Below are 284,549 nucleotides of genomic sequence, written 5' to 3'. Positions count from 1 at the left end.
ACGTAGTCAAATTCATAGAGTCAGAAAGCAGAATAGAGGTTACCAAGGGGTAGAAGGTGGAAGAAATGGGGAGTTCAATGGGTACAGAGTTTCTGTTCAGGATGATTTAAAAACTTCTAGAAATAGATAGTGGTGATGGTTGCACAACACTGTGAATATGCTTAGTGCGGCTGAATTGTACACTTAAAAGAGGTTAAAATGGTAAATTTTACATTATGTATATATTACCACAACAGAAAAGTTAATGTCTAAAATAGTTTTTACTTCCATTGTTTCACTAACATAAAAAAAGAAGCAAATTTCCCTTTTCCTTTTGGAAGGCCTTAATTTAACTTAAATTGGGGCTTCTTTTCAGGTTTTACGGAGTTCTGAACAAAATATTTGTAAAATAACCCATTTAAAGAAATTCCGTTCTGGAACACGCAGGATAGCCTGTGAGCTGTTTCTGTGTATAGACTAATGCAAGATTCTGCAAGATTTTGCAAATAAAAGAGAATTATGTGAAGATACTGCCACAAGGTGGTGATAGAGATTATAAACAGGTAATATTTAATTTCTCTCAAATTACTTCTTCAGAGTAGCACTAGGTGACACTCTTTTACAACATTTTATATGAGACTGAAAACCACCTAATAGACTTCAGAGTGTAACCTTCATTTCTGAGTATAACCTTCAAATCTGACTCAACACATCAATTGCCTCTCTTACAATTGCAAGAAATAAAATGGGAAAAATAAGTACAGGAGTTTAAGCTCTAGTTATGGCCCATTTAAACCATGGTAAACTACCCCCTACTGGGGTAGTTATTAGTCTTAGAGACAATAAATAAGAGAAATAATGATTTTTAAATAGCTTTCTATATTGGTGGAGTTTTTTTATTTCTCCATGATCATAAGACATTCTGACGGCATTTTTAGAGAATCAAGCGCTGAAAACAGCATCAGCCAATCAGAACATAATGTGTTACTACATCCATATTTTTGGAACGTGTGGATAACCTGGATTAAATTGATGTTATCACTGAAAACTCTGAGACATCTAGGGCACTTGCTTTTAAAAAAAGGATTCAAAGGTAGTCATTATTAGCATTTAGGAGATACCTGAGGAATTAGCATTTATAGAATAAGTAAAATTAAATTGTATACACACATATGTATGTATACAGAGAAAAATAACCAGCAGTATAATCTAGTACAAAGAGGCTTTGGAGTTAAGGAACCTGGGTTCAAATTCTGCTCAACTACCTAGCAGCTACATGAATTGGTCAAACTACTTAATCAATCTGGGCCTCAGTTTTCTTTTTATAACATAAAGACAATAAATCCAACTTTTCAGGGCTCTTACAGTGTTTATCTGGGCATGTGTTTATCTTGTGAAGTAACATAGCACGATGGTTAAGCACATGAACTCTTTTGGAGCCAAATTGTCTAGGATCAAATCTCAGACTGCAATTCACTCGCCATATGATCTTGGGCAGGTTGTGTGCCTTAGTTTCCCCATCAGTAAAATGGGGATAGTAATAGTATCCCCTACTTCATAGGGCTGTTGTAAGGACTAAATGAGTCATTATTTTAAGGCTCTTGGAGCACGGTCTGACACACATTTCATTATATATAACAAAGAATGTTTGCTTTAAAAAATCTTATATCCATGTTTGAATTCCTGGTTTTCCTCCAGCCTCCCAGTTGCTCCTTCTCATTGTCCTCTTCAGATTTTTTTCGTTGCCCATTTCTTAGCTTTTGGTGTTCTTCAGGGTTCTGTCCTAGAGGCTCTTTTTTCCACTTCTAAACACACTCCCTAAATGAACAAATACACTCCCGCTGCTTCAATTACTGTTTCTATTCTAATGATTCTTATACGTAGGTCCTCAGCCCAGATCTCTCTGGGGAGTTACAGATCTAGACCTCTGTCTGAAACAGTTCCACTTCGATGTTCCCAACACATTCAAATGTGAATTCTTTTCCTCTGAAACCTATTTCTGTTCCTTAGCTCAGTGAACATCATCAAATACCTAGTTGCTCAAGCCTGGAACCTGTGACTCAACCCTGTTCCCTCTCTCATTCTGACATCCAGTCTCCTTAATATTTCTCAAAAGTGACCACTCTTCACTTTTCCCACGTTGTTGTCCTCTCTGCTTTAGATCAGATCAACCTGATCTTTTGCCTGGACTGCTACAACCACCAGTCTGCCTGTCACTGGTCTTGCCTTCTCCAGTCCGTTCTTTGTGTTACAGCCCGAGTTTTCTTTCTAAATTACGAACTTGATTATGTAACTTCCTAGACTGAAATCCTTAAATGGCTCCTTGCTGCTCTCAGGATAAAATCCAAACTCCTTATCATGGTTTCAAGATCTAGTTCATGCCTACTTAGCCATATCTCTAACCATTTTCCCTTACACTTTTATGCATCAGCTATTCTTATCTACTTTAATTACCTTAAAAGACCATATTCTCTCTAGCTTTCAGACTTTTGCAACATTCCTTCTGCCTGAAACATCCTCCTTCATTCCTAATTCCTACTCATCTCCTAAACACGTACAATTTTCTACAGGAACTATTTCCTGATTCATCACCACCACCAAGTCTGGGTTGTATGCCCACTGAAATATATACTGTATCATGGTTGCCTTTATGTATCCACTCCACTCTGTGTGCTAACATGAGGGCAAAGTTGTGTCTGTCTAGTTCATTATTTTTTTAAGTTTTTTTTCAAAGTACAATTCAGTAGGTTTTAGTATATTCACAATGTTTTGCAACCATCACTACTATCTAATTCCAGAACACTTTTGTTACCGGAAAAAAGAAACCCAGTGCCCATTAGCAGTCACTCCCCATTCTCCCCTCCCACTTGCAACCACTAATCTATTTTTCATCTCTATGGATTTGCCTATTCTGCCTATTTATTCATATAAATGAAATCATATAATATGTGGACTTTTGTGTCTGGGTTAGCTCATTCTTGAATCCTCAGCACCATCACAGCATTGGAACAAAGTAGGTACTCAATAAATATTTGCTAAGTCAATGGAGAAGCACTATAGGAACAAGGAAGAATTAAGGGTCTAGAATTACAGAATTTTAGAGTAGAAGGAACTTTAAACACCATCTAGTCCAAATATCTAATTTTCTACATGAGGAAATTAAGGTCCAGAGCAGTCAACTGACTTACCTAGGGTCAATTAGCCACTTAGTAGCAGAACTGAGACTAAAACTAAAGAAATTTGACTCACAATTTAAGAGTTTTCCTACAATGATTCCCCAAAATGAAATTCCCCTTTGTTTTCATTCCATCTAAAATAATGCACTACCAGTGCCTTCCTAGTTGTTGGGCTTGTTTGCTTATTTCTAAACATGGTAGTGTCTCTTTCTGGAGTTCTAGAAGGAGCTTGCTTTAGGAAGGCAAAAAAGATCTAAATAATTTTTTTAAATAGCCAGGCTCCTTTCAACCTCTAACTATTCTGTTGCTACTGTTGTTTTCCCTTTGAGCAGGTGTTTTGTGGAGGTCTCATATTCAAGTACAAACCTTGCTCAATTTTGAAAGCTCACAAACTGACAGCCCCAAGAGGTATGACTCTACAGATCATGTGCTCTTGGAGAATAGCTCTGATGTTTTTTTCTCACCTTGATCTGACTCATTATCTAAAAACCTAGGAGAGATTTCATAACTATGGATTTTAAGAACAAAACTCTTTCAAATGCCTTTCACATACATTTGTTTGCATATTGGATCCACAAACATCTGAATCTTCATAGGGCATCAATAATTCACTCTTATGCTTGATATGTCCACTCTGTGACAAGGATTATGATCTTGAGAAAGAGGCAAGATTTCTATGTTTTTACAGATAAAGATTCACTCTGAGCTTACCTCTTGATACACACCTCAACTGCCCTATTTAAAATAATGGCACGTCTACTTACTATTTTACCTTTTTATGTGTGAATCCAAGATTCAGATAAAGATTAACCAGTTGTTGTTTAGTTTATTAAGGGCAAAGCCACCTTTTCTTTTTTTTTCCATTCTGAGTGAAGCAAAAACCAAAGTTTTATTGCATCTGTCCAAAGACAATGATAGCTGATTTCCTAACTCTCTCCACCCATCTCGCCCAATCTTTCAAAAACATTTTTTTAAATAAGAAAATCCTGTTTCTATCAAGTGAACAATATCCAATAGCTGGATTCTGAAATGCAGCTAGATGACCTTCCTTACACGTGCATGATATGAAGGATGGCTTTACTCAAAGGGAGTGCATGTCAACATAAATGGGCTCAACAGATTCAGAGTTGGAAAGGAGAGGAGACATCCTCTATAACAAATCCAATCCCTTCATTTTAAAGAAAAGGAAAGTCAATTCAGTGGAGGAAGGATAGTCTTTTCAACAAATGGTGCTGGAACAATAGGACATCCACAGGGGAAAAAAAAAAAAGAACCTCAACCTATATCTCACACTGTATACAAATATTGATTCAAAATGGATCGTGACTTTAAATGTAAAATAGTAAACCATAAAAAAAGGAAAGTGAAGTCCAGCAAGGGGACTTAGTGTGCCAAAGGTCACCCAGTTACTCAGAGGTTTCACAGAGTTTGCTTCCATGAGTTATTATTCACCATTTTGACAAATCCCTTTTGACCCTGATAATTCCCCTACTCCGTGCTCACTCAGAGTAAACGGTTTCCACTATAATAACTGGGTATTTGTTCATGCTCTTTCGGTTTTTTACTATCTTCTTCAGGCTACTTCAATTATTCAATCATTCAACATTTACTGGGTGACTACAAAGTGCCAGGCCTCGTGCAGGATTACGAAAATGTAAAATACTGTTTCCATCTCAAGAGATTTATGGTCCAATGGGGCAGAAATTAGATTATCGTCCTAATTAGATTAAAAACTCCTTTAGGGGCAAGAATCGTACATTTTCTTCGTTTTCACCAGCCAAGAACCCTATGTACTGCACTATCCGTCCCACACTCTGCACATCTGAACACACATTTTGGTGACTGGCTAACCCTGAGTTTCAAGACACTCTCTTCCCGGTACTGTTTGGGGAACTAAAGTCCACAGAGATTAAGTGGCAAATCCTGGATGAGGTGAAAGAGGAGCTGAGGTCATTCCGTGGGGACTCACCACGACCTCTCTCACCTCTCGGTCTGCGCCAGGCATTGATTCTGGAAGAACACTTGAATGGCTGGAGGGAACCCGACCTAGCTAAGAGACACCCCCGAAATTTCGCTCCATGCCCGACGCCCTGCAATACACAGACCAACGCTGTCGGCTGACCAACTGCCTGGCGGCTCATGACCGCTGCTGCTTCCTCATCAAAACTGATTCCTTCCTTTCCATCAAAATCGGAACTTAAAAGCTGCCTAGATAGTGGGAATGCGGGTCTTCCCAGTACAATTCTCTCCACTTTTTTTTTCCTGGTATCGGTGAAAATTTTCATTGTCAAGCGTTGTGGGGAAAATGTTACCTAGAAGCTTCCCGTCGTCTCCTCAGCCCTGGCCTACCCGCTTCTCAGGGTACTTCGGGCCTCAGCGAAATACTTTCAAATGAAACTTAAAGCCTCAAGTAAAAAGAAAAGAAAAGAAAAAAATTCACATAATACTAGAGAACTAACAACGCTCAAGCGCGCTCTTTCTCCCGAGACCTCGCGCCGGGACAGCCCTCACCTCAGCCGGTCGACTCTTCCCTCGGAGAGGGACTCAACGGCCTTTTCTCGGGCTCATGAATAATCAACGAAGCCTTCCTGGATGGGGCGGGGCGAGACGCTTCTCATGAATAATTCATTACCTCTCCACGGCTTGTGCGGGCGCCTGTCCTCTCTCCGCTTTATGAATATGCAAAAAAGGGGCGAGTCGCGGCTAATAGACCCCTGGCGGGCCCCGCCCCCTCAGCGCCCGGCCTCTGCGCCCCGCCAAGCCCGTGTTCTCACTCTACCCCCTCTCCGCGTCTGACTTGCCGCTTTTCCCGCCCTTCCGAGGGCTTGCCCCGCGCTGCCGGGACTGAGGGACCTGCGCCGAGCTCGCGGCGCCGCGAGGGACCGAGAGGAGCGGGGCTACAAGGACCCTGACGGGGTCTTCCGCTCGGGGCGCCCAGCCTGCGCAGCCAGTACGTCGAGGAAGCCTGCCGCGGGGCTTCCTGAGGAGGCACCTGCCGGCCGAGGTGAGGCGGCGGCGGGAGGCCTCGCGGGCCGGGAGGGGCCTGGGTTAGAGCCGGGGGGACTTTAGGGTTAATGCAGGCCAAGGCCCGGGACTGCGGGGCCCCAGAGGGGCCTGAGGCGAGCGCGGGGCGGTGTAGGGGAGACGAGGCTGGAGCCTGGAGGGACCCGAGTCAACGCGGAAGGGCGATGGAGAGGTCCAGAGGGCAGAGGTTTCAATCCTTGAGGGCATCTCCACTTTTTCTCTGTATGGACCCTACTTTGCATTATTTTTAACATTAATTTGTAATTATGCAAATAACACGGCTATGTTCTCCTCTTACACTGCCCCCAATCTCGGGTCTTGCCGCAGAAGTAACCCTGGTGACAGTTGGGTGCGGGTCTCCTCAGATCCTTTCCCACGTGCTCAGGTACTTATTTAGTACCCTGTGGAGCTTCTCGAGGGTTCGTGGAGTCCCTTGAACCTCTGCCGGGGGATTTCCTAAGAGAGTGGATGAAGCAGTGGGCCACGTGAAACCCGTTTTTACTTTGTTTCTGCAGTAAAGGAAAAAAGATTGGTAAAACGTGAGTTTGTAACGTAATGACTAAAACCGAAAGTTGGGGCGTAATATTCCTTTAGTGCAGGTTTTCTCCGCCTCAACAGTAGTACCCTCCCCCCTAAATCGTGCAACCTAAAATGTCTCCAGACATTGTCAAATGTCCCCTGGGGGGCAAAATCACCCTTAGTGGAGAGCTACTGCTTTAATCGTATACTTTCCAGAAGTTACTGCTCCGTAAGCTCCAACCAGGCAGATGATCTCTCTGCTCCAGCTCTTTCCAGCCTCCGCCATTTACCTGCTTGGTTCTGGCTGGACCCCTAGCCCCTCTATGCTGTCTGTCCTCATCCTCACCTGCCCTCAGATCTCAGCTCAGTCAACTACCGCCATCTCCAAAGAGCCTCTCCCCCTCTGCCCTGTGCTAATGGCAGTCCACCCAACCCCATCCCCTGCACAAACACAGTTATTCTCTCTCACTATTACTCTGTTTCCTTGCTAGAATGGATCACAATCTGGATTTAATTTATCTGTTAATTTGTTTTTCTTTCTCCACCAACTAGAATGTAAGTAAGCTTCATTAGATGCCTGGTCTGTCAGGGTCACCCCAGGATCCCCAGTGCCCTGTGCAGTGCCTGGCACACAGTGATCACTCAATAAATATTGGTGGACTGGAACAATAAATTACCCTGTCTTTCTGCTAAGAGCTTCTATGGAGTTTCTCCTACTCCTTTCCATCCTCATTCTCTGCTGGTTTCCTTGTGACCTTTGTGTAGAACGTGAATGGATTAATGAGCACCTGTTCTAGGAGCTGCGGGGAAAGCCTTCACTTTTCCCACTGACTTATATCAATTCCTTGAGGGCGGAAACTGTCCTTTATAATACCTGCCCATTGGAGGTGTTCAAATAGATAGTTGAATGAACTAATCAATGACTTAAGGAACAATATTAGACAATTAAAAATTGAAAGTGCAACAGATGTCTTTAGAAACCATCAAAGCCTAGTCTCTTACTTTACAATTCGAGTTTAAGAAGTTTGCTCAAGGTCCCCAAGCTCGTTTAAGAGACTTGAGTCACAAGTACAACCTATGGTCTCACATCTCTCATTTCACGGCTCTTTCCCATCTCCAGCCAGTCTAGTTTCTGATTACTTTTGTGTGAACCTGTCTTACAACTCAAACACAAAAATCCCAAGCCAAAGCCTTGCTTCTTGTCAACTAAAAGCTTTTGAGCTTGTACTCTTCATCTTTTGATAAAATCCAGCCCTAGGGATAATGGCCTAATGAATTCAAAAGTGTTACATGATATTCAAACAATTTCCCAGCTTCTTTTGTACTTTTCAGTGATAAGAAATTGGAAATTGTTCCTGACAAAGCAAGTATCATGTTGGTTTTGGAAGGAAAAAAATGTACGTTGTGGTAGAAATTGATTATTGTTTAGAAATTTCCAAATTACCAGTTGTTAAAGTTTTGCCAAACCCTGTATCTAGTAGTAAAATAACATGTGAATCAGATGAAAATAGAGAGGGGAACATCTTATTTGAAATGACTTTCATTGCCCAAAATTGACCTTTCTCTCTTTAGACACGTTTCATTTTGCGCTGTGTACTTGAAACAGTTGTCACTCCTCATTAATCAGTCTCTAGTTAGACTTATTTTTTGAGAACTAAAGACCATTTTTCCTTCTCAATTCAAAGAAATTCAGGGTTCCTTCTTTCCTCTTATTGATCCTTTTATATAGGCAGCACCTGGTTAGTAGCATCTGTGGAGTCATGATCTCAGCTTTTAGAATTTTGGAGTTTTTTCTGAGGCATCTGACAGCATGCTGCATCAAGGAAGTAGAGATACCTTTTGTCTGACGGATTGAAATGTTTGTTTCCCATCGAGCTCAGTTTAACCTTGGAAATCTTCTCTGAAAGATGGTTTACTTAAGGGTTATCAAAGTAGACATATTGAATATAAAATGTATTCCCCTCTAGTTGTGTCTCCCTCCTCAGTGTACACAATCATGTTACCAAATAGAAAAGAGATTGGGGTGGAGGGAGAAACTAAGTAGGAAGGGTGCTTTCTCTATCCTATTTGCTTTCAACTTTTATTAGAACTCTTAAAATCATCATAATTTCCAGTCACCAAAAAGCTGACACCACCATATTTATTCATTCATCAAGCATTTTTTTTTTTTGCACCTACCGTTTATAAAGCACTCTGCTGGGCATTGCAGGGACCAGAGAGATAATGACTTGGTCCCCGAGCTGTGGAAATTTACAGTTTAGTAAGAGAGGAAGCCCCGTAAACACATTACTCACATAGAAAATAGTTTGCAAATATTAGTGGAGGTATAAATTATATGATGGAGTGTAGAGAAGGAAGCTATGCATTCTGAATAGGGAATCAAGACAGCTTCACAAAGGAGTTGGCATTTTAGGAGGAGAGCATGTATATATAATTTCCTTTGCTCATTCTTTGGCAATGGTTAGACTACTTCAAACCAATAAAAGCAGACATTTTGCCCACCACTTTAGAATGAGGAAAGAAAAGGAGGCGTAAATCCTGTCTTCCCACTCCTGGCAGCAACATGATTCTGAAAGCTAAATGTTGCCTTGTAATCCCAAGTGCCTTACTCATGGTTAAGATGAGAGTGCCAGCCACTTTATATCAAGACCTCTCATTTCTGCATTGGGGTGTCATTTTATCCTGGTCTCCACTGGGGCATGCAGTAGCCTATGATTTTTTTTTTTTTTTTTGGCCAGTGGTGTTTATAAATGTGTTTATGAATGTGACTCTTGAGTCCTAGAATTTTAAGTATCACTGGGAAGAAAAGTGAGGCAAAGTGAGTGAGAGAACTGAAGTTTTGAATCAAGCCTATGTGTGTAAACTGGCTATATTGCCTAACTTATTTTTTAGAGACAAAGGCAAAGATAAAGGATTGCCAGCTTGGCTTTAGCTTCTGAGCTTGATCCATTCTTTGGCAGCCAAAGAGAGGCCAGTCATTATGAAATAAGTCCCAAGTATGAGGTCTAAACATAAGCTCCTGCTGCTTCTGCCCACACACTGTCAACCTACAAAATATAATTCCATATGTAGGTGGCAATTTACTATAGCCTTTATGCCCACTCAGAGTTGTATATCAATTTCTGCATCCTTTAAATTGATCTTTTCTGACTGGCAGCAGAATCTCCATGTGGGTTATGTGTTTCTGGGGAAAGCCTAGGGTTTAATGAATTGAACAGGAAAAGACAGGGGCTGTTGGTGACAGGCTGCTGCCTGCTTGAGTGCCCTGACTAAGAAATGATGTCAAGGAAGGTATTGAATTCTCAAACATTATAGAAATATTCTATATGGCTGCTTGGTTCTGTTTTCTGCTGACTGTGAAGTTTGCTGACATGTAAAATGATGTTATTCCTCTTAATGTTAATCATTTAATAGGAAAGGTTTCAAGTGAAATAGATTTTAAATTGGCTTTCCATGATTGCTGCTTGGTACATCTGCACAGAGATCTGAGATGAGGTGATGTTCAAAATTTACCACACTACTGACAGCCCATATTTTGAGGCTCTTTACTTTCTACGTATTTTGATGCTTGGAAAATGACAGTTGCCAAAAAATGGTTTAGAACTCCTTTGAGACCATAGTGCAGCCTCAGTCCCAAGAGGGGCTTTTTTTCTTCCCTTAGTTTATAGTAACCTAATGATAAATTAAATGCATAAGTACTAATGACCTCTGATTGAAAAGGTCTCTAATTTAAGATTCAGAATACTTATGATCTTAGCATGAACTGAATACAATAATACAAGATAGCTGAGGCAGGCTTTTCTAACATCTCTCCTCATTAAACAAACAAACAAAAATCAATTCCTTCCTGCCAAGAGAAAGGTTAAACAACTGGAAAGTGAGTAAGACATCACAAGAAAATTATCTACATAGCTTTAAAAATGGAAGGGAGAAAGAACTGCAAGACGGCATCATTTAGAGATTTGCTAACTTACACCTAAGAAAACTATCCTAGAAAGCCTGATTTCTGTGAAAGCCATATTCTCAAATGTGCCAGGCGCTATGTTAACCTTGGTCACACCAGTGCACAGCACAGAAAGATTTACTGTAGTAAGAGGCATTGGGAGAATTTAAAGTATGACCTCATTAATAACCTGTGGCCATCCCCCCTCTTTATTTGTTGAAGAGTACCTAAACACAGGACATGCTCGATAAACACATGTCAAATGAATGCATGTATGTTGTTGTAAGAATCTCAAATATTATCCAGGCAATTAAGTGGGATGTTCAAATTATGCATAATGGGGTTGATCTTTGAAATGATGCATTGCAAATTTCCTGTTTCTGTTGATTGTATTATTTTTCCATTTATCCTAACTTGAAACCGTTATCTTTTTGTGTGTTTTTGTTCAAGTATAGTGTACATATAGAAAACTATTCTCTTTTTAAAATGTACCTTATATTTACATATACATAAAATTCACCACTTTAAAATGTACAAATCAGTGGTTTTTAGTATATTCATAAAGTTGTGCGACCATCACCACTAATTCCAGAGCATTTTCATCACCCCAAAAAGAAACTCCATGCTGATTAGCAGTCACTCCCCATTTCTCCCTCCACTAGCCCCTGTCAACCATTAATCTACTTTCAGTCTCTATGGATTTGACTATTCTGGATATTTCATATATATGAAATCATACAATATATAGCCTTTTGTGTCTGGTTTCTTTCCTTTAGTATAATAAGTTAAAGTATGATATTCATGCATGTTGTAACGTGTCAGAACTTTATTCCTTTTTATGGCTGAATAATATTCCATTGGATATACCACATTTTGTTTACCTATTCATCAGTTGATGGACATTTGGGTTGTTTCCACCTTTTGACTATTAAGAATAATCCTGCTATGAACATTTATGTACAAGTTTTTGTGTGGATATATGTTTTCATTTCTCTTGGGTATATATCTAGGAGTGGAACTGCTGGATTATATGGTAACTCTGTGTTTAACTTTTTGAGGAACTGCCAAACTGTTTCTAAAGTAGCTGCACCATTTTATATTCCCACCAGCAGTGTATGAGGATTCTGATTTCTCCACATCCTTGCCTTGTCCTTTCCACCACCACCACCACCACCACCCTCCTTTTTTTAAATAGCTATTCTGGTGGGTGTGAAATGATATCTCATTGTGGTCTTCATTTTTATTTTCCTAATGACTAAAGAAGAGGAGCATTTTTTCATGTGCTTGGAGGCCATTTGTACATCTTCTTTGGAGAAATGTCTATTCTAATCCTATGCCCATTTTTAAGTTTGATTATTTGTCTTTTTATTTTAGAGTTGTAAGTGTTCTTTATATATTCTGGATACAAGTCCTTGAGAAGACATATGATTTTCAAATATTTTCTCCCATCCTGTGGGTTGTCTTCACTTCCTTGATGGTGTCCTTCAAAGCACAAAAGGTTTTAATTTTGATGGAATCCAATTTTTTCTTTTGTTGCTTATGCTTTTGGTGTCATATCTAAGAAACTATCACCAATCCAAAGTCACAAAGATTTATGCCTGTTTTTTACTAAGAATTCTATACTTACATTTAGGTCTTCAGTCCATTTTAAGTTAATTTTCACATATACTGTGAGGTAGTGATCCAGTTGCATTCTTTTGCATGTGAATATCCAATTATCCAAGCACAATTTGTTGAAAAGACTATTCTTTCCCCATCGAATTGTTTTGTCACCTTTGTCAAAAATCAGTTGACCATAATTGCGAGGGTTTCTTTCTGTACTCATATTTCTATTCCATTGACATATATATATCTGCCCTCTTGCCACTACCACGTTACCCTGATTACTATAGCCTTGTAGTAAGTTTTGAATTCAGAGAAGTGTGAGTCTTCCAACTTCGTTCTTTTTCAGGACTGTTTTAGCTATTCTGGGTTCTTTGCATTTCCATATGAATTTTAGGATCAGCTTGTCAGTTCCTCCAAAGAGGCAACTGGGATTTTGATAGGAATTGCATTGAATCTGTAGATCAATTAGGGGAGTATTGCCATCTTAATAATATTAAAATTATTAATCCACATGGATATCTTTCCATTTATTTAGATCCTCTTTAATTTCTTTCAATGATGTTTGTAGTTTTCAGTGTACAAGTCTTGCACTTCTTTGGTTAAATTTATTCCTAAGATTTTTATCCTTTTTAAAGCTTATATTAGTTTGCTTGGGCTGCCATTACAGAAAAACAGAGGGGCTTAAACAACAGAAATTTATTTTTTCACAATTCTGGAGACTGAAAGTCCAAGATCAAGCTGCTGGCAGGGTTGGTTTCTGGTGGCCTCTCTTCTTGGCTGCGTGTCTTCACATGGTCTTTCCTCTGTGCATAGGTGGAGAGAGAGAGATCTCTGGTGTTTCTTCTTGTAAATACACTAGTACTGTCAGATTAGAGCCTCACCTTTATGACCTCATTTAACCTTAATTACTTCCTTAAAGGCCCTATCTGCAAACACAGTCACATTGGGGGTTAGGGCTTCGATATATGAGTTTTGGGGGACATAATTCTGTCCATAACGATGTTAATAGAAATGGAATTGTTTTCTTAATTTCATTTTCAGATTGTTCATTGCTAAAGTTTATAGAAATATAATTAGTTTTTATGTTTTGATCATGTATCCTGCAACCTTACTTAACTGGTTTATTAATTCTCATAGATTTTTTGGTGAATTTTCTATATACAAGATTATGTCATCTGCAAATAGAGATAATTTTACTTCTTCCGTTCTAATCTGGGTAGCTTTTATTTCTTTTTCTTGCCTAATTGCCTGGCTAGAACCTCCCGTACAATGTTGAATAGAACTGGCAGGGGGAACATCTTTGTCTGGTTCCTGATCTTAGGGGAAAGCATCCAGTCTTTCACGATCAAGTATGATGTTCACTGGGTTTTTTCATAGATGCCCTTTATCAGGTTAATGAAATTTCTTTCTATTCCTAGTTTGTTGAGTGTTTATATCATGAAATGGTGTTAGATTTTGTCAAATGCTTTTTCTACATATATTGAGATGATCATGTGGGTTTTGACCTCTATTCTTTTAATCTGATGTGTTAAATTGATTGATTTTCACATACTGAACCAACCTTGCAATTCTGGGATAAATTCCACTTGGTCATGGTGCATAATCCTTTTTATATGTTTCTGGATTCAGTTTGCTAGTTTGTTTTGAGGATTTTTGCATCTATATTTATAAGGAGTATTGATCTGTAGTTTCTTGTGATTTTTTTAAAATCTGGTTTTGGGTATCAGTGTAATACTGGCCTCATAGAATGAGTTGGGAATTGTTTTTTCTCCCCTTTTATTTTGTTGGAAGAGTTTGTGAATTCTTCTTTATATGTTTGGTAGAATTCACCAGTGAAGCCATCTGGTTCTGGGCTTTTCTTTGTAGGAAGATTTTTTTTTTTTTTTAATTACTAATTCAATCTTTGTGCTTGTTATAGGCCTATTCAGATTTTCTTTTTCTTCTTGAGTCCATTTCAGTAGTTTATGTCTTTATAGGAATTTGTCCATTTCATCTAGGTTATCTAATTTTTTGGCATGTATTTGTTCATAAAATTCCCTTTTAATTCTTTTTATTTCTGTAATGTTGGTAATAATGTCCCACTTTCATTCCTGATTTTGGTAATTTGAATCTTCTCTCTTTTTTCCTTGATCTTTCCAGGTAATGGATTGTCAATTTTCTAAGAACCAACTTTTGATTTCATTGATTTTTCTATTGCTTTTCTGTTCTCTATTTCATTTATTTCCGTTCTAATTTGTATTATTTCCTTCCTTCTGCTTGCTTTAGGTTTGGTTTGCACTTCTTTTTCTAGTTTCTTGAGGTGTAAACTTAGGTAATTGATTTGAGTTCCTTCATTTTAATATAGCATTTACAGCTATAAATTTCCCTCTGAGTTTTAGCTGCATCACACAAATTTTGGTACATTGTGTTCATGTTTTCATTCATCTCAGAGTATTTCCTAATTGCCTTTGTGATTTCTTCTTTGACCTATTGGTTATTTTGGAGTGTGCTGGGTGATTTCCACACATTTGTGAATTTCCCATATTTTCTTCTGTTATTTCTTATTTAATTCCATTGTGGTCAGAGATCATACTTTGTATGATTTCAGTCCTTTTAAATTTATTGACACTGTGTTATGAGCTAACATATGGTCTGTTCTGGAGAATGTTCCATGTGCACTTGAGAAGAATGTACACTCTGCTGTTTTGAGTGGAGTGTTCAGTAGATGTCTCTCAGTTCTAGTTTGTCCCTAGTGTGCTCAAGTATTCTATTTCCTTGTTGATCTTCTAATTGTTCTATACATTATTCAAAGTGAGGTACTGATGTCTCCAACTGTTACTGTTGACTGGTTTATTTCTCCCTTCATTTCCATCATTTTTTGCTACATGTATTTTGAGGCTCTGTTGTTAGGTAGATATATGTTTATAATTGTATATATTCTTAATGAATTTACCTTTTTATCGTTATTAAATGTCATTCTTTGTCTCTAGTAACAATTTTTGCCTTAACGTCTGTTTAGTCTGATATAAGTATAGCCACTCTAGCTCCTTTTTGATTATTGTTTCCATGGTCTATCTTTTCCCATCCTTTTACCTTCAATCTATTTGTGACTTTGATTCTAAAGTTATATTCTATCTTTTATAGACAGAATATAGTTGGGCCATGTTATTTTTATCCATTCAAAAGGCCAATCTCTGTCTTTTGATTGGAGTGTTTAATCTCTTTGCATTTACATGTAATTACTGACAAGGTAAGATTTATGTCTACCCTTTTGCTATTTGTTTTCTATACGTCTTATATCTTTTTATTCTTCGATTCTTCCATTACTGTCTTCTTTAGTAGACATTTTCTAGTAATATTTTAAGTCTCTTATCATTTCTTTGACTATATTTTTTAAGTTATTTTCTTGGTGGTTTTCTGGGGATTATAATTAACAATTTATAGCAATCTAGTTCGGATTAATATAACTTTATTTCAATAATATATAAAAACTTTGCTCCTATGTAGCTCCATTTCTTCCTCCTCTCTTTATGCTATTATTATCATATATGTACATCTTTATATGTTATAAGCCCTCAACACAGCTTTTTAATTATTGCTTTATGCGTTTGTCATTTAAATCAGATGGGAGAAAGAAGTTACAAAAAATACATTTATGTTGTCTTTATATTTATTTATGTAGTTACTTTACCAAAGTGTTCTTATTTCTTCATATGAATTCAAGTTACTATCTAGTGTACTTTCATTTCAGCCTAAATGATTTCCTTTAGTATTTCTTGTAGAGCAGGTCTGCTAGTGACCAATTCTCTCAGGTTTTATCTGAAAATGTCTTAATTTCTCCATTGTTTTTGAAAGATAGTTCTTCTAGATATACAATTCTAGATTAATAGTTTTCTTTCAGCACCTTGAATATGCCCACTGCCTTCTGGTCCACATGGTTTCTGATTAGAAATCATCTGTTAATCTTATTGAGGATCCCTTGTATGTGATGAATTGCTTCTCTTGTTGCTTTCAAGATTCTCTTTTTGTCTTTGACTATCAGTAGTTTGATTATGAAGTGTCTAAGTGTAGATCTCTTTGATTTTATCCTATTTGGAGTTTGTTGAGCTTCTTGGATGTGTAGATTAATGATTTTCATTAAATTTGGGAAGTTTTCAGCCATTATTTCTTTGAATATTCTTTTTTCTCTTTCTTCTCTCCTTTCGGGACTCCCATTGTGCATATATTGGTACACTTGAAAGTGTGCCACAGGACTCTGAGGCTCTGTTTATTTTTGTTGGTGGTCAGACTGAATAACCTCAAGTGACCTATTTTCATGTTCACTGATTCTTTCTTCCATCAGCTCAAATCTGCTGTTGAACCCAATAGTGAATTTCTCATTTCAGCAATTTTACTTTTAAACTCCAGAATGTCTATTTGGTTCTTTTTTAATAATTTCTGTCTCTTCATTGATAGTCTCAATTTGGTAAGACATCATTCTTATACTTCTCTTTAGTTCTTTAGTCCACAATTTTCTTTAGTTCTTTGAATATGGTTTCCTTTAGTCTTTTTAATTCTTTAGTTCTTATGAGCTGATTTAAAGTCTTTGTCTAGTAAGCGTACATCTGGGCTTCCTCAGGGACAGTTTCTTTTGACTGCTTGTGTGTGTGTGTGTGTGTGTCATACTTTCTTGGTTTTTTTGGCATGTCTTGTAATTTTTGTTGAAAACTGTACATTTTAAATAATATAATGTGTACCTCTGGAAATCCCTTCTCTCCAGGACTTGTTTTTGCTATTTGCTTGTTTAATGACTTTCCTGAACTAATTCTGTAAAATCTGTGTTCTTTGTTATGTGTGGCTATGGTAGTCTCTGGTTGAAAACCATTCTCTTTTATTCTTCCCTTTCCCTTTATTCCACATTCAATCGCTTGCCAAGATCTATCAGTTTTAATTATGTAATTTTTCTTATACTGTTGCCTCATTTCATTCTTGTGGGCACTACTCTAGCTCAGGTCTTCCTCTTTCTGATTTAAACTGTGTGCTACTACTGGTTTTCTTTCTAAATATGGTTTAATCATTTTCTTCTCCATAACCAAGTAAAATTTTTCAAAAAATGCAAACATGATTGTGTAAGAGGAGACATGCCCATATTTGCAAACTGGGAAGAATCTTGTGGCAAATGAGTGACTGCAGATAGCATAGTGTGGGGAGTGACTCATGGCATAAAGTCCTAGAGGAAGGAAGAGGGAATTGGACCAGTTACACCTGCCTTGGAAACAAGGAGGGGTCCTTTATCCTCTGAGACAGGAGTGAAGGTGCTAAGGATGTATAGATATACTATAGATGTTAGAGCCAGCCCTGGTGGTGTAGTGTTTAAGGTTTGGTGCTCTCATCGCCATGACCCAGGTTTGTTTCCCAGTCAGGGAACCACACCACCCATCTGTCAGTTGTCATACTGTGGCAGCTGCATGTTGCTGTGATGCTGAAAGCTATTCCACTGGTATTTCAAATACCAGCAGGGTCATCCATGGTGGACAGGTTTCAGTGGAGCTTCCAGACTAAGACAGATGAGGAAGAAGGACATGGCCACCCACTTCTGAAAAAATTGGCCATGAAAACCCTATTAATAGTAGCAGAGCATTGTCTGATACAGCACTGAAAGATGAGAGGATGGCGCAAGAAGACTGGGCAGGTTTCTGCTCTGCTGTATACAGAGTTGCTAGGAGTCAGAATTGACTTGATGGCACTAACAAACAAACAAAAAATAGATGTTAGGGAGCAGGCAAGAGAGAGCATAAAGGTTTTCTTTCTCTTTCTCAGGGTCCATCTGCTCAAAGTGAAAGGGTTAAGTGTGATCCAGGAGTCTTTGAGAAAGTAAAGTTTTAAAGCAGTCACAGATGAGAAATGAAAAAGATTTCTAACTTGAGGAATGTAAAAGGATTGTAAGAACCTACTTGTATGAAACATTCCAGGTAACACTGTCACTGTGTCCTTGGAGTTCTTATTGACATTAGTCTTTATTGAAGAAAGCAACTTGTATCCTTTTGAAGATGTCTACTTAAGGTTAATCCAGTTTGAAGCTATTACGAATTAAGCTGCTATAAACATACAGATTCAGGTGTTTGTGTGGACATATTTTTATTTCTAAGGTAAATACCTAAAAGCAGGATTGCTGTGTCATATGAGAAGAGTATGTTTATAAGAAATTGCCTAATGTTTTTCCAAATGACTTTGCCGTTTTGCATTTCCACCAGCAAAGTGTGAGATTTCCAGTTGTTACTCATCCTCACCACCACTTAGTGTTGTCAGTCTTTTCTAATTTTAGCCATTTACTAGGCGTGTAGTGGTAATTCATTGTGATTTTAATTTATATTTACCAAATGCCTAATAATTCTGGGCATCTTTTCTTATGCTTATTTGCCATTTTTATATCTTCTTTGGTGACATATATGTCCAAATCTTTTATCCATTTTTAATTGGGCTGTTTATCTTCTTATTATGGAATTTTAGGAGTTCTTTATGTGTTCTGGATACAAATCCTTTATTCTAAATGTGTTTTGCAACTATTGTTTCCTAGTCTGTGGATTGTCTTTTCATTTTCCTGAAACAGTCTTTTGACAGTTTCTAATTTTTAAGAAATTCAATTTATCATTTTTTTTAATGGTTAGTGTTTTTGTCTCCTAAGAAGACTTTTCCTAAACCAGGGTCAGAAATCTTTCTTCTTATTTTCTTCTAGACATTCTAGTTTTAGCACTTACATTTTGGTCAGTGAGCCACATTCAGTTAATTTTTGTTTATGATGCAAGGTATAGGTTGAGGTTCAACTTCTGCTTATGGATATCCTATTGTTCTAGCACCATTTTTATAAAAGACTTTCATTTTCTGCATTGAATTATGTTGGCACCTTTGTAGAAAGTAATTGATCCTACATATGTGTGCCGCTCTGTCCAGTTCCTTTGGTTTATATGTCTGTCTTTATGCTTTCTCTGATCTTGATTACCACAGTTTTATAGTAAGTCTTGAAATTAGGTACAGTAGGCCTTCCAACTTCATCATTCTTTTTCAAATTGTTTTGGCTATTCTGGGCTCTTTGGTTTTCCATATTAATTTTAGAATCAACTTGTCAATTTCTACAAAATTGCCTGCTGAGATTTTGATTGGGTTTGCATTGAATCTCTAAATCAGCTGGGAAGAACTAGCATTTAATAATATTGAGTCTTCTAATCTATGAACATGAAATATATCTTCACATATTTAGGTCTCCATTAATTTCTCTCAGCAATGTTTTGTAATTTTTCAGTGTTTTGTAAGTTTTTAGTGTACAGATCTTATGCATATTTTGTTAAATTAATCTCTATTTCGTGTTTGTTGATACTGCTGTAAATTCTTTTTATTTCAATTTTTAATTACTCATTACTGCTATAGAGAAATATAATAGATTTTGCCTATTTCATATATTTGTATATTTTGTATATTTCTGTTTATTTTTAAATGAAGCTGATACAACTGGATTCTCAATAAGTACCCTGAGATTATCAAAAGGTTACATGTTTCCTTCTGATTCTTTAGGCTTTGTTTTCCTTTGATTTCATATTCTTTAAGAATAGATATGTCTGCCTTATTTATTTTAACAGATGCAAAAACGTTCATATAATGCTTAATATTAGATGAGTACAATCCTATGTTATAGGTACTATTATTGTCCCAATTTACGGATGAGGAAACAGAAACATGGAAAAATTAAATTATTTGCCAACATCCCACAGCTAGTAAATGGCAAAACTGAGATTTGATCCTGGGCTTCTGGCTTTTGAGCCCATGCTTTAAATCAGCAGCTTTCAAACTTTTTGATCTCAGGACCCCTTTATATTCTGAAAAATGACTGAGCCAAAATGTATATGGACATACAAAGGACCTAGACTATCCAAGTAATCTTGATGAAGAAAAAAACTTTTTAAATTAAAAAAAAATTACTGATTCTCAAACAAAGTTGGAGGACTTAACCAGCATATTTCAAGATTTACTATAAAGCTATAAAGTAAGTAACAGTACTTTTGGAGCAAGGGATACACAAGTATACCCCTGGAACAGAATAAAGAGTCCATAAACCCACAGATGTATGCTCTCTTGATTTCCATCAAAGGTGCCACTGTACATAGGGGAATGATGTTAGAACAACTGGATGTGTATGGAGAAGAATGAAACCTGACCCTTAATTCAAACTATACACAAAAAGTTGTTTCTCAGGTATATAATAGAACTAAATTCAAAAGCTAAAACAAACTTCCACATAAAAGCGTTGGAGAGGGCCGGCCCCGTGGCTTAGCGGTTTAGTGCTCGCGCTCCGCTACTGGCGGCCCGGGTTTGGATCCGGGCGTGCACCAACGCACCGCTTCTCCGGCCATGCTGAGGCCGCGTCCCACATGCAGCAACTAGAAGGATGTGCAACTATGACATACAACTATCTACTGGGGCTTTGGGGGAAAAAAAGGAGGAGAATTGGCAATAGATGTTAGCTCAGAGCCAGTCTTCCTCAGCAAAAAGAGGAGGATTAGCATGGATGTTAGCTCAGGGCTGATCTTCCTCACAAAAAAAAAAAAGCGTTGGAGAGTATTTTCCTGATATTAGGGTAGGTAAAGATTTCTTAGATCACAAAATGCACTAAACCAAAAAAGAAAATTTGATAAATTGAACTTAAAGTTAAGAACATCTGATCATCAAAAGACATCATTAAGAAAGTAAATAAGCAAGCCATAGACTGATAAAGAACTCATATACAGAATATACAAAGAACTCCTACAAATCAATAAGCAAAAGACATTAAGTTTTAAAATGAGCAAAGGACTTGAACAAGCATTTCATGAAAGAGCATATTCAAATGGCCAGTAAACATTAAAAGGTACTGAGAATAATATCAAAGAAATACAAATTAAAACCACAATGACACATTCAGCAGAATGGCTAAAAAAATTTTAAACTGTCATTATCAAGTGTTGCTGAGGATGTGGAGTAACTGGAAGTCTCATACATTATTATTTGGCAGTTTCTTATAAAGCCAAACATAGACCTACTGTGGGATGCAGCAATTCCACATCCAGGCATATGCTCAAGTTCATATGTCTACCAAAAGACTTGTACAAGAATGTTCTTAGCAGCTTTATCCATAATAACCAAAAATTGGATAAAATCCAAATATCTGTCAACAGGAAAATGAAACAATATGTGATATAGTCCTACAATGGAATACCGCCAACAATAAGAATGAACACACTACTAATGCACAGAACAACATGGATGAATCTCAGAAACACTCTGCTGAGAGAAAACGGCCAGACACAAAAGAATACATACTATATAACTCCATTCATATAAAGTTCAAGTGCAAGAAAAACTACTCTATGATGATAGAAGTCAGAATAATGGTTACCTCTGGTAGGTTGGGTATTGATCGAATGTGGCACAAGGAGTCCTTCCAGGGTAATGGAAATGGCCTATATCTTGAAGGTGGAGATTACATGCTGTATGTAAAAATTAATTGAGCTATATGTTTAAGATTTGTGAGCTTTACTGTATGTAAGTTATACCTCAGTAAAAAATTTTTAAATAAAATTACTGAGAATTCCCAAAGAGTCTGTGAGTTATATCTATCAAATTTTACCATATTAAAAATTGAAATGGAGAAATTTTAAAATATTTATTAATTTATTTAAAAATAACAATAAACTCATTACACATTAGCATTTAATATCTTTACAAAAATAACTATATTTTCTAAAACAAAAAAATTAGAGGAGTGGTATTGTTTTACCTCTTGGCAAATTTTTTTAATGTCTGACTTGAAAAACACAGCTGGATTCTCAAACTTGTTTATGCATTTAATTTGTTAAAATATCACATCATTTAGCCTTTGAAAACTGCTGTACACTTGTAAGAGAAAGCAAGTGAAAAGAAAAATAACAGCTTATAAAAATAGTTTTGACCTCATGATCCTCTAAAAGAGTTTCAGAGCCCCTAGCGTGCCCCATCACTACACGTTGGGAACCCCTGCTCTGACCCACACCTATGCTGCCTTTTTAGCATGTTGCTATAAGAGAAATAAAATACCCATGTTTAGAATGGGGTTCGTGTTAGCTACTATTTATTATAGTAATAGTATATTACTATTACTATAAATATTACTATAAATATAGTAATATTTATTATACAGCTTCCCTAGTATCTTTCTCATTTCCACAGTTCTACCCCTGCCTCCCCTACATTTTCTAGGTTCAATTGTTGCTTTGGAGATGAGGACATCTTTTCCTCTTAGCCCTGGCTGTCTGTGGTGGAGGCCACATCCCAGCAGGCAGGTAGATGAAAGCAGGAGGACACGTGAGCATGGCAGGGGCTGAGCTCCATTTCAAGGTGACCTTGATCGCTCTTCACCTTCTTAGCATAGTTGGGATCATAATTTGCTGCTAGAATTAGTCTTTGTTTCATCTTTCAACTAACAGGTCACCCCTGGGACTGTATGGGAAGCACCTTGGGCAGTGACTGAGTAACCTCAGCTGTTTCACATCAGTTCACATCACTGTCCTTTCCACAGCCAGGGCTGCCTTAAGGACCTTGACTTGGTACTCCCTTGCTTTCTTAGTGTGTCTTTATAGTTATAGTTTAGGGCTGCTTGGGAAAGCCGGACGACTAAACAAAGTACTGGTTGACTTTCTGAAATGCATCTAATGTGAGAGAGTGGGACATGTTTCAGAATAATGTTTTCAAACTTTTTTTTTCTTTTTGTCGAGGAATACTCGCTGTGAGCTAACATCTGTGCCAGTCTTCCTCTATTTTGTATGTGGGTCACCGCCACAGCATGGCTGACAAGTGGTGTAGGTCTGCGCCTGGGATCTGAGTCCACAAACCCAGGCCACCGAAGCAGAGCATGCCAAACTTAACCACTACCCCACGGGGCCGGCCCCCCAAACATTTTATTATGAAAAGTTTAAAACATACAAGAAAGTTGAAAGAATTGTGTGGTAAACACCCATATACTCACCATCTAGATTTTATAATTTACCTTTTCCTTTTATCACATGTATCTACCTACCTACCTATCTGTCTATCCACCCATAAATCACCTTATTTTTTGATGCATTTCAAACTAAGTTGCAGACATAAGTACACTTCATCTCTTAACACTGCAGTATACATATATTTAACTAGAGTTTAATATTTGTTTACAAGGTTTTTTTAAAGGTAAAATTCATGTACAATTCTGAAGGACTTGAGAACTTATGTCTACACAAAAACCTGCATAAGGATGTTTGTAAGTAGCTTTATTCATAACTGCCAAACTTGGAAACAACCAAGATGCCCTTCAGTAGGTAAATAGATAAATGAACTATAGTACATCCAGACAATAGAATATTATTCAACACTAAAAAGATATGAGGGGCCGGCCCTGTGGCCTAGTGGTTAAGTTTGGCACGCTCTGCTTTGGCGGCCCTGGTTCAGTTCCTGGGGGTGGACCCATACCACTTATCAGCGGCCATGCTGTGGCAGTGACCCACATACAAAATAGAGGAAGATTGGCAACAGATGTTAGCTCAGGGTGAATCTTCCTCAAGCAAAAAGAGGAAGATTGGCAACAGACATTAGCTCAGGGCAAATCTTCCTCAGCAATAAAAAAAAAAGAAATGAGCTACTGAAGCCATGAAAAGACATAGAGGAAACTTAAATGTATATTACTAAGTGAAAGAAGCCACTCTAAAAAAGCTACATACTTTGTATGATTCCAACTATATGGCTTTCTGAAAAAGGCACAACTATGAAGACAGTAAAAATATCAGTGGTTGCCAGAGAAGCAGATGGTGGGGGAGGGGGATGTGAATAGGCAGAGAACAGAGGATTTTATGGCCGTGAAAATATTCTGTATGATACTGTAATGGTGAATACATGTCATTATGCATTTGTCTGGACCCAAAGAATGTACAAAACCAAGAGTGAATCCTAATGTAAACCATAGACATTGGGTGATTATGATGTGTCAATGTAGGTTCATCAGTTATAACAAATGTACCATTCTAGTGAGTGATGTTGATAATAGGAGAGGCTGTGCACGTGTTGGGGCAGGAGGTACACAGGAACTATCTCTACTTTCCTTTCAATTTTGCTGTGAACCTAAAAGTGCTCTAAAAAAATTATCTTTAAAAAAATTAGTCAAGTCAGGATAATGAGCTCTGTCTGTAGAAGACAAGGGCTACTGTTCATAAAAAAAAAAACTTGTATACAGTGAAGTAGACAAATCGTAAGTGCACCATTTGGTGAATTTTGACAAACATGTTCACATGTATCCCATATTGCATTGTAAAATATGACTGTCACGCCAGAGTTCTCTCATGGCCCTTCTTAGTCAATCCATGACCCACCACACTTCTAGAGGCAGCTACCTGTTTTCAGAATAATTTTTAACTAGTACCTAGTGAAATTCTTTTTTAAATTATTTGGGAAATCTCTGGATTACTTAGGCCCATTGTTCTTGGTTACAGACTCTATAGAAGTCACAGAAAATTTCCAATCTTTCTTTAGATGATAATAGATATTTTGTGTATATGACTTTTGTTTCTATAAGTTATTTTAAATTATGAAACAGAACTGATCTTCAAGCTGCAGAACAGGCATTCAATACAAGCTTTTTATTTCCATAATACTGAATTGCATGGATCTAAGGAAAAATGTATTTAGTGGGCAAAACTTTCAAAAGAAGAGAAAAAGCAGGTCACTATCACTCATCCCCATATATTGACAGTCCAGTGAAGGCAAAGCTCTCAGTGTATTGTGCAAGGTGAAAAGGAAGCTCTCAGGCTTCAGAATTGTAGGATATTATTAAAACCCTGTGACAATAAACCAGGCTGGCCTCAGAGCCTGTGTCTCAGACAATCTCATTCAACGTCAGCAGTCCAGGCAAGTCAGAACCTTTCAGAGCCGATGAAAATACCTCCTGCGGTGCTTAATCATATACATCTTGAGGCTTGTGGATAAACTCCATATCAAAAGAAGGCTTGTGTCCCAAACAAGTATTGAGTGGTTCACTTATTCCTTCTTTGTCCCACTAAAATGGTTTTTAGTGCATGGATAGTTCTGTGAACATTTATTAAGTGCCTGTGTAGACCTATGCCTGTGGAGCATATGGGGATGAAAAACATGATTCCCAATTTCAAGGGGTTTACAGTCTAAGTAGTTCTCTGTTTTATGGGGAGAACCAGGTAGAGGAGAATTCCCACTAAGAGGTTGGGCGTGATGGAGAGGGGACTTGTGGAAAACGGAGAATTTGAACTAGGCCTTGAAAGATTGGTAGGATTTTTGACAAACATGGATGAAAAGAAAGAGCCAACCATTTTTCTTACTGCAGCCTGAGTGATCTTTCTGAAACACAAATGTGATCATTGCATTCTTCTACCTAAAGCCCTTCAGTGATGAGAAATATCAACACCCACTTTGTTTTGTGAGATAATGGTGCCTGGCACACAGTAGATGAGAAAACTGAGGCCCAGCAGGGGGTGTCTCATCCCCAAAGCCAGCTACTTAATGGCAGAACCAGACCAGAAGTCAGTGCCCCTGGGGAACACTCCTCTCTTTAGGCACCTCAACAGCCATTGTCAGTTGTTGTTTTTTTTTTTTTTAAACTAGCATCCTAGGAATAGAAAGAAATTTCATAATTTGGTAAAAGGTATTTTTCATAAAGCATTAGAAAATCTCCTTACAGAAAACAATAGAGGGACTTTTAAGTCAATAATGAGATAAAGATGCTTGCTACTGCTATTCTTTAATATTTTCTAGATTCTAGGATCTAGAGATAAGAAAAATAAATGAGTTCTGAATATTGGGAAGACCATAATATTTGCAGGTGATGATTATCTAAATAGAAATCCAAGGGAACAGAGTAAAAACAACTCTTAGAACTAGTAAGATTTAGCAAGGGGCTAGACATAAAAGAAATATAGCTTTCCTATGTATTAGCAACAACCAGTTACAAAATGTAATGGGGAAAATCTCATTCACAATAGCACCAAAAACTGTAAAATATCTAAGAATACATTTTAAAATAAAATTATAATCAACTTTTTAATGTTTACTGAAATATATTTGTGGATAGTAAGACTTTATATTGTAAAGTTATCACTTCTTCCTTAAACTATAAACTGAATGCAATTCCAACCAGAAGTCCATTTTATTTTAAACTTAGGACTTGACAAGTGAATTCTAAAGTTCATCTAGAAGAATAAAAACACAAGAAGAAGGAAATTCTGGGAGAAGATAATGGAGGTGTGGGAAGACCTACCCTTTTAGACATCAAGAAGTTGTATAAAGCTATGGAAATTTTTTGCTGAGGAAGACTGGCCCTGGGCTAACATCCATGCCCATCTTCCTCCACAGAAATTATAGGTCAAGAATAAACAAACAAATCAATGGAACAGAAAAGATAGTCCAAAAACAGAGCCACATATATATGGCAATTCAGTGTATAACAAGGAAAGCTTTCACATCAGTGGGGAAAGTGTGAACTAGATGATGTTGGAAAATTAGCTAGCCATTTGGGGAAGATGTTTGCATTAAATCCTAATTTCTACTAAGTACAAAGAAAAATTCCAGATGGATTAAAAAACTAAATGTAAAATATATAACTATAACTATATACAATTGGAAAAAATGGAAATTTAAAAAAAGCTTGTGATGGAGGAATTCTTCTGCAAATCATAAAACTAAAAAACCATTAAGTGGGTGGCTGGCCCAGTGGCGCAAGCGGTTAACTGCTCGCGCTCCGCTGTGGCGGCCCGGGGTTTGCCGGTTCGGATCCCGGGCGCGCACCAACATACCGCTTGGCAAGCCATGCTGTGGCGGCATCCCATATAAAGTGGAGGAAGATGGGCACGGATGTTAGCCCAGGGCCAGTCTTCCTCAGCAAAAAATGAGGAGGATTGGCAGATGTTAGCACAGGGCTGATCTTCTACACACACACACACAAAAAACCATTAAGGGGGAAAATACTGAGAGATGTGACCATAATAAATGTAGCAAAGCTTCTTTGTAGCAGATATTGGATCTGTCAGGAAAACAGTTACCACACTAATTATTTTAACAGGAAGAACTCAATCCAGGGGGTTGATTAAACAGTTATAGAGGACTCAAAAGGCAGAAGGGAAACCCTGAGGTATTGTGGAAATAGTACCTGCAGGAAACAGCTACCACCCCTAGGGCTAGGGAAACAAGGGAAGAGTTGGGGCTTATGGGAACCTAGAAGCTTGGAAGAGAGTCCCAACAACAGCTGGAACCCAGACCTCTGACAATGGAGTATATATTCGTTTTCTATACTGTAACAAATGACCACAAATTTAGCGGCTTGAAACAAATTTATTATCTCACAGTTGTATAGGTTAGAAGCTTGACACAGATCTCACTGAGCTAAAAATCAAGGAGCCAGCAGGGCCATGTTCCTTTCTGGGGGCTCTTGGGAAGAACCCATTTCCTTGCCTTTTCCTGCTTCTCGAGGATGCCCACATTGGCTTATGGCTCCTTTTTGTTGAGTCCTTCACATATCACTCTGATGCTGACCTTTCTGTCTCCCTTTTCCAGTTTTAAGGACCCTTGTGATTACACTGGACCCACTCATCCAGATTATCCAGGATAATCTTCCATCTCAAGGTCCTTGACTTAATCACATCTGCAAATTCCCTTTTGCAATGTAAGATAACATATTCAATAGGTTCCAGGGATTAGGATGTGGATATCTTTGGAGGGCCATTATTCTACCTATCACAGGGTACTACCTGGCTGGTAACTCCAAGGGATGCAATGAGGCTTATTCTGGGAGTGCTACAAGAGCCTGGAAACTGGAACAAAACGCTGCCTTCATAATAAGGGGCCAATCCTGGTGTGACACTGACAGGAACTGCAAACAAAACGGAAGGAACAACTTCCTTCTCCCTCCTCCTGTCTTCTAGTCTCTCTCTAGTGCCCCCCTATTGGTGGGACCTAACAGGAAGCCAGCTGGCTAAAGAGAACTGTACTTTTGCAGTGTTTCAGCCCCAACATTGCAGAGCAGAATGTAGAAGGATGGATTTGAGGCTGAGAGACAATGGCTTAGTAACTGATGAAGATACCATTAAAAAAAATAAAGTTTAAATATATGACAGCCTGGGATTACATTATATGTAATAAAGGGTTAGTAACTCCAGTATCTCATCTGGTTTTTTATAAACCAATAAGAAAAAGACAACCCAATAAAAATGGACAAAGGTAAAAATTAAAAATTCACAATGACCAATAAACATAGGAAAATACCCTTAACCTCATTAGTGAGCAGGGAAATCTCTTAGGGCTTAGACCCAAGAGAAGGAGCTAATTCTTTTTGTTTAGAGGATATTCTGCTCTTTTATTTTGGCATAGCTGAAACACAAGTTGGCACACCAAAAATTAATGGATCAGTGAATAGTGAGGGCTCTCCAGCTAGAAAATAGGAAGACTATAATATTAGCATACAAGCCTTGCTAAAGGACGGGCTGTCATGGGCATGTGCAGTTATATGGAATTTAATTTACAGAACAACAGTACATGCAATATTTGTTCATTGTAGAGCTCTTGGTTCAGAAACAGCAGCCACTTTAGAGAGCATAACTAGAGAGGTAGCCTGGCTCACTCATGAGAACCCCAGATCAATCCAGTATGCTGTAAGCCAGCTATAAGAAGCTGTAAGATGGAATAAGTTGGAGTTACAGGGCAATGGTGTGCCTGAGCAGAGCTGGGAAGGGCAAAGAGCCAGGAGAAACCGATTAGTCTCTAGGCAATGATAAGTCACATAGATTATATCATATATCAATATCAAATGAGGTAAAATAAATTGCTAAACACAGGAGTGATGTCAGCATCATAGAGGAATAAGATGTCCCTTGATTTTGTATCCCTCCCCCCAACAATAATTCAGCATCCATCCATGGACAAAAGTGCCTTTGTGGGAGCTCTGGGATCCAGCACCATACACCAAGGGTCCTGGGAGGAGTCTCACCCACCCATGTGTCAGGTAATAGGCATACAGACCTCAGTCTCAGTTGTGAACCCTGCAGTGGCCTGTGAACCAGCTCTAGCCCCTCTTGGCCACAGTCCGGGAGGTCCTGGAGAACAATGTCTTAGACAATCACCCACGGTGAGAGAGCCTTTGTGGAAGTCCAGGTTTCTAGAGGAGAAGTTCCAGCACACAACTGGAACAAAAAAATACAAATTTGGACACATTGGAGAGGGAAAGAGGAACAGCTTGACTTTACCAGCATTATTCTTCCCCCAAGGCAGCACAGCTCAGGGCCAAGAAAGATCTTCTTCACCCCTGATTTCTTTCACAGGGGAAAGTGCGAGTGTGAGTGAGCATCCAGCTTCCCCAGCTATGTGGGATACTGCCAAAGAGGCTCATTTCTCTCTCATCCCGTCCAGAGAACTGAATTGTAAGTTGCATTACTGGGGGTCAGGAAGAGGCTGGAAGAGTGGCAGGTTGGGCTCTTAGAATGCATTAAAGGGATGCAAATTCTACTAAGTGCATCATGCACTCCATGAAGAAGCCTGCCCACTAGTCACAGGGTCTGCCTTGCCTGTGGATGCCCCACCTGGCCCACAGGCACCCCTAGCACTCAGCATGCCTTGCCCACACATACCCCCACACTGTGGCTGGCTCCCTGTACGTGCTCCTGATGGCAGTAGCAAAGCGAGCTTTGGCGGATGGCTAGTGAGCATGTGCAGAAAGCCAGCCCAATTCTGCATATGAGGGAGAGACTACAAACTTGAGATTTTGCACCACCTTTGGTAAAACAAAAGGGAGGCTGTCAGCACTCAGCTTGGTGATTTGTAGGATCGAGAGAAGGCATATAAGCTTAAGAATTTTGCCACATGAGGGAGCAAGAAGCATGGAGCAGGTGTATCCATAGGTCTGAGAAAACCTCAGAATCACTAGCAGAGCTGACAGAAGGTATTTCACTCTCAAAGGCAGTTAGTAAAGACTAGAGGAGGTGACTTCTACTTCACATGCAAAGACAGCAACAGAAAACTTCAAGGAAGATGAAAAATCAAGGAAACAGAACACCACCAAAGAATCACAATAATCTTCTAGTAAAGGACCCCAAAGACATGGAGATCTGTGATTTGCCCAATAAGGAATTCAGAATTGCTATTTTAAAGAACCTCAATGAGCTAAAAGAAAACACAGAAAGATAATTCAACAAAATTAGGAAAACAATATATGAACAAAAGGAGAAGTTTAACAAAGAAATAGAAATCACAAAAAAGAACTAAACAGAAATTCTGGAGCTGAATAATACAATGAATGAAATTAAAAATGCAATAGAGAGCATCACTAATGGAATGGATCAAGCACAAGAAAGAATCTGTGAAATAAAAGACAGGAACTCTGAAATTATCTAGTCAGAGCAGGACAAAGAAAAAAAGAATGAAAAAGTTAAGAAAGCCTACATGAGCCATGGGATACCATCAAAAGAACCAATTTGCAAATTATTGGATTTCCAGAAGGAGAAGAGAGGGAGAAGGAGACATAAAGGGTATTTACGGAAATAATAGCTGAGAACTTCCCAAATCTGGAGGGAAATCTGGATATCTATAAGTTCATGAAGCTCATATCACCAAACAAAATCAACTTAAAAAGATCTTCTCCAAGACACACTATAATAAAATTGTCAAAAATCAAAGACAGAATCTTAAAAGCAGCAAGAAAAAAGAAGCTTGTAACTTACAAAGAAACCCTCATAAAGCTATCCGTGGATTTCTCAGCAGAAACCTTACAGCCCAGGAGAGAATGGGATGATCTATTCAAAGTGCTGAAAGAAAAAAAAACTGCCAACCAAGAATACTCTATCCTGCAAAGTTATCCTTCAGAAATGAAGGAGAGTTGAAGACTTTACTAGACAAACAAAAGCTGAGGGAATTCATCACCAGTAGATCTGCATTATAGGAACTGCTGAAAGGAGTTCTTTTTTTTTTTTTATAATTTTTATTTATTTATTTTTTTTTCCCCCAAAGCCCCAGTAGATAGTTGTATGTCGTAGCTGCACATCCTTCTAGTTGCTGTATGTGGGACACAGCATCAGCATGGCCGGAGAAGCGGTGCGTCGGTGCACGCCCGGGATCCGAACCCGGGCCGCCAGCAGCGGAGCACGCGCACTTAACCACTAAGCCACGGGGCTGGCCCTGAAAGGAGTTCTTAAAGGTTAAATGAAAGAACACTAAATAGTAACATTAAACATATGAAAATGTACAACACACTGGTAAAGATAAGTATATAGTCAATTCAGAATACTATAATACTGTAAAATGATGTGTTAACTGCTTAACTCTAGTATAAAGGTTAAAGGACAAGAATATTAAAAATATAGCTACAGTAATTTTTTAATGAACAGACAATATGAATAGAGGTAACCTGTGACACCAAAAATACAGAAGTGAGGGGAATAAAAGGGTAGAGTTTTTGTATGAGATTGAAGTTAAGTTCTTATCAGTGTAAAGTAGACTACTATATGTATAAGATGTTTTATGTAGGGGCTGGCCCTGTGGCATAGCAGTTAAGCGTGCGTGCTCCACTGCTGGTGGCCAGGGATCGGATCCCGGGCACACACCAATGCACTGCTTGTCAGGCCATGCTGTGGTGGCATCCCACATGAAGTAGAGGAAGATTAGCATGGATGTTAGCTCACGGCCAGTCTTCCTCACCAAAAAGAGGAGGATTGGCATGAATGTTAGCTCAGGGCTGATCTTCCTCACAAAAAAAAAAAAGATATTTTATGTAAGCCTCACAAAGCAAAAACCTACAGTAAACAAAAGATAAATAGCAAGGAATCAAAGCATACCACTACAGAAAATCATCAATTCACAAAAGAAGGCAGCAAGGGAGGAAGAAAGGAACAAGGAAACTACAAAATAGCCAGAAAACAATAATATGGCATTAGGAAGTCCTTATCTACTGATAATTACTCTAAATGTAAATAGATTAAATTCCCTAATGAAAAGGCAGAGAATGGCTGGATGAATTAAAAAAGCAAGACCCAACTGTATGCTGCCTACAAGAGAGTCACTTCAGCTTTAAGGATGCACATATGCTCAAAGTGAGGGGATGGGAAAAGATATTCCATGCAAGTGGAAACCTAAAGAGAGAAGGGGTGACTGTTCTTACTAGACAAAATAGACTTTAAGCCAAAAACAGTAACAAGAGACAAAGAAGGTCAGTATATAATAAAAAAGGATCAATTGATCAAGAAGATATAACAATCATAAATATATATGCACCCAACAGTGGAGCACCTAAATAGATTAAGCAAATACTAACAGATCTGAACAGAGAAATAGACAACAAAACAATAATAGTAGGAGACTTCAATACCCCACTTTCAACAATGGATAGATCATAAAGACAGAAAATCAACAAGAAAACGTTGGACGTGAACTATACTTTAAGCTAAATGACCTAATAGACATATACAAAACATTCTATCCAACAGCAGCAGAATACACATTCTTCTCAAGTGCATATTGGAACATTCTCCAGGATAGATCATATGATAGGTCACAAAACAAGTCTTACCAAATTTAAGAAGATTGAAATCATACCCAGTATCTCTTCTAACCACAGTGGTATGAAATCAGAAATCAATAATAGGAGGAAAACTGGAAAATTCACAAATATGTGGAAATTAAACAACATGCTTCTGAACAACCAATGGGCAAAAAAAAAAAAAAATCAGAAGGGAAATAAAAAATATCTTGAAACAGATGAAAATGGAAACACAACATACCAAACCTATGAGATGTAGCAAAAGCAGTTCTAAGAGGGATGTTTACAGCAATAAACATCTACTTTAGCAAAAGAGAAAGATCTCAAACAACCTAACTTTACACCTCAAGGAACTAGAAAAAGAAGAACAAACTAAGCCTAAAATCAGCAGAAGGAAGGAAATAATAAAGATCAGAAATAAATGAAATAGAGACCAGAAAAACAATAGAAAAGATCAAAACAAAACTAAGGGCTGGGTTTTTTTTTTTAAACAGATAAACAAAATTAACAAATCTTTAGCTAGACTAACAAAGAAAATAAGAGAAGAAAAATAAAATCAGAACTCAAAGAGGAAGCATTACAGTTGATACCACAGAAATACAAAGGATCATAAGAGACTACTATGAACAGTTATACATTAATTGGATAACCTAAAATAAATGGACAAATTCTTAGAAACTTACAACCTGCCAACACTGAATCAGGAAAAAATAGAAAATCTGAACAGACCATTAATGAGTAAGGAGGTTGAATCAGTGATTAAAAAAACTCCCAACAAAGAAAAGCCCAGGCCCAGATGGTTTCACTGGTGAATTCTACCACACATTTAAAGAAGAATAACACCAATCTTTCTCAAATTCTTCCAGAAAATTGAAGAGGAGGGAACATGTACATTTTATGAGACCAGAATTACCCTGGTACCAAAGCCAGATAAGATAAGGACACTATAAGATAAGAAAACTAATGGCTAATATCCCTGATGAATATAGATGCAAAAATTGTCAACAAAATACTCACAAAAATTCAACAGCATTAAAGGATTAAAAGGATCAGCTACCATGATCAAGTGGGATTTATCCCTGGGAAGCAAAGAGAGTTCAACATACACAAATCAATAAATGTGATAAACCAGATTAATAGAATGAAAGATAAAAATCGTACGATCATCTCAATAAATGTAGAAAAAGCATTTGACAAAATACAACATCTTTCATGATAAAAACCTTCAACAGATTGGGTATAGAAGGAATATACCTCAACATAATAAAGGCTATATATGACAAGCTCACAGCTAACATCATACTCAATGGTGAAATGTTGAAAGCTTTTCTTCTAAGATCAGGAACAAGACAAGGGTGCCCACTCTCACCATTCCTATTCAACATAGTACTAGAAGTCCTAGCCAGGCAGTCAGGCAAGAAAAAGAAATAAAGCCTTCCAAATCTGAAAGGAAGAATAAAAAAAAAGTCTTTGTTTGCAGATGATATGATTTTATATATAGAAAATTCTAAAGACTCCACCAAAAAAACTGTTAGAACTAATCAATGAATTCAGTAAAGTTGTAGGATACAAAATCAACACACAGAAATCAGTTGCATTTCTATACACTAAGAAGAAAATATCTGAAAAAGAAATAAAGAAAACAATTCCATTCACAATACCATCAAAAAAAAAAAAAAAATCTTAGGAATAAATTTAACCAAGGAGGTGAAAAATCTGTACACTGAAAACTGTAAGACTTTGATGAAAGAAATTGAAGAAGACAAAAATAAATCAAAAGCTATCCTGTGTTCATGGATTGGAAGAATTAATGTTGTTTAAATGTCAGTACTACCCAAAACTATCTCTAGATTCAATGCCATCCCTATCAAAATTCCAATGGCATTTTTCACTGAAATAGAAGAAACAGTCCTAAAATTTGTATGGAACCACAAAAGACACTGAATAGCCAAAGCAATCCTAATAAAGAACAAAGCTGGGGGCATCACAGTTCCTGATTTCAAACTATACTACAAAGCTACAGTAATCAAAATAGTATGGTATTGGCATAAAAACAGACACATAGACCAATGGAACAGAATCAAGAGCCCAGATTTAAACCCTCACTATACAGCCAATTAATATTTGACAAGGGAGCCAAGAATAATCAAAAGGAAAAGAATAGTCTCTTTAGACTGCAGTGACATCATAAGCAGCAAGGCACCAGCAACTTCAGAGGTACAAGCAGCACAAGGAGGCACTGACAATGCCTCTAGTAGAGGCAGTGGAGGGTGGAAAATGCAGGCTCTCAAATACAACCAGAAGCAGCTCAGAACCAAAGTAACCCAAGCCTTACCCAAATAAGAAAGGTGGTTACCACTACAAATGCATGCACTGGCAGAGGATAAATTTGTCAAGTACCATGAAGAACTACAGTAACACAACAGAACAGAAAGAGAATGACAACTCTCCAGAAACCAAACTTGAAGTCACAGAAGAATATAATCTAACTGACAGAAATTCAAAATAGCTGTCATGAAGAAACTTAATGAGTTACAAGAAAACTCAGAAAGACAGTTCAATGAGCTCAGGAATAAAATTAATGAACAGAAGGAGTATTTCACCAAAGAGATTGAAACTCGAAAAAAAAACAAATTCTGGAGACAAAGAACACAATTAATGAGATTAAAAATAATGTAGAAAGCATTAAAAATACAGCAGCCATATGGAAGAGAGAATTAGTGAGCTCAAAGATAGAAATCTAGAAATGATTCAGGTGGAGGGAGAGAGAGAACTAAGATTTGAAAAAAATGAGGAAATTCTATGAGAAATATCCAGCTCAATTAGGAAAAGTAACATAAGAATAGTAGATATCCCAGAAGGAGAAGAGAGGGAGAAAGGAGCAGAGAGCTTACTCAAATGAATAATAGCTGAGAGCTTTGCAAGCCTGGGGAAAGAACTGGATATGCAAGTACATGAAGGTAAAAGAACTCTTAATTATCTCAATGCAAAAAGACCTTGTCCGAGGCATTGTCACTATCAAAAGCCAACAACAAAAAAGAATATTAAAGGAAGCCAGAGAGCAGAAAATAACCTACAAAGGAACCCCCATCAGGTTTTCAGTGGATTTCTCAGCAGAAACCCTGCAGGCTAGGAGAGAGTGGAATGATACATTCAAAATACTGAAAGACAAAAACTATCAGCCAAGAATACTCTATCCAGCAAAATTATCTTTCAGATATGATAGAGAAATAAAAGCTTTCCCAGACAAACAAAAGCTGAGGGAGTTCACTGCCATTAGACTTGCCTTACAAGAAATGTTGAAAGGAGCCCTCCTACCTGAAACAAAAAGGCAAAGGTTTACAAAACCTCGAGCAAGGTGATAAATAGACAGACAGAATCAGAAAATTGCAACTCCATGTCAGAATAATTAGTAAACAATTATAACATAAAGGATAAAGAGAAAGAAAGCATCAAAAATAACTATAACCACTTCAGTTTGGTCACAAACTCACAACACGAAGAATAACTTGTGACAACAAAAATATAGAAGGGGAAGAGGAAAAGGACAGAGCCTGCATAGGCTAATGGAGATAAGAAGCGATCAGAAAAAGGACTATCTCACCTGGGAGATCTTTTATACAAACCTCATGGTAACCACAAAACAAAAAATCAGAGCAGAGACACAAATCATAAATAAAGAGAAAATAGAGAAAAACATCACAGAGAACCACCAAACTGAAATGGCAGATAGAAATACAAGGGAAAAGAAACAATAGAAGTATAGAACAACCAGAAAGAAAAGATAAAATGGCAATATTAAGCCCTCATATATCAATAATCACTCAATGTAAATGGATTGAATTCACCAATCAAAAGACACAGAGTGGGGGGCCGGCCCGGTGGCGCAAGCGGTTAGGTGCGCGCGCTCCGCTGCGGCGGCCCGGGGTTCGCTGGTTCGGATCCCGGGCGCGCACCGAAGTACTGCTTGGTAAGCCATGCTGTGGCGGCGTCCCATATAAAGTGGAGGAGGATGGGCACCGATGTTAGCCCAGGGCCGTCTTCCTCAGCAAAAAAAAAAAGAGGAGGATTGGCGGATGTTAGCTCAGGGCTGATCTCCTCACAAAAAAAAAAAAAAAAAAAAAAAAAAAAAAAAAAAAAAAAAAAAAAAAAGACACAGAGTGGGAGCAGGCCCGGTGGCGCAGCAGTTAAGTGCACGCACTCTGCTTCGGCAGCCCAGTCCGGGGTTCGTGTGTTCGGATCCCAGGCGTGCACCAACACACTGCTTGTCAAGCCATGCTGTGGCGGCGTCCCATATAAAGTAGAGGAAGATGGGCACAGATGTTAGCCCAGAGCCAATCTTCCTCAGCAAAAAGAGGAGGATTGGCATCGGATGTTAGCTCAGGGCCGATCTTCCTCCCCCCCACAAAAAAAATAATAATAAAATAAAATAAAGATACAGAGTGACTGAATGGATTAAAAAACAAGACCCAACAATATGCTGCCTCCAGGAAACACATCTGAGCTCTAAAGACAAACATAGGCTCAGAGTGAAGGGATGGAAGATGATACTCCAAGCAAATGGCAACCAAAAGAAAGTGGGTGTAGCCATACTCATATCAAACAAAATAGACTTCAAGACAAAAAAGATAACAAGAGACAAAGATGGACATTATATAATGATAAAAGGGACATTCCACCAAGAATTCATAACACTTATTAATAGATATGCACCTAACACAGGAGCATCAAAGTGTCTAAAGCAACTATTAACAGACCTAAGGGGAGAAATTGACAGAACACAATAATAGTAGGGGACTTTAACACCCCACTTATGTCAATGGCTAGATCATCCAGACAGAAAGTCAACAAAGAAACAGTGGCCTTAAATGAAACACTAGATTGGATGGACTTCATACATACATACATACATACATACATACATACATACACACACACACACACACACACACACATATAACATTCCATCTAAAAAGAGCAGAATACACATTCTTCTCAAGTGCACATGCATACACACACACACACACACACACACACATATAACATTCCATCTAAAAAGAGCAGAATACACATTCTTCTCAAGTGCACATGGAACATTCTCAAAGATAGACCATACATTGGGAACCAAAGCAAGCCTCAATAAATTTAAGAAGATTGAAATCATATCAGGCATCTTTTCCGATCACAATGGTATGAAACTAGAAATCAACTACAAGAAAAAAGCTGGAAAACTCACAAATATGTGAAGACTAAACAACATGCTACTGAACAACTATCATATCAATGAAGAAATCAAAGGAGAAATCAAAAAATACCTGGGAACAAATGAAAACACAACATACCAAAACGTATGGGATGCAGCAAAAGTGGTACTAAGAGGGAAGTTTATAGCAATACAGGGCTACCTCAAGAAACAAGAAAAATATCAAATAAACAATCTAGCACTATACCTAAAAGAACTATAAAAGGAAAAACAGACAAAGCCCGAAGTTAGTAGAAGGAAGGAAATAATAAAAATCAGAGCAGAAATAAACGAAATAGAGACTGAAAAAATAATAGAAAGGATCAATGAAACTAAGAGCTGGTTCTTTGAAAAGACAAACAAAATTGACAAACTCTTAGCGAGACTCATTAAGGAAAAAAGAGAGAAGACTCAAATAAAATCAGAAAGAGGAGAAATTACAATGGGCATCACAGATATACAAAGGATTATACGAGAATACTCTGAAAAGCTATATGCCAACAGACTGGATAACCTAGAAGAAATGGATAAATTCTTAGAATCATACAATCTCCCAAAACTGAATTAAGAAGAAATAGAGAATCAGAATAGACTAATCACAAGTAAAGAGATTGAAACAGTAATCAAAAACCTCCCAAAAAACAAAAGTCCAGGACCAGATGGCTTTTCTGGTGAATTCTACCAAACGTTCAAAGAAGATTTAATAACTATCATTCTCAAACTCTTCCAAAACATTGAAGAGGACGGGATGCTTCCTAACTCATTTAATGAGCCCAACATTACCCTGATACCAAAAGCAGACAACGACAACACAAAAAAGAAAAATTACAGCCAATATCGCTGATGAACATAGATGTAAAAATCCTCAACAAAATGTTAGCAAATCAAATACAACAATACATTAAAAGGATCATACACCACAATCAAGTGGGATTTATTCCAGGGGTGCAGGGATGGTTCAAAATCTGCAAATCAATCAATGTGATACACCACATTAACAAAATGAAGAATAAAAATCACCTGATCATCTCAATAGATGCAAAGAAAGCATGTGACAAGATACAGCATCCATATATGATTAAAAAAACTCTCAATGAAATGAGTATAGAATAAAAGTACCTCACCATTATAAAGGCCATAAATGACAAACCCACAGCCAACATCATACTTAATGGTGAAAAACTGAAAGATATTCCTCTGAGAACAGGAACAAGACAAGGGTGCCCACTCTTATTCAACATAGAACTGGAAGCTTTAGCCAGAGAAATTAGGCAAGAAAAAGAATAAAAGGGATCCAAATTGGAAAGGAAGAAATAAAACTGTCACTATTTGCAGATGACATGATTTTATAAATAGAAAACCCTAAAGAATCGACCAAAAAACTATTAGAAATAATTAACTAGTACAGTGAAGTTGCAAGGTACAAAATCAACACACAAAAAACAGTTGCATTTCTATACGATAATAACGAACTGGCAGAAAGAGAAATCAAGAATATAATCCCATTTAAAATTGCAACAAAAAGAATAAAAATTAAGGAATAAATTTAACCAAGGAGGCAAAAGACCTATGCACTGAAAACTGTAAGACATTGAAAGAAATCAAAGAAGCTATAAAGAAATGGAAAGATATTCTTTGCTCATGGATTGGAAGAATAAACATAGTTAAAATGTCCATATTACCTAAAGCAATCTGCAGATTCAATACAATCCCAATCAGAATCCCAATGACATCCTTCATAAAAATAGAACAAAAAATCCTAAAATTTATATGGAACAACGAAAGACCCCAAATAGCGAAAGGAATCCTGAGAAAAAAGAACAAAGTTGGAGGTATCTTACTCCCTGAATTCAAAATACACTACAAAGCTATAGTAATCAAAAAAGCATGGTACTGGCAGAAAAAACAGACACACAGATCAATGGAACAGAATTGAAAGCCCAGAAATAAAACCACACATCTATGGACAGCTAATCTTCGACAAAGGAGCCAAGAACATACAATGGAGAAAGGAAAGTCTCTTCAATAAATGGTGTTGGGAAAACTGGACAGCCACAAGCAAAAGAATGAAAGTAGGCCATTATCTTACACCATACACAAAAATCAACTCAAAATGGATTAAAGACTTGAACATAAGACCTGAAACCATAAAACTCAGAAGAAAACATAGGTAATATGCTCTTTGACATCAGTCTTAGCAGTATGTTTTCGAATACCATGTCTACTCAGACAAGGGAAACAAAAGAAAAAATAAACAAATGAGGCTACGTCAGACTAAAGAGCTTCTGCACAGCAAAGGAAACCAGGAACAAAATGAAAAGACAACTCAGCAACTGGGAGAAAATATTTGCAAATCATATACCCGATAAGAGGTTAATTTCCAAAATATATAAAGAACTCATACAGCTCAATAGCAAGAAAACAGTCCAAATAAAAATGAGCAGAGGATCTGACTAGGTATTTTCCAAAGAAGATGTCAACCTAAAAATAAAACAGCCAGAGGCCGGCCCGGTGGCGCAGCAGTTAAGTGCGCGCCCTCTGCTGTGGTGGCCTGGGGTTCACAGGTTCAGATCCAGGGCGCGCACCGACACACCGCTTGCTAAGCCATGCTGTGGCGGCACCCCATATAAAGTAGAGGAGGATGGGCACAGATGTTAGCCCAGGGCCAATCTTCCTCAAGAAAAAAGGGGGAGGATTGGCATCAAATGTTAGCTCAGGGCTATTCCTCCTCACAAAAAAATTAAAAAAATAAAAATAAACCAGCTAGTTATTTTACTAGCAAAATGGGTTTATTCGGGAATAGCAAAGGAATTGCAATTTGGGACAGGCCAGCTATAGCAAAAGCCATAGGCAAGACCAGCAGGCAAAGGAGAGGAACGTTATTTTATAGAGAAAAAGGAGGAGTTGTTTTGAACAAAAGTCCATTGATGGAAAGTGAGAGATCAGGGTGGTGATGATTTCTCATTGGCTGAGTTGCTGGGGATTTCTTGTTGGGGATACAAGGTACATGTCTTCCTGTTGAGGACTTCTTTATGTTGAGGTCTGTAATTGACAATCTTTCCTATAATTGACTGGAGTAGTAGTGCATGAGGGCTCCCCCTTCTGGCCTCCTGACTCCAATTTAAGTGAGATTTCCCTTTATTAATTTTCACAGAGACATCCAAATGGCCAACAGGTACATGAAAAGATGCTCAACATTACTAATCATCAGGGAAATTAAAATCAAAACCACAGTGAGATATCACTTCATACCTGTTTAGAATGGCTATCATCAAAAAGATAAGAGATATCAACTGTTGGCAAGGCTGTGGAGAAAAGGGAACCCTTGTGCCCTGTTGGTGGGAATGTAAACTGGTTCAGCCACAGTGGAAAACAGTATGGAGGTTCCTCTAAAAATTAAAAATAGAACTACCTTATGATCCCACTTCTGGGTATATATCCAAAGGAAATGAAGTCAGGATCTCGAAGAGATATCTGAACTCCCATGTTAATTGCAGCATTACTCACAATAGCCAAAATATGGAAACAACCCAGTGTTCATAAGCAGATGAATGGATAAAGATGTGGTATACATGTAATGGAATATTATTCAACCATGAGAAAGACGGAAATCCTGCCATTTGCAACAACATGATGGACCTTTAAGGGCATTATGCAAAGTGAAATAGGTCAGACAGAAAGACAAATACTGTATGATATCACTTATATGTGGAATCTAAAAAAGCCCAACTCATAGAAACAGAGAGTAGAATGGTGGTTGCCAGGGACAGGAGGGTGGGGGAACTGGGGAGATGTTGGTCAAAGGGTACAAACTTTCAGTTATAAGATGAGTAAGTTTGGGGGATCTAATATTCAACATGGCAATTATAATTAACAATACTGTATTATAAACTTAAAAGTTGGTAAGAGTAGATATTAAATGTTCTCATCACACACAAAAAAATGGTAATTATGTGAGGTAATGGAGGTGGTAGCTAACATTACTGTGCTGATCATTTCACAATATATAAGTGTATCAAATCAACATGGTGTACACCTTAAACCTACACAATGTTATATGTCAAATATCTCTCAATAAATCTGGGAAATAAATAAATACATTAAAAAGGCGAAAGGGGGCCAGCCCAGTGGCGCAGCGGTTACGTGCGCACGCTCCACTGCAGCCATCCAGGGTTCGCAGGTTTGGATCCCAGGCCCACAGCGACACGCCGCTTGTCAAGCCATGCTGTGGTGGCGTCCCATATAAAGGAGAGGAAGATGGGCACAGATATTAGCCCAGGGCCAATCTTCCTCAGCAAAAAGAGGAGGATTGGCAACAGATGTTAGCTCAGGGCTAATCTTCCTCACACACACACAAAAAAAGGCGAAAGTTTTAACATCAATGACCTAAGAAACTAAAAAAGAAGTAAACCCAAGATAAGCAGAAAGAAGAAAATAAAGAACAGAAATTAATATAGAGAAAGTAGACAAACCAGAGAGAAAATTACCAAAGCCAAAAGTTGGTTCTTGGTAAAAAGATCAACAAAATTGGTAAGCTGTAGCTTGATGGACCAAGGAAGGAGAAAAGGAAGGAAACATCAATTACAGAACACAAATATCAGAAATAAAAAGGAGTTAACATTGATGATTTCTAGCAAAAATTTGAGGAAGAAGTAACACTAATGTTGCACAAACTTTATCAGAGAACAGAGAAGAAGGTAACACTTCTGAACTCATTTTATGAGGCCAATATTACCTGAATATTAAGACGTGACAAAGACATTACAGAACAAGACAATTATAGACCAATATGCCATGTATATATACACAACACTTAAATAGTTAGATCTATCAAAGGATGAGCTAAAAGTAGTTGAAATTTTTCTGCAAACAGAGTCAGTTCAATATATGGAAGAAGCTAAAACTAAGTGAAGAGGAAATAGTGGTCTCAGAAGGGGGTAAGGTGCAAGTAATAAAAACAAATCTAGGTTAAAACACCAATGAGATTGCCATCTTTGCTTCTCTCCAGCTGGCAGAGATTTAAAAAATACCACCTGATGTTAGTGTCGGGAAATATGCATACTCAAACATTATTGGTGGGAATGTAATCCAGCACAACCTTTTGGAGGATGGTTTGGCAATGCCTATTAAAAGTGGGGATTCAGTCCATGCACCTTCCATTTTTAGATCCAGCTTCCTGTCATAGAAGGGCAAATCCAAGTGAGCACAGATATTTACAGTATAGTGTTAGATGTAAAAGAGCAGGTTTTACACAAAACATTATATAAAACATGATCCTATTTTTATGAATTATATTTATGTATATGTCCATAAGAGGAAAAAAAGACTATTCTAAGAGTTAAATAATGGCTGTTTCCGGATCTTGAAATTTTGGATGATTTTTATTTTGTTCTTTTTGCTTATTGATAGCTGCTGAATTTTAAAAATGATGATATACATTGTTTCTGTAGCAAGAAAAAAATTAAAGGTCATTAAAAGAAAATAAGATTACTAAAGTGGTTAGAGTACTGCCAGGTTATAGCACATAGTCGTGGAAAGAGGGGTTCTTCTTCTGTTGATTTATTCCCAAACCAGCACAGTTTGTCTTTGATGACCTTTATGGAATTCTTTATACTGGCAGTGAATGGATTGGCTTTGTCTCTTCTAGAGGATGAACATAAGAGCTAAAAGTATCTGAAAGAAACCCAGATAAAAAACCTGAAGACTGAAGAAATTGTTGTTTTATGTCAAAGTTCTACTTTTAGACCCAGTTGGAGGCTTGTTATCCTACATATTGCAGTATGGATTTGTAACCCTACCATGTTGCCCTTTTGGCATCTGGAAGGAGCTGTCCATCACCAGAAAGAAAACTTTCTTTCTAGGCTCTAAGCCTACTTAGAGCCAATCTCCAGCAGTTATGGATCCCAGGTGGTGGTAAACTGTTTCTTTACTTTTCCATTTGGTTACCTTTTGGTCTCTCTCTAGAGTCACTCTTAGAAGATTCTTGGATAAAATTTTTCTTCCTGTTGCCCTCCTCTTTCTCTGCCCACCCCTGCCCCACTGTCACTTCATCCCTGACCTGGGTTCCTGGTTCCACTATGGACTGTAGGAACAGTCCTGGGCTCTAGGTTCTTCAAAGTGGAGCACGTACCAGACCAAGAAAACTTTCTCTTGATGGTTCCTATATTCCCCATTACATGCTTTTATGACTTATTAAGCTAAGTGACTCTCTCTCAGCATAGAAAGGGGAAGAAATACAAGGGTCCCGTGAAACAGGAAACTCTTTTCTTCCACAAACATAGCAGACCTCTAGGGCCAACATAAGGGTTATATGCATGTTTGGATGCTGCTAGGCTTTCACACTGAGGGATGATAATGTACGTGTTGGTCTCAGAAAAAACTATAATGATTAAGGGAACTAAATTTGCTGACAGAATTAGAAGATTTTATACTACACCAAGGGAATATTAAAAGAGACAGTAGAGATAGTTACATATAGAAATATTTATACGTATGTGTATATACATGGGTTAGTATACACACGTATATTTCCTAGTTCTGCTGAGGGCTGAAAAGCAATGATACCCCAGTACAATGAGCACATCTAATGCCTAGATCTTGATTTCTAATACTATTCTTTAAAAGGCACCAGGGCTCCTTGGAGAAATGGCTAATTCTAGGACCGAGGCAGGAGATATACGAGATGAGCCTGGAGCATCTTGTAAGAGGAAAGTAAGGAAATGCTCCAAAAAAACAAAGACAAAAATAACACAAAATGTCAAAGGCCCAGGAGCCAACTGAAAAAGCTCCCAATGGCCAAAGCTGGAACAATTTGAGCAACAAAAATAAAGTAGGGAATTAAATTTGCTATCAGGATTAAAAAAGTTTATACTGCACCAGAGAATGTTAAAGAGACTGTAGAGAAGGCTACATTTAGAAATATTATCATCTGTCAGTGTAAAAGCCTAATAGCACCCAAGCATGCAAATAAACCTTATGTCAGCCCTAAAGGATTATAATGCAAAGTATAAAGTGAATATCCATGAGTCCATAGTGATATTAATCAATGATTGTATAAATAAATAAATAGGGGAGGAGAGACAAATCTCCTGTGCAGAGGAACTCCACATAATTTATGAGAGATACTTTGTTCTCAATGAGGTAGAGCATAACTTCCCGCACTGTAGGTATGGACTGCACACAGTGACTTCCTTCCAAAGTTGGACGTACAGAAAGGGAGGAAAAGAGTAACTGTACAGTGGAGAAACCTGACAAATACTACCTCAGCCAGATGATAAAGGTCAACATCAGTGTTATGTTGATAGTATGTACCCTTGATAGGGTGGGATGACAATGGCACTTTATGTTTGCGGTCTTCCTTCTAAAAACGTGTGGCCCTAGTCTTAGCATGAGAAAACATCAGACAAATCCTAATTGTGGGGCATTCTATGAAATACCTGACCAGTACCTGAAACCTATCAAAGTCATCAAAAATAAGGAAAGTCTAAGAAATAAGAAGAGCCTAAAGAGACATGATGACTAAATGTAAGGTGATAACCTAGATGGGATCCTGGGTCAGAAAAAGAACATTAGGTAAAAACTAAGGAAATATGAGTAAACTTTGGACTTTAGTTAAAGTATATTACCATACTAATGTACGATGTTAATAATAGGGGAAATCTGGTGCAGAGCACATGGGAAATCTCTGTATCATTTGCTCAATTTTTCTGTAAATCTAAAATTGTTTTTAAAATAAAATGTTATTTTTAAAAATCATATGAGAAAGCACATATAAAAAATGAGGCTGTAGGAAATTATTCCAAATTAAAAGTTTATTTTAAAAAAGACTGCTGCACATTAAGCCCCAGAGACTTATTTCCTTTATAAAAATCTTTGAACATTTTAAAAACTTAAAGTGTGATTATTGTTCAACCCAGAAATGTCACTTTTTTATCACCTAACAAAAATATTTACAAAGCATACAGAATATATGCAAAAGAATATTAATTGTAGCTATTTGCAGAAAGCAAAAAGTGGGAAACAATTTACCTGCCCATCTATTGGAAGATGATTGTATGGTATTGTGGTAGGCAGAATTAAGATGACTCCCCAGTGACCCTACCCTTGGGTGTGGTGAAAGTTGTGAATACGCTGGATTTCATTCCCATGAGTAGGTTGTTAGATGGCACAGGTGACCTTAAGAAAAAGAGGTTAGGGGATTGCTTGGAAGATGGTGGCATAGGAGGACTAAGAACTCACCTTCTCCCACAGACACAACAAATTTACAACTACTCTTGGAACAATTACCCCTGAGAGAGAACTGAAAACTAGATAAAAAGAACCCCCACAACAAGGGACAGTGCTGACTGAGGTGGAAGAGGCAGAAATTCCTATCTGGAGAGAAAAAAGCCACATTGTAGCCGCAGCACTTCACTGGCAGGAGCAATCTTAGGGTACGAAGTGTTCCCTGGAGGAGGAGGGTATCTGAGTGAGAGAGCTTTGCCACAATAAGCAGCTTTTGGACTCACCACAACTGAAACGAGTGTCATAATATCTGGCTTTGCTGGCTATTAACAACAATGAGGAATACCCCCAGAAGAGCTATGGGACATAGGGAAAGAAAAGCCTGCTTTTAAAGGGCCCATGCATAAATTCACCCATTTCAGAAAGCAACCTAAAATCACCAGGGAGAAAAGTACACAGTCCTTGGGTGAAAAGAGAGTCACTTGATAGGCTCTGGGCACATCTCAGCAAGAAGCGAGACCTCCCAAGGCTGGGACAACCTTCCCAGGAACTGAGACATTGGCGGCAGCCATTATTGTGACCTAGTACAGGTGTGCTGACATAGACACTGGCAGATGCCATTGGAGTTCTTCCCCTGGCCTGTTAGTCCAGGGTCTGCCCCACCCACTAAAGCACTGATTTAATCTACCTCAGCCACAGCAGGCAGCCTGCCCTAGGGACTGGCCCCACCTACCAGCACCCCTCGGGCAACTTGTGGGCCCACATATGGAGGGGGTGTGGGACCTCTGCAGCAGGGTGAGTGAGTCCACCTCTGGGGGGGGCAGGGCGTGCACAAGGAGCAGGGCATGTGCAAGGGGCAGGCCTGCATTGGTGGAATGTGTGGGGCCTCTGCAGCAGGGCAAGTGGGTCTACTTCAGTGGGTCGAGGCATGTGCACAGGGCAGGACTACATTGACCGGGTGTGTAGGCCTGTGGGCGGTGGGGCTTGTCAGCTGCAGGAGACTTGTGCTTCTCAAACAGCTACATAGGTGATCGGCCCCACCTTCCAATGCCTGAAACAATTGTGTGCGGCCACACCTGGGGCCAGCCCCACCCAGCAGCACTCCTGAGAGAGCGCAGGCCGGAGGCCTAGACCAATTGTAAGCCCCTGAGCCTAGCAACCAGCCAGGCTGGGGGCCAACTCACTTAACAGCAGCAGGAATGTGCTATTATACCTTGCAGCCAACTGTGCTGGGGCTCCCCATGCCCAATAAGGTGACTGAAGGGACCATAGCAGCTGCACACAGCTGAGCATTACAATCAGCAGGCCAGGGACAGCCTAGCCTCCTCATTCACCTGCAGCAAGAACAATCCTGCCACAACAGAAGGACACATGTAGCCTACACAGAGGACAGTCCTGGAACATTTGGAACTGGTGACAAATGGGAAGCACACTTCTGGGCCTCATAAGACATCTCTTACTTAAGGCCACCTCTCCAAGATTGGGAGATATAGCAGATCTACCTGATACAAGCACAGAGAAAGAGGCAAAATGAGGATACAAAGGAATATGTTCCAAATAAGGGAGCAAAACAAATCCTCAGAAAAAGAACTAAAAGAAACAGAGATAAACAATCTACCCGATAAAGAGTACAAACTAATAGTCATAAGGCTGCTCACTGATCGTGGGAGAAGAATAGATGAATTCAGTGAGAACTTCAACAAAGAATTGGAAAATATAAAAAAGAACCAATCAGAAGTGAAGAATACAATAATGGAAATGAAAAATTCACTAGAGGGACTCAATGGCAGAGTAGATGATACAGAAGAATGGATCAGTGAACTGGACAAAAGACTAGAGGAAATCACCCAAGCTGAACAGATAAAGGAAAAAAGAATTAAAAAGAATGAGGACAGTCTAAGGGACCTCTGGGACAACATCAAGTGCACTAATATCTGTGTCATAGTTGTCCCAGAAGGAGAAGAGAGAGACAAAGGGGCAGAGAATCTATTTGAAGAAATAAAAGCTGAAAACTTTCCTAACCTAAGGAAGGAAACAGACATCCAGGTACAGGAAGTACAGCAAGCACCACACAAGACAAACCCAAAGAGGCCCACACCAAGACACATTATAATTAAAATGTCAAGAATTAAAGATAAAGAGAGAATCCTAAAAGCTGCAAGAGAAAGGCAACAAGTGACATACAAAGGAAACCCCATAAGGCTATCAGCTGTCTTCTCAGCATACACCTTACAGGCTACAAGGGAGTGGTACGATATATTTAAAGTGCTGAAAGGAAAAAACCTACAGCCAAGAATACTCTACCTGGCAAGGTTATCATTCAGAATGGAAGGAGAGATAAAGAGTCCCAGACAAGCAAAAACTAAAAGAGTTCATCACCAAGAAACCAACCTTAAAAGAAATGCTAAAGGGACTTAAGTGGAAAAGAAAAAACCACAGGGGCTGGCCCCGTGGCTTAGCAGTTAAGTGCGTGCGCTCCGCTACTGGCGGCCCGGGTACAGATCCCAGGCGTGCACCGACGCACCGCTTCTCCAGCCATGCTGAGGCTGCGTCCCACATACAGCAACTAGAAGAATGTGCAACTATGACATACAACTATCTACTGGGGTTTTAGGGGGAAAAAAGGAGGAGGATTGGCAATAGATGTTAGCTCAGAGCTGGTCTTCCTCAGAAAAAAGAGGAGGATTAGCATGGATGTTAGCTCAGGGCTGATCTTCCTCACAAAAAAAAAGAAAAAAAGAAAAAAACCACAAATAGGAATAAGAAAATTATCAAAAAAAAGAAAAACAATAAAATCACTGGTAAAGGCAAATATACAGTAAAGGTAGCAGATCAACCACCTATGAAGCTAATATGGAGGTCAAAAGACAAAGTACTAAAATTATCTATTTCCATGATAAGAGGGTAATGGATACACATACATAAACAAGAGGTTAAATATGATATCAAAAACATAAAATGTGGGAGGAGGGGAGTAAAAGAGTAGAGCTTTTAGCAAGAGGTCAAACTTAAGAGACCATCAACTTAATATAGATTGCTATATACATAGGTTATTATATATGAACCTCATGGTAATCACAAACCAGAAACCTATAATATAAAAAAAATTAAGAGAAAGGAACCCAAACATAATACTAAAGAAAGCTATCAAACCACAAGGGAAGAGAGCAAGAGAAGAAGAAAGGAACAGAGAAGAACTACTAAAACACCTAGAAAAAAAGTAACAAAATGGCAATAAGTACATATTTATCAATAGCTACTTTAAATGTCAATGGACTAAATGCTCCAATAAAAAGACATAGGGTGGGGGCCGGTCTGGTGGTGTAGTGGTTGGGTTCCAGTGCTCTGCTTTGGCGGCCCAGGGTCCACAGGTTCGGATCCCGGGCATGGACCTACACACTGCTTATCAAGCCATGCTGTGGCAGGCGTCCCACATATAAAGTAGAGGAAGATGAGCACGGATGTTAGCTGAGGGCCAATCTTCCTCAGCAAAAAGAGGAGGATTGGCAACAGATGTTAGCTCAAGGCTAATCTTCCTCACACACACACACACACACACAAAGAGACATAGGGTGGCTGATTGGATAAAAAAACAAGACGCATATATATGCTGCATAAAAAACACACTTCAGACATAAAGACACTCACAAACTGAAAGTGAAGGGATGGAAAAAGATACTCCATGCAAACGGCCATAAAAAGAAAGCTGGGGTAGCAATAGTTACAGCAGACAAAGTAGACTTTAAAACAACTGTAACAAAAGACAAAGAAAGGCACTACATAACGATAAAGGGAACAATCCAACAAGAGGCTATAACACCTGTAAATATCTATGCACCCGACATACGAGCACCTAAATATATGAAGCAATTATTAACTGACATAAAAGGAGAAATAGAGGGGCCAGCCCCATGGCCTAGTGGTTAAGTTCACATGCTCCACTTCAGTGTCCTGGGGTTCAGGGGTTCAGATCCCAGGTGTTGACCTATGCATGACTCATCAGGCCATGCTGTGGTGGCGTCCCACATTCAAAATGGAGGAAGAACGGCATAGATGTTAGCTTAGGGACAATCTTCCTCAAGCAAAAAGAGGAACATTGGCAACAGATATTAGCTCAGGGCCAATCTTCCTCACCAAAAAACAAAAACAAAAACAAAACCTGTTAACTAGTTATTTTTAAAAAGGGGGGAAATAGACAGTAACAATAGTAGTAGGGGACTTTAACACTCCACTTATACCAATGGATAGATCATCCAAATAGAAGATCAATAAGGAAACACTGGCCTTAAATGATACATTAGACCAGATGGACTTAGTAGTTATATACAGAACATTCCATCCAAAAACCGTAGAATACACATTCTTTTTGAATGCACATGGAACATTCTCCAGAATAGATCACATATTAGGCTACAAAACAAGTCTCAATAAATTTAAGAAGATTGAAGTAATACCAAGCATATTTTCTAACCCAAACAGTGTCAAACTAGAAATCAACTACAGGAAGATCCTTTGTTACTGGCTTTGAAAATGAAAGCGACCACATAATAAGGAATGTAGGAAACCTCTAGGAGCTGAGAGTGGCCCCCCGGCTGACAGCCAGCAAGGAAACAGAAACTTCCATCCTAAAGCTGCAAGGAAGTGAATTTTGCCAACAGCTTAGAAGAGGACCCCAAGTCTCAGATGATAGAGCAGCCCTGGCCTACATGTCAGCCATGGGAGACCCTGAGCAGAGGACCCAGCTGCTCTGTGCCAGACTCCTGACCCATGGAAACTGTGAGATAACAAATTTGTGTCATTTTAAGCAGTTAAGTTTGTGCCAGTTTGTTACACAGCAATAGGTAGCTAACCCAGGTATGTCTAGGCTGTGGAGTACTATACAGCCATTCCAACCAGTGGGGCCCATCTGCATGTATCCACCCAGAAGGAAGCCCAAGATTACTGCTGATTGAATAAAGAAAGTTGCAAGTATATGTTTTCACAAAACTAAAGATGTTTGTGAGTGGCAGAAAAAGGTCTGGAATGATAACACCAAAGAGCTAGCTGAGGAATGGGATTTGGCAGAGGGAACTTTCACTTGTGAATATATACATTTCTCTGTTGCTGGAGAGTTTGTTTTGGTGGAGGTTGGTTGTCTTATTAACAAGGAGCATGCATTTTGTTTCTAATTGAAAAAACAAACCAAACCTTTAACAACTCTCGGCTGGCCCAATCGAGTCCAAACTCCTTACTGAGGCCCCTCTTGATCCAGCTCCACTGGCTTCCAGGCCTCCTCTCCCACCTCTCCCCCAGCTGCCTGCCAGCTCCACCTGCATCCTCAGCTCCAGCTCCCAGAACTCTCACCATGTTCTCCCTTCTGGACCTTGACCTTCCTCTTCTCTCTTTCTGCCATTCTTTTCCCCTTGTCATCATGAGGTGGGTTGCTTCTATTTGTCCTTCAGCGTTGGTGCTTCCTGAAGTATTCTCTTCCCTGTTCTTTTGGCACCATCTTCTCTTCGTTTTCCTTTTCCTTTTCCTTCTTGGCCCCTTTGCCAGCTCCGTTTCTTCTCCTTGGCCTTTAGCTTAGTCCTTGACCTCCTATTCTCTCTCACTGGGCAAGCTCCTTCCCATCCACTGCTTCAGTTCCATCGCTCTGCCTCGACTATCACGTGTCCACCTCTAGCCCAGACATCCCTCTGAGCATGACATTCAGAGAGCCTTCTTTAGAAAGAACCACCAGACTTCTCCAGGATACGGAAACCCTCGGGAAATGACACTGTTGTCCTTCCCATTGTGCAGGACAGAGATCTGGCTTCTCCCCTCTCTGAAGCCCAAACACTTTTCTTTATTGCACTGCTCCTTCCTTCTCACCATGAGCATGATGGCCTTGTACCTGATCCCCCTGCAAGTGCCCTGTACCTCTTCCAGGACGCTCTTCTTAAAAACACAGTTCTGATATTACTCCCTACTGAAAATCCTTCAAAGGCTTCTCCTGGCTCTAGGGATGAAAACCACACTCTTTAAGCTCAGACTCAGCTTGTCTGACCTGAGCTCACATCTCCTCTTGCCCTCTGCACTCCAGCCTCCCTGGCCTTTCAGTGCTCCCCTCCAAACGGCCTTGCTTCTGGGGCCCCTGCCCTTGCTGGCCTGGCCTGGAGTATGCCCTCCTCACAGCCTCCCATCCCCTAGTTGGTGCCTAGTTACCACATATTTCTTTCCACAGAAATCATACTCCTCAAGGAAACCTTTTCTGATGCCCAGACTAGACCAAACCCCTGATGTGGGTGCTTGTTCCTTCTCTTCACAGCTCTTCTCACAGTTTGCCATGAAGGTTTGCGTAATTCATGGATTCACTAGACTGAAAGCCCCCAAGGCTAGGGACTGGGCCTGTTTTCCTCCTTTTGTATCCCCTACACCTAGCAACGACAGACACTCAACAAATAGAAATGGAAAGTTAAGGGGGAGGACATAGACAAGAATAAAGGGGAGACAGTCCATGGGGTAGAGAATAACCTAGTGTGGCTGGGATGCAGGCTCCGAGGAGATGGAGCTGGAAAGGCCAGGTGATGGCAGAATGGGAAGCCTGCAGATGCCAGACTAAGGAATTTGGGTTGTATTTTGTAAATCGAGGGAAGTCAGCCAAGCTTCCAGAGCAGGACAGCAGTTATATGATCAGCTCAGTGAAGAATAAATGGGATGACCTAGTACGTTCTAAAAAGCCTTCAACAGTCACTTTGGATTGATATTGGCTATGTCTCTGAGAACAAGGAATTTTGGGGTGGATTATATTTTCTGTGTACTGTGCTTACTGAGTCTTTGATATTCCTACCGTAAGTCAATAACACCGGAGGGCTTTCCACTCGGAGGTCATAGTGCTTCATCCGTTAGCTCATTAGGATGCTAAGGGCTATCACAATAGGCAGTGGAGCATTTCTGCATCTTTTTTAGCAAGAAATCTAAACAACATTTTTTGGTTGAATTTTTTTTTAACAGGTATTTACTGAAGTGAGCAAGGATTTGCTGCTGTTTGGAGCCTGAGTGGCAGATGAGACCAACTCCTTGGGGCACAGTGTGAGTCACACCTCAAAGCCTGCTACAGCGGGATGCCAGGACCACACATAGACCACCTGCACACCTGCAGAGCTGAGGGGAGCTCAGGTAAGGGGTCCCAAATCGCTTGGTGACCAGGCTTGGGAAAGAACATGCTCTAACTGGAGATGAGGCTTGGGTGTCAGTTTCGGTTTTGGAAGCCAGGTTGGAATTATTCAGTTGCTTCTCCCGCCACCTCCTGAGGGACCCTAGGTTGTATGAAGCAGACTTGCCTCTGTACCTGTAATTGTGAGTGCCAAAGCAACTGGGACGTGCCTCCACTCTAAGCTGTAAAGAAACAATTAACCACAGTTAATGGCCCATACTTTATTATTTCTGTATTCTATTCCCTAGTTTCCCTTCTAAGTTATCACCCAGGAAGAAACATAAAACTGTGTATTTCATAGAAACAAAGAAAGTGAGCTCTTTTTTTGTTTTATCTCCCTCTGATTTAAAGCAGTGAGTCTTCCTAGTTGGAAATGAGGTTCATTCCCACAGATGGGAAAGGCTGCCACTCACTGCCTTGCATCATTACGATGCAGACATACATACAGGACCAGCTACATAATTTGCAGGACCTAGTACAAAATGAAAATTGGGGCCCCTTGTTAAATATAGTAGGAATTTCAAGACGGCAACAGAGGAGCATTAAACTAAGGGCAGGGCCCTTCTGAGCATGGGGCCTTGTGCGACTGCAGAGGCTGCTCACGCACAGAATGGTCTGAGTACTAGGAGGACAAGGGGGACTCCACCCCGAGGAGCTTAGGCATATGAGCAGAGCAGCTCCTCCCCTGGCAGAGCTTCTGCAGAGAGGGGAGGGTCAGCAGAGACCTGGAGAAAGCACGAGGTGGCCAGAGGGCCACTTCTGAGGGCATACATGGTGTGACCAAGGACAGCGTTCTCTTGGTGGTCCTCCTGGTCCTCATCTACCGGGGGTTTGGGTATTAGAGGGCTCAAGGATCAGAAAGGAATCGGGGTACTTTAGGACATTGGAAGGAAGGGGTGATGAATGGGTGTAGAGAATGCTGCGATTGAGGAGGCGTGAAGGGGAGTTTCTAGGTATGGAATTATCCGTGTTTTGTTTTCATTTAATCAACAAGTTTTTTTAATCTGAAGTAGAATATATCAAATTTAGATGAATGATTTTTTCCCTCTAATCTTGTGTCTCCCTTTTGTCCATCTTGGTAAATGATCCAACTGGGTGGATCACTGTCCGTCCAGTTGATCAAAGCAGAAGCCAGGAGTTGTCTTTGACCAATTCCTCCTCCTTTTTTTACCTCAACACCACTCACTAAGTCCCATCAATTCTCCTTTCAGTGTCCCTCTTTAGCCTGCATCTCCACTGACACCATCATCATTTCTGGCCACGACTATGACAACAGCCTCCTCACTGACTGGCTTTTGAATCATACAGACTAGAGTTTAAGTCCTCATTCTGCCACATGTTAGCTGGTGACCTTGGGTAGGGCTCTTGGCCTTTCTGAGACTCAGTTTCCTTATCTGTAAAATGAGGATACTAATACATATCTTAAAGGGTTGTTGTGAGGACTAAATGAAATGACACAAGTGGCTTAGCACATAGTATGTGCTCAATGAATTAGTACCTTCCCTATCTTTCCCTCTCACCCTTCAAGCCTTAGTTTAAACACTGCTTCCTTAGAGACCCCTCTCAACCTGCACAGACTCAGTGCAGGTTCCGACAGACCACCAGACTGCTCTGCAGCATTCATCACACTTATCTGTCTTCTCCTGACAGTCCTCTCCACGAGGACAAGGATCCCGGCTTTCTCTGCCTAATGAGGAGTAGGAACTCGTATTTTATTTGACTAGTATCCTCATATATGATCAAGGACCCGGGCATGAGGTCCTTGTAATGTTCTCCCCTGTGAGTGAGTGGGCAGATGACCACATTACATAAACAAACAATGGAGATCAAGAGTATCCCATCAGATTCAGGTTAAACCCAGGGCGCTGGGGCTGATTCATCATCACAGACCCTTCCATAAGAAACAGACCTGGGTCAGCAAAGGCCCACTCAGGGCAAGCCTCACAGCAGCCAGGAAACCGCGTGCTCCAGACTAACGGAGCCGAACTTCCCTGAGAATCAGTGGGGCTAGGGCAAGGATGTGACAGCACTAGGGACGGGAGGACACCCCAGGAGAAGGAACGAAGGTGGAACTCCCTGGTTCGTTGACCCAGGGCCACCTGAGAGCTTGTGCCAACTCCTTTCTCCTGCATGTTCCCCACTGAGGCCAACTGCATGAGAGGCGTGCACAGGGGCTGGTGCCCTGAGAAGCCCAAGGTGGTGGTGATGGGGGGGCTAGTTTCTTTTTTTTAACTTTATGAGATAACGTACGGGTAGAAAAGTACATAAAACATATCTGTAGAAACTGATGAATTATAAGGTGAGCATCCATGAAACCCACCACTCTGATCAAGACCTGGAGCATCTTCAGCACTCCAGAAGCCCACATATCCTCCCCAACCTGCTCGCTCTATCACCCTAGAGATAACCAGGGCCCTGGCTTTTGTAGTTACCATGTCTTTGCTTCCGGAAATAAGTTTTGTTTTACCTGGTTTTGAACTTTTGAAGAATGGAATCATATAGCACATAATTTTGTTCTTTTTTCCATTCAGTAGTTTGAGATTCATCCACGTGGTTGTATGTAACTAGTTGATTCATTCGTTGCTATGTTATAGTCTGTGGATGAATGTTTCACAAATTATTTATCCCTTGTCCTGTTGATGGACATTTGTGCTGTTTCTGGCTTATGTATTTTCCATGCCTTAGTGTGAGTCGGAGTTTGGAGTGGAAGGGAAGGGAGGGGAAGAAGCAGAAGTAGCTCTGGGCATGGGGGATGGAGGAGGGACTCTCACATCAGGGAGGGCTACGGGAAAGTGCAGAGCAGGGCTGAGGGTGCCATGGAGGCAAGGGCACCAGAGGGTTCCTTTGAAGTTGGCCCTGACTCTGAGACTAGACGGGTGCACTTCCCCTCTGAGGGCACGTGTTTTGCCTTCCTAAGGCCATGGTCAGGAGGTTTACCAGGCATGGGCTCGACTCCTCCTACTTCTGGACCTGCTGCCTGACCCCACTTCTCTGCTCCCCATGGGGTGCAGGGCCAGCTCTGTGTGCACAGAGAGAAAGCCAAGGGAGGCAGCTTACAGCAAAATACTGCCTTAGAAGGACAGAGGAAACACCACAAACTAGCCAGGAAGTCACCTCTGGTGCCTCTCCTTTCCCAGGATAGGCACACATCAAGAGGTTTGTGTTTGGGAATTTCAGGGGTCACCCACTGCACATCCAGATGCTGGCCAGAATGAACATTAGGTGGCCAGAGCCCTGAAAGGAAGGGGCCAGCACTGCTGACTGCTTGCCCAGCCCTCACCTGCACTGAAGCGAGGCTGCCCTATGGGGCCCATCTCTTGGAGATTCCCAGTAGCCCAAGGCAGAACTCCTTACCCTAGCCAGAACACCTGTCCCTGGCAATACTCCAACCATAGTGGCTGAATCTGAAGTTTTTCACGCTGGGGACTGTCCTGGCTAGAGATGGCTGACAGTCTCTACCACCCCCTGAAAGACCTGACATATTTCCCTCCTCTCTCTAGTTTGGCAGGTACAGGTAAGAGAAGTACAGTTGCCTTGCAGCAGGGCAGGCTGCATGGAAAACAAGCAAGATTCCTGCCTCCTCCAACTTTGGGCTACACTGGAAGGCAGGTAAGGTATGAGGGATCAGGGTCCGAGCAGACATTCACGTGAGAGCTTTGGCAGGATCCCACCCCTCGCACTGCAAACATGCCCTATTTCTTCATGGATCCTCAACAGCCTCCTGGGTTGACTGGACAAACATCCCCGAAGATAGGAGATTAAAGCAGAGTAGGGTGAGGGGCTGGCCCCGTGGGTTAGCGGTTAAGTGCGCGCGCTCCGCTGCTGGCAGCCCGGGTTCGGATCCTGGGCGCGCACCCACGCACCGCTTCTCCGGCCATGCTGAGGCCGCGTCCCACATACAGCAACTAGAAGGATGTGCAGCTATGACATACAACTATCTACTGGGGCTTTGGGGGGAAAAAAAAAATTATTAAAGCAGAGTAGGGTGGTCAAGGCCACACCCTAAGTAAGAGATTAGGGGGGCTAGAACACAGATCCCACAATCCCTGGGTCAGGGAGGCCCAGAGCTGTGCACACATTAGGCACTTGCCAAGGCAGACACTGAGCTCTAGCTTCTTCAGGGCAAGAGTTGTCTCGACCCCTGATGGAGTTGGTGTCTGCTGCCAATTGATCCTAAATGCAGATTTGTCCCTGTGCTAGACATGGAAACTTTATAGTTGAGTGAGGGAGCTCCTCCTAAGAAACTTAGTAGCTAATTGCTTCTTGCAACATAACTTAATACAGTTCTGGATTTTGGAAATAAATAGTCTTATGTAAATCCAATGTCATAGTACTAGTACTTTAAGAGGTCCTTTGGAATTGCTCCTGAACCCTTCTCTCCCCTGGTGTAGGCCTTCCTTTTGTCCTGCACATAGCCTCTTACTGTCCCTCCCACTTCATCTTTCCTTGCCTTCCAGCACCCACTCCCACCTGGCCCTGACTTGGGAGAGACTGATGGCAGTGGTTGGGAGTGTGGCCTCTGGAGGCAGAGGACCTCGACTCAAACCATGGCTCTGCTGCTTACTTGCTGTGTGACCTTGGGCAAGGGGCTTAAGAACAATGCTGGCTCAGTCGCCTTATTTTCAAATGAGGATATAATAGTACTGACCTCCCCAGGTTGATAGAATTACATGTGTTAACTCATGGGAAGTACTTAAATAGTACCTGGACCATAATAAATCTTAACTATTATCATCTTGTGCAGCAACCTCAAATAGCTATAGAAGTGAGACCAGTGTTTGTCCTGAAATAGACTTTTTGGGCCTTTTCACAAATATTTCCTGCCTTCCCTCATTCACTAACCTGTGCACACCGGCTCAGTCCCTGAACCTGCCCTCCTGCCTTGGCTCATGTTGACCCAATATCACCATCAGTTGCTGTCCCTCAAGGGCAGGCTCTCTGGTCAGACATGTTGATGGGTTTTCTTCTTCCTCTGAGCCATATTGAACTAGTCAGTGTCCAAGTTGCTGTAGCCACTAGGTTGTGGAGGAAAGCTCAAGTCATCAGACATGAAAAGTATTCTCCAAATGACCACTTATAAAATTACTTTCCATTTAGACATCTTCTCCCTGCTCAACACCCTCCATCCATCACAGCTCATCTCTCCCATCTCTTACTCCATCTCTTAAGATTGTGATTTGTTGTAAACTTCTGACATTGAAAATACAACAAAATAGGTGCCAAAGTACAATTTAAGATTTGCAAAATATGTAGAATTTCATAGTCATGAAAGTATTGTTGGGAAACTGCTCAAATGAGAGCAGTCATTGGCAAATGAGGATCTGAGAGTCAGATCCATTAACAAATGAAGAGAATAGCTGCATATAACCAATTAGGTGCTTCATGGGGGATGATTTGAATATCAAAGGTCTAAAGGATTTAGAGAGGCCCTCAGGAAAATAGAGGAAGCCCTTGACTAATTTGCAAAAATGACCCTGTGGAAATCAAACATGAAATGATGTCCTATTGTGCAATCATGTAATTTTAGGAGAGAAATATACGTAAACTATTCTTTTTATTCTAAGAATTAGCCCATAGGTACAATTACATTTTGTTAACGGATACTTGTAGTAATTTCATTTAGCAAGATAAAGTTCTGATCAAACCTTTTTCACTGTTTACTATATGAAACTTGGGTCTCCATTTTAAGTGGGTTGACTCTAAGAGGCTTTTTCAGGTCCCAGTTCTTTTTGGATAATGAGAGCCTTTTAATTTATTTATCTGCAAAATCTTCCCTAACAGACGGCACACTCTTGAGGGCAAACAGTGCCAGAGACGGTCAGAAATGCCATGTGATCTCATGGGACAGTGATGGCATTGGTCTGAGTCACCAATGAAACCTGCAGAGACCACACAGCCCTCAATTACTTGTTAAATGAACGAGTCACCCAGTGTATCCAGAGCTGTTAGAGGCAAAGACCCATGGCTGAACCTCAGTTAAGGTCCCCAGCAATGAGGGGTGACCTCAGACACTCAGTCTCTCGTCCTCAGCCCAATCTGGGCTTTTCGGGCATTTGCAGTGATCCCACAAACCTGGAAGGCTTTGGAGGGTAGGGCTACGTGGAGACACAAGAGTGGCAAGGGTGATCCCCTGCTGCCGCCCCTCTCCCCTCCTTGTCGGGGAGCACACAGGAGCCATGTGCAGTGGCTTTAGGTGCTCTGGTTCATTCCTGCCTGATGTGGTTCAGTGTGCCTACAACCTGAGCTTCATAAACAGACTGAATGCTGGCACTTTTCCCAGTCCCGGGGAAGGTGGGTGGGGGTTTTGGGAGGAATTCAATTGCAATCTGGAAAAAGGTTGTTAACTTCCTACTTGTGGGAGGAGGAAAGGAGGGTCAATTGTCACCAATGTTCAGCCCTGCTCCCAGGTGCTGACTGCTTGGGAAGGAACCACTGATATCTTGGCGCTTTATATCCTCCATGTAGAGGACAAAAAGCAAGGCCAGGTGCTGCAGGCCTTTCGGTTCAACCCTCCTTTCGACTAACAAGAGTCCTCAGGCCCATGAGAAATAGTCCCTGAGTTAATGCCACAGAGCTGCGTGGGAGCTGAGTGGAGGGGGTGTGCACAGGAGGCAGGGCCTCGCAGACTGGCTCAGGTGGGAACAGCTGATGTTCTAGAAGTTTCCCCAAGCCCTTGGGGAAGGAGCCTTTGCTGCATCCCTGGCGTAGACTCATATGCAACTGTGGTTAATAAAATGTGTCCATTTTAAATACCTTGATTTATAAATCTCTAAGAAAGCATATGTGGAAGGAGGGCAGAGAATTGAACCTCAGGAACACCAATACTTCGGGAGCAGGGAAAGGACTGTCCAGCAAAGCCCCCAAGGCCAACTGCAGATGCCGAAGAGCCAGCAGGAGGTTTATCAAGGTTGCCACATTGTGGAGTGCTTTGAGAAGGAATGTTTGGGGCAGGGGCTGGAATGACAAACAGTCCTTGGGGACACGTGAGAACAGGTGGGCAGTAGGAGTCTCTGAGGCACAAGTTGGCTGGTTTATCAAATGGAAGAACAGAATCATACTACTTCTGAGGTGCCAGGGTACACAGGTTGTGTCTCAAGGGCTGACTGGGTCTTCAAAAGTGACAGCTGCCCAGTAAACAGTGTCTGCCAGCTGGTACCAGCACCTTCTGTGTATCTTGAAAGAACCTCCAGTTCTAGGGATTGATCTTCCAAGTGGCAACATCTAGTAGGAGAACCATTTACAACTAACTCACATCTGTTTTAACTCGGATGACAAAGCCTTAAATACATTCAGCCACCTTGGGCTCCTTTGGTCTTGGAGATGGCAGGAAGGACGAGCTTAATGCCAGGTCTTCACTTCCCTCTCCAGCCTTGGGCCCTGGAATCTTCACAGGGGCTCTCTTGCGAGACAGAGCACACAACCTGGTCCCAGGTCTCTGCGTCAGACATATCTGCGCTACACGGAGGTAAGGCCCACCTGGCTCTGCCACCCCTGCCCCTCAGCCTGGAGAGCTAGTCTACATCTTAAGGCTCAGTCTTTAGTCAGGAACCTAAAACTTATCAGCTGTTAAGCAAAGTGAGGCCACATCAGTCTCCATAGGACTCGGGAATTCTTAGACACCTCCTCAAACCCAACAAGCAATGTCTGTCTCGGCCTCCTTTCTATTGCTTTTACACAATTTTAAAGCATCAGTGCACCTGCAGACCTGCATCTGTTAAAAAAATTAACTCTAATAAAAATACCTATATGGGGGCCGGCCCAGTGGCGCAAGCAGTTAAGTGCGCGCGCTCTGCTGCGGTGGCCCGGGGTTCGCCGGTTCGGATCCCGGGCGCGCACCGACACACCGCTTGGCAAGCCATGCTGTGGCGGCGTCCCATATAAAGTGGAGGAAGATGGGCACGGATGTTAGCCCAGGGCCAGTCTTCCTCAGCAAAAAGAGGACTGGCAGATGTTAGCTCAGGGCCGAGCTTCCTCACAGAAAGAAAAAAAAAATACCTATATGAACTTTAAACTCTTTGAGTAGTGATACATTTGCAATTTATTGTAAAACTCAGATCAGAATGCTTTACTGTCAGAATTTTACCTCTGTAGGGTGGAAGACCCAGGGCAGAGTCAGTTGTCTTCTAGTTTTAATACATGGTGGAACGGAAGCGCCATCTGGCTCTGATCATTCAGAATGTCTGCCAGCAGCCAGAGACAGACAGAAATACCATCTTATCTCATGGACAGCAGGAAGAGTAGCATTTACGAAGCACCCACCTTCAACCTCTCTTAATGGCAAGTGCCCTGCTCTAGATGAGGAAATGCACAGTTCCTCCCCTGCCCACAGACAGCTCAGCTGGTGCTGCAGGGCTGGGATTCCAGCTCAGGTCTGTGGTCTCAGAAACACAGGTTCTTTCCACCAAATTGGTGGTTTTGAAACTGACTTGTGGCAGTGCTTCAGTGGTTCTCTTTAAACACTCGCTTCAAATGTCATCTTAAATATTAAAAATCATTAATATATACAGTAAGCTGTAAAACACACATGAGCTTAGGCTGCCTGAGACCTCCCAGTAAGGCCTCCATAGCTGTGCTTGTGTGGGCTTCTCAGGGGTCGCTGACCGAGAGGGTGCTAGGCTGGTGCTGTGATCGCCGTAACTCAATACTCGTGGTTCTCACCATAGGTTAATTTTAGTGCTTATTATAACCTTTGGGTGTTTCTTCCAACACCGAAAACAAGTATTGGATATTCCTCTATTAATCCTTTTTTTTCAAGCGTCTACTTCAGTTTTGTCAATAACCCGATTGCAGGCGAGCTGTAACATTACCATTTGCAACTGCTTATCTGTGTACAACCAGGACTTTCCTCCATACCATACAAACAAAACAAATTCAGACATAAATTGGATGCTGAGACGGTTCATAACTATCCCATCTGCATTAGTCAAAAATGCTCTCGCCCCACTGATTTAAGACAGTTATGACTTGAACTTAGACGATTCATGCTAATAACATATGTTTTTATGTATTTGAAAGGTTAAACACAAAACAACACTGCCTTATAGTATCAAAACGTTTTGATTTTGGTTAGGAGGGAGAGGAGGGCTCATAGTTTAAGCCTTTTGGTAGCAACTACTAAGCTCTTCTCCAAGATTTCTGGCTTGGCTAACTCAAAGAGAACCAGGTTAAAATAGCTATTTATCTAAGTCCGTCTTCTGGAAGGCCAAGAGCATTGAGGGGGAGGGGTCAGGAAAGAATGTTTCTTATTCAAATTTTGCTATTAATTCTTTGGTAACCTGGGATGAGTCTTTGCTGCTCCCTGAGCCTCAGTTTCCTCAAAAAACCAGGAGGTTTGATTAAATCAATGATTTTCAGACTTTTATTTTAAGCATCAAAACCTTTCTTCAAATCAGATCTTACTTGGATGCCTACCACTGCATGGGCCGGGGGCTCCCTCTCGGTAACGGCCCCAAAGAACAGCATGAAAACCACAGAACTGGATGATCTAAGGTGCCTCCCAGCCCGGAATGCTAGGTTTCACATCCACAGGCTCTGAAACGCAAATGCTGAGCCCCGCTACCCCTTCCTGGCCACGCCCCTCCCTCTCTCCTGCACTGACTAAGGGGCTGAGCTGATTTATCCCTTGCACTGACCAGAGAACCACTGTGGCAACCCAAATCCAGGGCTGAACAACTGTTTGTGGGTGAAAGTGACACATTTATTTTGTTTACATGGTCACTGAGGCTACAGCACAATCATTGCTGTTCTAATAGGCAAACACTGTCAGCAGCAACACACACACAGTATATTTCTTAAACAGTTTCCAAGCCTTGTGGGTTACGTTTGCATTTTTTTAAAAAGTCTTATAAACCAATCAGGATGCAGTTAAAGGTCAATTTTAAATGCCAACGTAAAACAGATTTCACTGAAAATACAATTGAAATGTAACTGCTATGAGCAATGTAAGAAAAGTTGAGTAAGAACTCGGACATGATTGATAGAAAAGACCATAAGTGGTAAATGAAATATAATAGCAGCATTTAAAAGCTTTGTTATTCCCATTTCAGAGGGTGCCCCTTCCCCTTTCTCTCATGCTCTGAACAACTTCCTAGCCTAAAAGAGGTCTGTTTGGCCGGGGAGGCAGCTGGTATCTGCACAGAATGTGCAGCAGATGAACTTTACACACAGGGGAGAAGAACAAAGTGTCAGTGTGGTTATGTGCTGGGGACAGCAGGACTCGTGTTTAAGAGTCAGAGGCTTAGGAGGGTTGCCTCCGATTCCTGCTCCTACTTGAAGCCTCTCACACATTCTAGCCCTGCCCTTGAGATATCTTGTTAGTAATCTCAACTTAGAACAGATTCTTAGAAGATCTAACTAGAAATTAAACAGCTGGGACTGCGGCCATGTTATACAAAACTCCAAATGGAGGGTCAGCCATGTTGCTCCACAGCCCAGGGCCCATTTTTTAACTCTGCTGTTAGCCCTATCCTCAGCTAATGCAATTGGGTGGGTGCAGCTGCAGCCCTGGGGACAAGTCACTTGAACAGGCACCAGCTAAATGAAATCCTGCAACAGACCCTTGAAATCAGCCCTCATTCTTAAAAGATCAATAGAGGTCAGGGCTAGAGTTAACAACTTCAACAGGCATGGGATCTCCTAGCCTCGTGTGCAGCAGCCAAGTATATAAGTTACCTCAAGGACAACAGCCTGTCATCTTATCCTAGGATGTACCTTCAATTCCCATTTTGATATTTTTTAATAGCAGGAAATCGTTTAACAGATCCTCTAGCACCATTTTGTTCATTCTCCTTTAAATCTGCCATAGTACCTTTTTAATTCTTACAATATCCTTTGCTAACATAGAAATGAACAGTGAGCATATTAGCAAAATTACTAAAGAAAAAATTTTCTGTACATTTTTACTAGAAAATCCCACTGGATGCAGGCAGCCCTATCATTTTTTGGACTGGGATTAAGGAAGCCAAAGTATAGAATGAAGGGAAATAGAGAGTGCCAGGATAGGCAAGTTCAGGGATGAGGAGGACATCCTGGCAGTTCAAGGTCACTGTTAGTACCCCGCTACTCCAGACCGAATTCCTCCACGTGATCGCCTGAAGAAAGCTGGCCTTGTCCTTAGAGAACTGCTTTTCTCCATGTACAGCCATCTTCCACGGAATTCTCTGCCTTCAACCCACACTGTGCAGGCCTCACTAGCATCCTGGCTCTTCATCTTCCTGCCTCCAGCAGCTCCATGGCCCCCAACAGCCTTGCTAGGTTCTCCTAGCATTTTAACTCACTGAGGGCTAAACCATTAGTCCTCAGGAACAACAGGAGCTGTGTAGACACACGTTGGCTATGACACACACTCAGGTTTTTTACAAACTGGTCTGAACACAGATTGGGCTCTATGATGGACTGAAGGCAACTGAAGTGGCACCTTCTCCTCCCAAAAGACAGGCTAATTCTGAAACACCTGCTGGATGGCACTCGCAGCTTTCAGACTGGAACCAGCTGAGCTATTTTTAAGTGCTTGTGTACTTTAGTCACAGAGTACATCCAAAAGTGAAAAGCCTAACCCAAAGAGTTAAACCCTCGGAGGAGCTCTGAGCAGGTCACTCTTCGGGGCCCAGCCAACTCACCACAGGGATGTTGGGCTGGCGACCCCAGGGCTGGGTGCCACTCAACACCAACCTTCCCTAGAGAGCAACTGTGTAACATATCTCCCCCACAGACCTGTGGGATGGAGAGGATGGCCAACAGTGATGCAGGGGGAAGAAAATCCACCTCTGTGAAGAGCAAGAACTAACCAAGTGACTAGAAGCTATGGCTTTGCTCAGCTGGTTGCAGATCTAAGGAGCAGAGGTTCCTCCCTCCGAGTGGAGGGAGGAGGGAGACCTCTAGTTATCATGTCCAATTCAGTTTCTGCCCCCAAGATCTCTCTCTGCCCACCCATATTCTCTTATCCAAGAACAACAGGCAGAAGCACTTTCTAGCCATCATTGCCCCCAACATCTCCTTTCACTCTCCAACACAGGCAGGGCTCTGTGCTTAACCACTGCTACAGGCACAGCTGACGCTCCCTAGGTGGGGTGAGGTTAAGGGGCCAGAGCACTTGCTGCCCTAAAATCAGAGAAGCAGCAGAAAAAGGAGCCTGGAGGCCAGAAATACTTTTAATTACTCTTGATGCTCAGTTCTTCAGCTAGGGAAGAACCATTCATTGTGAAGATGCCTGATTGCTTTGCCTTTTTAGCTGTGGAGATGTTAGGGGCAAAACCATCAAGGAAATGTGTTTCAGTGCTTGGGCATCATGGTGCGGCTCCTTGCCAAGGTCCAGAGTTGAAAAGAAATCTGTAGTTTTCCTTTGCCAAAGTTCACTTTCCCAGCAGCACCTCAAATTGCTTCTGTGTAAGAGGGAAAAGGGATGGAGAAGGGATAAACCACAGGGAAAAGAATTAGAACATGTTAGCAAATGCTACCATGCGAAACACTAAACTTTATTCACTTTATTTATATATTTAACAGATCTAAAGTATTTACTTCTTGCTTTGACAAAAAATGAAAAATATAGGAGCACTGACTGACTCCTCTTTAGGAGAAAAGGGTTATATGTACAGCTACGGAGAGTTACGGTTCCTCCTTTACATACAAAGAAAAATATTAATAAAAAAGTGCTTCATTGATCAAAAAAGGGCTAAGAGCTGCAAGCATTTATTCACACTGTACATCAGACCCCAGAAACCCGTATCATAACCTCTTGGCACCTGTCACTAGGAACTGCACAATCTTCAATTACACTGACTTCTCCCTACCTGCACGGCCAGACCACACAGAGTGTGGAGAAGAACTACACCCTGTTTCACTAAATTCAAACTCCGAGCAACCTGCTGCCACTGGGAAGTCGGGAGACGTGCTCAGAGGCTCTTGGCTTTGCCTGGACCTAAAGCTCCAGGGAAGGCTTCTGGGCCACGTCTTAACCACGCCCAGGCACACACAGGAGCTACCTTCCTGAGACACAGCTTGCCCTTGGCCAGGGAACTGCTTCCAAAGGGTCAGAAGAGTTCCCTGGCCTCACCCCCACTGCTCACCACAATCCGCTCTGTACCAGTTAGCAGCTTTTAGCAGAGCCAAGCATGGCCCTTCCCCCGAGAGGGAGGGCAGGCACAAAACATGGATGCCAAGATTACAAAGCACAAACCTAAACTCCTTTCCACCCTTCTCTATACCCACCTCCACCACAAATATTCTTGATTTAAGGCTCTTTAGGGACCACATCAAAGCTTACTGAGGAAAGGTGCCCCGAATCTCCTCCGGGCTGTGTCACTTCTCTAAGGAACCCTGCAGAGTCACCAAGTGGCCCCTCACTGCTGGCCAGCAGTACAGGAGCAGGGCAGGGGGATTGCTGGACCCCTCCCGCTGCCCCAAGAAGGGAAGGAGGAGGAGGAAGGCTGATTGTATGGGATGTGCTCCCTTTTCCAGAGGCTTGCACTCGAAAAGGCTGATTCTACCCCTTAAGAGGGAGATCCATGATTTGTTTGGTTTGGGAATGGGGAAGTTTTGGAACCCTGAGTCTGGATTTCCCTGTGCTGGCTGAGGAAGAGAGATTGTTTGGGGGACCAGGCCTCAGAAGGGGCTTCCAAGTGTGCATGGCCTCAGGGCAGGCTTTGGCCTTGGCCTTGGCCACAGCAGCAGGACACTGCACTCCGGCCAGTCTGCACTCTTATGCCTGAGAGTGGGAAGCACTACACAGCCTGGCAGACCCATGACAGTGAAGGGAGCCCTAGACAATCTGGGTCAAGTTAAAAACAGAATCCCACAGGGGAGAACATGCTGGCCACCCATTCCCAGCCCCTCGCACTTGCCTCAGAGGAGCATACACCTTTCTTCTCCAGAGGGAGTCCGTGTGTCCCTCCCTCCAATACCAATCCCATTTATCTGTTTGTAAGATGGGACTGGCCTGGCCTCTCAGGAAAGAGAGGGCACCTGGGTCAGTTCTCTTAGGGAAGATGCTTCCAGCCTCCTCAGTAGCAAAGGCTTTTCCCAACAAGCTCTGATGTGGCGCTGGCACGAGGAATGGTCACAAACATTAGCACTGGCTTTCTTCCCTGCTCACTATCTCAGGCCTCCACTCCTGACTCTGACCGGCCCCCTCCCATCCTGAGGAACCAAGCCAGCCTTCAGCATCACCTGACAGCAGGCAGCTCAATAGTTACAAGGGGCCTGGCAACCTCTGGTCTTCCATCCAAAAAAAAAAAAAAAATTAAGACAACCAAGGGACTTTTTTCTTTTTTGGAGGCAGAGGGAGGATGGAAAAGGGAGAAAAAAACAGGAAAGAAAAATCAATCTACAATCCAGTGGTACATCCCAAATTTCTGTCACTCTGCATAGGTGGTTCCATGCCCCCATTCCAAAGTGCACGGGCCTCTCAGTCTGCCAGGGCTGTCTGGGCCTGTCAGAGGAACAACAGCATGGCCTCTGCCCACCCCAGGTCACTGAGCTTCAGTTTGAAGTGGCAGCAATGGGCTTATCCAGTTCAAGGTCAATGCTGGAGCTTGTGGGATGCAGGCTGCTATAGCAAGTCTTGCACACTCGACTCGGTTCAAAGAGCTGCTGGCTGGGAACTGGAACCTTCTGGTTACAACAACTGGAGCAGAATACATTGCCACAATTCCTTGGGATGAGAAGAAACAAAACAATGTTAGTTTTGGAACAAGTATGGAGTGGGGAAACCAACTTCAGAAGACAGAACTTCACTGTATGTAATTTGGATGTGCTGGAGACTCCTCTAAGATCAAACACTTTCATTTGTCTAGCCCAGAAACAAGCCAGGCAGGGAGGGAGGGGATCCCCACCTAGCATAGTCACGTGCCACTTGCACTTTAGGGCCAAGGACACTTGGCTGCCTCACCACTATGGCTCAAGGTTACCAAGTGTACAGAAGGATGCTGCTCAAGAGAGATCCATGAGAACAAATGGGGCCTGGGCAGAAGCAGCTGCTAGTTCAATGAGTAAGTCCTGGCCCAGGAAAACCCAGTGGCCACATCCACCTGGGCAATGCTCTGTGTAGCTTGTCATCACAGAGAGGCCCGAGTCCAGTGGAACTGCCTCTGAGCCCCTCAGATGAGAGAAACTATCCAGCCTCGCTGGGGAGTGAGGAGCCTTGCCCAAAGGGCCACTTCCCCAGAGGCTCAGAGGCAGCAATGTGGAGAACAGACTGCTGCCATCTAGGACTGCTCTGCTGCCAGCATGCAAAGCCAGGAGACAAGCAACCAGTGACACATGCTCAGGGTGAAAGGACAAGAGGACAGATAAACACACGTGCACACACACTCCCTTATTAGATAGGTGTCAGTCAATTATGGCTCACTCCCCTGCCCCCAGCATTTTCAGGGACTATCAGAGCTCTATCTGAAGGCCTGACTGCACCCAGGCCTGAGGGCCCCCTCTCCTTCTCCACTTGAAAGCCCAGCTCTGATGTGTCTGTGTAGCACAGGTCTGCACACCCAAAGAGATGCCCTTCACAGCTAACAGGACAGGGAACTGGCAGAGGATGAGTTTCTGCTCACCTTATAACCCCAGTTTGCCAGGCCCTAAAGTACAAATCAATCCCAGTGTGCCCAAAAACAGACTATAGGGAGCCTGACACAGCCCGCCAAAGACTTGGGGAAAGCAGCTAAAGGGAAATCCTCCTTCTTAGCCAGCATCACTCACTACCTTTTCATTTATGCTCCTCAGACTGCAGCAAAGCCACTGCTGGATTAAGGACCACTTAGGCATGGAGGAGAGAATGCTGAATACCCTTTGGGGACAAAAGAATAGCCTAAAAGGAAAAGGCTAGACACAGGGCAATGGAAGGACAGAGAACTAAAACAAACACACAAAACTTCATCTACTAGAATGCAGTTAAGTACCTCCCAACTCTGTTTCTGAAAAGTATGAATCAGCAAGAACCTGTGATTACACAGAAGAATTACCTAAAGCTATTTCTGAATGTTTACATTGACTTAACATACCTTCTAGAGTTCAGCTCCAAAGCCTGACATGAATTTGATCAGTTAAGCTTTTCTATCTGACTTCTCTCAGGGGATCCTGACAGACCCTAAGTGGAGTCTTCCCTTAAAGTCTTCATGCTAAAACAGTTCTCTGAAAAGACCACCTCTATTCAGTCCTGGTCTCTTTTAAAAAAATAGGAGCAGTGATGCTGTTTGATTTGGAAGTCACTAGCATCATTCTGGCATGATTGACCCAAGAGAAATAGCTCTAAAAACCCAACTGGCTACTCCACACGACCAGCCCCTGCTGAAGCAATGCTTCTCATCACAAGCAAGATGGCTCACCTGACCTGTGAGGTCAGGAGGGGAGTACATGGCTGCAGCCTGACTCCGCCCTAATGGTCTCCTTAGTCAGCTGCTTTGATTTCCCCGCAAGCCCACCTGCCTGCCTGCGCTCTCAGCCCCAGGCTTCATCCCAATGAGTGCAGAGAAGAGGAAATGGCAGTGTTAGTGTGGAGAAGTTATTGTAGATGTGCAGACATCACAGACAGGTTGTTGCAAATGCTCACCACGTTTGATCAACACGGTCAGTGTCCCTGCAAGGAGGGGAGAAAGAGCTCAGAGGAGAAGCCAAACCAAGACATTTGGGCTTGGGGTGCAGAGTGGGGAGATACACAGTCCTAGAAGCATCATTACTAGACAAAGAGGTGGTTTCATTTTCAATCTGGGTTCACTTGTGTGGACGAGCTGTGTAATGATTCAGATAAACTTCCTATCGCAAGAACAAAGAACATCCTCCAGACAGTCACCACCCCAGCTGGGGCAAAGCACCCCTAGCAACTCAGTACACCAACTGAGAAGGAAGAAAGAAGTCAGAAGACAAGGATTGAAGACTATGTCCTCAGCTGTCCCTACTAGGCCCCCCAGCTACGTCTGCTCACCAGTGGCACAAGGAAAACAAATTTGGGGTCAGGGAGCAGGGTAAGAAGTAGGAAAATGCAGTTCCCTGCCCACAGCAGGAAAACTATTTTTGCTCATAGCAGCATGCTGAATGGGAAGAAATTTTATTCTAGGAATAAGAAATGGTGGTTTGATGGTGGCTGTTGCTCCACCAATCCAAGAAGCAAAATAAACAAAAATGGACATCATTTGCACATTTCAAAATTTAGTCATGATCACTCTGAATTGGAAGAAAGACACCAAATGCAGTTCTGCAAACACCAATCTCAGAGGCACAAGAGATGAGTCAGGGTCCTGTAAACCCAGGGTCTGCCTCAGCCAGAACAGTGCCAGCCCAAGGCCTGTATCTCTCCATCTGCAGGCTCCAAGGGCCAATCTCAGCCTCCACATCCCTGCCCACCCCACCACACACCCCAATGGCACCTGCAGTGGTGCTTCCTGCTGGCAAGCCAGAAGGCGCTGTCGCACGCATAGCAGTGAGCAGCCAGGTGGTCAGGGAGCCAACGGGTCATCTGTAAAACATATGGGGCCAGGTTAGTGACAGGAGATGGGCCATCCAGCTGGAGCCAGCAGAGCCATGCGGGGGGGCAGCCAAGAGTCATAATGACCACACTGGCTCTGGTGGCACCAGCCTAGCAGGTCTGATGTCAGCAGTACAAGAAAGGCGTCCAAATCGTTTCCCTGGAGGGGACTCGAAACTCCCCTGAGATAAAGTGGCAGGCAGCAGCTCCCTGGGTCGCTATGAGAGCTGGTAAGGCTCAAGTTCATAGAGGCAAAGAGGAGAGAGGACCAGCTTGCTGAGTCTCCCAGGCTCAGAAATTCTACAGTTGATGGGGTTTCACAGGCGCTGAGATTCACAGAGGCTCAAGGCTAAGTGTGCTATGAGGTCATTCGTTGGCCAGGGGCATGGGGAAAGGATGGGAGTGGAGAAGAACCACAAAAGAGTTGCATGGATGGCACTCAGAACAGGGGCTGAGCCTGTACCTCTGTGTCCTGTTTATCCACCTGCTCCCAGCTGGCTTCAGAGAAAATCTCTGTGCTGCAGCGAGACAAACAGTTCTGATCCAGATTGCTTTCCGAGTCAGGGATTGAAGTCTGTTGGCAAACAAACACAGCTGAAGAGAATGAACCTAGTCTCCTCCCAGAAGAGGAAAGGGCTTGGTAAAGAACCCTTTGGGACTCTGGGTGGGCCTGGGTATTAGGGCTGCCAAATCTGTAGGTGCATCAGCCATCAAGAAGTGGGTTGAGCAGATGCAAAGATAGGGCTGAGTTCAGCTGGAAGAGAGATACACAGGTCTAAGGCTGTGTGTAGTGACTCTGGAGTGGAAAGACAGGCTCTGGGTTCCAGAAAGTGAGTGGGGCAGAAGAGACCAGAATGGAGTGGGCACTGAGTGTTAGCTGCTCCAGAGAGCCTGTCAATCCAACCCTGCCATTTACATCTGTGTGTTCAAACTGAGTGCTTTGGGCATGTCCTCCTTTCCCTAAAGGACTCTTTGGGAAAATGAGAAACCATCATTAGTATGAAAGAAAAATCGAGAAGTCAGTTTGAATTCAAAGTCATTGGATGAGCCCGCCTTTAATGTACGCTGACTGCTTCACAGCCAGGCTCACAGTTGTACTTGAACACATCGAGTCAGACGGACCCAGTGAGAACGACTCCTTGAAAATCTCCCCTCAGGTACCTGCACTTCCAGTCACCAGGCCCCATCAGTGCTAACTCCTCGACAGTGCTAGAAACCAACCCATCGCTTCTCCTTGTTTCTACTGCCATCACCTGCCACAGGGTGGGTACAGTATCTGTTAAAAAACAACTAAACCTTCACAGCTACAGCCCATGTTTGGGGAGACTAACAGTTTACTAGCTACTGGGGTAGGACAGGCCCTACAATTCGACATTGCCCTACAAATGTCATTCAGCCCAGGAGTTCAAGCCATTCTTAAGATATATGGTTCCTCTCGCCAAAGAGATTTGACCAACCACGTAGTGAGTGCTAACTCTCTTCCTTGTTCTAACTGCCTAAATAGGACACGTGTGGAAAGTAAGCAAGGCAGAGAAGAGAAAGAGGCAGACTGCCATTCACATGCCTTTCTCCAGCCTCTCTCAACAGGGCTACTCTGGGCCTTTCCAGTTCTTTCAGAAATCTGTACCAATCACCATGCGCCAGGCACAAAGGGCACCCAGCCTTGGGCAGCTATGGAGGCACCATGGTGTACTCACTACTTCATCCCCAAAGTCCCCATTAAAGCGTAGGGAGCTGGTCAGGTACTGGCTCTCCAGGCGACTCCTTAGCTCCTGGACTTGTTTCTTCAAGGTCTCCACTTCCTGCTGGTGACCTGACTCAATCTGACGCAGGCGCTGTTGGATAGTGTCCGTGTACACAGGCATGCCATCATCATCCAGGTGGCTGCGGGAAGGCTGGTCAGGGCTGCCAGTTGCAGACGGCCTCCCTGAATGGCTGTGCAGCCACTTGTGGTGCATGTTCCTTGAGTGTAAGTGGGCAGAGCTGCAGCTTGTGACAGACAGCTGACGGCTCAGTGAGTCTTTGCTCCTACCAGCCTCCCCATTGGCACAGTGCCCATTGGGGGTGGGATACTTCTGGAGGGTGCTAAGCCCTGGGGGCTGCTCTGAGGCCTTATTTTCAGTCTCTGGGGCACCATTGCATACAAGCCCCTCTTTACATTCAGCTAAAGGCAAGGCACAAGGAGAACGCACTGGGCTGTGGGTGCTGCCAGGGGAAGTCCTATGCACCAGAGATCCCACATGGGGCCTCTCTGCCAGGCTTCTCTCCAAAGGCCTGGGCTCCAAGGCTTGAGGAAGCATGTCCTTGCCACTGAACCTGCCACTGTTTACCAGGCAAGGTCTAAGATGGCCACTTTCTGACTTCACTTTATCTTCCATTAACATGTCCATGGAGCTGTCCACGTTTGGTCCTCTGGCCTCAAATGGGCCTTGGGAGGGAAGCAGAGAACTTGACTGTGAGGTACCATAGCCAACTTGTGCATCTACTGGGATTGGAAGAAGTGCTTCCTCCCTGTCCTCTGCAATAGCTCCTATTTGAGGCTGTTCTACAAGGACCTCCTGGACATCCTCTCCCCTGGGGGGCTCCTGGAGAGAAGTGGGAAGAACACTGTGCCCACCCTGCTGCTCAGGAATACCCTGCGAGAACCGAGAAAGGCTGGTGCCTGGATGGCTCCTCAGAGCAGCAGCATCCAGTTCTGGGTTTTGATGAAGTACAATGGCCGAGCCCTCACGGGTCTTCCCTCTGCTCTCCTTTTCTAAGAGCACCTCCTCTTTGACCTCCTGCATCTCGATGCTCCCCCCGTGGGCAGGCTCCTCTACCCCACTCTCCTCTTTGGTGGCCTCTTGCAAAATGTTCTCCATCTGCCCCTCGGCCACTCCAGCTGCAACCGAGAGCTCAGCACCGCCCAACACTTTGGTTGGCTTCCCCAGGCTGTCAGGATCAAGAGGCTCCTCTCCAGAACCAGCCAGGCTGCTCAGTTCTAGTGAGCGCCGGTGCTCCTGCCACTTCTCGTTAAGGCTTGGGTCGCTGCTGCGCCGGCTGGCTAGAGGCACTGTGTTGTCGCAGGCTGTGGTCAGATTGTCAAATGATCTAGTCTTTGGTAGCCTAAAAAAAGGAGTTTGGGGGAAATGAGAATCTGAGGCTGTTCAGAGGGAAGTAGGAGACAATAGGTTTTAACAGGCAGTTGTTTCATAAATGGGTCCTTTATCGCTACTCAAGGAGCTATGGCATCTCTGAAGTGAGGCTCAGACTGCTGGAAAGGCAAATCTCCAGAAGGAGTCCTTCTTCTAGTCCACAAATTTCCCCTCACACCACGCCTACCCCATGCCCGATACCTACCAATAAGCTAACAGCAAATACTATTTTAAAAGATGTTCATGATACTGCTGTGTTTCTCAACTAGTGGCAAAGGAAAGTAGCATTGTTTATTTTCTACTATTACAATATTTTTAATTAATTTATTATTTATCAGTCTATATTCAATAAAACTAATTCACAAGTTTAAAGCCAAACTGTCTATCATCTAACAGCATCTGCCTTTCAAGCCCAAGAAGACAAATCATGGCAGGGAGGGAGGAGCAGAGAGTAGTGGCTGATATTCAAGCGAGAGGGTCACAAGGAACCCAGAGGATTTGCTCCATCACTGAGAAACTGCTTGGTGCATTCAGCAGAGCGATATAGCGACAATGCCCAACACCCTTCAGGAAATGAGGCTCTTATGGCCTCGTAGCCCAGAACCCTTATACCTTCCCTGAGAAAACTTTAGACCTAAGAAAGATGTAGGGAGCCAGACAATGTCATATCTCTGACCATCCTTGGGCGTGTCCCAACACAAGAATAACCCACACAGGACTTGAGGACTTAGCATCAACCCTGGGCTCACCGGTTCAGGGGCGGATCATCAGGGCTGGTGCCAGAGGCTGGGTATGGTGCACAGCTGTCATCCACAGGGGTGGACGGGGAAGGGCAGGGCAGGTACACCGCACTCCACAGCATTAGATTGCGCACGTGGCACACAGGGTACAGCACCTGAGGAGAAAGCAGTGGACACAGGTTTAAACAAGTCCCAACGAGTCTTTTAGAACTGTCTAGAAATGGGTCAAGAACAAGCACCAAGCTGGAACACCCAGCAGGTCTTGCACAATCTCCAAAGGGAGTTAGCATCAGTGGATGCAGGTCTATCTCCCAAGAGGGCCTATAAAGGACTAGAGATTTTGGGGAGGCAACATTTTTCACCTGTGAAGACTCTTGTGGGCATGAAAATCTAAAGGATTTTTTAAAAATCCATTTCTCACCAATTATTTCTTAGGTCACCTTTATTGAATGACTGGCTTTCCTCAGCTTAATTTGTTGCATTTACTGCGTAAGCAAGTGAGTCATTCTGTTAGATGGTGCTTGTCTGTTCCCTGATAGAAAAGCTTGGCTTCAGAAGACACTGTCAAACCTGTTTTATAGGATAATTTAAATTAATCATGTGAAAAGGAAGGAATTTTCTTCCTGTATTGTTACTTCCCCAGCAGGCACAGTGAAGGAGAGAGAGAAGCAGTTAGCTTAAATCTTTCCTTTGACTACTTAAATGTGTGAAAGGTATATTAATAGTCCAGCGAAGCAATATAACCTCTGATTAGCCTCCCTTTGACTTCTTTAGAATTTAAGATGCATTCTGACAAAAGGCACATTACACACAGATGCAAGTGCCTACTTTTCTCTGCTTAACGGAAGGCGTTCCTTTGAGGAACAAAGTCTTAAAGGACCTGCCAGTTCTCCATGTGAGCAGAGAATCACACAGACACACATGCTAACGTCACACAGTTTTCTGCTCTCTGAGATAGAAGCTGCAGTGGATATCACTGCTTGTCGACACTGGAAGGGTGTTGGGGGCCTGATGGCAGCTCCTTCTGAGCTATCAGGGTCATCCAGGGAACAACTTAAGTGCCTCTTCCACTCATTAGACAGAACACGCTAGGAGTAAGTAAGCTCTGGTGGAGGTTCCAGAAAAGATTCGTGTCTAGAGAGGCAAAGTAGAGATGTGTATTAAATCAAACCACCCTGAACAAAGAGTGGTCAGAAGCAAGCCAGAGCATCACCAGGACACAGGCCTTTCTCAAGACAGCAGTAGAGAAAAAAAGGAACCAACCCACCCAGAGACAACAAAAATGCCTTTGAGAAAACAGTCACTATTCAAAAAGGCTCCCATATGTCCCCACTCCCAAATTCCTTCTTCTGATCAGGGAAGAAAGGTTGAAGGATACATACGGCTTCTGACTGAGAGGAATAGAGTAGGTTTTTGAAAGCCTTGTTGCCGGCTCGAAGCAGTGACCACACAGAACATGTTCGTTCCTGAGTATGCTTTTCCCCTCTCTCCTTGGCGTTGTTGCACAGGAATGTTCCAAAGAGGCAGGAATAGGTATGTTGCACCAGTTTCACCTATGGGAGTCCAACGAGGCAAAATCAAGCAATAGGGTATGCATTCTCAGGGGGAAGGTCAGCCCACCTAAGCCACCCTTCCACAACATCCATGAGAGCACTTCAGATCGCACTCAGTAAAGACGGGGGAACCAAGTAAGCCACGCAACAGCCGCCTTCTCACACACCAATTCCAGAGTGCCCACCCCAACCACCATCACTCCTGAGTCAAAAGAGCTAAGATAAATTGTTGGAACCCCCACTTCTCTTGGCCTCCCTGGCAAACAGTCTCTGAGGTCCTAAGTTAACAACCAACCTCAAGAGTGACAGAGCATAAAAACTGGGTACTAAAGCAGGCAGTGTGCAACCCAAGTCTGAACTGAGAGCACACTTCTAAACAGTTTTTCATTCAACAAATCGTTATTGAGCACCTCACACACCCCAGACATTTCTATGGGTGCTAGATATGCAACAATAATCAGACAGCTCTCTTGCCCTGCTGGAGCTCTTTCTAGTTGTAGGGAAGGGGTGACCAGTGCTCTGGACAACAATAAGGCAGGGTAAGAGGGAGAGGGCACATGCAGGGCATTGTGGCAAGGCATCACCCTCAGAGACCGGATGGAAGCAAAAGAACAGGTCATGTGGGTATGGGGGGAGGGGGTGATGCTCCAGGCAGAGGTGAGAGCAAGCACAATGGTCTTGAGGTGAGCTAAAGGACACTGCATAAGGAGAAGAATGGTAGGAAATGAGGCTAGACAGGTAACCTATAGGAGAGCCCTGCATGACATTTTAAAGACTTTGATTTTTACTCTTGTGAAATGGAAAGTCATTGAAGATTTCTGAGCAGAGGAATGACATGGTCTGTATTATGTTTTAGAAGGTTGACTCTCTGGAACTGCAGCAGCAGACGATGGTGGCTTGGACCAGTGTGAGAACAGTAGAGGTAGCAATAAGTAATCAGGTTTTAGATACATTCTGAAAGCAGAGCTGCAGAATCTGATGACAGATTGAATGTGGAGTATAAAAGAAAGAGGAGAGTTGAGGATGACATAAAAGTTTTTGCCCTAAATAAATGAAAGGATTGAGTTGCCATTTGTTGAGTTGGAAGACTGCTGGAAGATCAGGTTTTCGAGTGGGGAGATGTGGAAATCAAGAACTAAGTTTTGAACATGGTAAGTCTGAAATATCATTAAGACATCCAAGTGGAGATACTGAGTAGTCACACTTGAATAGGTAAGTCTGGAGTTAAGTGGAGAGGTCTGAGCTGAAGATGTATAAACGTGGGAATCACAGATAGCAATTAAAGCCACTGGACTAGATGCAGTCCCTAGAGAGAAGTGTACATCAAGAACAGCCTGGAGGCTGAGCCCTGGGACACTCCAACATCCAGAACTGGGGAGGTAAGGAGGAACCAGCAAAGGAGAGAGGACCAGGTGGTGAGGTAGAAGAGAACTAACAGTGTGTGCTGGAAGTCAACTGAAGAAAGCGTTTCAAGAAAGGAGTGATTCAACTTACCAAATATTAATGATGCATCAAAGAAGATGAAGACAGTCAAAAGGTAAAAACTTCCAGTTATAAAATAAATATGTCGTGGGGATGTAATGTACAGCATGGTGACTATAGTTAATAATACTGTATTGCATATTTGGAAGTTGCTAAGAGAGCAGATCTTAAAAGTTCTTATCACACACAAAAAATTTTCTAACTATGTATTGTGATGGATGTTAACTAGACTTATTGTGGTGATCATTTTGCAATATATACAAATTTCCAATCATTATGTTGTACAGCTGAAACTAACAATGTTATGTCAATTATAGCTCAATAAAAAAAAGATAAAGACTGAGAGCTGATCACTGGATTAGCAACATGAAGGTCACTGGTCACTTTAACAAGAGCAGCTCTGGTAAAGTGGTGGGGTAAACACCTCACTGGAGTAGGTTCAAGAGAGAGTGGAAAGAGAGGAATTTGAGATAGTAAATGTAGAAGACTTGAGGAGCTCTGCTGTGAAGAAATGAGATAATAGGTAGAGGAGGATGCAGGACTGAGAAAGGGTTTTGATGAGCTGGGAGGCACCATACCATGTTCGTATGCTGATGGCAATGATCTGGTAGAGAGGGAAATATGCTGATGCAAAAGGCAGAGAAGAGAAATGCTGCAGCCATGCAGTTGAGCAGGAGAGAGGGGTAGGAGGTGGTGCACAAGTGGAGGGAGGGGCTGGAAGAGGGTAAGGATAGTGCATCCTCCATCAAAGGAGAGGGGGTAGAGAAAGTGGGACAGATGTAGGGGGTTTGGTAAATGGACTGGAGAGAGCAGGGGACATTCTATTGTTTCTATTTCTAACTGCTTTTTTGGAGGCTTCTATTATTTATTTTAAAAGCTAAGTTTAAAACAACTCAAATTATGCAAATCTAGTACACCTGGATTCACTGAATAAACACTTGTTTATGATTGTTGTTTTTTAATTAAAAAAATGAGAGAAAGAATGGCTCCCCTATTCAATTCTAAAAAGGATGCACAGTTTCATGTGAAAACTGGCCCACGAACATTTGTGGTGATAACCGCATTAATTTAGAAGGTCCCCAAAATGAAGAATCACAAGCCCAAACTCACAAGGAATGCTTCATTGAACTCAAAAGAGCAAGGAAATTGCCTCTGAAGCTGATGAACACAGTCAAGCCACTGCAGAAACACTGGGCAACGCTCGTTCAGATCATCCGAGTTCTCCCCATGACCACACCGGTCAGCAAACTTGTGGCCAAAATCCAGCCACTCCGTCTCCACGAGAACCTGGAAACCCTGCAGGGAAGCACCCAGGAGAGACCATTTGTGCTTGTCTGTCCAAACTGTGACACCAGTCCTGAGCCTGGTGTCAATGGCAACGATCCCTTTATAACAGCCTCCCACTAAACCCAACAGAAGCCCCAACCCAGCCCTACAGCCAAAGACTCCATCCCTGATGAGACACACGCTTAGGGCAATTTCCCAATTCCCTCAGCTCAATTCCATAATCATCAAAAGGATACTAACTAAGCGTTTATCTAAGCCTTTCTTGAGTCTATATTTTTAGCCTCTTTCATTCTTACATCTTTAACCCAACAGGTGGTTATTTCAGAGTAGGGTTCTTTCTCCAAAGAATACTCTGTGGTGATATCTAGACCCATTACCGTAATAAGCATGGCAAGATCCTTCTATAGAAGCCCCATTTTCCTAAGGCAGCCAAAATTTTTCCAAGTAGATAGACCACAAAGGAAAACATGTCTGTATTCTCAATACCTTGTTATCCACAATCTGCCCCATTTTAAGAGGCACAAGAACTGTGGTAGGCACCACCACAATTTAGTTCAAGGTAAAGGACCAATGATTTAAAAACAAAGAAATTGCACTTTCATTAGACCTAACCACCTTGATCAAAATAGATCAAAAAAACCCTCTGAGGTTTCCCCAACTCATCCTGAAGTATACCCACCTCTATGGTTCGGTAATAAGGGTCCAGTAGGAGCTTAGCCAATGCCACAATCTGGGGGGTTCGGTCCCAGCCATCTGAGCAGTGTGCTAGCACCGGTCGCTGATCACGATCCACGGCGTGCACTACCAGAAGTGCCGACTTCAGAAGCACAGAGAGGTGATGGAGCCATTTTGTGCTTTCAAGAGCTGAGAGCCAACTAAAAAAAAAAACAGAAGGGGATAAAGAAATGCTGATTTTTATGATTTACTGCATCATGCCAAATACCTGTCAAATTAAAAAGCAATTCCCAAAGATTTTTCCCTCCAAATAAACACTGCCAAAACAAACAGAAAATTTCTGTATCTTTATAAAGCACGTACAAGGATGAGACCCAAGCCCTACTATGCAACAGAGGAGAGCCTCAGAAATAGGACAGTAATTAACAGGACCACCTTTTGTTCCAAAAATCTCATAACTAATTTCCCAGAGAGAATACTTAATATTTTTCAGTCCATGGTAGGTATATACCCAATATAGTAGTTCCCCCTTATCCATGGAGGTTACATCCCAAGACCCCCAGTGGATGCCTGAAACCACGGATAGTACCAAACCCTTATATATACAATGGTTTTTCCTATATATACATACCTATGATAAAGTTTAATTTATAAATTAGGCACAGTAAGAGATTAACAACAATAACTAAAAACAGAACAATTATAACAATATACTATAAAAGTTACCATAGATCTTAGCAACCTCCACATACAATATTTTTTCGTTCCTTAGTTAAGTTGAGAACTTTCACCTTTTCACTTACAGGAAGCACTTTATGACTTCTCTTTGGCATATCCCAGTTGCCAGCATCATTACTCTTGCATGTTGGGTCCATTATTAAGTAAAACAAGGGTAACCTGAACATCAGCACTGCAATACCATGACAGGCAATCTGATAACCGAGACAGCTAAGGGACTAACAGACAAGTAGCATATACAGCATGGATATGCTAGACAAAGGGATAATTCAAGCCCAGGGAGAGACAGCGTGAGATTTCATCATGCTACTCAGTACAGTGCACAATTTAAAACTTATTATTTCTGGACTTCTCCATTTAATATTTTTAGACTGCAGTTGACCATGGGTAACTGAAACCACAGAAAGTCAAACTAGATAAGGGGGGGCTACTGTCTAAGTAGTTCTTTCTGTAATCTTCTCCTGAAGGAAATGCAGCCACTTCTGAGAAGTAAAACAGAAGATATTTATATTTAATTATCAGCAACTCTGCCCAACAAGTTCTCAAAAAAAAAAAAAAGTCTATAACAAGATGTAAGCTTGATACCACATTCAAGAACAGTGCAGACAACATCTTCTGCTACCCACACCCTAACACCTATCACTGCTCAAGTCTTGAATGTCTCCTGACTAAAACTGGATGGGCCCAAACTAATGATTTAGACTCACACAAATTAGTACACCAATGGCTACACAGTTATTACTGGGCTTAACACAGACTGGATTCAGCAGGGATCTAGAAGAACTTTTTTTCCAAAGGCCTTCAGGAAGCATCAGACCCTAAAAACTGCCCCTTTGGGAGTAATCACAAGCTGATCATACTTGTTTTTCAACTGTGTTGACATTTTGTTTCTTGTGCCCTGTCATGAATTCCACTCCCCACCCCCACCAAAAAAGCTCTGATTTCTCCAAAATGCGATCACATTAGTAGTTAAGACCACAGTCTAGCCCTTCAAACACTGAGTGAGAGGAGGGAATACATACCTCTGTCAGGGGCTCTGAGAAGGCTTTGGCTAAGACTAGGCTATAAAGGCCTATTAAATCTTGGGGATTGAGTATGAATTTTTGGATTAGTCTAAGGAGGGAGTCTTTCCAGGCAAACAAACAATAGAATGTAGTGCATAAACATTGGTTTCACATGGATTAGCTTGCTCTACCAACCAGACTCTGGATCCTCAAAGTGCAGACACAGTTCCTCAGGCACAGCTGTACCCCCAGTGCAGTGTCTAGCATACAGTGATGCTTCCTACTGTTTAAATCATGGGTAAAAATTCAATCTGAAGACTTTCTATCTCGTAATAGGTACCTGAGAAACATTTTTTGATGGTGGATCAATTGTTGATTCTCATTCCTCACACAGTCTTAAAAGAAACTACAAGATAAGGCTTAGGAGAGCCAATACTAAATTATCTCCTGGCCCCTGGAGAAATGGTAAACAAGAACCAATGTAAGGTTCCCTTGAACCTGACTAAGCTATTCTTACACACCAACTGATGTTGTCCATGCCTAACAGAGAAGCTGCACTCCAAAATCTGCCAACCAAGCAGGTGCTGAGAGACTCCACACTTCCTTGTCCTATTCTTAAACTGTAGTAGAAACATACCATGCCCTAGCCCTCCACAGCAGCCATAAAGTGTCCAGAGGCTTGCTTATAGCTGGTCCCACCACTGCCATAACTTCTTTTTATCCACAGGGGAGGCTCCAGTACTGCATTATGATTTGCTGCCAAATACACACAAAGCATTACCTTCTTCCTTAATAAAATCCCCTAGACATTCATTTGGACCAGGCAAGAGCTAATTACATCCTTTTGACTTTGAGTTTAAAAAACAGCATTTTAAGAAAAAATTTTAATATATGGAAGATGACAGAGATAGGTAGTGTTGATTCTATCCCTTTCATTTTACAGACAGGAAAACTAATGGCCACAGTAATTAAGCCACTTGGCCAAAATCACACAGTCAGTGGCAGATCTCCTGAGTCCTCACCCAGGCTTTCTGTGCCCCACCTTTAAGGAAGACAGTGTGACTAGCGGGCTTCTAGAAATATGTAGCAGATGCAAGCTGCTAATCCCTAAAGCAGAGCAGCAATCTTATTTCTTCAGTCAGGCTTTTCCCCAAGGACAATAGCTTCACCCTCTGGATTGATTGCAACTGTGATGAATTGAATCATTTGCTACCAGGAGTTAGTCCAAGTGGTTCAGGCAGCCATTTGATTTAATAAAGTCAAATAAAGAATGCTGCAAAAATTGATGTGATCATGAGATCTACTGAACAAAACTCGGGGAAACAGCTATGGGCTCCAGCACAAACACCAGAAAAGAGAAAATTCTGTCTTCTCTGGCACCATTTCTGGCTTCCTTAAATAGTAAAACAGGGGCTTTTAAATATTTATCTGTCCATATTTGTTTTACAGAGCATTCCTCCTAATTTATCTTGTATTCAAACAGCTCCCTTGGGGAGATGGGGGAATGTTATTTTACCTTCCTCACTGCAAATGCCAGCGATTCATTTTTAATAAACAATAAAAATCACGGTAATGTTCTTAGTAAATAAGAGAGGGTAGTTTAGAAATCAGAAGCAAATGCAGAAGGAACTGACCTAATGGCAAGTTGAAAGAAAGTTTAACCCTTTTTAGAACAAGATGAATAAATTTTGACTCTTCATGGCAGGTAAGCGTCACCATAAGATGTCAAAAACCAAAGAATTATTACCTTGGGCCAAAAACAATGTACAAGAGAAGGAAGAGGTCCCAGGAAAAAGAAGGCAATGCTTCCGTTCTGAGGGCTGAGACTTGTTCTGTGCTGCACTTTTTTAAACCTCGCAAAGGGCTAGATTTTTCTCCCAGCTCCTCCTCTGTGCTGCCATGCTCCTAACACAGGAAGGAGAATACCCCACAGAGACTGAAAGTAAAACTCAAGTTTACAAACAAATAGAAGAAAAGACACCTCCAAACACATTTTTTTTAAAAAAGTAATGCAAAATTAAGGTAAAGGTCAAGGTCTTACTTTCCCGGATCTGGCATCTGTGTGCAGAGCAACCGCAGAGACTGAAAACTCCTCCGAATTGAATGAATATTTGCCATCCCCATAAATACAACTTCACAGTTTGGGTAATACTCTGGCAAGAATAACAATAAAGAGAACACAAATATGTTGAATTTAAAGCCCATATGGCCAAATTTAAAAGAAGCAAACTGGCTAAAAAACAAACCCACTGCAGCTGCTGACTAATGAAACTGCAACGTTTTGAGGCCTATTAGCCCAGTCCTTTATTAGGAGAGGAAAACAGTGCTTGAATTTTAGCTGTCTTTGCGAAAAGGAAGGATAGATTTGTGAAGAAGATACTGACATAAAACAGAAGCTGTTATTTTTTTTAAAAAAGGTCTAAATACTTTCATCTTACCCCAGGTTTACTTCTTGGGCCTCATCTAACTTGTAGCTCGGAATCTCTTTGAAAAGAGCCTATTAGAACAATGCATCTCACACATTCAAATTTCACCTTGGTACAACTGCTTTTAATTTGCAGTTTAGATCACATCTGAATAAGGAGCTTGGTGCTCCATCAGCACACAACTGGCACCAAAACGGTCCCTCCTTGGAGAAAGCAAGCATTCAAACAGTAGGGGTGTTATAGGTCAGGACAGAGGCGCTTCGCTAGAGTTTTGTATTTACTGCTTCAATTTCCACCCCAGGTTTTCTAAGTAGAAGCCATGTGAGGAGTTTTCTGTGAAGCCAGTGATGAGCATACCCACTGTTAAAGGCAACAAAAAGCTTTTAGAAGGCTGAGAAATTGAGCCACTAAAGAAGAAGCTTCCAAACATGAACAGGCCTTATTATGGGAGAGGATTTACTTCCCTTATCACCTAAAGGTTGGCACAGGGAAGGAAGATTATTTGGTTTCACTGCACCTCCTCCTCCATTTCTCCCTTGAAAAGAACATACAGTGTTAAGAATCCAAAGAGCTCCAGCTCTCTCAAGATAGGCTGAGGAACATGGCTTGCCATTCATTGCAAATTGAGAACTAAGACCCCCTTGGGCATGGGCTGGACTCACAAGGACAGAGCGCTGGGGGGAAAAAGCACTGTACACCTTACCTGGGCATTCACAGCCTCCCCCTTTGGCTCGGTTTGCGACAGCTGCTGCATAGGAGCGTGCATCCAAGATCAAAAGCTTCTGCGGTTGGATGGCTAAACTGTCTGCTCCCGAGGCATTTGACAGAGAAGAATCTAGGGACATCAGAAATGGGGAGGGAAAACTAAATGAAACTGTCTCTCCCAGAACTGTGCAAAATAAGAACCACAGGCACATATTATACAGTAACAAAAAAAATTCAATGAAGTGAGATCCACCTAACCAGAACCTTTGATACCTAGGACTTCTCTCTTGTTCTCTTCTATTTTGCCTACAATCTCCTATACCTCATTTCTACATCTGTAGTCCTTTAATGAAGCCTGGTGTTTTCTCCCATGGTCTAGAGACACTGAAGGTCCCCTATCACATATATACTCCATTCTTGTCATGACGGCAAGAAAGACAACAAACACTCTAGTTCTCTTAAACCAAGTTTGAAACAAAGGGTCTCCTGGTTCTTTGTCAAGACCTATGATTTCTTGAACAATTCCATCAACTGAAGCTTTGCTCTCTCTCTGCCATGAAACGAATTCTGTCTTACAAGGAAAAGGCCATTTCAAGGAAAGGTTCTCAGATGCTATAAAAATTGCTGTGATGGGTCCAGGGAGCACCTTACCAAAGTCCACATCAGAAAGGTCTCCCGCATTGGTAAAGTCTCGAGAACTGTTCCTAGTTGACAACTTGCTGCCACTTGATCGGGAGTCAGAGGCACAAGCTTTAGCTACTGACTGCACCAGGTGCTCATCATCGGCATTTCGCCACCCCCACCAGCTGACCTCCGGCTGTCCACAGCGGGCAATGACAGCTCCATTGCTCTGGTGCCTGTGTGTGGAACAAGACACAACAACTGTACCCAACCCAAACAACTGTACCCAACCCAGTGGCCCCATTCAGATACTCTGTACTCATACAAAAAGTGAGGCAGTGGATTTTAAATGCCTTAATGAACAACCTGACTACAGGTAAGTGGTGGGTTAGCTTCAGAGATGGGTTGCTATATAGCAATAAGAATAATAACAAAACCTATCTGGATCTCTCTCATTTATCATACCATTTTAGGGATAAACACAAGGAAAAATGTGTACTTAGAGAAAAATTAATATTCATCAAGTAAATGTTTGAATCTTTAAATTTATTTTTGGAAAATCAGGAAAAAATAATCTACAAATACTACACTAATTCTGCTACTCAATAATGAAGCATTAATCTCGCCTTTTTAATACTGCACCTGAATATCCTGGCATAATACATGCTGAAACAGAAAAATTTGTTTCCTCACTGACTTCTGAGGGCCCAATGCACTCATGGCTGACTTGGAGATTCTTTTCAAAATAAGATCACACCTTTGGGACTGAAACACTTACCTGGCCCACAATGGACTGCTTTATAAAATCTCCTGAGATTTCATGAGTCACAAACTGCTCTTATTATAGGGAGATAGCTTAATGAGCCAGAAACCCTTCCTTAAGCTCTTACAAGGAAAGGAACAGCATAAACCTCAACAAGCCATATTCTGATAGATCCTTTTTCAAGAAATAAGATCAGAAATCATACTCAGTCTACTTTAAGATGCTGTTAAAACCCAGTCTTTTCCTAATTAGGAATTTTAGTTAGGCAATTTTAGCAACTAAAAAGTTATAAAAGTAATATTATTTGGCAATCAAAAGGAATAAAGTTCTAATACATGCTACAACATGGATGAACCCTGAGTATGATATGCTAAGTCAAAGAAGCCAGTCACAAAAGGCCACATATTGTATGATTCCCTTTATATGAAGTGTCTGGAACAGGCAAATCTGGGGAAAAAAAAGGAGATTACTAGTAACCCAGGGCTAGAGGGCTTGGGGAGGGAATGGGAAGGAACTACTAATGGGTTTTGGGTTTATCTCGGGGTGGTGAAAATGTACTAAAATTGACTGAGGTGATGATTGCACAGGTATGTGAATACATTAAAAAAAAATCACTGAACTGTACACGTTAAAAGGGTGAATTATATTGTGACATCTCAATAAAGCTATTTTTTAAAAGTTATAAAAGTAATCAGTTCACTGTAAAAATAAATTAGCAGAATAAAAAGCCAGTAAGCAAAAAACTTATATGTCCCCCAATTCTATATCCCAGAGGGAATCGTCAATTTCTTAGCTCCCATTAAAACTGTTTCTGAACATACATGCATACACACATAACACATATGTAGGGCACAGATGAATTTAAACAAAATATACTATTGAATCTATTTGTCTTCTTCAAAGAACAATGTGAGAAAGATTTTTGTTTTTAATCCTAAAGCTCACAAGCCATAAATTAACTTTGGCAATAATCAAACTCCACGGAACCACCAATTTTCTTGTAGTTTTTAAATCCTCCCTCATTGGAAGAGACAATTAACGGAAGGTATTTGTGTATTGCTAACACACTCAATTGGTTCACCTGCTGAATGGAACCAAACTGGAAATAAAACCTTACTGATTCTTAAAATGCCCACTAGCATATAATAATAGGTGCTGGGTAACCACTGAGCTGATTGACGCCAAACCTTTACAGAAGAGGTTGGCAGGGCATTTCCTGAGGATCCTCCTCCTCTGCAATGCTTCCCAGTAGTGCCCAAGAGGAACAGAAGATGGCACTCTTCAGCCTAGGTCTTGGGATTGAAGGGCCATGGCATTATAATCGCTAGATCACAAGCGAGCTGTTGCAATAAGCAGTTAAGTTTTCTGCAGTCGTCTAAAATGCTTCAGACTGCATCAAAGAGAATTAAAACACTACAGATAAAAATCACTAAAGAGCGTACTTATCATTTTAACAAACAAAACCAGGAAAAGGATAAAAATTAAGATGTACAATGGATGAATCCCCAACTAAATAATGAATGCTTCAATTTTATATAAAAACATATAACTGTTCAAACTATCCCTAGGTTAATATTAGGCAAGCTCCCTAAATGACTCGAAGTTTCTAACAATCATTCAACGCACAGAGGGGGGAGCTGTGAACTGTACTACAGATGGGCAGCCTTCGCACCATCTTGCTGTGTTAGAGCAATCTCTGTCCTCAATAATAAATCCAATTAGCACTCTCTCATCACAGTAGGAGAAAGCACTAATCAGGCGCTGGTTCGGCATGGTGCTGTCAAGTAACTGCTGCTAGTAACCCCAGGAATCATTACTGCAGTCTACAGACAACTAAATTCAGTAAACATATTTTGGATTCATAAGTATCCTGACACCTGGGCTGAAAAAGCAGAAAGTGGTAGAGTATTCCAAAACATTCTTCAACACACCCCTTACAAAGCTCCCAAATAATATAACAACCCAGTTTGGAGCTCAGAGATACAAGACACATGTTCTGCAACAGAGGCCAGTTCCTGGAAGCCTGTCTGATTTTTTGTGAACTACACCAAGAACTTTCATTGATAATCTTTTGAGACCAGATTTTCTCTGAGAAACTGCAAATAAAAATTTTCGGTAAGAGTTAATACTAGGGAATATTATCTCCCACTGTGCTGTCTTAATTATGGAATTCATTATTCCAAGATATAGCCCAAACTGAAAAAAATAAGTTTTCTAAGAAAATTTGACTCAAAAAGATTTTTTTTTCATTTATATATACTCCATGGTCTCTAGAAAGGGTTGGGGAAAAACCGATGGCTCATGCCCTCTAGAATAAATTTTAAAAGGGAAAACAGGTTTCCCATGTTTATTCTAAGAAGTTTTTCTTCAACCTGCACTTTTAGGCTTCTCTACAGGGAGAATTCACCTAAAGCCCCTTACTTAGAAAATGAGAGTCCTTTCCCCTTCTGCTCAAAGTCAGCAGACCCCATAAATGCCAGGGCTGCTGATCTAACACAGCTGTTGGCTACAGAGTAGCAGCTGGCTGCTTTCCCTATTTGAGCTGGTCTGATCACTGATAAGACTCATAAATTCTTTCAGCTTTAACTGCTCTCTAATTCCTGTGTCATCCTTATCATTTGAGTGATAGGTAAATTTGGTGACCTACTTTTTTAGGGGTGTCTGAAAACAACAGTGATGAAAATTGAGGTTGAAAACTTAATGGGTTCCACTGGGCCAGAAGCAAATACTTTCCCATCTCTCTCTATTCAGGGAGGCCATCAGAATTTGCCTTCAGTGGACTAACTGAATAAGCCAGTTATCTCAGTGGGAATTCTACAAGGAGATAAATCCCTTCCTATAATCTCAATATTTCAATAGAATGCCTCCTGGCATGAACGAGTTTCTAAGCTCCACTGGTTTGGTCCAAAATCACAGAGAGTCCAAAAAGCGTGCAAACTGGAGAAAATGAAATGGAGAATGTGAATATTACAAGGAGGTGACATCTGAAACAGTTCCAAAATAAGAAGGAACGACTTCTTAAATTTAACATGATTCAGCATAGAAACAAAACCACACATTTGTGGACAGCTAATCTTCGACAAAGGAGCTAAGAACATATAATGGAGAAAGGAGTCCCTTCAATAAATGGTGTTGGGAAAACTGGACAGCCACATGCAAAAGAATGAAAGTAGACTACTATCCTTCACTACACACAAAAATTAACTCAAAATGGATCCAAGACTTGAAGGTAAGACCTGAAACCATAAAACTCCTAGAGGAAAATATAGGCAGCACACTCTTTGACATTCGTCTTAGAAGGATCTTTTCGAGTACCATGTCTACTTGGGCAAGGGAAACAAAAGAAAAAATAAATAGGACTTCATCAGACTCAAGAGCTTCTGCAAGACAAAGGAAACCAGGAACAAAATGAAAAGACGACTCACCAACTGGGAGAAAATATCTGCAGATCACATATTCAACAAGGGGTTAATCTCCAAAATACATAAAGACCTCACACAACTCAACAACAAAAAAACAAAGAACGCGATCAAAAAAGGGGCAGAGGATATGAACAGACATTTTTCCAAAGAAGATATGCAGATGGCCAATAGGCAATGAAAAGATGTTCAACATCACTAATCATTAGGGAAATGCAAATCAAAACTACACTTAAGATATCACCTTACACCCATTAGAATGGCTATCATCACCAAGACAAAAAAATAACAAACATTGGAGAGGATGTGGAGAAAAGGGAACCCTCATACACTGCTGGTGGGAATGCAAACTGGTGCAGCCACTATGGAAAACAGCATGGAGATTCCTCAAAATTTAAAAATAGAAATAACATACAACCCAGCTATCCCAATACTGTGTATTTATCCAAAGAACTTGAAATCAACAATTCAGAGACCTATGCACGCCTATGTTCATTGCAGCATTATTCACAATAGCCAAGAAGCAGAAGCAACCCAAGTGCCCATCAACTGATGATCGGATAAAGAAGATGTGGTGTATATACATATATACGTGCGCGCACACAGACATACACAATGGAATACTAGTCAGCCATAAAAAAAGACAAAAATCATCCCATTTACAACAACATGGATGGACCTTGAGGGTATTACGTTAAGCAAAATAAGCCAGACAGAGAAAGACAAACACCGTATGATTTCACTCACATGTGAAAGATAAACTAACACACGGACAGAGAACAGATTAGTGGTTACCAGAGGGAAAGAGGGTGGGAGTAGGCAGGGGGGTAAAAGGGCACATTTATATGGTGACCGACAAATAATAATATGCAACTGAAATTTCACAATGTTATAAACTATTATGACCTCAATATAATTTTTTAAAAAATTTAATATGATTCTGTGAGAACTGAGCCATTCACTGAATTATAAAAGCAGCCCTCAGGAATACAACCTATTCCAGATATTTCTTAGAGGAGCCCAGTGTTTATAGATTCACATTCAGATGTCACAGCATATCTGCAAAGAACATCATTTCCATTTTACTAATTAGGAACAGGCTGAGGTCAATTAGGGAACTTCAAGGCGCCACAGCAAGGAGTGTCAGAGAAAAGACCTGAACACCAAAACCTGTGCTCATCACCACGCCACCATCCCCTTCTGGAACTTGCCTCCTTTGGCTCTTCTGCCTTTGATCTCTGAGATCTTCTATCCAGCTAAGACCTGCCTTCTCTAAAGCATTCCTCTCAAAGCAGAGCTCTTCCATGTGTCGAAATTTCAACCACAAAGACAATCACAAATGATTCAACTCCATACTCCCAATTCTCACTTTCTAGGACTCATCTCTCTCAATCCAAAGGCCAACACCTGAAGCTAAATGCAGTCAGCACATTATCTTCCCACAGAATGTCAGACAGATCTTAAAATTTCAGGACCAACTGAACCATCAGCTAGTGTTCTGGATGTAATAAGTACTGGTGTGTGTGACTAGAAGAGCAGCTTTAGCAACAAGGAAGCACGGAATTGCCTAGAAAGTTCCCTGAACCCTTCCCTCCCTTCCCAAATGAGCAGCAGCAGAGGCGGCAGACCACATGACCACATGCAGGGGGCAGTAGCACCAGACCAAGCTGGGCCTGGCCAGGCTTACTTACCTGTAGACAACGGCAGGGATGCGCTTCCAGGATCTGAAGCTTGCTACACTTTCTAGTTCTTTATCAGTGATCCAGGCAGGCACTATGAGCTCCTGTGGATAACTACCACACAGCCTAACAGGGAAGGTGAGAAAGAGGGAGAGGGAGAGGGCGAAGACGAGAGGGAGGGAGGGAGGGGAGGGGGGAGGGGGGAGGGGGGGAGGGAGGGAGGGGAGGGAGAGACACTAGGTGAGCTAGCATAAAGAGGTTGATCAAGCTACCCCAGAGCCAGTTAAAAGGCAATGAGGAACATTACTTGAGTCTTGGTCTGCTCAGCAGAATGGGCTGCCTCAAGTGTTTACTTATGTATATATCATGTGATACTATCTTGGATTGTTCCACTCAATGCTGCCTTTGGGGAATCCGACAATTTTAACCATCAATGAAAAAAAGGGGAGTTGAGAGGCAGTTACTCCATCGTAACTCTCTGTCTCTCTGTTATAACAAATACAGGTCATTTCTAACTACACAACTGCCCAGTCCAACTACAGAAGTGAAAGTCTGTGTCATCTCTACCAGACCTTCAGTCTTTCAGGCTTTTGTCAAAGGGAAACAGGTGAGAGCCCACGATTTCAAGTTTCCAGAGACCTCATACAATCATTAACATATTCTTTGATGTGAACCAAACAGGGTGTCCTAATTATTGGGAACAGGTGCAGCCATGGATATGAAGAAACAGTACCACAGGTCAGCCATTTGCATGTATAATCACAGCCCCATTGAGCCAAGTTAGTAATGTGAATAAACTATTAATCATAATTTCTATAAAATATACTTCAGAACAAACTACATTCCGGGGAAAAAAGCTCTGTTTTCATTAGGGAAGATGCTGGTAGTTGCATGCTAGTCAAGCTGGTGCCCCAGAAAGCAGTATTTATGATAGGTTTTTTACTTACAGGACAATGTCTCTCTATGGGTAACACAATATTCCTTTTCAATAGTGAAGGCAATAAGACTTTTAACCCAAATCCTAAAATATACAAACTCTTCCTCCTCCACCACCACCACCGCGGCGGCCCTGCCCTAGCCTATCCTATGCATTAGGAGAAAAGGCAGAAAAATATAGAGTGGCTTAGGAATTGGGGGTTTTGATCATTCTGCACTAAATCTCTCTCTCCTGTTCTCAATTTCCAGAAGATTAAGTATCAGGAATTTAAAAGCCACTGAACAGGAGAATGTCTATAACCAAGAGTAGCTCTATAAACTTCCTATCACCTACTCACAAACTCCTAAAAATAACCTGGGACACAGTGATCACAGTTAATACTCTAACCATGAGTCTTGCTCCTTTTATCTTGTTTTAAACCTAAAAGTAAATTTGGCTCTCATTCTTCCTTTGTAGTAGGAAGAACTTTTCAATGTCCTGAAGACTGGTTTTGAGGTGGAAATAGTGGACTCAAAGACACTAAGCTGATTTTTAAAACCCATATTAAATAGAGATTTTAAAAACCAATGGCAGGGACCGCCCAGTGGTGTAGCAGTTAAGTTCACGCATTCCACTTCAGTGGCCCAGGGTTCGCCAGTTCAGATCCTGGGCGCAGACCTACTCACGGCTCATCAAGCCATGCTGAGGCAGCGTCCTATATAGAAGGGCTACAACTCTACAACCATGATATACAACTGTGTACTGGGGCTTTGGGGAGAAAAAAGAAAAAAAAAAAGAGAGGAAGACTGGCAACAGATGTTAGCTCAGGGTCAATCTTCCTCAAAAAAAAATAAATAAATAAAAACCAATGCCTTTTGAACCCAAACGTTTTTTCAACAAGCTTAGCTTAATTCAGTTTTTTGACTATACCCAATTTTCTGATCATTATATTTCTTGTCCTATAAGTATTACACTACCTAGTAGTCAGCCCTTCAGCAAGTACTAGCTTGCTCACTTGTAGATAAGCAGTTTCCAGTACAGGAAAGGTGGATTACACATGAGCAAAGCCTGTGGCAGCCTCTGAGGCCCCCTCCTCCAGTCTCCATCTTCTTTCTCTGCTTTGACTTGTCAATGAGAACAAGCAAAGGTATGACAGGTCTGTAGCTCCCAAGTCTTCACAACACTCCAGGTTCCTAACTCCTTGGCCAAGGTCCATGTTAAGAGCTATGTACAATAATTAGCTGTAGTTTTTCCAGTGAAAAATGAAATGCTCTGATGGCTACCCACAAATAGACCAGGAAAACGGCTATCATAATTGAGGCAGCTCAAAGGACAACAGAATGATTAATGTCTCCAACTGCTGCAGGGAACTTAAGAGGAGAAGGATATATTAATTTAAATCTCCTGGACAATTTTGTTTTGTTTTATAGAAACTTAGATCACCAAAATCACAGTGGCTAACTGCCCTCCCCCACCAAAGTACTTAGATCTCTTAAGGAAACAGGTAATGGGAAATATTTAATAATGGTTACATTAATATTTAATGGTTAAATGATCATAGCTGTGAAGTTCGTTTTACATCATATATTGAAGAATGGAATATTTATGCCTATTTCATAGGATGTGGAGTAAAATCACATCATAAAAATTAGCTCCCAAGTGTTTTATCATTGCTTATAAGATCACTGATTCTATCTCTAATGTGATGTCAAGTAGCGATGAGAATAACAGAAAGTGCCTGCCTACAGGTAAAAACAGTATTATCCAGACATGCATGTGCCAGGAAGAATAGAGGTCTGGAAGGAGTAAAAAGGAAGGTTCTAGGATCCTATTAAGTAAGGACCACTTTTCCACTCAAGTGATAGCAATGGGAACATATGGCTCTGAAGTACCCTAAAGATCATGCATTTACATTTAATAAATAAAACTCGATTTGAAAGAAAAAGTCTAAGTTCAGATGTTCTTGTCACATGAGAATTGGGGTTTCTGCAAAGGCACTGGCTGTGAAACACCGTCCACAGGGACCTATACCACTCACTTGTACTTCTCATTGATGTTGGAAATCCTCCAGGCATTGTTCATATCAAAACCCATCCGCTCCACTTCGTTTTTAAACCTTGACGTTACATGCTCCCCTAGGGGCCAAAGACAGACAGCAGAAAGAAAGAAATGAATATCATTTTGCAAAACAGGTGGAATAAAAGCATAGCTACCCTGCTCAGTTATTAAAAGAAAAAAAAAAGAAGGGCAAGTATTATATAAATAACATATTTAGTTTTAGTTAAAAATTCCCTGTCAGGATAAGACTATAAAAAGGAATGAAGAAATTAATTTTAATCAAGAACTATATTTTCTAATCACTGCTATCAACTCTGAGGGTAGTCTCCCTGAGCTCATTTTACAGAGGACAAAACTGAGACTGAGAGAGATTATGGAGGTCTGTCTGGTCCCAAAATCCATGTTCTTATCACTATACTGGCTACTTTCCCATTTCCACACTCAGACTGACAGTATACAAAGGAAATAAAATCAACAAGTTCACCAAGAACAGTAACATAGATCTACAACTCCTCATCAGAAACCGTTTGGGCCAGATTTCAGAACTTGAGAGTTTTCTAAATTTTAAGATAGTATATATATTAAAATATTAGGTTAACACTCTCGTCAGGGCCTACTTAACCAACTATTAATATTTCTACAGTGAAATGCATGGGATAATTCAAACTAAATGGGATAAATAAAGCAACAAATAGCTTCATGTCAGCTCAGATCAGGTCAAGCCACCAAATAAAATAAGAAAAATCTTTCAATTTCCAAAGCCTTACAAATTACATAATTGCAGATAAGAGATCATGGAACGATAACAGCAAGTACCCAGGAATCTCAGGAAACACCATACTATTAAGTAAAGTGCTTAGCATCTGTAAGAACATCCACCCAAACAAGTATATAATCTGCCTACATTTGCCCCAGTGAATTTGGCTTCCTCTTCCTTAGGTTCCTAACATAAAGACATTAAACCTGAAATAACTTTCTTTCTTGAAAACACACAGAGTCCTAGGGCAGTAATTTTATAAACAAACAAACAAAAAACCATTATGCAGTACCTCTAATATATAGTGTTACAGGTTACAAAATAAATGCTGGTGGGGGCTGGGAGAAACTACAAAAACAAACAAAAGCACAAAACAGACTGCTTTGGTGATCAAAGTATAAAGCTTTGCTCTCCTTGGGAAAGGAGCTTCAGAATAGGAAACAGCAATTACTTGAATGAAGGACAATTCTATAAAACTGCTTCCCATTTAAACTGCTTTTCTTGAACTTAAACTAAGTATTATAGGCTTCCTGAAGGAGAGCTATAAAAAGATGAGGTTCAGAGATGCAGAAAGAAATAATCAGCTGAACCTAGCCTATTTTGGAAAAGTTTCAGAAGCGATGTAGGCTTCCAAATAGGAAAAAAGCTATCTGAACTGGGGCTCCATCTGTTTACAAATTGCAAGGAATAGTGACCATCAAGAATACTAGACAGGGGAGTCTTTCACTTATAATCCCAATCTAAAAGCTGTAAAACTACTGCTTAAGTTCATTAATTAATGAGATTTTCCCCACCCTGGGATACAGCTCCAAGTCTTTTGCAAAAGGTAAAAGTACTTTAATTAATGGTCCTTTACATTCGTACCTCTATCTTAAACACACAGATGCCCTAAAAGGATCCTATAATTTAAAAATAATCACCACCACCACTGGCAATTTACTACATAGAACCACTGCCCAAAGAAGGGCTTAGAACCACCATCCAGAGCATGAAATTCTGAGCTACAAAGAAATACATACTGAGCAGCAAGCATAGAAAATCTTATTTCAAGTTCCTTGAGAACAAGGAGTAAGTTTTAATTATCTTTGTATCCTCTAAGACAGTGACTTCATAAACTTTGAAACTGACCATCACAACCCACAATAAGAATTGTTTTACATCACAATACAAATGTTTATTTTTAAAAAAAGATTTCACAAAACAATACCTATCTTTACTATAAGTGTAAGACATTTTGATATTTTCTATCCTGTTTCACTTCATACTTTATTTCTTAAAACTTTGATTTCATGGATCACAACCTATAGTTTGAAAACCACTGCTTGAAAAAAATCTAGCAACAGACCTTACATACGTGAGTAATTCAACTGGCTTTTGCCAAATTGTGTTAGAAGTTCACTTAACGTTTATTCAGCCAGAAAAGTGAATGCCAAGCACATCTATTGCTGAATTTCCCTTAAGAATTTCCCTCTCAGAATTCTGTCTTCATTGATTCAACATTAGATATGCTGTAATATCTCAATTTTATTTTAAATATTAAGGTCCTAAGTTTTTTGTTTGGCTTTATATTTCCATTTCAACCGTTCCTGTCTGCCGCCCCTATCCCCAAATGAGGATTTATTGCATTTTAGAGTCTATGCTTATGATCTCATGTGTAGGGGGATATTATACAAAGGTATCACTTTGAAATATCTCAAGTGCTATCTCACCCTAAAGATGACTTATAAGAATGTGGTTGTCTGGTATGCTCATATTTGGTGAGTAATACTGTAGCCACCACCAATACTCAACAATATTGGGTGGAGACAGAAGAACCAGGTTGACTGGCTTTAAAAATGCCACCATGGTATTTTTTAAGAGCAAGTTTTTCCCCTGTACTTCACAGTGAAAATATATGAAAGGAAAAAGCCATACATACACACACACTCTAACCAAGTCACTGAAGTACAATAAGATTCCATGTGAGTGGTAGCAGGTTAATTTCAGTGTGGACTGTATATATTGGGAAGAAATAAAATATAACCTTTATTCATGCAGTTCCATTCATGCATTCCAACCAATCAGTTACAATGGCATCACCTTGCATATTCATAGTTTCCAAAATGTTTTCACAAGCATGGCACATGGTAGGCATTCAAACATTTCCTGAATTGAACTCTCCAGTCTTAACAGACTTCATCTTCAGGAAACCCCGATCAGCTTGGGCAGAAAGAACAAGAATGCCCCAGCTAAAGGAACAAAGGAAACTATAAAGAGGATAAATGGCTTGCCCACTATTATTTTTTTAATTAACTGGTAGAGTATGGCTTTGAATTCACGTTTAGTTCCTAAATCAGTACTTTACTCCCCCAAATGCTTCCATCCATCACAAACCCATAAAAAGACAGAGGACACTGTGGACATCTCTATGTCCTGGTGGTCAAAGAATACCAGGTATCAGGAAAGAAAGGGCCTGAGGACCAAAGTCATCCCAGCTCAGGACAAAGTCATCCACAATTAAAAGACAAGACTGAAGTTCTGACCTCGCACAACTTAAGACTATCCTAAAAGTTGGCTCAAATCCAAAAAAAAACTGAAATTTTCAAGAGAATAAAGAATCATCTAAAAAGATGAGGAATTTTCACTCTGTGGTTGGGAGAGAATAAGCTAGGAGAAAGCAAGCCTTGTTGACTAAAAACTGGCAACTCAAAACTAGGAAATGCCTTTTGGAGTTAAGAGTCTTAAATCAAAGTTCCATATAACATAATGCAGCAAGCTAGATTCATTAACTTCATTATCCCAGGAGATGGTAGAGACTAAAAATTTAATAATTAAGATGTAATGGTTAAAAACTAAGCAAATGTACACATAAGATTTGTGCATTTCATTGTATGTAAACTTTACCTTTAAAAAAAAACTTGAGGGGCTGGCCCCGTGGCGTAGCAGTTAAGTGCACACGCTCCGCCGCTGGTGGCCCGGGTTCAGATCCCAGGCGCGCACCAATGCACTGCTTGTCAAACCATGCTGTGGCAGCATCCCATATAAAGGGGAGGAAGATGAGCATGGATGTTAGCCCAGAGCCAGTCTTCCTCAGCCAAAAGAGGAGGATTGGCATGATTGTTAGCTCAGGGCTGATCTTCCTCACAAAAAAAAAAAAAACACCTTGAAAAGAGCCATAAACAAAAAAATAAAATTAAAAAAAAATGGCATCTCAATGAAGAAGTAAGAAGAGATGCAATGGATAAGGGAGTGAAGTGAGAGAGTTTAAGCACATTCTCATAAACTTCCAAGGTTGATGTGGTCTGTCATGGGTGACTTTGGGTTCCACTAGCCTGACGAGGCTCATGGGAAGCTTGGATTCCTAAGGCTTTCACTGAGGCTCCACAAGGGCAGATACCTCTGTTTTTCATCTCAGTATCCACAGCCATCCCACACAGTCAGCTCTCAATAGCTGAGAACTGGATTTAAGTCCTAGATCTGTCACTGCCTAGCAGTGGGACTTGGCAACAGGCTTTACCACTGAGTCTCCATTTCTTTGGCTCCCAAAACCAAGATACCAGACATCCTGTTTGACGAGGTCATGAGGGTCAAACAATAGTACATATCAAAGCATCTTTAAAAATAAGATGATGCTTATGTTTGTTATATTTTAGTTAAACAAGAATATGAACCAGAAGCTTCAACCAGTGAAAGAACCGGGGAACAAAGTGATACAAGAATAGCTAGATTAGCCTCAAATGTTTAGAATGACCCAGGGCTGAACTATTAAGATTAAAGATTCAGTACTAAAAATTGAAGTTTAAAGAAAAAAGTCCCAAGAGTAAACTGTATTGGAATGAAGCTCACAACTTTTCAATGCTTAGGAATTCAAGACTTTGCTTCCAAATTGGACACACTAAAGATTCAGTGTTGGACCAGCAAAGTTCTATTTATGGCAGCATAAAGTTTACAGACAACTACATGCAGGGAAATAACATGAACTTGGTCAAAGCCATTTCTGAGGGAGAAAGATAGTGAGCAGGACAAAAATCTCATGAGGAGTCAAAAAGCTTGGATTCCAGTACGGGCTCAGCTTCTCTATTTGTCCTGAGGGAAGTCACCTGGCCTCTCTAGACTTCTGTTTCATCATCTATGGGATGAAAAGGGTGACTTCAGGTAATCTATGACTTGAAAATTCAAATATAGTGAAAGGCCATTTTGTACTCCACTATTCTGTGGCCTAACCTCACACCTCTATACCTTTGTTCATGCTACTTGCTCGGTCTAAAGTTCTTTTCCCCATTCTCTAATCAATGAACCCTCATTCAACCTTCAAAGCCTACTCAAAAGCCACTTCTAATGTGAAGTCTTCCCAAGAGTGTATACAACACTCACGGCTCCCCATAAAACCCATCAAACCTTACTATAGTTATTTTTAGGCCCAGCAGATTGTGATGCCAAATCTAGTGTCCTTCCCTTCCCCTGAAAGGCAGAAAACATGTTCTATTGAGCTTAGAAGAATGATGGACACATGCTAGGTGCTCCATAAAATATATATATTGATTGACTATATGAATGCTTAGGAGTCTCATTTCATGCTAAGGGTACCTCAAGTGGTAGTTCAATAAAGCCACCATTTGTACATTTTAGAAATGCCTACCTGGTCTGCACAGGTCTCCATGTTGTTCTTTTTCACTGGCGTAGACCTCCATGCACCAAGCGTGGTATGCAAATGAGAAGAGATCTTCTATTTTAGCAGGTGGTCGAATTGCATTGTTCAGTCTCTTAAGCCACTCTTGACACTGCTCAAAGGTTGAGAACTGACACCTTTGTAAAGCCAAACAAGTACAATGTAATCAGAAGACAGCTAACAATAAAACCTAAGAGAAGCCACCATTTCAAGAGTGCCTACTCAGGGTAAAGTGACAACTATAGTCAAAAAGCATTAAAGGTGGTCATTCACACATTTGTAATAAAAACAGGTTTGACAAATTTTGGCCAATGGTGCAAAAATGTCAAAAGGAAGAAAGCTGAACATGTGGAAAACTTATTTTTTAGACTAGTGAAATCTCTTCTGAGATTAATGACAATTATTCAAGTAAAATAGCAGTCATTCTCTTCCATGAATGGGGTTTCATTCTACTTCTTCCATCAAAGCTTTATGGTTGTCAAGAAATATGTTTAGAGAAGTTCTTTTTGTTTTTTTATAACACATTAGGCTGAGCTTAAAAATAAATTACAGCACTACTTTTGACCAGTTAAGGAATAATTTCAAAATCTGTCTATTTAGCAATTAGAACAAATCAGCAATTTTAGATACAAAATAAGATATATTACATTGAAACTTTCAGCTGTGACCATGTACAGAACAAAACAATTCTATTATCAATCGCAAGTTCCAGTATATATAAAGTTAAAATAGTGCAAAAAATACTTTACCTTTTCAAATGCAGGCAGTGTTTAAAATTGAATAATTAGTAAGCAAGCTTTTTCAACTGTGAATTGTAGGCAGTATCTATCAAAAGCAAGCCAAATCTCAATGGCTAAAAAGGAATTTAAATATTTACCTTAAAACCAAGGAGGTCACTTAAACCTCTCCTTGTCTCAATCAGTGGCTCATCAACATGCCAACACACAATGTTTATTGGCACTCCAGAACAGTTAAAGAGAGAAAGTAAAAACTTCGGGAATTTAAAACTTATAGAGCTACTAAATTTAAAAACACATTTCAGGCATAATTTTGCAATCATTGCAGTAAAGATTAGATCAGATAAAAACCATTAATGGATGCTAAACCTATGGAGCAATTTGATGAAAAGCAGGAGGTTTTCACTGTCTTAAAGGGCCTCCCAGAGACTTTATTAGTTGCAAGGGAGAAAATATAGAAATTATTCAGAAAGCAGGTGACACCTCGACAAGAGTGATAAAAATTAACATCAATAGAGACAGATGGACGCTGTTTGCCTCCAGACGTAATACAATACCCTGAAAAGGACATAACCTCATAAATACAGTATTCCAGCTGAGACTGCACAACCTCAGTTTAATCATGAGGAAACACTGGACAGACACAAAATGAGAAACATTCTACTAAAATAAAAGATTGTATTTTTCAAAATGTGAATGTCACAAAAGACAAAGAAAGATGGTGAAGAATATTCCGGATTAAAGAAGGCTATAGAATCAAGGCAACTAAATGTAATATCTGACCTTGACTGGATGCTGTTCTGAACAAGGTGGGGGTGGGGGAATGCTATAAAGGGCATTATTAGGTCAACTGACAAAATTAGCACACGAATAATAGCTTTGGATAAAAGTATTAGGAGTGTAAAATTGTCAAGTTGATAATGATACTGTGGTTATGTAAAAAAAAATCCCTATTCTTAGGAAAGCACACTCAAGTATTTCAGGGTGAAGAGCCGTGATTATGTAACTTACTTTCAAATGGTTCAGAAAAAGAATCTCTCTCTCTCTCTCTCTCTCTCTCTCTCTCTCTCTCTCTCTCTCACACACACACACACACACACACACACACACACACACACACACACACACACACACACGAGTCCCCTGCAAATGATAAAGCAAATGAGGTAAAATGTTAATACCAGTGTTCTTTGTACTATTTTTATTTTTATACTTTTTTGTAAATTCGAAATTATTTCCAACTAAAAAAACATCTTTTAAATAGCAAAGTACCCTTAAAGATAAAATATTTCAGGCACTAACTACTCAGAAAATATTCCTAACAAGGCTGACCCTCAGAAGCTGTTTTTCTGTTATCAAATCATGGATCCAGTCTTTAAAAAATATTTTCCACACTAAACAGCAGCATAACACGCCACATACCTGATAACTTTGCAGTCTTTACAAGTCAAATGAAGCTGAAATATATCTCGGCATTCAACACTTTCTATAAGCTGTAATGGAACCTGCAATTAAAAAAGATGAAGTCCCCTTAGTCAAAAAGGCATTGACCCTGCAGTTCGTCAAGTGTCCAACAAGAGTGATTAGAAAGCTCTACAGGGGAAAGAAGCAAGGAGAACTGTCAATTCATCCGGATCAATAGAATTCAAGTGATTACTATTGAGTGAATTAGGGTTTCCCTTTCTCTATCTCTAAATCAGTGGCCTCAAGTCATGTCATAGCATGAAGACAACAAAGAGGAGGCACCACCTCTGAAAGAACAGGGAAATATGTCATCTCTCAGACATCAAACTCACAAGCTCATCTCTCACAGTACTACTTTAGACACTACAGCTAGCTCTGATTTGCAATGACACAGAAGCTGAAAGGAACCAGAATGTTAATTCTGTCTTGTTTACAGAAAAGAACTGCAGATCGAGGTCCTAGTGGGACTATACTTGTCATTTGCCCCAAATGACAAAGTGAGCTTGCAGCTTTGTGTCAGCAAAGGAGTATCCTGAAAAAGACTGGAGGTCTAAACTGCCTGCAGGTTACACAGAAAAGAAGACGGGACAGGGTCTTTGCTCAGTAGAATAAACCCACAGGTATCGAGGAGGAGGGAACAGGCCACACAGTGGTCAAAGGTCCTAAAACTATCTAGGTCTAATTTGCTTCAAAAGACCAGTTGAGGAGCCCTGTTTGCCAAGTGGGACTTGGGGCATGAGCAAGCTGGAACAGTCTTGTCCCTGCCAATCTGGTCAGCAGACTCTAGTGAACACGGGAGTAAGTACAATAGCGGAGATGGATCAGAGAAGGCAGACAGGAGGGAAAGCATCTGAACAGGGTGATAAATCCTCAAGTGGACATGAGAATCCTCCCCCTGCCCCTCAACTCATCCTGACTCAACCCCTGTCTTCCTAAAACAATTTCCAAAACATCTAAAGAGAGCCTGGTAAAATGAGTGGATATTCTCACTCCTTGGAAAAGGGGTAGACCACTGTCTCTTATACCGTATCATGCCCAGCCAAAATGTGGCTCTGGGAGTTGCAAGTAGCATTCCAACAATGCATGTTTAGCATGAGAAGAGGGAGGCAGTCTCCTCCAACACAGACAGAAGCAAGAGAGTGCTGCCTTGCACAGGGTGGCCCTCGTGTTAGCCAAGGCAGTTTCAGAAACAGACTTCTGCAAACCCTGCACACTATGCAGTTGCCAGAGTAAGCAGAGAACTCTCAGAACAAGGATGTGGGGATCAAAAAGAAGCCCAGTGCTGGATGTCTGGGACAAAGAAACAGAAACTGGGGCAGGGATTAAAAAAGAGAAGAAAGCAAAATATTACTCAGATAATGGCTGGGAGTTTCTACCTGAGGACTAGAGACTTCTTGCTTAGTTCTAAGTCTATAATCTACAAAATTCCCTTAGACTTGTAATAGGACTGGGAGTAAGAGAAAGACTAAGAAATCTTGCCTGTGTTCTGAGAAAAAAGGAGCTTTGGCCCTCTGTTTTTGTTTAAGTCCTTAACCCCAAGGTGCTGTGAGAAACTGCAGCTTGATGCGGCTAAAAATTCTTTCAAGACCTGTACATCTAAGAAGGAAAAAAACAACAACAACAACAACATATCAGTAAGGATAAACTGTAAAGGAGAAATAGGAGATTAAGAAGATAGAGATTAGAAGATGACACTGATTTGTGGCCAGTCCTTTGGGTGTCCTGTAACAGACTCTCATACTGTTTTTTCTTTTTTTATGTACCCTTCTTTCCCTTCTCCCTCCCCCCAAACCCCGCCCCCCCCAAAACAAGTGACTGCCAGACTGCCAATTAAAAGGCCTGAGTTCTAATCTCAATTTTCTAAAATTTTACCAACTAAAATTTTGCCTGCTTCCTGACTTCCTTGGACGAGCTTCCAACTTTCTTATATGCCATCAGCCTCTGCTTTCTGAACCTCAGATGGTCACAACTTAGGAAGTCCCAGGCACAGAAAATGAGAAGAGCCTGGGGTGGAGTGAGAGTGAGCTTTACAAACCCTTATAGAGAAGCTGCTCTCTCAGCAGTCACCTACATCCCAGATCCCCTTGGATCGCCTCTCCTTACAGCTATAAAACTTGAAAACCGACTACAGTCATGTGTCACTTAACGACAAGGATACGGTCTGAAAAACACATCGTTAGGTGATTTCAACGTTGTGTGAACATCAGAGTATACTTACACAAACCTGGATGGTATAGCCTACTACACACCTAGGCTATATGGTACTAATCTTATGAGACCACTATCGTACGTGCAGTCCATCACTGACCAAAATGTCCATATGTGTCGCATGACTGTACTGATATTAGCAGCTGCTCGAGGGAGTGGACCAGCCTGTGCTACTTTGCTACAAAGAACAGATAAGTTTTACATCCCTACTAATGAACCAGAGCCCGAGGGCCTGTGCCCAGACTCCCAGAATAAGAAAGAAACACCTCAGAGCATGCAAAATATCTGCTACCTAAAATGCATTCGATATACAAATTTTAATGTATTTTAACATTGCAAATTTAAGGAAGAAGGATAACAATGTTGGTTGCTAGTATGCAGATACTAGCAAGTCACCAGAAACAACCATGTGTTCTCATGTCACAGATATGGAAAACAGCAGATTTTAATACTCATGCAGACTGTCACATGCAGGGAAGTTTAATATGCAGCAAGAACATGGACGTATAAAAGAGAAATACTTGATTTTATATCAAATGAACATCTCTCTTTTTTCTTCTTCTTTCTACTCCAATGTTCCTCTTCAATGTTCCCTCCACAGACTGCCTCCTTCTGCCTTAAAAAGGCAGAACTCAGAACTGGCCTTCTTTTCCTCTTCATACATCCCACCAAAGCATATGAAGTTTCTTTTAAGGTCCACTCACTGCTTGGGGTTTCTCAAAGTTCCTCACGTATAAAGAGGATCTCTTACCATTTGTGTAACTACACATACCCAATATTCAAACTCATAAGCAAAGAATTATAGATTCAAGAGCCAGACCATTTTATAGCCCAGGAAGGTTAAGCCACTACATTATAAGCTAGTGGCAGAGTCAGGTCGAGAATCCATGTCTGTCCTCTAGCCCAGGCTCCTTGCATTATATACAGTGTGCCTTTTTTTCTTCCTGTAAGATTGCCCTTCCCTTTTGTATGAGCTCTACTTTAGTTTTGCTTTCACAATTAAGTAGCCTCTCCACCAGGGACCTTCAAAAAGAAAACAGAATTTAAACCATGATTCCTTAGAGGCAACTCTATATCCATGGAGGAGCAGTTAAGAAATCTCAAGTCACATTCAAATCCTCTCTAGCTCACTCATTCAAAGTTTTGTAGCAACACATTTTCTTTTTGCTCCTTTCTCCTCTAACTTCTACCTACCAGGTAATTCCATCTCCCTTTACAGTGCTTTTCCTCTTATAAATTCCACCAAACTCATGCTCAAAACAATGCATCAAACACATTCAGTGCTGTTAATCAATTCCTCAAAAAGCCGAAAGTTATAGCACGGACACCAAAACTCATAAGAGAATCAATCCAAAAAAGCAGAAGAGCAGCAGTTAAAACATTTAATAAACATGCACAAGTATTAAATATCCACAGCACTGTTTCATTCCAGAGGGAATTTTATGTTATCAAACCCTACTATATTTACCTTAATTCACTCTGGTAGCGTGTGTATGCGCGCGCAGGCACATGCGCGTGCATGCATATGTGCATTATTTTTAAGCACCAGAATTTAAGAGTGGGGTAATTTCTACCTTTTAAAAACAAATGCTCTTTTTACATACTGAATGGGAAGTACTAATCTTGTATACACACTTGAAGTAAAAATGGCAACAGAGTCAAAATAAAACAAGTAATGAGTCTAAACCTAAAATCTATAATAAACTGTGGAATATCTGGGCACTAAATCTTATTTAAAAACCAGTGAGAAGAAGACCGCCACATGTTAAAGACCTAAACTCTTTATTGATCACCTTTGATATTTACAAGCTACTCTTCCAGCATGGGTTTCTGAGGCCTCTACTGCTGTACGAATGCTAAAGCCAGACGGCATACAGTGTCAACAATAACCTCCTTCTGATGCTTGAGGAATAAAGATTTTTGCTGTACTACAGTTAGACAATGGAAAAATGTGAAAAAATGCTAAGGTGCTTCCAGCTGCTACACTTCTACCTTTTTCCTAAGAAGCATTAATAGACCAGCCTGGAAATGAAAGTTTTAATATCCTTTTAAATACTAATGTGGATTTTACAAATTATTTCTGGCTGAAATTCAGTTTACATTTTTTGAAGGTCACAATTCCATCTGCTTACGTATAAACTGTGGGCTTTATCCTCACCCCACAAATTGTTCTCATTGTAGGGTACCACCAGAACTTTGCCTAGTGAGAGGGAAGGGACTCATGCAGAGAGGACACACTTCGCTGATTTGCAAGGTGAGCGTCTGACATTCAAAACCAAATTGTTCCAAGCACAGGTGCAACAACTGCCTAGGATTCTCATGCTACTTACTGGGATCTCAGAAGCAGTAGACTGAGAGGAGGTCTATTGAATTACACAACAAAAACTGTTTTAAATCTTCATGAATTCAACTTGAACACTTACTTGTTCATAAATAAGGTGAGCATCAAAGAAATATATCTGTACATGTGTAAAAATGTAATTTGAGAAAAGCAGAAATGGGAGCAATTCATTCCTTAAATACTACAAATGAACTCTACTACAGAAGTTCTTTACCCTAGGAATTGGAAACTTGATATCCTGTGAATGTGTGTGAATTAAAGTAACGATGTTTATGGTATCTAAATCTACAGACACATTTTACTCAATGTGCTGTGAAATTAAAAGAGAACATATGATATCGGGTAGCTATTTAAAACTTGATGGTAAATCATTTTCTGAAGTGCTAAATGTGTTGATTTAAAAGCATACAAAATGATGCAAACTGGGGCATACCACAATATATACTGGCACATTTGGGCTTTGCGGGTTGAAATGTGTTTGATTTAGATATAATAACCTTTAAGGGGGGGGGGTCTCTCCCCCCCCTTATTTTATTGAAATATTTATCTGCTGAGGGAGAAAAGGAGGGAGGGAGAGAGGGAAGGGCAACAGCACCAACTTTCTGGTCTCCATCCAGGGCCTAGCGCAGGAAGAGCCATTGTCTCCCGGAGTGACCACAGGTTTTAGGAACCTTAGGACTAACTGTGATGCAATTAACTTATTTGTATGGAGCAGTCCTAGTCTCTCTCAATCTGAAATGTTTAAAGTCATTGCAATGCCAAAATACTTCGGCACAATCATTTTTCTGTGCAAAGCCATTATCTTGGGCTTTTTAAGTGACATGCAGGCTCTATGACTTAGAGGGTTATAATGCTAACTGAGGAAACACTTTTAGGTAAGGAAATGGGTCAAAAGTAAGGAGGGTGGTAACTTTTCTTCAGCACTGTATCTCAGTCACAACAGGGGACCAACAATTCCAGTAAACAACCTACTCATACAGCTAGTGTTAGAGACAATGATGACACAGACCTATTCACATAGAAATAAGTTGTTTTCAAGTGAGCTTTAAACCCAAAACAGCATTTAAAATGGTCTAATACCCATTTCAAACCCATATTAACTTCAATTCACTTATTATTTACTGAATACCATGGTACCAGGAGACATGTTGGATTCTGAAGATACAAAAATGAATAAGAAAAATTACAATATACAGTAGTCCCACCTTATCAGTGGGGGATACATTCCAAGACCACCAGTGGATGCTTGAAACCACAAACAGTACCAAACCCTTTGTTTTTTCCTTTACATACATATTTGAGGTACAACAGCAAAACTAGCACAAACTTTTTTCCTTCTTCACAATTTCACAAGTAGAAGATTAGTTCTTACTATAGATCTTAACAACCTCAGCTTATGATTTTTTTTCTTTCCTTATTAAGTCGAGAACATTTACCTTTTCACTTAAAGGAAGCACTTTACGGCTTCTCTTTGGCAAATCCAAATTGCCACCATCACTACTCATGCACTTTGGGGCCATTATTAAGTAAAATAAGGGTGACTTGAACACAAGCACTGTGATATCATGACAGTCGATCTGATAACAGAGATGGCTACTAAGTGACTAATGGGCGGGTAGTGTACACAGCATGGATACACTAGACAAAGGGATGATTCACATTCCGGAGCAGAATGGTGCAAGATTTCAGCACGCTAGTTAGAACAGCGTGCAATTTAAAACTTATGGATTATTTCTGGAATTTTCCATTTAATATTTTCAGACTGAGGTTGACCGCAGGTAACCGAAACCACTGAAAGCAAAACCATGCATAAGGGAAGACTACTATAACTGTTAAATGTTGTAAAGGTGTGTTCAAGGTATAGAAGAAGCCAGAGGAGAGTGTAATAAACTGTCAGGAAGGGAACTGGGACTAAGAATGGCTTCATGGAAAGAGTTATCACCTGAACTGAGTTTTGACAGATGGAGAAGTTCTCTGAGTAGAAGAGAAGAGAGAGAACTGAGAGATGTGAGGTATGGCTGAATAGTCCAAGGAGGATGGTTTTACTAATACAAAGAGGAAAAGGGGGAAAAGAGGGAAACAGACAGAAAAGCTGGCAGGGACCAAGGATCACACCACTTAGCCTGGCATCGTGCTAAGTAATTTCATCTTAGAAGTAGTAAAGAACCACTGAAGGGCCTTAGGCTGGTGAATGACATGATCAAATCCATGTTCTCTCTCCAACAGAGCTTATTCCCAAATAGATCTGAAAACAGTCTCTGAAATACTTGGCCATAAACCAGTAAACTGAGAAATACAGGACTGTATGGAAAAATGCAATGATATGAAATTATATCATCCCCACATGCAATTTAATTACAATTTCATTGATTCCAGCCATTTAAACACAATTTAAAAACAAAATTAAACTGGTCAATTCTATTAATTATTATTGTCATTACTTCCACAGCAGCCAGTGGGGAATTTCTGGTTGCTGGGATTTTATAGGCATTTCTATCCTGTCCCCTCCTATCACAACCACCCAATTCCAAATGGATCCTTCTGAACACAGTGCTATGGTGTGAAAGCACAGCATGCCTCTTTCCTTGATAAATCTGGTACGTATTTTTAGCTGATCGACAGAAAACTAACATAAAAGCTATGATTATAGTCCAAATCTAGAGGCCAGAAGGAATTCAAGCCACAATGGCTCTTGCACATAAATGCTTAACTATAAAGAATAATAAATACTACATAAATAATAAATGCCAACTACAAAGAAAATGGCAGCCATTTGAGTCTTTTGACAAAGGAAAGAATGCGACGAAGGAGTTGGGTAACTTTTGGACTGCTGAATAATTTGGACTGCTGAATAAAATGAACTTAAGTGACAGATTTCAAAGAATCCCAAAATGAACCCCAAAACACACAATCTGAAGGAAAGTATAGTCCTGAGCTTTTATAAGATGTCATAAGACACTTCTCCGTGCTAGAACCAAAGTGCAGACAGCCACAATACTGGCAAGTGAAGAAGGAAGAAGGCATTCATTTGGTGGAAGTACATGAACTTTCAGGCCTTTGTGGTGAAAGGCACATTAACTGAAAACTATCAACGATGGCAGTGCACTGGAAGAACCAGTTCACTGAGAGTACCCTCATAACTGAAAAGGGCAAATGCACTCTTGAGAATTGACAGACTTCCTTCTCTTCAGTAATATATAGTCCATTATGCAAATAAACACTGTACTTAACATCTATACTTATACCACTAAGGAGCCATTAGAGAAAGTTCATCCTATATGAACGTTGAGCTCAAAGTATATCTCATCATTTGACATTAGGGTCCAGGGAATTATCTCAACTAAGGAAGTTGGTAACTACTAAAGATCGAGGAATAAAAGCCTATACAGCCTTTGCACCCTTATAAAACTTGATGCAGCATTATCTAGCTCAAATCATTTAGTGTTACTAAATAATGGACACCTCAGCTGATAACTATATGTATCATTTTAAATCAAGCATAAGAGTTGCTTGCTAACCTAGTGTCCCGAGTGCTAAATTAAGTCAGAGAAATGCAGAGTACATGTTTTCACACTCAACCCTATATAACACTCCCATCTCTGAGAACATTAACAAGTTTTTTGACTTCCTTTCTCCATCTACTTTAGTGGGAGAACAGTTGGTAATCACTTACATTAACAAGCGACTCCTTGAACTTGATGTGAAGTCTGTAATTAGAAAGGGCAATGATGGCGTCCTCAGCACGGCCCACATACTCTGTGCTTTCTCCATGAAGTTCAAGGAAAGGAACCTTCAAAATGGAAGAAGAAACCCTTCAGAGTTCTGAAGCAGCAAAGCAAAGTCTTCAAACATGGGTCAGGTGAATGGATGATAAATCCTCTGTCACTCAAACTTAAAACACACTATACATAAATGGGTAAGAAACCTAAAGAGGATGGGTTTATACACACATGATTCAAATATACCTAGTTATTCAAATTCTAGACTACTGAAGGAATGACACAGAGATCATCATCTCAAACAGTGAATTCTCAGGAAATAAGTCTTTCTAAAAGGAAAGATGTTTTCCAGCTTGCATTTCTACTATGTTTATGGTTTAGGAAAAGATATAATAGTGCATTACTTCAATCCATTAGCTCTGCTACACTGTTTGTATGATACCAAATACTTATTTTATTATCAAAAGTGGCCTGTAATTACCTGAAGATTCTCATCCTCCCGGATCAGCTGCTTCCTGGGAAAAATCTGATTGGCCTGGATGCACTCAAGACTGTGCCGAGTCTCCTCATCCTGGAAAAACCCAACACCTTTAAATAATTTTAAAGCTCCTACTCATCCATATTTGGTTTTTCTGCCACGTCTAGTAGCATAATCACAATCAGAGTCCAGTAATCAAGGTGAACATGCAGAAAGCTCAAGGAAAAACTATTCGTCCCCAAAAGTGTTCCATCCAATATATTAACTGCCTCTAGTCAGAGAACACACTGATGCAAAATATATATCTATATATGTTAAAGAGGTTAAGAACATTTCTATTAAGCACTAATAAGTTATTAGTACATGATTTGTAAGAGAAACCAACTAACAGGTTTTTTTCTCTTTAAGTTATAATCTTAAATTCTTATTTTTGAAAAATACATTCTGAATTATTTAAGAATGAAATGATATCATGTATGAAATATGCTTCAAAATAATTGGAGGGGGAAAGGTAAGGAGGAAGCGAGTGGGGCATAAATGAAACAGGATTGTCCATGAGGGATAACTGATGAAACTGGGTAAGTGGGAGTTCACTATACCATTGTGTCTACTTTGGTTATATGTGAAATTTCCTTAATAGAAAAGTTTTTTAAAAAATGTAAAAAAATGTAAGCTTAAGAACTGAATTTCTCAAACTGAAAACGTGTGAACCACCATCCCTAGTTTAATCTGCCTTATGTTACAAAATAGATTTATTTCTATTACAGCAATTTCAAAAAAAGATGCAATAAATTCTAATCTAAATGGCATTCAACTAATTATCATTTGCATAAAAAAGTAGTTTTTTACATTATTAATTTTTAAAGTATATGAAGACAGGAGAGAAAAGCAATCTATTGGAAAGTCTGGGGACTGTAAATTATGATGGAATCTGTTTACACATCAAATTTTATGAGAGCAAAAGCCATATCATGTTCAACTGACAGCACTAAGAATTATAACCACTAGTTAGTGGACCTTTCTGCATATGCTATTTAGCACAATTCCAACAATTCTTTAAATCTCCTTAAAGAGAGAAAAAAAATCCTACCTATAAATAACACTTAAGGTTTTACCCAATAGCAATCTTAAATCATAAAACCATAATACTCTACTAATATGGTTCTTAAAGTGAGGTCTGCAGATTCTGAGACCCTTTCAGGGACTCTATGAGGTCAAAAACACCTTTCACAATTATACTAAGACATTATTTGCCTCTTTCACTGTATTGATATTTGTACTAACAGTGCAAAAAGAACTGGTGGGTAAAACTACTTGGCACCTTAGTACAATCAAGGTGGTGGCACCAATTTCACTTAGACTATCCTTGATAAATCAGGGGAAAAATGATAAATTTTATTAATTCTTGACCCTTAAGTCTTTTATATAGGAAATACACATGAAATACTTATGCTGCTTACTGAAGTATTACACTTGTCTCAAGATAAAGCACTTGTGCACCTGTTTCAGTTACAAGCTGAATTAGCCACATTTTTTCATTAAGTACTATTTTTATTGAAAGAACTGACAAACTATGGTAATTCAGACTTAAACATTTGGCAGATCTTTTCTCCAAATGACATTACTAGTTGCCATTGATAAAGCTTTTATGCAAAAATTAGAATTTTGGAAAACCCGTCTTCTGCCGCCATGAACTTCACAGCTTCCCAATACTTAAGACTCTTCTGATGACATCAGTGGTGATACTACCATATGTGACTTGAAAAAGAAATCATATAGTGAAATATGTCTACATTTGGAAGATCTGAATTACTCAATGAACCATTATTTTCAAAATGACTAATGTATGATGTTACAAAATCATGCATGGATAAAAAGATCCATTTAAAGTGCAAGATATACCGATGATTTTAATGTAATAGAAAAAGTTTACTGATGAGGTTTCAGATTGCACATTGCAACTAACCTTTAAAGAATTATTACTTGTTTCAGTGTAGTATAACAGAAGAATACACACAATTATCTAGAAAAACTATTAAAATACTCTTCCTTTTTCTAACTACATATCTACCTGAGACTGGATTTACTTCATATATTTCAAACAACATACTGTAACAAATTGAATGCAGCAGTAGATATGAGAATACAGCTATCCTCTATTAAGCCAAACGTCAGAGATTTGTAAAAACGTAAAATAATGCCCCTCTTTATACTAATTATTTTTGAATGATGAAAAAGTTTATTTTCATCAAAAATGTTAACATTTATTTGGTTTGTTATTGTTATTTTTAAATGAATTTATGAAAATTTTAAAGATTTCTCAACTTTAATTTCTAATTAAGTAAATACAGATAAACACGCCCCACATAAATAAAAACTCTTTGGGGTCCTCAACAAGCTAAGAATGTAAAAAGAGGTCTTGAAATCAAAAGTTTGAAAACCAGCACTCTACTATACTCCAATACTAAATACTGATTGCAGCTGTTTCATTTGAAGTCAGGCCTTCTCTAAAACCATTCTCCTAGTGCTAATCTATGACAGGAAGAGCCATACAGAGATTTGAATAATAATCGCTCACCCATCTACCTACCACCCATAAAACCAGCATCTTTGTTACCAGCTGATAGGGTCCATTCCATCCCCTCTAAGGGGCCATTTTTGCCTGAGGCACAAGCTTTTTAAGGGCCTTTTTAAAAGTCTGATATTTAAAACTATAGTTTGATATCTAAAAATGTTTGATATTTAAAAATGTAGAAAGAAATCAGTGGCTTCAAATACTAAAAATGACCACTTTGTAAATGGTTCATGAAATGCTACAAAAAATTATAAAACTTCAGTCATTAATTAGAGACTTTTGTTATATGTGAAAACAAATCATATGTTAATAGTGTCACTTCTCCAGGACTACTAGGTATTCACCGTGATTGTCAAGAAATTATGGCTGATAATCAAATAATTTCAAAAGCAAAAGTAGTATAAAAATCTGTTGTTTCTTACAGCAAAAAGAAATAAAGTTTAATGAAGTTGATGTATTTATTAGTAAGGTTGATATGATGTGGCTTGAAGCCTGCAAAACTACAATTACCTAGGGTGTACAAAGGTTTGTAAAATGGCTCTACTCCTATAAACACCAAAATAACTTGGAAGGGGGCCGGCCCCGTGGCTTGGCAGTTAAGTGTGAGCACTCCGCTACTGGCGGCCCGGGTTCGGATCCCGGGCGCGCGTCGACGCGCCGCTTCTCCAGCCGTGCTGAGGCCGCATCCCACATACAGCAACTGGAGGGATGTGCAACTATGACATGCAGCTATCTACTAGGGCTTTGGGGAGAAAAAAAGGAGGAAGATTGGCAATAGATGTTAGCTCAGAGCCAGTCTTCCTCAGCAAAAAAAGAGGAGGATTAGCATGGATGTTAGCTCAGGGCTGATCTTCCTCACAAAAAAAATAAAAATAAAAAAAATAAATAACTTGTAAGATGAAGAGTTGTATGTCAATCTATTCCATTTTATCCCTTTCCATTCATTTCCTTTGAGGTCAATGATTGGGTGAAGGAATAATAAGGGACATAGTCATATGTGAAAGGAACTCCTTTTTCTATAAGTATCACCTTTTGTTTTTTCTTTTGGTGAGGAAGATTGGCCCTGAGCTAACAGCTGTGCCCATCTTCCTCTATTTTGTATGTGGGACGCCGCCACAGCATGCTTGATGAGCAGTGTGTAGGTCCACGCCCAGGATCCAAACCTGGGAACCTAAGGCCGGCCGAGCAGAGCATGCAAACCTAACTACTATGCCACTGGGCTGGCCCCCTAGCTCTTTTTTCTTTATAACCAATTCTATTTCCATTCTTAAGAGGTAGCTCTTAAAGAAAACTGAGTATTTACACTTAGAGAGAACTAAAGAGAAAAGATATGAGCAATCTCGAATTTAGGAAGATTCTTCTCAGAAGCCAATAGGAGATAGGTAGGAAATGCTATGAAATATGGGAAAAAGCTTTTAAAAATTATTACATAAAAGTACACTACAAATATGTCTTCTCAGCATCATATTAACTAACTTTTTAGCTGACATAAATGTATAAGGCCTAAACTTTTCTTCTCTTCAATATCATTTTACAGCAGTACCCATTATTTAAGTGGTTCCCTGACCTAGATTTTTACTGGCATTTCAATAGCACAGAATTGAAATAATGTAGCAGAAAACAAACAAACAAAAACCTAGAGAAGCCATTTACTAATTCATTCTTGCTGGCATATTCACTTGGGTGCTAATCCAGCCAATGCATACAACCAAAGTAGCTACTGAAAATGGAATGAACGATTTTCAACATAAGAGAACTGAATTAGGCCAGCAAGACAAGAGCATGAAGTGATAATTTTTCATAGTCAAATAAAATAAATGCTCTTTTTAAAAGACTGTCTCAGTTCACATTACCTACATGTAAGACTTCAGAATTGATTTTCCCCCTTGTACATAAAAATACACCTTAATCCCCAAGGACTTAATTAACATTAGGACAAACTAATCATTGACTTGCTAGAAGAATGGTGATTCAAAAAACATTATTTGGGGGTCTGGCCCAGTGGCATAGTGGTTAAGTGCACACGCACCGCTTCAGCGGCCTGGGGTTTGCAGGTTCAGATTCCGGGCGCACACCGATGCACCACTTCTCAAGCCATGCGTCCCATATAAAGTAGAGGAAGATGGGCACGGATGTTAGCCCTGGGCCAATCTTCCTCAGCAAAAAAAGAGGAGGACTGGCATTAGAAGTTAGCTCAGAGGCTGATCTTCCTCACAAAAGAAAAAAAAACACAAAAAACATTACTTGGGGCCAGCTCCAGTGGCCTAGCGGTTAAGCTCGGCACACTCCACTTCAGCAGCCCAGATTCGGCTCCCAGTTATGGACCTACACCACTCCTCAGTGGCCATGTGGCAGCGGCCCACATACAAAATAGAAGAAGACCAGCCACAGATGTTAGCTCAAGGCGAATCTTCCTCAGCAAAACAGGGGAAGATTGGCAACAGATGGTAGTTCAGGGTAACTCTTCCTTGGCAAAAAAAAAAAAAAAAAAAAAAAATTACCTGGCTCTGGCTAAACATACGTTGAATTAACTGCCTAATTTATTACAGTTTCTGAGTTTCATAGGTAAAAAAGAAGGCCAAACTTGAGATGGCTGACAGAGTAAGGAGCTGGAAGGAGACAAAAGGGAAAGAAGAAACAAACTGGCAAGTGTTGGCCTGATAAGAGGCTTGGAAACAAATTTCTCCTAGGCTATAAGCAGTAATTTATAGGTATTAGAGAGAATGTATTCCACATGGTCGATTTCCTGGTATTGTTGAGGAACACCAGACATTGTGGAATCTGGAACCTCTTAGTCTCCACCAGCTCCATAAGGTCAGTGGGGTCACCTAAAAAATCTTGAAAAGGCATCAGTCACCACAGTTCCAGGCTAGTTTCTGCTATTGGCTAGACTATGCAGGTAAGAGAATAAGCCTATACCTCAGAGGGGAAGTCAACATTAGAGATAAATACTTAAAGAACACAAGGAGCAGAGACTGCTGACCTGTCAAAATGTCCATTAACTAAATTCATATATAGTTTTTTATCCTGGAACATTACCTACTCCTAAGAGTGAAACGTGTGTGGGAACACTTGGCAAAATGTAAAAGTAAAAGTAATTATCAGTCCCATTGGCAATTCCAGTCACTATTCTTAAGACTGGTATTGAAGGCCATCAAAAATACAATTTCCCTTGATAAAATGCTTGGGATTTCTTCCAAAATAATCCAAAGAGGTGGGAGGTGAAGGAGAAAGAAGAAAAAGTGTGGATATGAATTGAGGATTATTACAGCTGACTGACGCATATATCAGGTTTCATCATACTATTCTTTGTATAGGCTTGAGATTTTACATAATAAAACATGAAAACATATTTTCCTAATGCATAACCTCCCAAAAAAGACAGATTTCAATCTCATTTAAGAACCTTTAGGAGTGTAACAAAGAGGATATTATTCAAATTAGTACAGAAGTGAACCGACAGACAGACCGAAAAAGAAAAGGAAGGAGGGAAAGGAAGGAAGGAAAAGGGAGGGAGGGGAGGGGAGGGGAGGGGAGGGGAGGAGTGGGAAGGGGAGGGGAGGGGAGGGGTGGGGAGGGGAGGGGTGGGGAGGGGAGGGGTGGGGTGGGAAGGGAAGGGGAAGGGAAGCGAAGGACAGAAAAGAAAGAGAAGAGAAAAGAAAAAAGAAAAGAAAAGAAAATTCAATGCTCTTGAATTATCTACAAAATAGTAGGATTAAGGACATATATCCTAAATGCTAAAAACAGAATATATTAATTAATACTAGTTAAATCAATGGTTCAACAACTTATGAAATGTTATATAGCTAGTAAAATGAACATTAGGAATCCAATGAATCAATGTGGGAAAATGTTTAATTCCTTCAGTGATATAAGCAAAACAGAAATTTAATTATGTTTTAAGTTCATATAAATATATACATAAAATACATAATAAAATATACACATGGACATGGACTACTTAGAAAGGAATACAACCATGGGCTTTGGTGGTAGACTTGTAAATGAGTATTTGTAAAAACTTGTTATAATGCTGCTTTATGATGAAAAAAAAAAAAAAAGACACATGGCTATACTGCTCCCCAATTACTGCACACAGAATCATCTCCAGAGCACACCAGGAAGACTCTCAACAGGGCACCAGAGATCCCAGCAGCACCAGGATGAGGACCACATTGTTGCTAGCTATGTGGTATACAATGAAGGACAACCCCTAAGTACAGAACAGAGCTGCTTTCATAAGCCCATCATTTGCTATTCATTAGCATTGGCATACATACCATATAAATATTAGGCAAATACTTTTTCAATCACTAAAAACTCTGTGGGGAAAACCAACAAAATAAAATACAGTGCAGAGACATAATATATTAAAAGTTCATCAGTGTTTAGGTACAGGATACAGCAGAAAGCTGTTAAGCCCACAAACTAAGAAAAAATTGGCCCAGCTTTAGGATGAAAGCAGTTACCCTTCTCCTCCTTTTAATATGACATTTCTGCACAACTAGTTTTTCTCTTTTGTTTAGTTTGTTTTTAATTTTGAAAAGCATTTTCCACCCATGTCCCTAATGAAGCTTGAAATTAACATGGCCTTTTCAATTCCTTCTTTGTGTGCCAGCATGAAACAGAGTTTGGATCTAGGAAACATCACAAGGTAGGAGCAGGACAATATTACAGAGGACTATTTCTTTTTTAAGCCTTGAAGCACCGTTTACATAGTCTCAGGATTGACAGAAATGTGGTTGGCTCATTGCTCCATCTTCTCTGCCTGGACTAGGCCCTAAATGGCCCACAAGTCACTGAAATGTTCATTATATGCTCTTTTTAGTCAAGGATGTAGGCAGGGGTGTGCAGAGCTTCTTCACTGTCTTTGAGATAAAAATACTGCCTTAAAGAGACAGAATAGGGAAGGTAGGGAATTGCTTCTATCCAGAAAGGTAAATTCACAAAGGATATGTATATAACCATATCATAATTCTCCCACATACACAAACAAACACACAAAAAGTTTTACTACATCTTGCTTCCTAGAAAAGGAATAAGAAACCTCGAGTCCAAGAACTGTGGGTTTGAGTCTTGGCTCCATTTAATATCTGACTGAAAATAAGAAACAATATCTAACTCACAGGATTAAAGTTAATAAAAATGAAACTGCTCTAACACACTAGAATACTCTGTAATTATTACTAAGTAAACAATATAAGAAAGGAGATAGGAAGAGAGTTCTGGGAAAGTAAAAGTAAAATTATTTCTTACAAAAAGAAAATGGGCAACAATGGACTTATCAGTGTTCACTTAATTGTCAAGATAGAGTCAATTCCAATTTTCTTGTTATTTCCTTACACTTACCATGACAGGAGGCCCAGATTAGGAGGAGAGATCCCCGCTCCTTCTTCAGTCTGGCAAGACTTTTCTTTCCTTTATGCCTGGATCTTTAAAAAGAGAAAAAAAAAGGACAAAATTGGCAATTTTCCCCCTACTTGGCCATACCCTAATTAAAGGAACTGCACATACAGGGACTTAAACACATGAGCAGAGTCAGCCAAAAGAAGTTGATTATCACCCAGACAATTCCCATTAGTCAAATCCAAACTCCATAATGGCTTTGTGAAAATCTTCCTAGTCCTAACCTATTTGGGCAAAAAAGTAGCAAAGGCTCATGTTCCTAAGGTTGACAGTAATATAAAAAATGTTATGAAAATAATAAAGCAATAATAATTAAAACCTGCAAATGCAAAAAACAATATTCTTGTAATACTACGGGATGTTTTTGTAGTTACCTGTAAATTCAAAATGGTTCTCCCTATCTGTGGGAACCAAACTGGCTTAGTAGTAAGCAAAATATGAAAAAACTGCCTTATTTCCCTAATATTCTATGATCATCTGACAACTCACATACACTGTGCTAATATCTTTACCTGGTTTTTAAAAACAATAAAAGGGGTGGGGGAGGAATACTCAACTAGAAACTCAAAGATAGGCTAGTAACAGCACTATCATGTTTAACAAGTTGCTTTTTTAAAAAATAGATTAGTTTCATGCAAAGCCAGGATGTCTGGTATGCTAAACTTCCATGAATATAGGATATTTTAGGGAGTATGGGATTCAATACTCAAAGTAAACTCTTTAAGAGCAGTCTAAGTGAGGGAACAGAGGACATCAAAAGAGTAACAGGGCCCAGAACATGTGGAGCCTTGCGTAGTGAGCAGAGGAGTAGCATGAGGTGACTTAAAGGATGGCTCTAGCTGTTGGGTGGGAACAGACTAGACTGTTCAGGGGCTGAGAAGCACAGGAAGAAGCAGGAAGACCAGTTAGAAGGCAATAATCACTACAAGATAGTAGTGATGGAAATAGTGGAATATTGCTGGATTCTGGATATATTTTGAAATTATCACCCACACGATTTGAACTAATGAATTAGATAAGAGAAAGAGAGAGAAGTCAAACTTTTTGGCTTCAGCAACTGGAAGCAAGGATTTCCCATTTACTGATGAGGGAAAATCATAAGAAAAATGGATTTCCCCACTCTGTGAAGGTGCAGGATGGGGAACATTGTCTAGATGCTGGAAGGATGAGGAAGAACCAAATGGTGCCGTAACAAACCAAGTCAGAGTTATCATTCTTACCATTCTTCAAACCCAAAACAAACCTTTGTGATTTACCTAGCTCAAGAACACAAATTAGCATAAAATTATCTCACTTATTCATTCATTTCAATAAGTATTTATTCAATACCAACTAGATTCCAGGCACTGTTCTAGATTTAGGGGAGACAACTGTTTACAAAAAAATTCATGGAGCTTAACTTTATTGCCTGTCTTCCCCACAAGAAATAAACAAATAGATATGTTTATGTCAGGTAGTGGGTCAGGTAGTGAGTAAGTGTTACAAAGAAAATAAAGCAAGGTTTGGGGATGGGAAGTAACAAAGAACTGCTGTTTTAGATGGGGTGGCAACAGTATGTAGAGGCCACCTGCTGGAATTAATTAAAAAGAAGAGGAGGGAAGGCAAAGAAATTATTTCTGGGAGTATAAATTTATTATTAGAAGAAATGTTTTAAAGATCACTTTAAAAAGAAATACCTGCTGGGCTGGCCCAGTGGCATAGTGGTTAAGTTCACGTGCTCCGCTTCGGTGGCCCAGGGTTCATGGGTTTGGATCCCAGGTGCAGACCTACGTACCACTTATCAAGCCATGCTGTGGCAGGCATCCCACATACAAAGTAGAGGAAGATGGGCACAGATGTTAGCCCAGGGCCACTCTTCCTCAGCAAAAACAGGAGGATTGGCAACAGATGTTAGCTCAGGGCTAATCTTCCTCACCAAAAAAAAAAAAGAAATACCTGCTGGATGAATTAAAAAAAAAACTGTCCTAATGTTGTGCAAAAGGGATTTTGGGGGTTAGAATTAAATTTCTAATGACAGTATTATATACGCAAACTGCTATATCTTAAACAATTTAAACAGAAGTAATGAATTTGATACATTTTGCAAAACAAATAATTCAAAATGCAACTCCAGGGCTGGCCCCGTGGCTTAGTGGTTAGGTGCGCGCGCTCCGCTACTGGCGGCCCGGGGTTCAGATCCCGGGCACGCACCGACGCACGCTTCTCTGGCCATGCTGAGGCTGCGTCCCACATACAGCAACTAGAAGGATGTGCAACTATGACATGCAACTATCTACTGGGGCTTTGGAGAAAAAAAGGAGGAGGATTGGCAATAGATGTTAGCTCAGAGCCGGTCTTCCTCAGCAAAAAGAGGAGGATTAGCATGGATGTTAGCTCAGGGCTGATCTTCCTCACAAAAAAAAACAAAAAAAACAAAATGCAACTCCAGTGATGAAGATATTAATGTCAAAAATGTAGGTGGAAAGGCCAGCCCAGTGGCACAGCAGTTATGTGCGCACGCTCCACTTCGGCGGCCCAGGGTTTTCGGGTTCGCATCCCAGGTGCACACCACCACACCGTTTGTCAAGCCATGCTGTGGCGGCAGTCCCATATAACATAAAGATGGGCACGGATGTTAACCCAGGGCCAATCTTCCTCAGCAAAAAGAGGAAGACTGGCATCAGATGTTAGCTCAGGGCTAATCTTCCTCACAAAAGAAAAAAAAAAAAAGGACATCAGCATCATGGCAGAGTGAGCTTCCCCCACTGAACTCTCCCCCTCTAAGACACAACAAAAAGGACATTCATATTCCAACAGAAGCTATTCACACAACACAGGGGACGTCTGAGGCACCCAGGCAGCTGTACACCTGAGGACTGAGGTGCTGGAATCTCCAGAGTAAGTGGAAGGAGGTAAGAGGAGCTCCCTTCCTTCCCCAAGGACTGCAGACCCAGAGACTGAGACCATGCGGCTCTCAGAGGAGGGGAAGGGGCAGCTCGCCACGTGAAAACTGATGCTCTCTAAGACCCCTCACAGCCCGAGGGGATCCCACTATGGAGGGAGAGGAACTGTTGCAAGGGTAGTTTCAATAAGCTAGCCCCTTATTGAGCGACAACGAGGTGAGAAACCTCTGAGATCAGGGAGGCGAAAGCAAGCGCCCCTCCCCAACCTAGCCCGCCCAACTGGTGCTTCAGCACAGCAACGCTTCAGCTCAGCCCCATCCCCAGACGCAGCAGCCCCCAGACGCAGCAGCCCCCAGGCGCCCAGCCCGACCAGCAGTGGGGCGAGCCTGCACCCCCGCACCAGAGGCAGCGGCAGCTTAGTCCCCCACACACCACAGCCCCAGCTGCTCCAGCTGGACCAAGCCATGGCCCCAGCTTCCCCAGCTCCACCGTGCCACGGCCCCAGCTCTTTCAGCTGGAACGTGCCCCGCCCCCAGCTCCTTCAGCTTGACCGCCCCCCCCCCAACCCCCCAGCTCCAGCTGCTTCGGCTTGGCCTGTGCGCAGGCTCCAGCTGACTTGGCGCCAGCAACTTCAGCCCACCGCACTCCAGTTCCAGCTTCTTTGGCCCAGCGGCACTCCAGTTCTTCCTTCTTTGGCCCAGCGCACTCCAGTTCCAGCTTCTTTGGCCCAGTGTACTCCAGTTCCAGCTTCTTTGGCCCAGCGCACTCCAGTTCCGGCTTCTTTGGCCCAGCAGCGCTCCAGCTCCTCCTTCTTGGGCCCAGCACACTCCAGTTCCAGCTTCTTTGGCCCAGCGGCGCTCCAGCTCTCCCTTCTTTGGCTCCGCGCACTCCAGTTCCAGCTTCTTCAGCCCAGTGGCGCTCCAGCTCCTCCTTCTTCGGCCCAGTGCACTCCAGCTTTTCCTTCTTCAGCCCGGCGCACTCCAGTTCCAGCTTCTTTGGCCGAGCGGCACTTCAGCTGCAGCTGCTTCAACCCAACCGCACCCGAGCCCCAGCTGCTTCAGCCTAACTGCGCTCCAGCTCCAGCTGTTTCCACCTTTCCCCCCAGCAGCCTCCACTCAGCCACACTGCAGATCAACCAGGCGCCGACAAGAGTGCCCATGCATTGTGGTGGGCCAGAATACACAGCCCTTGACCCCCACCCAGCAGAAGCAAGAGGAAACTGCGAACATATATTTTCACGAGGAAAGGTAAGCCAACACCAACAGGCACCATGCAAAAATATATTAAATCTCCAGACCAAAAGGAAAATGACAAGCACCCAGAAGTCAACCTGGAAAGCACAGAAATGTATAACCTTAACAACAGAGAATTCAAAATAGCCAACATAAAAAAACTTAATGAAATACAAGAAAATACAGACAGACAATTCAGTGAAATCAGGAGTTTCTTCACAGAAGAGATTGAAACTATAAAAAAAAAAAAATCAGAACTCTCAGAGATGAAAAACACAGTAGAGGAGATAAAGACAAATCTGGAAGCCTTAAGCACCAGAACTGACATTATGGAGGAAAGAATTAGCAATACTGAGGACAGCAATGCAGAAATGCTCCAGATGGAGGAGGAAAGAGAACTAAGACTAAAAAGAAATGAAGAAACCTTCCGAGAAATATCCCACTCAATTAGGAAATCCAACATAAGGATTATAGGTATTCCAGAGGCACAAGAGAGGGAAAAAGGAGCAGAGAACTTGTTCAAAGAAATAATATCTGAGAAATTCCCAAACCTGGGGAAGGAGCTGGAAATACCAGTGAATGAAATCGATAGATCTCCTACATATATCAACACAAAAAGACCCTCTCCAAGGCATAGTAGTAAAGCTGGCAAAAGTCAACGACAAAGAAAAAATATTAAGGGCAGCTAGACAAAAAAATAACAACATACAAAGGATTTCCTATCAGGCTCTCAGCCGATTTCTCGACAGAAACTTTACAGGCTAGGAGAGAGTGGAATGATATATTCAAAATTCTAAAGGACAAAACCTTTCAGCCAAGAATACTCTATCCAGCAAAAATATTTTTCAGATATGATGGAGAAATAATAACTGTCCCAGATAAACAAAAGCTAAGGGAGTTCATTGCCACAAGACATCCACTACAAGCAGTGCTCAAGAAGGCCCCCATACCTGAGGAAAAAAAGAGAAAGGGTATTTAAAGTTTTGAATGTGGAGGAAGACAGGTCATCAAAACCAGAAAAATTGCAGTCCTCTACCAAAACAGATTAGCAAACACTTAATTATAAAACCAAAGATCAAGGGAAGGTAAGCACCAAGCATAAATATAACCTCATCATGTTAAACACGAACTCACAACACAAGAAGGAATAAGATGTGACAACAACAACACAGAAGAGGAAGAGGAAAGGGGTCGAATCAACTTAGTCTAAGGGAATAAGAGGCCATCAAAAAATGGACTATCACATCCATGAGATTTTTTTATACAAACCTCATGGTAACCACTAACCAAATAATCAGAACAGAATCACACACGATAAAGAAAGAAAACTAAGAGAACCCCCATACAAAACTACCAAACTGCACTGGTAGCCCAAAACACATGGGACGAGAAATAAAAGAAATGCAAAAGAACTGGAAAAAGAATGATAAAATAACAACAAGCAGCCCCCATATATCAATAATTACCCTAAATGTAAATGGACTGAACTCTCCAATCAAAAGACAGAGAGCAGTGGGATGGATTAAAAAACAAGACCCAACAATATGCTGCCTCCAGGAAACACATCTCAGCTCTAAAGACAAACACAGGCTCAGAGTGAAAGGATGGAAGACAATATTCCAAGCTAATGGCAAACAAAAGGAAGCAGGTGTTGCCATACTTACATCAGACCAAGTTGACTTCAAGATAAAACAGATGAGAGACAAAGAAGGGCATTATATAATGATAAAAGGGACACTCCACCAAGAAGACATATCACTTTTAAATATATATGCACCCAATACAGGAGCACCAAAGTACATAAAGCAACTATTAACAAACCTAAAAGGAGATATTAACAACAACACAATAATAGTAGGGGATCTTAACATCCCACTCTCATCAATGGACAGATCACCCAGACAGAAAATAAATAAGGAAACAATGGACCTAAATGAAAAACTAGATGAGATGGACTTAATAGACATATACAGAGCACTCCATCCAAACACAGCAGATTACACATTCTTCTCAAGCGCGCATGGAACATTCTCAAGCATAAATCATATGTTGGGAAACAAGGCATGCTTAAATAAATTTAAAAAGATTGAAATCATAACAAGCATCTTTTCCAACCATAATGCCATGAAGTTAGAAATCAATTACAAGGGAAAAACCAGGAAAGTGACAAAGCTGTGGAGACTCAACAACATGCTACTAAACCACCAATGGATCATTGATGAAATTAAAGGAGAAATCAAAGCATATCTGGAGACAAATGAAAATGAAAATACACTGTACCAACTCATATGGGATGCAGCAAAAGCAGTCCTGAGAGGGAAACTCATAGCATATAGGCCCACCTTAACAAACAAGAAAAAGCCCAAATGAGCAACCTCAAACTACGCCTAACAGAATTAGAAAAAGACGAACAAACTAAGCCTAAAGTCAGCAGAAGGAGGGAAATAATAAAAATCAGAGCAGAAATAAATGAAATTGAAATTAAAAAAACAGTAAAAAGGATCAATGAAACAAAGAGATGGTTCTTTGAGAAGATAAACAAAATTGACAAACCCTAAGCCAGACTCACCAAGAAAAAAAGAGAGAAGGCTCAAATAAATAAAATTAGAAATGAAAAAGGAGAAATTACAACAGATACCACAGAAATACAAAAGATTATAGAGAATACTATGAAAAACTATATTCCAACAAATTGGACAATCTGGAAGAAATGGATAAATTCCTAGACTCATACAACCTCCCAAAACTGAATCAAGAAGAAATAGAGAACCTGAATAGACCAATTACAAGTAAAGAGATTGAAACAGTAATCAAAAACCTCCCCAAAAATAAAAGTCCAGGACCAGATGGCTTCTCTGGAGAATTTTACCAAACATTCAAAGAAGACTTAATACCTATCCTTCTCAAACTATTCCAAAAAATAGAGGAAGATGGAACACTTCCCAACACATTCTATGAGGCCAACATCACCCTGATACCAAAGCCAGGCAAAGACAACACTAAGAAGGAAAACTACAGACCAATATCCCTGATGAACATAGATGCAAAAATCCTCAACAAAATATTGGCAAACCAAATACAGCAATACATTAAAAAGATCATACACCATGATCAAGTGGGATTTATACCAGGGACGCAGGGATGGTTCAACATCCGCAAATCAATCAATGTGATACACCACATTAACAAAACGAGGAATAAAAACCATATGATCATCTCAATAGATGCAGAGAAGGCTTTTGACAAGATCCAACATCCATTTATGATAAATCTCTCAACAAAATGGGTATAGAAGGAAAGTACCTTAACATAATAAAGGCAATATATGACAAACCCACAGCCAACATCATACTCAATGGGGAAAAACTGAAAGCCATCCCTCTGAAAACAGGGACAAGACGAGGGTGCCCACTCTCGCCACTCTTATTCAACACGGTACTGGAGGTTCTGGCCAGAGCAATTAGGCAAGAAAAAGGAATAAAAGGAATCCAAATAGGCAACGAAGAAGTGAAACTCTCGCTGTTTGCAGATGACATGATCTTATATATAGAAAACCCTCAAGAATCCATTGGAAAACTATTAGAAATAATCAACAACTACAGCCAAGTGGCAGGGTACAAAATCAACTTACAGAAATCAGTGGCATTTCTCTATATCAACAACAAACTAACAGAAAGAGAACTCAAGAAGACAATCCCATTTACAATTGCAACAAAAAGAATAAAATATCTAGGAGTAAATTTAACCAAGGAAGTGCAAGACCTATACAATGAAAACTATAAGACATTATTGAGTGAAATCAATGATGACATAAAGAAATGGAAAAATATTCCATGCACTTGAACTGGAAGAATAAACATTGTTAAAATGTCCGTACTACCTAAAGCAATCTACAGATTCAATGCAATCCCAATCAGAATCCCAAAGACATTCTTCACAGCAACAGAACAAAGAATACTAACATTCATATGGGGCAACAAAAGACCCCATATAGCTAAAGCAATCCTGAAAAAGAAGAACAAGGCTGGAGGCATCACAATCCCTGACTTCAAAACATACTACAAAGTGATAGTAATTAAAACAGCATGGTACTGGTACAAAAACAGACACACAGATCAATGGAACAGAATTGAAAGTCCAGAAATAAAACCTCATATCTACGGGCAGCTAATCTTTGACAAAGGAGCTAAGGACATACAGTGGAGAAAGGAAAGTGTCTTCAATAAATGGTGTTGGGAAAACTGGGCAGCCACTTCCAAAAGAACGAAAGTAGACCATCTTCTTTCGCCATACACAAAAATTAACTCAAAATGGATCAAAGACCTGAAGGTGAGACCTGAAAATATAAAACTCCTGGAGGAAAATATAGGTAGTACACTACTCACCATCAGCCATAAAGGGATCTTCTGGAATTCCATGTCTACTCAGACAAGGGAAACAAAAGAAAAAATAAACAAGTGGGACTTCATCAGATTAAAGAGCTTCTACAAGGCAAATGAAACCAGGATCAAAATGAATAGGGAACCCACCAGCTGGGAAAAAATACTTGCAAACCATATATCTGACAAAGGATTAATCTCCATAATATATAAAGAACACACATAACTGAATAACAAAAAAACAAACCAATCAAAAAATGGGCAGAGGAAATGTACAGACACTTCTCCAAAGAAGATATACAGTCGGCCAATAGGCACATGAAAAGATGCTCAACATCACTAGTCATCAGGGAAATGCAAATCAAAACCACACATCACAGCAAGTGAGATTTATTAAACTATTTTCTCTACTTTTATACATTTCAGATTTTAAGTTTTTCTTAACAATGGGAATTCTACCTCAAAACCCCCAGTTACTGAACAACAAATTTAAAGAGTCAAAGTTTTAGCTGTCAGAAAACCAGTGCTCATACAGTGAGCATACCAATACACATTGTGTCTTTTAGTGAAATTTAAAGAAAAACTCTCACAGGCGTCACAGAATTAGCTGTCCCAACTGAAATGTACTCACCTGCAGTGACACTGAACTAGAAATCAAATTTCACTTACAAAGTAAACTCTCGATCAGCAGACATATCCACATCTTCCCAGTGTTCCCAGTCAAGTCCATTTTTTTAATGAGTAGAAAAAAAACCAAGACAAAGATTTGCCACTTAGGATTAAAAGTCTCAATTTAAACATAGTCATTACCAAGAAATGATGCTCTCCATTTCTACACCAAATAAAGACTCTGTAAAATGGCGTGCTGCACTTCAGTAAGTCGGTCAACAACTACCTGAAAACCTAGCATGTGTCACACAGTATGACACTATGCTGGTTCCTGCACTAAGGAGCTCATATTCCAGTGTAGAAGATGGAAACAATAATAATTACAAATTGTGCTAAACGTGATGAAGAAAACAAACAGGATGCTGAGACAGAGACTGGGGGGCCGGGGTATGGGAGTCCTACTTTAGATAAGGTGGTCAGAAAAGCTCTCTGAACAGCAAGTTTATGGTACAGGAACAGCATGTGTTCCTCACATGAAAAAGATCTCAGCATTTTTGAAGGATTAAAAGGAGAATACCAGTATAGCCAAAATGTACTGAGTCAGAAAACAGAGTGGCCCAACTTGAAGGTGAAGAAATGTACAAGAGCAAGATTATGTAAACATTAAGGAGTATAGATAATATTCCCAGTGCGACAGGAAGCCATTGACAGGTTTTAAACAGCAGAATGACAGGATTTGATTTTAAGATCATTCTGGTTACTGTGTGGTGAATGGATTGGAGAACAAAAAGAATAAAGAGAATCAGGAGACAATTATAGGAAGGAAGATGGTGGCTTGATTTAGATTAGAGGCAGCAGAGATAGAATAAAAGCTGAAAGATGTGAAAGGTATTTTGGAATATAATTGACAGTAATACGTAAAGGCCTAGATGCTGGGGCTAACAGAGATTAAAGAATTTATGGTCCAGGAGGGGACATAAGAAAACAGATAAAAATAGTTCAAAGTAAGAGATGCTACTTTAAGCATCTGAGGAAAGATAAACTTTCTATAGGAATTCCAAATTCATAAAAAAAAAAACAATGATCACGGATAACTCTACAGCCAGTATGAATCAAGTAGTTGCTGAAGGTCCTTATAAAACTACAAAGAGCAAATATGACAAATCCTTAAGAAACATTCAGCAACTGACTTGCAAAACTTGGGTCCCAGAGCAGTATTTATACTATCACTACTAAAGGAAGAAATTGAGTCATTACTGTTAGTCTAACAGAAGTAGTTTAACACTTCTTAATTTTTTAGTTATAACAATAATGCATGCTCCTTCTAAGAAATTTTAAAATACAGGTGTAAAAAGTAAACAAGTATCCTCATATACTGCTGGTAGGAATATAAATTGGTACAGCCTCCTTGGAAACAGCCTGGCAGTTCCTCAAATGATTAAACACAGAGTTACCACCTAACCGGCAAATCTACTCCTAGGTATCTACCCAAGAGAGACAAACATATATATCCACACAAAAACTTGTACATACATGTTTATAAAAGCACTATTCAAAATAGTCAAAAGGTGGAAACACCAAATGTCCAATGACAAATGAATGGATAAACAAAATGTGGTATATCCAAAAAGAGAATATTATTCAGCCATTAAAAGGAATGAAGTACTGATATTTGCTCCAATATGGATGAACCTTGAAGACACTATGCTAAGTAAAAGAAGCCAGTCACAAAAGACCACATTTTATATGATTCCGTTTATATGAAATGTCCAGAACAGGGAAACCTACAGAGATAGAAAGTGGAATGGTAGTTGCTTAGGGCTGGGGGGGATGGAAGGTAATGGGGGGTGGATAGTTAAAGGGTATGGAGTTTCTTTATGAAGTGACAAAATGTTCAGAAATTGACTGCAATGATGGTTGCACAACACTGTGAATAAACTGAGCTACTGAATTACATACTTTAAATGGATCAAATATATAGTATATGAATTATATCTCAACATTTTTTTTTTTTTAAGTTAAGTAAGTAAGTAGAAGTTCCCTTCTTACTTTTTGTTGCCCTTCACTTCACCTACACTTAAGTACAACCACTGTTAACTATTTTATAATTCTGTCCAGGACACTTTTTTATGCACATACAAAGACACACATAATCTACCCCCCCCTAAAAAAAATGAGAGGGGAGGGTCATACTATATTCATCGTTCTGCAAATTTTTTCTTCAATTAATGCATCAAATCCTTCCTGTGTCAGTACATACTTTCAGATGGCAATTCAGTATTCCATTATATTCCAATATACCATTCACCAATTGCTGAGACACTTAGGTTATTTCCATTTTTCTATTACAATCAAAAAAGCCACAGTAACCATCTTTGCCCATATCTCTGCATGAGTCACTATTTCTGCAGCCTTGATTCTCAAAAATAAATTTACTAGGGGCCAGCCTGGTGGCATAGTGGTTAGGTTAGGGCACTCCACTTCAGCAGCCCAGGGTTCGCAGGTTCAGATCCCAGATGCGGACCTACGCACCGCTCATCAAGCCATGCTGTAGTGGCATCCCATATACAAAATAGAGGAAGACTGGCACAGATGTCAGCTCAGGTACAATCTTCCTCACCAAAAAAATTTTAAAAATAAAAATAAATAAATTTACTAGATGAAAAGATGTACACTTTTTGGGGGGAGTGGAGTAGAGATCATTATTGCCTAAGACTACACAGACTTATTCCTCTATGTATGAAAAAAATAATTCATCAACACATATGTACCAACTCGGTAGAAGTTTTAATGTTCTATAATTTAAAAGGTTAAAATAAAAACATGCATAAGCATTATTTGAATTAATTCTGAAGCATGTTTGTACATGTACATTACCCCTCTAAGGAAGAAAGTGGGAGTAGGGACTTTCAGTTTTTATACTTTCAGAAATACATTTGTAATTAGGAAAATACACTTTTCTATAAGGAAGTTTTTAAAAAGGAAACTCAAAATAATATTGCATAAAAGGTTTTCATTTAGTCTAAGACAGAGCGTGAAAATAATAACCTCAATCAAAAAAACAATCAGGGATGTAGAGCAATGGCTCTGAGGGCAGATGAGATAGTCCTGAGCTAGCCACTAACTCTATGACATTGAGGGCAAGTCATGCTATCTTTCTGAGCCTGTTTCTTTATCTGTAAAATGAGAATGACAGCTGCATCGAAGAGTTGTGAGGATTAAAAGATAATGCATACAGTGTGCTTAGTGTAGCTACTGGCATACAGAAATAAGCAATTTTTAAAATCATTAAGTAAGATATTTCATTACATACAAAGAATTTGGAAAGGGCAGTTCCCATCATTGTCCTCTTTATATATGTATATGTATATATATGTACATGTATATATATATGTATATGTATATATATACACACACAAATACATGCACGCATGCGTATGCACATACGGTTACTTATTTTTTTCTGAACCATTAAAAGAGGGTTGTATACGCCATGCCTCTTTACCCCTTACTACTTCAGTATATACTTCCTAAGAACAAAAATAACCTCTTAGGGCCGGCCCCATGGCTTAGCGGTTAAGTGCGCATGCTCCGCTGCTGGCGGCCCGGGTTCGGATCCTGGGCGCGCACCGATGCACCGCTTCTCCGGCCATGCTGAGGCGGCGTCCCACATACAGCAACTAGAAGGATGTGCAGCTATGACAGACAACTATCTACTGGGGCTTTGGGGGAAAAATAAATAAATAAAATCTTTAAAAATAAATAAATAAATAACCTCTTAAATAATCACAGCACTAGTTTACAAATTCAGGAAATTTAACATTGATATAGTATTTTAATCTACCTTCTATATTCCAATTTGGTCAACTGACCTAGCTATATCCTTTACAGTGATTTTTTCCCTCCATAAAGGATCCAGTCTAGGATCACATATTGGATCTAGCTGTTGTACCTCTTTAGTCTCTTTCAATCTGGGACCCATATTATATTAAATCAAATGATATGTTTCCTGGCTTAAAATTAATTTAATCATCTCACATCTTTCCCTCTAAACCTAGACTATGTTTCTTCAGATAAGAATGTAACAATTCTTCATTCTGTTTTGCAAACAGAATCTAAGTCTTAGATGCCTTATCTAAAGTTAATAATAAAGTTAAAAATCAATAAACATTTACATTATTACGACAATCTAAAAATTAAACACTGCAGAGCCAAGTAATACGCTGGCATTACATTTCCTTCTCTAAAGGTCTAATATGTGACCCACTGGGCCAAATGAAGGATAAGATTCTTATTCCAAGTATTACAGTCAAATGATTTCTCTTTTCTTAATATATGTATGAAAATTTGACAGCTGGGATCTGCAGGCTTCTCTGGCCTCCATCATCAGTACCACTCCATGGATGTGACTTCTGAGAAATCTTTACAAAAGTAAAATGTCATTTAATCTTCCTACTGAATATGGTACCTCATCTTTCAGGCATCTGTTAAGGAGAAATTACTCAATTCTTTACTCAATAACTAAAACTTACACTTGCAAACAATAACTCAACCAAGCAAGATGCAGAGCAAGTTGGACTACAAGGACACAGAATGTATATATAATATAAATCCTTCACTATATACAGAAGGAAAAAAACCCTGAATCAACAAGATTATGATAACTAATCTCTATTAGAACCACAGAATCTATTCTCCCTTATTCTTACCAAAAAGAACAAAAACAAAAATCCTAATTAAAACGAAATTATACTGAGAAGACACTGGTATCCCAGGATTCAGGGAATGTTTGTGTGAACTGAAAATTCAAATATGAGGATAGTTCTTGCCTTCAAGGTGTTCACAATCCTGTGAGGGCAACAAACAAATGACTAATAAGGCAGAGTGTGATTAGCAATGTAGAAATATTATTCCATGAGGATGCAAAACACAGAGAAATGGATTCTGATCTGGGCACTCAAGGAAGGCTTTTTGGAACACTCAGGCTTTTAATGGTTGATTGAACCAACCAGATTCTGAGCTACTGAGACAAAGGGGGAATAGGAGTAGCACAAGCAAAGAATGAGACAAAAAAAAGCACAGTGGAGAGTATTTGAGGGATAGTAAGTAGGCCACAGCAAAAGGTGCTCTAAGTGTATGGGAAAAACAGGTGACTAGTTGCAGGAGATGTGTTTAAAGCCCACTTGTGGAAAGCCTAAAAAGCCATGCTAAGGAGAACTTGATCCTTATTCTGAAGGCAATGTCAAGCTATAGGTTTTGGACCAAGGGAATGATTTGGATCTAGAAACTTAAAAACAACAAGTTCTCTTTTCAATAAAATTAGATTGTAATTTCCTTAATTAAAAAGATGGCAGAAACATGAGGCAATAATAAAGACTTAGGTAGAAACAGATAAACACAGGTCTATGAAAAGAAGGACAGGGCAGGGATTAATATCCACACTAAGGAAAGGACTAACAAATTTTTTATAACTTGTTTTCTAGTTAAACAGCTAGTAATGAGGCTATGATTTTCAGATAGATATATAATAATTCAAGAAAACTCTAAACAAGAATAAAGCTTCAATTTAAAAGAACTCTACATTGCTAAGGGCTGTCCATTTTAAACAAAAAATTATGGCGACAACTCATTTTTAATCTCAACTTAAATACAAGTTTCCAGGCACAGTATATTATATTATGGCACAATTATGTATGGAAAAAGTAACCTGGCTTGAGTCCCAGTGAAAAAAAACACCATATTTAGAGATTTAACATTAAAGTTAACATACAAGAGCTCATCTAAATAATTATGTACACAAACAGGCCCTAAAAATTAATCTTTAATTTAAATTAAATTGAAAGTAAATTAGTTTTCGTTGCCTCAAAACAGTACAGAGAGAGTTGTAGGGGGAAAAAAACAAACTTACCAAATGAAGTTTGTCCGAAGAACTTTTTCTACTAGAAGGTTTCACAAGAACATCTGCAAAAGAAAAACCAGTAGTTTTACAATGACAAATATCCTAAGAATCAAGTTAAGCCACTTTGATCTCCCCACAAGACTCTTCTCAAGAAGACAGAATGCCATGACAATACATTATTTTTTAAATTGTTACATTATGGACTATTTAGTCAACCACAGATTTTAGAATGTTTAATTGCACAAAATGTGCCCAGTGAAGCCTCAGCACATCTTTGGAAATTGCAAAACTATACAGACAGAACTTTCCAGGAACCTACAGATACTCCTATTTTAGGGTTTTTCTCAATCAATCAAGCATCATTTCTGATGGCTTCTCTGGTAAACCTTTGCCACTAGAGGAACAAGTACTTTAAAAAACTAAAAATATCATAGGAGATCTAGGCTTAGACTTGGTAGTTTAAAGTGTTTTATAAACATAACTGGTGTCTACCAAGGGATCTTTTATGTGTAGGGGAAAAAAAAAACCGGGGCACAGTGGGGAGGTGGGGAGGAGGGAATACAGTCTAAACACAAAGAATTCTTGTCACAACTAGGTAACAATCTGACGTTTACAGAGATAAAAGACCTAACAGACCTGATTCCTTTGTAAGGATTTACACTTGCAATCTCACTATTTGCAAACAACTCATCCTTCTAGACTGACTGTTTACAAGACATGAAGTCACATACATGAACAAGACTGTAAAAAATATCAAAATCCTAAAATTAAGGAGTCAGTCAACATAGCACATTATTCATCTAACCTCCAGAAACATTTTTTTAACTGAATAAGAACCATAAAAGGGAGGCTAAACACTCAATAATAAAGTGTTTTAACCATTTTACAAGTAGCATTTTTGTCTCCCAGTAACTTTTAATTTAAATTTTGTAACTCAGGCCATATTAACCACACACTATATGGGAAGGGAAATAAAGCTATTCATAATTTGCAACTTCAGATACAAACCATATTAAGTATCAAGATTGGTCTTGTTAAAGCTGTTTCAAAAGGTACAAACAGCACAGCAAGAAAGTTGAGAAGGCTGTAAATATGTAATACCTTTTCTTGCTAGAGTATAATTTTTGCTGAGTATCTGAATACTCAAATACATAATTTTTTTCCTTTATACTATAATAAAGTTATTAATGGATTTTTTTAAATTATGTCTGTAGGTACATTATATTATCTATGAATTTTACTTTAGGATGATAAAGAAACATTTGTTAAAAACAACAGATGCTGAGTCTCTTTGTCCTTATCTGTTACATTAAAAAAAAAAAAAACAGATGAAATAGTATATGTGAAGGAACATTCCACTTAAAAAGTATTACACGTAAAAATGATGAGACATAGCTCACTGTAACTCAAGAAGTGTCAGAGTATGTACTACAAGGTTAACTGTCCAATGACATGCATGTGCTCAGAATTCAGAGGAGGGACAGCCCAGGGAAGCTTCACGGGAGATCTAGAATTTCAAACAGGTTCTTTTTTTTTTTTTTTTAACAATTTTATTTATTTTTCCTCCAAAGCCCCAATAGATAGCTGTATGTCATAGTTGCACATCCTTCTAGTTACTGTATGCGGGACGCGGCCTCAGCATGGCCGGAGAAGCGGTACGTCGGTGTGCACCCGAGATGCGAACCCGGGCCGCCAGCAGCGGAGCACGCGCACTTAACCGCTAAGCCACGGGGCCGAACCGCTAAGCCACGGGGCCGGCCCTCAAACAGGTTCTTAAAGATTGGGTGGGATTTAAATAAAGAGAAAGAGGAACGAGAGTAATTCAAGAGAGGATGGCTGTTAATACCAAAGTACGAAGAAAGCAAGACATTTTTGAGAAATAGAGAATAGGTCAGAATATCAAGAGAGTGTTCAAGAAGATAAGACTAGAAAGGCAGGACACAACCAAAAGCTTTACGAGCAGGGGAATAATAACACGAAAGTGGTGGTACTCAACAGTAGAAAGCAGCAAGTAGGATGGTTTGGAGGGGAAAAGTCACTTAGCATGTTCCTGGACTAATAGTTCAGATATGAATTGCTAAGGGCCCCATATCTCAACGATAGTGAAAATGCAGAGGAAGACACCAAAGTGACCAAAGTGTGTGAAAGCATTAATCGCCTGAGCCTGGTAATTGATTAGGAATGGGAAAAAAGAAGCAGAGCAAGTTGTGAAAGATAACTGCAAAATTATAAGGCCTGTGGTGTAGAAAAAGGATGATATTGTTAAAAAATGAAGGGTAGCTTCCAAGGAAGCAACACCAGCTACGATATGCTGGCCTTAAATGTGGCCTCCCAAGTAGATGATGTACGCCCAGCAGATAACGGGGGGGGGGGGGGGGGGGGGCGGGGGGAGGGATGGAATTAAATCCAAGAGACAGGTCAAGTCTAGGGGTAAGAATGAATTGATGGTGCTAGATTCAATTCAAGGAAATCACTAAATATAATATAAGAATAATCTAATATGTTTTAGAAATTTGATAATTTATTCTGTCAAAGATATGAGAAGTCCATTAATACAGAAGTGTTTGTGTAAAGTTTTCACAGGTGTAAAGTTCCAAGAGATGTACCAAACAACAGGCAGATTCAACAAAAAGGTTCAGGCAGGTCTGCTTCAATGCTGGCCAAGACTCTTCTTCCCAAAAAACACAAACATCTACTTGGTAGGCAACACGTATGTCACTGTGAAACACTGCCAACAAAATTAAAAGAATGCCCATGCCTCTTAGGACCATCTGCCAAATAAAGATGATGTAGAGGTGAGTCTGAAAGAAGCTCTCCGGTGCCACAAGCTACCTTCCCATGATACCAGCAAGTATGCCATGATACCAGTCATGCATACCTCAGACAGTAAAAGCAGTTAAGTTTGGGTGACCTTGAACATTCATATATTTGAAGAGGTAGAATGTAAAGTGGTTATGTTAAATCTAAGCAATTATTTAAAGTATCTAATTACAAGGGATTCTTAAATACATTAAGCACTAATGAAAAAAAAAAAAAAAGAATCTATCTGAAGTTACCTGAAATAAGAGGTAATGTTTTTACAATCACATATTATACTTCAGATAGGAATTTATCTATTATAAGAGAAAACTCTAAAAAGAGTAAAAATCAATATACTTAAATATTAAATACTATAATATTGGATATCACTGTGCAGCTGCATTGGAGAGAGAAACCTAACACAACACAAAGTCCCTTTCTGGAAGATAATGAGGTGATGACCAAAAGGAAGGGCATGGAGGCCATGAGAAAGCCGATAAGAAATGGACACCTCGGGGCCAGCCTGGTGGTGCAGCGGTTAAGTGTGCACGCTCCACTTTGGCGGCTCAGGGGTTTGCAGGTTTGGATCCCAGGCGCGCACCTCTTGTCAAGCCATGCTGTGGTGGCGTCCCACGTAAAGAGCGGAAGATGGGCACAGATCTTAGCCCAGGGCCAATCTTCCTCAGCAAAAAGAGGAGGATTGGCATCGGATGTTAGCTCAGGGCTAATCTTCCTCACCAAAAAAAAAAAAAAGAGAGAGAGAGAAAGAAGGAAAAGAAATGGACACCTACATGGAACAGTTTATGTGATTATCTGTATGCCACCTACCACATAAGCTTCAACAAGGGCAAAGAGGCACACCAATCTGGACCATTTATATAATAAAAGAATCCAAACTACAAAAACTAATCAGATTGAACCAAATTCATGAGGAAAAACTAAGAGACTCAGGCCAGGTCTTCTAAAATTGGGGGTGGGGGGAATGCCTAAAGCAGCACTTTTTTGGCTAGGTACATTTTAACATCAAAAAGAAGAAGAGGATGTTTTTTACATAGTCCTGTGACACTTTCAAATGCAGGATAATTAAGAGTTCAAAACTTTACAAAGGAAACACTGAATAATTTTAAAGGCATCTTTATTTTCACTGTGTGTGAAAGAAATGGCTTTTCCTGCACATGCATTGCATATTAAGAAACAGATTCACAGCAAAACTTGTGTGTGGGGGCAATATAAAATAATTCAGAAACGTTCAGTTTTAAGAAGTGGCTTTATAACTCCCACTACTTTGGGTGAGTTTTTCGACTTCTTAGTGTTTTCTCATTTATGCCTAATAACTTTTCAGATATCTGATGGACAATATGACCTTTCCAAATAGGATTCTGGGGCATGTTGGGTAGGATTATTCCATGGTGGGGAGATGATTTAATCACTAGCATTAAACAAAACCCAAGCATTTATGAACTGAGTAAAACTACTGTGGCTTGGTCTTAGTCCCTGAACAGGAGCCCAAACCTCAGGTTCTCTAAAACCTTTGCTGCTGAAGTCAACTATAAATGAAAATAGAAACAAAGATGCAGTTCAAAAAGCATGGCTGCATTCACCTATCACGATGAGTTCATTGTGATGGAGGTTCATTTATTTGACAAATATTTTGGGGTGACAGGCACTATTTCAGACACTGGGTATGCAACAGCGAACAAAACAAAGTTCCTACCCTTATGGAGCTGCAATTCTAGTGTCAACTATAATATTCTCACAGTGAATGCCCTCACAGTGTGACTTCTTCCCTTTACTTACTAGGACCATGCTTTGAAAAAGATAAAAGAAACAGTAAATATAAAACTGAGTCAGTGTGCTGGCTCAGTGAGATCTCCAAACAAGATGATTAAAAAAAACCCACACAACAAAAAAACGCTATGAGTCTTTTCTACCTCTTATGGAAACACTAAGTGAAGTCTGTGAGTTTTCAGGGATCCAGATGCAAATTCATGATCAGTATATGGCATTCCTCTGCCAGCTGCAGGGCACAGATAAGCAGCTAAAATATTATCATTTCCTAAGCAAAAAACCAACCATCTTCTCCTTGAAAAACAAAAATCCAGCAAGTTGTCAAAACCCATCAGCTGAACTCCATATTATAATTATATTTCTGTATCAAAGAGTGTTTCACTGGTAATAAGTCTCTCGAACCAGCAAAACTTAATGGTCACTACAACAAGTAAAAACTGTTTCAATACATAACGACCAAAGATGAATCTTGTATAATTCTGTGACTACATTAGTGGTATAGAGTGTGGTTCATTCTTTATATACACATATAAGGGTAGGGGGGAGAGACTTTTTTTTTTAAGTGTGGGAGAAGTTCTGAATACACTCCTCAAAGGAGGCTCTGCAATAAACAGAATTTCAGTCAGTCAGTGATCAATACTTAAGATCATTTGTCCTCATTTAAGTGGCTGAAATACTGACAGCTGCTCTTCTAAATGTGGACCCAAAAATGTGAGAAGTGCTCTAGCATTTTTAGATATTAAAATTTCCTTGCCCTTTAGATTTACCTTATTGCTTTTCACATCTCAAGTAGGCAAAAGAAAGCCCTGACCAAGTTTCCCAGCAAAGATTAACCGTGATCAAACCAACTTTAGCAAATTTGATTTGTACCTTTTAAAATCACTTATTTTATGGATTAAACACTTGAAGGTAAGATATGAAACCATAAAACTCCTAGAAGAAAATATAGGCAGTATACTCTGACACGAGTCTTAGAAGCATCTTTTCAAATACCATGTCTACTCAGACAAGGGAAACAAAAGAAAAAATAAACAAATGAGACTACATCAGACTAAAGAGCTTCCGCAAGACAAAGGAGACCAGAACAAAATGAAAAGACAACCCACCGACTGAGAGAAAATATTTGTAAATCATATATCCTATGTGGGGGATCAAAATTGGCCACCTCAAAATATGTCTCTTTACCTTGATTATTTTCTGAAAGACACTTTGACTTTCCCCCAAACTACCTAAAAGAATTTAAGATAAGAGGCCTGTCCCCAGGACAGGCCATCACCATAGATAACTCGGTATCGACAGACTGAGACGGTCCTTATTAAGCCAATTCTTATCAAAGTTCTGTTTACCAAACATTTACATTTGTAAGGGAAATCTCCACTTGTAAAGGTATCTCCCTTTCTGTACCAGGAAGAAGGGGAGATGACCTCATCTCTAGAAACTTATCAATGTGGAAGGTGAGCCCTTAAATCTGCATAATAACCTTACTCTTGTTTACTGTGCTTTCCTGGTAATCTCCCATAACGGACTCCCCCAACCTCCAACATCCTCCTTTGTTTAGCTGAAGATACTATTTAAGAGGAGAACCTCCACCATTTTCTCGAGTTACCCAGTTTTTCCGGGTCTCTCCCGTGTATACGTGTTATAAAGCTTTGTTTGCTTTTCTGCTGCTATTCAGTCTCACGTCAATTTAATTTGTAGCCCAGCCAGAAAGGACCCCAAGTGGGTAGAGGATAGTCTTCCTCCCCATCACCAACAAGGGGTTAATCTCCAAAATATATGAAGAACTCAGACAACTCAACAACAACAAAAAACAAACCTAATCAAAAATGGGCAGAGGATAAGAACAGACATTTTTCCAAAGAATATACAGATGAGCAACAGACACATGAAAAGATGTTCAACATCACTAATCATTTGGGAAATGCAAATCAAAACTACAATGAGATATCACCTTACACGTGTCAGAATGGCTATAACTACCAAGACAAAAAATAACAAATGTTGGAGAGGATGTGGAGAAAAGGGAACCCTCATACAGTGCTGATGGGAATGCAAACTGGTGCAGCCACTATGGAAAACAGCATGGAGATTTCCCAAAAAATTAAAAATAGAAATACCATACGACCCAGCTATCCCACTACTGTGTATTTATCCAAAGAACTTGAAATCAACAATTCAAAGAGACTTATGCACTCCTGTGTTCATTGCAGCATTATTCACAATAGCCAAGACGTAGAAGCAACCCAAGTGCCCATCAACTGATGAATGGATAAAGAAGAGGTGGTATATATATATACAATGGAATACTACTCAGCCAAAAAAAAAAAAAAAGACAAAATCCTCCCATTTGCAACAACATGGATGGACCTTGAGGTATTATGTTAAGCAAAATAAGCCAGAAGAGAGAGACAAATACCACATGATTTCACTCATATGTGGAAAATAAACAAACACATGGACAAAGAACAGATTAGTGATTACCAGAAAGGAAAGGGGTTGGGGGTAGGCAGAAGGGATAAAGGGTCACATATATATGGTGGCTGACAAATAATAATGTACAACTGAAATTTCACAATGTTGCAAACTATTATGACCTCAATAAAATAACTTAAAAAATCACTTATTTTACAAGTATTTTCCTTTTAAACTTAATCCTTATATAAGGAGTGGGAAGAAGGGGAAAGAATAAATCATACATGATGTCTTGGTGAAGACATTTTCTGGTGGTGACCAGAAAAGATTAAAACCAAAGATCACGTACAATCTGCTAAAAAGGGTAAAAATTAAACAATTTTAAGAAAGAATGTAAAGGTTTTTTTATGTTCTGATTTGCTCTTTATAATCACTTCCATACAAAACACATTCACTTCATACTACTAACTCAGATATGTTACACCATTAATAGGATTGTAAGGAATTTCTATGAGTAATTTGTAATATTATTTTCTAACTCCATGTCCTCCATGAGAATTCACAAAGTAGGCATCATTTTATTACTGAAGTTAAGAATTTAAAATCTGGGGCCAGCGTGGCTTAGCGGTTAAGTGTGAGTGCTCCGCTACTGGTGGCCGGCTTCGGATCCCAGGCGCACACCGACGCACCGCTTCGCTGGCCATGCTGAGGCCACATCCCACATACAGCAACTAGAAGGATGTGCAACTATGACATACAACTATCTACTGGGGCTTTGGGGAGAAAAAAAGGGAAAAAAAGGAGGAGAATTGGCAATAGATGTTAGCTCACAGCCAATCTTCCTCAGCAAAAAGAAGAGGATTGGCATGGATGTTAGCTCAGGGCTGATCTTCCTCACAAAAAAAAAGAAAAAAAGAATTTAAAATCTAATTTTATAAGGCAGCATTTAGGGAACATTTCCTCATTTAAGATGGGGAGCCTATCTCCTAAGAAAGAAAAAAACCCTTATAATTTAACAGAAAACAAAAGAAATACTTAAGTCTCAGTTGTTAAGAAAAGATGATAGAAAGTCCTGACATTCAAATCACTAGGAATTAATTAAATTAAAAGCCAAGCAAGATCATTTATGTAAGTGCCTGAGGTAGTTCAATATTTATAACAGCTATAGAAAGATAAGAAAGACTAGCTCTAGTATCGGAAAAATGTTTCTTGACTTTTGTTTCTTTGACTAGTTCCAAAGTCTACCTTTGGGAAATTAACAGAAGGCAAATTCCTGCACACTCATTAATGTCCTGCTAGTTCTTGCTCTCAGTTAACCTCTGATGAAGTGGAAAGAACTAACTTTGTTGCCCCCTGGACCTCTCTTTTCTCCCCTACCTTTCTCCAAATCAGAGTTCTCACTGGCAATGTATACGTCAAATGTTCTATTTTTTTAAAAAAGAAAAGAAACGTTCCTACTCAAGAAATTCACACCTCTTCATGGAAACCTAAATTTTCCTAATTATAATCTCATAATGACTTCTGCCCCTCTTAACATATCACAGATTATCTCAACACGAGATTACAGACTCTGTCCCTGCCTCCTACTGTTCAAATAAAATTTTAACTGCATTTTCTTGGAGGAAACACCTAAATGACCAAACCCTATGAAGATGAGCAGTTTTACAGTAAGTTCTGAAAAAGCTTTTTTAGTAAGGTTTAAATTGTGAGCTCCTATTTCTTTATGTACTCAACAGAAAAAGAAAACTAATCAATGAGATAGGTAGCAAAAACCGAAAATGTAATTTTTTTAAAAAGGCAACTAAAAAATTAGGCAAAATTCAACACACTAATGTCATTTTGAAATCCCGCCCTAAAGGAACAAAATCAGAATCTCCCGACTACCCTTTTTACCACCAACCCTCCCCCGCTCACAGCTGCATAAGAGGTTTCTTTTCTGGAAAGACAACTTAATTTGAAGGTCAGCTTGAAACCAGGGGCCAACGAGCTTTAACTATACTCACTTGTCTGTTAGCAAAAGTAGGTAGATAATGTATTACTAAAGCCCATCCTATAGATAACATCTCTGATGCTTGGGTCACCATGGTAACAGGTGGGGCACTTAAGTTTTTCAGGAACTGAGAGTCAACTCCTTCTCCAGTGCTGGCCAGTTGAGACCCACCAACTCATCAAATGGACCTGCTCGGGAAGACAGATAAGCGACTCTTTCACATCAAAGAGATGAAAACTCCACCCTCAGAACAAGGTAACACTGCCATTTTGTGAACATGCATCCTACGAAGAGCCATGAAGCTTGACTACGCTTGTGCACATCATCCATTACCTCACTCTCCAATCATCTATTCCCGCTTCAGACCACCCCTCGTGCTTATCCCATAAATATCCCTAATCTCCATTTTTCAGGGAGGTAGATCTGAGATTGGTTCTCCCTACTCCTCTCGTGGCTGCCTTGTGATTAAATCCTTTCCCTCTGCAAACTCACCACCTAGGTGACTGGCATAATCCTGCGGCGGGCAAAACAAACCTGGTTCGGTAACAAGCTTACCATAGGAACTCAAGAATGCCCTTGTATAAATGAGCATGATTTTCCTATTTTGCCTAGGTACTTGAGACGTTCAGCAACAATTCTAGGAAGAATTTGGAAGTAAATTACACTCAAAAAATAGCTATCAGTAACCCAAACATAGCCAATCTGCATATTTCTTATTAGTATATTAATATTATATTAGGAATGTTAATGTTCCTCTCCCCATCTGTAAATAGACTCTTTTTTTTTTTTTTTTTTAAGGAAGATCAGCCCTGAGCTAACATCCATGCTAATCCTCCTCTTTTTGCTGAGGAAGACTGGCTCTGAGCTAACATTGTAAATAGACTCTTTAACTTTCTGGTTCCTTCCACTCAGTTTTATGCAGAGTAACAGGCATGAAAATGGATAAGGACCAGAAAGCTGAATGAAAATGCAAATCTATCCTTTAAACATACATCTTAACAATGAAGAGAAGAAACAGATTTGAATTTGTAACTGCTGTCATCACAATTTAAAACTGTCCAACTTATTTAAAAAAAAAAAAAAAACTATCCAACTCCAGGGCCGGCCCGGTGGTGTAGTGGTTAAGTTCATGCACTCCACTTTGGCGGTCTGGGTTCACAGGTTCAAATCCTGGGCATAGACCAAGGCACCGCTCATCAAGCCATGCTCTGGCGGCGTCCCACATACAAAATGGAGGAAGATGGGCACAGATGTTAGCTCAGAGGCAATCTTCCTCACCAAAAAATAAAAATAGAAAAATAAAACTGTCCAAGTCCAGCTAGCCAACAGTTAGATTTGAGAGAAGAGAGATAAAATTCAAATAGTAAAGGCTATGTGCAGTGAAAACAATTCACTCTTCTACTGGCCTAGTTAAAATTATATTCTGGCAATTAGGTAGGGGGCTACTCATATTTTTTAAAACAAGCCAATAAAACCTCCAATAACCTCCCAAAACCACACACTACAACGTGGGCTCTGTTTAAAATGGTGAGCTCAAATATCTTCTCTTTCAAAGCAGTTCTCCTTAATTATTAAATAGTGAAAAGACGAGACATTGTCTTGACCAGAACACCATCTTTGTAAGAACCCTTTTAAGACCATACAACTCAACAGATCCCCAGAAAAAGACCCATCCTTTTAAACTAGTAATATTTATCTCATGTAAACAGAGGGAAATATGTGACTGCCATCCAAATATATACAAGAAGAAAAAGAACTTTTTCAGCTAAAGTCAAAAAGTAGAATTCATCAACATGGTTTACTTAAGAAAAAGGAAGGCAAAAGTACTAAGTTAAATAAGGGCTAATAAGAAATAAGCTATTAAGTAAAAGAGATTTCTCCTTTTTTGTTTTTTTTTTTTATTTATTTGTTGTTGTTGTTGTCGTCGTTTTTTCTGAGGAGATCAGCCCTGAGCTAACATCTGCCAATCCTCCTTTTTTTGCTGAGGAAGACTGGCCCTGGGCTAACATCCATGCCCATCTTCCTCCACTTTATATGGGAAGCCGCCACAGCATGGCTCGCCAAGCAGTGCATCGGTGCACGCCCGGGATCCGAACCGGCGAACCCCGGGCCACCACAGCAGAGCACGTGCACTTAACCGCTTGTGCTATCGGGCCGGCCTCTCTCCTTTTTTGTTTTTAAATAACTGCTCTTAAATTAGTAACTCAAAAACTCAAGTCATGGGTTCACACTGAAGACAAAAACCAAACCTCAAATTTAGAAATTCTTAAGCTATCATTTTGTTTAACCCATTAATCAGAAGGGGGGGGGCTTTTTAAAAAAGTGTACTAAATGACTTATATTCATACTAAACATACTAAAATATCGGTAAAATATTCTCTAACAAGATGAAAAACTTCTCAAACATACATACAGCCTAATATAAACCTATTCTACACACATTATGAAGTATTCTAAGTATATTGTTCATACATCACAAACTTAAGTACTATTCAATTCAGTACAAAAAAAAACAATCCACACAGACAAGTAATTGGAATTCAGTTTCCAATAAGCATGTGAACCTAACTACTTAGATTAATATCACACCTCCAAGGTCAATCTGAGCCACTCATATGTTTCTCGCACTTTCCGACATGAAAACAGTTTGTCAAAGGAACTAATGTCTGAAAGAGGCAGAAGGAATAATGCATTTTATAGAAGCTCTCTAGTAACCATCACGCCTCATGACTGGACAGCACATTCTGTACCACTTCTGTTTTTATTCAGGACACTTATATATACTAAAATGCAAAGAAATATAAAGATCTTGGAAAGAGCTTACACTTTTTCTTTTCTATTGATTTACATCCTCCACATCTAACCTAAATCCTATATTCTACAGCATAGTTAATTTTTCAATTACCAGTGTTTCCATGGTGTGGTATATAAATCATTGGTGATACTTGAGATGACCTGAATGGAACACACACAAATACTTCTAAAAAACAAAAACTACGTGTTTATGCTAATGAGCATTGGAAAAAACATTCTGCAGTTTATTGACTCTGAGACGCCACCAAATTCAAGGCAAACCATTAAATTTACACACCATTAAGAAAGAAAAAAACTTGCCAATTCAACTATAACGTACCATTGATTTTAAGATGCATTCCCATTTGGTATACAGATACTGCAAAAAATCATGTAGGTAATATATTAGTGAGAGGTTTGGGTGATATGCTAATACAAACCCTTTATATGTGGAAACTGCTACATAACTGTCTTTCCTCAGGCTGCTTTATATTCTTTCATTTTTCTTCATAAAACCTATTTTTCCAATCCATTAAATGTCTGAAGCAGGCCTGACCAGGGCCACCTGCAACAGTATCCAGTCCTTTCCCCACACAAATGATAAGCCTCTCTCAATGTTTCTGCTACCATCAGAGAGCTCCTGCATCTTCTCCAACAGTAACTGCTACTGCTAGCACAGTACAAAAGAGTACCAGGTTTCCTCTGGACGGTCATTGTAGCACCTCCAACTCTACATATCCTAACAGATTCCATCATCAGCCTCCCTCCCCTCTCCCCACCTTTCTTAATACTGCATTGGGAATATCGGTCAGCCTTGGTCTTCAAGGCTAGAAATCATGTGACTTTATTTCCAACAAAAAAAATCTGACACCAATTCCCACTGCTTTCATTGAAATGCTCAATATTCTTCTTTCCATTCCATGCCACCAGTGTCACTATCATTTGGTCTAGCAAACTGATTCTCAGACATTTGAATTAAATTTAGTTAGACTTCAGTTACCTAAGAAACAAAATAACCAGTGACAACTAAACTTACAACAGAACTGATTCTGGTCAATTCCTCTTTTAACATCACCTGGCATATCCCAACCCATCAACAGAAGTTTCAGTAAAACATCCCTGCTCAAAAAAAATTTGCCCTATGACATTCATACCCAGAATGAACAACTTGAGGCTGCTTTTAAATTTTTCACGCATGAGCTTTTTGTCACTGCTATTACCTTTGTCTCATTTACTCATACCACTTTATTCATCTGGATAAATCCTACGTATCCTTCAATTCCTGGCTTGAAAACATTACTTTCACTGTGAAAGCTTCCCTGCAGAGTTCACTGTGCACTTTCAGTACACCTCTATTTTATAACACTTAATACATGTCATTATAATTATTTACATTTCTATCTGTCCTAATAGACAGATTATGATTTCCTAGATACGTCATTTTCCTACTCAACATTTGAACCCAAGGGCCTTATACCATCCATTAACGAGGGGCATTACAATACAATACAATACTAGGTATGAGCACAGGTTCTGGAATCAGACTGTTTAGGATATGAATTTTGGTTCCAAACTTACTTGTATCACTTTGGGAAGTTCACTCTGTTTCCTCATCTGTAAAAGGGAGATAACATTACAACATAGACACATTGCATTAGTGTCTTCAAATCAATGATCAATGAATACTAATTCTGACAAGGATGAGAAACACACTTGATAACTACTTTTTGAATAAAATATAAATATAATTTAAGTAAGTACAAGAAATTAACCAGGGCCTTCTATTACATACTCATTGAATGCTTCAAGCACACCCATGTCCACTTAAAACCTCTATATTCTAGTTCTTACCATGAATGCAACATTTCTACCTGCCTTTCTTCATATAGAATAAACCCTCAGGACTGAAAGATTAATAAGTTTCCATTATTCATTATAAACTTTCAAAGTCCAAAATAAAAAAAGTAGTAAGTGATTTTGCTGAAGCAAAAATTTTAGTAATAGACATCTGAGGCTAAGTAAGAAGAAATCACTTAACTGAATGAGCCAAGCAACATGTTAACCATTATTCTCTACACATTCTCAGTTAACTCTCAGGGTACTACCACTGTACGTACTTGTCAAAATCTAGTGCATCCCTCTCAACAACAAGGTCTCCCCAAAACGAGGACCTTCTCTCTAAACGACAAGGTCTCTCCCAAATGAGGATCTTACTCTTCCCCTCTGGGACATTCTATGTTCATCCCAAATTCCTTGCCATTGTTTATATTATTTCCTACACCCAGACCGGCCTTTCCTCTACCAACCAGATCCCCCAAGCTCTTCTAGGATTCCAAGCCACTGAACTTTTACTGCATTTTTGCAAGTACACATGAATTAGCATTTACTCTCTTTTATCAGTCTTCCTCTCTCCCTCCCCCAACTCTCTCTTCTTCTTCTCCCTCATTCTCTCAAACACAGAGGCTACAAGTTCCCTCAAGAGCTAATCAAAGTGTTTTGATTAATCAACGAAATAATATTTCTCTCTCCTTACGAGTCTTGGGATAGATCATAAAAATTTTTCTCATAAGCAATTAAAAATAACTATGTGATAATTCTCATTACAATCATGGGAAAATTGGAGTGCTTTCTACTATCATAGTCCAGCATTAAGCTAAAAATAGGATAACATATTGATGGTAATTAACTGTAAACCATCATTTCACTAACATGTAAAAACTTCTTGAAGCAAATAGGAACTTCGTAACAGCTGTAATATCAGTCTTGAACTGGTATTAATATAATGCCACGTTCGTATAAAACAAGTGTGGTTTTTGTAAAGATAAAAATACTGCTTCAAAACAAGGATATGGAATGAAAAGTGACAGCAAGAGGGAGGTGCTCTTAATCCTCTTTAATCTCTTTGAGGTCATCCGTCATATAAAGTAGGAGTCCTTATAATCAAGCCATTCCTGAAGCATCCTTTGTACATTCCATTCTTTGTGTAATAATTTTGCTTCTACCCCAAAAACTGGATTCTTTCTCTGTCCTTTTCTCAATCTTTCGAGAATTGACAAAGGAAAGCAGGTAAGTTCACAAATAAGTGAGGCTATAAAGTAGTTTCTTCCAACTTGAAGCAAAGATAATTTTTCAATCATATACATTTAATGCTTTCTGATAACTGGCAAAGAATGGTACTTTATCCACATGAATAGCTAGCTGACTCTACAGCATCAGAAAGTATGGTAATAATATTTGGCATGTTACCCAGAAAGAACAAGGCCAATTTATTTTTAAAAAATAAAATTTTTAGGGGGCCGGCCCGGTGGCGCAAGTGGTTAAGTGCGCACGCTCCGCTGCGGCAGCCCACGGTTTACCGGTTCGGATCCCGGGCACGCACCGACGCACTGCTTGGCAAGCCATGCTGTGGCGGCGTCCCATATAAAGTGGAGGAAGATGGGCACGGATGTTAGCCCAGGGCCAGTCTTCCTCAGCAGAAAAAGAGGAGGATTGGCAGATGTTAGCAACAGGGCTGGTCTCCTCACCAAAATAAATAAATAAAATTTTTAAAAAGTGACAGCAAGAACAGGGAGAGAAGACACTCCCAATCAATACAAGCATAACCTCATGATAATGAGCCAACTGTGACCAGCTGTTAAGCTTATTTTATTAGCAGTTAATTTTTATTGAGCACTTCCCTGGTATGCCAGGCACTGTTTTAAAAGTATTATATGTATTAACTCAACCCCACAGTGATTCTATAAGGTAGCGACCATTCTTGTTCCCATTTACAGTTGAAAAAACAGATATACAGAGAAGTAACCTTCCCAAGGTTATACCAGCTAAGTGGAGAACACAGAATTGAAACCCAGGCATTGTGGCTCCACAGTTTACACTGTAAACATCTATACGATACTGCCTCTCCACTTAATAAAATAAGTTGGTAATATAGTAGAAATTTGATGCTAACTATACTGCTCATAAAGAGAATACAAGCAAGAAGCCCTTGCATATTGAGAATATATTTCTTATATACTACATCTTACCATATTTTTCAAAGAATACAGGCTTCATTCAGTTTCATTCTCCCACAAAACTGGAGATTTTCATCAGTGTTTTATTATCCATTATCTCAAGTATACTATTTGACACTTGTTTTTCTTCATTTTTTTTTTTTTGTGACGAAGATTAGCCCTGAGCTAACATCCGTGCCCATCTTCCTCCATTTTTTTTTTTTTTATATGGGACGCTGCCACAGCACGGCTTGACAAGCGGTGCGTCGGTGCGCGCCCAGGATCAGAACACTGGACCGCCACAGCAGAGCACACGCACTTAACCGCTATGCCACCGGGCCGGCCCGACATGTGTTTCTAAAAATCTTTATTCTTTACAACCTCTTCTCACTTGTCAAGATAATTCTAAACTCTAATTCTATCCTCCAAGGGGCTGACAAGTCATCTGTGAACTTAATGAGCATACTCCCCATTTCATCACCTATATCACTGTTAAGAACATTATAGAGAGCCCAATCCTAACCCCTTCATAAAACTATTTCTCTCTCTCATCTGACAGCAAACCACCAGTAACAATGAATATGATCCTCAAATTTTTTTTGCACCATTTAGCAATAAGACATATTTTCATCCTTTATGAAAATGCCACCAGAAATAATTAAAAGCTTTCCTAAAGTTAAAATATATCCACTGCTTGCCTCTCTTCCACAGACCTGTCCGCGTCATAAGATTACTTTGTAGGACAAACTGTCCTTCAATACTACGCAGTTTATTATTTCATCATCTTTAAAGTCTTCACAAATTACTTATAATTATCAATTACCCCAAGGTGATTTTTAACTTTATTAAGGTATAATTGAAGTATAACAAACTACACATATTTAAAGTGTATGTTCTTTGTTTTTTCTTACTGTGGTAAAATACACAGAATATTTACAATTTTAACCATTTTAAGCGTACAATTTTTTGGCCTTAAGTACATTCACATTGTTGAGCAATGACTACGACTACCCATTACCAGAACTTTTTCATCATACCAAACTTCTTTTTTAAGGCAGAATAATACTATCGGTATGTATGCACCACATTTTGTTTATTCGTTCACTGATAGACATTTAGATTGTTTCTACCTTTTGGCTACTGTGAAGAGTGCTACTTTTGAACTGTGGTGTACAGATATGTGTTAGTCCCTGATTTCACTTCTTTTGCTAGATACCTAGGAGTGGAACTGCAGGATCATGTGGTAATTCTACGTTTAATTTTTTGAGGAACCACCACATTGTTTTCCATACAGCAGCTGCACCATTTTACATTCCCACCAGCAATGCACGAGGGTTGTAATTTCTCCATACCCTCGTCAACACTTTCCTACTTGTTTGATAATAGCCATCTTAACGTGTGTGAAGTCATATCTTTTGTGGTTTTGATTTGCATCTCCCTAATGACTAGCAATGCTGAGCATCTTTTCATGTACTTACTGGCATTTGTATAACTTCTTGGAGGAAATGTCTATTCAAGTCCTTTACCCATTTTTCAGTTGGGTTGTTTTTTGGTGTTGAGTTGTACATGGTTCTTTATATATTCTGGATATTAATCCTATTAATTGGATATATGATTTACAAATATTTTCAAATTGTTTACAAACAATATGGGTTGCCTTTTCACTCTCTTGATAGTGTATTTGATGCACAAAAGTTTTTACTTTTAATAAAGTTCAATTTATCTATTTTTTTCTTTTGTCACCTGTGCTTTTGATGTCATATCCAAGATATCATTGCCAAATGCAACGTCATGAAACTTTTACCTGTGTTTTCTTCCAAGAGTTTTATAGTTTTAGCTCTTAGGTTTAAGTCTGATCCTCAATTAATCAGGTAATTTTAAAAGTACAAATATAATGCTTTCAAATCCATATATAAACTCTTCCCGAGTTTAAATGTTGGGCAAGACTCAACAGAATCTGTGCTATAGAAACAGTCACAGATTTACAAGACATTAATTTATGCCCCTTTTATAATTTTTAAACAGCTAGAAATAGGTAAACTGATATATCCATACAATGGAATATTATGCCCTTCTAAGCAAAGGAGTGGGTGAGCAACTCAGGTTGACCAAATCATAGCCTATTCCCCCAACCACATGATCCAAGGGGGCACCAATCAGAATCCTTCTTTTCTACTAGAATCGTGATTCCCTAGCAGCGTGCTGAGGCACCTTGGGGGTACCACAGTAAATTCATAAGGGCACTACAGGACTGTTTACGTTTTTAAGGGAAACTCGGCAATAATTGACATCTAGTGGACCACAAAAACAACTATCTGAGGTCCTTCATAATTTCAACATTAGCTCACAAAACATTCCATTTCTTTAAGAAGCAGGAGTTTCAGCAGCTGCTATGATAAAAAGCAAGTATCATGTAACAATAAATGTGGAACAAGAGGGCCGGCCCCATGGCTTAGCGGTTAAGTGCACGCGCTCCACTGCTGGCGGCCCAGATTCGGATCCTGGGCGTGCACCAACGCACCGCTTGTCCGGCCATGCTGAGGCCACGTCCCACATACAGCAACTAGAAGGCTGTGCAACTACGACATACAACTGTCTACTGGGGCTTTGGGGGAATAAATAAATAAATAAATAAAAATTTATAAATAAAATTAAAAAAAAAAATGTGGAACAAGAAATAGAGGTGGAATGGCTGATCTGATTCCAAGGTTTGAGAATTTGTGCAGTATCCAACAGGCACACATATTGAAATTAAAATGTTTTCTTTTAAATTATATGTATCAATTTTTCAAATAGCTAAGTTGTTAGGAAATAAATACTTAAGTTGTTTGGCCCTAACCACTTAATAAATGGAACTGTTAGCTATTTCTTTTGGCCTAAGGTCACCATGGAAAATATTACTGAGACACTAAGAGGAAGAAGAAACTTGGAATTGTGCAGCCATGAGCCAAGAGAAGCCTGAGAGAATCACACCAATGCCCAGAGAGATGCAAAGCTAGAGTTATTTGAGACACTGTACCCCTACTTCCAGTCCTCAAGGTCCCCAAGCTGCCTGCCACAGTTCTTCAATTATGTGAGCTGCTCCAGTATGCTGCCAATAAAGCCACAGCTTCCCTGTTTATTTTTTTAAGCTCTAATTCAGTTTCTGACACCAGCAACCAAGAGTCCTTAATAACAGAATCAGATGATTCACACATTCAACTTGATTTCCTTCATAAAATCATAATTGAAAAATGTATTTCGGGGTTTTTAAACAACCAAAGAGACAGAATTAGGGCATTACTGTAACTCAAATACAAATCATTCCATTTAGTATTTCCTGAATCAACTGAACACAGGATATTCTTTTTTTTTTTTTTTTTAATTTTTTGTTTATTGCAGTAACATTGGTTTATAACATTGTAAAAATTGGGATATTCTTATTAGATATTGCATACTTAGACAAAATTTAGTTTTAAAAGTTTTATAGATTTCTTGACAAAAATACTCATTTGAATTAATTTTTCACAGCATGATAAAAACTATATTTTTTCTTTCACACTAACGTTAGAAATTGGACAATTTTTAAGTAATCTAAAACTTATATACTCAAAAATTACAGCTTCAAAGAAGAAAAATAAGTAAAACATTCTATTTTATGAATACTAAAAGAAGTCAAATATTTTCTTAAATAATACAGAATTCATTTCCAGAAATAAACTAACATGAATCTTGTATTTACTGTGATTTATGGAGAAACTTGCTTTTATTATAAGTCAAAGACACCAACGATTTCAGCAATGAGCACAATTCATAATCCATTCATTGTAACTGATGACTGAAATAAAAATAAAAATCTACTTAACAAAAATAAAAGTAAACATTTCCAAAAATGAGAAAAGCTTAAATCAGAAATACACCAATTGAAAATGGCAATCACAGCTAATTTTTATGTTCTATGATAAAGAGTTTGTACAGATCTGCTGCAAATAAAGTTTTATCAGAAAAATAAGTAATCAGCTGGGTAACATTCAACAGTTTTACTACTAATCAAGTATTCTGCCTTGGTTGCACTAGCTAAAAGTCCTAACAATGAATTTGCTCCTCAATGAATGTCACTTAACTACCATCTAAAGAAAACAATCTACCATCTTGTTTCCCCAGAGTATCCATATTCATTTTCATCCTGTGTGTCCAGATTCTTTGTCCATACAAAAAAGTTGGATTTGCCTTATTAATCTTAGATAACATATATGTATATGTGTATATATACATACACACACATAAATATACATATACACATACACACAGGTATTTAGCCCTACTCTGTAATATGAAGTGCAAATTTTTTCCCAGATTACTTCCCTTTTGGCTCTGCATATATTTTCCCTAGACAAATGTTTACTTTCATGTAGCACTGTTTATCAATAATCTATTCAATATTATTTGAATATGTTTAAATAATATTTAAAGTGCCTTTTTCCCCAATGCAACTCAGATCTGATGAGACTGCCTAAAGTTTCTAGGGTAAAATAGAAGAGTCTGAAGTTTTTAAAAACTTAAATGGAAATCTGTGAGGACAGTCATTAACATGCAACTGAATTAAACCTCCCCTAGAGAGTATCTGGACTATTCAGTCTACTAAACCGTGTAAGTTCCTGGAGGCCTAAAGATGAAATGAGAGGAGAGAAATACATAGAATAAATGTTTACTTAGAAAAAAACAGAAAGGCAGAGACAGAACTCAATAATCTGGATATATTTAATGTTAAGCAATTGAGGTCTGCAACTTCCATCTGTGCCTATATCAGTCAATCAAGAGGAAAAGGGCTCTTGGGGACAATGTCTATTAAAGGAAGAATCAAGTGATCTTTAAACCATGGTGCCTATGTACAAATTTAGGTTAATCATGTCTCCCTCCCAATGCAAATTATGTTAGCTCCTAGTTTATATAATACATCTCTGGTTTTAATCTTTCCCATGCATTCAAATCAGTTACTACAGAACTACTTTCTAAATTTTTTAACCCTGATGTTTTGAAAAACTATTTTTTAAATTATTCCTTTTTGCAACCCAATGGGCAGATCCAAGAGCCACTCCATGTTCCTTTAGAATTCTAATTTCACCGTGCATTTTCATCCAACCCTCAACAGAGCTAACATTTTTAAAATATATTATTATAAAATATTTCAGATTATCACTGGAATGAAACGGCAGTTTCAAGTGGGTTCAGAGTTTGTCCAGATCCTTCATCCTCTATTTTTATTCCAGCACTGCTGCATATTTCTCTGGCTTCCATTCTTTATCTAATGCTTCTCAATCTAGCAACAGAAGGATCAAGCCTTCTTTCAGTTCACTATAAAACTCATGGGAGTATATTAGATAAGTTAAAGCAGCTTTCATCCCAGGATGAGGTCAAGTCACAAAAATGCATTTGATGGACAAATTTCACATAATAACTTATAGTTATACCTTGACCTCTAATACATCAATTCACATTGCAACCCTGACCTCAGTCTATTCTATAACCCAAGGCAACTCTTCAAAGTCTACCTATGTAATCAAAGCCCAATTTTTAGCTGGAAGGAATTCAAACACACAAAATCTTATCACAAAATAAGCAGAAAACCCAAATAAAGATTAAAACACTTTCAGCAACACCAAGTAATTCAAATCAGTCCTGCTGAAGACAACTTAAAAAGCTGAATAAAATATTTAAAATTCTCTTAAAAGCAAAGCTCACTGTTCTTTTAGGCAGTGAGCTATCATCAAAATCAAATTCCCTGAAATATGAAAGGAGACTGAAATTCAGAGAGATGAATCCAATACTTGAGCCAGCTTCTGCCCTAAGGGTATTTGCTGAAATTGAAGAGATACTGCTGTACTTCCCATCAGCCTCCAAATTTTTTAAAAATCCAACTACATACTGTTAGAAATATATTACTGAAAATTTAAGGAAGCAAAATTTGAAAAACAGACAGTGAAGAAAGATATCATGCAAAAACTAACAGAGAAAAACTGGTTTGGCTATACTCTTACGAGAAAAAGTAGACTTTAAGGCAAGAAGCATTACTAGAAATAAAAAAGAAGCTTTCATAATAATAAAAGAGTCAAATTATTAGGAAAACATAATGATTCTAGATTTCTATAAACCTAATAACATGACTTCAAAATGTATAAAGCCAAGGATCAAAAAGACAGACAAATCCACAATGTAACATATTTCTATCAATAATTGAATATAACAAGCAGGACATCTCCCCCAGAATAAAATAGGTTTTAAAAAAAGAGATCCAGTGGCCTAGTGGTTAAATTCGCAGGCTCCGCTTCAGCAGCCCGGGGTTCACAAGTTCGGTCCTGGGCACGGACCTAGGCACCACTCATCAAGCCATGCTGTGGCAGCATCCCATATACAAAATAGAGGAAGATGGGCACAGACATTAGCTCAGGGCCAATCTTCCTCAGCAAAAAGAGGAAGATTGGCAACGGATGTTACCTTACAGCCAATATCCCTCACCAAAAAAAAAAAGAGATTTGAACAATATGATTAACAAATTTCATCTAACGGATATATGTAAAATCTCACACCCAGTGGCTGCAGAATAATTCTTTTTAAGGGTCCATGGAAGATTCACCAAAACTAACCATATACTGAGCCCTAAGACAAGTCTCATAAATTTCAAAGGATTTAAAATACACTCTACGCCCTGACCGCAGTGCAATTTAATAACAAAAAGATATAGAAAGTCCACAAATATTTGGAAATTAAGCAAGACACTTCTAAATAAGCCATGGATCAAAGATGGAAATTTTAAAGTACTTGGAACTAAGTAAGAAAAATGCCACATATCAAAATACAGGAAGCAGCTAAGGCAGCGCTTAGAGAAACTTAAACACAAAATGCAGTTTATAAAAGACTGAAAGAGGCATAAAAGGATGTTGAATTTTACCAAACTCTTTTCAAATCCTTTCAGATATTCATAGGATTGTGCTCCTTTTATTTATTAATAATTATATTGATTTTCTAATATTATATCAACTTTGGATAAAAGACTTGAATACACAAGTGCAGAAGAAATCCAAACGGCCAATAATCATAGGCAATGATGCTCAAACCCAATAATCAGGGAAATTTAAATTAGAACCATACCACAAGATATTACTCCACACCTCTCAGGTTGTCAAAAATTGAAAACACTGACACAGTATCAAGTGTTGTTGAGGATGTGAAGCAACAGGAACTCTCATTCACTCCTAACAGGAATGTGAATTGATAAACCACTTTGGAAATCGACATGGCATTCAAGTTGAAGATATACATATCTGTGCCCTGGCAATTGTGCTCCTAGGTATACATCCTAGAATACAGATATTGCACAAGAAATGTATAAGACTATTCATAGCAGCATTGTTCATAGTAGTCCAAACCTGGAAATATCCCAAATATCCAGCAACAATAAAATAGATAATTTGTAGTATGTTTGTGCAATATAACAGCAATAAAAAAGAACCAGATCAACACACAACACACAGGAATGTGCAAACAAAGCAGGATGGAAAATATGTACAGTTATAATTCCATTCAAAAATAGGCAAAACTAAAGTATCGTTTACAGATGCATACACAGGCGACAATACAAATAAAAGCCAGACAGTGATTACCATAAAGGCCAGAAGGGTAGTTATTTCTAAGAGGGAGGGAGAGGGATATGTGTAAGAAGGAACAGAGGCCAGGGTAGCCTTCTGGGGGTGCTGGTGATATCCTATTTCTTGACCTGATTAGTGATGACATGAGTGTTCACTTTACAATCATTCATTACGCTGTACATTTATTTCTGTCCCATGCACTTCAACTGTGGATCATACACAAAAAAGTGTTCAAAAAAAGACAACTTGAGAGAAAGAAATGTATGAGAATGATAACAAATTTGTGATAGTGTAACTTTTGGAGCATGAGAAGGATATTCAAGGGACTTCAACCAATTCTGGAAAAAGAGAACAGGGTTTTACTCGGTTGCGAATGGATAAATAAGCAAATCAACATTAAAGGCAAGAGAGCCAAGCAGCTTGCAAAACTTAAAAGGATCACAGAAATAAGGAAAATAATGGTGCCTAGTTTCCAAAAGTCATGCTGCCTCTGCATGCCAGAAGCTATAGATGTCCTGAGAATAACAATCTGTTTGGAAGACCAAAAATACCATCCTCATGTAACTCAGTATGTTCCTATCCACTTCCTGTCCTCTTGAGGAGTAAGGGAGAAAAGACAGTAAATCCAAAGTCTGACTTTTTCCCCTATCATCATCAAAAATATAACTTCAAGTGAGGATACTTGGTCTAGAATAAAATATTGCAAAATTAACATGCAAGTCAGAAAGAAGTAAAGGTTAAGTTCTTACCTGAAAGAATGACAAGTTCTTGGGGAAGATAAGGGTGGAGGGGATAAAAATATTATGATACCAAAAGAATGGCAAATGTACACAAGAAAACTACACGCATCACGTAGCTCAAGTTGTCAAGGGAGGGTCGATGTATTCAAAAATTAAAGGCATTCAAAAGGCACAATATTGACTGGTTTTACGTAAGAATTTTGATGCCAAAAGTATTATATTAAAAAATCTCGGGGGCCAGCCCAGTGGCGTAGCAGTTAGTTCGCCCACTCCACTTCAGCAGCCTGGCATTCGCCAGTTCGGATCCTGGGCACAGACCTATACACTGCTCATCAAGCCATGCTGAGGCGGCATCCCATGTGGAGCAACTACAAAGATGTACAACTATGACATACAACTATCTATTGGGGCTTTAGGGAGAAAAAAGGAGGAAGATTGGCAACAGATGTTAGCTCAGGGCCAATCCTCAAAAACAAAAAAATCTCTGCTTTGTTATTATTTAAAGGGTACAGAGATTCTGTTTGGGATGATGAAAAAGTTCTGGAAATAGCAGTGGTTATTACACAACATGGTGAATGTACTTGATGCAACTGAGTTGTACACTTAAAAATGATCAACATGTTCAACATCACTAAATTATTAGGGAAATGCAAATCAAAATTACAATGAGATATCATCTCACACTTGTCAGAATGGCTATAATTAACAAGATAAGAAATAACAAGTGTTGGAGAAGATTTGGAGAAAAGGGAACTCTCATACACTGCTGGTGGGAGGGCAAACTCGTGCAGCCCCTATGGAAAACAGTATGAAGAGTCCTCAAAAAATTAAGAATAGAACTACCATACGATCCAGCTATTCCACTGCTGGGTATTTATCCAAAGAACATGAAAACACGAATGCATAAAGAGATATATATGCACCACTATGTTCACTGTAGCATTATTCACAATAGCCAAGACTTGGAAGCAACCTAGGTGCCCACCAAGGGACAAATGGATAAAGAAGATTCGGCACAGGGCCAGCCTGGTGGCGCAGCAGTTAAGTTCACAAGTTCTGCTTCGGCGGCCCAGGGTTCCCCAGTTCAGATCCTGGGCATGGACCTACTCACTGCTCATCAAGCCATGCTGAGGCAGTGTCCCACATAGAAGAACTACAACTCTACAACTATGATCAACAACTATGTACTGGGGCTTTGGGGAGAAAGAAGAAAAAGAGGAAGAACGGCAACAGATGTTAGCATAGGGCCAATCTTCCTCAAAAAAAACATTTAAAAAAAGATGTGGTACATATACACAATGGAATACTACTCAGCCTAAAAAAAAGATAAAATCTTGTCATTTGCAACAACATGGATGGACCTTGAAGGTATTATGCTAAGCGAAATAAGTCAGAGGAAGAAAGTCAAATACTGTGTGATCTCACTCATAAACAGAAGATAAAAACAACAACAAACACACACATCGAGACAGAGACGGGATTGGTGGTTACCAGAGGGGTAGGTGGGAGGGAGGAGAGCAAAAAGGGTGATTCACATATGTGTATGGTGATAAATGGTAATTAGTCTTTGGGTGGTAAACATGATGTAATCCACACAGAAATCGAAATATGATGTATAACTGAAATTTATATAATGTTATAAACCAACATAATCTCCATAAAAAAATGGTTAAAATGGTAAATTTTGTTGTTTATCTTTTCCTACAATAAAGGATTTCTTTAAAAATTGTTAAAACCTCTGCTCATCAAAGAGACCATTAAGAAAACAAAAAGGAAAATCATGGAGTAGGAGAAATATTCACAAAAACATATATCTGATAAAGGATTCGTGTCCAAAATATATGAAGAACAAACAGAAAACAGTAACAGAAAGAAAAAAATTTATCGGGCAAAGATTTTAATAGAAACCTCACAACAGATATATAAACGGTAAATAAGCACATTAAAAGATGTGCATCACCATCAGTCATCAGGGAAATGCAAGTGAAAACACCACAGTGAGATACCGTTTCACATCCACTGGAGTAACTAAATTAAACAGACTGACGAGAGCAACTGCTGTGGAGGATGCTGAGAAGCCAGAACTCATGGCTCATGGAAGTGTAAACTGGCATTAGCACTTTGGAGAACAGTTTGGCAGCTGCTTATGAAGTTAAACACATATCTAACCTAGAACCCAGCAATTCCACTCCTCGGTATTAACCCAAGAGAAGTAGAAACACATGATTACAAAAAGGCTTGGACACAAACGTTCACTGCAACTTTATACTAATAGCCCTGAACTGGAAAGAACTGAAAATGCACAGTAACAGGTGATCAGATAAACAAATTGTGCTATATCTCTATAATAGAATACTACTCAACAATAAAAAAATGAATGAACTACTGATATTCGCAACAACGTGGAGGAATGAATCTCAAAAGCATTATGGTGACTCAAAACAGCAATTTACAGAAGAATAAATACTATGTGATTCCATTTAAATGAAGTTCAAAAATAGACAAAACTAATCCATAGTGATAGAAACCAGAACAGTAGTTTGGGTGGAAGGAAAAGGGGAAATAACCAGAAGGAGCATGAGGGAACTTTCAAATGTGATGTATAAATTCTATATCAGGATTGAGGCAGTGGCTACACAGCTCTAAACATTTAATGAAACTCAAACTGCACACTTCCACCTGTGCATTTAACTATATAAATTCTATTTTAACTTTTAAAAAATCCTAAAATAGTATCCTAAAGCAGAGGCTCTAATCCTCACCCAAAAGTAGTAGTATAGTGTCTCTAGAAAAGGTTGTACAACCAGATCATATGCACCACTCTCCCAAAGTCATGAGACTCTGTTTCAAATCTCACTCTTTCTCAGGAAATACATACGAACTCCTGGTCTGCCCCATAACCAAAGGACAAGCATTTACAGGTGGCGAGTGTTTAAGGTAAAGGCTGAGGTTCTTCTAAGGTATTGAAATTTCCACAAAGTTAACTAGCCTCCAAGGAGATCAAGTTCATGACACAATCAAGGGCATGTGTTATATAACGGCTTTAGTCAGTTATCTAGCACCTTTTGTCACAGAAATTGCTGTTTAAGCACTTGCTAGACTGTTCGGGACAAGCAATAATTTTTTTAAAAAGAAGAAGAAATGCTGGACTTCAGAGAAGGTTCTAATTTCCTACTTGGAAGAAAAAGGAGAGTTCTAGTTTCAGCTCCCATCAAATTTCTCACCTGTTCAAAGTACAGTAATATTCTTATTATTAACTAGTTAGAGTTGCTCTCGGAACCACATCAATTGTTATCCTTTTGTGTCTCCATACACATAAAGTCATCCCAGAATAATGTCTACCTTGAAAACCTTAAGCAGTTTCATTAAAAAATTGTATCTTCAGAAATTAATGCTCAATTAAGCTCATTGGGAAAACCGGCACAGACTTGTGCTTAAAGTAGTTTTAGCTAACCTCAATTAGCATGCCGGAAAAGGTTTATGAGGTTATCTGAAGAGTGAGGTAATGAGCACATGACAAAGTCACAACTCAGGATTATCCGTTTCAAAAGTCTTTATCTACAAGACCTCAATGTCTTAATAAAATAAAACAAACTATTGGCTCCAATAAAGTCCCCTTCCCATCTTTCAGATCCATAGTTTTGTGTTTTTTATTTTATTTAAACCTATAATAAAAACAATTTGAACTGTGACTCTCCATAACCAGATCTTAAGGTAGAAAATAAAACTAATGTAAAACAGTTTAAGAATATTTTAAATTCTAGTATGGATATGTTTTCTTCAAATGAAAATATACAACCATGCATCAAAATCAGAAAATGTACACAGTTTTTCTAAATCATCTGTTGAAGAACTGAGCACACTAACCAGGACAGGGCCAGCTTCATGGGTGTGCAACCTATGCAGTCACATAGGGCTCCACGCTTGGTTTAATACTCTGCTGCAGCCATTTTGAAACTCTCAATAATTTTTGAAAAAGGGATCCTGCAAATTATATAGCTGGTCCTAAGCAAAGATTCTATGGAAAAACAGGAAAAGAATTTACAAACACCATTACTCTAATGACCAAGAAGAATTTATCTCTGGGCTCACAAATCAATACAAATTTTTTTTCTCCTTAGTATGACCAGAAGTCATATACAGTTCCAAATGAGACTCAGATTTCAGAAGAGTCTGCACCTCTTGAAGCATAATCAACTGAAAATCCACGCTTTTGGAAGCTTATTCCATCATTCAATGATTTTAGATCCTTCTATACACATTTATGAAATGCATTTTGATGTTTACTTCATTGAGACCCAAAAATTATATGTAGTGTTATTATTCACCAAATTTTATATTCTAAAAACTAGTATTTTATAAAAACAAATCTTCAAAGTTTTATCAAAGAAAAAATGAACAAGCACAAAAAAAGGAGAGAACAAGCAGCTACTAAGCCTCAAGACTGCTGTGATCAAAAGTAAACAGTGCATGGTAAGGCGGAGTCTCCAGAAGAGGACAACTTGACACTCAACTAATTTTTACAGCTATTTAAAGTGTCAGTATTCTCTTGAGAAAAAAAGATTCAGCCCTGCTGATAAGCATATTAAAACTGCCAAATCTGAATGAGTTAGAAGACAAAATACAGTAAAGCTAAAACACTAGTAGGGGGCCTGCCCGGTGGCGCAAGCGGTTAAGTGCGCGTGCTGCGCTGCAGCAGCCCGGGGTTCACCAGTTCGGATCCCGGGCGCGCACCAACGCACTGCTTGGCAAGCCATGCTGTGGCAGCATCCCATATAAAGTGGAGGAAGATGGGCACGGATGTTAGCCCAGGGCCAGTCTTCCTCAGCAAAAAAAGAGGAGGATTGAGAGATGTTAGCACAGGGCTGATCTCCTCACAAAAAAAAAAAAAAAAAACGCTAGTAGGACTAGAAAGACAATATAGAAAATAAGATGGTATACAATAAGGAAGCTTAATCCATTATCAAGAAGTATCTCAGTTTTGTCAGCAGTAGCAGTGGGTGCTTGAGAGAAGATTCTGGAAACGGGGTAAAATACAAGCCTTTAAATGCAAAAATCAGATCAAATTCATCATGATGCCTTTTAGTGAGGTTAGTAATATCAAAAACATAAGCATCTTAAAACTCAAATGCAAAGGATGAGGGGTACCATATTTTTTAACATTATAATTTTATATCCTATTCAAAGAAATTAACTCAGAAAACTGTGAAGAAAAGCAAGTTTGGGGTCACATGGGAAAATACAGAGAATTTACCAAGGCAAATAAATGACTACTAAATTGAAAACTTGGTGCCACTAAATAATGTTCTACTACAGATTATTACTATTAAATAGTAAAAAGCCAGTGACATTTTCTGAGATGTTAACAAAGCAAGAAATCCATTCACTCTAAAGCTGAAGATTTATTAAACATCCTCAAGCTGAGCATTGTTTTCTACCCACTTTCTTAAAGCCTCTCTCTTTCAGCACTGAGACAATCTAATCTAATGGGAGAAAGTCAGGAAATCAGGTTTTCCATTAAAACTCCCAGGCTTACCATCCTCAGAGCTGGCATCTAGTACAGGAAAAAGCTCCAGGGTAGGAAGGAAGCCTACTTGCCCTGCATTACTGGGCTGTAAGTCTGTGTTGTTATGGGCACCAGCACAACAGAGCAAATATAAGGGCAAGGAAGCAAAAAGCTGACCGGATAAGACAATTTGGTCTATGTGATCAGTATATTAATGAGACTACAACTACCTAAAAGTTCCCAAGCATACCCAAATAATCTGACTTTTCAAAAAAAATTTATTATGGGGTTAGGGTAAGTACTGCAACAAAACTGGAGAAGTTAAGGAATCTCTTACTCTTCCTAAATCTAATCTTGGTCCAAATTAGAACTGCAGACTATAGAATAGGAAGAGATGCAAACCCATCTAAAGGATTTCAAAACGATAGCGGTTTTGTCTCGACTTCTAAACTTTTCTCTGGAAAGGGTACAGGGGGAGAAGAGATTATTTAACCAGACGGTAAACCTAATCAGAAAAGCAAATTCTTTTGCAAAGGTCAGGATTTAAAACTAGATTTCCTGCTTTTCTTCCTTTATTCTGTTCCCACAGCTTGTGGCAGAGTGGAGGAATATGATTTCCCCTTTTATTCTGCAGTATCACTTCAGTTTTTGCTGTTTTAAAAAAGCCTGCAAGAGGAATATTAATGTTTAAGAATTAAAATTTTACACTGGCATTTTAAACAGTGTTAGTTTTTAGGCATTCTTGCACAGCTTTAGAGTCAGCCTGATCTTGCCTCAAAAGCTAATTCAGGCATTTATTAATTCTGTAATCTTGAGCAGGTCACTTTTCATTCACATGCCTCTGATGGCAACAATGTCTCATAGTGTTATTGTAAGGATTAAGTGATCTAATACAAAGAAGCAATTAGAAGTATACCTAGCACTTAGTAATGCCTTGCTATGTATCAATAACTAGTTACACCTTACACTCACTCAGGTATCTGTTTCTTGAGCTCTCAAAAGAAATATAATTATCTCCCCTGACCAAACAACCTCATGGGATTACTAGAGAATAAACCGATATACGTAAGAAAGCTCTTAAAGGTCTTTATTATAGAAGTATCCATTACTGGGCCCACAAGAGAACTACAGTTAAAATACTGCATACAGAGCTCTGTTTGAATACTATAATAAAACAACATAGGCTTAGTAAAACTAGTCTAAAGGGATATTTAAATATTATTTTGTTAAACAAAACCAAACTCTGAATACAGTCATGCTCCGCATAACGACATTTCAGTCAACAACACTGGTCCCATAAGATAAGTACCATATAGCCTCGATGTGTAGCAGGCTATAGCATCTAGGTTTGTGTAAGTACACTCTATGGGGTTCACACAATGACAAAATCGCCTAACAAAAAGGCATTTCTCAGAACGCTCCCATCATTAAGAACACATGACAGTAAATATCATTATCTTCATATTTAAAAGCTAGTATTGGGCCGGCCCCATCACTTAGCAGTTAAGTGTGCGTGCTCCGCTGCTGGCAGCCCGGGTTCGGATCCCGGGCGTGCACCGACGCACCACTTCACCGGCCATGCTGAGGCCGCGTCCCACATACAGCAACTAGAAGGACGTGCAGCTATGACATACAACTATCTACTGGGGCTTTGGGGGGAAAAAGATAAATAAATAAAATTAAAAGCTAGTATTTACTGAACTATGTGCCAATCACTGAGCTATATACTTTTCATACATTATCTCATTTAATCTTCTGCTGAGGTAGGTACTACTTATCCCCTTCTCACAGTGAGGACTCCAAGTCTCCCAAGAATTAAGTAATTTGCCCAAGGTCAAAGAGCTAGTACATTTCTAGATTCTAAAATACCAAGATAGAATGGACACCACACCATGATGTGACATGATCACCTGAATGCAGTTTTCCCCTAAAACAATAAGATCTCTTCCAATTGTACAAATATGACAATGTATAATAAAGGACTGAAACATAGATACTAAGGAAAAGAGATTATATTATAAATTTTACACTAAAATGCAAATATAACAGAGAAAACGCCAGAAATTGCATGTATAAGAGAAAAATTGGGCTCCAGAATACCCAACAAGGCATGAGGAAAACCACTACATTATTCAAGTACTCCACTATGGATAGTTGCTCATTCGGTTAGATGTGTTCTAAGACCTTTAGTGTTCCATGTTTAATTTTCACAAGCAAATTTACTCACTTTCATAGATATTATACATAATATAATTGTCTTTATCCATAAATCAACTGCTCTAAAAATGTGTACCATTATAGGGAGAACAGGTAGGAGAGGAAACGCGGCTTGGACAAGCACAAGTACATCATCTCTGTAGAAGGTAGTAATAAGGGACAACTAAAAATGTTCTGTTGGGTTTATAGTATCATCTCGATACATCATAGTATCAATGTGCAAAGGATATTGACAGATTAAAGTCTCATTAGTACCTCTCAGTTCAAAAATGATGTGAAGATACTGGAATATAGTATACCTGGTGACAACAACCCAATGAAATACAGGCAAAAGTCATCAAGATGCATTTTAATTCTCAAATTTCAAAATGTCTTGACCAATAGTAAAACAAGCTACATTCCCATTTAGTTAAAAAGCTTAGAAACATACTAAAAATTCTGATGATATAGGAATCTGAGGTCATACGTGAGATATTTTGCTTATTGTGAGGTATATCCAAGAACTTAGATTATCCTCAAAATTAAACTATAAAAACCCATAAAGGATTGCTCTGTGGTTAGATAAGAAAACGTCCTTACCTTATTCTTAGGAAATAAACTCCAAAGTACTTAGAGGCAAATGGGCACAGTGCCTCTAAAACTTACTCTCAAACGGTTCGGGGAAAAAAATGGAGAGAGAATGATAAAGCATATGAAGCAAAATGTAAACAGCTGGTGAAGGGCATTGGTAAGTTCCTCGTATTATTTCTATAACTCTTACTAAATTTGAAATTAAATCAAAGCAAAAAATTATTTTTTTTTAAATCTGACACAACTATGACAGAAGATTAATATTGTTAAATTAGTCTGTAGGTAGATGACCATTCATTATATTACTTTATTATTCTATATTTTCCTTACGATAAAAAAAAAATTCAAATAAAAAAAAGGTTGCACTCCAGTCCCAAGTAAAATACATTCTGACCATGAGGAAGGCTGCACAAGACTACCACAGAATGATGTTACTAATCATCTGAATCATAATTCACCTTGCTCACTTCCATGCTTCCAAGCAATCTGATTATAACTTTACTAATAGGTTAGGTATTAACCTGCTCTATTAAATTTATAACCAAAAAAAGAAATGTTTTAAAAAGAACTTTTAATATGAAATTAAAAACAGAAATAAAGGCACTATAATGACAGAAGTCAAAATAGTGAATATCTCTTTAGTGTATGACTGACTAGGAAAGGGTGGGAGGCGAGCTGTAAAGGTTCTATCTTCATCTGGGTGAAGTTAACAGGTTTATACATAAGTAAACAGTTAACAAGCCTTAATTTAAGGTTACCACACTTTATTATATGCATATTAGATCTCAATTTTCTTTAAAAATTAAAAAAACAAGAAGTGCTTTCAGAGAACAGAGAAGTTCTCAGTTCAAATCCAAAACCTACAACGCAACAGACTGACATACATTACACTGGCACTCAGATTTATAACCAGTCACTGTAATTTTGGCTAACGTGAGTATACCTCTGAGACAGATATTCTTTTAAAAGAATAACCATTGCAGAACTTTGAGTAGAAGGTATGCACTGAGAACAAGGCATATGCAAGGAAGAAAGAAGAGCTAGCTGTCAGGAGTTCCCACCAAATAACATGAAATGTTGATGAATCTGTAACATTAACTGTCTTACAAAACTGCTAGAAAACAGGTTAGACACACTCCCCTCAACTGTCATAGTTTTAGTCTGCTTGAGAAAACAAACAAAAAACACGGAGAAGTGTTTTTCCCCTTTTGAGGGGACTATGGGAACAGAAAATCATTTTTTAAAACTATAGCTTTGGCAAAAACTAAACAGTGTAACACTTTGGATGTTGTCCTTATTGGAAAACAATGTCTGCACGTATAGGACAATATAAACCAAAATCAATGTATGTAATTGTAAACAGTACCATGAAACTAACATTTAAGAGGCAAGTATGGAAATGGATAAGGGTGGATCAGCTACTGCTATCTTCCTTCCACAGGGCTATATCTCATTTCAGAGATTCAAGTACTGTTAACCTTGTTGTGTTGTGTCAGTATTTCCACTGCAGAATTTAAAACAAAATTTTTTTCTAACTAGTGAAGTAAAGTTGCCAAGTCACCATTCAGAAACCACTCTCAACTCTAAGGAAACTGAAGATTTTTTAACCAACAACCCTTAAAAGTTAATCATTTTAAGTTCACTTTTTTTTTTTTTGTGAGGAAGATCAGCCCTGAGCTAACATCCATGCTAATCCTCCTTTTTTTGTGCTGAGGACGACTGGCTCTGAGCTAACATCTATTGCCAATCCTCCACCTTTTTTTTCCCCAAAGCCCCAGTAGATAGTTGTATGTCATAGCTGCACATCCTTCTAGTTGCTGTATGTGGGATGCGGCCTCAGCATGGCTGGAGAAGCGGTGCCTCGGTGCGCGCCCAGGATCCGAACCCAGGCTGCCAGTAGCAGAGCGTGCGCACTTAACCGCTAAGCCACGGGGCCAGCCCAAAGTTCACTTTCTTAATAACAAACTGAATACAATCATAAGCTCAGAAGTCCACATAAAAGATCTGGGAATGACCATTTTTATTAAATTCTGTAACAGGGAAAACTAATCTATAGCGACAGAGAGATTAAATCAGTGGTTTGCTGGGGCCAGAGGTGTAAGTGACTGCAAAATGGCATTAGGAAACTTTTTTGCAGTAATTCTACATCTTGAATGGAGCAGTGATTTTATAAGTGTATACATCTGGTGAATTCTGTTGTATGCAAATTATATCTTAATAAAGTTGACTTCAAAATAAATACTCACAATTTAGGCTTTGAAAAATGATTGGGACATCAAATGCTAAGAAAAAAAATTCACTGAAATTGACTTAACTATAAAAAAGAAAAGGCTGTTTGTATGAAAGCCAACCTAGGTGCCTCCCCAAGTCACTTGGCCCTCACCTGCTCTATTCTCCACACTCCACTCCCACTCCTCAACCACGTGCCCAATGCTATAAGCATTTCACTCAAAATACAGACCTTCCCTTTAAGCTTAGAGATACCTTTAAAAATAGCAAGTCTGACTAAATAGACAGTGACAAATGTACACCTTCCTAAAGCTATCTAACAATAATCTAAAAGGAAGTGCTCATAGTCTTTTAAAAACCTCCTATAATCTATGAGACCAAAAAAACAACTGAAAAAAGTACACAAATGATAATGGGAAATCATAGAATAAATGCAAATATTCAAATACATATAAAAAATATGCTCAACCTCATAAATAATCAGAAAAATATAAACTAAAACAATGAAGATAACGTCCATCCATAAGATTGGCAAAAAGTAATATATTGTTTAATTTCAAATACTGGAAAGCCTGTGGAAAATGACTACTTGCATACACTTTTGGTAGAAGTAAAATTGTTACAGCTACTTTAAAGAGCATTTTGGCAATATATTAAAACTACAGCTATGCATACCATATGATCCAGCAACTCTGTTTCTCTTAATATACTTCAGAGAAGTAGTCACACATATGCACTGAGAGATATATAAAAACGTATCTTCACTACAACAAGTAGTAAGGACAAAATACTGGAAACAACCTAAATATTCATCAATAGAAGAATACCTAAATAAGTAAATTATGATATTACAGAATGTTATATATTTAAGCAAACATCTCTAAGACATATTGCTAAGGAAAAATGTAAAATGTAGAGAGAAATGTAAGTATATTAAGAAGAAAAAAAGAATGTCATATATTACTTAGCGGTACATATATACACAAAGGCATGAGTAAAAAAGCCTGGAAGAAACAAAACTAATTATAGTGATTACCTGTAGAGAAACTGAGGAAAGAGCAGGATTGAACATGATGGTTAAAGGAATTTTAGCCATATCTTTAATGTTTTAATATTTTACAAAGAGAATTTATTCACCTACTTGTGTATTGAAATTTTATTTTGGAAGGCACTGATAGAAACAAGAAATTGATGTAGTATGTTTCCCTCCCTTAACGAGCCTCACCGGAGAAATAGCACTATCACTTCACACAAGCATTGCTGTGCCTAGTGCATGTACCATACTGCACACTGCTCTGGAAACTCATCAACACTCAAATCTTCTCTTCTAATAAACTATTACCGCTAAGGAAGAATAACATTACTCTCTAATACACTTCAAAATCTAGAAAAGAAAATGAAGAATCAAGAATTAAAGCAAAAAACTTCAAAGCTACAAAACATTGCTGAAAGACATTAAAGAAGACAAACAAATGGAAAGAAATTCCATGTTCGTGGATCAAAAGATTTAATTTGTTGAGCCAGCCCTGGTGGCCTAGCAGTTCAAGCTCAGTGTGCTCCACTTCAGCGGCCCGGGGTTCAGTTCCCAGGCTTGGAACCACACCACTCATCTGTCAGTAGCTATGCTGTGGCGGCAGCTCACACAGAAGAACTAGAAAGACTCACAACTAGAATATGCAACTATGTACTGGGGCTTTGAGGAGAAAAAAAAAAGGGAGAGGAAAATTGGCAACAGATGTTAGCTCAGAGCAACTCTTTTCCCACCAAAAAAAAAGATTTAATTTGTTAAGGTGGCAACGCACCCACAAACTGATCTACAAATTCAATGCAATCCCTATAAAAATATCAGCTGACGTTTTTGCATATATTAACAAGCTAATCCTAACATTCACCAGGAAACGCAAGGGACCCAGAATAACCAAAACAATCTTGAAAAAGAATAAAGTTGAAGGACTCACACTTCTCAACTTCAAAACTTACTGCAAAGCTACAGAAATCAAGACAATGTGGGGGCCGGCCCAGTGGCGTAGCAGTTAAGTTTGCACACTCCACTTTGGTGGCCCAGAGTTCAGATCCCGGGTGCAGACCTACACACCGCTCTTCAAGCCATGCTGTGGCGGCATCCTATATACAATCTTCCTCATACACACACACACAAAAATTCACTCAAAATGGGTCAGAGACTAAATGTATGAGCTAAAACTCTAAAACTTTTACAAGAAAACTTAGGCGTAAACCTTCATGACTTTAGATTATGCAGTGGCTTCTTAGATAAAAAAACAAAATCCTAAGTGACCAAAGAAAAAAATAGACAAATGGGATTTCATCAAAATTAAGCATACTTGTGCTTCAGAGGATATCATCAAGAAAGGGAAAAGACAATTCATGGAATGGGAGAAAATTTTTCCAAATTATATATCTGATAAGAGACTTATATCCAGAATAGATAAAGAACAATACAACTTAACAATAATTCTAAAAATAATAAATTAAAAAGTGGGCAAAGGATCTGAATAGACATTTTGCCAAAGAAAATCTACAAATGGCCAATAAGCCCATGAAAACATGCTCAACATCATTAGTCATTAGGGAAATGGAAATCAAAACCAATGATACACCACTTCAAACCCACTAAGGATTGCTAGAAATCAAAAAGACAATAACAAGTGCCGTTAAGGATGTGGAGAAATTTGAACCCTAATATACTACTGGTGGGAATGTGAAATAGTACAGTCAATGTTGCAGTCTGGCAGTTCTTCAAAAAGTTAAACATATGACTCAGCAATTTCACTGAAAATATGTGTCCACACAAAAACCTATACATAAATGTTCATAATAGCAGTATTCATAATAGTGAAAAAGTGCAAACAACTCAATGTCCATTGATGGATGAATGTGGTATAATCCATACAACAGAATATTATTCAGGCATAAAAAGGAATGATGTACTGATACATGCTACAACATGGATGAATCCTAAAAACATTATGCTAAGTGAAAGAAGTTGGACACAAAAGACCACATAATATATGATTCCATTTATACAAAATATTCAGAATAAGCAAATCCATAGAAAAAGAAAGTCAACTAGTGGTTGCTAGAGACTGAGGAGAGGTGGGAAAGGGGAGTAACTGCTAAAACACATGGGGTATCTTTTGGGGGTGATGAAAATATTCTGAAACGAGTGGTGATTACTGCACAACTCCATGAATATACTAAAATCCACAAAATTGTACACTTTAAAATTGTGAATTTTATGGTACATGAATTATAGCTAAACAAGGCTGTCATTTTTTTAAAAAAAAAAAGAAAAGCAAATAAAAAGGAAAGTAATATGTTTATACTCCTACTCCTCGGTTCCTTATTTTAAAAAATGGAATTTGTACTAGTCAGAGCTCTCCAGAGAAACAGAACCAACAGGATATATATGAAGAGGTTTAATATGAGGAATTGGCTCACAGGATTATGGAGGATGAGAAGTCTCATGATCTGCCATCTGAAAGCTGTAGACCCAGGAAAGCCAGTGGTATAATTTCAGTCCAAGTCCAAAGGCCTGAGAACCAGAGGAGCTGATGGTATAAATCCCAGTCCAAGGGCCGGAGACCAATGTCCCAGCTGAGCACGCAGGCAGGAAGCAAAATGAGGTGAATTCCTTCTTCCTCTGCCTTTTTGTTCCATTCAGGCCCTCAAAGGACTGGACAATGCCCACCCACATTGGGGAAAGCAATCTAGGCTACTAATTCCATCTATTCAAATGCTGACCTCATCCAGAAACACCCTCACAGATACACACAGAAAAAATGTTTAATCTGGGCACCCCTGGGCCCGGTCAAGTTAACATATAAAATTAACAATCTCAGTATTTAACCCTTTAAGTTATATCTGCAATTATTCACTACAATTACTCTTAATTTTTAATCAATTTATCTCCAACGCTTAGGTCACTCCCAAGCTACTATCCCAATATCCAGACAGAACATAGGACACACAAATTACCACTAGCATCAAAAAAATTAAGGGAAAAATGCTTTCCAAATTATTTCATCCCAAACATTTTAAAAGCTGTTACTTAAGACTACTAAATCAATTACAAACGTCAGTATGGATAACTAAGTTAGTTACAAACTAGAAAAGCTAGCAATTGCTATTCTTGGTCCAAGAAAAAAATAAAATACACTAACAATGAACAACCCAAAAAGGTAATTAAGAAAACAATTCTATTTACAATAGCATCAAAAACAATAAAATAATTAGGAATAAAATTAACCAAGGAAGCAAAAGACTTGTGTGCTGAAAACTACAAAAACATTGCTAAAAGAAATTAAAGACAACGTAAAACAAACGAAAGATATCATGTGTTCATGGATTGGAATGCTTAATATTGTGAAGATATCAATACTACCCAAAGCGATCTACAAATTCAATTCAATCTCTAACAAAATTCCAAGGATGTTTTTTCAGAAATACGAAAATTCACCCTAAAGGGGTGGTTAGGCACACGTGTGTGGTGGCAATTACTCTTGAGGTGGTGAACATGATGTAATCTACACAGAAATTGAAATATAATGATGTATACTTGAAATTTACATAATGTTATAAAGCTGGGGCCAGCCTGGTGGTGTAGTGGTTAAGTTTGCGTGCTCTGCTTCGCAGGTTCGGATTTCGGCTGTGGACCTAGGCACTGCTTATCAGGCCATGCTGTGGCAGGCGTCCCAGATATAAAATAGAGGAAGAGGAGCACAGATGTTAGCTCAAGGCCAATCTTCCTCAGCAAAAAGAGAAGGAATGGCAACAGATGTTAGCTGAGGGTTAATCTTCCTCACCAAAAAAAAAAAAAAGGTTTAAAAAAAATTAAAATAAATAAAGCAATGATACCTCAATAAAAAAAATTTTTTTTAATTCACCCTAAAATTCACATGGAATTTCAAAGGACCCTGAACAGCCAAAACAGTATTGAAAAAGATAAACAACGTTGGAGAACTCACACTTCCTGATTTCAAAATTTACTACAGGGGCCAGCCCAGTGGCATAGGGGTTAAGTTTGCGCACTCTGCTTAAGCAGCCTGGGGTTCACAGGTCTGGATCCCGGGCGCGGACTGGCACACCGCTTGTCAAGCTGTGCTGTGGCAGCGTCCCATATAAAGTAGAGGAAGATGGGCACGGATGTTAGCCCAGGGCCAATCTTCCTCAGCAAAAAGAGGAGGATTGGCAATGGATGTCAGCTCAGGGCGAATCTTTCTCACACAAAAAAAAAATTTACCACAAAGCTACAATAATCAAAACAGTGTGGTACTAGCATAAAGACCAATGGACTAGAAGAGAACCCAGAAATAAAACCTTGCATATATGGGCAAACAGTTTTCTACAAAGGTGTCAAGACCATTCAATGGGAAAAAGATAGTCTTTTCAACAAATGATTCTGGGCAAACTGGATATGAACATGCAAAAGAATGAAGCTGGACCCTTATCTTATACCACATACAAAATTTAACTCAAATGGATCAAAGAGCTAAAACTATAAAAATCTTAGAAGAACACATGGGGGAAAGCTTCATGACATTTCATTTGGTAATGACTTCTTGGATATAACACCAAAGGCACAGGTCACGAAACAAAAAAATTAACAAACTGTACTTGATCAAAATGAAAATCTTTTGCACAAAGGACACTATCAACAAAGGCAAGCCACAGAATGGGAGAAAATATTTGCAAATCACAATATCTGATAAGGAATTAGTATCTAGAATTTTTTTTTAAAAAAACTTCTACAATTCAACAAAAAAAAATTCAGGGCCAGCCCTGTGGCTTAGCGGTTAAGTGTGCACACTCCGCTGCTGGCGGCCTGGGTTCGGATCCCAAGCGCGCACAGCTTCTCCCGCCATGCTGAGGCCGCGTCCCACGTACAGCAACTAGAAGGATGTGCAGCTATGACATACAACTATCTACTGGGGCTTTGGGGGGAAAAAAATAAATAAATCTTTAAAAAAAAAAAAATTCAAAAATGGGCAAAAGACTTTGTTATGGACTGAATGTTTGCATTGCCTCAAAATTCAAATGTTGAAGCCTAATCCCCAAAGCGACTGTACTTGGAGAAAGGGACTTTACAGAAGTAACTAAGGGTAAATGACGTCATAAAGGCAGGGCTCTGATCCTTATAAAAAGAGACACCAGAAAGCTCTCTCTACTCTTGCTCAGAGGAAAGGCCATGTGAGGACAAAGCGGCCTTCTTCACGCAAGGATGAGAGTCCTCACCAAAAAATAAACTGCTAGAACCTTGATCTTGGACTTTCCCTGAAAATGTAAATTTCTGTTGTTTAAGCCACCCAGCCTATAGTATTTTGTTATGGCAGCCTGAGCAGGCTAATACAGACTTAGACATTATTCCAAAGAAGACATAAAAAGGGCCAGTAAGCACATGAAAAGACGTTCAACCTCACTAGTTATTAGGAAAATGCAAATCAAATCCACAGTGAGGTACTACTTCACACTGTTAAGATGGCTATTGTTAAAAAAATAAAAATAATAAAGTGTTGGCTAGGGTGTGGAGAAATTGGAACACTTGTGCATTGCTGGTGGGAATGTAAAACAATGCAGTCACTGTGGAAAACAGTATGGAGGTCCCTCAAAAAATTAAACATAAAATTACCATATGATCCAGCAATTCCACTTCTGGGTATACATCCAAAAGAACAGAAAGCAGGGACTTGAACAGGTATTGGTACACCCATGCTCATAGCAGCATTATTCACAACTGCCAAAAGGTGGAAGCAACCCAAGTGTCCATAGATGAGTGGATAAACAAAATTTGGTATATATGTACAATGAAGTACTATTCAGTCTTAAAAAGGAAGGAAATTCTCACACATGCTACAACATGGATGAACCAATGGCGTTGTGCTAAGTGAAATAAGCCAGTCACAAAAGAACAAATATTGTATGATTCCACTTATATGAGGTAATTAGAGTAGTCAAATTCAAGGCGATAGAAAGTAGAATGGTGGTTGCTAGGGGCTAGGGAAAGGGATGAACTGGGAGTTAGTGTTTAACAGGTACAGAATTTAAGTTGGGGAAAATGAAAAGAAATTCTGGAGATCGATGGTGGTGACAGTTGCACAACAATGTGAATGTACTTAATGCCACAGAAGTGTACACTTAAAAATGGTTAAAATGGTAAATTTCATGTTATGTATATTTTACCACCATAAAATTACATATATGTGAATATATACATAAAGTAAAAGTAGTAAAGTGAAATAAGAATTTCACTTTTTTTTTTTTTGCTTGAGGAAGAGTGGCCCTGAGCTAACATCTGTGCCAATATTCCTCTATTTTGTATGTGGGATGCCACCACAGCATGGCTTGATGAGCAGTGTGTAGGTCCATGCCCAGGATTTGAACCCATGAACCCTGGGCTGCCAAAGCAGACCACATGAACTTAACCACTATGCCACCCAGCCAGCCCCAGAATTTCAGAAAATAAATGAACAATGCATCAAAAAATAAAATAAAAAATCCTAAGTTCCCCCAAAAGAAATTCCCCAAAATATTAATGGGATGTTCATTAAGATATTGTATCATTAAAAGAGGACAATACCCCCCCCCAAAAAAAAAACACACAAAACCCTGTGGAGTCTATGTTATAACTCTGACATACTAAATTTGTAAGCTTTTTTTATTTATTTATTTTTTTTTAATGGACACACCAGAGAGTTTTTTAATTTATTTTTTTTTTTCCCCCCCAAAGCCCCAGTAGATAGTTGTATGTCATAGTTGCACATCCTTCTAGTTGCTGTATGTGGGATGTGGCCTCAGCATGCCCAGAGAAGCAGTACGTTGGTGCGCGCCCGGGGTTCCAAACCCGGGCTGCCAGCAGCGGAGCTCGTGCACTTAACCACTAACCTACAGGGCCGGATCTGTAAGCTTTTTTTAAATCATTAAAGAAAATTTAGTAAAATCTGAAAAAACTAGCCACTCACACATCTCCAAAGAAGAATATCAAAAAGGCAAAAAAAAAATTAGAAGAAGCAAAACTCACAAGGTTTTCTTTTTGCATTTGGTCAGTATCAATCTTTAAGCCAAATATGATTTATTTGATTTATATCTATACTTTATATCAAAGCTTGAATAATTTCTACTCTAGAGATTTATACATAAGGTTAAAAAAAAAACGTTTTAACCACAATAGGTGTACAACACTGGTCTTGACATGATTTCCTTCGCCTCTAAGATTCTTTTCCTGGGCCAGCCCCATGGTCTAGTGGTTAAGTTCAGTGCACTCCACTTCGGCAGCCTGGATTCGGCTGCCGGGTGCAGACCACATCACGTGTCGGCGGCCATGCTGTGGCAGGGACCCATATACAAAATAGAAGAAGACTGACAACGGATATTAGCTCAGAGCAAATCTTCCTCAGCCAATAAAAAGGAAAAAAAAAAGTTCACGTTTAGGGGCCACCCTGTGGCATAGTGGTTAAGTCTGGCACACTCTGCTTCAGCAGCCCGGTTCACAGGTTTGGATCCCGGGTGCAGACCTACTCCACTCATCAGCCATGCTGTGGCGGCGACCCACATATAAAGTGGAGGAAGACTGGCAGAGATGTTAGTTCAAGGCTAATCTTTCTCAAACCAAAAAAAAAAAGAGGAAGCCTGGCAACAGATGTTAGATCAGGGCTAATCTTCCCCAGCAAAAAAATAAAATAAAATAATAAAAAATAAATAAAATAAAAAGATTCTTTTCCTACCATTCAAAAAGTTTAACTATCAACCATTTCCCTTTTGTTATGCAGATGCAAAATATAAATATCCAAATTAATATAACATTCAAATATTCTAAATACCAGTAGGTACCAAAACTGAACACACACACAAATTTAGCAAGATATTGTTTCCTCAAGTCCCATACCTACTGTTACTTCAAGTCCATACAAGCCCCCAGACTTCAGCTTAAGCATCTTGTATTCCTAAAGTCTTACTCTTAACCATGAATTTCCCAATGGGCTTAATTTTACAAAGTAAGACTCCAACAAAATGTTCTTTCTCTAGCCTATTATAGATGGTTTAATCAGCAGAAATGAGTCACTTAATTAGCACAATATGCAGTGAACCAATAATTTTTTTTAGCTAATAAGGAATAACTGAGTGTCTGAGTTATCTCATTAAATTTTTTAAAGCAAATTATCTAAATCTTAAGAATAATAAAAGCACAGGTAAAATAAAATGCACATATAAAGTCATCAACTAGTATTCTAATGAAGTCCGATCTGAAATACATTGTAAACATAATTATACTGGGTTGAGATTAACCTAGAAAAATATTTCCTACAGATTAAAACCAGGACTGGAAACATGCCCAAAGGTGAATATAAATTAATAGTCCAGAAATACTTAACAAATTTCAAGAGCCAAATGTCTTATTGAGCATATATCACTGTTTTATGACAATAATTTTATTAACCTCTTGATGAGAAAACTTTCCTTTCTCCTTTCTTGGCTAGCTTTTGCTTTCAATGTATATAAAATTGGACAGTTTAAACCACTTGGCCAGGGCCGGCCCTGTGGCTTAGCGGTTAAGTGCGCGCCCTCCGATGCTGGCGGCCTGGGTTCAGATCCCGGGCGCGCACCGCTTCTCCAGCCATGCTGAGGCCGCGTCCCACATACAGTAACTAGAAGGATGTGCAGCTATGACATACAACTATCTACTGGGGCTTTGGGGGGGAAAAAATAAATAAATAAAATCTTTAAAAAAAAAAAAAAAAGGGGCCGGCCCGGTGGTGCAAGCGGTTAAGTGCGCGCGCTCCGCTGCGGCGGCCCGGGGTTCGCTGGTTCGGATCCCGGGCACGCACCAACGCACTGCTTGGTAAGCCATGCTGTGGCGGCGTCCCATATAAAGTGGAGGAGGATGGGCACGGATGTTAGCCCAGGGCCGTCTTCCTCAGCAAAAAAAGAGGAGGATTGGCGGATGTTAGCTCAGGGCTGATCTCCTCACAAAAAAAAAAAAAAAAAAAAAAAAAAAACCACTTGGCCAAATGTGTCAGTGAGAAATCCATGGCAAGACAGAATGTCACTTACTTTTAAGTATGTACACTTTTGGTGTAAAGAATAAAAATGTGCCACACTAAAGACTGAAGAGGTGGAGCCTAGAGAAAACTTTTTTTTCCCCAGAAAAAAAGAAAAAGAACAGGAAGCATAAAATGAGGAAACTTAATTAACGACCCAGTGACTGCTAGCAAAACTATGTAGTCATATGACATTTTTCCCCAAAACATTAAGAGCTATAATTTTAGATTTTAGCCTGATACTAAAATGTTTCTTGTGGGAAAAGTAAGACAATTCAACTGACTAGACAGACAGAAAATACTTTCTTTGTATTCTTAAAGGCAAATAATATTGTGTACTGCCACCTTTTAGAATCCACAACTAAGACATTTTTTTTTAGTGAAAATTCCCTTTACTCTTAACAAATGACATGATATATTCCCTTTAAATTAACAGTTGATTGAGAACTTCCAGACAGATTCTGGTAAAACACCCAGTGTACCAAAAGAAAAGAGAAGACTATTATTCGGCATATCTTACCCTCTTGATTCAAAAAAGTAACTTATATACATGAGTAATTCCCCAACTCCTATGCCTCTTCTTTTTCCTTAGTAGGCTACAAACTGAATGAGGTCAGAGACCATGTAAGCTTGTTCACCACTGCATCCACAAGGCCTAGGGCATAACAGTGCCTAGTAAATAGGTGGCACTTGGTAAATATTTATTGTATTAAGAAACCTAAGCCAAATCCTATAAAGGAAACAGGCAAAGATATGAAAAAGGAAGATGTTCCAAGGCAGCGGAAATGCTTTAGAGAGCTCTCCTACCTGCTATCAAAGTGGAGAACTTTCAAGTTCAAAATTAAGTAGAATACATGGAAGTTATTTTATATTATATGATCAATTTATAGATGTTTGCTTAATATCATGGGCTTATTTTTCAGTATATCAAGAAGTAAACCTTATTCTGGCATACATTGGAAGATTAGTGTAAAACAGAACTATACACATATCTCTAAAAGAAGTTCTAAACAGCACAAGTACAGATCATGCTCCCAACACTTCCCCTCCAGGTTCATCTAATGCCAGATAAAACTGGCAGTTACGGGGCGACCCAGTGGTATAGTGGTTAAGGTGGCGTGCTCTGCTTTGGTGGTCCCGGGTTCACCAGTTCAGATCCCAGGCGTGGACCTACACACCACTCATCAAGCCACGCTGTGGCAGCATCCCACCTACAAAAAGAGGAAGACTGGCACAGATGTTAGTTCAGGGACAATCTTCCTCACCAAAAAAAAAAAAAAAAAAAAAACAGGTAGTTACTAATCTCCTCTAAATTAAACACTTAAACTCTCTGCATTAACAACATAACACATTTAATGATTTCAGACAGAAACAAGTGTTTTACAATTTCAAGATAAGTAAGCAATTTCCCTGTATCAAATGATCCCTTGCCGGTTATTCAAATGCCATTTAATCATTAGCAAATACTGCTTACTCATAAGATCTTCAAGCTACACAAAGATCTTACTTATCCATATATATCATGGACACAATATGTCAATTTACCCATAAAATGACATTTTACCAAGACATAAAAGCTATAAAAGGAAAGCAAGGAACAGGTATTAAATAAATGCACTATATTTTTATAACCTTCTATTGTTTACCTAGTAGTAATGATGACAATAAAATGAGGGGAAATTATTTGACATCTTTTGTCAATATTTAAATATTAGCACTATTCCCTAAGTGGTGCCAAATTTGGCACAGAGACTTATTCCAGTGAAATAAAGGTTCTGGTGAACAAAGGTGGTCCAATTTGGTAGGTGAAAATTACACATTTGATAATAAAGCCTACTAGGTATATGTTGCAACTTTTAATGCAAATTTCAGTACAGTTTTTTTGTTTTTGTTTTTGTTTTGTTTTTGTGAGGAAGATCAGCCCTGAGCTAACATCCAATGCCAGTCCTCCTCTTTTTGCTGAGGAAGATTAGCCCTGGGCTAACATCTGTACCCATCTTCCTCTACTTTATATGGGACGCCACCACAACACGGCATGACAAGCGGTGCGTCGGTGCGTGCCTAGGATCCAAACCTGCGAACCCTGGGCTGCTGAAGCGGAGTGCGAGCACTTAACCACTGCGCCCCCAGGCCCGCCCCATCAGTACAGTTTTTAAAATCTTATATAAAGGGTCTTTTCTTGGATGATGAGGAGTGGAGAACAGAACAACATTACTAAGAAAACGAAACTGAAATCTGCAGTCGTAAACAATGACCCAACTATATGAGATATCTTTGGCCACACAATTTTTTCTTTAAGCAATAAATATGAGAATTTAGTGCCGCCTTCATATGAAAAAAGTCACTTAGAATCACCTTTCCTGGGGCCGGCCCAGTGGCTTAGCGGTTAAGTGCGCGCACTCCGCTGCTGGCAGCCCAGGTTCGGATGCCGGGCGCACACCGAGGCACCGCTTCTCTGGCCATGCTGAGGCCGAGTCCCACATACAGCAACTAGAAGGATGTGCAACTATGACATACAACTATCTACTGGGGCTTTGGGGGGAAAAAATAAATAAATAAAAACTTTAAAAAAAAAAAAAAAGAATCACCTTTCCTCTTTTACCGTTAAAGCGAGTTTTTAAGAGGCTAGTCCTCTTAATTATTTCTATATTCTAATGAATACCAGCTGGTGGAAGCCAACACAAAATCCTTTACTAAAGGTGTTGGGATATTATAGAACAAGAACAGAATAATCTATAATTAATTAGTGACATTGTATCTTAAAGCTCAAACTACTGCAGTTACAGTGGCCAGTGAAACAGTTCCAGCTATCAATTGCAGGCATTAGGGAACAACTGGTAAAGTAGTAGATCCAGGGTACGGTTTACAATCCTATTATAAAGGTTAAATATTTCTTAATTTACTTAAAATCCTGTAATGAATAATTAGAACATGGATATTGGCTAAACCAGGACAGCTCCTGCAAAAGGTTGCCTGCAAAATGCAATACATTACTTTATTCAAAGGCTATAATAGCTTTTACCATGCAGAATCTTGCATTTCTAAAAGATCAGTCTGGCCATGATGAAGTAATTAGTTTGGGACTAGGCCTCCCACCATAACCAAGTAGAACACTGGACAAAATACATGAAACAACAGTTCTTGGATGTTGGACAATAGCACAGAATCTCGATTACTGAGAGAAGGGAAACAAATTACCTGAGACCTATAACTGCCTAAACTTTTTGCCTTGAAGCACTTTCCACACCCTGGCCAAAAAGGAAGAATCCAAGCAGAGCAGAAACCCAATCAGAAACTCAAATATGAATTTCAGAAAGTTGAGGCAGCTGTAATTTCTGGGGCATCCGTGTGAAGCTGGGACCTGAGGGTTACTGTAAGTATTCAATAAGAACATGTTTACTCTTTGACCTTGTTCCCAACACAGAAGAAAAGAAGTTAATCTTGTTAATTTGCTGTTTTCTTGTTTAACCTGAGGGGTGACTCAAGGGCCATAAGGATTTATGAGCTGGTTTTGCAGAAGAAAAAGAATGCCTTCAAGGAAGATACGACCACCAGATAATCAGCCCACAGCCCCAGTAAATCTGATTGCCAAAGGGCTTATCTGGAGTGAACCTCCCCTTTGTTTCTCTGAAACTCCTCCTCCCAAGCCCCTCAGCTCTATAAAGACCCCCTGCTTTCAAATCTTTCAATCAAAGGGCTTATCTGGAGTGAACTTCCCCTTTGTTTCTCTGAAACTCCTCCTCCCAAGCCCCTCAGCTCTATAAAGACCCCCTGCTTTCTTCTTTTGTTAAGGTGGATTTGAGAAAACCTATCCTCCCACCTTCTCCTTTCAGCCAATTGGAATAAACCTTTCTCCATCTCCAAGGTGTCTCAGTGACTGGCTTACTGCGCACGGGGCAGACAAATTGGAGATTAACAGGTTCGGTATCACTTGTGTCTTTACTAAACTAAGCTATACACGCACAGGGTGAGATCCCATGACAGTGGGCAAAGAAGAGCCATTGGGTAACTAGCACCTATCTGGGACCTATAAACATAACAACTACCAGAGTTTACACAGACGTCTGGTTCTGACCAACAGGAGTGAAACGATCTTACCGAACACTCCGAGGGCATTCAGTTGAGACCTTATAAGCAGAGCTAAATTAGCCCTAGGGCAAAAGCTCCTGTCTTGGCTCACCCTAACAAAGCTTTAAATAAAAACAAGCCTTGAAGAATTTGGATAAACATAAAATATCTTTTCCTCTTTAAAAAGACAGTTGACTATATAAAGCAAATATAACAAAAATGAATTATGGGTTTTATAACATATCTAGAAGTAAAATATATGACAACAATACAAAAAACAGGAGAAGGGGAAAATGGAGGTGTACTATCATAGGGCTCTTATATATCAAGTGGTATAATATTTGAAGGTAGACTATGATACGATAACGGTGCTTACTGTAAACCCTAGTGCAGCTAGGGAAAACAAGTACAGTTAATACTAACGTAGGAGATAAAATATTACAAAATACTTAACCCGAAAAACAGCAGGAAAATTAAGAATTAAGAATAGATGGGATGACTAGTGTTGAGGAGGAAAAACAGGTTTGATATTGGAGGGCTGCAAATTAAACTGCAACTGACAGATTAAGGGGGGGGTGTTACTTATATGCATATGGAACTGCAAAAAAGAAGTGGCTCTCTAAACAGCTAAAGATGGGGGTTTATATACCTAATTTCATGGGAGGGAAGAACTGAGGTTTCTGTGGGAAGAACAAATGGGTTTCAAGGGGAATAAACAGGACATAAAAAAGTTCGTGACAATATGTGTTTATGCAGGTGTGAGTGGTCTTATCCATTTTTTTTCTTCATGGCCATGAAATTTCCCTGGAGAGGGGATTCGTGGGAGCCTCACTCCCAAAAGGTTTTGCTTTAGAGATAAGGAAAGCTCCAAGAATGCTTCTTTCTACATCTGTTGAATGTCAAATGGCTTTAGTTAAAAATAATCTTATATGAATTCTGGAGGTCCAAGGGGATCCCCACAATAGAAAACAAATAGCAAGATGGTAGACTTAAACCTAACCATATCAATACTTACTTTAAATGTTAATGGGCCTTTTTAAAGATACCCATTAAAAGGCAGGGATTGTCAGACTAAATTAAAAAATCAATCTAACTGTGCTAACTACAAGAAACACACTGACTACAAAGACACAGATAGGCTGAAAGTAAAAGGATGGAAAAAGATACACCATGCAACCACTAGCGACAAGAAAGCTTCAAGAGCTATATTCACATCAGACAAAGTGGCCTTGGGGGCAGCAAATATTACCAAGTTAAAGTGGGACAAGTCATTACAATAAAAGGGTGACTTTACTGAGAAGATGTAACAATCCTAAAATATGTATGCACCTAAAAATAGAACTTCAAAACATATGAGGCAAAAACTGACAGAACTGAATCCACAATTGTACTTTGAGATTTTAGCACTTCTCTTTCAATAACTGATAGAACAAGTAGACAAAAAATATCTAAGTATATAAACAACTCTAATAATACTATCAACCAATAATTGATATCTGCAGGATATACATTCTTTTCAAGGACACACAGAATATTCACCATGATGCCTCACCACAAAACAAATCTCAAGTTCAAAAGAGTGAAATCCTACAGAGTATGTTCTCTGATCACAATGGTATTAAATTAGAAATCAGTAACAATAAGATATCTAAAACAACCCCAAATATTTGTTAGCTGAACAACACACTTCTAAATAATCCACAGCCAAAAAGAGAAACTAGAAAATATTTCTAACTGAATGGAGTACATAATATGTCAATTTGTGGGATGCAGCTAAAGCTTTGCTTAGAGGAAAACTGTACATCTATATACAATATATACATGTAAACAACTGTATATCTATATACCAAAAGATGAACTCAACCCTTACCTCATTCATTAAACAGACTTTAACTTGAAGTGTTTCACAGACCTAAATGTAAAACATAAAACTATAAAACTTCCAGAAGAAAATATTAGTGACCTTAGGTTTAGAGAAGATTCCTTAGATAGAATATAAAGAGCATTAACCATATAAGAAAAAATAAATCATTAACTTGGACTTCATAAAAATTTTTTCAATCTTTGAAAAACACTGTTAAGAAAATGAAAAGGATGGGCCGGCCCCGTGGCTTAGCGGTTAAGTGCACGTGCTCCACGACCTGCGGCACGGGTTCGGATCCCCGGCGTGCACCGACGCACCGCTTGTCCGGCCATGCTGAGGCCACGTCCCACATACAGCAACTAGAAGGATGTGCAGCTATGACATACAACTATCTACTGGGGCTTTGGGGGGAAAATAAATAAATAAAATTATAAAAAAAAAGAAAATGAAAAGGCAAACCACCAACTATGAGAACGTATTTGCAAAACATGTGCTTTGAAAACCTGTGATAAAGGACTCACGTCCAGAATATGTAAAGAACTCTTGCAACTTAACAAAAAACAATCTAATTTTTTTACGGGCAAAAGATTTGAAAGGACACTTCAGCAAAGAAGATAAATGAATGGCAAATAAGCACATAATAAGATGATCATTAATCAACTGGAAATTACAAAATAAAACCACGATAATATATCTATCTGTACAGACTCACAGGAAGGACTCAATTTAATAAAGACTGACAAAACCAAGTGTTAACAAGGATGTGGAGCATCTGGAATTCTCATACATTGCTGGTGAGAAGGAAAAATAGTATAACCACTTTGGAAAACAGTCGGACAGTTTTTTATAAAGTTATAAGCATATATTTACTATACAACCCTACAATTTCCACTCCTAGGTATTTAACCAAGAGAAATGAAAATACATGCCCATACAAAGACCTATATGCACATGTTCATAGGAGCTTTATTCGTAAGAGCAAAAAACTAGAAACCCAAATATCCATCAACTAGTGAATAAAGAAATTGTGGAATAACCATATAATAGAATACTACTTAGCAATTAAAACAAGCTACTACTACTTTTAACAACAGGGATGAATCTCAAGCATTATGCTAAGTGAAAGAGGTCAGACACAAAATAGTACTTATTGTATGATTCCATTTATATGAAATTCTAGAGAAAAGGCAAAACTATAGTTACAGAAAGCAATCAGTAACTGCCAGAGGCAGGGATAGGGGAAGGAGAGTGACTTTCTGGGGTGACAGAAATAGGGATGGTTAGGGGCTGGCCCTGTGGCCTAGTGGTTAAGTTCGGCACACTCCACTTTGGCAGTCCCGGGTTTGGTTCCCGAGCGTGGACCCACACCACTTGTCAGCAGCCATGCTGTGGCAGCGACCCACATACAAAACAGAGGGAGATTTGCACAGATGTTAGCTCAGGGCGAATCCTCCTCAAGCAAAAAACAGGAAGACTGGCAACAGATATTAGCTCAGGGTGACTCTTCCTCAGCAATAAAAAAAAAAGGGGGGGGGGCGAAATAGGGGTGGTTATATAACTTTACACATCTAAAAATTTAAACTATACAGTTAAAAATGGGTGAAATTTTATTTTTTGCAAATTATACCTCAATAAAGCTGATTTTTTTGCCCATTTGGCAGCCAAGAAGTCAGAGGTATACACATGTGCTCTCAGTAATGCAAGTATTTTTCCTAAATCTTAGAGTAGGGCTCTAAGAAGTTAGTGATTTGCCCAAAATCATACCATTAGTACACTGGTGGAACCATGTTTTGGGATACAAACCATTTTACTCTAAATCTAAACTCAGAATGTATGCTTTAGGTATGACCACGAGGACCTGCATAACTAAGAACCTTTCAACAGAGCTCCATAAACTGCATTTAACACAGAGTGAAGCCTCAAAGGAAGTTTCACCTTACACAGGGTAAGCCAGCTAAAACAGATTAAGCTAGAAGTTGGATAGTGTAGCATAGACATTTCAAATACTTGGCTTACCACACTCTTGCCAATGGTCAAACTTATTTTGGGACTGGAATATTTTAAAGTTCTTCATGTTCTTTTAAAGTTCTTCATGTTCACTGCAGCTCCTACACATTAATCCCATTAATCAAAGGCTTCCAAAAACAACATTTCTGAAAGTTTTGAGTGCTCACCTTTCATTCTCATCTAATGCGTCACACAAGCAATTAGGGTCAAGTAACAAAAGAACCACGGCCAGGCCAGTGGCTTAGCGGTTAAGTGCGCACGTTCCGCTACTGGCGGCCCGGGTTTGGATCCCGGGCGTGCACCGACGCACCGCTTCTCCGGCCATGCTGAGGCCGCGTCCCACATATAGCAACTAGAAGGATGTGCAACTATGACATACAACTATCTACTGGGGCTTTGGAGAAGAGAAAAAGGAGGATGATTGGCAATAGATGTTAGCTCAGAGCCGGTCTTCCTCAGCAAAAAGAGGAGGATTAGCATGGATGTTAGCTCAGGGCTGATCTTCCTCACAAAAAAAAAAGAAAAAGAACCAGATTTTGCAAGACAACATAATGCCAACAGCTTATTAAAAAGCAAGACAAGAAAGCTGTTCTTTTTTAAATTTTATTTATTTATTTTTCCCCCAAAGCCCCAGTAGATAGTTGTATGTCATAGTTGCACATCCTTCTAGTTGCTGCATGTGGGACACGGCCTCAGCATGGCCGGAGAAGTGGTGTGTCGGTGCGCGCCCGGGATCCGAACCTGGGCCGCCAGCAGCGGAGCTCGCGCACTTAACCGCTAAGGCACGGGGCCGGCCCAAGAAAGCTGCTCTTAATGCCTTATTAACCACATCAACCTTAACCTCAGCCTAAAGAAAACAAATTAAGACTTTTCTACACCGCTATCAACAATTCATTCCTCAGGAGTTAACATCTAATCCAGAATCAAGCAATCCATGGAACCTACAGCAATTACTAGTAGTCCACTAATGCTTAGTATACACATCGCACCTCTTCACTTCCTCTTGTCCTACTTTTCACTCAGTTTTCCTCCTCCCTCTTTCTGCCCCTTTTCTATGGTTAGCACAGCTGCTTTGTGAGAAAACAATAAAGAGGATATTTATGCCTCATCGTGAAATTATGATTACAATCTGACTTTATCTTTGCTCTTCTACTTATTATAGTGATAATCTCTTTGAAGGAAACTTCCAACTGTAAAGGTATAAATGGTTGGAAAAGAATACTGATCCATTCTATACCCATCATAAACACTTTTTCCCTCTAAGCAAAGACCATTGAAAATGGAAGATACTTCATCATTTCACTCCACCAACACTGCATATGAATTCACATATGAACTGAGTTTACCTATGTATACTAAATGCATACCCTAAGATTCAAGTTCAAACCATCTTTAAATACTTAGAAAGTCACTGTAGAAACAGTATTAGACTAACATTAGATACACTAGTCAGAACTCTCAATTGTAGTCAAAGAAACCCAAGCTAACTTAAAACCAGAACTGACTGGCTCACAGAAGGATACTGATGTGGTGCACAGAAACAAAGCAAGAAAGGCAGGAGAGCCTCAAAGGCTCCATGCCACTGGATCCCTCTCTTTATCTCAGGCTCCTCTTTTCTCATTTGGCCTCATTCTCTCCCACTCTAGACAGACCTCCTGCCTCCTCCTAGAAGCAGTCTCAGCTTCACAGGCCCAGAAAAAAACTAACAGCTTGCTCCTGCAATACCAGCGAAGAATGCCTACTGGCCTGCTGTGTCAAATCCCAATCAGTACTACAAGTGGGATAGGTACAAAATTGGCCAGGTCTGCTATAGCCCTTAAATCACCAGAAAATGAGGAATGAGAAATCTTGCTGAATAAACTAAAAGCAATGACTTGCCACTATCTATAAGTTATTCTGATTCCATGAATTGAATGAAAAGATCTCAAAAACAAAAATTCAGTGAATACTCAATTCCTTTTACTAATATAATTGTGTTGGAGGAGTCCCTAATGCTCAAAAAAATCTTGTTTAAAGACACAACCTAGGAATTAGCAATAATCCTCCAGATATAATCCAAAATGTAAAAAATGAGGAAATCTAACCCCTGGAACTGAACCACTGACCTAAAATTACAGAGAAGTCTTATCACAGGGAAAAAAGGGAAAGGTCAATTTAATGGGCTTATAATATATATGATAGTTTAGCAAAAAACAGAGCAACTCATTTTAAAAATCCATTCGGTGATGGCACAAATCTGAAACTACAGTATAACATGAGACTCATACTGCTGGTGATCATATAATCAGCACAGCAATGGCTAAGATTCATATAGCACTCAGGGAGCTAAATCTCTCCGGAGAAATGCTTTCTTTTCATTTTTAAGTGGAAAGGAATCTGAAATCTCCTAGCATATCTAAGTTTTCAATTACTTTGTTTCAAGGCTAATCATTTCAAAACAATTGAGTGTTATAAATAAAACCCAGCAACCCCAAATTCTTTGCTGATCCATCACTCAGTTTAACTGACGAAGTTTGCTACCAACTACAGTTTTCTTTCCAGTACTTCCAGTCCCATGCAAGCTGTTTTTGTTCTACATAACTGCATGTACACTCAGAATCAATTCCAACAATGATCTACATTTAGTAGTGTCTGGGAACCTTTAAGACATAGAAAAAGGCTCACTTTCTACTAATTTCTTATCTTTCAAGCTCAATTTGAGAGAATAAAATGATACTTGATTTTTTTAACAAGCAGCAAACTTCTAGTTAAATTTATGATAAAGAATTACAAACAAGGTGGTGTTTATTATTCCTTAATACAAAGCTCTGTTCGATTCGGTCTATGAAAAAATTACAAAAATCAAGAGCTGTAAATACTATAGGGGAGAAGTCAGTCTTTGCTTATGATAATTGTAATAGCCAACACACATAGAGCACTCTTCTAAATGCTTCACCATTTATTCGTCATTCAATCTTAAAACAACTCTACAAGGTACTACCCCATTTTACAAAGGGAGAAACTAAGGCAAGATAAAGTAACTTGCCTAAGTCGTAAAGCTAGCTAATAAATAATTTACAGATGCAAGTTTAAACCATATGAGAAATTAAGTAAGACTGGCATACATAAGGCCAATTCAAAAACAGAAGGGCCAAAGTACTCCATTTCAAAAGGGCAGAAAAGAAATACAAAGAGAAACTAAGATTTTTTTCATTCAGTGCAATAACATCAGGCCCAAATCACTAGGGGAAAAAAATAACTATATGCTCAAATTACATGAAAATGTCACAAAGTAACACATTTCCTAAACAAAGAAAAGCACTTTTAACTTTTGAGAGGCACATTCTGGAGAAAGCTCATATTAAATGACAGTACCTTGAAAACTAATTTTTCATTCCTAAATATTATGCTTGAAACAATACAGCAAATAGCTGAAAGCAATCTTCCACAATATTTGACAGGGAAGGACTATTAAGTTTAGTAATTTTTATGAAGAAATAGAAAGTACTAAAATAATCAAAAACGGGTCGATCTATCATCGTGGCATATTCATTTAGCTTTATCTCTGAAAAATATTTTCAGATTATTCAAGTGTTTTCTTATCTCTGAGATAACCTTCAACAAGATGAAACGGACATACTGCTATTTCTACACGGAGTCAACAATAAAGTGATCTTTGGTTGATTACAGAAGATTAATTTGCCATCTAGAAAAACTTAAGACTATGAAAACGGATTTAGAAATGGAGCTGCAATCACTCTAATCCACAAAAACAATCAGAGTTAGTACTGATTTCACAGTTCTGAAGCAAGTCCACCTTCATGATATTTTTACTCCTAAAATGTGCAACGCTAGTAGGCAAAGGGTCTGTTCCTCAAAACTGAACTGATTCTGGTCTTGCTTTGGTTTCTTCTGGTCTGTTCAAGTAGGAAACAGTAGCTACGGTGTCTGACATGAACATGATACTTGTGCTTACTACTGAGCTAAGTATATTCCCTGAGCTCTTGAAAAGTGATACAGCATTGAGCTTCCTGAGTCAACCTTTAGTCACTATAAGACTATTCTCATCCAGGCCCAAAAAGGAAATGGCACTGAAGCCCCACAAAGGTCACCATGATTCTGAATCTTCACCTTGTTTCCCATCCCCAAGTTTTACAAGATTATTAGGAAAAAATCTTACTTGCATCCTACTATGGAAGTCCTTCCTACCATTATTCCCAGGAGGTACAAGCAAGATCTCATCTTGATTTCTTGGCTGCCTTTCACTGATGTAATCATAGCATGAAGCTTTGAAATAGGACCCTGGGACAGGCCATTCCCTTCAAAGTGTCTATCATTACTCCTTGGTGAGTCAGCTTGTGGACTGCTGCCAATGTGCTTTTTATTGAGTTTATCATGAAACCATATTTCTGTAAAGTTGAAATCGTGGCCAAAATACTGCATTTCAAAAGACTCCCTCAAAGTGTTTATCAAAGAAAGGACACAGATACATATTCAAGCAAGCCGCTCACATGTTTTAGTAAGAGAAGGGATGAATAATACATGGCAGTTTGCATAATATCGTGTTAAAAGAGTCTCTTATGTGCAAGCATCCAAAAGTGTCCTTGAAATCTCCTGATAATTTTGTTTAAGTAGATTTTACGCAAATGGGTACATTTAAAAGTTTTTATGTCCTTGAGGAAGGAAAAGTGATCTTTTCTGTATCAGGTAAATGAGCTGAAGAATTTAGAAATTAATAAAAGCTTAAGATACCAAGAATTCTCTGAGGGTCCATCAAATATCCCTGAAGGGAAAAATCTATTCTATTGTACCTTTTTAGAGGAACTCACTAATAAAAAATGTTGTGATTTTTAGTTTTCAGAAGGTAGAACACTGTTGGGAATGGGAGAAGGGCTGTATGTAGTGCAACTGAAGTAGTTCCATAGAGCAGGAATGGGAAAGCTCCTAGCTCTGAATAAAATGGACAGTAATAATGCTTTCAGGGTATACAAAGTAAGATAAATATTCATGTATGGTATTGTTGACTTTAGAAGACACCAAAGTTCTTTCTATAAACTTTAAAAACTGACGTAAGAGCAAATGTTCAGGATGAATCTGGACTTTGAGATGCTGAGAGTTTGTTTCAGGTTTGTCAGTAAAACGATACATAATGACTTTGAGAAAAAGTTAATATACACAGACTTACATGTTTAAGAAACTTACCGTAATTTAAATACGCTTAAACAGGTTTTAGTGTATAAATTTAAAACATGCACCAAAAACCCATAAAAGTCTCTTTAATATCCAAAGGGGAAAAGGTTTAAGTACACAATAATAATTGCAAATTTTAAAAAAACCAAGAACATATAAAACATATAATTCTATATAGCAGCTATTATATTAAAAGCAAGATATTCCCTAACAAGTAACTTCAAACAACTTGCATTTAATTTAGAACGCTTAAAAGAACATTATCTTATACCAAGAAAATACCTTATCCACACACAAGGACCCAAGCACCAAATGTCTTGATCCTCTAAATTACACTTCAGAACTCCCTAGCCTTTAAGAGTTATACACATGGTAAAAGAGCTCAAGAAGTATTCACAAATCTGTGAAACTTTAAAAAGAGATGGATTTCCCTGTTATTTATACTAGGATACGTGCTGAGTTTCTGTATTATTCTCTGCGTAACCACTAAAAATGGAAAATGCATGATAAGCTTCTTACTGCTTATATAACAAGTGGTTCTAAGAACCATATGTAACAGAGGGCAACAACTTGGTGGTGTTTAAATCTTGGTACAAAAGTACAAAGTAAATTTCCCATAAATCACTTGTGATGCTAATTAAAAAGTTTACCTCCAGCATTGGTCCTCCTTCTCAACCCTGTCCTAAAGCTCCAAACGCCTAACATATTTGTACTTAGATGTCCAACTGCTTCCACATTTAAAAGCAAGACAGACACACACACAACCCCGACACTCTCCATCTTTCTGGCAAAATCAACTCCCCTTGCTACTTATTCTCCTGGGCTCTAAATCCATCATCTTTGAATATTCTTGCATTTATTTACCTTCTTTTAATTCTAACATTGATCCCTGTGGAAAGAGGCAGTGTTGTTGTTGAGTTGTTGTTATCACTGTAGTAACAACTGCAACTAGCATATATGGAGTGCTTACCATTGGCCAGCTCCTGTTATAAAGCACTTGCTGAATCCTCACAAAAGCCCCAAGAAGTAAGTATTGTTATTCCCATTTTAAAACTGAGACATCTGAGGCACAGAGAAGTTAAGGAATTTGCCTAAGATCACAGGGAGATACTAGTGGTGGAGCCACGATTCAAACCCAAGCCTGAGCTCTTATTCACCATACTAAACTCCAACAGTGGAAAGAGCATCCAACTTGATGTCAGAAGATCTGGGTTCAAGTTCTAGTTCAGCTATTCACTAGCAGTGCAACCTCAGACAAGTCCTGACAGCTATGAAACACAATTTATTCACCTATACAGTGCCCTGCCCACTTTACAAAGGAGCAGTGAAAGTTAAGTGTGCAACTAATACAACTAATAAAAATTTTATTTGTAAAACTGGTGCCATGGTTGCTACCTCCATATTCCCACGGTTTTAATTTTGGCGACCCTATCCTGGAATTCTAGACTTCGATCACCAACACTGTAGTCTCAGGAAAAGTAAACAGCCTAAGTCTTGTCCATCTATCAACCACAAACAAAAGACTAACTGCTAATTTGCAATCCCCATTACTGTCAAGACTGGGCATTTCCAGATATTTCCATGGAAAATAGCTAAAAACATGATAGCCCACACATGAGATATCCACTTACCGAATGAACATACTTGAAGTGTAATATCTCTTGGTTCTAAACAGAATATTCAGTTTTCTGAATATTTTAACTCAGAAGAAATGTACATGCTGAAAAATGCTCTGTACACTAAGCACCTCAATCATAGGATACATTTAAATCTGAAGGGTTTAAGCTAAGATTCTAGACTAAGCAAAAGAAACACAAACACACATACTACTCTCCAAAATGTCAAACCACCTATGGTCTCTGTAGTCCTCTGCAGGGTCAAAATTGGAACTCAAAATATTAAATTGCAAAAATTGCCTGCAATCTCTTTTCCAAGGTAACAAGGTCCCATCTCTTTCTCTTGGCCTCATATTGCTAGAAAAAGTTCACTACCTACGAACAAAACGGATAATTTAATTCCAGTAGCTAATCAACCATAAAGCACAAAATATAAGTTTCACGTCTTGTTCACATGAAACTCTGGCTTACCAACATTAGTACTTTCAGCCATTTTGGGGGAAGGGAGAAAAGGAAAAGGGAACCTTGTAGTGCTAAACATGTTCAATTACATAACCATTCTGCCACTTCGAGGAACAAAAGAAAGTTCTATTTCTTTTATTAAGGCAACCTTTATTACTACTCAGCAATAAAAAGTAATTACTGATACATAAAATATGGATGTCTCAAAGTGCATTACTTTAAATAAAAGAAGCCAGTCTCAAAAGGCTACATACTGCATTTCTATGGAATTGTGGAAAAGACAAAATTAAAGTGACAAAGCAGATCAGTAGTTGCCCAAGACTGGGGGTGGAGGAAGGTACTGACTACAAAGGGCCAGGAGGAAATTTTTCGAGGTAATGGAACTATCCTGTATCTTGATCATAGTGGTAATCATATGTGTTTCCAACACTTGCAGAACTGTACTCAAAAAGGGTGAGTTTTGGGGCCAGCCCGTGGCTTAGCGGTTAAGTGCACCTGCTCCACTACTGGCGGCCTGGGTTCGGATCCCGGGTGTGCACCAACGCACCACTTGTCCAGCCATGCTGAGGCGGCGTCCCACATACAGCAACTAGAAGGATGTGCAACTATGACATACAACTATCTACTGGGGCTTTGAGGAGAAAAAGGGGGGGGGGAAAAAAGGAGGAGGATTGGCAATAGATGTTAGCTCAGGGCTGGTCTTTCTCAGCAAAAAGAGGAGGATTGGCTTGAATGTTAGCTCAGGGCTAATCGTCCTCACCACAAAAAAAAGGGGGGGGGGGGTGAGTTTTACTGTATGTAAATTATACCTTAGTTTAAAATTTTTTTTAAACCAAAGATGTGATAGAATCTTAATTACTGCTCTGAAAATAGGGACTAGATGCTGCTTAAATAACCAAAGCAGGAACACTAAACCTTATTAGATCTGCCTCCAAGTTTGAAAACTCCCTTCCACTAACATTTTGCCTAGAAATCTAAACAATATTTATAAAGTAGCCATACATTTCCTTATGATTAAAAAACATATTTTCATAAAAACTACCTAGTGTTTACATCCTAGTAGTTTTAGAAGAAAATGAGCTTTGTGAAGGAGGGAATAAAACCCAAGCAATAAATAAACATCAATCTTTTCCAGAATCATGATGGTCACAACAAATGAGGTTCCTCTCCTAATTCGAGTTCAAAAAACCAAATTTTACTTCAAAAACCTCCAAGAGATTATTATAAGATCTTAACATTTGCCTAAAACCTTTAAAAGCTTTCACTTAACTAGGCAGTATAGCAAAATGATTAAGAGCTCAGGCTCAAGAACTCAACTACCTGGGAAAGTTATTTAACCTCATTTTGCCTCAATTTCCTCATCAGTAAAATTTTTGTAATATACCTACCTCTGGGAATAATCCTTTTCAATTAAATAAGTTAATACATGTAAATCACTTAGAATAGTGCCTGGCATACTTAAGTAAGCCTCAGAAAGTTTTAAGCTAATATAAATGAACGATGTTAATAATCACCAACTATGTGTCCTTGAACAAACCATTTTAAGTTGTATATCACAATTCTGCTCTGTAAGGTAAGAGACCTAAATTCAGTGGCCTCAAGGCCTATCTAGTAATACTATTCTTTGTTCCTATAATTTTACCTGAATTGCACTGAGTCACCTTGCAAAGAAGGTTAAGTATTATTATTATCATCCCTGCTGGATAGAAAAATCTGAGGCCCAAGTAAGTTAAATGACTTGCCCAAAGAGACAGTAAGGTGAAGGTAGAGCCAAAACAAGGATCTGGGTATTCTGAGATTCCTCAAAACTTTGTTCTGTCCAAAAATTTTAGCCCTCCACCAACTCCTTCCCTTCTGTTAGACACAGGTATGACACACTCAAAAAAGCCCTCCAATTTATTCATTTTAAAAATTTAGGGCTGGCCCCGTGGCTTAGCAGTTAAATGTGCGCGCTCCGCTACTGGCTGCCCGGGTTCGGATCCCGGGCGTGCACCAACGCACCGCTTCTCTGGCCATGCTGAGGCCGCGTCCCACATACAGCAACTAGAAGGATGTGCAACTATGACATACAACTATCTACTGGGGCTTTGCGGGGCGGGGTGAGAAGGAGGATGATTGGCAATAGATGTTAGCTCAGAGCCAGTCTTCCTCAGCAAAAAGAGGAGGATTAACATGGATGTTAGCTCAGGGCTGATCTTCCTCACAAAAAAAAAGAATTCATTAAGCTATACATTTGTTTTATGCAGTCTTCTGTATGTTTGCTTTATATCATAATTTTTAAAGGTAAAATGTTTCATATTAACTGTATTCACATATCAACAAAAGGGAGACAAATTCAGCTATGTTCATTAAAATTTTGAGGAGGGTAAAAGTTTTAAAACTGAGGTATAATATACATACAAAAAGGTGCACATATCATAAGTATACAACTCAATGATGCTCATAAACTGAAGACAACCATGAAATCACCACCCAGATCAAGATATAGAACATTACCAGCAGCCCTAGTTTCCCTAGTGCTCACTGCCAAAGATAACCATTAGTCTGACTTCCATTACCATCTATTAGTCGTTTTTTTGTTTTTTTGTGTGAAGAAGACTGGCTCTGAGCTAACACCCATTGCCAATCCTCCTCTTTTTGCTGAGGAAGACTGGCCCTGGGCTAACAGCCACGCCCATCTTCCTCTACTCTATATGGAACACCACGACAGCATGGCTTGACAAGCGGCGCGTTGGTCCGCGCCTGGGATCTGAATCTGTGAACTTAACCGCTATGCCACTGGGCCGGCCCCACCATCTATTAGTTTTGTCTGTTTTTTAAACTGTATAGAAATGAAATCACACAGTACGTTGTCTTGAGAATGGGTTCTTTCATGTACACTTTAATTTTTCTTCTTGCAAACAAAATGCATTTAGATAAGCCAGGTGGTAAGAAAGGTTCCCTCAATATTATCAAATACCCAATTTTAAACCATAAATCATTCTCAAAGCAAACCATTCCTCAAGCAATAAAATATCTCCAATATTGAGTTATTTAAAGTCAAGTACAGCTGTTATTCCCCCTGTCCTCAATGAGATTTCTAAGATAGAAATTTTCAGTTACTTTTAGTTGGAGAAAATAGAGACTCAAAACGCCTCAGTAAATTTTATATTATTCTTTCATCAATAAAAATTGAATTGTAGGGGCCAGCCCCGTGGCGTAGCAGTTAAGTGCGCATGCTCCACTGCTAGAGGCCGGGGTTCAGATCCCAGGCATGCACCGACACACCGCTTGTCAGTCCATGCTGTGGCGGCATCCCGTATAAAATGGAGCAAGATGGGCACGGATGTTAGCTCAGGGCCAGTCTTTCTCAGCAAAAAGAGGAGGATTGGCATGGATGTCAGCTCAGGGCTGATCTTCCTCTCTCTCTCTCCCTCTCTCTCTCTCTCTCTCTCTCACACACACACACACACACACACGCACACTAAATAAATAAATAAATTTTTTTAAAAATTGAATTGTAATTTTTTTTTAAAAGGCAAGACAGAAGAACAAAGGGTAGGGAAGTCATAAAGAGATTTCAGGGCCAGCCCCGTGGCTTAGTGGTTAAGCGCACGCGCTCCGCTGCTGGCGGCCCAGGTTCGGATCCCGGGTGCACACCGACACACCGCTTCTCCAGCCCCAGGGCCGCATCCCACGTACAGCAACTAGAAGGATGTGCAGCTATGACGTACAACTATCTACTGGGGCTTTGGGGAAAATAAATAAATAAAATTAAAAAAAAGGATTTCAGACCATATTTCTTTTTTTTTTTTTTTTTTTTATTTATTTTCCCCCCAAAGCTCCAGTAGATAGTTGTACGTCATAGCTGCACATCCTTCTAGTTGCTGTATGTAGGACGCGGCCTCAGCATGGCCGGAGAAGCGGTGCGTCAGTGCGCGCCCGGGATCCGAACCCGGGCCGCCAGCAGCGGAGCACGCGCACTTAACCGCTAAGCCACGGGGCCGGCCCTCTCCTTTTTTTTTTTTGTGAGGAAGATCAGCACTGAGCTAACATCCATACCAATCCTCCTTTTTCTGCCGAGGAAGACCGGCCCTGGGCTAACATCTGTGCCCCTCTTCCTCTATTTTATATGGGACTCCACCGCAGCATGGCTTGACAAGTGGTGTGTCAGGGCACACCCAGGATCCAGGCCTGCGAACCCTCAGGCCACAAAAGCAGAGAGCATGCACTTAACCGCTGCGCCACCAGCCGGCCCAGACCATACGTCTCTTAAATTACATTCTTTAATTCTGCTTATATAGAAGAGATATCGATTAATTATAGCCAACATTGAATACAAAAAATAAAAATGTAAAAATTTGGTTTGCACTAGAATATATAATTCCAACACCATTTTGATAGTGTTGCAACAAAATTTTTTTTTTTTTTTTTGGTGAGGAAGATCAGCCCTGAGCTAACATCCGTGCTAATCCTCCTCTTTTATGCTGAGGAAGACCAGCTCTGAGCTAACATCTATTGCCAATCCTCCTCCTTTTTTTTTGCCCCAAAGCCCCAGTAGATAGTTGTATGTCATAGTTGCATACCCTTCTAGTTGCTGTATGTGGGACACAGCCTCAGCATGGCTGGAGAAGCAGTGCGTCGATGCGGATCCAGGATCCAAACCCGGGCCGCCAGTAGCGGAGCACGCGCACTTAACCACTAAGCCACAGGGCCGGCCCCAACAAAATTTTTAAATAACTAAATGCTTCTATTTTATGTTGAGATGTCCTCCTACTGCTAATCTACATCACTGTTTCATTTTAAGAGTCCATAATCTGTGCTGTCCAACATGGTAGCCACTAGTCACCTGTGGTTATTTAAATTTAAATTAATTAAAATTAAATAAAATTTTAAAATTTAGTTCCTTGGTTGAACCAGTCAAACTTCAAATACTCAATATGCACTGGACAGCACAGATATCAAATGTCAGAAGGAATCATCAGAGGAAGTTGTACTGAACAGCACTGGTTCTATATATGCTGTCTCATCACCCACTCACTCCTAGACTCTTACCATGCTAAAATTAATATAAGAAAATCATGACCAGTGACTAGTACAGATCACCAAATCCAATTATTTCCTTAGTCCTCATTTTTCTTCATCTCACTGAAATTTAATTATCACTTGTTTGGAAATCTTCTCCTTAGCCCCCACTATGCTTGATTGCCTCATTAGCCTAATTTTTTTTTTTTTTGTGAGGAAGATCAGCCCTGAGCTAACATCCATGCCAATCCTCCTCTTTTTGCTGAGGAAGACTGGCCCTGAGCTAACATCTATTGCCAATCCTCCTCCCTCTTTTTTTTCCCCTTTTTCTCCCCAAAGCCCCAGCAGATAGTTGTATGTCATAGTTGCACACCCTGCTAGTTGCTGTATGTGGAACGTTGCCTCAGCATGGCCCGACAAGTGGTGCGTCGGTGCGCGCCCAGGATCTGAACCCAGGCCACCAGCAGCTGAGCGCACGCACTTAACCACTAAGCCACGGGGCCGGCCCCCTCATGAGCCTAATTTTAAGGTGTTTTTTTTTTTTATTCTATCTTCTTCTACCACCCCTCTAAATGTAATCCTCAATCTTCAGCTCTACTAGATTCAAGATCTCATCCAGATAAGGCATACCTTTCTTCCTACTTCAAATTCCCTATCTCCAAGCCCCTGCAGGACATTTTTACTTGTATATCCCCTGGCCTCAGTATTAAATGTGAGAAGGGTTTCATTTTAGTCCTTTTCCAAAACTAGCTCCTCCTCCCAATTCCATATTTTTTGTACCATCACTATTCTCCGAGGTCCAAAACCCATCAACTTGTGTGTGCATGTGTGTGTGTGTGTGGAACTTGGCCATGAGCTAACATCCACTGCCAATCTTCCTCTTTATTTTGCTGAGGAAGATTGGCCCTGAGCTAACATCTGTGCCATCTTCCTCTATTTTGTATATGGGATGCCTCCACAGCATGGCTTGATGAGCGGTGCGTCTGTCCACACCCAGGATTCAAACATGGGAACCCCGGGCTGCCAAAGCAGAGCATGCGAACTTAACCACTACACCACTCAGGCCGGCCCCCATCGACTTTGAATCTCTGTCACTTACCTCCCATTTAATCAGTTCAGAAATGTTTGTATATTTCCTTTAGGGTGTCAACTAACAATCTTCTACCTTAATCTAGCCACCTGAATTACCACCTTGCCACCACTTTAATTCAGGTCTTTATTATCTAATTCTGAGTACAGTACAGATTCTTCACTGCTTTCCAATCTTTGTCTTCTCCCAATTATGCACACTGCCACCAGATACATCTTCCCCAAAACTGCCTTTGATCTCAAAAGCCTAAAAAGTCTCAGTACAGAGAGTAAAAGAAAATTCAAATACTTTAATGACTGATTTTGACATTTTGTAGCAAACACACTTAACAAACTTATCTTGGAATCATCTATCCTCTATTCTGTGCTAGCAAAACTAAAACTACTCCCCAAACACAGTTTTGTGTGTCTTACCTATATAAAGCTGGGACTCCTCCTAGTCTCTACTGTGCAATTTTAATGTATTAGTTGTTTTATATTAAATGGTATCCATCTCAGCATCTCTTATGTAGCACCTATTTTGAACAGACCTAAGTGAACAGACCAAGAATAAGAAAGTTACAAATATACATATTGGTTTAGCTTTAAAATAAAAGCAACAATACTTATTGCATGTAATTCTATTCCCCAAGAATTTATTCTGCAGCACTGTTTCTGTAGAAATAATCTTACAGTTTTTCAAAAGTATAAGGTGTAAGCCTCTATGGAAAACGGTATGGAGATTCCTCAAAAAATTAAAAATAGAAATATCCTATGGGCCGGCCCCGTGGCTTAGCAGTTAAGTGCGCACGCCCCACTACTAGTGGCCCGGGTTCGGATCCCAGACGCACACCGATGCACCGCTTCTCTGGCCATGCTGAGGCTGCGTCCCACATACAGCAACTAGAAGGATGTGCAACTATGACATACAACTATCTACTGGGGCTTTGGGAGAAAAAAGGAGGAGGATTGGCAATAGATGTTAGCTCAGGGCCAGTCTTCTTCAGCAAAAAGAGGAGGATTAGCATGGATGTTAGCTCAGGGCTGATCTTCCTCACAAAAAAAAAAAAAAAAGAAATACCCTACAATCCAGCTATCCCACTACTGGGAATCTATCCAACAACCTGAAATCAACAATCCAAACAGGCTTATGCACCCCTATGTTCACTGCAGCATTATTCACTAGAGCCAAGAATTGGAAGCAACCCAAGTGTTCCTCAATTGATGATTGGATCAAGAAGCTGTGGTATATATAGACAATGGAATACTACACTACTCAGCCATAAAAAAAGACAAAATCGTCCCATTTGCAACAACATGGATGGGCCTGGAGGGTATTATGTTCAGTGAAATAAGCCAGAAAGAGAAAGACAAACACCGTATGATCTCACTCATATGTGCAATATAAAGCAACACATGGACAGAGAAAACTGTTTGGTGGTTACCAGGGGCAATGGGGGTAGGGGGTGGGCACAAGGGGTGAAGGGAGACATGTATATGGTGATGAACAAACAAAAACGTACAACCAAAAAATTTCACAATGTTATAAACTATTAAAACATCAACAGGGCCGGCCCCGTGGCTTAGCGGTTAAGTGCACGCGCTCCGCTACTGGCAGCCCGGGTTCGGATCCCGGGCGCGCACCAACACACCGCTTCTCCAGCCATGCTGAGGCCGCATCCCACATACAGCAACTAGAAGGATATGCAACTATGACATACAACTATCTACTGGGGCTTTGGGGGGAAAAAAAAAAAAGGAGGAGGATTGGCAATAGATGTTAGCTCAGAGCCGGTCTTCCTCAGCAAAAAGAGGAGGATTAGCATGGATGTTAGCTCAGGGCTGATCTTCCTCACCAAAAAAAAAAAAAAAAAATCAATTAAAAAAAAAGTATAAAGTGCAAAAATATCCATCACAGACAGCACTTTTTGTGATAAGAAAAAAAATGTGAAAAAAAAAATCCCTAGATGTCCATCAGTAAGAGACTTGAGAAATAATTGTAGTATGTCTATAAAAAATTTAATAAAAAACCTACATAATCCTTAAAAATGAGGTAAATCTACATTTTGTGATAGGGTAAAATGTCTGTAATACACTAGTGTTATTGGGAGAAAAAAATCAAATTGTAGATCAGCATGTATAGTTTGATCCTATCAAAAATTTTTAAATCTATATATTAATTGAAAACAACTATCAATAGGAGACTAAAATTGTGTTCTATTCATACAATTGAATACTATATACTTATTAAAATAAATGAAGTAAATATACATATATCAACACAGCTATATTTCAAGCTTTTCAAATTGCAGCGTATATATACTAAGGTACCCTATATATTTGAAATAGAATAATACTACATGGTAAATACATACAGACGTTTGTAGGAAGAATATAAGAGCACAGGCTAAGAAAGGTAAATTAACCTCCGGAAATGGAAACAAGATCTAAGAGGAATACAAAAAGGACTCCAACTGTATAACACTTTAAATTTTTTTTTTTTTTTATGAGGAAGATCAGCCCTGAGCTAACATCCATGCCAGTCTTCCCCTTTTTGCTGAGAAAGACTGACCCTGGGCTAACATCTGTGCCCATCTTCCTGTACTTTATATGGGACGCCGCCACAGCATGGCCTCACAAGCAGTGCATCAGTGCGCGCCCGGGATCCAAACTCGGGCCGTCAGCAGCAGAGCGTGCACACTTAACCACTACGCCACAGGGCTGGCCCCGATACTTTAATTTTTAAAAACAAATATAAACACACCTTTGAGGCAAATCTGACAAGATGTCAACATCTGTTAAATCTAAATCAACATCTATTAAATTAGGTACACGGTGTTTGTTAAAATATTCTCCATATTTTTCTAAATTTTTGAAATATTTAAATTTTACTTTTAAAAAAAGAAAGCCAGGGTTGTGGAATCTGGGAACAGAGGATGGGCTTTGCAGACTTCTATAGCGTATTTTTTTTGACAAGCCTGTTATTTTTTACTACAAAATTACTAACTAAAAAACCCCCATAGGGGCCGGCCCGGTGGCGCAAGCGGTTAAGTGCGCGCACTCCGCTGCGGCGGCCCGGGCTTCGCTGGTTCGGATCCCGGGCGCGCACCCACGCACTGCTTGGTAAGCCATGCTGTGGCGGCGTCCCATATAAAGTGGAGGAAGATAGGCACCGATGCTAGCCCAGGGCCGTCTTCCTCAGCAAAAAAAAAAAGAGGAGGATTGGCGGATGTTAGCTCAGGGCTGATCTCCTCACAAAAAAAAAAAAAAAAAAAAAAAAACCCCATAAACTTATACTAGTACATACCATGACTACCTTGATTGCTCTTCAACTTTAATTTTATTCTTTAAAAGAATAAAGTAAGGGTAGATAATTACAAATGTCTTACCCCAGAAATCTAACATTCTGAATGATATATCATCTATTTACACAAACATTTAAGGAACTATAATGTGCAGTAAACTAACAGCAAAAGCTGACAGGCTCTATCTAAACATTTAAACTCTAAAGGATATATTACACAGATCTTCCTAAAATATCACCAAAGGAGTATATAAACTTATAGTGGCTCAACTCCCAGCTGTATATTAACACCAAAACTCCAGTGAGACTATACTGTCATAATAAAAGTTACCTAAATATCTTCCAGTTCAAATTACATGTACAAAATGCATATCACATCTGAGTTGCTATAATTCCACTTGATGTTTAAAACACAGACCCACACAAGGCTCAGAACTTGCCCAAGTTCACATGGCAAGTCAGCAGGAGAATTGGGAATTCGGGTTGAGTCCTGTGTTTAGAGTTCACAGAATGTGATTTTTCTTTTTAAGGCCTCATTCACAGTTCTCAATCAGCTCAATAGGAAGAAAAAAATTAGATGGAAGTCCTCTTGTGTTTACTTTGATCAAAGCCCAGACTGCCTCAGTCGTAGCAGAGTTTACAATGAGAAAGTTCAAATCAGCTTGCCTGTCCCATTCCTCCATATCATTTCCTACAGCTGCCACTCTGCTTAGGAACTGGAACTAATTAACTATCCACTTTCTCACAGGGGACTATGACTAAAACCTTCATAAGACACCCAATGAAAAATAAAGACATTAAAATGCACTTGAAAATGGCAGTTTTTCCTAATTATAAGAGTAACACATGTTCATTATAGAAAATTGAGAAACTACAGAAGAGTATGAAGCAGAAAACAGTCACACTATCCCACCAGCCAGAAATTAATCACTATTAATATTTCCATTCCCGTCTTTCCAGGGTCTCTCATATGTATAAAAGTGTATTCACTTACTAAAGAGGATTTTAAGTACAGCAGAACAAAGGGGAAATAACATACTAGTTCCAGGGAAGACTAATTTTCTTCAGTGTTTTCCGAGTAAGCCAAAACCATGAGTACAGGGAACTGGAGAGAATAAGACAAGTGAGAGAAATCATACTTGCTCCTTTTCATTCACTCCTGGCAAACCATGGAGCTCACATTTCAAGAACCATTATATACCCAAAGACTAACAAATTGAGTATGTTTCCTTTTTAAATAGCAGCCCAGTATATAAATAAATAATACACATCTATATACAGTCTTGCCACTAGGAAGATGACACACTAAAAGGAATTATATCAAGACTAATTTTTTTGTCACCATTAAACTATCCTTAAGAGAAGGTAAAAGTTGGGGCCAGCCCCGTGGCATAGTGGTTAAGAGAAGGTAAAAGTTATAAAGCAATGTTACTGCAATAAACAAAAATTTTTTAAAAATAAAATAAATAAAAGTTAGAAGAAATCTAAAAAAAAAAAAAGAGACGGTAAAAGGATACCTGAAAGGCTGATGTAAAATTAATGACCTCTCCCACAAAAACATTTTCTGTGCACATCAGATGAAGGAATAATCTAACTACAGAAAATGGTTAAGCATTGATTTTACAACGCTATAACATATTTACATGTGTAAATAAATATGTAAAAGTTTAAACAGTTACTCCATAAATATTGATAGCTTACTCTTTGGCAGGCAGTATATTAAGTGCCGGGGAGTGAGGGAGAACAGCCATCAGCACTTACTTCTGCACAACTTACAGTCTACCTCTTTAAATATGATGTCAAACACAAGGCATGTGGCCTCAAAGGAGTCACAACATCCCTGATAAAATGATGCTCTCCAATCTTTATGAGGATCTAAGAAGATGTATGTGAAAGCACCTTATAAATCATGCTACCTAAGGTCAACAGGGATACCTGGCCTTTTTTTCCAAAGCACTATATATAGCAATCATCTTCAATACAGATTATCTCATTTCTTTTAAGTGGCAAAAATAATCACTTGAGTTGCTCTTTTCACTATCTCTAAGACTTCAATATTATCTTTCTCTGACAATGACCCATATGAAATAACTGAAAGTAAGTTCCCCATGATGGGAGGAGAAAAGGAGACTCATTTTTCTAGTGCAAAATGCACGATTTCCTGATTTCATAACATGGGGTGGAGTGGGGGGGCAAATCAAAAGCAACTTATTCAAACTTAAGAAAAAAGTTACCTTTTAATCTAAGATTCATCATGGAAAGTTTCAGCCCAAGAAAGCAATTTTTTTAAGTTACAGGCTCAGGCTCTTCCAAATCGAGTTAGAGTGACAGGTTAATTGCGGTACTTTGCAAGCAAAGGAAAGCAAGTAGCAATTATTCATCCCTCACTCAATCTTTAAGACCTAAGCTCTTAGAAAATAGAGATCTGTTAGAAACAAACTGCTTTCCATTAAGCACGGACTTTTTGTGTGTGTGTGTGTGTGAGGAACATCAGCCCTGAGCTAACATCCATGCCAATCCTCCTCCTTTTGCTGAGGAAGACTGGCCCTGGGCTAACATCCATGCCCATCTTCCTCCACTTTACATGGGAGGCCGCCACAGTATGGCCTGACAAGTGGTGCATCGGTGAGCGCCTGGGATCCGAACCCGGGCCGCCAGCATCGGAGCGCGCCCACTTAACCGCTACGCCATGGGGCCAGCCCCCAAGCATAGACTTTTTAAAACAGACACAACATCAGTTCTTCATATCTAAGAGAAGTAGACTAATTAATTAGACTGTTTCCTATCCTATGATTTGCGTTTTCAAACTCAGCCACCTCAACAATGGTAAAAGATATCAAATTGATGCTTTATGAGCAAGGCTTATATGTTTGCCCTTATTGCAGATATGACTCTCAACAGCATGGGACACTTTAAAGACTATCATACTCCAACTAGGTTGGACCATCTGCAGAGCTATTGGAAATGCCCCCAAAACAATCATCTATTAAATCTTAAGAGTCTAATGCAGAGTATAAAATACCTCAAGGAGCACCCAAAATACTCCACTTGTAAAGGGATAAAGAGAAAGATATCTGAACTTTAATTCTCATCTTTGTTAGTTCTGGGGTTTTTTTATTCTTTGAATTTTTTTTTTGTTGATAAGGTACACAATAAGTTACGATACAAATTGTCTGTAAACTAAATAAATACCAAAGGATTGAGGATTAATGCTCAAAATTTTTTTACTGTTGGGATAAGCAATCAAAAAGTTTAGAAACCACTGGTCTAAAGTACTCCCGTCACCGCACTTTCGTTTTTACCTGCCGCTTCCAGAGTTCACCTGTAGAGGCTAAGACCTGATGTTGAAAAATACAAAAGGAAAACTACTTCCAAACTATTTTAAACTCCCACCAACAAGCTGAAGAATCATACATCACTAGCAAGAACGTGTGGAATTGGACACTAATATCTGTTGGTGAGACTTTAAAACAGACATCCCATCTATAGGGTACCTTGAGTATATTCAAATTTAAAACACACATACCAGATAAGTCCACTTTTAGGAATTTAGCCTAAAAAGAAAATAATAGCACAATTGAATAAAAAAGTCCAAACGAGTTCATCACAGCACTAAGAGAAAAATTGGAAATGTCCATTAACAGGGAATTGCTACAAACTATGATGCATAAATATCACAGAACACTAAATACCCATTAAGGGAACATCAATTTGACATGGAAAGTTGTTCTTTTTTAAGTACTTCAGTAAATAATGTATAAGAAAAAAAGAAAAATACTAAATATTACATCTAAGTGGGATTACACGTCCCACAATATGTACTGTAGGTTGAATAATCAGAAATAATTTCATTTTGTGGGCCGGCCCCGTGGCTTAGCGGTTAAGTGCGCGCGCTCCGCTACTGGCGGCCCGAGTTCGGATCCCGGGTGCACACCGACGCACGGCGTCCCGGCCATGCTGAGGCCACGTCCCACACACAGCAACTAGAAGGATGTGCAACTATGACACACAACTATATACTGGGGCTTTGGGGGAAAAAAAGGAGGAGGATTGGCAATAGATGTTAGCTCAGAGCTAGTCTTCCTCAGCAAAAAGAGGAGGATTAGCATGGCTGTTAGCTCAGGGCTGATCTTCCTCACCAAAAAAAAAAAAAAATTTCATTTTGAAATTAAAAATGAGATTAAGTTAAAATTCTTTATTATTGCCCTGTAGCACTTCCAAAAAGTCTTTATAATAAAAACACTCTACTTTGCCCCATGTGGTTTGTGGAATCAGTCTAAATACTTAACAATTACAGATTAGTTTTATCTTATAGAAAAATGATAGGCATGGAACAAAAAAATAAGAACTACCCTATTTCAAGTTAGTCATCTTGTCTTTATACCAATTCTTCCTAAATATATTAGGATTTATCAATATACTTATAATTCCTTACATGTTGCCAGATTATCAACCTATAAATAAATCAGAGAACTAAACGAATTTATATTTCTCTTCTGCTACTAAATTACAAAAGCATCAGCTACTAAAGAAATTAAATTTAGAACCCAGAGAAATGAAATCAGGAAAGCCAGCTACTTCTCTCATGATAAAATCATTCTAGGGGCCGGCCCAGTGGCGCAAGCTGTTAAGTGCATGCGCTCCGATGCGGCGGCCCGGGGTTTGCCGGTTCGGATCCCGGGAGCGCACCAACGCACTGCTTGGCAAGCCATGCTGGGGCGGCGTCCCATATAAAGTGGAGGAAGATGGGCACGGATGTTAGCCCAGGGCCAGTCTTCCTCAGCAAAAAAAGAGGAGGATTTGCGGATGTTAGCGCAGGGCTGATCTCCTCACAAAAAAAAAATAAAAATAAAAATAAAAAATTCATTCTAAATATTGCATGAAGACACAAATAGGCACATATGGATCCAAGTCTGGACATCTCCAAGATTATGCTTCGTAGTAGTCAGCACCAAGACAATACGTCTGTAGTTACCAAGTAGTCCATCTAAGGGAAAAGAGTGCTTAAGAATATTAGCATAAATTTATGTCTTAACTTTGTTCATTAAACAACTTATAACAGAACTATGAGGTTTTTCACCGTTTACAGGATAGCTTTAATTTAACCCAACTTCACAACTTCCTTGTAGTTCTTCATTTGCTTTCTGTCTGAGTATCTTATAGATACTCATCCTAACTGCAAAGCCCAGGTACCATGTCCCTAAGCAACTGCTTCAAAGTTCTACCACAACTCAAGAAAAAATACATTCTACCTTGCAACTCACATATAAACAAAAAAAAAAAAGTTCTCCAAATCAATACCTACTTTTACCTTTTGCAATATGCTGATATTTTCTATTTCTTTTTTAATGCTTTTTTAAATCACTACATTGATTTCATTACCCCATGACATTGCCACCTACCATTTAGAAAACATAGCCCTAGGGCCGGCCCCGTGGCTTAGCAGTTAAGTGCGTGCACTCCGCTGCTGGCAGCCCGGGTTTGGATCCCGGGTGCACACCGAGGCACCGCTTCTCCAGCCATGCTGAGGCTGTGTCCCACATACAGCAACTAGAAGCATGTGCGACTATGACATACAACTATCTACTGGGGCTTTGGGGGAAAAAAAGGAGGAGGATTGGCAATAGATGTTAGCTCAGAGCCGGTCTTCCTCAGCAAAAAGAGGAGGATTAGCATGGCTGTTAGCTCAGGGCTGATCTTCCTCACAAAAAAAAAAAAGAAAGAAAAAACATAGCCCTAAAACTTTACACAGAAAATGCTAAACTCCTTGACCCTACCACCTTCCATCACCACTCCAACACAACAAAATGGGAGAAATCTAGCAAGTCTATTCCAAGTGCAAACCTTGGCACAGATGTGAGACATCCCAGACCTCTCTGAAGTTCTTGCAATGCTAAGACTATTCCTGTTGGCAAACAGGATTCAAGTGCTGAAAGGTTTCTCCAAGCAGAATACAGAAGCAGAAATCTTCTCTGTTGCCGTATCAGTGACATTAGTAAATTCTACACTTGACCACACATACCAGGTTTACCATTGCTCCACAAACCAACTCTTCCAAGAAAATAAAATAGGATTCTAATACAATAGCATTCTATCATCATCCTCTTACATTTTTAGATTGCTTTTCATATACACCATTCCATTTGATCCTTCCTGACAGACTGTGAGACAGAGAAGTTGCTCTTCTTCCTTTTACTAATGAGGGAGTTGAAGCTCAGAGGAGTCATGTGGCTTGCCAGAAACAAGACAGCTAATGAGGAGCACAATCCAGGCTTGAACCCAAGACTTACTGGTCTACCCACTCTCATGCTACAATTTTTATTTTGGACATCTGATACAAATATGAACTTTAAAGGTATGTTAAGTTTCTATATACAAAAGTGAAGATGAAAGCATAATATTAATATTGGTATCATAAAATTAACATTAAAAATAGCAAACGTTAACAATTTTGGTATCCTCTAAAATTATTGGGAATCCTAATTCAATCCAATATGGATTTGACCTCATACTTTGTCTTAAGTCAACGTTTCACCGATTACAAAATTACATATAAATTCACCATAGAAAATTACAGAATTCGGTGGTCTGTACGAAACAACTGGCCACATAAATTGCACAAACTCCCCCCAAACCATTCTTAATCTTGTGGCTTCACACTAAATTATGAAGTTCCCTACCGTTTTGCTTTCAACACTAATTACAACAGCATAAGCATGTTGTTTCTGCATAATACTTGCAACATGCACTCAATTTCCAGAGCACTTTTGGACAACATCTAACACCCATAAGCTAAAAGCAGAAGGCAAGACAGAATGTTCTTTTTTTCTTAATTAAAAAGGTTCATCATTGGGCCGGCCCCGTGGCTTAGCGGTTAAGTGCGTGCGCTCCGCTACTGGCACCCCGGGTTCGGATCCCGCGCGTGCACAGACGCACCGCTTCTCCGGCGATGCTGAGGCCGCATCCCACACACAGCAACTAGAAGGATGTGCAACTATGACATACAACTATCTACTGGGGCTTTGGGGAACAAAAAAAAAGGAGGAGGATTGGCAATAAATGTTAGCTCAGAGCCGGTCTTCCTCAGCAAAAAGAGGAGGATTAGCATGGATGTTAGCTCAGGGCTGATCTTCCTCACAAACAAAAAAAAAAAAGGTTCATCTACCTATATGAGATAAACACCAAGTAACATAATTACAAATTATTAAAGATTTGCAGAATCAGGCTGGAGAAACTGCTTGAGATCAACAAGGACAGGGCTTTAACTGTATAGATGAGAAAACTGAGGCCCAGAGAAGTGACATTTCCAACAGCAGTCACACAGTCAATTAATGACAGAGAATCTCTGCCAATCTACAGCTTCTCATTATTCTAAACACCTCTACGTCTAATAAAATGTGTTCCTAAAAAAAGTCACTAACATCTGGGGCCGTCCCCATGGCACAGCGGTTAAGTGCACACGCTCTGCTGCTGGCGGCCTGGGCTCGGATCCCGGGCGCGCACCGAGGCAGCGCTTGTCAGGCTATGCTGTGGTGGCGTCCCATATAAAGTGGAGGAAGACAGGCACAGATGTTAGCCCAGGGCCAGTCTTCCTCAGCAAAAAGAAGAGGATTGGCATGGAAGTTAGCTCAGGGCTGATCTTCCTCACAAAATAAAATAAAATAAAATAGTCACTAACATCTGAAAAAATTAAGACACATTTAAGACCCAAAAACTAGGTGATGGGAGAGTGTACAAAGACAGTTTTTAGAAAACAGAATCTCTTGAAGGAATCTCAAAGTTCCCAACCACGTGGGCTAAAAACCGGCTCTTAATCCAATGCAAGAAATCCAGTAGCTTTTAATAACTAATGTTATCAACCACCATAACTGTTCTTTTCCCCATCTCAATGCTATTCATTTACTCAACAAATATCTGGGCAGGCCCCGTGGCTTAGCGGTTAAGTGCACGCGCTCCGCTGCTGGCGGCCCGGGTTCAGATCCCGGGCGCACAAAGACGCACCGCTTCTCCGGCCATGCTGAGGCCCACATAGAAGGATGTGCAGCTATGGCATACAACTATCTACTGGGGCTTTGGAGGAAAAAAATAAATAAATAAAATTATTAAAAAATATATATATATCTGAGGGCATAGTATATGCTGAGAACTATGCTAGGTACTGGAGACACCAAGGAACAAAACAGACACGGCCTCTGGCTCCTGTAGTGGACAACTGGGTGCACGTCTCTAAAAATACTACTCACAATTTGACAGGATATTTACCAAACTCCTTCACTACCCTACACAACTATAACAACATTTTCTGCCAACTCTTCCAGACTTATAACAAACTTCGCCACACCCTCTCTGCAATATGAATACTCCTTTGGTAACTCAGCATTCCACTCTACCACAGAAGGTGTTAACCAGAACTACAACAGAAATAAAAACTGACTTGACCACTCCTCATGGCCTGAGGCAAATTTCAAGAACTTTTCACAATCCACAGTAAACCTTCCTGGGTCACAACCCTTGTCTCAAATGGCTGCTAACTCACCCACCCTACCCTCACTTTACTAGAAACCTGAGTCAGATGATTTAGAAGCAACCATGATGTTGGAAGTTGGAAAGCACCTTAGGTGGACCCCTCTGTGACCTAGAAGTAGACTTACTGTCTCCAGGGCCTCTCTGTTTTTTTCCTCTGGATTCTTCAATGTATCTCTGGATATACCTCCAGTCAAGCAGCATCTAATTTTATCAAGTGTGTTCCTGAAGACTTGCACAAATAACTTTTGGCAACAAATCTGTTTCCCCTACATAAATCCATTATATTTTAAGAGATGCTCAATTCTCAGTTTTAAGTTTCTCAGGCTTCCCCTTCTTCCCTACCTCTCAGATTCTTAAAGACCTATAAACAATTAAAAGCACTCGCAGAAGTCATCATTAATGGGAATCTTTTGGAATACCAAAGGTGACCTAAAGCAGAAGTTCACAAACCTGGATGACCAGAATCATTCAGGGATATTTGTAAGGATGGCTTCCCAGGCCTCACCCTCAGAGATTTTAATTCACCACGTCCGGCGTGAGGCCCAAGAATCAGCATTTCAGGCAGTCCACACTATTTCTGATGACAGGTATCCAACTAGGTAACCAGTGAACTCAAGAACCTGGCTTACAGGCTGAGAAACTTGGGTTCTCCTATGGCTTGCCATTAACTAACTACTAGTGGGGCAGCACCACTGTGCTGATCACTTGAACTGCTCTGGGTGACCTGAAAATGAGGGAGGTAATTAGAGCTGAAAGAGGCCTGCACAGGTAGCCAATCTAAAAGTCTAGAACCCTCCAAATTCAGTTTAATATCACATACAGTTCTGGGTTTACTCAAAATACTGTCATTCTGTAAGCTCTTTTACCCACCCAAGTCACAAGCCCTAGAGGGCAAGACTTTCTACATGCCACCAACACACCTTTCTTGGTCTCTAAGCAAAAACAACAGCCTTGAATATGAAAGGGGAAGGTCCCCATCACCTCTCCATGTACAAATCACAAACATTTTACATAAAAAATCATCTCTTGAAATTCAACACATTTCATTCCTCCGATGGCGTCACCGTCCACATATGAGAAACTAAGTTGAACCTCAACTAGAAGAATATGCGCACTTTTTTTTTTCCGTTGTTAAAAAAAAAAAGGATACTGTCAGATAAAGTGGATGTCAACATACTAAAACAGTCAAGAATTTAGGCCTCGGCCTGGAGAACACACCTGAACATCAATACCAAACAGCAGCTCATGTGCAAAACTCACAGGTGAGATTATCAGACCTTAAAGGAGTTTCTTAAAGTAGCCCTAAAATTTACCCCATCCTTTTGAAGTAAGTTTTCCAGCCCAAAGTACAACCAACACGCTCTTAGGGGGTCCGCAGCAGCACAATGCAATCCATCAAGCAGCACGATTTCCACCTAAGAAATAACCCTGGGATCTTTTGTGGAGCTGTTTGACCAGTGTTTCCTGAGCTCTCTCAACCGCCTCCCAACTATCCTTCCACCCCACTACTACCAGGTCAGGAGGCTACCCTGCTGCCCAGGCAGGCGGCCACTCCTCCTTCCCACAAGTCCCGGGCCCGCACCGCTCGCCCCGGGGGCTCCGCGGGCCTCCGGCCTCAGGCCACGGTGGACTCCCACAGAGCCGGTCGAGGGCGAGGGGCGCACACTCACCTTCCAGGGGTCAGCAGGCATTTCCCGGACGCCCCGGAGGTAGCGGCTCATACCCCTAGCCCATGGGCCCGTCCCCCCCAGGTCCGGGAAGGCCGCCCGGGCCCGGGACCCCGCCTCTCCCGCGCCAAGGAGCCGGGCCGCTACGCTCCCACTCCCCGCGCCTCCCCCTGGCGGCGGCGGCCGCGCCCAGGACACCCCTCCCCGGGCCACGCACGCCGTCCCCAGCCCCCCGCGGGCCGCCGCCTCCTCAGAGGGTGACAGCCGCCGCGCCGGGGCCGAAGCCGGCCCCTCCTCCAGCTCCTCCTCACCCCCGGAGACGGGGCGGGGGGGGCCTTCTTACCGGGCGGCAGGACATAGCGAGGCCCCCCACGGCACGGCCTCCTCCGCCACCCCACGAGGCTCCCAGCCAGGGCCGGCGGGGGGGCAGCGCCTGGACCGCTGGAGCGTCTGGTCCGGCTGCTCCTCTGCCGCTGCCGCCGCCTTCTCACAACCACAACAACATGGCGGCAGCAGCCACACAGAGCGCGCTCCCGACGCGGAGCCGGGCCGCGAGCGGGGTTGCGCGCGCACGCTCGGGCCCTGAGCCCGCGGTCGGGGAAAAGAGGGCGGGCCGGCGCGGGTGGGGAGGGGGCGGGTCCGGGGCCCGGGCCGCCGGCCACGCCCCAGGAGGTGGGCGGGGCTGCAAACCAGCTGAGTGCCCGCGGCAGGGGAAAGGCTGGCGGTGAAGCCCAGCTGGAGAAGGAGGGAGAAACAGGTGGGAAATGCACGAAAAAGGAAACCAAAGGTGGTCCTACAGATTCTGGGGAGGCATCTTCTCCTAGCTCTATAGGCTTGGACAAGACAACGCCTCACTCTACTTAACCAATAAAATAGAACAACAGAAGTATCTTTCACCTGTAGTTATAGTGAGGATAAAACTAATTTAATATAATGCATATAAGTATAGTGTGCTCAAGGTTCTACTCAATATAATTTCAAACTGCTTCAACTAAAGCTCAGCTGGAAGAAGTGAGTTTTCAAACAAACATTGTAACCCATCCACAAAAGCCTGCAGAAGAATTCTTCATACTAGGACTGAATTACCTTAGGCCTTAACAGATTCACCTCCTCGGAGTTGCATTTTAATATTATACCCTTGATTGTTCTGGAAAATGGCTGAGATAACCAGCCAAATGAAAAATATCCTTGCATTTGTTGTATTTTTTCCACAGCACTCTCTGCAATTATTTATCCATTTTTCATATTTATTGTCTTTCTATCTCATTCTAATGTAAAAACTACTTGAAGATAAGGATCTTGTATGTTCATTGCTTTATCTCCAGCACCTAGAACTGTGCATGACAGGTAGTGGGCAGTCAAATTTCTTGATTAATAGTTAATATTTATTTATACAACTTGTCTAATTGAATCTTCGTTGCTTTAATAGGTAGATATTGTTACCTCCATTTTACAGATAAAGAAACTGCAGCCCAGAATAAGCTGCACTAAAGCAAAATTCAAACCCAAACCCAAATGACAACAAAAACTATGCTCTCACCCACTAGGCTGTACTGCCCACTTCATGGCATCATCGCCTGAAATAAAATCCAAAGAAATTACATTAGACTTCAAAGTTAGGAAAGGCTTTGCTTTACGCCCATAGAAACAGATGCGCTTCCTTTCTGATAACTAGTGTTATGTAGCTGATTGTACATCTTTTCACCCAGGCTTCCAGAAAGCCCAGGGCTAAATTTGAAGTTCAAAGGTGCCCTACTGTTGACCCTTCAGGTCCGCATATTAACCGTGGTTTTCCCTCCTGCCTCAACTTTGCACCTGTATTTGTATTTCGTTGTCCTGGTTTCCCCTTCGTGTTATGCGATTATAGCCTTTATGCAATGAGAGTGGAAACTGTAAGTACATAGAATAGATGAATGACAAACAAACAAAGAAAAAACAGGTTTTCCCACCTGTTTCTCCTATTGTCTGATAAAATAAGGGTCCCACCAACTTCCACCCCCTCTGGGTGCTCCTCCTGCTACTCAAGCCTCTGCTCAGGCGAAACCGGAAGGATGGGTTCCACAGTCGGGTGGCCTCTGATTGGATTGAAACTAGCATCTGACTCCAGGACAGCCCAGCCATAGGCTGGCTATCTCCCAATGAGGTGGCTCGGGGCAAAGATTCAGCCAATAGGCTGTTGGCATCCGCTCAGCGACTCCCACAGCTCCCCAGAAAACAGCAGGGAGACAGCTGATGGTTGGCATATCACTTTGACTTTTTTTAGACAGAATATCATGGTATTTGCCTTTTAACCTGGGCTAAAGAATTTTAAACTGAATGCTCAACTAGTATCTAGGGCGTGAGAGGAATTTCTCTGTGGCCATTGAAATCACTGTTTGTACCTCCTCGTTCTCATAATAGCTAACATGGATTGAACCTCAAGATGAGGTGATGCTATGTGAGCTTTACATGTATATCTAATGTAATCTTTTTTTTTTTAATTTTATTTATTTAGTTTTTTTCCCCCAAAGCCCCAGTAGATAGCTGTATGCCATAGTTGCACATCCTTCTAGTTGCTGTATGTGGGACGCGGCCTCAGCATGGCCAGAGAAGCGGTGCGTCGGTGCGCCCCCGGGATCGGAACCCGGGGCCGCCAGCAGCGGAGCGCGCGCACTTAACCGCTAAGCCACGGGGCCGGCCCTATCTAATGTAATCTTAACAACCCTATGAGCAGGTATTGTTATTCTCCCCCATTTTGCACATGAGGAGGTGTAAAGGTCAGGATCTGAACCCAGACGATCTGATTCCCAGAGCATGCTTTTAAACTTCATACTACCCTCCTCCCTACTGCTGCCCACCTGCTTACCTTTAAAGCCGACCTTAGTAAATTGTCTCTAAATAGGAAAGAGAAAACTGCTGTTTGGCCCTGAAAACTCACTTCAAGGAGAAGGGGCTAAGAAGAAGCAATGGAAAGAAAGCTGGTTGGAGTCTAAAGACGTAAATTTGAATCTTGGTGCCTCCACAAACTTATTCCTTATTTCCCTTTTCTATGCCTCAGTTTTCTCATCTGCCCTGTGAGGTCCTAATCACTACTGTGCTCACCCTCACGGAGATGTGTAAGAATTCTTTAAGGTAATGAGTTTGAAAAGTTTCTGTACCCAAGAAAAGCCAAATCATTGGACAGGATATTTTGTGGGCTTTGGCTGAAGACAAAGTGATCCAGGCTCAGTGAGGGCTTCTCCCTGCTCTATTTCTCATGTTAGGGGCCCCCTCTACCTGCCTGACCTTCCTCCTCTCCTTCTGCTACCCTTTCAGCCTCCTTCCCCACCGCTGTCTTCAAAGCTGCAAATGTTCTTCCAGCTGCTCTAGGACTCTTTGAAGTAGCTTAAGACAGATGGAAGTTTGATTGTTGGCGGCTTCTCAAGGTCACACAGGGCCCTCGGAAGGCAGGAGTCCCTCAAGCCCCAAAAATGCAGCCTTCCCAACACGGGGTCCTACTGCTTAATGATAAAAGTCACTTCCTCTTCATTGAGTGCTTTGTGTGGATTATCCCCAAATTTTCATAACCCTTCAGCATCTCCTTGACCTCCCAACTCAGCTAGCAGACAGGAGTAATTGGGGCTCTCAGATTTTGAGGAACCACTTGCCCAGAATAAGATAGAAACTAGAATTGGACCCATGGTTACATGATTCAACATCTCCAGGGATTTTCCAGGTACCACACTGCGTCCCTATTCCTGGGGTGGGTCAGCTCAACTCCAATTCAACATAGAGCGTTGGTCCTCAAAGTGTGGTCCACAGGTCCCTGGGGAACCCTGTGACTCTTTCAGAGACCTATATGGATCAAAACTATTTTAATAATAGTACTAAGAAATTATTTACCTTTTTTTACCATGTTGATATTTGCACTGATGATGTAAAAGCAGTGGTGGTAAAATTGCTGGTGCAAATCAAGGCGGTGGTACCATCTGTACTAGTAGCCGTTGTATTCTTCACTAACATGCACTGGTAATAAACAAAATGCCAGTTTCACTTAAGAATGTCCTTGACAAAGCAGCAAAAAACTCCTAATTGTATTAACTCCAGACCTTTGAATACAAGTCTTTTTAATATTCTCTGTAATGAAATGGAAATTACGCATAAAGCACTTTTTTTTCACTTTTTTATTGAGGTAAAGTTCACATAACATGCAATTAACCATTTTAAAGTGAACGATTCAGTGGTATTTAGTACATTCACAATATTGTGCAATCATCACCTCTATCCAGTTCCAAAATGCTTTCATCACACTAAAACAAAACTCCATAGCTATTAATCAGTTACTCCCCACACATAAAGCACTTTTGCTATGCACAGAAGTAGGATGATTATCTCAAGGAAAAACGCTTGTGCGATTGTTTGAGTTGCAAACTGAACTAACCTCGTTTTTTAGGAGAAAAAAGATTAAAAAAACTATTTTTACTTTACTTGAAAGAATGGTCAACACACAAACTACAATCATTCAGACTTGGGTATTTGGGAGACATTTTCTCAAAAATGTATGAAGTGAGTTTGTCACATCAAGTAAAACAGCTGATAGTATTTGTTGCCTATGATAAAATTCAAGCTTAACTAGAATTTTGGAAAACTTGAATATCCCACCATGAACTTGACAGCTTCCCAAACCCTAATGTCTTTTCTGCTTATGTGGGTAGTAATATTAACAAAAGTGAATTTTTGATATTGTATAATGAAATGTGCCAACATTTGGAACAGCTGCGTAACCCAGTGAACAAATATTTTCCAAATGACCAATGCATGATGTTACCAAATCATGCATGAATAAAAAGTCCATTCAAAGTGCAAGATAAACCAATAGATTTTAGTGTAACTGAGTACAAAAATATTCATTCATATTAATTTATGCAACTAAACTTTAAGAAGCTATCCCCTTGTCAAGTTTTAATGTAGTATCAAAAAAATTATCCACAATTATCTGAATTCTGTGAGGCTGGATTGTCTTCATGTAGTTCAACTGAAACATATTGCCACAGACTGAATGCAGAATTCTTCTAAGTCAAACTTTAATGAGACCTGCAAATGTGTAAACAATGCCATTCTTCTCACTAAAGTTTTTTGTTTTGGAAAATATAGTTAAATTTTATAAAAGTATCTTATTTATGTTAACATGTCATGGGTTTACAATACTATTTTTAAAATCATGTTATTTTTATAAATTAAATAATTTAATATTTTGTCAGTTTTAATTCCTAACAAGGTAAGTATCAATTGATACAAGCTACATAAATAAAAGCTCTTTAGGGTCCTCAATAATTTTAAAGAAACCAACAAGTTTGAGAACCACTGGCATAAAGTCTTCATTGAAGTTTCTCAACCACAAAGGCATTTTTACTCAGCACGTGGATTTTTTAATTTAAATAGTTATGTTTAGGGCCGGCCCCGTGGCTTAGCGGTTAAGTGCGTGCGCTCCGCTGCTGGGGGCCCGGGGTTCGGATCCCGGGCGCGCACGGATGCACGGCTTCTCCGGCCATGCTGAGGCCGCCTCCCACATACAGCAACTAGAAGGATGTGCAGCTATGGCATACAACTATCTACTGGGGCTTTGGGGGGGAAAAGTAAATAAATAAAATCTTTAAAAAAAAATAGTTATGTTTAGTATATATTTGGGAGAATATAACAAATCAAATTCAATATCACAGCTATCTTTGCTTAGGATGAAGCTAAATTTATTTATATAAAATGATGAATTGATTTAAAGAAAAATATGAAGTAAATATTAGTATAAAGCTGAATTTGTCAAAAATTCACGAGGATAGTACTCAAATGACTGGACTTTGGGAAACACTCAAATAGTGATTGAGTTGTTTTTTTGTGTTTTTTTTTGTGAGGAAGAGTGGCCCTGAGCTAACATCTGTTGCCAATCTTCCTGTTTTTTTTCTTTTTTCTCCCCAAAGCCCCCAGTACATAGTTGTATATCCTAATTGTAGGCCCTTCTAGTTCTTCTATGTGGGATGCCACTCCTCTATGGCTTGGTGAGTGGTGAGTAGGTCCGTGCCCAGGATGCGACCCGGCAAACTGGTCTGCTGAAGCGGAACTCACGAACTTAACCGCTGCGCCACTGGGCTGGCCCCGTGATTGAGTTTTTGAATTAGGCAGACCTGCCACCATACCTTACTATGTGAATGACTTCATCTGGAAAATGGAATCGTGTTGGGGTTAAAGGATATACGACATGCACAGTAGTGGTCAGTAGATGTGCTTCCCATCCTCCTCCTAGGGAGAGGTACCTGGGAGTCCAGTGTCAGAGAAGGCCTGCTGCAATAGGAGGTAGGAGGCCTGGATTCCTGATCCAGCTGAGCCACTGAGTCACTGTCTGACCTGACCCCACCTTCAGGGCCTCAGTTTTCTCATCCAGAAAATGACAGGGTAGGATGTCATCCTCTCTCTGGAGCCTCCCAGTCCTACCAACCATCCTCTGATTAAAGGATCCAGCCTCACCTCGTTTGATTATTGCATCAGAGGATCACAGAATGGCAGCTGGAAAGGGCTTAAGAGCTCTAAATATGTCTCCCTGGCATCCCCCTCCCTCAGTTTCATAAATGAGGAAACTGAGGCATAGAGAGGTTAGGAAGTTAAGCAACTTGCTTGGTCACATGGTGGGGAGGGAGGGTGTTGACAGGTACTGCCCCAGGGTCCAGTGGGGAGATAAAATTGCTTCCTCTACACTTTGATAAATGACTTAGGTGTTTGGCGGTTTAGACACCACTCATGCCTTAACAAATACCCCGCAATTCCGCTGGGGATACAAATCCCACTTCAGTTTGAGAAAATCAATGCTGTTGGTTGGGAACACCGTGTTACCCAGATTGATGGATTGCTTAGTGTTACTAACTAAGGTGACCTTTGAAAGGTCAGTTGCCCCCTCCGAATTCCCCCAGGGAAGGCAGAGGAGATGAAATTGGCAAGAAGAGGATATAAAGGGATTAGAGGGGGGGACCATAGGAGAGGAAGGGAACCTTCCCTCCTTCTCTTCATTTCCCCTCCCTGTCTCCTCCCTCTTCTCTCTCTACCCTCTCCGATGTAAGACAACACACCTGTCTCAGCGCCCAGCTTGCTCTGTCCAAGGCTTCCCTGCAACCTGGGCCAAATCACAGCCACAAATAGAACCAGAATCCACTGAAAATAGCTCCTCCTTGCTTCTGCCTAGTTTCCAAATGTTCACAGGGACACCCTGCCCCCACCGGGCAAGCCTCAAGCAGGGAACTCAGATAGAGGGACACCAAGGCCACCATTGGGGACCACCTCAGGAACAAGGGCTGCAATATAGCTGACACTTATTAAGTGCTGGCTCTGTGCCAGTACCACTGGAGATTTAGTTCCCAGCAACCCAATGAGGGAGGTCCAGGTGATTAACCCCACCATGCAGATAAGGCTCTGAGAGGTAAGGAGCTTGCCCAGAGCCACTGGCCCAGAGCCAGTGAACTGGAGTCCACTGCACTACTCTCCACTCTCCATGCGAGGCTGCTGCACCAACTAGCTCCAGATCCCTGAGACTGTGGGAAGCTCAAGCCATCCAGACCCTCCTTTGACAGCTGGGGAAACTGAGACCCAGAGAGAGGAAAGTCTTGCCCAAAGGCACTCACTAAACAAGTAAATCAAGCACCCAGGTCTCTCAGCTCAGAGGCCAATGGTTTTTGCAGAGGTTGAAGCAAACAGAGACTCTCTTGTTCCTTTTACGTGGAAGCCCCATGGATCTTTTTCTTTTTCTTTTTTTCACATTTCAACCTCCTCCCATTTCCCAGCAGAGCAGAGAGCCCGCCTCCAACACCTGTCTGGCAGCCAGGCATCCTGAGATTACCTCTTCTTCCCCCTCTGCTCAGGGTGTTTAATGTTCTAGAGGTAAAGAGCAAACAGCAGGGCATAAATCATGGGTGACACAGGCTGGCTTTCTCCTTTGCTGCATGTGAAGCAGACGGGACACAGCAAGGGGAGAGAATTAGCAGGGATTTGCTGGCTCATTTAAATTTAAGATCCAAAGGCACACATTTCTCCTACCCCTGAGAGTTAGGTAAATTTTCCTCTACCCCAAGATCCCATTTGTTACAAAATAATTCTCTGAAACAGTCTTAACCTCTGCAGTGATGACAAGAAAGACTAGAATAAGGCCATAGAAGTTCTTCTGGGGAGGAATTAAGTTAAGCAGTGGTCAAGGGGTATGAAATAGGGTCCCATACCTAGTGTCAGAGGATCTCTCTTCCATTCCCAGCCCTGCTACACCTTTACAAAGTCTGCCAAGCTGCCTCAGTTTGCCCAATGTGTCAGAACCAAGAAGTATACACATTCACTCAATCTCTTTGTTGCAAATGTTTGCTGAGTACCTCCTTCGTCTAGCACCATGCCAAGCTCTGCAGATGCAACTATGAATAAGACAAAACCAGTCTCTGACTTCCTGGGATCTGCAGGCTGGTTGGCAAGATCAAGTTAACAGAAGGCCAGGTAAGTGCTCTGATGGAGAAGATACAGGATTTACGGCAGCAGTTATATAGGGAACCTACCCAACACGTACAGGGGTCTAGGTAACATTGATGCCAAGACAGAAGGAAAGGTAGGAATTAATTGGGCAAAAGTCAAGAGAAAGGGTGACTCGGGGCGGAAACAGCGCGTGCAAAGACATGGAGGCAAAAGAGAGCCAACCTATCACTGAACCAACCAATTGGAGCAAGTATTGGTTTATTTGGGCATCTTTCTGTGAGGCAAGCTTACAATTCTAAGACTAGAATCTTGCTGAAATTCTATGATTTAATGCTGTGTTAATCATAGAGTGTAGGCTGGATTCCATAATGGTTGCATTCTTTTAATATTACGAATTCCTTCATCAGCACCTCTAGGAAATAATCAACTCTGTTCCAACAAGTCTCTGGATGTTGACAAATCCTTTTATTGGACATATTCCATCTATCTCCCTGAGTCCTACATTCTTGACTTTTTAAGGTTGAGTCTTCTAGAACCTGACCCACTCCATCCTCCTTCATCAGGGCATACATGGCATGAAAGGACAGCCAGTGTGATCTGAAGGCCTCCATCTTTCTGGGAAATTATAGGATTATATCCAACCAGAGAGAAAAAATAAAGCCTTAACATCCTCTACCCCCAGCCCAATGGTATGGAGGATTGCCAACGAATGCCTCTGTGGGAAATGCGGCTCTAAAGGCAGAAAACAGGGCATCAGAGATGTAGCTGGAAATGAGTCTTTGCTTTCCACCAATGAAGCTCAGAGAAGCTGGGTCATTTGCTCAGGGTCCTACAGTTTTATCCTCTACAAGAGAGTTCGCAAAGTTTTTCTATAAGGGGCCAGATAGTAAATATTTTAGGCTTTGCAAGCCACATACGTCTCTGTGGCCTATTCTCTTTCTTTTTTCCTTCCTTCCTTCTTTCCTTTCCTTTACCCTTTAAAAATGGTAAAAACCATTCTTAGTTCCCAGGCCATATAAAAACAGGCTGGGGAGTAGGGAGTGGGGCCAGGATTTGGCCCTGAGCCTAGTTTACTGACCCTTGCTCAAAAGTGCTTAACACTTGTAAAGTGTAAGGAAATCTGCTAGGTATTCTGCATTTTGTTATTTGTTGGTCCTCCTAAGCCACCTTAGGAGGGGGGCACCAAGTTCCTTCCCCTTTCTAGAGAAAAGCTGATGTCCAGAGAAAGAAAAACATGAAATTTTGCAGGGTGAGTCAGTGGCCAGATGAAGTTGAAATGGGGACCCTTGAATGGCAGTCCTGAGGACAAACTCACCAAGTTCCAATGCTCAGGAGAAAAGATGCCCAACCTATATTGTGGACCTGTAGCATCTCTGCAATTTCTACAAGAGAAGAGTTTAAGAGCAGTAGCTTGGTTGAAGGAAGAGACTGGGAAACATCTCAAAGCTGCGTTTGTAAGGCATATTTGCATAGTATTCACACTTTTTACTTAGAGTCGATGTTTCTTTTGGATGCTTAGGAGGGGGTTGATAGAGAATATGGGGTAAAACCCCCAAACTATCCCTTAGATTTTTCCCTGCTATAGCTACTATGGACCAAGTTCATTGTTAGCCATTTTGCAGGCCCCCATCTCAGTGGTCCATAAACGAATCCTGTGAAGCAGGTAATATGACCTCCGTTGAAAAATGGAGAAGGTAAGGATAATTAACTCACTTACCTGCCCAATGTCTCTCAGGTGATAAATGATGGAATCACAGTCTAATTGCAAGTCTCCCTGGCCCCAAAGTCAGTGCCTGTTTCAATACACCCTGCTGCTTTGGAACACTTCCCTCAGTCTATGTTTGAATGATCAGGTACTTACAAGTCAATTTCTCACAGTTTCACACTTAATTACATAGAGCATTAGGTTGTTTAACAAATGCTTCACAAGTTAGTCTTCATTCAGTCTTTGTCTGGATTGATTTCTTGTGTTTTGTTCACCCAAGTTCAATATTTGAGTCAAAATTCCTTTGGGTTCTTGGCCCAGAAATAGACCCACACAAATACACCCAATTTATTTTTGGGAAAGATGTAAAAGCAATTCAATAGAGGAAAAATAGCCTTTTAACAACTGATGCTGGAGCAATCAGATATCCATAGACAAGAAAATGAACACTGACCTAAACCACCCACCATATGCAAAAATTAATTCAAAATGGATCAAGGACAAATGTAAAACATAAAACTTTTAGGAAAAAAAATAGGAGAAAATCTTTGAGATCTAGGGCTGGGCAAGAGTTTTTAGACTTGACACCAAAAGCATAATCCCTGAAAGGAAAAGTTAATCAGTTGGACCACATGAAAACTAAAAACTTATGCTTTGTGAGAGATCCTGTGAAGATGAAAAGACATGCTACAGACTGGGAGAAAATATTTGTAAACTGCATATCTGACAAAGAACTCCCAAAGCTCAACAGTAAAAATCAAACCATCCAATTACAAAATGGGCTGAAGACATGAACAGACATTTCACTGAAGAGAGTATACAGAGGGCAAATAAGCCCATGAAAAGATGTTCAGCATCATTAGTCATTAGGGAAATGCAAATTGAAACCACAGTGAGATATAACTACAAACCTATCAGAATGGCTAAAATAAAAAATAGTGATAATACCAAATGCTGGTGAGAATGCAGAGAAACTGGATCACTTATACATTGCTAGTGGGAATATAAAATGTCAGAGTCACTCTGAAAAAAGTATGGAAGTTTCTTACAAAACTAAAGGTACACTTACCAATACTCAGCAATTGCACATTTGGGCATTTATTACAAAGAAATGAAAACTTATATTCACACAAAAAACTTTACAGATTGTTTACAGCCACTTTATTCATAATAGCCCCAAACTGGAAACAAACCAAATGTCCTTCAGTGGGTCAATGTAAAACAAACTGTGGAACATCCATACCATGGAATACTACTCAGCAATAAAAAGGAAGGAACTGTTGACACCTGCAACAACTTCATGGGATCTCAAGGGAATTACACTGAGAGAAAAAAGCCAACCTCAAGAGGCTACATACAATATGATTCTATATATATATATCATTCTTGACACAACAAAATTATAGAAATGGAGAATAGATTAGTGGTTACCAGGGGTTAAGGAAGTAAGGAGGAAGGGAGAGGCTATGATTATAAAGGGGTTACACAAGGGATCCTTGAAATGGAAGTACTCTGTATGTTTTTTGGGGAAGATGTGCCATGAGCTAACGTCTATTGCCAATCCTCTTTTTTGCTAAGGAATATTGGCCCTGGGCTAACATCCGTGCCCATCTTCCTCTACTTTATATGGGATGCCGCCACAGCATGGCTTGATGAGTGGTGTGTAGGTCTGCGCCCGGGATCTGGGCCTGTGAACCCTGCGCCTGCAAAGCAGAGCACGTGAACTTAACCGCTATGCCACCAGGCCAGCCCCGCTACTCTGTATCTTGACTGTGGTGGTGGTCAAACAAATCTACACATATGGGATAAAATTGCATAGAACTACACACACACATACACACAAATGAGTGCATGTGAAACTGGTGAAATCCAAATAAGGTGGGTGGATTGTAGCAATGTCAGTTTCCTGGTTGTGCTATTGTTCTATCCTGATACAAGATGTTAATACTGGGGTAAAATGGAGGAAGGGCATAGGGGATCTCTGTTGATATTATTTCTTAAAGCTGCATGTAAATCTATAATTATCTCAAAATCAAAGTTTTTTTTTTTTTTAATTCCTTTGAGTTCTTGGCCCGAGATGTTTCCTTTCAGGGGTGAAGGTGCATTTACCATTCATCTGCCTACTATGATCTCACCTGATGACCTTTAGCAAAGCCTATGTATGTCAGGCACTGGGCTAAGTGCTCTCTGTAGATTATCTCTTTTAACAGAACCTAGTGAAGAAGGATATACTGTTACTATATCTCCATTTGATAGATGAGGAAACTGAGGTTCAGCAAAGTCAAGTCATTTGCCCCAGTCACATAGTGATTAAGAGCCAGGAACAAAACCAGGGCCTCTGAGTCCAAGACCCACATCCTTAACCTCTACTCTACTCTTCCTCTCTGATTAGATGCCATGTTGCAACCGTCTTTGGTTTAGGCTTGCCTTGAACCTGGGCCAAAAGGCCAGGGCTCCCTCAGTAGCTACCTGGCATGGCAGTACAGTGGAAAGAACACTAGATCCTTCCACTAGATTCCTCTAGACCATTCCAATTCCCAAGACTAAGTTTAAGTCCCATCACCATCACTTGCAGGCTGTGTGGCCTTAGGAAAGTCACTTCTGTCTGAGCTTCCTCATCCTCAAATCAGAGCTTGTAATTCCAGCATTATCCGTGGATCAAATGAAGTAATGCATTTCAAAGGGCTTTGGACACTCCAAAGGGGGCAGTTATTATTAATAACAAGGCACCATGAAATAAATTCTAAATATAGGCCACTCGCTCCTATTTATCTTGATGGTAAATGCTCTGAGGGCATGGGCTGAGTTTTAGCCTTTTATTTTAGCCTAACCTTCCCTTATAAAGTGCTCACAAAAATGGTAGTTTTCTGAAAGTCATTTTTAGCTGCTATATTAGTCAAAATGTGATCAGAATGCCAAAAGAAAAAGCAAAGTGTTGACGGTAAAAATAAAGAACTCTGTGCTTTCACTGGGTTTTTCTTGTAAGTTGTGAAGAGGACCAAGAATGGTCTCAGCCAAAAATTGGCCCCTGAATTTCCTGCCTTATAAGCCCAGGTAACTTCTTGTTTTCAAATTTGGAAGTGTGGGTTCTATCTTTTCAGGGTCGTGGAAGAATGTGAAATTTGCAAAGTCCTTTGAGGTACAACGTGTCCTTGCTATTTATACCAACCAGGATCTGTGGCTGTTTCTTGGGCAAGGTTTTCCACATAAAATCAACATTTTTTTCCCCTTTTCTCAGTTATGACAGCTTTGCAAACTCACAAACAAATTCCTCAGCTTTATTACTAATGTCAATAACATGGACTTTTAAAACTGCCTTTCATCTCGACGTCTTAAGCAATGTTGCAAACAGTAATTAAAGTTCAACACCCTGGTGAGGGAGGCACCTATTATTCAACCCATTTTCCAAACAGGTAAACCCAGACTTACAAATTAGAGGCCTGGCCATAGGTCACCAGGAGTTGGAGCAGGGAGGAGAGTAAAATGAAGAGTTCTAGGCTTCCCAGATCTTGGATTTACCAAGGTGTGATTAGTAAGATCTTGTGGAGATGCCCTTTCAGAGCAGGCATTCACTGAGGTGGGGTGATCCTAAGGGGGACAGAAAGGAGCAACAGGCCAGATTCAATGATACTCAAGAGAAGGAAGGAAAAGAAGGAAGGAAGGAAGGGAGGGAGAGCCTAAAACCACTAAGAAAAGAAAATAAATTTATTCGATCCATAAATTTGTCTGAAAGTAAAGAGGAGTGTGATTTAAAAAGTAATGTGTTTAAACCATCTGATTTTGTAATGAAGAGTAGGGAGCATAAGATTTTTTTTAACTTCGTATTTTGAAATAATTATAGTCTCACAAGAAGTTGTGAAAATAGTACAGAGAGGTTCTTTGTACCCATCACCCAACTTCCCCAATGGTAACACCTCATATAACTACAGTGCGCTTTCAAAACCAGGAAATTAACAGGACTACAGACCTTGCTCAGATTGCACCAGTTTGGGGGATATAATATATTTTTAAACTTGTATTTCACACATAAAGTGCATAAATCTTAAGTGTAGAGCCTGATGAAATTTTATGCATGTAAACACCTATGTAACCAAGACCTCTACCAAGGTATAGAATGTTATCAGCCTCCAAGGCTCCCTCATGCACCCTATAAGTCAACCCCTCTCCCCACATCACCACTTTTTTGTCAACATATATTAATTTGTCCTGTTTTGAAATCATGTAAATAGAATCATACAGTATATTCCCTTTATATCTGGCTTCTTTCACTTAACCTTAAGTTCATGAGATTCATCCATAATTAGACATGTAATAGAGATTCATTGTTTCTTATTATGGTGTAGTATTTTACTGTATGAATATACCACAATTATTTCTTCATTCTACTGTGGATGGACATTTGGGTTGTTTCAATTTTTGGCTACTATGAATAAGGCTGCTATGAACTTTCTTGTGCACCTCACTTGGTGGATCTAAGCGTTCATTTCTGATAGCATACGTAGGAGAGGAATTTCCTGTCATAGGGTAGGTGGATATACAGCTTTTGGGAGATACTCCCAAAAGGTTTTCCAAAGTGGTTATACCAATTTGATTTACCCTCCCACCATCAATGTGTGAGAGTTCCAGTGGAAGTACAAAATTTTATTAATCATTGTTAAACTCTAAAAAGCGATTGTGTGCAAGTCCAATTATGATCCATCTGTGCTTCAGAATCCTCATTTCAAAGTGTTTTCCTGTTTAGATCCAAAACTGGAGAAAGTGTCTAAGTAAATCTCAAAGGCTGTGGGGCAGGAGGATGACATCACTGTCAGGAAGTTTAGAAACTAGAGTTGTCATTTAGTTGGGTGAGTTTGAGCCAGTCACCACTCTGGGCCTCAGTTCCTCTCTCTGAAAATGAAGCAGATGGATGAAACCATTTCTAAAGTTTCTTTTAGCTCCAAAGGCAGAAATTCCAAGATGAAAAAATATTGATGCTGCAATGCTAAGTGAAAGGTTAGAAATAGCACACGCTGTAACTGGGGAAAGCCCAAAGGCAGAAACTGGAGGAAAATACACAATGCTTATGTTGTTAAGTTGTTTTATATTTATTTTCTTTCTGTTTTTAACAGTATTTTTATTTTTTTTAATTTTTATTTATTTTTCCCCCCAAAGCCCCAGTAGATAGTTGTATATCATAGCTGCATATCCTTCTAGTTTCTGTATGTGGGACACGGCCTCAGCATGGCCAGAGAAGTGGTGCGTCGGTGCGCGCCCGGGATCCGAACCCGGGCCGCCAGCAGCGGAGCACGCGCACTTAACCGCTAAGCCACGGGGCCGGCCCTAACAGTATTTTTAAAAATTTCTGGCTATATGAGTTTTAAAATATTTGTCTATACAAACATATGTTTGATATATTAAGATAACTTGATAAAATCATTAATACCCCATATTAATACATGAATTATTTTTCTACTTTTATTTTTATTTTTTTGTGTGAGGAAGATCAGCTCTGAGCTAACATCCATGCCAATCCTCCTCTTTTTGCTGAGAAAGACTGGCCCTGGGCTAACATCCATGCCCATCTTCCTCCACTTTATATGGGACGCCACCACAGCATGGCCTGACAAGCAGTGCATGGGTGCACGCCCGGGATCGGAACCTGGGCCGCCAGCCGCAGAGCACGCGTACTTAACCGCTACACCACCGGGCCGGCCCCTCTACTTTTAAATGTTATATAAAACCTGAGATTTCATTTCCTCTGAATAAACTCTCAACTCAAATTATTAGACACTTTGAAGTCTCCTAATATTTATTCAACAAATACTTACTGAACACCTTCTCTATGCCAGGCGCAGTGCTTGGCCCTGAGGGAAGGATGGATGAATTAGGAATGGTACCTGAATGTCTAGGAATTTATCGCCTGCTGTAGGGGACAAGCACATAAACAGACGGGTACCAGGCAATGTACTCAGGTTTATTCTAAGTAACTTGGGAGTTTACAAGAGCAAGCTCACTATTTTGGGAAGGGCAAGAAGGCTTCCTGGAGGAGGTGGCACTCAGCAGAGACCTGAAAAATGATTCAAAGTAATCCAAGTAATAGGGGAACAGGAGTGGAAGTACATCCTGTGCAGTGGGACCAGCTGTGGCCTAGACATGGGAACTAGAGGGAGTGTGGAATGGTCATGGAACTACAGTAGGCTCAATGGTGGGAGGTTGTGGGACAAGATGAGAAGAGATTGAAGAGGCTTGAATGCCCCACACAAGCCCTTGAACTGCCGTAAGGAGACACTGAAAAATATGAAGCCGAGGAGTGACATAGCAAGATCGGGGCTAATTAATAACCACACAATCCTGTCCCAAATTCTCCTGGTATGCCTGACCACAGACGGAGATAGTACCAAATGTGTATAAACTAGGCTGCCTTCATGCCCTGCTGGCACTGCTGTGGTTTTCTGTTGGGGAGCTAGAGGATTGTCAAAAGGCAAGAAGTATTGGGCCTGCTGGCCTCATCGGCAGCAAGGAGCAAGGCTTGAGCCCAGGAGAGGTGGCCAAGAGCCCTACCAGGAGGCACAGTAGGTGTATGGGCACGGGTCAGAGGGTTCAGAAAATGAGACATTCATCCCCAAACAGGGTCAGCGATTGTCAGTGGGCATTGGTAGAGGAAACTGAACCCAGGGGCACAAGAAGCAGAGACGTATTGTGATATATGTCTGTAGCCAGTGGGAGAGACAGCCCATTCTCCAGGCCTTTCCCACTATCTTTGCAAAGGCTAGTTTGTGCCTCGTCACCAGCAGGCCACCCTAAGTGAACACTTAATGCCCAAGTGGAGTTGGGGACATGTCACTGTCCTGACACGTCAGTCAGAATCACAGGGGCTCAGCTGGTGGCAGGGCAGCTTTCCCGGTTTGGCTGATGACATCTTGATAAAATTCTCAAGGCCGGCAGTCAGACCCTGACAGCTTCTCCTGGCAGCAATTCATCTTGGGACGCTCCTGCTGCCTGTCTGCCCACCCAGGGCACAGCAGCTGGCAGGCCACTGCCGCCTGCCAGGAAAGGCCTGGGACTCAGTGGGTTTCAAGAGTCTTGACTTTCAGCAGTTGAGTGCAGTGTCCTCTGCGCATGGCCCCTAATCAACAGGCAGGAAGCCAATGTAATGGCGCAAAACTTACTTTCGTTTATTTTCAGATACTGTCTAAAAAGTATAAAGACTTATATCTAAATCTCAGACTAGCTAAAATCTTTGACTTATCCTGGGTTCCCCCAAAAGTAGAGTCTGAGATAAAGGCTTTTGTGTGGATAGTTTGTTTAGGAAGTGCCCCAGGGAGCAGGCATGAAGGACAAGCAAGGAGCAAGAGCCAGGACAAGATGGGCCATGAGTGGCCCTGTTATGGGTGACCAGTGGCTCAGTCTCTGGGGATCTTCTGAGATGCCTTAGGAAATATATCTTGGAAGCATCCACTCTGGGGAATAAAGGGGGAAGTATTTAGCCATCAGCTCCCATTCCCATTGGTCAAGGGTTGCTTCATGGGGTATTAAGTAAGTCCCTCAGTGCTTACACATGATGAGTACTGAGCCTGACAGTTACCCCACCCTTGATGGCATAAAGTGAGAGAGGTGAGGCATTGTCAAGTTGCACCTGAGAGCACCTATCACTGGCTGGAATAAAAGGTGAACCGAAGAGTACCTAAAATGGTCCCCAGAGATGTCTGATCTACTCTACAGATATACTAACACGGGCCCCGCTCCTGCTACGGCCCTCTCTTGACCTCATACAATGGACATCTTTCATTCTGGCCTGCCCAGCATCCATTTCTGCCCTTTTCTGTAGCAGCGCCCCTATTTTGGGATTGGGAAACCAAGCCTCCCCCATTTTTACTCCCTGTGGTTGGGTGAGGCTGACCTCCCCACCTCCCTATGCCTTCAACTCCAAGCATTGGTCAAGTCCCAGGTCCAGCCAATCAACATGGTCTGTTCCTCCCCTCCACTAGAATGATTGGTTCTGGAAGCATCACTGAATCCTATCAGTGCTTAGATCTTCATTTGGATTCCTAGATAGCCATATACTGGGGAAGATGATTCCATCCCTAGTTCCAGGAGTGGGACTTAATGGGCTTAAACAAACCAGCACACCTATTTCACTGGATGTAGATGCTAAATTCAGAGTGGGCTTGTGACCTAAGTGGCCCAGCCAGGATGATTCTCAGGACTCTGTCTTGGAATGCAGGAACAGATGTGTTCTTTCTGACACTGAAGTGAATAAGGAGGCCCACGGTGCTGATTGCAGCTGGAGGTCATCCTAGGACCCTAAAGTGAACCAGTCTGAGTAGAAGCTCTCACTGTATATGGCAGAGCAAAAAGACATGGAGAACTAGTGCCTGAGGATGAGGACACGGGTGAGTTGTTGAATCAACCAAACCTGAAGCTCAACCTACTTCTGGGTCTTCAGTTATGTGAACCAATCCCTCCCCTTCACTGTTCAAGTCAGTTTAAGGTGGATGTTCTGTTACCTGCAGCTGAACACAATCCTAACCAAGACCTAGACTTAAGCCTAAAAGAGAGCCATCAGTTCATAGAACAGAAAAGTCCCAGGGTGGAGACACTCTGAACAAGCTGAGACTTGACATCTATGATCTCATTTGATCATCATCTCACCCCAGTAAACACTACTCTGATCCCCACTTAACAGATGAGAAAAAAAAAAGACTCAAAGAAGTGAAAGCACTAACCCATTGGCCGTCAAGTGGGAGCAGTTATGCCCCCCAAGGGACACTTGACAATGTCTAGAGACATTTTTGTTTGCCACTACTCCGGGGAGGGGGAGGTGTGATACTGGCATCTAGTGGGTAGAGGCCAGGAATTCTGCTCAACATCCTACAATGCACAGAATTATCTGGGCCAAAATGTCAATAGTGCTGAGGTTGAGAAACTCTGCTTGACTAACCCAGGGCCACTTGGATTCTAGGCTTAGAATCAAACCCAAGTCACTCTGCTGAATACTGATGAGCCCACTCTGGACACGCAAAATACAGCCCAGCACCAGAGCCAATCAGGAGTGCCACAGCTAAGACGCAGGAAAGCAAGGGGCCTGAAAGCCGGAGGAGAATGGAGCCCAGTCACTTCAGGGGCACCATGATCTTGTGCCAACTACACCCTCAGTCAAGTGCATCCAGGGTGAGTCCCTTGCAGATTCCTGCATAATTTCTTGGCCCTGATGGCCTGTGTTTCAGGAGACCTTGGGAGGTCTGTGGCTCCATGCCCAGGGTCCCAACTCCATTTCTACCTGTTTGCCTGGCATTTGCTGTACAAAATTGGAAATTAATAATTCATCTTGCAGGATGAATAATTCAACAGAAGGGACAAAGGGCTGCTGGCAATGGTTGTCTTCACAAAAACAGCCCATGCTGCCTTCTAAAGGGAGAGGGAAAAAGAGACTCTCCAGCCAGGCTGGTGTCTGGACCAAAATGACTCCAATACTGGACAGTTTAAACAAGCCCTCCTTTTGGGCACAGGGGGTTGATGAGGACATTGGAGCTGCCAGAAGGAAATTTGAGACCCTATCCCCCTCCCCACATCACTTTCAGCCTCTGGAATTTTCACAGTTCATTACAGCCCAGCTTAATAGATACCTATTCCAGGAAGCTTTCCCTCATGTCCCCAACCAACTGAAGCTGAAAATGTGTTTCTCTCTGATCCCATGTGTTAGCCACTTAGCCCTGACCACTGCTGGTCCCCTAGCCTCACACTAAGCCATATTTCTGCCACCAGAGATTCTTGGGCTGTGGAGAGGCTTTTCTAGCTAGAAGGGAAGAAAAGGCTTCACAGAGAGCTGGTATGAGTGGTTCTTAGCATTTTGGGGATCTTGTTCCTTTGAGGATTGAGTGAATGCCTTGTAGCCTCGCCACTGAAATATTTTCCCCAATACATCTGCTTACAATTCAGGGGATGCATAGATCCCAGGAGCCCCGTCATGGACCTGTCTTTAGAATTCCTGCCTTGTAGAGAGTCTTCTCTTAAGGAGAGAGACTATAATTGTTCAGGGCACGGAAAACAGCTCAGTCCCTCAGACTTGCTCTTCTGTGAAAATACCCTGTCCCTGGGCCCACTTTAAGGAAGTGAAAAATCATCAGGGACCTATTACATATCTGCCTGTGTGACCCTGGGCAAGTCATTGCCCATCTCTGGGCCACATTTTCTTTACTTGAAATTGGAAGAGTTGGTCTAGATTATCTTGGCGCTTTGATTCAGTCATTCACTCAGCAAATATTTATTGCACCCTATTAGGTGCCAAGTACAAGCTAAGAAGCCGGTCCTGGTGGTCTAGTGGTTAAGATTCAGTGCTCTCACTGCTGCAGCCTGGGTTTGTTTCCCGGTCAGGGAACCACACCACCCATCTGTCAGTTGTCATACTGTGGCCACTGCATGTTGCTATGATGCTGAAAGCTATGTTGCCAGGATTTCAAATACCAGCAGGGTCTCCCATGGTGGAGAGGTTTCAGTGGAGCTTCCAGACTAAGACTAGGAGGAAGGACCCACCCATCCACTTCCAAACAAGTTGCCCATGAAGACCTTATAAATAGCAGCAGAGCATTGTCTACTATAGCATCAGGAGGAGAGAGGATGGTACAAAAAGACTGGGCAGGGTTCCACTCTGCTGTACCCAGGATTGCTGGGAGTTGAAATTGACTCAACGGCAAGGGCACTTAAGAAATTAGAAGGTCAGAGCGGCTACATTCCGTAGTCCTCTGGGGACTGTGTGGCCCAGGAATACAAGGCTAGGGTTCCCCTCTTTTCATGATGATCAAGGCATATCTTCCAGTAACTTCTTTTCATGCTCTCCCAAGGAAAGCTAAAGAGCTGGCAATATTCCACTGCATTGAAACCACAGGTTTAATGGTTAAAAACATCAAGTATCAAACATTCCCATCACCAGAGTAGCTGGAGGTATTTTTTGAAAGCCCTTCCTCTCAGATCCTGCATGAAAACTACAAGATACTACCAAATAAAAAACATTTAATCTTGAAGTGAAGCAAAGATCTCCCTGCCCCAAACCCTCTGCACTTTAAACCATGTCCTAGCCCTTGAGGAATTATTTCTACCTCCTGGTTTTGTGGCTCCATCGTCCCACACTGATGATTACAGAGAGGCCCGGATGTGCCAATTGCCACTTTGATGGGTGGTCTGAGTGCAGAGTCTCCGGGCTGCATGGGGCAGACAGAGCTACACTTTCATCTCCCTGGGTGAGGCTTTAGACTGGAGCCAGCATAGAGACTTCAGTCCCAGTGCCCATTCTGCCCCGCACTGGCTCCTGGGCAACACTGGGCGAGTCCTATCCCCTCTCTAGGCCTCAGTTTCCTCATCTGTGAAATGAGAGGTTTGAATTACACATTTGATAAGATTCTTTCTTTGACTTGGGAATTCTCTGCCCTCTGCTTTCTAAAATGTGTTAACTTGGAGTTTTTTTTCCATTTTTCCAACTATTGTTCACAGACCAGTGACAGAAGGCAAGACAATCACTATTTTTAAATTATTATGAGTGCATAATTAGCTGCCTTCAAATTAAGCCTCCCTTTTTGGAAGCCAGGAGGCTTAGTTTTTAAGTTGTTTACCATTATCATCATTTAAGGCTGTTTTCTCAGTAAAACCCAGAGGGGTAGGAGAGAATGACAAGCAGATGTTTTGTTATTAGGGGCCCTGGGGGATGATTTGAGACTTTCACTGCCCTGATCATTCTCTAGATTCTTCTGAGTCAGCAGAAGCTTTGATGAACTCAACAGAGGGCAGGGGGATTGGACAGACAAGAGAGAAGGCCTATTGAGAGAAAGCCCAGCTTAACAGAAAGCTGCTGGGGACAGTAGTTCCTGGCTGAGGACAGTGTGGATTATGAAATTACTATATTTATGTAACACTTCGCAAAGAGATTTTACTGCCATTATTTCATCTTCTCATGAGGATACTCTGCCACTGCCTGAGCTCAAATCACTTTTCTCTCTCACATGAATCTCTCTCATTGCATAGTTTCCCTTGCTGTGGCTTACTGTAAAAATGGCTACCAAAATCTACAGAGACAGAAAGGAGATCAGTGGTTGCCCATGGTTGGGTGAGGAGGGCTGCTAATTCCTCTCCCTTTGAATCAGAGATGGCCTTGCAACTTGCTTTGACCAACAGAATGTGAAGGAAGTGATGTGTGATTTCTAGAGCCTAGGCCTCAAAAGATCTGGCAGCTTCCACTTTATCCTCTTGGGGCCCAGCCACCAATTAAAGAAACTTGGGCTAAGACCAAGGTTTCTCAACCTCAGCACTATTGATTTTTGGGGCCAGATAATTCTCTGTGGTAGTGGGCTATCTGGTGCACTGTAGGATGTTTAGCAGCATCCAGGGATGCCTCTACCCACTAGATGTTCCAGTTGTGACACCAAAAGTGTCTCCAGACACTGCCATGTGTCCCCTGAGGGAGAAAATCACCCTTGCTTGAGAAGCACTGGACTAGACTACTGAAGGATGAGAGACTATGTGCTGAGAGAGGCCCAACCAGCCACCAGCTGTTCTAGCCACTCCAGCTAAGAAGCCAGACATCTGAGTGAAGCTGTCTGGGATGTTCCAGCCTCAGCTGAACACCCAATTGAATGTAACCAAATGATAACCCTAGCTGACACCACATGGAGCAGAAGTGAGACTACTCAATTCACAGAAACATGAGAAGTAATATATCTTTGTAAGCTACTAAGTTTTGGGGTAATTTGTTTTACAAAAATAGTTAACTGTGGGGGGCCGGCCCTGTGGCATAACGGTTAAGTTCACGTACTCCACTTTGGCGGCCCAGGGTTCACCGGTTCGGATCCTGGGCACAGACCTATGCGCCACTCATAAAGCCATGCTGAGGTGGCGTCCCACATAGAGCAACTAGAAGGATGTACAACTATGACATACAACCGTCTACTGGGGCTTTGGGGAGAAGAAAAAAAAGGAAAAAAGGAGGAAGATTGACAATAGATGTTAGCTCAGGGCTAATCTTCCTCAAAAAAAAAAAAAAGTTAACTGCGATACAGGCCTACCTCTGTTCTTGTTACTATTCATCCTCTCTGGGCCAGCCCCGTGGCTTAGCGGTTAAGTGCTTGCACGCCGATGCTGGCAGCCCGGGTTCGGATCCCGGGTGCGCACTGACGCACCACTTCTCCAGCCATGCTGAGGCCACGTCCCACATACAGCAACTAGAAGGATGTACAACTATGACATACAACTATCTACTGGGGCTTTGGGGGGAAAATAAATAAATAAATAAAATTATATTCATCCTCTCCACTCCCATGGCTAGTAGCATTGTCTTCCTAAAATAGCTTTCTGAAATTCCTCGGTTCTATTCAAAGCTTCCAGGACCTTCCCCACCATCAGCAGGAGGAAGTCCAAACTCCTTAGCATGGTCCACAAAGCCCTTCATAATCTGGCCTCTCCTCAAGATACCCTCAAACCCCGAGATTCAAGCTATACACATCTACTTGCAATTTTCTGTATGGTCCACCCTCTTTTACACCTCTAGGTCTTTGCCCAGGTGTGCTCTTTGCCTGTTATGCTCTTCCAACCTACATTTCCTGAAAAGTCAGGTTAAATAGCATCACCTCAGAAAAGCCATACAGATCCCACCATCTGAGATGCTTTTTCCCGAATGATCTCAAAACACCCATGTGTACATCTGTCACACCACATCTCAAACCATGTTGTAATTCATGTTTTATTCATATTTCTGACAGAACTGTGAAAACCTTGAAGGCTGGAACTGAGTCTTTTGTTGTCTTATTGACAGTACCTGGCACGTAGTAGATCCTCAATAAATGTTTGCTGAGTGGACATAGCAGGTTGAACAAGTATTACCATTCCCATTCTGTAGATAAGGAAATGGAGGCTCAGAAAGAGCTGAGCAACTTGTCCAAGCTTCCCCAGTGAGTAGGGGGTATAACTGGGACTAATACACAGGTCTTCAGACTCCACTACCAAACCATTTCCCACTTCTTCACCGTGTACCTCTCCTGAAAACCCTTGGTCTAGTTAAAGAATACTAACTGGTGGATACCCAAGGTATAACTGGTTGATCCACAAATTGACAAGCCCCCATTTCTATGTAGTGACTTGTAATGTCAGCAACTCTTTCTGGTCATGAGTTTGAACAGTTAGCAACCTCATCCCTCCTGTTCCAGTCAGTGCCAGTCCTAATCTTTAGAAAGGGCTGGTCAACTAGACATGAGAAGGACTTGGTATCTAGAAGTTGTGTTAGGACAGAATCCCAACTCAAAACAGCTAAGGCAAAACAGAAATGAGAAAAGTCCAGGGGTATCTGGATCCAGGGATCAAATGATATCATCAACCTCTTTCATTCTCCCCCTACTCTTCATTTCTTTTCTCATCTCTGCTTTCCTTTGTCTTGGCTTCATTCTTAAGTTCCAGGTAGCGGCCTCTGGAAGCTCCAGGCTTAGTTCATTGTTACTGCCAGAAATCTCATCAGAAAGAGAGCTGTTCTTTCACTTTGACTCCAGTAAAGATCCCAGAATTAGGTATCATTGGATAAGTTTGGATCATGTATCTATTCTTGAGCCAATCACTGTGGCTGAGGGTTTGGAATATGCCAATTGGCCAGGCTCATCTCAGATTGATGTGGTAGCCAGCGTCCAAGATGGCCCCCAATGATCTTGCCTTCTGATATTCATGCCCTCATATAGTCCCCTTCCACATTAAAACAAGTCTAGCCTATGTGACAAATAAAAATATGCCTGAAGTGATGGTGTGTGACTTCCAAAGCTAGGTCATAGAGGCATTGTTGCTTCTGCTTTGATCTCCTGGATTGCTCCCTTTGAAGAAGCCAGGGGCCACATTGTGGGGATATTCAAGCAGCCCTGTGGAGAGGAACTGAGGCCTCTTACCAACTTGGCAAGTACCAACTTGCCAGCCATATGAGAGAGCCACTTTGGAAGTGGATTCTTCAACTCTGATCAAACCTTCAGATGAGTGCAGTACCAGCTGACATCTGATTGCATCTTTATTAGAGACTGAGCCAGAAGCACCCAGCTAAGCCACTTTGGAATTCCCAGCCCACAGAAACCATGTATGATAATAAATGATTACTACTGTTTTAAGCCACTGAGTTTTGGGGTGATTTGTTGCACAGCAGTAGATAACTAATACAACTGCATACCCCTCTACTCTGGGTAAGAAGTCAGTCCCACTGCTTCATGTGGACTGAAGTGGGAAGGATGGTGCTCTGAGGAGTAATCAAGTTACTGTTAGTGGGAAAACAGAGAAAATGAACCCTGGGCGGGCCACACAACAGCTAACTCCAACAATGGGTGCTTCATAAACACACACTTGCTGGAGGATTGAAGCACAAGGGTAATACTGATTCATTTTAGGTGACTCAGAGCATCTGGGCCACATATTTCCATGCTGACTTTCTAGCTCCAAATACTGAGAGATTTTGTCCCTAGTTATCCCTAGACTTGACTGGTTATAAGCACCACAGGCACCCGCCTCCTTTGCCAACTCAAATATTTGCTCTTAAAGTAAGCTAGTTGTTGTTGTTTTTCTTCTAATCTGGAGAATAGAGGCCCCCAAATTCCTCCATACTTGTGTATGACTAATGTATGGTTTAAGACTTCGCCTGTAAAAGTGGCTTTTTCATTTATTCTAGTTGGACATATGTTAGCTCAGACAAGGATGACTCCTTTGGAAGCTCACATTCCTCATTAATCTCTTCAGGCAAAGGAAAGAAAACAAAGATGAAAGAACTATAAGGGTTAACACTTTAACTGAGAGGGAGTTCTTCCCTTCTTCCCTCCCTCCTTCCCTCTTTACCTTTCTCCTTCCTTCCTTCCTTCCTTCCTTCTCTCCCTCCACCAAAATTTCTTGAGCAGCTACTATGAGCGTGGCTTTTTCTATATTATCTCATTAAGCCTCCTAATGATGATGAAGTAGGTATTAATGACCTCTTTTAATGGATGAGGGAACTGAGACATGTTTGGAGAAGTTAGGTGTCTTTTTTTTTGTGTGTGTGAGGAAGATCAGCCCTGAGCTAACATCCATGCCAATCCTCCTCTTTTCGCTGAGGAAGGCTGGCCCTGGGCTAACATCTGTGCCCATCTTTCTCCACTTTATGTGGGACGCCACCACAGCATGGCCTGACAAGGGGTGAGTCAGTGCACGCCTGGGATCTGAACCCGGGCCGCCAGCAGCAGACTGCGCGCACTTAACCCACAGGTCCGGCCCCAGAAGTTAGGTGTCTTATTGGATGTTTTTGTCTTTTTACAGTCATATTATTTAGCTCCAAAACCTCAGTGATATTAATGTCAATGGGGAAAGGTGAAACCAATTCATACATTTTGCCAGAAATCTTATTTTATTTTATTTTATGTATTATTTTTTTGCTGAGGAAGATTTGCTCTGAGCTAACATCCGCTGCCAATCTTCCTCTTTTTGTATGTGAGCCGCTGCCACGGCATGGCCACTAACAGACGAGTGGTATAGGTCCATGCCCAGGAATCAATCCATGCTGCCAAAGTGGAGTGTGCCGAACTTAACCACTAGGCCGCCAGGGCTGGCCCCAGAAACCCTATTTTAATTTTCTCTGTACCTAAGGCTGCTACACATGATTTTCTTCCAACCAATCACCAAGATACAGATTATATTTCCTATGTGCCCAACGTGTGTGATGCCAGAGTTAAAAAAGATGGAGTTTCTGGCATTTTTTCTGTCCCTTCCATATCAGTGGATGATCAGATGTCCTTGAAAAATGACAGCAATAAAGGGAAGCACCCACCATTTGGAGACAGCTTGCAGCATTTGGCCAGAGCATTCTTCCTGGACTTGAGACTCCCAAACTTGCTTCATGGAGCTTGGGCAGGCCCTTGGTAGGTAGGGCAGGCCCTTGGTAGGTAGGTTATCAGGGCAAGCTCTAGAGCCAGACAGAGCTGGGTTCAAATTCCCACTCCATCTACATACAAGCTCTGTGACCCTGGTCTAGTCTCTAAACCTCTCTATAAAATGGGATAATAATAGCTTCTACCTCTTACAATTCTTATAAAGAGTCAAGGAGATAATATATTTAAAACAGTTAGTCCAGTACCTAGAATGGAGTAAAGGCCTGAGAAATGTAGTCATTACTATAATGATTGGGCTTTATTCCTCTGCACCCCTATTTCCTCTATTGCAGACCTTGGGTTCATGTGTGTCCTCTAAGTATCTGCAGCAAGCAGACTCTCAGATGTCCCCCAATGATTCCCACCTCCTGAGATTCATGCCCTTGTGTAATCCCCTCTCCACGAGTGTGGGCAGGACCTGTAACTTGCTTCTAACAAAAAGAATATGGCAAAGATGAGATAATGCCACTTTCATGATTAGGATACATGAGATTGTGATTTCTGTCTTATTAGACAACTCTTGCTATTACCTTCTCATCTTGCATGCTTTGATGAAGCAGGCTGCCACATTGGAGAAGCCCATGCAACAGGGAACGGAGAGCAGCCTCTGGCCAAAATCCAGCTTGGAACTGAGGCCCTCAGTCCAAAAGCCAATTCAATCCTGCTGAATTTGGCCAACAGCCACATGAGTTTGGAAGCAGATCCTTCTTCAGTTGAGCCTTCAGATGAGACTCCAGCCCTGGCTGACACCTTGCTTGCAGCCTTGTGGGAGACCCTGATGCAGAGAAGCCAGGTAAGCCATGCCCAGATCCCTGATTCACAGAAAATGTGATATAATAAATGTGTGTTGTTACAAGCTGCAAAGTCTGTGGTAATTTGTTAGGCAGCAATATATAACTAATACAGTACCCAGTCCCTCTCAACCCATTTCTGGTTCAGAGCGCATCTTCCCCACTTCCTTAGCATCCTGCATTGATCACATTGCCTCATAGCTGTTGGTTTTCTTGCTTCCTCCTACCTTGTAAGCTACTCGAGGACAGGCACTGTGCTTTTCATTCCTTGTAGCCCTAATGCAGACAGCAGGGCCTGGCACTAGGAGGGTGCTGGATAATATTTCATGACTCCCAGGGCTGGATTGTGTGCTCCAATAGGGGCTTCCATAACACCTTCATGATAATGATGGTTGTGGTTTTTTAATCCTCACTGTGTGCTAGGCACTGAGATGAAGCCAGGGACATGTATTTTTTTTTTTTTAAAGATTTTATTTATTTATTTTTTCCCCCCAAAGGCCCAGTAGATAGTTGTATGTCATAGCTGCACATCCTTCTAGTTGCTGTATGTGGGACTCGGCCTCAGGATGGACGGAGAAGTGGTGCCTCGGTGCGTGCCCGGGATCCGAACCCGGGCCACCAGCATCGGAGCGCGCGCACTTAACCACCAAGCCACGGGGACGGCCCAGGGACATGTATTTTTAACTAGCTTTCTATGATGATTCTGCTGCATAGCCAGGCTTGGGAACACTAATCCCACACCACCTGAGACATTCTGTGGAAAAATTAAAGTCTGCTCTTAAGATAGCTATACATAGCCTTCTTCATTTGTGTGTGTGTGTGTGTGTGTGTGTGTGTGTGTGAAGAAGATCAGCCCTGAGCTAACATCTGTGCTAATCCTCCTCTTTTTGCTGAGGAAGACCAGCTCTGAGCTAACATCTATTGCCAATCCTCCTCCTTTTTTTTTCCCCAAAGCCCCAGTAGATAGTTGCATATCATAGTTGCACATCCTTCTAGTTGCTGTATGTGAGACGCGGCCTCATCATGGCCAGACAAGCGGTGTGCGCCCAGTATCCCAACCTGGGCCGCCAGCAGCAGAGCGCCCGCACTTAACCGCTAAGCCATGGGGCCGGCCCAGCCTTCTTCATTTTTTAATTGTATACATTTTTATATTGTATACATACAGAAAAATGCACAACTCATAGGTGCACAATTTGATGCCTTTTCTAAAGTGAACACGTGTATGTAGCTACTCCAAGAGGAAGACTGGGAATGTACCCATCCTCACTGTGGCCCCTCCCATTCACCAGTCCCAGAGGTAACCACCATCCTAACCCCACCATCAGTCATTAGTTTTGCCTGTTCCAGAACTTCCTATAAACAAAATTGCAGTCTGTACTACTTTCTCTGCTTTCTTTCACTCAACATTATGTTTACACTTTTGACTTGTTAGAACTACTTGTCTGGATTAAATTTGTAAAACGATGACTGAGAAAGGAAGGAGATGGAAGCCTGGGATTCTGAGAAGACAGGTATTATACTTGGATTTTCCAAGAGGTGGAACCACTACCCGCCCTCGGCCCACCGTGCATCTTCTCGTCTAGAGCAGGAAACAGATAGAGAGGGACAGGGGGCGTGGTTACAGCCAGGCCCGTTTCTTGTGGGGGCGGAGTCTTAAGGGTGGGGGCGTGGCCCTGGGCCCTGCTTCCCGGCGGCAGTTGGCGCTGGGGGCGGGGCCGGGCCGAGGCTTCCTGTCTGCGCCTGCGGAATCGCCGTTTGACCCCGGAAGTGCCGGCGCTCTGGGAGCTGTCACTGTGGACGGCAGTGGTGGCGGCTTAGCGCCGGTAGTGGAGCCGCCGAGGTGAGTGTGTGGCTGGGCCCTGCCGGATGCAGGGCACCGGGCCTGGGAGGAGCCGCGGCCGTGCTTCAGGGGACCTCGGGCTCCCCGCCTCAACTGCAGGGCCGAGCCTTACGCTGCCCGAGGGACCGTGAGTCGCCCCCGAGGCCAGGCCGCGGGAGCCGGGAGTTTCGGGGTCCGAGGCTCAGCCCCAGCCACGAGTCACGGACCCCGTACCCCCACCCTTGGCTTCAGTTTTCTCAGAGTTCATTCATTCCTTCCATAAATATATGTTCAGCGTCTCCTACGTACCAGGCAGAGCCCTAGGCACTGGGGATACAAACAGAGCAAGACAGGCAAGGCTCCTGCGCTCATGGAGCGTACAGTCTAGTGGGAGGAGACAGACAGTCAACGACAAATAAATGCACAAGATAATTAAAGATATGATAGTAACCGGGAAGTGAATACTGTAGATGGGGCGGTCTGGGAAGGTCTCTGAGGAGAGTAATACTGAGTTGAGACCAGAAGGGTGATGACAGTCAGGGAAACTGAGGCAGCAGTAGCCCTAGGGATGCTCTCAGGCCTTATGGTAGTTGGTACTTGCACGGAACTCCTCTTCTGAAGGAAGCCCTTTCCTAACTTTTGGCTTCTGCTGCCCTGCTTGGCACTGGGGCTGCAGTGGTGGGCGCAGGCATTGTCATAATCATTGTCCTTATCTTTTTGCAACTTAGAGTCTAGTCTTTGCCCAGTTAATTTCTACCCACAATTTAGAAGAAAACTGAAAACTTCCTTGACATCTTCCTTCCTTCAACTCAGTTCTCTCTGTTAAATGCTGTCATAGCCCTTGGGCCTTACCTACATAGCATACATTATGGTATTGAGTTTTACTTGTTTGTATAGTTATTTGATCCGTATCTGTCTTTCCCATAAAGACTGTAAGCTCTATGAAGGGCAGGACCAGGTCTGTTATTTGCCCACCTTAGTATTCTCTGGGCTTCAGTGCCTGACACATAGTAGGTGCTCAAAAATCTTTGAGTGGATGAATGAGATGATTAACACAGTCTTTGCTCTTCAGTGGTTCGTAGAAGGTCTCTCCTGCCATGAGGTTATTGTCTTCTCTTTCTGATCGTGTCTCTCCTCTCCTTAAATGCTTCCTCACAGCTTTCAGATGAAAGGCCAAAATCTTTAGCATAGCATTGAAGAACTGGCCCCATCTTTCCTGTCCATCCTCTTGTCTCCTCACTTCTTTCATCTCCTTCCTGACTTTCAACATTACCAGATGTCTCCCTCTTCCTTCAAAGTCACAGGCTCTGAGCCTTTGCTCATGCTTGCTCTTTGCTTGGAGTGCCCTTCTTTCCCATCTTTTCCTTCTGTCCTTCAACAACCAGGTTATAGGTCACCTTCTCTGTGACATCCTCCCTTTCTCTGCTGTGCTTGTTTTGGAAATCTCCTGTTATAGCTCTAACCACACCAAATGATAGTCATGTACAAGCCCAGGGCCCAGAATGTATTCAGTCAGTGTTTACCGAGTAAATGAGGAAACCCAAAGTGCTCTGTCTGTGATTGGGACTTGAATAATAACAAATAAACTTTATTGAGTGCTTATTATGTGCCAAGTAATGTGTTGAACACTTAGCATTGATTACTTCTCACATCAACCCCGAGAGATTATGTACTATCATCATCCCCATTTTATAGATGAGGAAATCAAGGCTTAGAGAGGTTAAGGAACTGTCTCAAGGTCTCAACATGGGTAGGAAAAGGTGGAGCCAAGATTTGAACCCAGGCTGCAGAACTATAAGGTTCTCTTTCAACCACCACACCAGCTTGAGTCTAAGCTGCCCTTCCAGCCACTGGCTTGTAGGAGTGGCTTTCTTCTGAAAGCAAGTGCTGTCTCTACCTGTCTAGGCCTGGACTCTGTGGCCTAGAATTTAAAGCGTGGAGAGCTGCCTTCTCCTTATGGCTCTTTCCCCGCCCTAGGTCCCCACACTGGCCACTCCCACTACCATCTTTGGAAGGTGAGCATAGAAAGAACTGGGCCTATGAGTCATTTAGACTTCGGCACTGGTGAGCAGACCACTGATGTTTCTAGCTGCCCTCCCAGCATCTCTGGGGGGTTAGGAAAGAAGTATTTTTAGCATGTTCAGTGTAAGAGACCCAGGTGCCAAGGCAGAAGAGCTGGGCTTCAGTTTCAACTTGGCTACTAATGTATTTGCCTTGAGCAAATCACGGCTCCTCTTTGGATATCTGAGCATAATAATCCTTGTCATCCTTAACTGGGTTGTTGTAAGAGGCTAGTAAGATAGTAACTTGATTAGAAATAATGTACATGCAACAGAGGATATTAACCACGTTTTGCAAAGCTGAAAGGCAAAAAACTCATCCCAAGCCCCTTTTGTTACTTTGCCTTGTGATTTTTTTCAGGCCACCTCGTGTGTAGGGACCATGTGTCTGATCCACTGAGATCCTAGAGCTGGAACAGGCCTTGAGAACTAGACAAACAGGTCCTCTCTCTTTACATCCCTCTCAGATGGATATCTTCACAGTCTTTAAAACAGCTCATGAACCGTGGTTCCTTGTGTACCAAGTTGCTTCCCACCTCCTTCCCTTTGCTCCTGCTCTTTCCTCTGTCTGGAGCATGCCTCTTTCCTGGCCATTCTCCACTATCAAGACTCAACTCGGGCTCTCCTGATCCTTAAGGCTCTCCTCTAGAAATGCTTTCCTGGCAGCCACATGCCGCACAAGCTCAACTGCACTAGACTCAGTGCAGCAAATGGATAAGAACCAGCCCCCTCACCAACTACTAACTGTGAGACGCTGGGCAAGTTTCTTATCTTCTCTGAGCCTCTATTTTCTCATTCGTAAAATGAAGTCATAATAGAACCAGCCTTAGAGTTGTTATGAGCATTAATACATGTAAAGTGAGTTAACATGTGTAAAGTGAGTTCATGCTATGAAATCACTTAGAAGAGCGCCAGTGCCTGATAAGCATGTTGCTCCTGCTGCCATTGTCGTTATTATTATTGGACCATAAACTCCCCCAGGGCAGAGACCCTGCCTTATCAGTCTTCATAATACCAAGGCCGGGCCTGATAGCTGAGATACAGACACTCATATATACATATATAACCCATGTAACTCATGGGTGACCATGCCCCTCAACTCATCTGTGAGGGTTCAAGAAGTGATGATTTTCTCATATCAGACTTGATATGTCTCCATATTTTCTTTTTTTTCTTTCTTTTTTTTTTTGTGAGGAGATCAGCCCTGTGCTAACATCTGCCAATCCTCTTTTTTTTTTTTTTTTTTTGCTGAGGAAGACTAGCTCTGAGCTAACATCCGTGCCCATCTTCCTCCACTTTATATGGGACGCCGCCACAGCATGGCCTGCCAAGCAGTGTGTCAGTGTGCACCCGGGATCCGAACCGGCGAACCCCAGGCCGCCACAGCAGAACGCGTGCACTTAACTGCTTGCGCCACCGGGCCGGCCCCTGTCTCCATATTTTCATTAAGACTGTGCTGGCCTTTCATGACATGTTTTTTAAAGGGCCTCATTCACTTCTGCTCCATGATTCAGCCAATCTGCATGTCCCTCCTGAGGGTCAGGCCAAGTGGTATTGTGAAAAGAACGTTAGACGAGAAGACAGGAGATGTGGGGTGTGCCATTCACTGACTCTGAGGCTGGTTGGGGCCTCTGTAGAAAGGAGCTTGCAATGGCAGTTTTCTATGAATTCTGTTATCTTCCCTGGTCCTTCTGTTCATCCATGTCCCTGTTCCCTGAAGCCTAGAGAAGCTGTAAAATCTGAACACCCTTTACAAGTGAGGAAAGGCCCATGGCTCCAACGCTCAAAAGATTTAAAATCTGGTTAGGGTTATAAGAAGAGTATTCTCATGTTTACTCGTTCATCAAACATTGATGAGGCCGCCTCTGTACCAGGCCTGTGCTGGTCATGGGAAAAAGAACAAGAGAAGGAGAGCCTGGGCACTGTCTTCACAGAGCTCACAGGCTAAGGAGGGCGTGGAGCTGGAGCCATAATAAAAATAATCTAGATACTTTTAGCCAGTAATTCTCAAAGGGGATAGGGATATATCAGGAATCACCTGGGGAGTGTTTTCCTCCTCAGTTGAGAACGCCTGCCTTAGGCAGAAAAGTCACTTCAGTCTAGATTTGAGGCCCACATCAGGAGCCCCCTGAGGCCGGAGGCTGAAGCTTGTCTCCTGGCTTTGGGATCAGCCCCAGAGCAGGCTCCTGCCCCCGGGAGCCTATGTATCTGCTCTCTTCTTCCCACCTGTATTCCTTTCAGGAGAGTCACGCAGCACAATGCCAGCTCTGCCCCTGGACCAACTCCAGATCACCCATAAGGACCTGAAGACAGGGAAGCTGAGGACTTCACCAGCGCTGGTGAGCCGGTGCCTTGAGGCCGTTCAGCCTGATATTATCATTCTTGCAATTTCAGAAGCAAAAAGTAAATTCCTTCTTTATCTGTTCCAAGAATAACCTAAGGGCTATGGTCAGTAATTCTGTAGCTGGGACACTACTAGGTCCTTCCAGGCCCAGTGTAGAAGTTTCCTTTCCAAGCAGCAGCTTGAATTTGAGTGGTATTTTCCATGTCACCACCCCTCACCTTCCCTCAAAGCATTTCATTTTGAATCAGAGTCTGATGGCAGCTCTGACTCAGCCTAAGCTGGCCTAGAAATGGATTCAGGCCAAAGCTGGGCTTGGGGATTTGACCCTGCAGGAGGTGTTCAGGTTTCAGGTAGGCCTTTTTCAGAGCTATCTCCGGTGCTATCCACACTTTGGAGGGAACGCTGATTTCAGAGGTCGGGCCATCTTTTATCTCAGTGGCCTAAGAAGTGCCACATACAAACTCAGCAGGGCTTGTGAGACTGAAAAATAAGGAGGCTGTGAGCATGCCGATTACCAGCTGTGGAGAGAGATTAGAGCCGTGGAGAGGTGCCAGGCTGCTGAAGAAGGAGACAGACGTGGGGACTGGAGTCCCCATACCCACTTGCGGTTTTCCCAAGAATATGAGCTTACTCGAACAAGGTGGGAGGAAGTATTTTCTGGGGGCTTGAGTAAAGTCGTGGGAAACAAGAGCTTGGTGTTTTATTTCCTGCTTTCTGGATGGCTTCCTGTTGCTTCCTAACTGCTCTCTAATAATAGCGCTTAACATTTATAGAGCACTCGCTGTGGGCCAAACCTTTTTAAACCCCACCTGGATTATCTCATTTAAACCACACCACAGTCCTATGAGGTGGTATTTTAATTATCCCCATTTTATAGATGAGGAAACCAAGAATTCAAGGTCACAAAACTAGGAAATTATTGGAGCCAGGAAGGGAACCCAGCTAGGCTGACCCTAGAGCCTACACCCTTAACCTTTCTGCTATAAAGCCTCTCATTACATAACATTTTTATGTAAGGAGAATATTTATCAGGAAATCTAAAACTGTTCTGTCCAGTATGGTAGTCATTTGCCACATGTAGAGGTTGAGTATTTGAAATGTCGATAATTTGACTGGAACTAACTGGATTTTTAATTTAGTTTTAGTTAATTTAAAACAGCCCCATGTGGTGAGTGCCTCGCGTATTGGCCAGCGCAGGTGTAACTGACAGAGCAGTAAGTTCTGTTGGACAGCACCGGTGGAGACTGGCTCCTTGAGAGATCAAGTCTGATTTTCCACCTCTGTCCTTCCCCTTGTACTGAACACCTGGGTTGCTAGATGGTGGCCTCTGTGAGAGCAGCGACCTGGTCCTGTCCCTTCACTCTGGTTTCCCAGTGCCAGACACATAGTGGGCTCTCAGGAAACATTTGGTAAATGAGTCAAGGACCTCAGCCAGACCTTGTGCCAGGTGCAGGAACTACAAAGAGAAAAGACATGGTTCCTGCCCTTGAGGTGCCCATGTTTTGAGAGAAAAGCAGACCGGTAGCTTTTCTACAATGTGATCAGGGTTGTGATAGAAGGTATTGCAGGCTACTATGTGAGCACAGAACCAGGCCACTGATCCAGACCGAAGGGGTGTGTGGGGACAGGGAGGTCTTGGGAGTGGTAGGAGGGGGCTCCCAGCCAGGGAAGACTTCCGAAGGAGGGGGATCCTGAACTGGATATTGAAGGGAGAATAAGCACGAGCCAGGCAGAGCAATGGAAGGGTGGACCTGGCGGGAGGATCCGAGTATGCTGGCCTGGAGTCGTGAGTGAGCCTGTCTCCTACACCAACCTCCAGTCACTTGGGGTAGAAGCAGTATCGCAGAGTTAAGGAGCACAAGCTTTGTGTTAAATCTCGCACAAACTTGGCCCAGTGACTTTGAGCAAGTTACTTAACCTCTCTAAGCCTCAGGATCCAAAAAGAGTAATAAAAGAACAGCTTTGTGGGGTAGTCATGAGGATTAAATGAGACGTCTGTGAATTAGCACTGTGCCTAGAAGATAATAAGTACTCAGTAATGATAGTGATGACAATAGTGACAGCGACAGAAGCATTGAGTGGGAGGTAAGGTGGGAAGAGGGACAAGCTGAGGGAGACAGCTTCCTGATCAAGGAGCAGTCTTGTTGGCCATGCTGAAGAGCGTTACCCTGCAGCCACCGGAAGCTCCTGAAAGATTGTCCTGAGAGTTGTATGCACTGTATATTTGTGGGGGAGACAGAGAAGGCAAGCCCTCCCTTTTTATATAACTTTATTGGCGTATCATTGAAGGACAATAAACTGCACGTATTTAAATTACACAGTTTGATTGGTTTTGACGTCTGTATACACCCACAAAACTGAAACCATAATAAAGATAATAAACATTTCTACCATTCCCCAAAATTTCCTTGTGCCTCTCTATAATCCATTTCTTATTCTCTCCCCATCCGCAGCAACCACTGATCTGAAAGCCCTTTTGATGCAGTTCAACAGGAGCTGTGGTTGGGGAATCACAGAGTGCAGGTGCTGGGGGAGCCCAGGTGAACCCCTAACCCAGTCAGGGGTGGGAGCTGGGGAGACTTCCTGGAGAAGGTGAGGTCAGAGCTGGGGTGAGAAGGACAAGCAGTGAGACCAGGATGGCACATGGGTACCATAGGTCATTTAGTAGTTCTGCAGTGTAAGCTTTGGTTCAAATCTTGCCTCAGTTGCCTCCTTAGCCCTGTGACCTTGGTAAAGTTCCTGAACCTTACTGAGTCTTTGTTTCCTTCTCTGTAAAATGGGGAGAATACTATCTCCCTTTTAAATAGTTGTAGATAAAAAAGAAATAGGAACATGCCTTCTTGGCAGCCAGCACAGGGCGGGTCCTCACTGAGTGGTGGCTTTTGTTATCATCATTCCAGCATTCTCTCTCCAGATCCATCTCCCACCACCCAGTGCAATCTGTGCCTTTTGTTTTATGGCACAGTTGTATGCCTCCATAAAAATACTGTTTTTTCCATCCAGAAATCCTTCTCATTCTCCAAGGCCCAGCTTGGATGCTGCCTGCTCTGGGAAGCCATCCCTTGTCTTCTAGGTGCAGTTAATCACCTTTTGCCTTCCCACGGTCCCTCTCCCAGGTTTGAGCTGTGACGTTTTCTGTTTTGTGCTCACTTAATGGCTGAGATGTGCATCTTCCCCTGTGGAGCATGGGCTCTGTGAGCACACAGAAGCTTTCTTCATGTGCCCCACCACACCAGGCACAGCAGAGTGCCTGTACATGTTTGTAAGATTGCAAGGAAGGTAGAATCTCGGGGGGAGAGGTGGTGTCTGTTGAGGTAGTGGGGAGCGGTGAATAGCCTGGCTTAAGAAGTGACCTAAGAGGTGAGGTGTCAACAGAGAGAGGAGGGTGGGGAGCTTGGAAATCAAGATGAATTTAGCTCCTGGAGAGTAGTTTTGAGCTTGTTTCAGTTAGCAGGATTGCTTTTTCAGAAGATTTGTACCTGGAACCTCACTGTGTAAATTCTGATTTAAATGGGAGGGATCCTGAAGACTCACCCAATAGGTGGCCGCCGAGGACTCCTTGTGGGACTCAAAGACTCCACAGTTTGAAAACTTGCGTGAGGCAGGAGGGAGGCATAAGTGGTTCTCGAGGAGACTGACCCATCAGTCATGATTTTCCTATTCCACCTGGACTGACAGACCTGGAAGTGGGTGGATTGTGGTTGATAACAGCTGAGACATTGCCTGGCCTTCCTCCTATTACCACTTCCCCTGGAGAAAGCAGCCCTTATGTAGTCAGAGGAGAAAACTGAGCTCATCGTCTCTTCTTTATGGTGAACAAAGTAAGGTTTGTTCATAGCAAGGTAAGGGTTGGAAGAGAGAACTTGTGATTTCAGCCGAGACCTGCAATGACTTGATTAGCACTTTTCTTTAAAAAAAAATTACTGCGGTTTTATTCTGATTATGAAAAGGATACAGCACAATGATATGTACAGTATGATAGTATTTGTGTAAGAAAGATGAAAACAGATCTAAACAGATACCTTGTATGGGTATATTTTAACATAAATGCCTAGAAAATGTCTGCGAGGACACTCACCAGATGGTGAGTGGTTACCTCTGGGAGGACACGGGTACTTGGGAGTGTGGTACTACCTTCTCTGTAGGGTACTACCTTCTCTGTAGTATTGAAAGGTTTTGGAAGAAAAGATGCTCATTTCTCACTTGTATAATTAAAAAATAATTTAAAAAGTAAATACATGCTCATTTTTTAAAAATTGGAAAATATGTTCAAGTCATAATCCCCCCACCAGAGATAACAACTATTAGCTTTGTGGTGTTGTCTTCGCCCTTTTTTTTTAACCTGTAGCAGGATATGAATGTATTAAATATATATACTTTTTTTAAAAATCCAAAAACTGGTTATATTAAATAGAGAGGTTTATATTCTGCTATTTCTTTCCTTAACCTTTCCCTGTGTCATTAAATATTCTCCAAAAAACATGGTTTTTAACGCCCACCTGGTGTTCCCTAGATGCAACCAAGCCCCCTTTGTTAGAGACACTTGGTTCTTTATGCTCAGAAGCTCCTTGGAGGGTCACCGGTTGGAACAACCAAGTGTTGTCATTGCTGTGGGTTGGCAAATGGGCCCTTGCTGACTAACCTCTGCCACGTTAACACGTGGTTTTTGGATCCGTAGCACCCCGAGCAGAAGGCAGACCGGTATTTTGTGTTATACAAACCGCCCCCTAAAGACAACATTCCCGCCCTAGTGGAGGAGTACCTGGAACGCGCCACCTTCGTAGCCAATGACCTCGACTGGCTCCTGGCCTTGCCTCACGATAAATTCTGGTGCCAGGTAACATTCTATCAAAATTAACGCTAAGACAAAGCACATGACATGCCGTTGGTTGGTTGCTGTTGTTGTTTTTCTTCCCCTAGGAGATGCTTTTTTCTCTACTTCTTACACTGGATCCTTAACAGCAAATTGTGGTTTGGATTGCTCTGTATTGTATCACAGTCTTAATGATGTTTACACAACGCCTTCCAACGTGTCATTTTTAGAAACTTGTGTTTAGCTCTCGGTTCATTCATACCTCCTTGGTCCCTTGGGGTTGGAGTGTTTGCCATAGGCCAGGGCTGATGGGCCGTGAGCCCCTGCACAGTCCACCCACAAGCCCTTGGGCCTCAGTGACAAATTCTCGCTCTCCTGTGTCGCCTGGCTTAGGTTATCTTTGATGAGACCCTGCAGAAGTGCCTGGACTCCTACCTGCGCTATGTCCCCCGAAAGTTTGATGAGTGGGTGGCCCCGGCCCCTGAGGTTGTTGACATGCAGAAGCGCCTCCATCGAAGTGTTTTTCTCACCTTCCTCCGCATGTCCACTCACAAGGAATCCAAAGTAAGCCCCTGATCCCATGACAGGTCACCACCCGACACCCAATACCTCTGTGCCAGACTCTCTGCCCCTGGGAAGGAAGGCTCTGGAAGTATCGAGTTTCCTCTTTGTCTCCCTCTGCCTCTATTCCCACCATTGGGGAAGAAATCTGTGTCACCTCCTTATTCTCTAATTCACCAGGTCGGTCTGCATTACACCCAGTGTTTTCATCAATGGGAGCCGAGGGCCCCTTTGCCATTTGACGCATGACTGTGTCTTTTCTCGTGCGTCAGAGGGTGAAAACATCGATTCTGATTTTTTAAAGGAACTTGTATGCGCTTTTTAAAACCTTTACTGTTTCTTATTCCTGATTTTAAGTATAATAATGCTGTCTCTAAGCAATTCAAACATTATAGAAATATTTTATAGATAGTAAAAGTCACCCACAAAATCCCCTCCCCCCAAAATAACCACTGTTAAGGCAATGTTCCTTCAGGGAATTTCTTTTCCTTTCAATTGTGTGTGTGTATTTAAAATACAGGATCTTGCTTTTTTGTTTTTTACTTTTTTAGTATGGAATTTTTCAAATATACACAAAAGTATAATGAATCCGATATACCCATCACTTAGCTTCAATAATTATCAACATTTTGCTGATCTTGTTTTCTCTCTCTTCCTGAGTTTTCTCTTTTTTTTTTTCTTTTTTGGAGTATTTTACAGCAATGCCAGACATCATGGTAATTTACCAATAAATATTTTAGGATGAATCCCCAACTGACTATTTTATAGTGTGCTTTTGCTTGTTTTTACATTAAAATGAAGAATGGATTTTGCTCTGGGTCAGTGCATGAGGCTCAGACATGTCCACAGTGGGGACAGACCTTCATTTATTAGCCAATCCCTTGTTGATGGACCTGAAGGTTGTTTCTTGTGAGTTTGCTTTTACTTTACAGTGCATGTGCTTTTGGAAAGTCATCCTTTCTCTCTCCACTGTTCCTTAGGATCACTTCATTTCCCCCTCTGCCTTTGGAGAAATCCTCTACAATAACTTCCTGTTTGACATCCCAAAGATCCTGGATCTCTGCGTTCTCTTTGGAAAAGGCAACTCACCACTGCTCCAGAAGATGATAGGTGCGTAGAGCATGGGGCCTGAGGGATGCGCAGAGACAGCCCCCACGTACTGAGCTAGAGGTTCCAAAGGCAGATGCCTAGAGGAGCACAGGGGGATTCAGAGTGGCAGCGGCAGGTGGTGCTTGGAAATGACTTAACAGATATATGTGTGTCAACTCTGAAAGAAGTGACTAGGTGGTGATGGGGGAGTGGAGGCAAAAGTGTGTAACACAGGGTTCTTCAAGGATCTTGAAGTCTTAGTATACGGCCATGTGTCAAACAGTTGAAGGAGTGGGGAAGTTTGCTTCGGGGACGAGAGTAAGAACAGCAATGAGAGCTAACCTTTATTTGAGTGCTTGCTGGGGGCCCGGCACTCTGCTGAGCCTTCCTCATATGTTATCTCAGTTGATCCTCACAGCAGCCCTGTGACATAAATGCTGTCATCATCCCCATTTACAGATAAGGAAACTGAGGTTAAAAGGTGAGGGGCTTGCCTAGAGGCCATTACTAATAAGTGGCGAAGCTGAGACTTATGTCGACGTAGGCCTGAGTCTCAAGCTCTTGCTCTTTGCCACTCCCTGCTTCAGGGATGATGGGGCTGCCTCAAACATGTCATGATTTGTGTTGTTGCTGAGAACAGATGGGGGCAGAGGTCAGAGAGGACTCTTTTGGGTTGTGAAAGGAACAGGTGTCAGCAGTAGGATCCTGTCAGTGCTGGAAGGTTCATTCAGAGACGGAAGCTTTGTTGGGATGCTACAGAGGGAACAACACCCCAGTGGAGTCATCTTTGAATTGCAGCTCATGGCATCCTGCACAGAGTGGGGCTCACCATGAACACCCCTACCAGCCTTCTCACCCTGAGATTATATGACACAGTCTTCCAACCGCCCAGTTACAAAGCTGGGTTATCTCTTGAAATGATTTCCTTCCTTCTTTCCTTTTTTTTAAATTTCCTAATAATAAGGGTAATATATGTTAATTGAGAAAATTTTGGAAGAATATAAAGTATAAAAATGCAGGAAAGCAGTTAACCAAATTCTTGCTCCCAGAGACAATCATTTGATTACTTCCTTCTTTCCTCTGTGTATTTTTTTAAAACATATTCAAGCATAATGTGTATGAAATTTCACATCCAGCCTTTTCGTTGGAACAACCTCTGGTTTCTCATTCAGATCTAATTACTACCTGATCATCGGTTAATTTCTTTTATTGTCCCAGGGCAAGATTATTAGTAATTTTACTGTAGCCTGAGAGGATGGGGTGAGTGAGCAAAAACAGACATGATTAGCTAGAGAAACAATTAGTAGGCCAGTTTGGTTAGACAGAGCATTCCAGGAGGGCAGCAGCAAGAGACAGGAAAGGGGAAGCTGGGGCCAGATCGGGGAGGGCTCCATACCAGGCTTCAGCACTTGGGGAGCGGTATGGCTTGGTGGCTAAGAAGGTAGGCTTTACAGTTGAACTGCCCGATTCACACCCAGCTCTATTCCTGGCTATGTCACTTTGACCAAGTCAATTAGCCGCTCTGAGCCTCGGTTTTCTCTTCTGAAGAATGGGGAGACTAATGATATACCTGCCTTATAGTATAGTTGTGGGGTTGAATATGAACTGGTGCCCAGCACAGTGCCTGGCACATTACAGGCACTTGGTAAGTAGGAGCTCTTATGGTGATGAGGCTGTGGGAGCCTCTAGGAGCTTGGAGCGGGGCAAGGAGCCATCTGGTAACAAGGTTAATCTGGCAACACTTGGATGGGGAGGGTGGAGGCAGGAGGCCGTGTAGGAAGCTAGTGTTTCAGTGTGGGTTTGAAGATGAAAGCCTGGTTGGGCTGCCAGGGTAGAAAAGGACATCCGGGAAGCAGAATAAAGCAGGGCTTAGTGAAGTCAGCTGGAGGGAGAAGTCTTAACGATTCTAAGGAAAACTGGTGTTGGTTGTAGAAAAAGGGCCTTCAGGAGGTGGAGGGATTGGGCTGTGAGTGCAGGCAAGGTCAGCATTAGATCTCTTGGGTGTAAGATGGCTGTGAGGATCCAGGGGGAGATGACACACTTCCAGACGGGCGAAGGTGGAGTGAGAAAGCTCTGCCTGCTGCTGGGGTTCTGAATCTTTTGGGTCACTGACTCCTTTGAGGATCAGATGAAAGCTTGTCTCCAGAAAAACATACCCCCTTATAGATTTTAAAGTGTTTTAGAATGTTCTCATTCCCAGATTGAGAACCCTCAACTGGCTTATTAAGGAGAGCCCTTTCTTTGGCTCTTAGAGGATGGTTAACAGAAAAAGAGGGCAGGACCAGGCGTTAGGAGCCCCTTCATTGTGTGTGTGTGTTGGGGGAGGGTGTGTTGGGGAGGATATTGGGGGGTCTGTGTGTGTTGGGGTGGTGTGGAGAAAGGGACTTTCCAACTCTTGAGCAGGAGGCACAGCAAGGGGCAGCCTCCACTTTCTCTACCAAAGAAACTCTTGAGCAAAGCAGATCAGCCATAAGAGGGTTGACAAGGGAGAGAAGGAGGGAGCAAGGAAACTGGCCGATTGTCCTTTGAGCAGAAGCCCAGTCCTTACCTTGCCCCCACCACACTTTTTTTTTTAACTTCAAGGCTGGTATTGTGAATCAGCAAATTTTGAAAGCAGGGCCTTTCAGTTAGACTCTGGGAGCTGCTTTACCAAAGCAGGAGTACATTGGGCCTTGACGCTATCGAGGACTACATGGGTCTGTTGGCAATACCTTCCATTCACTCTGGCCTTCTGAACTGCTTTAGTCTGAGAAGGGACATTTCAAAGGATGCCTTTGCTGTCCCTTACCTTTTAATTATTTCTTTAAGAGAGCAAAAGTCAGGGCCGGCCCCGTGGCTTAGCGGTTAAGTGCGCGCGCTCCCCTGCTGGCGGCCCGGGTTCGGATCCCGGGCGTGCACCGATGCACCGCTTCTCCGGACATGCTGAGGCCGTGTCCCACATACAGCAACTAGAAGGATGTGCAGCTGTGACATACAACTATCTACTGGGGCTTTGGGGGGAAAAATAAATAAATAAAATCTTTAAAAAAAGAGAGCAAAAGTCAGATCTTCACTGTCATTGGAATCAGATAAAGGAGAGGAAAGGGACTCAGAAGATCCCAGGGGTAGATTGTGAAATGTAATCTATTCTGATGCCTGTAAAACATCCCTGTTACTTAGACTTACGCATTGGAAGGATGATAAGAGTGCCTTCCCCCTGCCAGGTGGTCGGGGTCTGGTGGGGAGCATGGTGTGGCCCTGGGGGTTATAAGGGGAGACCTGCTTCTGATGCCGGGGTACAGGAGGCGCTGCCTGGAGGAGGTAACACTTGCCTTATGGTGGACTTAGCTCTGGGAGGTCACAGAGGAAGGGAACAGGGCTTGTTCTCTGAGATTGAGAATGGTGCAGGGGAGGAATGCAATGCCAGAAATAGGGAGAGGGTGGCCCGAGATGCCAGCAGGGGCCAGATCTCACAGGGCCCTTTGTGCCATGGTCAGGAGTTCGGACTTGACCTTGAGGATAGCTATAGGAGAGTTTTAAGAGAAAGAGCAGAGGTTGGTGGGGAGACAGCTCTGTCACCGCCTGCCTGTCAGGAGTGGGCGGTGGGCACAGATGGTCAGGGAGTACCTTTGCAGGTTGAGGGATCAGGACCCACCTGGAGGTGGGAGGTGCTCAGCTTTCTAGAATCAAGGAACGAAGTGTCATCCAAGAAAGTGTTTATGGACAGTCCAGCCACCTAGTGACTTGCTTACTCACCCAGCCCCATCTGGCCTTTGATCTCATTCATTTTCAAATCCTCCAGGATGGGGCGAGGGCTGCAGGGTTTTCATTAAGGAAACCAAGGACAGACTGGCCCAAAGACAGAGGACACCAAGAATTCAGAACATCCTGACAACCAGCTAGTCTTAGATGCTGGGAATATAGTGGGATGAAGAACCCTGGCCTCTTCTTAAGGGTGTTGGCATTTCTCATCGTCTGTCCCCCAGCTAGCTGTGATTCTCCCTCCATCCCTCGCCATTTGGGCAGCCACCGGAACACTTGGTTTCTGTTCCGGTTACCATATGCTCTGACCTACGCGCTCACAGCAGCAGCACTTGGAGGATAGTAAACACTTGGAGAGAAGCTTCATTTTATAGGAACAACCTCAAATGTGTGGCAAATCTTTCTCCAGGTCTCTCTCAGGCCTCCTAACCCACCTTGGAATAGGCTGGGTTAGTATGGCTAGCATATTCAAATGCAGAGGGTAAGAGAATTTCCAGAGAAATTTCTCCCTAGAGTCTCCTCACATGATTGGAGGTGTGGCCTGGCAAGAATCCTGGATTGTAGTATTCAAGTTTCTTGAGCAAAGAGATCATATCTCCTAATTTTCCTGGATGACTAACTCCTACTTCCAAAGCTAATGCTGTCATACAAGGCATGGTGCCCATGTGTGATCACTCCCTGGGGATGTCAGGGCGAGCTGGTTTGACCAGGGCAGGTCTTTTATGTAATTCGCTAGGCCAAGGTGTTTAAAAGGTTAAATCTAACTGAGCAAGGTCCCTCCCCAACCCTGGGGAAGTTTCTGGGCTGAGCCAAAGCTCCCTGCCAGCAGGGCCTGGGGCCAGGACTGCTCTGGTGCAGACAGGCTTAGGAAAGGGGAGAAAGGTCACAGAACATGCTGGCAACCATTTGTAATGTGTCCTCTCCACCCCCACCCTCTTTTCCCAATTCCTACCTTTCTCTTCTCTTTTCAGGAAACATCTTTCTCCAGCAGCCAAATTACTATAATGACCTGGATGAAACCATGCCCACCATCCTTCAGGTACCAGCTCTCAGCCTTGCCCAGGGGAGGGTGAGCTTGGGAGGCAGACCCCCGCCCCAACCTGATGGGGTTCCTCCGGAGAGATGTTTATTCCCCACCCCTCTCTAGCCCCATTTCCACACTGTCTCTGTGTCCTACCTCCTCACCATACCCCTTCGAATTCTTTTCTCTTCTTGAACAGGACTGAAATCTAAGGGCTGCCCAACACTCATACAAAAAGAGCTTGGCGTGAATTTTGTGTTGTCTGCCATCAGTCGTATTGGGATACGAGACCTGTGTTTCTCAAATAAGAGCTTTCAAATTTTATAAAATCATTTTACAAAATAATAATGCTCACCGTAGAAAATTTGGAAAATATAAAAAAAACAGAAAGAGGGAGATTAATATTCGTCCATAATCCCACCACCCAGAGATATCCAGTCTTCACAGTAATTTCTAGAATTTTACATGCTAGTATACTTAAAGATGGCGCCATCCGTTAAATACATGATTTTACAGTGAGCTCTGTTTTCCCTTCACTGGTGATTTGTCTTTTGTTTTTTTTTTTGAGGAAGATCAGCCCTGAGCTAACATTCATGCCAATCCTCCTCTTTTTGCTGAGGAAGACTGGCCCTGAGCTAACATCCGTGCCCATCTTCCTCCACTCTATGTGGGACACCGCCACAGCATGGCCTGACAAGCCGTGTGTCGGTGCATGCCCAGGATCCGAACCCGGGCCGCCAGCAGTGGAGCGTGCGCACTTAACCGCTATGCCACGGGGCCAGTCCCGTGATTTGTCTTTTATTTCAATATAGTTCCCATAAACCGCCATCTCCAGGGGATCCAAAAACATATATGTTGCTGAATGTCTAAAATATTCATTACCATACACTTGCCCAGCCCATCCAGTCAGGAAATATCGGCAGGATTCTGGGGGCTTTACATACATTTTGTTTTTTTAATCCTCACCACAATCCTGTAAGAAGGATGCCCCCATCATCCCCATTTTACTTAGTTTCCACTCTGACTGTTCTCTGAGAAGGTCATTGTCTCGGTTGGTATCCCTGGAACACTGGCATTTATTCTCAAGGTTCCATGGCAGTTTGCAGATCACCCGTCCTGGCTGCAGGGCAGGGGTCCTAGCTACTGGTTTGACAGGATGTGGGAGCATCGCCTCTTGTGTTTCACAGGTCTTCAGCAATATCCTCCAGCACTGTGGTTTGCAAGGGGATGGGGCCAGCGCCACACCCCAGAAGCTCGAGGAGAGGGGCCGACTGACTCCCAGCGACATGCCTCTTCTGGTGAGGTTGCCCTTCAGCCCAGTCTCTTCCTGGCTAATAGAGGACCCAGCAGCTTCTTCCCCTGCTCACGGCTCCTTTCCCCAACTCCGTAAGCAGCTATTCCCATCACACAGGTTCAGAGCATTTCAGCAGGCTTTCATTTTTCTCTGGGAGCTTCATTTATGGTGTAGTAGAAAGAACAGGGAACTAGAATTCAGAGGACAGAGATTTAGTCTTCACTTAGTTCAGCTCAACACATTCCTTAATGTGTTATTCGTTGAGCCATTCATTCATTCAGCAAATTTGTAGGGGCCTCCAGCATGTGCCAGGCCCTGTGCTGGGCCTTGGGGGTAAAACAGTTAGCAAAAGCAGACACGGCGCCTGCTCTCATGGACCTTGGAGTCTAATGGGGATGACAGACAGAAGGTAAATATTTAAGGAGCTTGGACACATGTCAGGCCTTGTGCTAAGTGCTAGAGAGAGCAGGAATGAGGGAGCTGTGAGCTGTTCTCCTAGAGCTTGAGATCCTGTAGGAAAACAGGCATTAAACAAGTGTTTCAGAAAAGAGCATGCCAAGAGGTGTGGGAGCAAGTCATTTGACCGCCCCTGAACCCCAGTTTCCTTATCCATAAAATGGAGACCCTAACAGCTGCCCAGCCTACTTTTTAGAGTTGTCATGACAATCAGGAAAGTGCATGAGAAAGCACATTGTGTTCTGTATACCCTCTTCAAATTGTAAGAAAAGTGTAGGCGTGGTATTCTTGTCCTCACTGGGATGTACTTTCTGGGCAGGATCATAGGCGTTGTCTTCAGAGTCAAGGGTGGGTTCTCCTTCAGCTTAGAAGAGAGAATCGTGTTATCATAGAGGTAGAAGTAACCCTAGGGATCGTGGGGTGTGCGCCTGTTGGAGCTACAGTAGCAAGACCTGAGGCTTAGGGAGGTTGAGTTGCCCAGATTGTGGTCCTCGAGATGGACCAGCCAGGCTTTGCCCAGCGCCTCCAGTGTTCTGTTCCCCCTATGAGGCATCTGCCTATTGGGGACCCCCAGCTTTGTCAACTTTGTCTCAGACCCTCCACAGAGCTGTGTACGGGGGTGGAAGAGAATAACGCAGTGTTTTCTTTTGGCAACAGGAATTAAAGGACATCATTCTCTACCTTTGTGATACCTGCACGACGCTCTGGGCCTTTCTGGAAATCTTCCCTTTGGCTTGCCAAACCTTCCAGAAACACGACTTCTGTTACAGGTACAGCAGTAGTTCTGGCTGTTGAAGTAGAGGTTCGAATTCACATCGTCATTCAACAAACGTTTACTGGGTGCTTATAAGGTGCCAGACCTCTTCCAGTCTGGGGATACAGCAGTGAAGAAGACAGATGAGGCTCCTCCCGGTGTGGAGCCTGCATTTTAAAAGCACTCCCATTTTTGGCTAAGAGCAGGGTAGGGGGGGAAAAAACCAACAACCAAGAATAGGGCAGTTTCAATTCAGTTCTATTTTGTTTCAAAGCTCCTATAAGGGAGTAATAGACAAGAGGTGGTCTTAGGTCTTTAGCATCTAATCCAGGGGAGTGCACACACAAGGAAAGAAGCAAATGTGCTCACATGTGGGGCCAGCTTTTTTTTGTGGCCATATTATGAAGCACTCTGGGAACACAGAGAGGGGAGGCAAAATTCTGTCTGGTGAAATAAGAGGTTTCATGGTGACCCTTAAGTGAGGTATTGAGGAACAAACAGGAATCTTCCAGACAGAGAAAGTGAAGTGCATTCCAGGCAAGCAGAGTGAAGCCTGTGAAGGCCCAGAGTGTGTTCCAGGGAGAGCCAGGGAGTGGAGTGTGACATGAGGCAGTGGGTAGGGAGACCAGGGCAGCAGGAAAGGAGCAGGTAACAAGAGATGGATCCGGGGAAGTTGGTAGAAGTCAGATAGTGAGGAGCCTTAAATGCACTGGCAGAGAGTGGGGCCTTTATTCTGTAGATGGTAGGAAGGCACTGGAGGCTTTTATTCCAAAGAGGTCATAGAAGGATCCTGCTGGGCCGAAGAAAGATGTAGAGGAGGATATAGGGCAGGGAGGGAGACCCTCTTTGCCCACTTAGCATCATGAGCATCTGTTCCTTGTACAGTGAGAAAGGGGTGCACGGGCATGGGCTGGTAACCACGTTGCCTGGCAAGAGCAGGGGCTGGCCTGTTCTCAGTGGCCTCTGGCTGTTCTTGCCAGGCATCTTTCCCCACCATTCTCAGGAGCTTCTGGGAGCTGCCCAACTCCATCCACCCAGCCGTCCACCCATTCAGTCATTTACTCGCCCATTGAGCAAAACATTTATCTAGCACTGACATGTGCCAGAGATGGCAGCTGGTGCTCTGACCCCTCCTGGATCTCCTCAGCCCTTGAAAATCAGACATTAGGATTGAACAGCCTCCCAGAGAATGTTAGAATAAAACGACACTTTCCCCGGAAGAAAGAGGTTAGGATGGGACTGTAGTTGTCCACTTTTTTAAAAAGGTAACTTTTCTCATGGTAAATGTGGCAAATGCTTGTAGGAAATTTGGAAAATCTCAAAAGGTAGGCAATTAAAATCACCATGAGGGATCATGCTCTTCTTAGACTTTTGTGCCTTGCTTATTTTCACTTATCATCAGCATTTTCCCATTTTCCTAAATCATGTTCCCAAATGTAGCACAGATTGCTTTTGAAAGGGCCTTTGGAGATAGAGGGGTAATTTTGGAAGAACTGACTTTCTTGCAAGGGACAGTGGAGGCAGGGGGGTGACTCCACCTATCTCGGGGTGAAGAGGAAGAAAGGAAAATACTATTGACTGCAAGTGACACTGCCTTTGGCAAGTAATACTGCCTTTGACCCACGAACAGCCTGGGGCTGGCCCAGCCTGTTCAAACTGTGCTGGAGGCCAGAAACGCCCACTGAGCAAATGCAGCAACCTCAGTCCCCAGAACTCTCTGCAAGGGTTTATAGTCACCAGACAACTTTTTAGCTAATCCCTTTCATAACAACCTTCTCCTCCTTCCTCTCAACTATACTCAAGTATGTCTGAGTCTGTCTCTGTCCTTTAATTTTGTGAATGAATAATATGTTCACATGGTTCAAAACTCAAAAAGTATGAAATATATAGTGAAAAGTCTCCCTCAACCCCTTCCCCAGTTCTCACCACACAACCATTGTCGTTAGTTTTTTTGTGGAATTTTCCACAGATATGCGTATACATATGCATATACAAGCAAATATGTGCAATATGTATTGCCCCTCCCTTTTAAATTTAGTGCTGGCACGTTATGAGTTCTGTATTACTGTTTGCATTTTATTTATTTATTTATTTGTTTTTTTTTTGTGAGGAAGATCGGCCCTGAGCTAACATCTGCAAATCCTCCTCTTTTTGCTGAGGAAGACTGGCCCTGGGCTAACATCCACGCCCATCTTCCTCTACTTTATATGGGACGCCGCCACAGCATGGCTCGACAAGCAGTGCGTCGGTGCGCGCCCGGGACCCGAACCGGTGAACCCCGGGCCCCCACAGCGGAGCGCACGCACTTAATTGCTTGCGCCATCTGGCTGGCCTCCTGCATTTTATTTTAAAATTTAATGTCTATCAGTGCATAAAGCATCCTCAATCTCTGGTATGGCTGGATAGCATTCTATTGTACTGTACAGAATACCAGGCCCCATAGATGAACTTTTAGATTTTTTTCAGTTGTTTGCTATTATAGAAAAATGCTGCAAAGAGTAGCTTTGCACACACATCATTTTGCACCTTTGCAAGTATATCTGAGGAATAAATTCCTAGAAGTAGAAGTGCAGGAACAGATGGTATGTACATTTTAAATTTTCATAGATCTTGCCAAATCACCCTCCAAAGGAGTTGTTCCAATTTACTCTCCCTCCAGCAATGTATCCTGGCAACACTTGAATCTGTTTGGGCTGAACTGCCCTCTCTGTCCTCTTCTGGGTGCCTTGCTGTGGGCCTAGCAAGGCTTGCATCTTTTGGCCTAGTTACCCTCTGCTATGTATGGCACAACACTAGCATAGAAGTTGCCAGAAGCCAGCCAATCGACAGACAAGTGTTTACAGAGTACCTGCTACAAATTCAGCACTGTCCTAGGCACATAAGCTACATGTCTGGCTTTGGGAAGCTTAAGATGTTCAGAGGAAGAATTACACCACAGAAGAGAGGCAGCTGCATTTAAAGTTGTAAGGATAACGTATTCTGAGTGCTGTGCATCTGGTTCTGGAGAGGAATAACCACATGGGTGAGCCTGATCAGGAAGCACCCAGAGTGGAGGTGGGCCTGAAATGGTACGGGGAGCAGGAGGACAGTTGCTGTGGGCATTAGCCTAAGACGAAGCCTGCGTGGGAAGCTGTGGGAGTGCTGATCCATGGGAGGACAGGGAGAGCTGTGTGGGTGGGATGGAGACTTTGAATTTGAGTTGGGAAGGGGTGGGTGTGAGGTTGCCAAGGTGAGAAGTAAGGTTGGTTATGCTGTATGCATGTACCAGAGAGAGGAGTTAATTGTTTTGACGTCATAGGAGGTAGGGACCTGCTGGCAGTTTTCGAGCAAGAAAAAAGTGTGACCCTCTGTCCATTTCTCAAACCTCAGTGAGTCCTGAGTGGCCCTCATTGCTTTGTTAGAATGAGCCTATCTGGGCCTTGGTTTCCCATCTGAATGGGGGACATAGCTACAGGTCACTTCCCATGAAGCTCTTCCTGGGACCAGCCACCGCGGGTCAATCTGGGGAATCTGGGTGAGCCTGGGGAAGAGCCAGCGTGGTCCTGGGAGAAAATTGTTGTGGTGACAATTTGGGAGCAAGAAATGGGCCTTTCCTGCTCCTTTGGGTTTGTTTGATTTTCTAATGAAGCGTGGTATTAATAAACTAATCCAGCCTTTTATCCACGTGTGCCTTCACAGACTAGCTTCCTTTTACGAAATAGCAATTACCGAACTGGAGTCTGCAATTAAGAAGAGGAGGCTTGAAGACAGCAAGTGAGGCGGGGACAAAACTAAGAGTGTTGTGGGAGAGAGAGGCCCGAGCACGGGCCCTGCCCTCCCCAGGCTTCAGCATCCTCATCTCTAAGACGAGGGGGTGGGACCAAGGACCTTGCAGCTTCCAGCTCATGTGTCCTTACCTAGCAGCCTCCTGGCCCCTGCGTCTGAGCCTTTCCCCCTCAGCTGTTGCTCCAAGCTCCTATTAACCTACATGTTGGTTCCTGACCCACTGTTTAAACTGAGAAGCAGCCCTGGAACCAGCTAGCCACTCAGGGCCTATAGCCTTTTGCCAGCTGCAGTCAGCAGTGAACTCTGAGGCCGTCAGCCCCGGGGGACAGGTGTTGGGGGGCACCTGCAACTGCGGGGAATAAGCCCCCTCAGTGCCTTTTCATTGTCTTTGAAATATCTATTTCTTTTTTCTTTCTGGCCTTCAAAGGCTGCTAGGTGACCTGTGGCAGAGGCTCTCCCATTCCAGGAAGAAGCTACTGGAGATTTTTCATATCCTCATGAACCAGATCTGCCTTCTCCCTGTCCTAGAAAGCAGGTAAGCCCTTGGGAGCTGCTGCCCAGGTGGAAGAGCCCCTGTGAAAGCCCTGCCGGGGTGTGTCCTTCACTGCATCTGCCCTCTCCCTTGCTCCCTGGTTGCTGAGCAGAGATGGGAAACTGAGAAAAATGCCTCTTTCCTCCAGCTGGCCAGAGGCCCTGCAGAGGGGTGGGGTGGGTGTGGAGGGGAGCTGCAGATCATCTGCATTGAGTGATCTCATCTTCCCTGGTGTTCTCCTCCAGCTGTGACAATATTCAGGGCTTCGTCGAAGAGTTCCTTCAGATCTTCAGTTCCTTGCTGCAGGAGAGGAGGTGAGTGTGTGGCCGGCTAGGACCAGGAGTGGGTCAGGCCCGTGGCACTCCCACCAGTCCCCTTCAGGCCTTACATACCAGAGCCCCTGCCATATGGACTAAGCTTCTGGCATTTGTGGTTGGGCAGCAGACGCGGGGAGTGGCCAGCAGGAGAGCAGTGCCTCTGTGGCCCCAGCCCTGTCCTTCCTGGCTGTTCTCTGCCCGACAGGTTCCTCCGGGACTACGACGCGCTCTTCCCTGTGGCCGATGATGTCAGCTTGCTGCAGCAGGCCTCATCTGTCTTGTATCCTTTTACCATAGCCACTGGGACAGGGCTTGGCCTGACCAGGTCAGAGATGGGCTGCTAAGGCACAGAGGAGCAGCGGAAGGTTTAGCCCCAAAACACACAGGTCAGCCAGCTTTCCCTAGAGGTCCGCCAAGGCCCCAGCCCCTGTTTCTGGAGGAGATGACTGCTCTGATCCTCGGGCAGGGGTGGGAGGGACAGTCTTGCTTTCTCTAGGTGTTTACTGAGTGTCTGGGCCTGCATGACCAAGATGGACTCAGCCCCACCCGCACAGACCTCACTGTAGGAAAGGAGACAGACAAGTAAATAGGCAGTTAGATAGTGTCATATGGGAGATATTTAGAGGGTGTGGTAACCAGGGGAGGCACCTAACCCAGTGGAGCTTGGGGTGGGGGTGTCACATGGAAGTGAAGTCCAAGCTGAGAACAGCAGAAGGAACAGGAGATGGCCAAAGCCCCGAGCTAAGTGTTCCCAATGGACAGAGGACAGAGCAGGCCCGTCTGAGGAGATCTGAGAGAAAGGGGTCTAGTGGGAGGGGCTTTAGGGCGTGGTAGATGAGCTGGGGATGAGCAGACCTTCATGGCCCTGGGATGACCCTCACTAAGAAGTTTGGGCTCTGTCCTGTAAGCACTTGGGGAGCCGTGGAAGGGAATGATGCAGGGGGTGACAGGGTCAGTTTTATACTTTGGAAAAGCTCCATCTGTCACAGGAAAGAGAATGGACTGGCCTGGGGTCTCCGTGAGGCCCAGGGGCTGCTGAGGACACTGTTGCTGGCATCCAGGTGTGGCCGATGGGGGTTTGGACTAGAAGTGGAGTGAGGGAGGCCAGGGCGACTCCCAGATGTCTGGCTTGGCAATGCCCAGGGTGGTAGAGAGGGAGGAGGGACAAGGAGGAACAAGCCTGTGGGCCATTTTGGTGCTGGGGTGGGTTGCTCAGTCCTGCCTCAGGGGTACCCTGTGGGCCCCCAGCCTTTGCAGAAAGCCCTCAGCTGGTTGAATGGCAAGCCTTGTGGCAGTGCCCCCATCGGGCCCTCCCAGTGGTCAGTGCAGAGGAGTTGCAACTGACTTGTCCAGACACCATGTCCCAGGACTCTGATGCCAGCCTCTTGTCCTGTCTTTACCCAAAGCTGCTTTCTGCTGAGTGGCAGGTACTGGGTTTCAAGGCCAGTGAGGCCATGGTCTGACCTGTTTCTCTCTGCAGCCCAGGTGCCCATGGCCCACTGGGTGCCACCCAGACAGCCCCTGGCAGAAGTCATATGGTCAGACCTGGGGAGAAACTGAGAAACTACGCTGCCTCAGAGCTGAGGAGGCAGAGAGGGCTGTGGCCTCGGAGGGAGAGACCCCTTAACACGTCCTCACAGGGATGAGACACGGACTGCCTACATCCTCCAGGCGGTCGATAGTGCCTGGGAAGGGGTGGACCGAAGGAAAGCTACAGATGCTAAAGACCCACCTGTGGCTGAGGATCTTAACGGGGTCATGGTGACGGTGGAACCAGTCGGTGGAACATCATCACATCCAGAGAACTCAGAGGAAGAGGAGGTGTGTCTGGAGCAGCGCTTTCCCCCTGCTTCCCCTGCCCCTGCTGGCCCCTTCTGAGAGGTTGAGCCAGCAGGAAACCTCCTTTCTTTGTTTCTGCTGTCGGACAAAAAGGTTTCGTTTGGAATTGATGACCTTGAGCTGCTGGTCAGCTCCATGCTGCCTTTAGAGAGTCCCAAGCTGAGGGCACGCTGGGCCGGGTGTGAAGAGACAGCAAGTCACTGAAGCTATCAAAGCCTCAGTTTCCCTTCTATAAAATGAAGCGATGGAGGGCTGGCCCTGTGGCCTAGTGGTTAAGTTCAGCACACTCTGCTTCAGTGGCCTAGGTTCGCAAGTTCAGTGCCCCGGTGTCGACCTACCCCACTCGTCAGCCATGCTGTGGCGGTGACCCACATACAAAATAGAGGAAGATTGGCACAGATGTTAGCTCAGGGCCAATCTTCCTCAGCAAAAAAAGAAAAAAAAAAGAAAATGATGGAGCTTTTTCCACATGATCCCCTTCTTGGGGCTCTCCCCTAAACATGCTGGTGGAGCTGCTTTGGTTGCAGCTGGGAGCAATGCCTGATATCACCACCTGGCCTTCCTGGAAGCCCCTCCATGGGACTGCAGGGCTCCACTGAGCAAGTTTGGAAACCTCTGATCTAGTGTTTTGTCTCCAGGCTTTTCCAGAACTCTCTGGAAAAGTTGTGGCTATAGTGATTGGCCACTGAACCCAGGACTCTTCCCTGTGTGTTGGGAGTCAGCATGACATAAAGATTATGACCACACAGTCTCCGGGGTCGGGCAGCTCAGGGGTGTATCCTGGTTCTGTCACTCACCAGCTATGTGGCCTTAGGCACATCACTCACATCAAGCCTTGGTTCCTCATCTGTAAGTTGAGGATAGTTGCTGTCCCCGCCTCCATACGGTTGTTGGGATTTCCAGAGCTTCTGTGTGAAGCACTCTGAGCCTGCCTGGCCCTCCATGCTCCATTAACAGATGCTGCTCTTCTTGCTGTCAGACCCCAGGCCCCCTGACTCTCGCAGGGTCTTGAAGAATGACAGCCCCCTCAGCCTTTTCCCACTCTCTTCCCCGTTTGGCTTCTTATCTGAGACAAGGAGGGTTCTTATGGTTGTTGTTTTGATTTATGAATTTCCTTAAATGAAAAGCCTAACAAAATTGAGCCACATCGAGCAGTATATGAGCTGAATCCCCCTTGTTGAAAAGAATATAATTAAAAGGGAGCATTTCCACATGGTCCAGGTCTGGTGGTTGCTGTTCCCTCCAACATCAGTGATCAGTTTGTGAGAGGACCATTTAAGAAGAGCCCAGGCTGCGCCAGGCACTGTGCTCAGTGCTTTGTGTGCATTATCTCTTTGAACCATTTGAAACAACTTCACGAGGTGGGGGATAGTATGCCCATTTTATAGGGAGGAAACTGAAGTTCAGAAAAGGGAAGCACCTTGCCCAAAGTCACTCAGCCAGTCAGTTATAGAGCTCCCTCTTCCACAGGGAAGGAAATGGAGGCTCAGACTTGAATCGCTTGGCTAAGGTCCCACGGCCAGGAGGGGCAGGGCTGGGACTCAAATCAGGTCCCCTGACTTTGAGTCCAGTGCTCTTTGGGGCCTGTCGCCCTATCACTGGCCTGGCCTAGCCTTCCCCTCCTTCACTCTGGCTCTTCCCACAGTGCATGGGGGCAGCCGCTGCTCTGGGCACCCCCATAGGTGGTGTGGAGCTAGACTCACTCATCTCCCAAGTGAAGGACCTGCTGCCTGACCTTGGCGAGGGCTTCATCCTGGCCTGCCTGGAGCACTACAGCTACGACCCGGAGCAGGTGATCAACAACATCCTGGAGGAGCGGCTGGCCCCCGCTCTCAGCCAGCTGGACCGCAGCCTAGACAGGTGGGAGGAGGCTCATGGCATCCAGCCTGCTCAGGGCCCTGGCAGGAGGCACTCTGCAGGCCCTTGTCGGGGGCCCTTAGCTCCTTCGCCTCCCACTCTTCTTGCCCTCGTGTCTCAGGACTCAGTTGCTCTCTCTCCCCCACAGCAGTGTTTCCCAACCATGTAAACTAATGTCCTCTTTGGGGAAACATAAAAACCTTAGTTCCCGCAGGAGGTTCTTACATGCCCCCTGCAGGGCAGAGTGTGTGCCCAGCTGGACATCCTTGCGTCACCTTGTGGACAGACCGATTAGAGACACAGGATGTGACGAAGGAGTTACTGAGCCCTTCAGAGCTCCAGAGTTGCTGGTCAGCCCCTGTCTTTCCACCTTCCTAGTGGATTCCTGGGGGAGGACAGTCAAAGCTTCTCACTTCCTTTATACCTGCCCTTTCTGAGTTTGGCCCACAGCTTCCCTGCAGGCCCCGTGGGGCAGCAGGAATGAGTACATGATTGGGTGTTTCTTCCATGAACAAATGATGCTTACTGAATGAATGAATCAAGTTAGCTATGCCTTTGGACACGTTCCTCAGCCTCTCTGTGCCCATTTTACAGGTGAGGGCACTGAGGCACAAAGAGGTGAGTGACCTATGACCAGCTATCTCAGGGCTGTTGTGAACATTAAATGAGGGAGGGAGCTTTTAAGAAACAGAAAGAAAACCTGTGTGAATAGCACGCGGGACCGAGGGGGAGCTTCGTTTGAGATGTGGCTACCTACCCAGGCGAGGGCCAGGTAGGGCAGGTTTTAGATTGTGTCCAAGTGTGGCTGTTGAAGAGAAATGGAGAATCTGATGGATATAACATGGTAGGAGGAAGTGGGGTGCAGGTAGGCATCAGCTGGCAAGGCCCCCTTAAATTGATTTCTATACCGCCCCCCAGACAGCTGAAGCCAGACCCGACGCCCCTGCTGACGTCTCGTCACAACGTCTTCCAGAACGATGAGTTTGACGTGTTCAGCAGGGACACAGTAGACCTGAGCCGGGTGCACAAGGGCAGGAGGTGAGTACAGTGGGCCGCAGGGTTCCAGGGACCTCAACTCAAAAGTGCAGAGAGAGGGCTGGCCCCATGGCTTAGCGGTTAAGTGCGCGCGCTCCACTACTGGCGGCCCGGGTTCGGATCCCGGGCGCGCACCAACGCACCGCTTCTCCGGCCATGCTGAGGCCGTGTCCCACATACAGCAACTAGAAGACTATGCGACTATGACATACAACTATCTACTGGGGCTTTGGGGGAAAATAAATAAATAAATAAAAATTATTAAAAAAAAAGTGCAGAGAGAAACTAAGGGCTCTGTCTTTATGGATCTGGCCCGAGTTTCAGCTCAAGGCTCCCTTGGCAGCCCGGGACCTGTGTGCTCCAGCAGGCGGGGACAGGTTCTCTAATAATTATGCTTTAGGCTCTGACTCTGCACTGAGTGGTTTTTAGTAAATCCTCGTCGTTGACAGCAAAAGGCCAGAGGGGCCAAAACTGTCCCCTTCTTCTCTTCTTCTTACATCTTTGAATGTGTCCACCATCGAATCTCTGGATGGGAGAGCTGAGCAGAACTTCCCTGAAGCTGCTCCTTGAACTGATTTTGTCCATTCTATGACAAAATGAGGAAATTAAGGCCCTGTACTGAGTGAGCTTTTCAGAGAGTGAACATATTCCATCTTAAGGCCTTTCTACTTATTTTTACTTTATGTCCTTCCTACTTTTTTGACATGGAAAAGTCCATTCATAATTTATTCATTCATTCAAGAAATATTTACTGGGTGCTTATGGCATTCTAGGCCCTGGATATATTAGGTGTTGGGGATGTAGTGGGGAGTGAAACAGACACGGCCTCTGCCCATGTGGAGTTTGTACTAATCAATTCATCAAACAAGCAAGGTAAAACTGCAAATATAACAGGTACTACAAGGTAGAGGTGCACAGACTTCCAAGCCTCTGGTAGGGGCTTTGATCCAGGCAGGAAGTCTTCTCTGAGAAAATGACATGGGACTAAGAGTGGAAGGATGGGGAAGGGTCAGTTCTGCGAAGCGGGGGAGGAGAAGCTTTCCAAGCAGAGTAGACATCAGGGACAGTGGCCCCAAGGCCGTGGGGAGCATGGCGAGGGTCCCATGAGCCAACATATTTTATGTTTTGGAAAGATCCCCTGGGTTTTTAGTGGAGACCCGTTGGAGGGGCCAAGAGTCAGCAGCGATGGTAGAAAGTACGACATAGAGAATGGCAAAATAAGACGTTGACAACACTATGCTAGTCCCCCAGAGTTCTCCTGAATGGTGTTGGTTCATGGAATCCAGAAATTTGGGAACTGCTGGACCAGTACAGCCTGCCCTTTCCCCCATCATATAGATGGAGACAGTGAGGTTCAGAGAAGGGAGGGGACCTCCCCATTCTTGTGATAGGAGCCCCAATGGCAGAAGTGCAAGCTGCTGCTTCAGTGAAGGCCCTGTGCTCTTCCACCCCCAGGGCTGTCCAGTTCTGGAAGCTTGGCTGGCCGAGGGCTTGGGGAGTGAGCGCAGGGCGGCTATAAAGCCATCTGGCTGGCTGGACAGGAAGCAATTACAAACTGCTTAGTCACACGCATTGCAACATCCTCAGATCCCAGGCTGGAGATGTTATCCTGTATGAGTGGCCGCTCTTCCAGGCCAGAATGATCCTCTGCAGCTCCTGCTGTAGGGAGAGGGGCAGACAAGGAGGGCTGTGCCCCTGCTCATAGGGCGCTCCAGGCTGCCAGGCAGAGAGACAGGGTGGCAAATGTTTACTGAACTCTTTGTGCTGGGTAGCCCCGGGGCTGGGGATTGCAAAGAGGCAAAGCCTCCGTTCATGTGTTCATCATTTATTATTCATTCAGCAAATATTTATTAAGCGATTTACTAGCGCCAGATCCTGTGCTAGATACCAGGGAGACGAGGTGAGCAGGGCACCCAGGCCTCGGCCTCAAGTGGTGCAGAGACCCTGGGAAAGACTTAGACCGTTAAACAAGCAGCGAGAGATTGGGATGGACCATACAGGGGCCTCAGCACAAGGCAGATCACACTTGAGTTAAAATGTGTGTGTTGTTAAATCAGATAGGATGGGCCGCCCTGTGGCTTGGCGGTTAAGTGGGCGCGCTCTGCTGCTGGCGGCCCAGGTTCGGATCCCGGGCGCGCACCGACGCACTGCTTCTCTGGCCATGCTGAGGCCGCGTCCCACGTACAGCAGCTAGAAGGATGTGCAGCTATGACATACAACTATCTACTGGGGCTTTGGGGGGAAAAAAAAATCAGATAGGATGCGCTCAGTGACTCAAGTAATAAGGAAATCTGTTCCCTTGCATGACAAGGAATGGCAAGGCAGGGCAGTCTAGGCTTGGTTAACCCGTGGTGCAGCCTCACCATCAAGGATGCATCTTTTCCTTCTCTCGGAATTGGTTCCCTCGAGGCCACTGGGCAGCTGCAGCTGTTTCAGCTATGACCTCCAAAACTGACAGCACCTGGAGGAAGTCTGGAGCAGGTCTTCTTGTAGATCTCTTAGAGACCGGGAGACCTTTCCCAGAAGTCTCCAGATTCCCCTCACATCTCAATGGGGGAACTGGGTCACAGGGCCAAGGTCCAGGGCTCCAGGTGAAGGGGGAGGGTGGAAAGACCTGAACAAAATGAGGGTTTGTTAGGAGTGGAGGTGAGGTGGAGGGTGGCTGTTGGGTAGACGCCATGCACATGTGCTACAGGTATGGTCATTCCCCCCCCCATCCACGGGGGATATGTTCCAAGACCCCCAGTGGATGCCTGAAACACAGATAGTACCAAACCCTATATGTACTATGGTTATTCCTGTACATACATACCTATGATAAAGTTTAATTTATAAATTAGGCACAGTAAGAGATTAACAACAACTACTAATAAAATAGGGCAATTATAACAATATACTATAATAAAAGTTATCATAGATCTTAGCAACCTCAGCATACGATTTTTTTCTTTCCTTATTAAGTCAAGAACTTTCACCTTTTCAATTAAAGGAAGTTCTCCCCAGCTTCTCTCTGGCATATCTGAATTGCCAGCATCACTATTCTTGCACTTTGGGGCCATTATGAAGTAAAATAAGGGTGACTTGAACACAAGCACTGAGATACCGTGACAGTGGATCTGATAACCGAGACGGCTACTCAGTGACTAACGGGCAGGTAGCGTATACAGCATGGATACGCTGGCCAAAGTGATGATTCACGTCCAGGGCAGGACAGAGCAGGATGGCGAGAGATCTCATCACGTTACTCAGAATGGTGTGCAATTTAAAATTTATGAATTGTTTATTTCTGTAATTTTCCATTTAATATTTTCCGACTATGGTTGGCCCTGGGTACCTGAAACCACAGAAAGTGAAACCACAGATAAGGGGGGACTACTGTATAACATAGCTAAATGAAGGAGGCGGTGCATATGAGGTGGGGTCCCCTAACTGCTTTGCACTGAACAGTGGTGCCCTGGAAGATAATAAGTGTTCTCCCTCAAAAAAGGTTCTATCGCCAAAAATGTCTGTGCACTCTGTCTGCCTCTTGGAGAGTCACAGAGCACATTAGCACATTAAAGTCTCTGACAAGTCCTGCAGTAAAAGAAATAGGATTCACTTTGTTGAGCCCAGCAGGTGCGGGTCCACTTCTCCTCATCATCTTATTTCATCCTTACATCATCCCTGGAGGTAGAACCAAGACTTGGCAAGGATAATGGTCTTGCCCTGTGGTCACACAGCTCAGGAAGTAGCTGAGCAGACTTGAATCGGGAGACCTGTGTTCTGGCCCTGGATCTGCTGGTAGCTGTGTGACGTTGGGAAGGTTGCTCTGCCTCTCTGGATCCTCTGATTCCTCACCTAGAAAAGGAAGGGTTTATTGCCTCTGCAGCCCCTTCAGAAATTCAAAGGTGGATGTCACCCCCCAAGGGCCAGTTTGAATTGAGCCTTGAAGGATAGGCCGGAGGAAGTGGGGAGGGGAAAGGTAGCCGAGCTTGAGGAGAGCCTGCGTGTTCTCTGGGCTCACTCCCATCTTGTAGGAGGCCAAGGAAGCAGCCTGCTCTGAAGACAGTCTCCAAAGCCACTGCTACCTGTATTTCCAGACTTGACTGAAGTTCTGTCCCTCAGATGGATCTTTTCCCGGCTAGTTTTGCCCCTGATTTTCTTTTCCTTCCTGCCTCCAAATGAGGTCATGGGGCCAAAGCCACACCTCCCTGGACAGGGTTCCCAGAGCACCAGGCTCCACTGTCTCTACCTGTGTCCTCTCCCAGGGCCCATCTGTGGTGGCCAGAGTTTGCCAGGCTTCTCTGTCTGGCCCTGCCAGGGAGCCACTTAACCAGAGGCCACACAGTGCAAAAGAACAGCCCTGCTACCCAGAACTGGGGACAGGGTGGACCAGGAGCCGTGAGAGGTGGCAGAAAAAAACAGTGACACCTCTCATTCATCCTTGGTCCCCTGGCCCAGCACGGGTCTTGGCACCTAGCAGGCCCTCAGGAAATGTGTGTTGAATGAATGAATGTACTCCTACCAGTGGCACCAACCACCTGGAAAAGCTTGGGCCCCTTTCATTTCCTGTCTGCCTCTTTCCAGCCCCCAACTTGGTAAAGGAGGCCAGGTGAGGGCCAAGGCCACAGTCACAGGCCCCTTTCCTGGTGAGATGTGAAAGATTCCTGTAGACCAAGATTTTTCCCTGTCCAAATCAACGCCCCCACCACCATAAAGCCTCCATTATCCCTTCTTCTGACCCTCAGCTAGACCCCCTGCACAGAGTTCACATCTCCTTCCTCTGTGTTTCCAGGGCGTGCTTGCCTCCGTTTAGCACATTTCACGTTGGCTGCCATTTGCCTGTCTGTCACGCCCCCTAGACTGAGTTCCATGAGAGGAGATCCATATCTTACTCTTTTCGGAATCTCTCCCCAACTCAGCCTTAGTACCCTGCCTGGCACATAGTAGGCCTTTAATAAAACCGTTGAAGGAAGCCAAATCCTAGCCCACCACACTGGGGGCTGCAGTGCTGACCTGCTCTCAGGCAGACAGCCCGACAGACTCAGGCGCCTGCTCCTCCCTGTACCAAAAGCCAGCTAAGAGATTTTTATGGAAGCTGTGTAGGGCTTTGTGCCTCTTCTCTTTTTTTGTCCTCCCCTTGATGCATTCCAGAGACCTGATTTCACAGCTAAGCTGGATTTTCTTGCCTGGCATCTCATATTGATTTTCCCCTGCAGGGCTAGAAACTACATTCCACCGTCCTGTCTATGTGTCTGACAAGCCAGGTTTTTCTACAGAGCTGCAAAGCCACAAGTAAGAGGCCTGAGTCCCCACCACGGCTGTGCTGCAGCTCACTGTGGTCCCGTGCATGTCCCTCCCCTTCCTTCCACTGCACCCGAGTTTCCTCACCTGCAATTGGACAGGAGTTGAACTTCTAGACTTTTCCTGTCAATGCAATCTGACGTGGAAGATTGAACTGCAGAACAGATAGAAGGCTAGTGTGGTGAAGCGGGGTGAGAGGAAGATGCCAGGACCCCTCCTCACTCCTCACTCCTCACTCCCAGAGGCCCCCTAGGGCTCCCCTGAGCTCTTTCTTAAATTTTTGTTTGTTTTAAAAGACTTAAGTAACCCCAGGCCCCTCCTAGGAGTAACCATTGTCATTTGGTAGGGGGCTTCCTGACCCTGTCTCTGTGCATTTACATACATAGATATCTGTATGCCTATAGGAACAGAGAGTTGGTCTGGTTTGTCTTCTGCTTTTTATACAGATGGGATTGTACTGTCTATTTTTCCATAGCTTGCTTTTTCCCTCTGGAATAAGTCTTAGAATTCTTTCTCCGTCAGCACAAATAGATCACTGTCATTCTTGAGAACTGCCACCCAGCATTCTGTAATACAGATGTGGCACAGGTCCTTTGGCCATTTCACTCGTGATGGACATTAGTTGCTTTCGATTTTTCACTGTTACAAGCAATGCTGAAAAGACAGTCCCTGATCAGGCATCTTTGTGCACACGGCCAGCGTTTCTCTAGGGTGGACGCCTTGAAGGGGTATTTCCTGGCTGAAGGGGGAGCACATTTGACATTCTAACAGCTGCTCCTGGGAGGCCTTCCAGAGTGGCTGGACCCAGTCACCTGGGCACCAGCAGTGGTGAGAGGCCCACCCTCCCACAACCCCCAGTGTAAAATGTGCCCCCCAATGCTTGAGATCAGTGTCTCAGTTTGTGCCGGCCTGCGGGGTGGAGAAGTGAGCCCAAGGTCTCTCCGGACCCTCACACCCTGCAGCCTTCAAATCCTGATGGTTTTCCCTCCTCTCTCCTCCCTGTTCCCTCTTGATGCCAGGAAGGAGGAGAACACGCGGAGCCTGCTGAACGACAAGCGGGCGGTGGTGGCACAGCGGCAGCGCTACGAGCAGTACAGCGTGGTGGTGGAGGAGGTAGGCGGCGTTCCCAAGGCCACAGGGCCCAGGCTGAGTGGGGGAGGCTGGCCAGCCCCTGGGCCCCTCTGGCCCACACCTCTGCCGTTGCAGGTGCCGCTGCAGCCAGGTGAGGGCGTGCCCTACCAAGGGGATGACTATGAGGATGAGTACGATGACACCTATGATGGCAACCAGGTGGGCGCCAACGATGCCGACTCAGATGATGAGCTCATCAGCCGCAGGTGAGGCTGTAGGGTGGGCAGAGGGTGGAATTCTGGAGGCAGAGCAGCTCTCTGGCCCATGGGCTCTCCCGTAGCCTCTTGTTAATACAGTTGGGGAAGCCAAGGCCCTGTTCACGTGAGCAAGTCAGTGGCCAGGGCCCAAACCCAAGCCTCCTTACTCCTAGTCCAGTGCTCTCTGCATCCCCAGCCACCCCCTTGGCCAATTGGTCCAAGCTACTCTGAATGAGGCAGCATTTATTTGGTTTCATGCAGTAGCTTTACATTTTTTTTCTTAATTGCCAAAAACTTTTCCCAGTGGAACCTTATAGAGATTCCCCAATGTAGATAAAGCAGAGCTGCCGTGACCAGAGAGGACTGGAGAGCCCCCCACATTCCCCCTAAGCCCGCATGTCAGACCCTGGTACCCTCAAGGAGTCTAGGGGCTAGCAAAAGCACGTTGGTTTTTCCCGGCCTCCTGAGCCCTGCGTGTCCTGGCGGGCCCCTCTCACCCAGGCCCATTCCCTCCTCCCCGAGGCTCTCTCTCCAGGTTTAATCCAGTGTTTGATCTCACTTTCTCTCTGAACCCTCAGGCCCTTCACCGTCCCTCAGGTACTGAGAACCAAAGTGCCCAGAGAAGGACAGGAGGAGAAGGACGAGGAGGAGGAGGAGGAGGCTGAGAACGAGGCCCCCAAGGTACCTCCTTGGCAGGTGGCAGATGAAGGGGAGGGTACAGTTCTGAAGGATGAATCAAGAGCACTGCGCCCTCTCTTCCCTCCATCTGTCCTTGAGGCAGCCCCAGCATTACTGCCCGGGAGAAGAGGGGTCCCTTAGACCCCAGGATGTCTGCTTGGAGAGCTGTTGGCTGAGAACTAGCCTCCACTGCCCAATGGGGACGGATTAGAGACTGGGCCTCTGAGCTGCTGGGTTCATCAGGCCCAGAAGCCTGGGGCCCAGGAGAAGGGCAGCTGTCAGCCACTGTGCCCAGGATGGCAATTCTTAAAATCAGAGAGGCATTAGAGCCCAAGGGCCCTTGGAGGTCATCTGGGCTGGTGGGTTTGAAAATTCTGTTTTTTAGCAGCTAAACTTTTTCCTCAAATGAAATCTTCAACGGAACCTCATATAAAACAGATAAAAGCAGTGCTGCTTGGGTTGAATGGGGCGGCAGCTGGAACCCCTGGGTCCCCTCATGCCCTCCCACCAGGGTGACAAATTTACATGTGTCCGGGGCCAGGCCACCAGCGTGAGTGTCGTGGGCTGATGGAGACAGTGCCTGGTGGTGGGCAGCACACAGCCCTGCCCGAGGGGCCCCTTAGCACAAGCTACCCGGAGCTTCCAGGGATTTCCCTTCTTCCAGGAAAGGGGTCAGCCCCGGTTTCTATGTAAAATCCTCCAGTTTTCAAAGGTTACTAATTCCCCTTGTTTTGTTTCCTTTTCGTTTTTTTAAACAGCACAGGCCACCACAGCCTGTCTGTGGTCCTTAGGTTACAGCTTTTCCCCCTGCTAGTCCAGTTGCTTTTCACTCTGGGCTCAGGAAATGGTCTTCAGGAATGGACCCTCCCACAGTACATTGCTAGTGGCACCAGCGTGAGGACGAGTCCGCTTCCAGGGGCGGCTTTCTTGGCTTTCAAGGCCCGGTGTGGTCTCTCGTGGCCATTCTGGCTTTCCCCCCAGTGCTCCCATTTGTCATCATCATGCTCGAGCTGTGGCCACCCGCCCCACCGTGCCTCAGTCCCTTCAGCTGCCTCCCCCTCAGGGAACTGGGAGGGACACAGGCGGGAGGCTTCTAGTGGAAACCTTAGACCATAGCAAGCCCGGCTCCATTCTGTGGTGTCGCCCTGCCGCACTGTGGCTTCCCCCAACTCCTGGCGTGGAGGCATCAATGAGATTCAGTCAGCTATAGCCTCACCACAGCTTAGGGAAGTGGGGCGGCTCATGCTTCTCTTCTCTCCTCCCCTCCACAGCCTGACCATTTTGTGCAGGACCCTGCGGTGCTGCGGGAGAAAGCAGAAGCCAGGCGCGTGGCCTTCCTCGCCAGGAAGGGGTGAGCATTTAAGGAGCTTTTTCTGGTGGGAGGGAGCCCATCTGGGGAAGGCCCAGCCAACCACCCAGGAAGCCCACACATAAACCCTAAGTGCTTTACGTGTATTAATTTAGCTCTTACAACAGCCCTATGAAGTAGCTACTATTATCCTTATCCTCATATTACAGATGAGGAAACTGAGTCCCAGAGACGTTAAGTAACCTGCCAAAGGTCACACAGCTAGTAAGTCGTGGAGCAAAGATTGAGCCCAATGGCCCAGCTCTTGTAACCACACTTGTAACCATTACTTGATAGACACTGGAGCCCGACGCGTCCAGAGCTAGCTTGTGTCAGACAGAGTGTAAAATGTGGGAGAGCCCAAACAGACAGGCACACATCCTTTATGGCTAACAGAGGGATGGTAGGGACAGGGGCACTTAAGCTGGGCCCTTAAGGGTGGAAAAGGTACAAAGGAGTTTGTCATGTGAGGACACAAAGGCAAGAAAGCACAGGCGTGGTCAGGGAGAGGGTTCTTTGGAGCAGAGCTGGGAACGAGTAACCAGAGACTCCTCTATTTCATCCCCCTTATCTTCCTAGGAGGAAATAGTCCAGAGGGGCCCAGTACCTGCCTGAGGTCCCCCTGCCACTAAAGGCCAAGCCAGGGGTGGAAGCCCAGTCCCCCATCCTGGCCCTGGGACTCCCACAGCACTGCCCACTGGGTGCAGGGGCTCATGAAGGAGGGAAGGCATTTGGATCTCATTCTGAAGGCAATGGGGAGCCACAGAAGGTTGTTGAGCAGGGAGCAGAGCAATTCTGACTGCTCATCCATCCCAGCCCCCAGAGCACAGAGCTCTGGGCAAACCCAGCAATTGAAACGGTCTGAAAAGGTCCTAGGTCGTGTCTGTGAGTGCACTTGGTCTTTGGAGACCACCAAGCAAGGCTCTGGGGTGTAGAACAAGAGTATTATCTCATCGGTAGCACGTGGCCCTGGATGGAGAAGGGAGGGGACCATCCCCAAGCCCTCGTCCTTCTCCCCTTGTTGATAGTGGTGGTCAGCTCACTAGCCAGTCCTCCCCCACAGCTTAGCTAGGGCCCATCTGGAGGCAAGGCTCAGAGAAGAGAAATCACCAGGCACAGGGCTGGCCGGAGCCGCATCATCCAGCCCCTGCCAGGCTCCATTTGTCCTCCCACCGGAAGTTTGGGACATGGGTGACCTGACCCAAGCCGTGTCCTTTCCCAGGGACCTCCGAGGAAGGCCGTGGGCTCTTCCCATCAGAGCCTCTTCCGGCTGATGAGTTCTTCTGGGGGTGGGTTGTTCCTCCCCCAGGTACCGGCATGAAAGCTCCACGGCAGTGGCCGGCAGCCCCCGGGGCCATGGGCAGAGCCGTGAGACAACCCAGGAACGCAGGAAGAAGGAAGCCAACAAGGCGACACGAGCCAACCACAACCGGAGAACCATGGCCGACCGCAAAAGAAGCAAAGGCATGATTCCGTCCTGAAGCTGCTGCGCTAGGGCCAGCCGGGAGGCAGAGGGGCCAAACCCGCTGGGCTTTGTTACCATAGCCTGGGGCCTCCTCACCAACTGGCCTCCTTCCGGGGCCCTAAGTTCCACTCCACCCCTCAACAGCCTCAGCTTTGCAGCCCCTAAGAAGGCCACCTCGTCATCCACCAGCCAGCCGCGAGCACCTTCTTGTAGAACACACAGTGCCTTATCCCACAGCGGAGGAACCCAGGGGGCCAGCAAGCAGGCGAAAGGGACGGGGACGGAGAGCCCCAAGGCAAGCCCCCCAAACCTCATGCAGCAAGACACCACTTCCCTTTTTCCCTAGACGGCAGGAAACCTGTATATTCAAAAACATAAAACAGAAAAAGGCCTGCGAATAAAGTTTTTGACCCTTTGAAGCAATGATCCGTGATGTGCCCGTGACCCACTCTCCCTGTGTCCTATTCTTCAGTGACAGCCACTATCTGGAGAGGAAGAGGGCAGGATGATGACCGTGCTCTTTTCATCGACTTTTCATGCTTGCTTCTCATTTTAATGCCTCCTGCCTGTGGAAGAAAGGGCTCAGAATGTGAGGCCCTGCGGTCCTTTCCATTTCTCATTCAGTCCCTACAACTTCCATCCTAGGAGGTAGGTACTGTTTTCAGCCCCATAATACAGATGAGGAAGGTGAGGCGCTGAGAGTTGAGCGTGCCTGCCCAGGCCACAGCTGGGAGGTGGGAGAACAGGAGTTGGACACTCAGTCTGACCCCTGGCTTTTATAGGGTCCTAGACCCCTGTAGGTGGTGTCATCTCCATCTCATAGCTGGCCCGAGGCCACTTGGCCAGCAGCAGAGCCAGGACCAGAACTCAGTGCCTACTGTTTGTGCTTTCACTCTATTAAATCCACAAAAATTGAAGGGTCGGAGACTGGAAGAAACAAGTGAGGGTGTCACTGCCAAGCCCTGTTGAAGCATGTGGGACTTGGGCCTAGTTCTTCCGAGCCCCCGCCCAGGCAAGGCCAATCGGCTCCTAGCGTGGCAGCAGCTGCCAGGCATCCCAATTCCTGGGATGCTAGGAATTGAGGAATTCCTAGGGGATTCCCCCCAGAATGTAGCTAATCAGTGGCAGATCAGCAGTGGAGTGTTTGCTGGCCTGGCCTGGAGTCCATCAGTGGACGCCAGGGGCCCTGCCCAGCTGGACCTTGACAAATCACCTCAGATGCTAGTGCAATTTATTTGCACGTGGTTAGGATGAGTGTCTGAAGCAGCAAGGCAGACAGGCTCTTGATGAATTAGTTTTGTTAGGTCAGCCCGCACAAGTGAAAATCAATAACAATTCCTCTGTGTCGCGCCAGTTCTCTTGGTGCATTTGAGATGCAGAGCAGATATGAGGGTGGTGTCCTCCCCTCCCGCTGCCGAATTAGCTGAGATCAGCCCTGGGGTCAGCTATCTTGACAGGCAGCAGGAAGACTCTGTTTCCTCCCGGAGGCATTTGCCAAGGACCCATCTCAGTAACTGGCTGTTTCTTTTCTCTTTCACTGAGCTCCTCAGGCTCAGCTCTTGGCCCTGGAGCGAAGCAGGGTGATATGGGGGAGCTCCCGGGCTTTACCTGCCTTACCTGTTGCTGTTCCCATGGCCCCTCTCACCTTCACTTTGTCATCTGCACCTCCTGACCACCCAGAGTGCTGGTCAGGCCTCACATGAGCATCTCGGTTTAAAGGATTTGAGAAGACAGAGGTGATTTTTCAAGTTTTCCAGAATGTAGTGCCAGGTCACACTTGGTCTCCCTTGAGGAACTATGTATTTTCTCATTTCACATCTTGAGGGCACCCTTTTGGGGATGCTTTGAAAACAGCTCAAGGGTCATCCAGAATGGTGCTGGTGGGCACACTCCTTCCCCTCTTGGGGCCTCAGTTTTTCCATAGGTAAAATGGGTACACTGGACTAGATGAATGGCTTTCCACTTGGTACCAATTAAATCCTCTGGTTTAAGATGGGCAATGGCAGAAGTGTTTGAAGTGGGGTGGGGGCCTTGAACCCTGCCCACTTGGTCACTGGGCCCCATCACCCCCACTGCTGTTCCTAAGCAGGAATTTTCTAAGTGCCTTCTCTGTACCCTGGCAGAGAACATGACTATCACAGGCATTTCCCAGGAAGCTTTAAGACCTGTGCCTCCGAGAGGACTTAAGACTTGAGTGTCTTTGTTTCTAGTCCATGAGTGGCAATGATGGCGGCCGTGTTTGTCTGAACGGTGCTTCTGTGCCTCTGTGAGGTGGGTGGGGCAGAGCCTGTCCTTGTTTATAAATGGGGATCCGGGGCCCCAGGGAGAGCAAGTAACTTGCCCAAAGCCTGTGGCAATTTAGTGGCAGAGCCTGGAGGCAGATCCTTTCTGAGTGGCCCCGTTAGACAGCCAGGTGCAGTCTGGAAGAGTAAATGATTGGCGAGACCTGCCTCTCCCTGCCACACCAGGAGCTTGGGTTAAATAATACAGAGAGAGAAACGACGACGACAAAAAACAAAAGTAAACCCACCAAAAATGCAAGGGGGTTTTGTGGAGCACCCCCTTTAAATGATGTCAATGAAAACTTGCTAGCAACATAGGAAACTAAATATTCAAAAGAATAATTGTTTTTTAAAAAAGAATAAATTTGAAAGCAGAGTATATGATGATAATGTACCATGATTGTGAAAATGTTAAAAAAAATTTTACATTCAGACTAAATCTGGAAGGGAACATGCGTAAGTGAAAATGATGGTGAGACCATGATGATATGAAATGATAATAAAAGCACTTACCATGGCCAGAGTTTCTGCTGGGCTCTTTTCTTGCATTATCTTGTATAATCCTCACAAGGTAGGTACAGATGAGAAAACTGAGGTACAGAGAGGATAGGTGACCTGCCCAAGGTCACACATTTAGCGACTGACCAATAGGGGATTCAATCCCAGGGTTGTCTCCTAAAGCCCATACTCTTAACCCCAAAACCACCTACCATTCCTCCTTTCCCCCACACCCACATCCTTGTTACTCCTGTTCTTACAAAGAAAGAAGAAAATACAAGTAAAATAGCTGTAGAACAAGAGGGTGGGGCATCCCATTTCATCAGGCCAGGCTGATGGGACTCCAATTACATGTATGTTGGACCATTTGGTATTGTTCCGGAGATCTCAGATGCTCTGTTCCATTTTTTTCACTTTCTGTTTTCAAATTCATTTGTCCTTTCCTCTGTGTGTCCAGACTGCCATTAAGCCCACTGAATAATTCTTCATGGTTGTGTCCGGTCTCGCTCCAGGGGAGGCAGAGAAAAGGCTGGGAGTAGAGCATACTCAGCTGAGATGGGGACAGCAGAGCCTGGGGAGCACTGAGGCCTGGGAGGGGGCCAAGAGGCTGGGAAAGTTAAAGGGTCCAAGGTGAATGTGGAAGAGGGGTGGAGGGGAGGGAGTGAGCCAGGCCAGGCCGTGGCCTAGACAGTTGTCCAGATGTTTGCTGCCAGCCCTCAGGGCTTGGGGTGTGGACAGTCAGGCCAGCTGGGAGGGCCAAGGGAGGAGAGGACAAGTGCGTCCACTCAGCACACGTTTACCCAAGATCCAGTGCCAGGCACTGCAACAGGTATGTGTGAGAAAGACCCCACCCCGCCCTCGTGGAGTTCACAGTCCAAGGGGGATCCGGATGTTAAGACATTTTGGAAAATGATTAGTAACAGTTGTGCTAAATCCTAATAAAAAAATGAATGAACAAATGAGTAGGCCAGTTCAACAGAAAGAGGCTGAGAATAAAGACACTTTCCAGAATCAGAGGGTGGGAGTCGCGGTGTCAGGTAGCAGCCGAGAGGTCAAGCAGGCTAAGGCAGTGGGCTCACAGGGGCTCTGCCACAGCTTTGCCAGGAAGCGGTGGGGAGGCAGCCAGTGGGAAGAATGGAAGATGAGGAAGAGAAGACAGGAGAGTGGGCCTGTCTTGAAAGGAACTTGGCATCAAAGAGGAGGTAGGGGGGCTCAGAGGCGAGGAGGCAGTGTTAGAACCCAGAACATGTTTATGGGATGCCTAGAAGAAGCCAGGGAGGCTCCAGAGGACCCACCTGGGGCAAGGCAGTCCCTAGTGAGGGGAGGGGCGAGGCCAGGGCCCAAGTGGGGCTCCCCAGATCAGCCCATAGAGCGAGGGGCAGCCTTGCATCAGATCTTATCTAGCTCTCTGGGCGCTGGGGCACCAGGGAGGGACCTTGACTGTGGCCAGAGGCTGTTGTTGCAGTTCTACAGCCTGAACCAAGGTAAAACATTCAGTCTCAAGGTTACTATCTCCAGTCCTGTGTGTGTGTGTAGTCAGGGGTATGGATGTCTTAAAATGAACATGAAATTCTGACTTCACATCATACTGGAAATTCTCTTACAACAATTGATAATCGTCAAGAGAATTTTACACAGACTGGCAGAACCAGGAGAGCCTTAACGGGAGTTTAGTCC

The 284,549-nt window shown here is 41.7% G+C and overlaps 2 protein-coding genes across 12 annotated transcripts; one reads left to right on the top strand and one right to left on the bottom strand.

Moving 5' to 3' along the window:
* Positions 1-65,870: 65,870 nt before the first annotated feature.
* On the bottom strand, positions 65,871-213,374 carry MTMR3 (myotubularin related protein 3). Of its 10 annotated transcripts, XM_058531753.1 has the most exons (23): positions 213,213-213,374; positions 199,808-199,923; positions 146,762-146,797; positions 133,411-133,463; positions 118,344-118,426; positions 110,423-110,512; positions 109,896-110,012; positions 101,632-101,714; positions 99,443-99,609; positions 94,048-94,144; positions 91,106-91,219; positions 85,263-85,468; positions 84,610-84,741; positions 83,522-83,633; positions 79,743-79,938; positions 78,887-79,072; positions 76,124-76,294; positions 74,751-74,896; positions 72,565-73,972; positions 71,331-71,441; positions 70,770-70,858; positions 69,956-69,982; positions 65,871-68,065 (listed from the first exon to the last, which is right to left on the bottom strand). In XM_058531753.1, the coding sequence occupies exons 5-23, from the start codon at positions 118,344-118,346 to the stop codon at positions 67,894-67,896; spliced, it is 3,627 nt and encodes a 1,208-aa protein (XP_058387736.1). In that variant the 5' UTR covers positions 118,347-118,426; positions 133,411-133,463; positions 146,762-146,797; positions 199,808-199,923; positions 213,213-213,374; the 3' UTR covers positions 65,871-67,893. The 10 variants fall into 10 exon arrangements, with proteins under 10 accessions (XP_058387736.1, XP_058387735.1, XP_058387740.1 ...); XM_058531752.1 differs by lacking the exon at positions 146,762-146,797; XM_058531757.1 differs by lacking the exons at positions 146,762-146,797; positions 199,808-199,923 and adding an exon at positions 126,900-126,934.
* A 29,079-nt stretch (positions 213,375-242,453) lies between these two features.
* On the top strand, positions 242,454-280,651 carry ASCC2 (activating signal cointegrator 1 complex subunit 2). 2 transcript variants are annotated; one of them, XM_058531734.1, is made up of 20 exons: positions 242,454-242,533; positions 246,814-246,911; positions 251,595-251,753; positions 252,123-252,293; positions 253,271-253,400; positions 258,092-258,159; positions 259,329-259,439; positions 260,549-260,661; positions 264,324-264,398; positions 264,838-264,945; positions 265,188-265,256; positions 265,465-265,539; positions 266,900-267,080; positions 268,744-268,958; positions 269,874-269,993; positions 276,293-276,386; positions 276,480-276,610; positions 277,180-277,282; positions 278,551-278,630; positions 279,937-280,651. In XM_058531734.1, the coding sequence occupies exons 2-20, from the start codon at positions 246,831-246,833 to the stop codon at positions 280,106-280,108; spliced, it is 2,256 nt and encodes a 751-aa protein (XP_058387717.1). In that variant the 5' UTR covers positions 242,454-242,533; positions 246,814-246,830; the 3' UTR covers positions 280,109-280,651. The 2 variants fall into 2 exon arrangements, with proteins under 2 accessions (XP_058387717.1, XP_058387718.1); XM_058531735.1 differs by lacking the exon at positions 251,595-251,753.
* The last annotated feature ends 3,898 nt before the right edge of the window (positions 280,652-284,549 follow it).

This window comes from Diceros bicornis, chromosome 35 (assembly GCF_020826845.1).
Source record: "Diceros bicornis minor isolate mBicDic1 chromosome 35, mDicBic1.mat.cur, whole genome shotgun sequence".
Taxonomy (NCBI): Eukaryota; Metazoa; Chordata; class Mammalia; order Perissodactyla; family Rhinocerotidae; genus Diceros; species Diceros bicornis.
This window is presented reverse-complemented; position numbering and strand designations above follow the sequence as displayed.

Excerpts from the sequence above, each read along its gene's own strand:
- MTMR3 (XM_058531753.1), bottom strand. Across the intron at positions 84,742-85,262 it reads CCTTTCTGATGTGGACTTTG|ATTCTTCTCTGTCAAATGCC; the intron begins GTAAGGTGCTCC and ends TGATGTCCCTAG. Across the intron at positions 73,973-74,750 it reads GATGATCCGCCCCTGAACCG|GCTACCAAAGACTAGATCAT; the intron begins GTGAGCCCAGGG and ends TCCTTTTTTTAG.
- ASCC2 (XM_058531734.1), top strand. The coding sequence starts at position 246,831 with ATGCCAGCTCTGCCCCTGGACCAACTCCAGATCACCCATAAGGACCTG. Across the intron at positions 265,257-265,464 it reads TCCTTGCTGCAGGAGAGGAG|GTTCCTCCGGGACTACGACG; the intron begins GTGAGTGTGTGG and ends TCTGCCCGACAG. Across the intron at positions 276,387-276,479 it reads ACAGCGTGGTGGTGGAGGAG|GTGCCGCTGCAGCCAGGTGA; the intron begins GTAGGCGGCGTT and ends CTGCCGTTGCAG.